General features: G+C 38.9%; 4 protein-coding genes and 1 non-coding gene across 23 annotated transcripts; 2 read left to right on the top strand and 3 right to left on the bottom strand.

Annotated features, from left to right (window-relative positions):
• Positions 1 to 9,919: 9,919 nt before the first annotated feature.
• Positions 9,920 to 10,798, top strand: LOC124228177 (putative POM121-like protein 1). Its single transcript, XM_046642505.1, has one exon. It carries the CDS (start codon positions 9,920 to 9,922, stop codon positions 10,796 to 10,798), a length of 879 nt encoding a protein of 292 aa, XP_046498461.1.
• Positions 10,799 to 17,723: 6,925 nt separating this feature from the next.
• Positions 17,724 to 121,596, bottom strand: ENPP2 (ectonucleotide pyrophosphatase/phosphodiesterase 2). 12 transcript variants are annotated; one of them, XM_046642175.1, is made up of 27 exons: positions 121,449 to 121,596; positions 91,168 to 91,270; positions 81,548 to 81,703; positions 76,883 to 77,008; positions 74,531 to 74,591; positions 72,601 to 72,698; positions 72,294 to 72,373; positions 71,399 to 71,518; positions 64,516 to 64,571; positions 59,195 to 59,260; positions 58,435 to 58,507; positions 53,793 to 53,948; positions 51,628 to 51,736; positions 48,687 to 48,812; positions 45,458 to 45,489; positions 44,650 to 44,777; positions 42,557 to 42,644; positions 42,305 to 42,392; positions 41,011 to 41,195; positions 38,420 to 38,471; positions 31,748 to 31,822; positions 30,278 to 30,414; positions 29,097 to 29,232; positions 28,094 to 28,171; positions 24,755 to 24,887; positions 23,151 to 23,307; positions 17,724 to 18,323 (listed from the first exon to the last, which is right to left on the bottom strand). In XM_046642175.1, the coding sequence occupies exons 1-27, from the start codon at positions 121,500 to 121,502 to the stop codon at positions 18,153 to 18,155; spliced, it is 2,844 nt and encodes a 947-aa protein (XP_046498131.1). In that variant the 5' UTR covers positions 121,503 to 121,596; the 3' UTR covers positions 17,724 to 18,152. The 12 variants fall into 12 exon arrangements, with proteins under 12 accessions (XP_046498131.1, XP_046498125.1, XP_046498126.1 ...); XM_046642169.1 differs by lacking the exon at positions 121,449 to 121,596 and adding an exon at positions 120,103 to 120,423; XM_046642170.1 differs by lacking the exon at positions 121,449 to 121,596 and adding an exon at positions 120,103 to 120,423 and having other exon boundaries at positions 41,023 to 41,195.
• A 23,723-nt stretch (positions 121,597 to 145,319) lies between these two features.
• Positions 145,320 to 145,392, top strand: TRNAK-UUU (transfer RNA lysine (anticodon UUU)). The gene has a single exon. It is a non-coding gene; the product is annotated as a tRNA-Lys (tRNA).
• Positions 145,393 to 164,251: 18,859 nt separating this feature from the next.
• Positions 164,252 to 245,079, bottom strand: TAF2 (TATA-box binding protein associated factor 2). Of its 8 annotated transcripts, none has more exons than XM_046641938.1 (27): positions 244,723 to 245,079; positions 244,231 to 244,285; positions 235,617 to 235,777; positions 229,286 to 229,404; positions 227,808 to 227,949; positions 226,320 to 226,551; positions 223,778 to 223,962; positions 222,090 to 222,203; positions 220,789 to 220,888; positions 218,799 to 218,884; positions 214,642 to 214,777; positions 213,480 to 213,634; positions 212,687 to 212,801; positions 212,222 to 212,331; positions 210,599 to 210,664; positions 208,826 to 209,078; positions 207,286 to 207,426; positions 203,728 to 203,838; positions 198,950 to 199,143; positions 197,437 to 197,576; positions 194,800 to 194,869; positions 188,058 to 188,167; positions 179,505 to 179,761; positions 178,100 to 178,255; positions 177,510 to 177,615; positions 174,960 to 175,082; positions 164,252 to 165,724 (listed from the first exon to the last, which is right to left on the bottom strand). In XM_046641938.1, the coding sequence occupies exons 1-27, from the start codon at positions 244,803 to 244,805 to the stop codon at positions 165,432 to 165,434; spliced, it is 3,813 nt and encodes a 1,270-aa protein (XP_046497894.1). In that variant the 5' UTR covers positions 244,806 to 245,079; the 3' UTR covers positions 164,252 to 165,431. The 8 variants fall into 8 exon arrangements, with proteins under 8 accessions (XP_046497894.1, XP_046497896.1, XP_046497895.1 ...); XM_046641940.1 differs by having other exon boundaries at positions 164,252 to 165,694; XM_046641939.1 differs by having other exon boundaries at positions 179,532 to 179,761.
• Positions 245,080 to 246,555: 1,476 nt separating this feature from the next.
• Positions 246,556 to 264,943, bottom strand: DSCC1 (DNA replication and sister chromatid cohesion 1). Its single transcript, XM_046642400.1, has 10 exons — positions 264,887 to 264,943; positions 264,626 to 264,809; positions 261,889 to 262,057; positions 259,601 to 259,735; positions 256,324 to 256,414; positions 254,185 to 254,323; positions 253,356 to 253,408; positions 252,979 to 253,133; positions 249,918 to 250,066; positions 246,556 to 246,911 (listed from the first exon to the last, which is right to left on the bottom strand). Exons 2-10 carry the CDS (start codon positions 264,805 to 264,807, stop codon positions 246,803 to 246,805), a joined length of 1,182 nt encoding a protein of 393 aa, XP_046498356.1. The 5' UTR covers positions 264,808 to 264,809; positions 264,887 to 264,943; the 3' UTR covers positions 246,556 to 246,802.
• Between the last annotated feature and the right edge of the window lie 23,415 nt (positions 264,944 to 288,358).

Raw genomic sequence — 288,358 nt, 5'->3', positions numbered from 1 at the left:
GGCCCCAAGTGTAGACAGATTTTTTGAAAAGTTTGGCTCTGAAAATTGGAAAGGATTAGAAGACTATTGGAAGAAAAATAGTTAGAAGAAACTGTAAGAGGAGACAGGTATAAAATAAAGGGATTTCTTTCACAGATTGAACAGAGTTAAACGTGTTCAACTATTTATGAAAAGATCCAGTTGAGGTGACTCAATTGTTGCAAGGTCCCTATGAAGACAGAAGAATGTAGAATCTAAGACACAAGGGGGAGGGTTTGCCTTAGGAGGAGAGACACGCCAATAATGTAACAGGAGGTAAAGATAGGTTTCATAACAGGGGCAGGTACAGACTGGCTAGTCTGAGTTTGAAGATGTTCCAATCCGATGACTTCAATTGCCTCTGAAAGTAAGAGAAGTCAAAAGCTCAGAGCAAAGAGGCATGAAAAAATGGTCAGATGTTGGGACAGAGTGATGGTGGCCATTGTGGGGGGTGGGCAAGAGAGCTGTGGGCCATATGGAGGGCCCATATCAGAGTGTGATCATGAATTCATTGTGACTTCAGTGTGTCTTATTGTGTGGCTTTCTCTAGCATTGTCACATGGCTCAGATATAAATCTAGAAAAGCATAAAATAAGATTAGAATTTTTGCCACGTCAATGTGAGAAAAAGGCAAACAAGAAAGAAGCGAGGAAAGACGAGGAGGTCTGAGGACACTAAAGCTCTCTCTTTACAAGTAGGTGTTACAGGCTATAAAGTGGTCCTTTTCCCTGGCATCCCAGATTTGCAACAAAGGCTGAAAGCTGAAGACCAAGTTGCCACGTACATGTACATGCCACATTCTAAAGGGAGCATCCAAGACTGGCTGCCAACAATTGGAGCCAAGCTCCTGCCTCCCTCCCTTTCCCCTTCATCTACCACCGTGACTTACTAAGAAGAGGAGTACCAGGCCTTATGACCACAGGATTTCATTCCAAACCATCATCACCACCACCAAACTTACACAAGCATCTACGCACACCTCCTCATCATTTTAAAAAAGAAAAGTAAAACAGACCGAACAAGAGAGGTATAGATTTTCTGGAGGATGCAGAAGTGGCCCAGAAGTTTTGGTCTTTGCTCAAGACTATCAAGGCGAGGAAAAAGGGAGAGTCATAGAATGTGTCTCAACCCCAGTGTGTTCTCTCCCCCTCAATACATCAGTTAGGTGAGCCACACGTGTGACCAGTAACAAATAGGTAACATGAGTTCACATGAAGCAAGTGTTACACGAGGAACTATGAGTTTTGGTAAATAGCCTTGTCCACTGCTATTTTTCCCTCTCTTGTGTTGTGTCCCTCTCTCATGCTTCTGAATCAATAATTATGCTTTCTCACTTCCCAAACTCAGCAAGTGAAGCAAAGATAATCGCCTAGGGTTGAAAACTCTGGCAAAGTTCTCTCTTCCATCTGCTTTTCTTCTGCAGCTCACATTTGCCCAGACTAACCAAGCAATAGATGCTCTCCCCACCTCCCCTTTGCCAGCCTTCTGAGGCTTGTCTCCTCTCTGCCCTGAGGGAGTTGATGCTTCACTTCATAGGACAGCTCCTTGGTCCTTGGAGACACAGGAAATGTTACCACTGGAAGGCTCAGGCTAAATGTTTTCTGACTGCAAATGCATCACCCTGCTCCTGGGATCTGGGGAACATGGCACCTCTCCCAGGCTTAGAAAAGAGCAAGGGATCACTGCCAACTTTTCAGTCCCACTGGTGTGATGAGATCTTACCTTAGTGCAAATCCATCACTGAGCTCCAAAGCAGTGACTTCCTCTCCCTTTTCCAAAACCAACACTCGACTATTTGATGAGTCATTGATTCCCTGACATTTGTCGACTATGCTTGAAATGCTCCCAGAGGGAGGAAAATTATACTGTAATCAAACCACATACTCTCTCTCCTTTTCCCTCCCCTTCTTTTCCAGCCTCTACAAGAAAGGAACCTATAAGCTCAACAGTGGAAACCTCTGGAACTATGTTTGTTTCTCATCTAATTCAGTTGAATGAGCTGGTTCATGGGTTTTCAAAAAAGAAATGAATTAGGTCACCCGCCTCCCCTCCACCGCCAGCCTCACACAGGCTCAGGACACTTGAGTCTATTCTCGTAACTGAGAAAGCTCAGGAGGAATAGGATAGGACATGTTGCTAGCTTAGTATTGGTTATGTATTTGTTCATTGCAGCACCTGAGTGGTGCTAGTGGCCAGGTTAGGACCAGTCAAGAATCATTAGGCATTAACAGGGGAGCCAGGCACTGGGAGGGAGCTGGTGAGGAAAGCAAAGGGACCAGGTAGGTGGGTAGGTCTATAACCAGGCAGAACGTAGAGAAGATGAATTTGTGGAGGTGGTTGTGTGGCAGAAAGTTAGAAGTTAAAGCAAGTGCTTTGAAACAAAGCAGGTGATGAGGTAGGAGTGGGAGGGGTGTGTGTGGCTAAGATTGCTTTTTGAGTCTTGCATTGGTTTATAGACCTTAATCTGCAGAAGGAAGAAGTGACCAGCTCCTATGTGAGTCAAGACTTTTTCAATTATGTGTCAAGTTCCAACCCAGACCAGTTGAAGCAAAAAAGAGATCTGTTGGCCCATCTTACTGAAAAGGTTAGTGGTGGTGCTACCTACATACTTGGCTTAGGCCAAGGGACCACGGTTCTTTCTCTTTACCTTGTTCTGTGTCCTGTAATATACCTGGAGTAGTCTTCTCTCCTGGAAGAAAGAATATCATGGTCCAGCTTTACATCCTCCTGAGTTCGAGTCTAGTGGGAAGGAACATCTTCTTTCCAAACGTTAAAGCCAAATTCCCACTGTGTCTCTTGGTCCTGATCAAGTCATGTACCATTCAGAACCACTCACTGTGCCCACGGGAAAGCAAATCTATAATTCGCCAGATCTGAGAAACATGCCCATAAAACTGGAGTGGATCCATATCAATCAAATTGTGTGAACTCAGAGAAGGGTAAATAAAGGTCATTTCTTAGAAGGAAATTGGAGTGCTGCTACGGAAAGGGAGGTGGGGCGGCTCTCAGCAGCCAAAAACCCTGCAAATGTCCTTCATAGTTTAGTGAGTCTTTGTGATAATCTCCATCTTCTGATGGTTTCAAAGGAGATAAACTAGAGTAAATTCAATAGTCTGATTTATGTGGCAGTGTGAATTTTTCTGCAATAAACATTGCTAATCTTTATGCCAGTTTTATCTGAATTATCTTACATAATTCTCCCAACGATCCTATGAGGTAGGTACTTTATTAACCTCATTTTACAGACAGGAAAGTGAGGCTCAGGGAAGTTAAGTGACTTTTCAAGGTCTTATTGCTAGTAAATGGATGAGTCAATATTCACAACCAGGCAGACAAGCCAGAGATCCTGCTTGAAAGTTTCAAAGAATCAAAATTTGGCCTAGAGTTTTCACTTAAGCGATTATTAAGAAAAAATCTCTGAAGGACAAAATGTCTTGCCCATAGTCAGACAGAGAAGATGCTTATAGGGACCTATACAATTTAAAATCACATATAGGAGCTGTGGTGCCCAGCTCATTGCTAAGAATCCCTTGAATTTATTTTCTTTCAAAGTTAAGTGAAAGCGAAGACTTGATTATCAACACAAAATGTCATTGAGTGCTAGAATTCAGCTCATCTTGATGGGTTATTCAAGTCTCTCCAAGCAGCCAACTAGGGAAAAAGAAATATAAAAGAAGGAGTAGAGAGCAAGAGAGAAGTGTGAGGAGAGAGGGGTTTTGAAACGCAATGGCCCTGGGCAACATACATCTGAAAGCAATTTATGTTATATTTGGTTAAGTAAAGTAATTTGATGTTCTTTCCCTCTCCATGAAAATCATTTAAAACTCCATGTTCTTACACATTCTCCATTCCTCAGACATTTATCAAGTTTTGGTAGATGCTAGGAATACACCAGTGTGTAACAGAGTATGAGCCAAATACTTTGTAACCCAGCCAGAGGGGAACCAGTGGAAAACAATTAACAAAAGAATGAAGAGATAAATGTTCTCTCTTACTTGGATAGATTGCAATGGGAACCTAAACATGGAAATAAATAATCTTGACTTTGGTACAAACTATCGGTGAAGGTTACATGAAGAATTCTACATTTAAATTGATTAGACAGAAAGATTCAGAGATTAGGGATGGAGTGAGAAGGAAAGTTCAGAAACTCAAAATTACAAGATTTTAATCATTGAATTAGATCAGAAAGATCATGCAACTCACTCTCATCTTGCACTTGAGAAAACCGAGGCACAAAGTGGGCAAAGTCACTCCAAAAATCAGCGGCAGCATAAGACAAGAACCCTGACTGTCAAATTGGTGATGTAACCTGGGGTTCATCTTGCTGCTTTAGTCCAATAGTATTGAGTTAGTATGTACTGAGTATCTACTGCAGGTCAAACATGGTGCTGAGACCCAGATGGAAAAGTCTTGAACAAAGCACTGTCTGTGTTCCTGAGGAGCTCTAGACAGAGAGTCTACCCAGACAAAGATCATTAAATACAGACACCAGGGGTAAAGAGAGTGTGAGAAGGGAGTGGCAGCCAGCAGATGCTTTCTAGAGGAGGTGCTCTCTTGAAAATTAGCTAAGGGAAGAAGGGGAAAAGGGATACTTCATAGAGAGATCAAAGTCGTACCCTCATTGCCAGACATTACACTATATGTCCTCTGCTTGCCCCTATATCTCCACTCTCCACTATTCTCCCTATTTTGTTCAATAGGAGGCTGTGGACTCATCAGCAGGCTCCCTTGTCCTCTGGCATCCAGTTGGGTTTGACCAATGGGAGGCACTAGCAAAAGAGATACAAGTTCACTGTATCTTGGGTCTCTCCCATCCAGGCCGCAGTTTGACATGGCTGCATCCTTCTTTTGAAGGCCACAGCCACTACTGGAGAGCCATGTCTACAGCTACAGCTCTCTCTCCAGGTTCCAATAACCTCTCCTTTCCAATGGCTCTTAAGACCAAAGGGCAGTAATTCTTCTCTGCTACTGCCAGAGAGCCTCAATACCCCTACCTGATTTGCCTTAACCCTTGCAAAGTGTGCCTTCACTTCACTCTCTTCCAATATGCCCTTCGAGTGCACCTTCTGTTTCCTACAAGTCCAGACCAATAATGGAAATGAGCGATCCCCATCTCCTTTCAGGGGAGAAATCCCAAAAGAAGACTTCAAGAAGACTAGAAGAGAAAGAAAAATGCAAACTGGAGATGACCTTTTTCTTGAATTGAACAAAATGCTGGCTATGTTTCCTATATAGAAACCTTCCCATTTGGAGGTCAACAATTACTTATTTTAACTTGTAGAATACAGTATTAGAGCAAAGGTATTATAAAATGAAAACTGTCTTGAGTCCTCCTCATACTTTCTTGACTACTAAGATCTTACGGGCCCAAATCATCAGCTTCTAGTCACCCCAAGTGGAACTCCACCTTGCCTGAGAGAGTAAGGAGTGTTATTGCCCATAATTTGTGGAAGCCAAGACCTAAACTAAACTAACCCAAGTCCAGACGCTCAGCCTGTGAAAGGCAGGGGTAGTTGGAACAGGAACAAGTATTTTCCTGTCAGCACATTCTCAAATATAGTTTATAATAATATATTAAAGGTAGCATTTGGTGTGACTGTCAATAAAGACAACAGAAGAAGCAAAGTGAAAGCAAGACTTGGAGACAAAGAAAACGTAGTGGAAGGGAGCACCTTTTTTTTTGAGGATTGGCCCTGAGCTAACATCTGCTGCCAATCCTACTCTATTTGCTGAGGAAGATTGGCCCTGAGCTAACACCCGTGCCCATCTTCCTCTACTTTATATGTGGGACACCTGCTACAGCATGGCTTGCCAAGTGGTGGGTAGGTCCGCACCCGGGATCCAAACTGGCGAACCCCGGGCTGCCAAAGTGGAGCGTGCAGACTTAAGCACTGTGCCACCGGGCCAGCCCCAGCAGCACCTTTTTTTTTTTTTTTTTTTTTTTTAATAGCCCTACGCTCCCTGGTGGTCTAGTGGTTAGGATTCGGGGCTCTCACTGCCCCGGCCGGGGTTCGATTCCCGGTCAAGGAAGCCTTTCTTCTTCCTCTCCGCCGGCCGGCCTCCCGACCTCCGCATCCCTGGCGCAGCGCAGGCGGCCAGGACAGTTCTCCCCTCCACACACTTTTAGCCCGCGCCAGAGCTCGTTCGCTTCGCCCTCGCCCTCTGGCCTCGGCGTCCTGACACGGCCACGCGTCACCCGCCACGTCCTGTCCATGCCACCTCCACCCCAGCCAACCTTTTGGCCCCCCGCTCGCTCCCTGGAGGTCTCCCCTCGCTCCCCTCCTTCCTCAAAGTCGCAAAGGAGCCTTGCCGCGTCCGATTCACTCCCGCGGTGGCCACGAGCACACAGCCTCGGCCGCCGCACGTGCTTCGACTCTCCAGCAGCCCTGATGCGGCCGGGACAAAGCTCACGGCCCACAGGAACCCCCTTCCTCGGTCCTGAAGTGGGGCTGCCGGTTGGGGATTGGGGCGGGAGGGGGCAGGGGTCTCCATGCTCAGCGAGGGCCACCTGCCCGGGCATCACCTTTTTAATGGAGAGTTCACTTGATACCAAAGTGTAAGTCACAGTTCCTCCCCTCCCCCGACCCCGGTCACACTCTCAGGCTCCAGTTCCCAGATAGCTTTGCCACAAAGATATGCCATAAAGATACCACCTGTTTCCGGCTCCTCCAGATGCTACTGGTCTTTGGAACTCTCCCTGAAGTCATTCTTGCTTGGCCTATCTCAGGTACAACACATGAATAAAAGGCACATTTTTCTTAGAGAATCTCGAGTATTACCCATCTGTCATGGGCCTATGAAAGCTACCTTTACATTATTATCATGTTAACAAATATTGCTCAGAAACAAAGTATTGTTGAATTCAGGAGAGTTCATTTTGCCTTCAAATGCTTGTACTTTTGTGATTATCAGGGTGAGTGCAATATACACGTGTTGTCAAAGACAAATTGACAATTTTATATTCAGATTCCATAAAACTGCTTACATCTCTCTAGAAAAGACTTTTGACTTTAGATGCAGAAAAAGGGATGCTTTACCCAGATTTAGAGCAACAGAACTCCTTATTATGTCAACAGATGTATATGATGTGGATTTGTACAAGCCACAGAGAGCTGTTTACTATGACCTTGACAGGACTGAGCTTATCTTGCACTTTTAATAAGAGTGTCAGAAAGGAAAGAGATCAGACTCCGCCTCCACGCTCACTCCCCACTCCCAGTTTAAAATGCTTTCCCACTAGGAGAAACAATGTTTTCATTCGGGTGTTAAATAAAGAACAGAATTTAAACCACCCTCTCTGTGCCCCACCCCACCCCCCGAAAGAACTCAGGCCACTCCGAAGCTGAGCGCTCAGCCAACTTCCCACTGACAATTGGCAGCTCAACTCTCCCACATCCTGTGTAGCGAGAGAAGGAAGAGCATCCGGTCAAGAGTGAGAACTATGGATCTGACCTTGTACATCCCAGCTATATACAGATATATGATCTTGGGCAAGTTACTTAACTTTCTAAACTTTAGCTTCCTCGTCTACAAAATGGGCCTACTAATATACTTAACTTATGGGCTTTCAGGTGACCAGTTTCTCCCAGTGTGCCTGGGATCGTCCCAGTGTTAGAACTGAAAGTCCTGTGTCCCAGGAACCCCCTTATTCCCAGGACAGTGGGTCACACCAGATTTTGTGAGTATTAAATACAGTAATCCCTGTGAAGTGCTACAGACAGTGTCCGGAACATGATAACCTTTCAAAATGTCAATGGGATTAGTATATATCCCCATCGCCAGACCCCTAGATTTTCTTGCGGATATCAAATATTCATTGAACCAGGCATAATACTAAGTGCTATACATTCACTATTTCTCATATTCACAAATATCCAAAGAGGTACATATGATCAGGCATATTTTACGAATGAGCTGACCACAACATGAGAAGCATGTCTAAGAACTAGTACATGGCAGAGCCCAGACTTGAACCCACATCGGATTGCAAAGCCCCAGCATCTTTCCTGATGTTGCAGATTCAAGCTGTTTATGTGAAAAAGGACAGCAAGGAGACTAGACTCATTTGACCAATGGGCAACTGAGTTTTAGCCAAGTGGGAGAATAGGACAAAAAAAGCTTCAGGTCTCTGGCTGGGCTGTCTTGGTCCAGGATTGATGTCATCAACACACAGAAGAAACACAGTGCTCATTTCAGGAAGAAAGAAGTCGTGAGTAAGATGTGGGCCTGTGGATTACCATTTTATCCTCATCTCAGTCTGGAGTTTTTCACCCGTAATGACATTAACTCTCTCAGAGGGTGAAGAGAGAGTAAAGTTCATCGGTCACCCATCTTTCACTTAAAGATGATCACATCTGTGCGAGGCACCTTGCAAAGTTCTCTGAATATAAAGATGAATAAGACAAGATCTCCCTCTTTTGAGGTGGAAGAGATAAATAAACACTGGTTATAAAAACATTATGGAGATTCTACAAAAAATTAAGAATAGATCTACCATATGACCCAGCTATTCTACTACTGGCTATTTATCCAAAGAACTTGAAAACACAAATACATAAAGACACATGCACCCCTATGTTCATTGCAGAATTATTCAAAATAGCCAAGGCTTGGAAACAACCCAGGTGCCCATCAAGGGACGAATAAAGAAGATGTGGTATATATACACAATGAATACTACTCAGCCGTAAGAAATGATGAAATCCAGCCATTTGTGACAACATGGATGGACCTTGAAGGTATTATGCTGAGTGAAATAAGTCAGAGGGAGGAAGTCAAATACCACATGATCTCACTCATAAGAAGAAGATAAAAACAATGACAAACAAACATATAGAAACAGAGATTGGATTGGTGGTTACCAGAGAGGAAGTGGGAGGGACGAGGGTGAAAAGGGGTGATTAGGCACATGTGTGTGGTAATGAATTGTAATTAGTCTTTCTGGTGGTGAACATGATGTAATCTACACAGAAATCGAAATATTATGATGTATACCTGAAATTTATATAATATTATAAACCAATGTTACCTCAATAAAAAAATATTAAAAAAAAAAGAAAAATTGGAAAAACCTCAATAGTCCTATATGAGGAAATTTGAATAAGCAGCACAAACATTCACCACACACAGGTTCCTGTGAGAACATACATTGTGATTTCTATTGGTTAACCACCTAGAAGTGGGTTTCTTGGGTCATATGTTAAGTACATCCCGCCCCATGTCCTCACGGATCCTCTGCACACGCTCCCTTCTCTCCAGAATCTTCTTGCACATCCATTCTTCTCTCAAACATTCCAAAGCTGCATCCTAGCAACAGGCCAAACTGTTCCCACTTTGCCTTTGGTGTAGTTGGAACCTCAAGGAGAAAACTCAGAGCTTAGCTCTTTACTGAGGGACAGACCTCACCCACGTGTGCTATGGGTGGTTCCCTGGGTAGGCTGTGCCCCTCACACTTGCCCCAGGCACCGTGGGGCCAGCACCTGCCAAGAGGGCTTCACCATCTCCACTGGGGCTCACTGCACCCACCGACTTCCCTTGGCCAGCCGGGGTCACCCAGCTGTCCAAGCCCCGCCATTCACTCGCAGGCCATCCTACAGGAATCTAGGGACTTTACACCTGCGATGTCTCACTACCAGGCGATGTGCATTGATTCGGAAGACCCTATGCTCCTTCCTGGGGGCCCTTACCTCCAACTACAGGCCTGGGCATCAGAGGAATGCTGTGCTGTCTGCTCTCACCTCAGAGAAGTCCTGCAGCTCACCATCTGCTGAGGGCAAAGTCACTCCCTGTGTGGTCCAGGGGGAGGGAGTGACGCAGATGCCACCCACAACACCCAGGTGTGTCCAAGACTACTGCCCAGAGAAGATGGTGTTGAGGACCCCAAGAGAGCAGGAAAGAGATGGTCAAGCAGGAGGAAGAGCCCGCAGTCATAAAGAGGCAGGACGATCATGGAAGGGACCCTGACAACCGTGGGGAGGCTTCATCTGTATTTAGGCTCCTGGGGGTCCAGGGAGGCCTCTGTTCCTTTGTGGCTAGGCCTGGTCCTCTGCAGAGGCACCTCCACACCATGAACACAGAAGCCAGATCGATCCAGAAATCCCAGACCTCATGTGGGAGCTCCTGCCCCAGACGAAACACCATCACGAGCTCATATAGCTCCACCGGAGGGTTCCCACCAGTGCAGAGGAGGAGGGGTCGGGCCACATCCCATGCCCAATTGCCCCAGACGTCCTCCAAGACAGTGAGTGAGGAGGGCCCTGGGTCTCCCTCTGCAGCCTCGGGGCTTTCCCAGAGGAAGACCCAGCATGGGAAGGATGCAGAGGCCATAGGGCAGACACAAACCCCGAGGAACTGCTCTCCCACGTGTGACAGTTGCAGGCCCCGAAAACACAAGATTCCTCTGCTGCCACACAGGCGAGGGTCCCCTCTAAGCCTGCTGCCACCCCCTCAGCTGGGTTTTCAAGTCACCATGGAAGACCTGGACTTGGAGAAGGAAGCAGCACTGAGGACCACTAATAGTGCCCTGTGGGGTGAGACCGAGGCCGGCAGGAACTGTGGCCCCACACAGCCTTCCTGTTCTGTCCCCGTGCTTGCTGCAGGGACTGCTCCTCTACCAGCTGTCCCTCCCATCACTGACCCCATCACCGGCCTGCCAATCACTTCTGCTGTCAGTTCCAGCCCTTCAGCCAGCACATCTGCAGGCCTGGCTCCCCAGCCAGCTTCTGAGACTGAGGTCACCCCAATGGTACCACTCCAGCTCCCCAGCCTCTCCGCTTAGGGTCTGTCCCTGGTTCCAGTGGGAACACCTTCCCATCTACCCAGGTCCTCCAGATGTTCCTCAGTGACAGTGTGGCCTCAGTCACCACCAGCCTGTCTGCACTGAGGTTCTGCAACCCCACCCCAACCCCCAAACTTCTCGGCCTGGCTCCTCAGCCAGCTTCTGACACTGTCACCCCCGTGGACACCACTCCAGCTGCCCAGCCTCTCCTTTTGGGGTCTCCCCCTGGCTCCAGTGGGAGCATCTTCCCATCTAACCAGGCCCTCAAGGTGTCCCCCAGTGACAGCATGGCCTCAGTCACAGCCAGGCTGTCTGCACTGAGGTTCTGCAGCCACATCCCAACTCCCAAACTTCCCATGAACCCTGGAGCCACAGCCCAGCCCATATCTGGGGCCCCTGATGGGCAGCAGCATGGAGCTACCACCTTACAAAGTTCACTCCAAAATGGATCTCTGGCAGCTCCAGCCCCAGCCTGGGCCCCAACCTCTGCTCTAGTCCAGCCAGCCTTGGGCAGCACCACATGGGCAACTTTTGGAGGTGCATTATCCACACCTCCCATCTTGGGCACCTATACCAGCACCTGGCCAGCCTTCGCTGCCACCCCAGCTGTATTGCCTTCTAGCACAACCCATGCCTCTGGCTTTCCAGTTCCCGGCTACATGTGGAGCACTGTGACCAATGCTGGGCCCAGCACCAGGCAGCAACAATCAACATTTGGCAGCACAAGCCCAGCGCCCTTCAGGTTGCAGTTCCCAGCAGCACCTAAGGGCTTTGGGAGCAATAAGGCTGTGGCAGACCTGATCCATCCCTTTGGAGCATTAAGCGTTATGGCACAGACGAGTGGGGCCTTGAGCACCACACACAGCTGTCGGGGCAGCTTGGGCCCAAAGACCTGGGGTCGCCCTCCCCAGAACGCCCCCATGGTGACCACAGGACCTGGCACCAGGAAGAACCCTGGGTTTGGAGGCAATACCATCCCTTCCTCAAGTCACATCCCCGGGGGGGCCACCCAGGAAGAGATGCCTTACTTCCAGCTGAGGACCCAGCACTACCACCAGCAAGGTGCCTTTAGGGGCATGTCTATCCCCACCTCTGCTCCAGGCAGCCCTGACTCTGCAGGAGGCAAAGCGAGAAGCAGCTTTGCCATTTGGGCCCCTTCACCCCTGTCCCCACGGTCAGAGTCCTCAGGACAGTAGAGAGGGGTGCTTGGCCATTTTCCCTCCAGTCCTGGAGCAGGCAGGACACCCCCTGCCACCTACAGTTGAAAATTTCCCTCTTCCCATCTTCCTCCCAGAACCCTCACTTCTTCCCCATAACTTTTAATAAAACCTCGTTCTTGTTCCTTTGGAAAACAACAACAATGACACCACTGGTTGGAGTTATTACTGAGATGGCAAACAAACCCCTAAGGGAAGAAAGAGATGAAAGATTATTAAAGATTATTAAACTGTGAATTCAAACGACAATGCTTTCTCAATGGCAAAGTACTAAGAGAAATGTAAAATAACGTAAACATGGGTAGCATGACCAGCTCTTCACGGTTTGCCTATGACTTTTCTGAATTTAGCACTGAAAGTCCTTCAGTCCAAGGCATCTGCTCAGCCTACATGGGGGTCGATATCGAATGCCTAAAGGCAGGCAAAGTAAATTAATGTCTTAGAATAAGCATGAGAAAAACAAAAGCCTGGACACAACAAAATATGGCACCTTGTACTCCACCTAGCGAGGAAAGAAGCATAGGACAGGTGGTGACCCAGAGGAGCAGTCATAAACTCCGGCCCAAGGGCCAAATCCAGCCGGCCACCCGTTTCTGGCCAATAGGTAAGAATAGGTAAATTTTGTAATGGTTAGAAAAAAAAAAATCTAAGAAAGAACAGTATTTCTTGATGCATGAAAACCATATGAAACTCAAATTTCAGTGTCCACAAATAAAGTTTATTGGGACAAAGCAAAGCCCACTTAGGTACGTAGCGTTGATGGTTGCTTTCGCACTATAGTGGCAGAACTGAGTAATTAGAGACTGTATGGCAAAACCTCTTACAGAAAACATTGGCCAACCCCCGTTCTATAGAACACTTGCCCTGTCTAAGTGCAAATAGGCTTCCGCTGATTGTTGACAGGAACAATGGCCTGCAAAAAATAACTAAGTAAAAAAACTCTTTTAATGTTTCAAGAGAGGTCAAAACTCTGGATTTTTATGTGAAACGTTGATTTTTACATTTTGGCATCTAATTCATTTTCTTAAATATCATGTGGCCACTACAAAGCAATCCGTGGTCTGTACCCAGCCTGCAGGCCACCATATTGCAAAGTGTGATGTATATCATATGTTCTATACTAACCCTTACCCCAAGAGGTCATTATACTGTTCCTTAATTGGAAGGCAAATCTATTACGGCTGAGTCTCTTTTCATGAATTGCTTTCAATTTCAGATTTATTTGTAACTGAATTGCTTTACCCATTAGTGCCTTTCTAGGATCATCAAATCTTCTCAACAGCTTATAAAAGCTTTTTCCCATCCTAAACATAATAAAATCCTCCCTCAACTCTATCCCCCTCTTGCAGATATCGTCTAGTTCTCCTTTTTCCTATTTCTTCCAAGGGCGGTCTCCACTCCCTGCCTTCAGTGTGCTCTCCCATTCTCTCCTCATCCCAGTACCATTTGGCTGTTTTTCAGACTGCTTCATTGAATGTGCTTCCAGGAAGGTTATGGATGACCACCGTATTGCAAAATTGAATGGATGCTTTCAAATTCCCCTCTAACTTAACTTCTCTCTGGCGTTTGACATCACTGCCACCACTTCCTCCATTTTGAAAGTTTCTTTATCCTTGGGTTTCATAATAACCACTCTTTCCTGGTTCTCTGCCTACCTCTCTGGCTGCTGCTTCCAATTTTTTTCTCCTGGCTCATTTTCATTTAGCTAATATTTATTGAACACATCACATGCACCAAGCACGGTGCTAAGCATTTTCCTGACGTAGCTGGTATGTATTTTACTCCACAATAAATAAAACTTTATTTCCCTAAAATAAACTTCATTTCTAGTCTAAGCTTCCAGCTTACATGGCTTACATGTTTTAATTCAGTTTTTAGTGAGGTTCTCATCTTCCCCCTCAGGGCAAACCAGAACCTCGTAAATGGAAAATGGTGGGACAAGTACAACAGGCATGCATGTCTCCAGATCCCTTCAGGTTTGCCAGTGTGTTTTCAAGCCATGGTCAAGACCCCCAGGACCTTGGGTTTCACCTGCCTAACAGGATCACACAGCACACCCTGGGGTGTAACCACCTGCTCACATCCACAGACTTCTCTCCACTTCCAAATGCCAGGAGAGGTCCCTTTCTCTCTTGGCACTCTATTTCCTTCCACCTCTTCAGTGGGTTTAGTTTGTCACAAAAGACCAGAAATCCATTAATTTTATACTGCTTCTGCTCCCCACGCCACTCTGCAAAAAGCCCCAAAGCCAAGAAAATACTTAAAAAGGGTACACCTTTCTTGGTGGAAAATGGAGATAAAAATGGAGGGAAAATTTACCAACTTATGTTTCAGCAAGATCTCCCGCCATAATTCCTATGCCAGCTTGAGAAATGGGTGTCATTAACACTATTTTACAGACGAGAAAATCTAGACTTAGACTGAAAGTTGCCCCAGGCCATGTAACTGCAAAAAAATCTCCAGCTTTTAACACCCGGCTAACGTGGCCTGTCTTCCTGCCTCTGCTCGGAAATGCTGGCGGTCTTCCTCTTGGTGCGTGCTGCAGAGGGTCTCCAGTGTTGAGTGGAACACTGATCAGCACCTGAGGCTGTGGGAGGAAACGACCTAAAGGCAAGGCAAGAACCACCTGAAGGAATTAGAGGGAACGGCGCCCAGAGCTCACAGAGACTGGAGTTTTGCCTGTTCCCAAAAGCCAGAGCACAGAACTTCACCGGGCACGGGCGTCATTTCCACTTTTACATTCCAGCCAAGACTGGACATCCCTGCCAAGAGGGGTCAAGGACATGTGCTTCCTAGAAATGCAGCCCAGACAGGAACTACTGCCCCTCTGGGTTGGGCCTCCCGCAGTGCTCTATTTACCCGAGCCTACAAACTCAAACATCTGAGTCTTGTTCCTCACTGTCCCACACAGGCCCTCTCCCCAGAGCCATGGGAGAATTCCCATTGCCTTTACCACTTCCCACCCACAAGGCAGCCCCATCCTGACTCAGCAAAGAGATAGGGAGAGACAGTTGAAGTGCGAGGAATATAAACAGGAGAGAGCATCTAGATTTCATCCACTGCCACCCTCTTCCCAGCCACCAGAAGGAATAATGGGCACTGGAATTTCGGAGCTGTGGGCAAACCCAATTGACACCAAACACTGCTTTTGTTCAGAGATTTTTTTAAAAAGTCAACTCTCCTAAAAACAATTCAGACTGTTTTTGCCCTTGGGAAACCATGTGGCTGCTTTCTTGGTTTACCCTATTTACAATGAGCTCATTTTAGAGAGGCAGTTTCTGCATCCATCCACTAGGACAGGACCACCATGCTAGCAAGCTGTTGGCAACTTGCTCAATGAAAGCATGAATGAACCAAGGTCTCAATGTGAAAAAAAAAAAACCCAATACCCCAACTTAAAATAGTCTTCCAGACCTCATTTTAACAGAGTCCCTGTCCATTCAGGGACTTTCATAAATAACTCCACAATTAATGACATGTGTTTATCGGCAAAGCCACTCACCTGAAATACACAGTGGTTGATGTTCTCTCTGGGTATGAAGTTTATTTATGAGAAAGAAAGACTTGACCTAAGGATAAAAATAGAGCAGCAGTACTCAACTAAATTTGCAACTGCTCTCCCCAAAAGCCTCAGGTATAACCTATTTCGAGAAGAGTTCAATCTGAGGTGATATAGAAACCTGGCTAAGCATGAAGATTGCAACTACTGAAAAAAAATAGAACTGGCCCTCCTCCCTTGTAATGCTACCATTGAGAGATCCAGAAATACAGCACCTAATAGGTGGACCTCTCTTATCAGATGAATTTTATGTGGAATTATATTTAGAGTATGCTATGCAGTTATTGCCTATTTATGTCAATCTTAAAACAGATCCTCTCACACCTCTGCTTGAGAATTCTCAATGATTTTCCATTGCATTTAGAATAGAATCCAAATGCCTCCATGGGGCCTATAAGTAGCCCCTGTTTTCTTTCAGACCCTCACACATCCCAAAATCTTTCCCACCCCAGTCCTTGGCCATGCTGCTCCTTCTTGTCCCTATTCTTCTTGAGGCCAGGTCTTCCCATCCCCCAAGTCTTGGCTGTAATGTTATCTACAGGGAGCTTCTCTTTCCACTCTGTACCTGTTTAATTCTTTCACAGCACATACTGCAACTAAACTTTGGGGTTCTTTAAGGGGTCTCTTTCTCCCATTAAAGTTTAAGATCTACAACATCAGAAACCATGCTTATCTTACTCAGTTTTATCCCCAAAAGCAAGTATAGGAATTGGCATGTAGTCGATGATCAATAAATCATGATCGAATATTAAATGAATAGTCATATTCCCATTCCTTTCTCCTATACTTTCACCCTACCCCAAACTACAAAGCCCAATTCAAGCATTCCTCCCCATTCCCATTCTTGTTCTTCTTCCTGCCATAAAATCTTCCCTGAGCTCCTCATTTTTCAGTGTTTACAGGCAAAGCATATGAAGTGCCAGAGAAATGCCTGGACATAGTGGATGCCTGGTAAATATGGCTGTCATTAATGTTAGCAAGTTCGCTTCTTTCAATGCATTCCTATAGCTGTGTTCCCCAAACATCAGTTTTCCTCTTACCACTTTCATGATTTTTCCCATTTCCCAGTACCATCTGTCTTACTTTTTTTGTAATATATTTTTTATTTGACACACTGTCTTCCTTCTCAAACAAATTTATTATTTTAATTTTTTTTTAGGAAGATTAGCCCTGAGCTAACATCTGCTGCCAATCCTCTTCTTTTTTGCTAAGGAAGACTGGCCCTGAGCTAATATCCATGCCCATCTTCCTCTACTTTATATGTGGGATGCCTGCCACAGCATGGCTTGACAAGTGGTGCATAGGTCCACACCCGGGATCGGAACCGGCGAACCCTGGGCTGACAAAGTGGAACGTGCAAACTTAACAGCTGCGCCACCGGGCCAGCCCCTTAAACAAATTTATTTTTAAAGAAAAATTTACAGAAATTAAAAACCCATTTCACTGACCATAAAAGGGAGCAACTATAAAAATTAACATAAAAATGAAACAATATGCTGTTCTCTTTTCTTTTTTAAAAAAGAGACATTAGTAACTGTGAGAGATTAAGCGACACTAATATGAGCCTTTCTCCATGACACCATCAGAAAGATTGAAAATCTCTGAATGACTTCCTCACTCCATGCTTTATTGTTACTTAAAGCCATAACTGTGATATTGTATTATTCTGTCATATGGTATTATTACCAACACTTTTCACTTGGCATTTATTATTCTCCATCTTGATTGGTTAATTACACTTTTATGTCTATATCTCATCCCACTGTCTTATTTCTCTTTATATCTGCCATAGTTCTTAGGTTGATAACTTATACAGAATATATGCCTAATACAATCTCAGTTGAGTCTAATTCTTACAGCTTTGATCCAATCCTTCTAAACTTCAAGATATTTTTAAAAGAGATGGGTGAGAGAGGGTATTCAGAAGTTCTGGTTTCCATTTCCCTTTGTCCTTCTGATTTCCCATAGATATGCACCTAAACCATCCAGGCCACTGTGGCTGAATATCAAGGATGCCCCTTTGACCACGTGAACTACATTCAACTAGGAAGAGGGCCTGATACAGGAAATGTACACCTTTCATGCATGACTATATCAAAAGCAAACACTCTCATTTATAAGTGAAATAAATGTCAAATAAAAGCAGAAAAAAACTGAATGTGTGATTTATTATATTTAAGATTGGTCTATAAGGGCTTAAATATGTCTGTCATAATTAACAGTAAATGAATGCAACTTTACAAAAATCAGTATTTCGGTACAGTACAGAACTACACGTGGCAACTGTGCACTGGAAAATTAATATTTCCTCAATGCAAATCTCAAATACGCAGCACCATTTAGAAGCTTCCACTAAAAATGCAAGCTGCAGTATTTATTACAAGCTCTACTCAGAACACAAGACTACCTAAATCAAGTATTAGAGAAAAACAGTGGAGTCATTCAGGCGTAATATGTCAGATCTGGCACGGGATTAAAATACTAACATTTTTTTAATGTCCTGGTTTCAAATTAATAAATACAAAAACAATATAAAAATATACACCAGTTGATAAGACCACTGCAAATGATCAGAAAGTTAAATCTCGCTCTCATATGTATGCATGTATGTCTTCAGTGTCAGAATTTCTGGATAGCTGCGGCTGGTCTTTCGGAAGAAATCCAGACTGGTGAGATGTTCAATGTCCCGCACCCGAGCTGTGTGCATCTTTATAAGTTCTTCTACCCATTTCGATTCATCCTCTGAGCTCTGCCATGGAAACAGAATACAATCAGAGTCAGAATTTTCCAGAGGAGGTTCTCCAAATGGTCAGTTTGTCCCAAGTCCACAAATGACCTCTATGATACTCCTGCACCCAGAGCCAATGCATGTTATTCCTCCCTGGCCTCCCCGCCACTCTACCAGATTCCTTTCAGTAATGCGCCACAAATACCTGCCCTGGGCTGTAAACATTTTCAACAGCAATTAGCTGTACCAAATAAACGAGAGATGTGGTGTGAAAGGGCATTTGACTCAATGGGTTCTCAGAACATAAATCAAAATCAGGAAAACCAAAGGCCCTGGAGAATTCAATCATTTGTTTCTTTTCCCTGCCGTCAAACTGCAACGTTGAGCACAGAGCAAGGGTAATTTAGAACGCTCTTCTGCTTCCCGAGGAAAACAAAGAGCTTGTGCTCAGTGCACATAATTTCTATGTGCATTCTTAGCCATTCAGAAGAACCCACTACGTCAGCTACATCATCTATTAGATTGCAATGAGTTGATATTTGAATAATAAGCTTGATTCAAAGCAGCTCAGTTGATACACCTGGCACTTTGGGACCCAAGAGGTCTGGGTTTGAATTGTGGCTCTTCCACTTCCTGGCTATGAGACCTTGGTCAAGCTACTTGGTCAAGCTCTCTAGGCCTCAGTTTCTTCATTGGTTCACAAGGATAATAATGCTTACTTCAGCAGCTCCCTGGGAGGGAGGAAGAAGGACAAGGAGGAACAAGGGGAGAGAAAGTGAAATAAGAAAACAACATCATGACAGAAATGAAGGAAATCTCTTTCCATCTTCACTACTAGCCAAGAACTCCCTTGTTGGCACAAATTCCAGATGAAAGACATTCAGACGTCCCACACCAAACAATTTATTTCACGTCTAAGTTGAAACTAAAGAGTAATTCAGACAAAGCAGTCTTTTACTTTTAAAAAAAAATCTTCTTTCACTTTTGAAGGAAGCTGAGAGAAAGAATGAGATCTGAGAGCCTTGAGAATTATGGGGAAATGCTACCCTCATTAGTAGACATGGAGCAGAAGGGTCTTTAAAAATAATTTCACTCCCAAATGCCCCCGGAAATGCAATGGCTTCCAAGAGTCTTTCTACAAGTTGAAGGGTGGCTGCATGTCTCAGGACTGAGAATGTTCAGGCATGCCCTCATCCAACTCTCTTACTGCTAGTGGTCTCAATGAACTACCCACCAAAGCCCAAGAACCAATGGGTTTTCTCGGAAAGCTCCAACCCACACAGACCTGGACAGGGAGCTACAGAAGTTTGTGCCAGTGCTAAATATGTACCATGAGGGTGTTGGTTCAGGAAACTGATGCCTGGCCATCCAAGGCAAAATGAAGAAATAGGAAGAAATTGCTTTGCAGGCTGGGGAAGTAAGGATTTTAACCCTCCATGCCCCACCCTCCTAACCCAAGCTAACCAAGATCTCTGCGAGTCACAGGAAAGGACAGACCTAAATATAACTCTACCCACAACGGTACTGACCAATCCTCAGTGCGACCATATAATTAACGAAGTAGGAGGTCTCCAAATGGGTCAGGACCCCCTCAGAGTAAGCAGAGTAAGCATGAAGCTATATTTTGGGAGAATTTTCATATTCAAGTCATTTATTTGATTTTTCAATAGTCAGTAAGTCTAATTTTTCCTTTGTAAATGCAGTCATTTGAATGTGTGGACAAGGGGTGAAAAGGTTTTTCCTATTTTAAATAATAGCCAGCTGGGATTATAAGAATTCAGGGAAAAATCTGCCTTTTGCTATATCTTTCCTTGGGAAGTGATTTACCAGTTTCATTTGAGAGGCATTCTCTTCTGGTCCTCACATGCTAATATCTAGCCTCCAGTTATTCATTAGGAAATGTCGGGCTATGCTACATGCAATGAAAATGACTTCTGCCTGATGTTAGCTGGCAATCCGCAGAAGTATTTGCTGAGAGAGACTCTATTGCAAAATGCAAAATGAATAAAATTCAAATAAAAGTTCCTATGTACCAAGGAAGTAAGGAAAGGAAAAACTTTAAAAATAAATAACCTAGAACATTAATGCAAACAAAAGCACAATCCATGAATTTGCTTATTGTCTTTCTTGCTGTGGACATTTATTCTTCATCGGCCTTTCCTCCCTGACTTTCTCCCAAGTGAGTTTGTGAATTCAAGCTCCAGCAGCTTTAAGGTGAACTTCAAAACAAGGACAGGTTTCTACATGGGCAGAGGGTTCTTCAATGAGAAGTGTGCTGGCCATGAACGCTACCAGAAATACCTCTAAGCTCTGTGCAGAGTCAGGAACCAGGATGGACAGGAAGACCTGTGAGGACATCGGTGGATCTCATTTGTTACATGTGAAATATGGGGTGACTAAAGAATGGCCTTTTAACTGAGTTTGGAACAACATTTTTCAAACTCTCCCATCATCAATTTCCCCTAATGACAGAGAAACTTGAACATACACTCCTTAAGAATCTAGGTGTACCCTAAATGGCCTACTTTAAATCTGAAATGTTCTTTGTAGTCTCTGTTTTATCTTAAAAATGCATGGCAATTTTGAATTTCACTCCATAATACATGTGTTTACTTTTTTGTAAAAGTTTTACCTCCCCACAACAAGTTTTTAGTAATACTGAAGTTCAAAGAATGTATATCATGTTATACAGAAGCATTCCATCTCCCTGGCACACCATTATCTATCTCATGGTTATGAACAGTCAAAACTGAGAAGGTCAAGCCAATAAGCTCATCTCTCGCTTGCAGTTCCCTTGCCTCTCCACCTCCCTTCCTATTATTTCTAAGATCTTATTGATCCTTCCAGTATCATATTACTGTCTTCCACCCTCCTCTTTAAATTTCTAAGACCACAACCCCAATTCAAGTTCTGCTACCTCAATCTTGCGAGACTTGTCAAAGCCCTTTGAGCAACAGCCTTGATCCCCTCCAATTCAAATTTATCTCCCTAAAGCACAGCCTAAAGTGTCGCACTTAAGCGTAAATATTTTCCGTGGCTACCTAATGCCTAAGCAACACAAAAAATTCCTAAGGTCTCAATGTACCACTATTGAAAGCTGGTAAATTTGACAGAGGATGGGTGGGGTCAGCTCCTTGGCTGAGGGGTTAAGTTCACGCACTCCACGTCAGTGGCCCGGGGTTCACTGGTTCCGATCCTCAGCCTGGATCTACATATTCCTCATGAAGCCATGCTGTGGCGGCGTCCCACAGAGAAGAACTGGATGACTTACAACTAGGATATACACCTATGCACTGGGGCTTTGGGGAGGAAAGGAAAAGAGGAAGATTGGCAACAGATGTTAACTCATGGCCAATCTTCCTCACACACGCACACAAAAAGGATACCTTTAAAAAAAAAAAAAGAAAGAGGATGGGCTTTTGGAGTCAGAGGCCTTGAATCTAACATCCTGCTCTCCTACTAACTAAGCAGGTAACCATGTAACATACCTTACCTTTATTAGCTAAAGGTTTCTCAACAGTGAGTGAAAGGGGAGGTGGGGAGATCACAGATCCCTGCCTCATAGGGTAATTGGATGACTATAAATAATATATCTAGAGAACCCACACAGCAGTTGGATGGTAATATGCACTGAGCAAAAGGTAACAAGTCCCATTGCTGCTGCCATGACCACTATTACTACTACTGGTATTTTAAATTGATTGCACACAACTTGGAAAACCTTATCTCCAACTATTATCCTCATTTCCAATATCCGGCTAAACTTTATCAGCTTTCTTGGTCATATTTCAAATCTCTTTTTTCTTGCATCCATTATCTGCTTTGGATATTCATAGCCTCAATCTTCACCTATAACTGAAGCCATAGCCCCAAATCTACCTTGTCCTTGAAGCTCACAATCTCTCTTGAAGCCATTCTTTCGCTCTTTGCTTTTTAATGTAGCCATTTCTGTTCCTGTTTTATGTGCTTTTCCCACAGAAGTCTGCCTAGAGAAGTAACTATGTTCAACTCACACTATTGTTCCTCTCAGAGCACCATGTACAATTAGGAATTTGAGTATGCTTATTCACTGGAAACCCTCTTTTGAAGATTATAGCCCTGTGCCTTCTACTCTATAAAACAAAATCCTAGAGACCATCACCTCTGAAATCAACCTCGGAGCACAGACTTTCCATCACATTAAGGAGATGGGGAGAAGCTCTGTGATTCATCCCTGAGTGTAGTTAGCACAGGGCCAGGATCACAGAGTATAGCTCCTTTCTTCCTGCCTGGGGCTTTCTCATCACGCCATCCTGGCTCCACGTAAGAACAAGTAAGTCAGGAGTCATCTGTGCTACTTGAGACTGGGGTGACGTGTTACAACTGCCCTCATAACAAGCAACTAATGAAAATCTGATTTGTGTGAGGGTGTGTGTGTGTCTTTTGAAAAATTTTTATTATAGAAACTTTTGAAGATCCACAAAAGCATAGAGAATATAATGAGCCCCCGTGAACTCTTACCTAGTTTCAATATTCATCAAAATTTTGCTATTTTCCTCTTTCTTTTTACAAAATATATATGGCTTTTGCAAAACTAAGGCCATGTGGGCACTCTTATCTTTCGTCAAAATCGAACAAATAAATAAAATTATGTTAAATGCACACCCACACTCTCACACACACATCCTTATACTGAAAAATCAAATGCCATTAGAACACAAAGTTCCCAAGTGTTAAGCAAAGTCTTGTTTGGGTCCTTTCTTCTTTCCACTTGGTTGTATAGTGCAAATGTTTTATAAGTGTGTTCTGCTTAAGAAACAAAGATGAATTATGTAAGCAAATCCAAAAGGACTCTGTCTCTGAACTCACATTGCAGCTCTCATCATTGTCCGGTCTGTGAGGCAGGATGAACGAGGAGACAGAGAGGGGGCCATCACACTTGTCAGCAGGCTGAGTGAAATCCAGGCAGCTGGTGATGATGCTGTAGTAGTGAGTTGGAACAGGAATGGAACTGCCTTCCACGTACCTGAAAGGAAGGTGAAATAAAATTCCAACTGATGTAGTCTCTTCCTTTTCTAAATGGTGATCAAGGGCTCTTGCCTAAGTCACAGAAATTAATTCCCACTCAACTGAATCATTTTCACTTCTAGGCACTAGCCCACTTCTCTATCTTTGAACATAATGTTTTTGCTGCCTTGCATCCTCATTTTTCTCTCAACCTGGCAGAGTGAAAAAGATAATCCAGGCAAAGAAAACAGCTTGAACCAAGACTTGGATGCTGGACATGATGAATATATCAGTGTAGGAGAAATGTAAGGCTGGAAGAGTCAATAAAAGCCAAATTATGGAGGCTTCTGAGGGCCAAGTTGTGGAGTTGGGCGTTATTGTTTAGGCAGTAGCGTTCCATTGAAGGGTTCTGTGCTAGGGAGTGTCACTATGAGATCCATGTTTCAGGGGGATCACTTTCACAGAGTTGTATAAAATGGACCCGAGACAGGTGACACTGGAGCTAGGGGAATAATAGCCCTTTCAAGACAAAATGAGATCCTGAGCTGGGTACAGGGAACTCACTAACTAAAGAAAATACTAAGGACTGAGTGCTAGTGATGAGCCTAGAGGTATAAAATATCTTTTCCAGTAGAGTGAAGTATAGAAATTGCAATTCCATACCTGGTCTTCTAGTATCTTAATTTTAATCATTTTCCAAATACCAAAACCATGATTGAACTGATATTGTAATTTGGGCTAAAAACTATAGCAATGATAAACAATAAAATAAATGTACAATTAAGATGAAAATTCTCTTATGAAGGACTGGAAAGGAGTAAGATAAATTCTATTTTATTAGTTACCTATATGCATTTTGTTCTCTATCTATAAATCACAACTAAACCCTCATATTTTGTGCTTCCCTAATTGTTTCATGCATGTACAAAATTAAATGATGACTTATTATGAACTTTTTGTATCTGCATGTTCTTACCTTCTCCACCAGACTGTAAGTTCCTTGTGGAACAGAGTATGTCTTATTCTTTCATATCCTCAAGCACCACAGAGAGGTAGAAACTCGATTTGACCAAAGTCTATATGCAATTTTCTATTGAGATATACTGACTCAGAAAATCTAAGGGATTGCAAAAGTTCCCCCAAATAATGCAGACAAGTGAAAATTATCATCTTCCTGCTGAAGAGTTGTTGAAGAATAATTGAGAAAAAAAAATTTTAATCTTTTGATACATTTCTTTCATGGAAGGGAAAAGTGCATTTATTTGCCACAAAACCCAATTCCATTCTAACCACCGATGCCATGTTTACTCAAAGGTCCAAAAGAACTGAAGAAACCACAAGGAGATTCAAAGAGCAAAAGATTTAAGGAGGATCAGCACTTCCCTAGTATGTGAATATTTCAAAAATAGCCTTAAGTGAGATCTTGGAATTTATAAACACACACTGAGTGGAAATGAAACGCTTACTGTTTGATTTTGTCCTGTGTGTCGTGTAAGCCATCATAGTCATAGTCAAAAATTGGTCCACTTATCACATTAACTCCATTCCTTTCTGAAGCATATTTCTTCACCAACACCCTTTGGAAATAATTCCAGACTCCTGTACAAAGATAAAAATCAGTTCTTCATGAAGAAAACTCCTTGCTTTGGCCAAATTCTCTCTCGGATGCATTCTACTAGCCAAATGTCACAAGTCAAGAGACACTAGAGCTGTCGTGATTCTTGAGAAGAACCCTCCTAAAGCACTAGCTGTGTGTGTGTCATTTATGAACCAGCAAAGAGGAAGATGTGGAGACATTGGTCGGGGAGTTTAACCTAGCCCAATAAGTCAGGGAAGGATTTGCAGATGAAGTGGTTACTGAGCTGAAATCTGAAGGATAAATGGGCATTCCCTAGGCCAAGATGTAGAGACAGAACATTCTAGGTAGGGGGAACAATACGTACAAAAGAGGAAGTATGGTGTTTGTGAGAAATTGAAAAAAGGCCTTAATCTACTTTCTCTTCCTTCATGATCTCACAGATATGCTAGTTGCCAAGTTTATGTCTCTAGCCCTGACCTCTCCACGGAGCTCCAGACATGTCATCTAACCACCCGCCTCATGGTCCACTTGAATACCTAATAATCACGTAGAGCAAAAAATTATCCAATCAGAATTCTTGATTTTCCTTCCCAATCCTGCTCCAACTCTTGGCTTCTCCATCATAGTTAATGGCACTGGCACTTGCCCAGATGTTCAAGTCAAAATCCTAGGAGTCATTCCTGACTTTTCTCCTTACTTCACACACATGTGAACAAGTCCTGTCAACACTACCTCCAAAATACATCTCAGTCATCCAAATCTGACCACTTCTCACCGTTTTCACTCTGTCCACCCTGGTCTAGATTACTATCCACTCTGCAATGAACTACTACAAAGGACTACTCTCTGGGCTCTTGGTAAGAAACTCTTACTTCCCTGTAGCCCACTCTCTAAGTAGTAGAGTACATAGATGGATCTTTCTACACCACGAATAAGATTGTATCACACTCCCCCCAACACCCATTTCTAACACCTCAGATGATTTCTCACAGTAATTAGGATAAAATCCCAACTTTCTACCATGACGCCCCTGTCCACCTCTATAACTTTACTCCCTACCTCTGTCCCCCTCAGGCACATGGCTTCCTACCTGTCCCCAACCTTGCCAAACAGTTCAGACTAAGATTTTGCATTTGCTCTTTCTTTTGCCTGGAAAATTCATTCTGTGATCTGTGCATATCTGGTTTCTCCTCCATTATTCATGTCTCATTTTCAAGGTCACCCCCTGGAGAAGGCTTCTTTGTCCACCCTAGCTCCAATTTATTTTATGGACAATCAGAGGGGCATGAGAAAAGCAGAAAGGAAAAAGGGGAAGGCAAAAGAGGGGAATGACAGAAGAGGACAGGAAAGGCACACAACGAGTTGGTTCTGAAATGTTAGATTTAACTTACCACACACTAGTCTACGTGGGGGTTGTGAGGTTCAGGCTGTTATCACTTCCTATGTCTCTTATTAAGAAGTTATTGACCACTTTTCCCATAGTGCTTCAACTGCTCTTTATCCCCTCTGATACTCTACTCTGAATAAAAAGGACAGAGCAGCCCACCAGAGCCAAAATACCGTAGATAATTGTTCGTAACAAAAAAAGGAGGACAGTGGGAGAGTTCAAATGTTAACTTAAGCATAAAAATTGGACAGGCAGAGAGAAAAAGAAACAACAATGAGAACAGTCAAAAGGCCAAACCCGCAGAAATGTGGCATGTGAAAAAACCATTCCCCTAGTAAAGAACAGCGAGCCCTCTGTGACAGGCCTTCTGCCATGCCAGCCTCAGGGTGGTACCGTGTGTTTCCTTTATTACTGCTCGGTCAAAAAGGCATCAGTAAAGAATAAAGGAATCCTGGAAACCCTGACTTGTGGAAATTAAATGAAGCTGCATTCCATGTAATATTATGACAAATGTATCTATGTGGGTTTCTGAAACATTTCTCAATTAAGCCTGAGAGCAAACCTCCTTTCAAAAGCATACTTTAATTTTCCACTCATAAGCAATGGATTCTACCTTTGAATAAACCTTCATTTACTACCTACAATATCAAATAAATAGTTTTTTTTCTTTAAACCATATTGGCCATTTCACCAATGTCAAGTTGGGCAGTTCTGTCACTGCAAATGACACTTCACAATCACTTGTTCCTATTTTGAGACTTTGTTTCAGCCCTAAGAGTCTTGTAACACAGCCCAATGCTCCTTTACCGAGTAGAATTAGGTAAAGGTGATTCCCTTTCCTACCTTTCCTATAAGCATATAGGTGTGCTCACTGTAAATGAACTAAAGGGAGGTAAAAGCTACACCAGAATGCTTTCTCGATCTTTGAATACATGGATAGATGGATGGATGAATTGATGGATGGATGGATGGATGGACAGATGGGTGGGTGGATGAATGAATGAATTCTTTGTTATCAGAAATAGAAAATGATTGTTTTGGCCATTGAACAAATTAAGTGATAAATTCATATAAGCCATAGATGTCGTGCAATCAAATCTTGTAATTTCACAAATGAGAGGTTAAATGGCATTTCTGTGATCACACAGCTAATGATCCCAACTCCAAGGACTAGAACTCTGTTTTGGGCCAAGGCTTATTGTGCCTATACCATGGATAGCATCACTATCATCCACAAATATTTATGTCATGTGCACAGAAAGTACGAGTGTTCAAAGAAGCTAAGATAATTTGCACAGCCCTAAAACTATCTGAATTTAATACTGTAATGATGCAGAAGACAATTAGGCTTTGCTGGATTTCAGGGTCAACATTCAGAAGATATCATCACCATCACGCTAAACAAGAACGGTGCTGGTAGCTTTCACTGTAACATTCAATAAATAAATATAGATGCTATAAAATGTCAAGAGGCCTCCAAAATACAGAGAAGACTCTTTTTAATCACCAATATAACGAGCACTGAAATAGAAAGAACTCCAGATTAGAAGGAAAACTTGGTTAAGTTCAGCTTCTACCATTCACGACCTGCCTCACTTTTTGTGACTTCAATTTCTTAATTATAAACAAGGGATAAACAACCTGCCAACTTCCCTCACAGATTCATATTTTGGATTAACAGTAGAGAATTTACATAAAGGTGTTCAAAAATTATAAATGTTAAACACATGAAAGGCATTTTTATTATTAAAATTAATATGGAGGCAGAAAAGGTAAGTGGTAAATTTAGAAATATTTCTTTTCACAAATAATAATTTACTAGGTAAATATTGGACTTACGTTTGAAAGCAGGATACATTGGAACCATATTGGTTACCAGGAATGTGTCATATTTAGCTTCTGGTGAAGAGCTCAGATCTAAACATTAGGAAAACAAACAGTGTCCATTACTTATCAACATCTACATCAATCAAGAAGTAATCTTCTGAAATGGTCCAAACAGCCTGAAGTGAACGGATCTACTCTTATTCCTACTCATTCTCTCCTTTATATAGCATTTCCTACCTTCTTTCCCACTCAGTCTCTTTACTTCACTCCATAGCTCCCTCTCAAAAACTTTTACAATGCTTTTCCTTCCTACCTAGTCTTGGGTCTACTAAGTATTATGTAAAAGAATTCCTTGATTTCACTAGTGTAATTTGGACTTTAAAAAAAGTGTCATCAAGGGACTGGCCCAGGGGCACAGCGGTTAAGTTCACATGTTCTGCTTTGGCGGCCCAGGGTTCACCAATTCAGATCCCAGGTGTGGACCTACACACCGCTTGTCAAGCCATGCTGTGGCAGGCATCCCACATATAAAGTAGAGGAAGGTGGGCACAGATGTTAGCTCAAGGCCAGTCTTCCAAAGCAAAAAGAGGAGGATTGGCAGGAGATGTTAGCTCAGGACTAATCTTCTTCTTCAAAAAAAAAGTGTCATCAAGGGAATGAGAGATGATTAAAGGGTTTCACATATTCTTAAGAGATCATCTCTATAGAATTATTTAAAAGGTTAGTGTCAATGATTTACTATTTCACTTTCAGATTCTCATTTAATGATGTGAAGGGGCACACAGAATATTCTGTTACACTTTAGAATTCTCCTGAAAACAGGATTTGTGAAAGCTGCTCTCTTTTCTGGATGATTTTGGAAGGAGTCCATAGATGTTCATCTCTTCGATCTGTTGAGTACCCCCCTTGAAGAAAACCTGAAAACCGCTGAAATCCTGAATACCAAGTTTCACCTCCAGACTCCACAAAATAATGCCCCTCTAGAATGGTCAGATCCTGATACTCTACGACTCACAAGGAGGGAAGAGGAATCCATAGGACATCTGTTTATCATTTCTGTAGGCCAAACAGCTCTGACTGAAACTCGGAGAAACGCGGACATCAGGCCGGACGCAATTGGTCAGGTGATCCGGGATGCCAGAGACCTCAGCCTGCACGGGGAGTCAGAGGTGTTCAGGAATGCCATCGCAAACCCACAGAGACATACTGAAGCCGGAACTGCTCAGCTATCAACAGCCAGAATCAAAACCCCTCCAGCTTTCACTATAGCTCACATTCTGATATTCTTAAATAACTGAGACCTTAAAATAAAAAGGTCTCAATTTTAAATAGAGTAAGCCAGTAATTTTCAAACTCTTATTTTGTTAGCAGCAGAACTCTCTTATCAAAGTCTTAAGTAAAATAACAATATATAAAGCAGAAATCCCCCTGTTGAAATAACAAATAGGACTCCATAGAAGACAGCTTAAAAAATAACACTCTGAAAAATAATATAGATATATCCCCTAAAGAAAGAAAGACTGTATATATATATATACATATATACACACACACACACACACACACATATATATATAGTATGTGCCTGAGCATACGTTTGTGCACACAGGACAAATTAACATGAAGCTGTGTTTGGGGCAGTGTAAGTAGTCATTTGTATTCAGAAATTAAAAACAACTGCCAGATAAATTTTTCTAATTCCTGATACAAACTTACCAATTTCATCTTCACCAAAACTGAAACCCCAACATAAAACCTTTATTAAGAAACAGGATGTTATAGTGGGGGAGGATGTGCCTGTGAGGGCCATGGGCATATGGGAACTCTCTGTCCTTTCCATTCAATTTTGCTGTGACCCTAAAACTGCTCTGAAAAATAAAGTCTATTAAAACAAACAGCCAAACGTTGTTGGCTTCTGTAACTGCCGGCAATGACAGAGTAAAAGAAACTAAAAGGATTAGTATGCTCCCTTTGATATTTAACATATTACCATGAAGTTATCAGAACACAGTGAATCATAGTGAACATGAATAAAGTCTGGTTCAAAATAGCTTGCAATAGATCCAGCATAGGATTTCTTTCATCAGGAAAAATTAAAATCTTTTCTAAGACAAAATTCTGTTAAGCAAACAATCATTATATTAAGGCAAGGAATATAATCACATGAAGAATATATAACCCAATTTTCTCAATGACCTGTTTGGAAACAGTATACGATGTCCAGAGTGGCATTAGGAATATTTCACTATAACCACTTTCAAAGTCAGTATGATATAAGATGTCATATCTAGTCCGATAAAGCACAGCAGGTCGTCCATAGAGGAGGTGTCTCTCTAGGAAAGAAAAAATTAACTGGGTTAAACACATATTAAACTTTATATCAAATGTTAAAGAAATATTGGAAGAGAGTCAAGTTGTCCACAATTTGGTTGCTTATTTATTAATAAGGTAGCTCCTTCTCCTTAATTTAATCAAGTTAGTTTTCCTAACAGTACTGTGGTTTATTTGATCACCTTAGCACGGGTCAAGGCTTACAGTTATCAAAACTATAACGCAAATGCCACACTTATTTTAATGCTTTTTTTAGTTACAAAGAATTTTAATCTGTAGAGGAAGGAAACAATATGTAGTAAATTTTGAAATGATCCGGCTGAATGAGAAGTCAATAGGATTGGATTTTTTGTAGAATGAATTCATTTGACCCCTGAAAAGGCTCATCAAATTAACCAATGATTTAATTAAGAGGAAGGCACTCTTTGATCATCATTTGCAAACTGCAACTCAGATATGCATTATTTCAGCATAAAAAGTGAGTAGTAATGAGCATTTAAAGTAAGCAGGTTTGTCACATGGAGGAAAACTCTTTAGGTAAGAACTTAAAGGAACATGTATAGATAAAATAAGTGGGCATTCAAGAGGGTCCTTTAAATACAGAAGAGGGGTGGTCGTCAGTCACCAAGGAACTCAGTTAGGACCCCAGAATGTAGATGCAGACCCTCAAGAGAAAGCTCGCCTCTTAGAAAAAAAAAAACAAAAAAAGGTCTGAAATCTTACTCTTATAGAAAGAAGACATGGGTGTTGAGTATGCAAACCTTCATTCCACACCCACAATAAATGCCTCGAGCTTGATCTGCCCGTTTTGGATAGGCTAAAGTCAGAACTTTCATAGATTCTTGGAAATTGGGGTCCTACAGACCAAAATATTTAGAGACTGAGGCTTAGGCAATCCACAACTCCCTAAGTGATAATCAAAAAAGTTTTTACTGTTATTTCTAATAGAGAAAATCAGTTCTTGAAATCACTTATTAAATTATGTATACATGTTGCTTTAATTAAAGTATTACCATTGTAGGCAAGTAACAGAGAAAACTCTTTGTAGAATACTTTGCAAGACCCTCCCAAGTAGAACTGCTGATTTGAGGCAAAGCAGCCCGCACTGTTAGAGCACAAGCCTGTTCTGGGTAATTGGGCTTTGTCAGCATTGCAGGAAATATAGAAGCCTTGGTTAAGCTGCCAAATTTGGGACCCACTCCTAAGAATTAGAACATAATATGATAATATTATATAAATGAAATATAACGAACAAATAAAAAGCCAGCAAATCATAATAGTAGTACTTGGGGGCAGTTAACCAAGTCAGACTTTCCTTCAAAACTCAAACCAAACCTTTTCTAGGTTCAAAATTTCCAATAATGTTTTCCTTGTTTTCATTTTTGCTGCCTCTGAATTTCCTGGTTTCAGCTGGAAGCAGAAGTATCAAAATTCTTTGAGAAGCTATTCTTTTTTTATCATTCAAGTTTTAATGCTTACCAAACACATTCCTCCAAACTCAAATGCAAACCTACCATCCAATCCATTAAAAGGACAACAAAACAGCAGCCATGTTTCTCTATGCAGCACCCCTCCTGAGAGCAGCCACCAAACAATAATCTGGAACAATCTATAGACTCCACCAACTCTGGTCCCCCTTCCAGTCCTCCTTAGTTCTTGGCATTCCTCAGCATACATCTCCATTCCATGAAGGCTGATTTATTTGCAGGCTCTGTGCATGATTGCTGTTGGCAGCTCTCTGCTATCTTACATGAGATTCCCTTTCTTTCTCTCTACCCAGCATATCTTCTCCACCAGTCCTGTCACCTCTCTCCCTTCAAATTTTTCGTTAATTGTACTCCCCCTCGTCAGACATTTGCTGAGTACCTTCTTTGTGCCAGGCCTTGGGCTATAGAATAGTGATACTGGACAAAGACAATTAAGATAGAACTCTTATCGTCAAAAAGCTCACAGTTCAATGAGAGAGACAAACATGGCACAAATAACTAAAATGCAACATGGTATGCACTGTATTAGAGATATTTATAGAGTGTGCTGGGAACACAGCATGAGGAATGCCACAGTTGGGGCTGAGGTGGCATCGCTACAGTCCTGACAAAGCATGTGAAGTTAAGCCAGGGAGAATCCATGTCCTGATTTATGCCTGTTCCCTGGCATAATTGTTAACAGTGCCTGTTTTCACACTCAAAAGTGGGTGACAAATAATATGGTCACATAGTTCAGCCCTCATGGAAGAGACACGAGGAGGACAGGGAGTGGGGGCACAAGACAGGAAGAGATATCTTAAGATTCACTTTTTCCTGAAAGATTTCCACACATAAGCTTCTCCTCTACCCATTCTTCTGCTCTTCGTGTAGAGGCTCAATTTTCTTCTGAAATGTGGGTTTCATAGCTTCTAAGCTATTATGCACAACTGCAATTTTGGCACATAGTTGGAGCACAAATATATCATCACTTGACTAACTTTTTCCCGATTGTTAACTGGCTATACATAACATGAAAGAAAAAAAAAAATGTAGTGGTTTTGACAGTCTTCTAAAATCTAACCAAGTTCCCCAACTGACCCAAAGAATCTACTTGGGTCTTTCCGAAGCATAGTAGTTTCGTCTAATCTTTGCAGTAAGAAACACAAACTTTAACATCCAGAATCAAAATTTAGATTTCCCTTTTTCAGAGAAGAGTATCAAAGAACCACAGGTTCTTGGTCACAGTCTGACTCTGCTACTCCTTATGACATCTTGGGCAAGCCATCTAGTGCATTTCTTTTGAGCAGAAAGTCCCTGCTCAGGCCACAAGAGTGTACTCAAATGTTAGTCTTTGGACACATAAGCTCTTCATCCAGAGACCAGCCACCCTGGAGATGACCCTGTGCTTTTGAAATATTTGAAATATGTTCCTCGTGATTTCTTCATACGGATCTAGTATATCCCATGTCTTCCCAGTAGGAACCAGGCTGAGTTCCTACTCCATGGAATTCTAGACAGAGCCTTTCTTCCACATCCCATTTCCCTGTTTACAATAGTCTCTGGCATTTTTGGTACAGGCCAAGGGTCTCCCCCAGATACCACATTTGGCAAAATACTGTGAGGCACATCTTTTCAAGTGGTGAGGACTTCCCCAGCGCTCATTCTTTTCATCTTCAAAGATCCGGTCATCCAGATTTGAGTTTGTGTTTCTTTTCCCTCCTCAGCTTCCTGATTCATATTCCCACAGATGAGCTGGCTGACTTGAGAGCCACATGAAAATCTCTCCTCTTTCTTGTTTTTTTAAAACATTCACTCCCACAATAATATGTTCTTACATTTTACCACAAAATCTCTACCCAAGGTCTCTTCTTTTCCTGTAACCTTTCTCCTCCTTTGCCTTATAAGTGCCTACTATCATTTACCACCATGTCAACCTCCTCTGGAATTAGATTCAATGCCTTGATCAGTGACCTGGCCTTTCTTACCTCAACCTTTAAAACTATGTTGTAATTCATCAACTGGCTAAATCTCACAATAAAATAAGAACTTAATGAGGACAGGGATTTTTCTGTTTTGTTCACCATTGTATCTCTACCTCCAATAATGCCAAGCACATAACATCTACTTAGTAAATACTTGTTGAATAAATAAATGCTTGTCTTATTTTTAAAAAATACTGTTCTTTATGACTCTCAAGAACAGGCTTTCCAAACCTGACCTGCCCAATATAATCCTGAGAGATAGACTGGGCAGATCAATATCATCTCCATTTTACTGAGGAAGGAACTGAAGGTTCATGATCTGTAGAAGATAATTCAGCTACACAGCAGTACCCAGAATCTAGGCCTCCATACTCCTGGTCCATTATTCTTCTCCTCAGCTTTTTGCAAAGTCTCCAGCTGGATGCTGACTGCTGGGTTATTCTAGTGGAGGGCATATTGGAATGAAAATCCAGCTACTCCCAGACATGAGTTCTTCCTGAGACATGCATGCTGAGAAGCTAATGAGGACAGCAATTTGTGTCAAAGCATCCAGTACTTCAGAAACAACTTCCAAACCCTGACATGCACTGAGATTCTCTCCTGACATATTCTCTTTGTTCCAACTCTCAGAAGAAGCACTGACAGAGGACAGCACAAGGGCTTTAGTGTCAAATAGAACCAGAGTCAAATCCCATCTCAGCTTTACAGCTCTGTGATTCCGTAGCTTGATCTCCCAAAGCTTCATATCTCACTGAGATGTTGCCCTGTTTAGAGGCAAAATATGTAAAACACCTGGATCAATCTTGACTGAAAGTAGTTGTAGTTGAAGTGATTTAGTAAAGGGCATATGCTCTACTTTAATATCCACAAGGAATATTGGTGGTTAAAGGTTATTAAAATTATGTCCACTCCATCGAATTCATCTTGAATCCTACTATAAGTCATAAACAATTATCCTATGTATTGATTTCTTCCAAGTCCTCCCCAGAAGACACACAAGGATACATGCATAGAGAAACACACATTTATCCCCTTCTTTCTATAGCACAACTAACATCTCCATAAATAACAAAATTGAGAAACACTTCAGAAAAGAGCTACAAAGGAGATTCCCTATCTAGTCATATTTAGAATTTTGCTTTAAAGTTAACAAGAATTACTAGTGTTTAAGTCATTTTTCTATCCAAACTAACTTCTCATTGTGTATGATAAAGGCACAAATATATATGGATGTTAAAATAATATTTCATTCTTTTTCTCACAAAGATTATAGTGAATGCTAACCTGACTAAGAAAATATAAAACATTTCTATAGCAATGTAAATAGAGAAAAGACTAAGGTGAGCATAAACCGTGCAATTATTCTTACAATGAAAATTATACCTGGCTAGAGTACCAGAATTGCTTGCTATGAGAGACTTAAAATTTTTCATTTTGTTCATTCATTCATCTATTGATTCAAGGCCTTACAAAAAAAGAGTTTTCACTGAACAGTAATTTTACCAAGACGTTATGTACATGTAATTCAAAACAACAACAGTCATGTAATTAGATCCAGAATTCACCACATATCTAGAACATTAGGGCTTTAGCAAGCAGTTTAGATCACTGTTTTTGAAGACGATATATTTTCTTTTCATTTTAGTAAAAGACTTCATTCTATAAGAGTTTAAGTATTTATAGTGAAATATTGCCTAAGATTAATTTACTATACCTCTCTTTTTTTTTACCTAAAACATCCCCTGGGTTGTTTCACTACCAGAATGTACAGCTTTTACACGTACGCTTTATACAGATGTATGAGTGGTTTTATGGCATATGACACTAAAACAGCCACATATGAATGTTACAAATGGAATGTGCACAGCACGTAGTCTATTCTGAAAAAACTGGCTACCTATGGGTGTGTTTAAAAAAACTAGGAATAAAAGTAACACAACTTTACATTTGTATAGAACTTTAGGTCCACAAAATTGTTTAAAAGCCTCAGTATATATTCAAAGATATCCAGAAAGAAGTAATTACTCTGAATATAACACGCACATACAGTCACACACACAGTGACTCGAATTCATGCGGTTCTTCACTAGTGAAGCAGACACTGAATATTTCAAGTGGCAGACTAGATTTATGACCCAAGAAACACCATAAAGACCTGAAAGAACTCAGACTAAGAAAATGTCGCTCTCTGGCTGAAGAAATGACTGAGATAGGACCCTGAGATAGGACCCTTAAGGAGACGAAGACCAAGAGACAGAAAGAGAGAGAGAGAGACAGGAGAAAGCATATCAAGGCTTACACACACTCTAGAATCTAAACAAGGAAATGCTTTGAACATTAGACAATGATATATAATTACTTTTATTTCATGTAATAGCTTTAAAGTTTCTCTTGTATCATTAAAGCCTGTCTCACTAGGTCATGAACAGACCAAGGAGATGCGCTAACATGATCCTCCCTTAATATTTTATGTCACCACTGTGAAGTCACATGTTGAAAACTATTGGTGACATAGCTGACAGAACCAAATGTCTCAGAGAAATCAGTTCCCAGCACAGCGTAGGCACACTCAACAACTACCCATTACAGTCCATGTCCATAAGAGTATACAAACTTTAAGCCTCAGTGAGGTAAAATCATCTTAAAATAAGACACTTAGGGTCACCTCTGAGCAGAGCAATGGAGAGGTGAGGTCACTAACTATCTCTCCTTCCAGTCTTGAAAGTCAGTGATTCACCTATAAGATGCCTCTTATTTTCAGGCTCAGAAGTTTGAGGCTACTGTTTATGCTGAGTTGTGGAAATGGTGTTGTCACACTGCCACCAACAAACTAAATGCAGAATTTTTTTCCCAGACGGAAGTATTTTAGTACCATGAATAGCCAGAGCTTGAATCAGCAAAAACATGAGAGCCCATTAAAAGTTATCATAGTTAACTATTTTGTTAGTGACTTTTCGAAGAGAAACATCTCAGTATTATTTCCCTGCCTTGGTGATTGAATATTTGAAAAACTCAAATCATGAGACTCTGTACTCTTTGACCCTGGCAATGTTTCAATTTTTCTAATTATAAGGACACTGTAGTCCGCTAGAGGTTAGAGGTCAAACATTTCAGATCAATTCTAGAGTTTGTGAAGGATTTGTGTACCTTCCACCACTAAGTTCTGTCTTCAAAGCTGTGTTCATCCAATTACATGCCAAAGAGTCTGTGTGTTCTATGATCAAAGAGAGAAGAGGAAGGGTGGTGATGCAGAAAGGGAAAAAGGAAGAAGATGAAAATCTTTATAAAGAGGGAAAATAAGTCAAGTAAATAAAAGCTTCTACTGGTTTCCTCAAGCTTCACTTAATCAGATTGGAAACAGCACATATGATAAACAGAACCATATGTAAGCTAATAACTCATATAATGCTCTCAGGAGAATTTGACTATGTGGGTCTTTACTGCATGACTTGGGGATGCTGTGTTTGATTTCTATCTGCTTTTTCATGTACTTTTAGCCATTCCCTTGCTGTTACAAGATGCTCTCCCACCTACTGTAGTAACCTGCATAGGAGTCTTTCCCTCCTCTTCTATTTTCTCCTAATTTTCTGGAATTTCAAAACCAGAAGGAAGAGCTTGTGCGGTAGAATGCATTATTGTTCCTAATTATTTACTGCACTTTTGTAAAGAATTATATACTGCCACCCATTGCCATGTGACTTGCAGGGCAGCATCCCTGTAGAAAGAATATACTTCCTTACTCCATTGGTTTCGTATGCTGGGTTTTCGCCTGTGAACTGTGAACGGTAGTGACAAATGCCTCACAAATGCAGAAGTATTGAGACCCATTGCATGGTCCGCCATTACTCTTTTCCCTCTGGCACAAGAAGGACATATCCTAGCTAGGGGCTACTCCTTTAGCGTGGATTCCAGAAAAAAGAGTACACATGGGGCAGAGCCACACTTGACCTAAAGTCACAACACTCAAGTGTAAGCAAGAAACGCTCTTGCTCACATTTGGTGCAAATCATTGAGATTCTTTTTTTAGACACAAGCTTGCAAAAGTTGGCTAATATATGTATGTTATCATTGTATGTAAAATAAGAGGAGATTGAGTTAGGTCTCGAGGTGATGCTTAAGTAGAGAGGGAATTCTGATTTGATTCCTTCTGTGTATCTCTCCCCACCACAACATGCACACTGCCTCTCCAGGTACGTGAGCTTCAGTATAGGAACCAGCTGCCATTATTTATAATTGTGACTTCCATTCCCTTCATAGAAGTCCCCATCAGCACCTTAAATTATGACATCGTATACACAATGGTATGTCTGTTTTTCAGAGGACTTAAAAATTATTGAGAAAAAAAATGGTAATGGAACTTTTCTGACTACTATACAGCTGGCATCTTGTGTGCATAGATAAACCAATATCCTTTGCCAGATGGATATTAAAATCACTTTGCAACCCAAATTTGAATTTTAAAAAATATTGTGCTTACACTATGAAGCAAATAAGAAGTCTCTTCACTTTTTGAAAACTAGAAAAAACTTATCTGATTGTTTTTTCCATCAACTCCTTACCTTCTGTAGACCCTTTTATATGAAGGCGTTTGTTGAGTTCATCCAATTTGTTCTTCATGTGAGAAAACCAGAAGAGGAAAAGAGAAAAGAAAGCAAATCAGAAACATTCTTTCTTTCCTGCACTGTTCTCTCTATTTAATACCCTGCTAAATCCAAAACAGGATCCTAATCTTCATCAATATCATAAGCTCTGCAGAGGAATTCCTATTTTATCTTAAATTGACATTTTAGACCACTTCTTAGTAACTCTATGGTTGTGAGCACCTTATTCAATCTCTCTATAACTTTGTTTCCTTTCTTTAAAACTGTGGATAGTCATGGTAGAAACCTCCCATGTTGGTAATGATGACTATTTGGGCACATATTTGTAAATTAATTAGAATATCCCCTGAATATTTCAGATTAATTCCTAGGTACACTAAGGTGATTCCCAAACTAATTTATGAAATTGTTTTTTCCAAAGCTGCAAAGTAATGACTCAGCGATTCTGACAACTTATGGCTCAGCAACGCTATCCTTCACTGTACATCCTGGAGACACTCCAGCATATGTGTACAAGAAGACATTTGCCATAATGTCTATTGCAGCATTGTTTGGAAGCGCTAACAATTGGAAATTACCAAATGTTCTCAAATAGGAAAATGAATAAAATCATTATGGCATATATATGCAATTAAATATTAACTATTAGCAGTAAAAATGAATGAGGTAAAGCTTCACATATTAATATGCATCAATGTCAAAAACATAATGATGAACAAAATAATTGCAGAATACATAGAGCATAACAGCATTTACATAAAAATACCATTTATATATGGTATATGCAAAACTATACCACAGTTTATTTTAGGGAACTATACTGACGATTACTTATTATATTATTTAAGAGATACATATGTATGCAGTAAACATATAGAGACCTGCATAGTAAAATTATACACACTATATTCAGGATACTAGTTATCTATGGGGTAGAAAGGAAGTGGGATTAGGGGAGTAGGGCACACATGGAACTTCCACTCAATCTGTAATGTTTTCTTTCTCAAAATGTGTGTGTTGAGGCATTCACTTTATTAATCTCTATACCTTTTCAATATGTCTGTATTTTTTTTTTTAAGAAAAGGAAGGTAATCTTTTGGAGAAACCCATAGACAAAACAAAGACAACCCAGAATTCCTCTAAAATGGTCTAAGATAACATATCCAAACTATTTCTTGTTCTCCAGAAGAAAGGTAATTCAGAAAACAAGATACAATTAATAGATTCCCCTAAAATTATATTTGGAATCCACTTCAAAAGCCACTTCCTGTTGACTCTGGCAACTCAACTCCTCCAGCCGAGGTCTGAGGATTACCTCCTTTATAGTCATTAGCCTCCTTGGTTCTTGCCAGGACAAAAAGTAGGAAGGAGCAAAAAAGGGAGGTAAAGAAGAAGAGGAAACTGAATTCCTCCCATACGGAGCCTCTCATATCTGGCTCCTAGGCCCCTAGGAATCCTAGAAGGTAGCAAATGGTAGGGGAAGGGGATAGGACAGTAGCTCTAATTGAAAGACACATTTACCCATAATAAAATCAGACTTGCAAAAATAACAGATTTCTTTGCCCTGTGTTGGAATCACATCAACTCAGTATGCTAACATTGGTTATTTCTTGCTGTCAGAAGCACTGACTGGCAATTATAAAGGTCTTTGATCAATATAAAATTCAATAAGCAAATTATTGCTTAACACTTGCAGTTTGTTTGGTTTTCAAACTGTCCAATCACAACGTGCTGGGTAGTCTCTATTTGCATCCATGTTGCACCCTTCCCTACCCTGCTCTGTGCCCTGGGGGACTGACCTCTAGCATCACATCAAAGAGCAAGCTTGCCCTCTTGCTTCCTGTTGGGCTCCACCAATGGGAAGCACCAGCAGCAGATTAGAGGAGAAAGACAACTGGGGGTATTTACTCCCCCAGCTTCCTCGCTACCAAGTTGCAGTGTATTTGCTGCACCCATCTGCCAAATCCTATATTCCCTTCCTATACAGCTCTCTCGCTCTCTCTCTCCATGCTCTGGTTCCTTTATTGTTCAGACCTAGGATTGGTACCCTGATAGCCCCAGGGTGATTCACCATCCCTCATTGACTTCCCTTTGCTCTGCCCAGTCTTTGTAAATAGTCCTCTCATTAAACATGATTGAAACAATCCCTTTAAACTCTCTTTAAAAACCTCTTCTGCATGGGCCATCTGTTTCCTATTGGGACCATGACTGATAGACACATGATCCAGGTTGAAAAAAGGAAAAAGCCTTTGGTTGAGAATTGTGACTCCGTACAATAGCATCGTGAATTCTACTCTTTGTCCTTCATTCTCTGTACCTGTGCTGTCCCATTTGGTAGCCAGAAGCCACATTCAGCTCTTTCAATTTAAAATAATTAAATTAAACAAAATTAAAAATTTAGTTCCAAGCTCTCAAAAGTCACATTTGGCCAGTGGCTACCATTTTGGACAGCAAATATATAGTCCATTTACATCATCACAGAAAGTTCTATTGGACAGCACTGCTCTATACCCAACAAGCTTCTCCATAATAAACATAAAGATTTCTACCTTTGGCTCTACCTTATCATCACAGGTGCAGCCCAGGTCAAAATCAGACTGAAGGTACATAATCCCTGGATAATTGGGTCTGGTAACTTCCTCTGGCATGGTTGGTCTGAAGGTGTTAGTGCGCAGGAGATGATTCAAACTTCCGTGTGTCCCGTTATTAGGAGCTGGCTTCAAGCCCAGGAGATCTGGTAAGAAGAAAGAAAAGAAGCCAGATGCTTTATAAATATTTTTTGATGAGACATGGTGAAGTCAAAACCATTCACCTTCCAAGGGTCTGAAAACTCTGAACACAAATAAGAATTGGGTAAAACCAAATTGAAACGGTAGGCAATGCCTTCTTACTTCCTAAACCATTCTAGACTGCCCATGTCTTACCACAGCTTTCTGAAATAGCCATGTTCATTACTTGACCATAGAGAGAGACACTCCCAAAAACAAAGAGTGAAGGAATAGGTCCTCACTTAGCTATTGCCTATGTCTATGATAGATACAACCCAAGGACTATCAGTGTCAGTATCACTGCCTTTCTCCATCTCTATGAGACTTTTTATCCCAAATTTTGAAATGAGACTTATAATCAATAAATAACCTCTGGTCTGCCCTCTAATGCACTCCACAGGAGTACGGGGACAAGAGGAGGCTTTGGCCTTGTGCCTTGAAGTGCCTCTGTGAAATGAACGGACTGATTTCATAGCAAGTGAATGGTTGCCAAGTGGGCACACAGTGACTTGCCTAAGCTGAGAGGCAGGGCAGGGGAAGCTAGCAGCCAAGATGGGAAAAGAACCCAGGAGACCCGACTTTCAGACTCCCCCTCTAACCACCAGACTGGCACTCCCTTACTAAATAGGAAAAGTTGTCCTCATTCAGCAAGTAGAAGCTCAAGGAAGAAAAATAATTAGGAGCACATAAATAGCTGGCCAGGATGCAAGCTGGCAAAACTTTAACTGGGCTGCAACGTGAGAGATGGAGGTGGGAGCAAGCTCTGTGCAGAACTTCTGCTTTACCAGGTCTCTGACCAGTGGTGTCAAACTGTAATGCTATGTTGGATCAGCCAGGGGCTGCCAACAGCAACACTATGAAAACTCCCCATTAGTCAACCTTTGAAGGAAGACAAAGAAGCCTTAGAAGGGGATGACATTCTGTCCTTCGAACCAATGGGCAAGTTACAACATTTTTTTGCAGGGAGATGAGGTGGTCCTGGAAAACAGACACCTCATTTCTTTCTCTCACATTGAGGAAGTTCGCCTGTTAACTCAAGATCGTCTCATTGGTTTTGATTTAAAAAGTGACTTACCACACATAACATTGTAAAGTTCAATGTTTTCAAATGCAGGCACTTTAGTCTTGTACTTAAATGTTGGGCCATAACCTACAAAAACAGTCTTCCAAAAGAAAAGAAAACAAACAAAAACAATCAGACATTGCTAATATCCCGTAGCAACGCTTCCTCTATTTATGAACACTGTGCAACTTCACTCACACCACCATTCGCCATCCCTGCTGAAAGTCGCTAAAAAACAACCAATTCACAGTTCTGGGATCGTACCTGCATGCTGTTGACCTTATTATCAAATCCATGGTCTCCCTGGAAAAAACATTTTCCCGATGGCTTCTTATAAACATCCAAAGGTTTCCTGCATCGAAACAATTGTATAATCAGTCGAGATTTCTCATGAAATCACTCTGATAAAAAGTCAATTTCAGTGCACAAAACATCTCTAAGAAGTGGATTTTACAAGCATATTTGCCTCTATTTTAATTGCATCATTCCTGTGATGATAAAAAGATGATGCTGTTCATTTCCCCCAAGGGTCTTTGCTTTGACAATCAGCCCAGGACAAATGGGGACCTCTGAACAGAAGTCATGGTACCCTCCTGGCACCTCGTGCTTGTACTGAGCAATGCACTTGACACAGGTAATATTCTGTCTGTCTATGTACTTCACTAGTTCCGACACCCCAAGATTGCCCATGTTGGGACCATGTTTGTCTGCTTCACTTCTATATACTCATCACTAGGCTCAAAGCCAAGCACATAGTAGGCACTTTTTAAATATGTGATGTCTAATCAATGAATGGAGATTTGTATTCTATAAAAATGTTTACATACAACTTTACCTATCAGTATAATGCAACTAGAGAGTATAACTGAGTGGTAAACTTAACAGATGTAATAGTGACATATCTAATAAAAGCCCAGCCTCACCTAGACAATATCTCTATTTAGAAATAGAAAATGGAAACATAACTCTCCGGACATCAAAACCATTTGACCTTCTTTGTTGTGACAGGAAGATATTTTTTGCTTAAGTGTGATGTAGCACTTTTCCAAAAAACTTTCAGGTTTATTAATACAAATATTTCCTAAGACCTATGGGGTACGTTGCACTGAAGTAAAGTGCTTGGGAGAATATAAAAAAATTAAATATTTGAGTCCCCACTCTTAAGAAAAGTACTTTCAGCTTAGGATATGTACATATAATAACTCAACAATGCAAGAGTTAAATTTAAAAGATTCTCTGCTAATTAAAAGGCCCAGCTTTGGTCTATGTTAATTTGCTCAAATGTTTTCATCTTTCACTTAACTTCTACTCAACCAGATTTTCTTCGTATAAACCTATCAACTGCACTAAATTTGCTCTTTCTTCCAAGCCGCCCCGTACACAAATGTTCCTGCAGAGGCCGTAGTCAGCCAAGCTGTTTTGGTCACATCTTTACAACTTTTTAATAAAGATTCCACATGTCTGTTCTAGGTGAATTCAATAATTTCTGGGTCTTCATGTTCCTACATATTTAACTCTACATACCCTCCTGACAACTATAGTAGGATGTATATGTATTTGTCTCCCCAGGTGTTCCATATGGATAGAAGTTCCTAGAGGACCACCATTTTCTCATCATCTTCTCTCCCTCGTAAACTCATTAAAGTACCCAGCTAGGGTACATAAAGTAGTTGTCCAATTATCACTACAGACTGATTCACAACACTTTTCTTAAGGACAAAAAAGAAGAGTGAGTGGAAAGGGCTGCTCCCAGGTCTGCGTGAAAATGGATCAACTTTTTACGGTGAATTCTTTGGAAGTGGTCAGAGCTTCCAGACACATTCTACACCCGATCCAAGAGTAAGGAATAGTCTCTTCAGTATTGGAGAGTCCTTTGTAGTTCAAAAGAAGGCAAACATCTGAAATATTTAAGGCAATATAAAACACGCCCACCATAACAGAGGTTTTAAGATTAACAACATTTTCTGATCTCCACTATCAACGTTGCAGGAGGCTAAGTTTTGTCAACTGAGACCCTATCAGTCTAGTGTGATAAGGCAATGTCCCAGTCAGACTTTTGACTTACTTAAGTAATAAGAATACAGGCTAGAATGTAAATCCAAAAAATGAAACAGAGAAAAAGGGACAGACACAGAGATGCACTCAGAGACTATAAGGAGACACTGAGATGCTGAGACCTAGAACACAGAGATGTATTGTCTCAGGGCTAATTATTTATCTAGCGTACAAAATCTTTGGAAACAATGAGATTTTCAACTGAGATTTCTTTTTATGATTGCTCAGGCACTTATAGCACTCCAGTTATCAAAGAGGTGATTATGAAGATGAGACTCAGGGACAACCAGTCCCCAGGTTACCTTGCGACATGCCATCTGCGTTCCACCAATAAATGGATGTCCTCAATTCTTCTGTTGTTGGCATAGTGCAAACGTTTGGGAAGGTACTGTTTCATGTAAGGCTTAAAGTGCTGATCTGGTTTTTTACACTGAAATATAAATGGAAATTGGAGTTTAGATGGAGCGACTTCTAGAAAAAGTCCTAGATATTCCTTCTCCAGAAAGTTGATGGAGGTTTTAAGCCAAACGAAGGTTGGTTAGAGAATAAGTGGAATTTGTTATCCCTCTATCGAATAATACAAGCTGAAAACAAATAGGTTCAAAGGAGATTAGATAACTTTGAAGATGATATGGAAGGTTATCGGAGAGGAGTTAGGACTTTTTAAGATACATTCCTGACTTGTGAGACCATCACTGAGAGCAACCAAAACTTCAAGGCCTTTCCCAACTGCTTCAAGTCAAAAGATGGGAGGTGGGGTAGGAAGGGAGGAGGGCATATGTTCAGACATGTGTGATTACACTCTCATATGCTTTTAAGATCTCTATCATGGATGGAGAACGATGGAACAGGGTGGTGGGAATATCTGGTTGAGAGAGAGTAAGGATTTGTTTAATTATGAATGAATACTTTTCAGTTCTAATGGAAAGATCAAATATTCTCAGCCTGTATTGTTGCCAAGACTATTAGGGAACCTGAAGCTGTACAGAGGCCAGAAATTTTGAAAGCTCTTAGGGAAACAAATAGACAGAAGGGCAGGGGAGGTGAACATAGGAGGTGAGCAGTGGAAGCTGCTCCAAGGGCAGAGCCCAGGGGACTTCTAATGCTTACCGTGAGATTAGCAATAATGGCTTTAGGGTCATCTGTTCAAAGAGAGAAGGAGAAAGATTTCAAAAGGGATGACAATAATCATTGAGAGAAATAATTTTTGCAGCAAGAGACTCAGTTCTTTCTTTTTTCCCCCCCTCTCAGAAGGGCTATCACTTCAGGTTTTGTTTAAAACACATGTAAAATTGTGTGTGGGTATTTAATATCTCAGTAAGTGACATGCAGCTAAATCAATGGAACAATTCCTATGGTAAATTTCCCGCTAGATCCAGGTCTTCTGTTCTGGAAGGGAATTCCAGAGCACTCAGATAATGCATGGTAAATTGTTTCTCTACGTTCCCCCATATGGTCCCTCTGGAGCCTGGACTTTGTTTATTTGCAATTGAACATCAGGAACTAAACTGGGCATTTGGGAGTTTTTAATGTAACTTCCTATTTATCTGCAGATCTTTGAAACAAGTGATCATCTGCTTTGCGAGGAATCTTCTAATCCACTGAGCTGTGTTTTTTAAAGAAAGTTTTGTTTTCTCAGTAATATCATGGGTCTAATTACATAGGTAGCTGCCCCTCTCCAGCCACACATGTACGCACCTCCTTTATTTTCACTACCAGCAAACAAAGGATATTTTAGTCAATACCCTGAACTAGCTAAAAGCAAAACTATGTAAATGATGGCTGTGTATAAACTGTGGACAAGATTATATTATCTGAAGGTCCCCCTTTCGGGTTGGGGGGAGAAAGAGGAGATTGTAGGTTGGCTGGATTTTGTTTTGTTTTCAAAAAATTTGCTTCAGTATGTCATTATAAAATCAGCAGAAAAGGAAAGCAGCGTTCAGAAGAGATACCAACTGTCATGGTACAGCCCTCCCTGGAGTATAAACGTCAGGGGAGCAGGTCGGGTCTATGTGCCTGGTACATAGTAGGCACTCAATAAGCATTTGTTAATAAATAGAAACAAATATTTGTTATACCTACGGTATAAATACACATACCTCAAACAGAGTTTTCAGAATCTTAGTTCTAAAGCTATGCAATCCAAAGCTAAAACGTGAATTCCATTTGACACTGGGGTTAAATTTTAGTTGCATCTTTTAACTAAGAGCAAATAAGTAATAATGGGAGCACGACTGGTTAACCCAAATTGTGTCCATACCACATGCAGTCTCTCCATGAGAGTCTAGCAGGCACCTTCTCTCTGGTCATTGACAACAACTCTGGGAGGTAGGTGGCATTAGAATCCTCACTAAGCCAATGGGCTTTTAGAAGGTGGGGGGCTTACACACTGGGAACCAAGCATTCTGACTGAGCAAGCCATGCTCTGAGCCTCTACCCTCTGTGGCCTCATAAACCACAGTCCTCAAAGGACCAAACAGAGCAAGTTCATGTTCTCCGATAATGAAGAAAAATTAAGAGCATGGAGCAATCTTGGGCTCAGATAAACCCCAGAGAACTGCTAGGAAACAATACATGCCTGAGTCCATGTTTTGGACACCTATCCTTCAACTCTGAAGTACTCAATCCTCTCATGCTAACAGCTCTCACCTTGTGTGAGGTGAAGAGGCTCCCAGCCCAGAGTGGGTAGTTAAGATCAGTGAATCTGGATTCAAATCCAAGCTCTGCCACTTCCTAGCTGTCATACTCTGAACCAGTTACTTCACCTCTCTCTAAGCCTGGATTTCTACTGTCTGTAAAAGGGGATAATAATACTTATTACATAGGGCTATTGGAAGGATTAAAGAAGATTGTATACATATCTGGCTGAAAGAGTGATGTGACCAAGACATCATTGTCATAGCTAAGATTTATGTAGCTTTGACTGTGTGCTAAACACTAATCTAAGTGATATGTAGGTAATCTCTCATTTAATCTTCCCACCCATCCTTATTTTATGGATGAGGAAACTGAGGCACAAAGTGTTTAAGTAGCTTACCCAAGGTCACAGAGTGAGCACCTGGCAGAGCTGGGATTTGAACCCAGACATCCTGCCACTGTTATCTGTGCTCTTAACCATCTCACTCTACAGGCTCTCACAAAATGAAATCACGTCTATGAAAATGCTTTGTAAAATACAAAACATTTACTTATTGATAGTTATTACTTCATTGGCCCCAGGAAAGCTTTTCTTTTCCCCTAAAACAACCTCCCCATTATATTTACTGGCATCTGAAGTACCTTTCAAAATAGACAAAACCTTTCTTGCATAGTCCTAAAATGCAAACATTAAATCAAGAGGTACCGTAGAGACTTGCATCCCATCTCTGGCAAGGGCCTGCCTATCTCAAGTGAGCAGAGGAGAAGGGAGGACACAGAGGACAGAAAGGACATGGAAAAGAGAAGGCAGGACACAGACATTTTGTTTATTTCACAACGTTGCCTGGAGCTGACCTTGGAATGGTTCCCATTTGTGTTGACTCAGGAACGTAGTTTGGGAAAAACTTAATTTTCCAAAGCTTTATTCTTGGTGCCAATGGTTTCTTATTCCCAAGGCTAAAAACTCTAAAGGCTTTTTTTTTTCCTTAAATGCAGCATGTCTCCAATAACACTATGGGCTTCTGAAAATCTGGGTGGGCGGCACCTAAAACATCTAGTCCCTAAATTAAAGTTCTTGTCAGTGGCATATCATAGCCCGAATGTGCAAAACACAGTGATGATCATTCCTATTTATTTTATTTCTAATCTTTCAAAACAGCTGTCCCTTCCCAACGGCTTAATAGCTTCTCTTCCTGGGTCCTGTCAATCACTTTTATAAAAGCGATGAGTCCCCTTCAACCGGGGTCCTAGGAACGTTTAGGGTCTGAGTGTGCTTCCGCCAGCCTTGTCACGGACTCCCCAGCTTCAGCTAACGAGCAAGCCTGAGCCTCCTGTTGAAAAGTTCTTCTCTTGTAAACAGAAGTTTATGGTTATACACATGCCTTAAATTAAGTGTATTTTCTGCATGATAAAAACAAGAACAAATATTTATATACTGTTACCATGCACCAGGAACCACTCTAAGTGATGTACATGGATTCATTCTCACAACAAGCCTATGTGGTAGCTACTGTTACTATCGTCCCCATTTTTCAGATAAAAAAGCTGAGGCTTAGAGTTTAAATGACTCATTTAGGGTAATTCAGCTAAGAAGTAGCAGAGCTAGGATTTTTACCCAAGTATTCCAGCTTCAGAGAACAAGCCCTTACCTCCTCCACTGTATTACTACTCTAGGAGCTTAGTATTTTAAGAATCAACTTACATTTAGCATTATTGCTAAATTTGGGTCGAATTCTTCCTAGAGTTCCAGGCACTAAAGTAATGTCATCCACATTAGTCAGGTAATTGCTCAAGAACTCTGTTCTATCACATGTAACATCTTCCATTCCTGTAGGGAGGAGAAAACAAAAGTATTTTGAGGCAATCTTAAAATTAAAATCTTGACACAGACACTAAAGATAACATCCAGGCATCTCCTTAATTTGTTTTTAACAACCCAATGTGGGGATCCACTCTCTTAAGATCTCTCAACTTGACTTTAAATTTTTTAATGCTTCTTTATATAATTTTTTCATCAGACTTTGATTTAGTCCTATTATCTTGAAGTCCTAGAAGGTTGAAAATGCATCATCTCAATTATCATTTTAAGCCATTCAGCAAGAGCAGCAAGACAAAGGAAGTAATTATGATCTTTCTTTAAAAAAAAAATCTATTTACACAGTCATTATGAAAAAGATCTATTCTTTAAAAGAAAAATCCAAGATTGCTTCAAACTCTTCCCAGCTGGGGGTGGTGTAAATAACTGGAATATATAGTTCTGTGTCTCTTTTACAAAATGTCATTTTCCAACTCTGGCTCTCTAATATATCTCCTGACTTGAGTACATAATCACCAGTCCTCACTCTGCCTCCACTGGTGGCCTTGGATGTTACTGACCAAACAATACTGGCAACAAGAGATGAGAAAGAAAAATGTCAGCCCCAATGACCACCCAAACTGAAAAACAAAATAACGCTGAAAACAAGTCATAAACAATGCAATCAGTCAAAACTGAAAGCTGGCAACTGGAACACAAAACTGGAACACTGGTCTAGGTGGGAAATTTTTTGGCCTACAAATATTCCTCCCCCACCCAAGATTTGCTTCCTGACCCCATCAAGGAAAATTTCTTGATCAATGTTAAAAATAAAAACAATAACTCAAATCTTAGAATCACAGACTATAGAGGCTGGTAGAGACCTTTATTGTGATTTCGGAATTTATGAGACGACACGGAACTACAAAGGTTTAATATATCGTTTTGCACAATTCAATATATGAATATTCTCTAAAAGGGGGGAAACAAGTGATCTTGTAAAGGATGTCCTAAGGTTTTGGAATAAAGAAATATAACCCAGAGTGGCCAGGATCCAGGAAAATTCAAATTATCACCTTCTAGGATCCCAGATCCAGACTCCTCCTTTTTTTAATACATAATTGGAATGAAGAGAGAGAAAAACAGATCCCAACATAGCACAAGGGTTATAGATCTTGCCTTATAACATTTAAACTCTCAGGAAGAAAAATAAAAGCAATAAACAGCTACTATGTTCTAGTAGAATCTTAAGTCAGGAAGGGGGAGTCTCCAAATGCTTATTAAAGGAAGACTGGAAGGACCTTCCATTTGTTACATTTCTAGGAAGTCACTTATGCTACCCCAATGGTGAAACATATCTTGCTTTCAAAGACCATATGAGAAGTGCTTCTTAAGCATCATCACCCTTGACCCTCCAGACTAACTGTGTAGGTGGTGGTAATGTTCTCATTCCACAGATGGGGAGGCTGAGACTTGGAGAGGCCATATAACATATACCATGTCCCATGGCTCTTAAGTGGCACAGTGCAATTTGAACTCCACTGAAACTCATTCTTACTCCAAAGTCCAGGCTCTGAAACACTAGACCATACTACCTTTTAAGAAAGAGATGCCATGGCTCCCCAAAACCAAAGCAATCTACTCACTTCAGATGTCTGCACAGCGGCAGACAAGGTTTTAATCAACCCAAGACCCTTCCAATGCTCCAGCACGTGACTCATTAGGACCCAACTATTTGTTAGACATCTGGCTCCAGCATGTGACCAAACGCTCTTGACATCTCTAGGCAACTTAAATTGAACCAGCTGTGTCACATGCTCCAAATTCACTTTCCTATCTGCAGCTCTCCACCAAGTCAGACTCGTGGAGCATAATTTTGCAGAGTCACATTTAGTTCCCGTAAAAGAGCAAGTTAGTCCCATAGCTTTTCTTAAATTTATTTTCTAACAGATCTTCTAGAACATTCTGGAAATAAAACTTCAGGCCCAGAGCAGAGCTTTGACTAGGAAGATTTTCCAGCCATTCTTAACAGAACTACCAAGTCAACCAATTTTCTTCTTCTAAACCCTCTCCTAGAAAGGAGTAGCCACACCTTCCAGGGTCACTACTTCAGTCTGATAGTTCTGGAATACAGGAGGCACTCTCTAGGACTCAGTCTGCACACCTGTGAAATAAGAATGATCTTTGAGGGCCCTCTCCAGCTTTATAATCATGTAAGGTTTATGATGCTCTTGATCACCTCAAAAAAGTGGTTATGAATTTTCTTACTTTATACACTGATTTAGAAAAGCTGCTTCTTCCTCTCTTTAACAGCCTTCTCTATTGAAGCAGGGTCCTCTGGTTTTGGTCTTAAATTTCCTCGGTGAATGCCGAGAAATCATTTTACTTATATGTCACTTCTTCGACAAGAATCCTATGTCTCTGCTTCCTTATCATCTTTAGATTTATTTTTTAGCCACATAAACTCTGTGGGCTCCTTTTGGGGATGTGGCTGGCAGGGATAGGGGATTATCACCTGATATGTCACATTCACAGAGGTAGCTATTAACATCATAAGAGAATAGTCTGCAATACTTTAACAAGAGACAGATTTTTGGAGAAAGGCTTTTCCTGCAAAGAATAGGAAGATAGAGAAAGTCCCTGGTTTTGATCAAAATGAACCCAGGGTCCTCTCAGGCTGGTTCATATTTGTGAATCATGGCCAGATTTCCTTCCCCATCCTGAAGAAAGAGGGAAAAAGGTGAAGAATACAACCTGGGATTCTGAGGGCAAGGGTTCCTTTCTTCAACACCATCAGAAATATTATCTATGAATCTATCCTATTAGCAAAGAAGAAATAAAGCTTTACCATGGTCTCCAACAAAGATGACATTTACACAGCGATGCAGCTTTAGTTGTTTCAGTCCGTCCATTAATTGCCCCACTGTTTTGTCAATTTCCCTCAGAGGATTTGTCATCTGGAAAAAGGAGCAAATTAGTCCCTGCAGTTTTTTTTCCTTTCAGTTTCTCATAGATCTTCTACCCCTAGAACATTCTGGAAAGAAAACTTCAGGCCCAGAGGCAGAGCTTTGTCCAGGGAGATTTGCCTCCCTTTCTTAATGGAAATCTGGTCTAAGCACTTTTATTTGTGTTATTTCAGGACCATAAAACGTCTCCTCATCCAATCTCTTTCAAGATTCTTTGATATAAAAATATCAGAAATATTAAGGGCAATTCTTTTTGTCGTTTTTGAGATAAAATGGCCTTTCTAAATGTAGCAATGTTCTTTGAATCCAAGAATTTTGAGAGTGAGCAGAAAGTCAGATGGATAGTCCAAGCCTCTTGCTCCCTAGGTGAAATCACATTAGGTTTTGAACCAAGGCAAGAAGATGGAAGCTAAGTGAATCAAAAGCAGTGGTGAGATTAATGATAACCTTCCACTGGATGCTAAATGAGAACATCATTAATACAATGAGATCCATCAAATGTTCCAAAGGACTTAACTGTCAATTTCTGAGAGCAATAGACTCTTAGCAGAAGAACTTCCTCTAAGAAACAAGCTACTGCTTCTCAGCTTAGTCCCTTTCAAGCTGATTTTGAGTAAAATTAGAATCTATAAGAGTCTTAAACAGAAGTGAACCACTGAGCTTGTTCCAGAAGATTTCTTATTTGCCTCACGAAAATGAAAGCTCAATTCTATGTAGAACGTTTCCGAAGACTAAGAAACACAATTCAGCTCTCCTTTTCTTGCTTCAAATGAAAGTTTCTAATGGCATGGATGTTCCCACATACTAGAGACTTTCCCTCTCGCTCTCATCTTTGTGCAATGGAAAGATTTTCAAGAAACACCTCATCAGACAAGCACTTGACAGTACTTTAGACGAATTTTACAACTTAGCTACAATCATACACATGCACCCAAGATGACTTGAGACAAGAACAGAAGGAATCTGCATATCATTTTCACTCAGACACATATATTATCTTCCACTGGCATCTTCTCAGATGACTCAAGACCTTTCCTCATATCATGTCATCAGTAAAATCAGGTGTAAAGTTGTTTCTCTTCCTGACAGAAGTCAGTATTTCAAACTCTGTCCCAAGGAGTAAGTCACAAGTGAAACTTTCAGAATGATTTGCGCTGTATAATCTGAAGGGATTAACAGACGTGGAACTAAGTAATACTTGCTTCTGAGAAAACCACGCTTTCCTCCAAGACCTTTGCCTATACAAGAAACACCAAACGCATAAGACATGTCAATCCTTGGCAACAACTTATTTTCCTTTACTCAACAAGGCAACTTAGATAAAATTCAGAACCTACTTCTTAATGATTAGTTCAGAGAATTATAAATAAGATAGTGCCTCAGAGGTATCTGAAGGTTTTGAGAAATGTAAGAACCTATACATTACCTATAGGCTGTTTAGAAATGTAAGAACCTATACAAGAACCAATAGGCTGTTTAGAATGTACTGAAAAGAGTAGACACTACTCATATCTCTATGAGAAGACACATACAACTCTACCTACCCATTGTTTTCTCTTTCTCTCTCAGCTATTCCCTTATTTATAACCTAAGATGTTTTCTGAACTCTGAAGGCACAGTCCACTAATCTAAGCCAATTTTCCATTGAGTTCTAATCTACATTGTCTTTGAGGATGCCCCCAGCTAACTTGTTGGGTTGTTCTCAGGAACCAAAACTACAAACCACCACAACTAATTTTGTGAATAAGTGCAAGCAAAGCCAATAGCCTTCTTAACATTCACTCAAGACTAAATGTTAATATTAGTTTTAGAGCAACCGAGTCTAAAAAGAATAGAATGCTCTCTTTTCCTGTGTTGCTAAAAGTTCAGGAGGTCTTCACGTCAGTGTTAACCTCTCAAGTACCTGATTCTTCTGGACTCAAAGCCAAGAATGACGCACCAGAGTTTTTCTGAAACTTATTCAGTTGATTTTCAAACCAAGGCACTGAAGGAAACCTTCAACTCATACCTGCCCACCACAAAGCTTTGGAACAATAGGTAAACTTACTTTGTCCTGACGAGTTTCCGCGGCATAATGATCCATCCTATGTAATTTTCTTCTTCTTTTCTTTGGAGGAGCAACTGGTCTTTCCTGTCTCCTCTTAGGGGTAACCTTCCTCTTAGGTCTCTTAGCCGGAGTAAGAGGTGAGCCATAACTACTCTCCTGTACTGGCGGATAGAGATGTCTGGACTCAGAAGTCGTCTGTCCCTCTGGGTCTGATAATAAAGCTCACACTTTGCCTCTGGGTCAGCAGAGTCTTAGAAAAACTAAGGCTCCTTAAGTGGGGAAAAAGTTGGTATAAGGGATGATTCAGGGTACTCTATACAGAGAAGCTTCCTAAATCCATCTTGATGTTGTTGTCACAGCTTCTTCACTGAGAGCAAGAATATAATTTAAGAGAATCTAGTCACATGGGTTTCTTTTGGCTGAGGGGCCTACACTTGAAGGCTGTGGATACACTTGAAGGTGACATAGAGTTCTGCATTCCATAACTCATGCGTTAGGGAGAAACTGGTCCTTGGTTATGAGAAGCTCTTCATTTATAAAGTACTAGATGAAAGTTAAACAGAACAGTAGCCACTTGGTCATTTCAAGGTGACAATGGAATTCATGTAGGTGGTTCCAATTCAGGATCTGACAGGTTTCTGTTCACACCACCAAATATATCAAAGCAACTGTCACCTTCATCGGCAAAGAACAGGATAAAATTTTAAAACCAAGGATGAAGTGAAACAAATCATAAACAATCCTCCTTGGTCATGAATACACTCCCACAAATCAGAACTTTCAGCAGGAGAGAGAACTTCTCACTGAATAATTTAGGTTTCTAGCACAGAGGAACCCTAAGCCAAGAGATCATCAAAAATAGAACAGTCTTTTAAAAAATTCTCTTGTAAAATTAGGTAAAAGATAAAAAGTCATCAAGATCTCTTCATCTTGGTATACATATCAAGAAAGACTCTACTTATACTCTTTCTATCAGAAACCCCCTTTTTGAGGGGAGTGGCAGTACTCTGCATCTTGTTTTGAAAATCTAGAAAGCAGTAAAGGCTGACCCACAAACTGAGTTAGGAAATAACCTTTTGGGGCTTCCAAATGCTAGAGAAAAATAGGCCCCTGATTTGCTGATGGTGCAAAGGTGAATTAAAGCTGCAAGCCCTGCTGTCTACCTAGCTGATTTCTCTCGGCGGGGACTATTCGAGAATCATTCAGATGCAGGAAGGGGAAGGAAGAGGAACAAGGTTAGTGTATCCAAAAAGGAGTCCATCTGCCATGCGATTTCACTGTTTCCAGAGCAAGCAACTGCAAGGGCACTTCCATCTCTGTTTCATCCTCTCTCTTAGGCAGAGCGATTGAAAGACACAGCCCCATAGACTCTGGTTTTCTTTTGTTTTTTAAAGGCTTCTAGTTTTAGGCAATTCTTATGAAAAGAGAAGCAAAAGGAAAAAAGAGGGTTTCCCATTTCAAGGTCACCGAAGACATTCAGCGAGCGCACAAGTCTGCCCATCAGACACTCGGGCATTTGCAAGAGACCTCAACATTCCGGAGACTCCAAAGGCGAGCCCTTCCGATTGCAGCGGGTTAGAGGAGCAGCGGGAGAAAGAGGATTTAGTCAAAATGAGTTGTCATCCAATGATTATATTGCATGTCTTTCCTTCTTCGAATGTTAGAGGTAGACGAAAGCTAAGTTTTCTCTGACCAGCCATACTTTAGTCTGACTTTAGAAGATTTAGCCTGAGGTTATTAAGAGGATGGGAGGTAGGGGGCAAATTTCCCTGCTTTTCAGAAGGATACTTTGCCATCTGAGGGTAGTAACTAGCCAGCCAAAGCTCTGCCTCTAGGCCTGGAAGAGCAGCCGAACGAGGAGTCATAGAGAAAGCACAGAAGGTCAAAGAGAAAAAGATTGTGCCAATAATCAAAGCAAGCATATTTCTGAACATTCACCATTACACTAAGAAACCAGAGGCAATACACCGTTCCTTGAAGCTATTGCCCCAATGTTTGGTCACCTTATTTAATAGCCTTTGAGAATCATCCTGAAAAAAGTATACTCAAATATTAAGCAAATGAGGCACAAACTTCAACTGTGTTGTAGCACACATTTTGCTAGGTTGAACCACTTCAATTAAACTTCAAATGCAATGCATTTTCTCACTAGATGTAAAAGATAACATGTTACTCATTTTAAAAATAATACTTCAGCGACTATAATCTTTACGTGCACAATAAACGTATATGATGGCTATATAAGTATACACAACTAGTCTACAATAGAAAAGAAGTTTTGCCAGCTTGCTTTGGTTCCATTTTTAGAAGTGTAAACTGTTTTGCTTTTCTTTCAGTAAAAATAAGATTCCTAGAACCAAATGAGAGAGAGTTGAAATCTGAAAATATCCCTTGCCTTATCAGAAAAATGTGACCAGGTATCAGGTTGTCATAATCGAAGGTACATTCCAAGATATCTAATCTGGAGTGTTTTACCCCGTAGATACCTGAGAACATTCCAGTACCAAGAAGTATTAATACTAAAAAGAACATAGTATGAACACTTCCAACTTTTAATTCAAAAATATTACGCACAAAGAAATCTCTGTATACTTATGAGCAACCCTGAGCACAGAATCATCATTACAGCAAATTAAAGCAAACTATATTACGCTTTTTATCCTTGCTCAGTACTTTAAAAAAACGTTTTAGTTTACTTCTTGATTAAAACACACATACACTTTCAAGTAAGTAATTATAACTGAACTACACATATTAGAAATCCATAGGTGTTCCTGGATAAAGAATATTTATTGCTTAGCCAGATAACTTTTCAGGAAATGAGGATGATAAGAGTTGTATCTCATCTATATTGTAAAAGGTCAACATTTGACATAAAGAAAATGTTCTGTGTGAAGAACATAGTTATTAACTGGGCACTTTGCTTGTCTCTTGGACCAAAGGAGGGTTGAAGGGTTTCACGGGAAGAGCCCTGGGAGTCGGATGCTCTGAGGTTCTACCTCCACTTACCTGCCAAGCGACTTGAGCAGCACCAAACCTCTTTAAGGACGAGCCTCCTGCTTTTAAAAGAACGGCTATTTCAATCTCTGGCTTGCCTAAGCTGCAGGGTCTTTAGGGGATATTATTATCCCAGCAAAGTTGAACCTTTAAATAGGGCACATGGAACTGCTTAGGGTTTTTTTTATTTTTTTTAACGTTTTAATAAAATGTGGTTCCTTCTGTTCACTTTAGATTAAACTCAAAGAAAGCCATCCAGAAGATAAAACAGCCATGCTTGCTCTGGCAAGAAGAAGATTTGTCTTTCATGTATGCAGATGTTTATCTCATTCTATTATTTGTGTTTCATAATCATGCAACACTGGTTAAACATCAAAGGGATAGGAAAAAGAGCATCAGACTTAGATGACTCCAGCGATTTAAGGCAAACTAAGAATGGTTTCACATAGCCATTAGTTTCCAGTGCATACAAAAAATCACCACTGAATTGATGTTAAAGCATTCAGAAATACTTATGGCTCGTGGTATTTACTGCCTTTCTTTAGACAAGCTGCTTTTCGCTCAAGAATCCTTAAACCAAGACACACTTTTCTGTATTTCCTACTTATATTTATGCTGAACACAAGAAACTTAATTATCACCAATGTTGTTGTCTGTTAGACAACATTGTTGGCTATTAGAGAATGGGAGGCAGTTTCCATCAACAAAAAGTTTTTGTCACAATTTCTCATCCAAAATCCAGTTCTATTATGTTGATGCAGACCTCACCACCCTTAAGAAAGACAGGTGGAAAACATTTAAAATAGTAAAAGGTTTAGATTTGTAAATCCTATCATATTTTAAAATGATCTATGCTGCCACACTGGGAAGATTTCCATCTCTAGATGAAAGAGGAACATAACAAAACATCACCATCCCTTTCCCACCTGCTGAATGTGAAGTTATACTGGATACCACCTTCCAAATAGATGATCTTCTACAAAGATTTCTGAGTGATAAAAGGGTGTCATGCTGCCATGCTAAACAGGTTCATTCAATAATGTATTTCTCTCACTTAAGAATCTGTTTCACTTTAGGGGGTGATGGATATGTTCATACTCTTGATTGTTGTGATGGTTTCACAGGTATATAACTACATCAAAATTTATCAAATTAAAAAAGCGTTCAATGCTATAACATACGTCTGGTTGATTGTACCTTCTAAAGCTATTAGAGCCACGTAGCTGACCTACCCTCTCTGAACTGTACAATCATTTGAAGCGAGCTGAATTTCGGTTGCAATGTTTTGTATTGCAAGTTTCACCTCCAGATTCCTTTCCACTCCAGTCCCAGTGATGGCAAACGCCAACCCTTCTCAATCTTTCACCTTTTGACTGATGCCTGCAGGACTGGAATATACCCCTCCCATGAACACCAAGTTTAGGATATTTTGAATATCAAATCAATCTGAAATGAAGTTCCTGCAAGAGAAACAGGTATGTTTAAGACTTTTAAGAAATGCTCTTAGTCTTGCAATTCTTTGTCTACATATAAACCTTGCAGATATGAATACCCCAAGAGACTTTGTACAAATCCTGAAATAAGGTCAGTAGATCAGATAGCCCAGGGACACAGGTTCTCCTCAGGCAGATGATAAGCTACTAACCTCAGGGCCAAAAGGGCCATATTTGTGTCCAGAGAAATCAGGTTGTTCGGAATAGAAGGCATAGACTGAAGGCCTACGGGAAAATTGGAAGGTTCAGAATTTCCCCCAAACCACACATAGCAAAGAATATCAAATATCTCTACACATTAAAAAAAAAGTCCTCTCAAATCAAGTTAATCTCTCAATCATTGTTAGTCTTACCATGGAAAATATCTCTTTCTTGTTGGTTTTTTTTTTTTTGGTTCCACATCCACCACCCCCTACAACATCCCCACTGTAGTAACTGCTTGGTACCACCTTCAGGAATCAAAGTCACAAAGGTTAATCTGAACAGATACTCAGGTCTTTGATCCTCAAGATAATAGAGCCCAGTGATAATTCACATGGGACATGCAATCTGCAGCCTGAAAGAACAACTCCATTAAAGTGAAAAGTCAGTCTTCATGTTTCCCCAATCCTTGGGATGCTGCTGGTTCACTTATCAAAGCCAGGAACTCCCAAAAGCTCTGTTGTGGTGGCCAGGACGCAGAGCTGTTAGCAGTCCATGTAATTAAATGGTCCCCAGTAAGCTACACCACTGTAACCTAAGTCCTTCTTAGAGAAGTAACATTTAAGGCTAAGATCCACAAGACTTTTAATAATACCAAACCTTGACTGTGCTTCTATTGCACAATCCATCTGGTTTTTCACCCAATTCTCACCTAAGATGGAAATGTACTGAAGAAAGAAGAGGGAAAGTCAGGGACAGGGAAACAAATACCTTTCCTCATCTGGCAGGGTGAGCCACTGCAGTATGGTTAATATTCTCCGCTCGTGAGGGATGACCCTGTAGGGAAATAACAAGCAAAGAATGATGTGGGTTGCATTTCCACAAACTCCAGACTGATGAGCGCTTGCTCTTGCACCCAGGCCAAGGGCTTTCTATTTACCACCATCTGTGTTCACTACGTTACAGTAAAAGGTCTCTTCCGAATTACATAGTCCCCCACTTATCCACAGTTTTGCTTCCATGGTTTCAGTTACTCTAAGTCAACTGCGGTCCAAAGTATTAAATGGAAAATTCCAGAAATAAACAATTCATAAGTTTAAATTGCTCACAATCTCACGCCATCCCACTCCATCCCATCCAGGACATGAGTCCTCCCTTTGTCCAGTGTATCCGGATTGTATATACCACCTGCCCGTTAGTCACTTAGTAGCCTTCTCAGTCATCAAATCAACCACCTCGGTTTCGCAGTGTTTGGGTTCAAGTCATCTTTATTTTACTTAATAACGGCCCGAAAGCACAAGTGTAATTCGGATATTCTCTTACTGTGCCTAGTTTATAAATTAAACTTTCTCATAGGTATGTATGTATAGGAAAAAACGTAGCATATATATAGGGCTCAGTACTATCTGCAATTTCAGGCAGCCACCAAGGGTCTTGGACCATATCCCAAGTGGATAAGGGGGACTACTGTAGTTTTTAAACTTCCATTTCTATTTGCAACATATTACATTGCTCAACTTCTGCCACAGAACATGAGACTGGAAACTGATTGCAGTCAAATGAGGGACCTGGCTTGCTGATCAGAGACTCTGCTACAGGCAGAAAGGACCCTGGGCTCAAAATCATTGCCATTTAATGGGTAAAGCCATTAGCTGTGGCCACAGAGGAATCAGGACTTACATCTCAAATATACCTCTTGCCAGTGGCGTGACCTCTCTTGACCTCTAGGCCTCTTTGAACTCTCTCAGCCTCAGTTTACTCCACAGCTTGGTTGGAAGGATGAAATGAGATAAGACAGACAAAGGGCGTGCACTATGCCTAGCACATAGTAAGCGCTTAAAAACCTTATTTTTATTAATGATCATAATTAGTTATCGTTCTATTTCTAAATAGCTATATGACTTTAGTATTTAATCTGAAACTTTAAGTTCCTCCTCTATAAAATAAGGGGTTAGGAAAGGTATTCTCGAAATTCTCTTCTAGCTCTATAAAAATCTATCAAGAATAGGCACATATAATTATGAGACTGACAAAAAGGGTATAATCTTCATCCACAATGACTTTTGTGTTTAAGTCTCATTCCTCTGTTGAAATATAATTACCCCAAATCTGGCACTCGCTTTAAGAGCTCTTGGCTAACATGATTAGTACTGTATCGTGGGCTGAGTAACATTAAGATGCTCTTAAGTTGAGTGATGTCTTTATTTATGGGGAAATTCACTTATTCTTTCCTAACAAGAAGCACAACAAGCTTTTCTGCTCCCCCATCCGAGAGCAGGATTAAAGCATGTATGTTTACAATGAATTCGAACTAAAGCCCAAGTTTGATTGTGCTTAGTAAAAATTATTGTGGCCAAGAGTGAACCCTAGTGTAAACTCTGGTCTCTGGGTGATAATGATGTGTCAACGTCGGTTCATTAATTGTAGCAAATGTACCGCTCTGGTGGAGGAGGTTGATAATGGCAGAGGCTACATATGTGTGCGGGCAAGGGGTATATGGGAAATCTCTGTACCTACTGCTCGATTTTGCTGTGAACCTAAAACTGCTCTAAAAAATAAACTCTATTAGAAATGTATCGTGGGATATTGGCTGAGTCATTTAAACGTTTACTCTTGGTGGATGTGAGCAAGAGAAAGCTAGGAGAAAGACATATCTTCAGAGCCATGGTAGAAGGCTAGGGTTGGCAGGAGCTCCCATACAGCAGCCTCCTCGCATCCCCAACGCCATCCTCACTCCCACCAGCTCCAGCCTTCTGTGACATATCAGGGATTTGTCTTTCCTCTGGCCCCTTCTCTGTCTAGAACTACCCTATGAGCCCAGAAAAAAAATCGTGCTTATCATAAAATGAGTCCTAATTTAAACAAATTTCAAGGCTACTGAATAAATGGGATCCTGTTTATTAGATCCTATAATTGAATTAGAAATAGGCATAGCAAAGCCAGGTTAATCGCTTAAACTATTTAATTCTTCAGACTTAGAAATCCCCTGTATCTGAACAAAATAATTACATATTTTGAATTCTTTCCTAACTTAAAAAAATAGCAAATGTCCTAGCCCTTTCATTTTACCTTACTTCACTACCTACCTGCAAGCGGTTTTATTTTATAATGGGTGTTAAGTCACAAAAATGGAGTCTGATGGACTCACTTGATGATAATGGAAAAATACAAGCTAATAGGATTTGTGCCAAGCTCAGAAGGCTCACCCTGCAACACCCTCATTGGATGGGGTGCTTGACCATAGCGGGCAGGGAATAAAAGCATCAGCCCTGAGGTCAGAAGGCCTGGGTTTGAATCCTGACTCCGGCATGTGTCAGTAATGAGACTTTGGCAAGTTACTTAACCTTTTGGTGCCTCTATCAAATGAGGATAATAATAGTACCTATGTGATAAGGCTGTCACAGAAATTAAAAGAGAGAATACATGTAAAGCACTTAGAATCGTGCCTGGCACATAGAAAAAGTTAGCTTTCATCATTATGTACTGGATTCACAGGTCCACAGACATAATACACTCATTCACGAAATATTTGTTAAAAGCACATTATGTTCAAGGCTTTGGTGTGAATATAAATAAAGATACAAGATACTCCTACCACAAACACTATTATGGAGGAGTCACCATTCTCTTCTTGGAAAGATGAGCAGGTGATTATTATTTTCTTGGCAGGGGCTGAGTGTGGTAAGAGTATAAGATGACAACTTTGGAGTTCTGAGCATCCATGCTAAGTGTCACCTTGGGAACAACATTTTATCTCTGTAAGCCTTGGTGTTCTGATCTCAAAAATGAGGAGTTGGACAAAGTGGTCTCCGTGTTTCCTAGGAGTTCTAGATTATCTTTACTAAATAACCTCAGAGACCAAAAAGACATGGCTCTTAGCCACTAGTGTTCAAAATACAACGCAGAGACAGTGCAAACAAATCTGACAAAGGAACAGTGCATGTCCAACAGAAAGGGAAATGGGGTTCATGCTCCTGTCTGTACCATTACTGATTGATAGAGAATTTGTCTTGAGAATAAGTACATTAGACATGGTCAGAGAAAGAAAAAGAAAAAAAGGAGGAATGGAAAATGGACTAGATGAGGTATTTAGCGGTAAAGGGGAACAAATTACCTTAGGATATATATAGTCATTGTCTGGTCAATGTTGAAAGAGATAATGTGAATAAGAAAACAAATACTACTTATTGATTGTTCTCTATGTACTACGTACCCTACTAAGCCCTTTAAATAAGCTAACTCATTCTGTCTTCACCACACCCTATGATGAAGGTACTATCATTCCCATTGAAAGATGAGGACATTGATTTCTTCAGAGATTAAATGACTTGTCCAAGGTCAGTAATCTAATAAGTGGTAGAGCTAGGATTAGAATCAATCTAAATACTCATACATAAAGGGAATTACTGCCTTTGACCAGGAATTGACATAAAAGAATGTAATGGAGCATCAGCTGAGGATAATTTGGAATGAAATATTATCATTACAAAAGCAAGAATAATTCTAGGTTGCAGTACATAACCATGTTACAAACGTGGCCTTCAACGTCTAAGTCTATGACTTGAATCTGGCTTTAAATTTTAAATTTTTCAGAAGGTACTATGTGTAGATTTCCTTGACATATCCATTAAATAACTGGAAGCGTGCCCAATTTTTTTTTAAGTTACAAAAAGATTTTCTTAAAAGAAGGAAAAAACCAAATCCAAGTCCCTCCCAGGATATAGAGATAAAAGAAGAATGGTCCAAAAAGCAAAGCAAAACTATGCCATCTCTGGAGCACACAAAAGCCAACTTCTCATAAGTGGTTTCAAATGGGTGGAGAAAATTGTCATTCAAAACCAGAACACTGGGCCTTTTCAATGAAGCTTCGCAGCAGTTTCTAGGGGTAAGGGTGGGGCTAAGTATTAATTATGTTGTTGGCTCCTCTCCATTCTGCCAATCAAATGCGTGGTGGAGCAGAAGAAATCATTTCTATAAGCATCTATGACAGTCAAGGGTTAAAAAAATGTAATGCATAAGTTTAAACTGGTAAATCAACATGCTGTTTATGTGTCATTTCTACCATACCCACACTTATTTCTCAACTCAGAAAACCTCTTTAAAAAGAGAAAAAAGACTTTTAAAGGGACACTCTGTCTTTGCTTCAAATCACCAAACCCAATTTCAACTCAGCCCTTCAAATCTGAAAAAGCTACTTTTATTCCTGAATTTGGAGAATATAGACAGTACCGTTCTGGATTAAGTTGAACCTGTGATTGCTCTCAGCACACTGCTATTATAGAATAGTCAGATTTTTGTTAAGGCATAAGAGGCAAATATGGAAACAGCTTTAGGTGGTTAAAAAAAAAAAGACGGAAAGAACATCTCAGTGGGAACAAAATCCCCATGAAAGTTGAAACAGATTCCTTTTCTTACTAGGGAGTCTTAAAAATAATCAACATGTTGACACTTTTATTAGGTAAGTTTCATCTTAAGACCATTTTATGAACATTAACTATGAATAGCCCATCATCTCTGCGGGGAAGAGAAGTAGTTCCACTTTTCTTATTAGGGAAATCCTGGAGTTCAGTGGGAAAATCGGCAGAAACAGCGGATTTCCTAGAAACAGAGGATTTCCCTTGTCTCCTGTTTGGAATTTCCAATCTCTAGACCACTACATCAGCTATCTGTGACCACACTAGATTTTTAAATAAATTTAACATGTCGTAATATATTTATAGAAAATGATAATGCAAACCACAGCAATAAATAGTCTAAGAGAAATATACATTCTCTAGGTGGCAAATTACCAAAAACCTTTAAACAAGAACAGAAAAATCTAAAGGATGACTAGAAGAAGAAAATCTTCCTTACATTCTATTAAGAAATGATGGGGAAAAAGAGAGATGGAAGAGGAAGAGAGAGTGGGAGGAGGGGGGGGAGGGATGGAGAGAGGACCTCTGGGGTAAAATAGTTGGAGGGTTATTTTGAATCAAAAAGTATTCAAAAGTTCGAGTACTTTTACATTTAACTGAAATTAAATTGAATTAATGTTTCATAAATTGAATCCTAATTGTAATTTTACGAATGTTGACAAAATAAAGGTAACTTACACAGACCAGAAGAATGTCCCAGCTTTCACCCCTTGCTTGGTGGCTGTAATCCACAGCTAATGAGGAAAATATAAGAGGCTTATAACATGTTCTGAGTTTTGGTCAAAGAAGAAAAAGTTTTTAAAAATACATTAGATCAGATATCTTTTACTTTACCCATACCTCACCATAAATTTCACATTATTTGCAACCATTTTTTTTCACATCTGGAAGTCAGAATCATTATTTCCATGAACGTTATTCAACATGTTCTCTGCAAAAGCTTTCAAAAGCTTTGCTATGATTCTAGTGGCATTTTTTTAAACTCTTATTTCATCTCAGAAGTCTCTTCTGTACCTGTCTTTTCTGATCATTGTTTTGAATGTTTCACTTATAAGGCAGAATTTGGCTCATCAAAGGACCTAGGAGCGGACCATATGTTTCCTTTACTATTGAAAGCCCAGAGAGGAGAACCTCAATTTGGCACACAGATGCCAGGATCTTAGAACCCAGCTTTGTCTTGTTTTATTTTCAAGTGGGTGAATGACAAGGAAAAAAGCCTATTTTTTATTCTGGATTTTCCCTGCATCCTTTCCTTAGCCTTGTAGTAAACGGAATTTTAGGAATCAGTGCCTAGGATAAGTTAGGTGAACCAAGCATTTCATTAAGGTTTTTTAAGTATTCTTCGTGGCTCACGTTGTCGGGAGGCAGAAAAGGCAGCCGTTAAGAACCTGAGCTCTGCAACCAGGTAGCTGGATTTTAAGTCTTGCCTCCGTCACTTACCAGCCATGGGGTCCTCCAGCAAGTTACTTAAGCTCTCTGTGCTTCAGTTTCCTTTAAAATGTAGATAATATTACCTACCACAGAGGATTATTCTAATCTTTAATGAGTTAATACATTTAAAGTCCTTAAAATAGTGTCAGCATTTGGTGAACAATCAATTTTAATCTTAATTATTACGCGATAATGGAAATAAATATAATCCAGTTATTCTGGGAACATTAAAAACAGCTTAGGATAGCCAGTGTCCATTGAACAGAAGTCTGTGAGAAGAAATGCTCTCGCTTTAGAAGGCAAATAGGACGAAGTGTGGCTTGTTTGTTAAAAGACCAAAGCAAAAATGGTCTAGAAATTGCAATCAGCCCCTTTTCTGGTTTCACTGTATCCAGTATCTTTGACAGTGTCTTATCCACTCCACTGAAAACCTTTGTTTTTTGAGGAAAGGGGTAATTTGGAGAAATGGGACATCCAGGAGCTTGGCCATGGTTTCACGGTCTGAGACTCCTGGCCTGGGAGAATTCAGCAAGGATTCCCAAGTCCCTCGGAGGGACTGAAAATCCCCAGCCCCCTAAATCACAGCTGCTGCAGCTGGCAAGTGAGAGACAGGATGGGAGAGTATACAGCCCCCTCTTACATCCACAGAGGTCTGAGTTGCTAGTGGATGTCATAAGCATGGGAGAGGTGGGGTTCTCGTCCCATGGCGATGGGACAGAGAGATAAGGATCTCAGATCGCTTTGAGCGCCCTTCCGGAATTTTGTCCAGTGTATCCTTCCGCTTTAAGGACAAACTCTGGCACTCCCAGGTGTCCCCAGGCCAACCAGGATTCAAAACGTGGCCTGAAGTGTTATTATTCTTTTTGTTCCAGAACCTCCACTAGGATAAAGATGTACTCAAACTACGTGCAGGACATCCTACAGGTGCCTCAAAACCACACCAGACCCCATAGAGACCAGTTTCTCGAATGTATGAAGTGATCTATTTTTATACTTAAATTGATTTCAGAGACACAAGCTTAGTGTATTCATATCCAAACAACTTCCTAGAAAATCTAACGACTGGATATTTCCAAGGAAGTTGTACTAGGCAATATTTGGCAGACATGAAATGTAAGGTCCATCTGGGGCTTTCTAATGGAATATTTTTTTAAATGCAATTTTGTCAAACGATGACCCTGCACTTTCAAAAGTTATTTTGTGGAATGCATGCTGATGTTGGCATTATCTGGGAAACAGGAAACCCTCTGAGTAACTTCTGGCTCAGTAAGACTCAAGGGAAAAGATCACCAGACGTGGTCTTTGTGGTGGCATGAGAAGGACATTGGGAGCGAAGGAAAGACATCGGGGGCAAAGACGGCCGAAGTGTGTGTGCCAAGATTATCCCGATGGCAAAATCAGTATAATCTGTTCTTTAGACTTTCTGTACTTCCCCAAATTTTTACAGTGACAATTAACATCTTTGTAATCAGAAAAAAGTGAATCAACTGTAAAAAAACAATGTGAACTACAAAGACGAATAAAAAGTAAAAAGTTTGATTTCTTCTCAAGAAAAGAAGCAAAAGATTTCTCCCTGCTTCTTGGTAAGTCACGTTGACCACATTTTCTAAAAGAAAATTGGAAGCACAGTGAGAAAAGTAAAAAAAAGAAAAAGCGAAGAAATAAGAGAGAATAATTGAAATTTTAAAACACATTTAAAAATCTCCAACAAAAGGATCCTGGCAGTAATGAAGCCAAACTGTGAAGGTTTAGCAATTGGTACGAGATTGAAGCAAAAGAAAGTTCTTAAGTTACATCAAATCATAAGCAGCTATAAAAGTTCCTTTGCAGGTCATATGTATATATTATATTTCAGAACTCAGAAGTTAAATATAGTAATTACAGAGAAAAAAAGACATTAAAACATTGGTCCAAAAGAAGAAAAGTAAAAAGGAGCCTCTGGGGCTATAAAAAAAAGAGAGAGAGAAGTTCCTAGTTCCTTGTTAATTCAGAGAAATGGGAAGTATGGTTTCTCTGAATTTGAATGTAATGTGAATTTCCTCAGAGATTGGTAAAACAGTTCGACTATAAAAAATAAAGAGAAGAAACTGAGTTTGGTCTTCCCGCCTTTAATCTCAATATTTCCTCCATTGCTCTGCTTTATCTAGAGACACAGTTTTCAACAATTATGTCCTAGCTGCTACATTTTGAAACGAGGACAAACGGGAATAATATTGTACCTTCTTGATATGTTATCAGGAATTTTTTTTAAAAAAGCTTTCCCACTGGAACCAGAAGGATTTCAATGTGAAATGCAACACTTTCTCAAATTTAGTAAAGTATGCAGCTGTGGGAGAAGGGGAGAAGTTTTGAAAAAGAAAATAAGCAAAAACATTTTTCAAAAACATAAACTAACTATTGGCATCTTTCTAGCAGTTATTTGCAGGGAAATTATTCGCTCCCATTCAAAAGCACAGAGCTGGGACAAAGAGAATTCTGGGAGACCCAAGGGATGGGTATCAGCAGGAGTAAATCAATCACTGAGAGCCAGGAGTCAGAACAAACTAAGGATAGGAGGGTTGCGGGATGCATCAGCATAGACTGTGGACCAATGTCGCTCCTTCCAGGTGGTTAGGGCCAGAAGATGGTGAGTGATGAAGTACAGGCTTACATGCCTTGGACGGGGGTGCAGAACAGGTCAGTCCAAAACACAGAAGCGGGACACCTAAATGTGTCATGCTGTGGGTTAGGTCCCAAGAATAAAGAGGTAAATAGACCAAATCCCTTCTCTCAGGCATCCCACAGTCTATAGCAGACGTGTGAATAATTTCTAAAGGATATGGCCAAATTTATGATAGAAATTATATGAAAACCCAAAGAAAGGTCCCTGAGCTTGGCCAGAAGTTGGGGGAGCTTAGTGAAGCCTACCTGGGGACAGACACTTCAACTGAAATTTGAAAGATAAGAGTCAAGAAGCAAAGGGATCAAGTGAGCAAAGTCCATCCTAAGTACATGAAGATACAACAAAAAGAGAAAAAAATTACAGGTTTATAGCAGTATATGGAAAAGGAACAACAGAATAAAGAAAAGGTAAGTTTTTCCTGAAAAGAAAGCAAAGACTCCCACTGGCAGGATAATAAAATAGATAAAAGAGAGGTAAGAAATGACCTGAGCTTTCCATCAAACTAATCCCTTTGCCTGGAAGTTCACCCCTATTCTAATGTCATTCTTCTCGCTGCTGTCTCTTTCTTGAACATGCCATCTTTCTTGCATTGTTACACTACGGTAATTCACGATGATGATCCCAGAACCAACTTCTTACATCACCAATACTGGCAGAAAACAACTGTAGGCTGAGCAACTTAAGAAAGGATAAAAATGCACCTGCCTTTCCTAGAAACTTCTTACTCCAGAAACTATGGCTTTACAAGACCTGCCTCATGGTGGGGTGTCGGACTCTTTCTCAAATCTCCACATTTAGTGGGCCCTTTGGAGTTCCATTCATTCCTCACTTCACTGAGTCCAGATCTAAAGGGAGCAGGGCATTTCCCCACTGAGCCATGTTAGTACTAGATTGCATGATTATAGCAGAAAGAATTTTCAAAGAAACAAACACGCTTAAGGAACTCCATTCAGAGTATGGAACATGCTTTTGTAATGAGAAAAAAAATAAATACAATTTTAAAACAACAACAATAACAAAAGTAACTCTATTAAAATATGTATGAGAAATGTAGGGTTGTAGAGTGAATGACAACTTGTATTAGTGCATTCTGAAGATTAGCAAATTAAAAGCAGACTTGACTTTGTTAATGCGGCTATATCACGGCAAAAATAAAAAAGATGAAATTAAATTATAGAAATTATTTCTGGAAGCCTAATGGCAAGATTCAAATTTTGAGATGGACACTGTACAAATGCTTCACCCCATCTACTAGATTTTAAACTAGAATAGGAGTGATTCTTATCCACCATTTAATCTGATCTCTATATTATTTAGCCAAATGTCTTTCATGGTTTAATCATTCAGTAAAAATAAGTTGAGTTTAATCGAATTCCCTGTCTAAGATTTTTATAAATATTTTCTCTACTCCAATTATTTTTTCACTGGTGATTTTGTGAAATGTACAAACCTCTGAGAGGATGGTATAAATGCCTGAGGAATATTTATTAAGGCCCATCTTTTTCTTAGAGTATTGATAGTTTCTTACACTCTTATACTGTAGTTTCTTATAGTTTCTGTCCATATGTTCTTCCTATATGACAAATTTCAATAAAATATGTTTTTAAATTGTAGCTACTATGCTCACCGGAATTCTTATGGTGGCCTCTTGTTCAAGAAGATAGACAGAAACACAAATCATTTTCACCGCAAATCTTGGTCAGCACTGGGAAAGTACTAAACTTTGTCAAATGTGTCAACTTTGAGAGTTAGTGAGGAAACAGGCAAACAGAGTCAAAACAGAGACTTCACTTCATTGGACCTGTTAACAGAATTCCCTCTGCTCTGTTTCTGCAGAAGTTAATGAATATGTGGACTCATCTTCTGAGTCACGCCAACCCAAAGGAAACCTAATGTCAACCCTCGGTGGAAGGTGCTCCAATTTGATAAAATTACTATTTATCTCTATATCCTTTGTGGTTCTTCAAGCAAGTTTGCTTCCACGATAAAATTACTATAAAAGACCAACTTGCAACAGCTTGACAGTGCTCTAATTTCAGTCATTTTATTTAAATCATAAAATGTTCCTCCATCATAAACTTTATTTGTGAAATCCACCCAGTAAACAAATTTCACTATGCTCACAACCTAGGTCATCATCGACTTCTGGGAGTCCAGCCTGAATAAAGACAGCAGAATCAGAAGCTTGACTATAAAGAAACACTTCTACAGACATACAAGAAGGCTTCCAATGTTTATTTTAAAAAAAAATTAAAAGCTTGTATTTAACGCTGCATCCAGATTTATTATGCAATACAAATATTTTTATCACAAATGACCTTTTCTCAAAGAGCATTACCATTTTTTTCTTGCTTCATATTCTCTATTTTCCCCATAGATTGCAGCAAATAGTTCCAGGTATGAGATCATTTAGGGGTGGTAAACACACGGATGTGTGCAGACACTGCCCACTCTTCATGCCACAGCAGATCGCACAAAGGTCTCCCAGTCCTCTTTCCTAACCAGTGTTGCAGGGATCCGTGGCCTCCAATCAGAGTTGACATGAGGTGGAACCATGTGCTATCCTTCTTCTACATGTTTCTGACTGACTGCGTGCACTGGGATGTGTTCCTGTGGGATTCTGATCCTTCTACCAAGGGTCATGTGTGCTTAGCTCAGTTCTGCAAATTCCACAACCACGGCTTTATGTTGTTGCTTTGCTCATGTCTGACCAAAGCAAGTTGCCTAACCATACACACAGTCACAGGAAAAATACTACGTAGAAAGCCACTCACATTCCTTTTTACCTTCTGCCCAGCCATTTGATCTGAAGTAAACAGGATGATTTCTTTCAAAGTATTAATTTTCTGGTCCAGCATCAAGGTAGGATTCTACTTATTATATGTAACTTCCAAGATTTTTTAAAAAGGGATTAAAAAAGAGAGAATTCATGAATTTACTGTGGGTTTCTCTGAGCTCCTTTTTTTCAGCAAGTTTCCCTCTTTCAGTTCATATGGCACCTAGGCCAAAATTTTGGGGCAGTCATTGTCATTCACTTCTCTTTTTCACTGTACCCCCCAAAATCTAGTAAATCAATAAGATCTATCTATTCCTTCTTCAAAATATTTCTGAAATTTATCTCTCACTGTTCCCACCACTATCACTGTAATCAAGACACTTATCATCCGACACTTTTGTAATCATAAACTCACATACACACATATATACACACATAGACATATACGCATATGTATATTATATATGCACATTTGTACATACATACACATATATACAGATACATATGCATGTATATATTATATACATACATATACATATATATAATGCACACATACATATATAATATCAAAACATAGAAACATTGCCAAATATGAAGAAATTATATGTATCTTTTTCACAGATAAATTCGGGGATAAACTGTTTCAATGCACACACACAGACACACACACACACACACAGTTCAGGACTTACCGGTTGACCTCCCCACCATCTGTGATTAAATTTTTCTCGCCCTCGAAGATGGAAAGTGGCATCAAACACAGGATCATACATTGAATTGCCGACAATTCCATGTGATTCTGGATATAGCCCCTTTATGTAAAAGCAAATTCCTTATTAAAATAGCAATACAATAATCCACATATATTATCTATCATATATTGTCTTATCATAGAAGGTTTTATACCAATATTTAATTTCTAAATTTATATAAGATATTTATAACCTTTATATGTGTCTGAGCAAAAATGAATATTATCTATGCACTAATTATAGGCCATCTGAGAAACTTAATATGATTACAAGAAACTAAGTATTTGGGTGTCTTAATTGTTATAATTTAATAAGATGAAATTAATTTTTGTTGCAATAAATTAACCTTTAGTTTGACATTTCCTTATGTGTCTCCAAAGGAGCTTCTATTTCTACATATGCTTTTCCTTTTTCCTAAGTTCGTTTTCTCCTCCAAACAACAAAAAAATTAATAAAATAAATAAATTATGGTTTTAAAGAAGGAAGCAAGGTAGAAATGGCAGTATCTGAAAATTAAAACATAGCAGCCCTGAAGTCAACATTTTTACTTGAAAATTCGGAAAGTAAACAATAGGCCCTGTGGCATTTGAGAGAGGTTTAATGCACGTGTTCAGACGGAACTGCACCTGAAAAATGGCTTCCGTCTTAACATTGCAATGGGGTTCGGTCACCCACCAGTTGTAAAAGGCATTTACTGTGAACAACTAATGCAGATAAGACGGAAAACAGAAAGACTTTCTTTGAACACTAAGGAACATGTTTTAAAAATCTCCCTTTAAGTTATTTCAGGATGAAATTAGCCTTTTGAATCTACACCATTTGAAGAAATACTTACAGTAGCCAAAGTGTATAAGTTCGGGAAAGTTTTTGTTGGGTACACGGGCCTCATGTAGGGAGAGTGTGTGCCACAAGACCCTGGAAATACAATTTCAGATATTAGAGCAAGAGAATCAACAGGAACCACTTCATGCACGGAAATCCATTTTATAACCTATCAAAGACATGTGTTAACCTTCACTTTTGCATTTCCAATAATAAAATATATTTAAAACCATGTGTCCATAGGTCCCAAAGCCCATAGCTGAGCATTTACCGTGCAGCTCATGGATCACAGATGAGAACGCAGTATGAAAATGACTTACGTAGTTTTTCAATGTTGGGCATGACCTTGCTGCCTTTCTTCATGTATGATGCACGGAAACCATCCACAGAGAAGATGATTAATGGAGGGCGAACAAACCTTAAACAGTAACACATCAAGCTTTAGAAAAATTATTGCCACAGAGTTTCCATTATGCCTAGTCATTCTCAATAATTGGGGCCAAGAATTTACAAGATGAAACTTCAAGTGAGGATATCTGTACAAGCCCTGGCTTCCAGCCATGTAACATTTGTGGGGACTGAAGTTCAAAGTTAAATGACTAAGGTCATAAAATGGCCAGGGAGGAGACTGGACTCCAGATTTCCCCTAATGTACTTCCTCCACTGCTGCCTCTCACATTGCAAACAAGGTTGTCCACAATGTGAAAAGCGGTTACATCTGCCTAGAATATGTATTCTCCCATTTGTTACCTGGAAAAATCCTATTCATCCTTTAAAACACAGCTCAAGATTTCCTCCTCTATAATGCTGGTTGCTCATGCTTAATTCCTTGAAGATAGGAATTAACACCTTTTTTACCATTCAATATATATCATATTACATTATATTGTAATGATCTGTTAACATGTTTCCCTTCCTCACCAGTTTTAAAGCACAGTTTGTATCTTATTCATCTTTTTATCTTGCAGAACCATAATAGGGCTTCACTAAAATGCATTAAACACATGACTGAATGAATGGATGGATGAATGAATAAATATAAATTTAATAGCAGTAGCACTCCTGTCACCAGAACGAAGCTTTTATAAAAAATTATTTTAGGTTTAATTATAAAATCATTTCAAAAATAATTAAAATTATTGAAGATCTCTAAAATGTCTATCAATAAAGGACAAGACTGTCCTTTTAACTAGGGCAGGATATGAGGCAATAGGCCCTTTATTATATTCTAGTTGTTCAATACTTGAGAACACAAAAAATGTGCAAAATTGTTTCTAAGAGTTTGAGATAATTCGGCAAGTATAGGCTTGAGTTTATTTGGAGCCACATAATAAATAAGGCATGTTTTAAATGAATCACATATAAAGCCCTTAGAACAATGCTACACAAGAGTTCATTATCATCACCACTATGATCTTATGGGGCTTCTACCACATAGACTTCTTTTTCCTCAAAAATAACTGAACACATTTTAAATAGAAACTATTGCCGTCCCATTCCAAACGTCCAACGGCATTCAAGTGGCTCATTAAAGTTAAAAAGGAAGCAAAAATTAAAACAATATCTAAATACTTGGTGGTTGTGTCCCAGGCCGTGCTGCTTAAAACGAAAAAACACTTGAACAAATACATTAATGAAAACACATTTGCTGAAAATTTATTTTCTGCCAGACATTTTAAGGGTCTGTGAATTTTCAACAGTTTCCTGGAAGGCGCAATAAGTGCCTTATGCTGGTCACATTTGAGCTGTGGGGTGTCACTCAAGTTTGGCTGTACCCCAGCAAAGAGAACTTCAGTGGTTTGTCAAGTTTCTAGCGCATCTGGTAGGAGTTACCATCTTGGACGATATTTTTCAAGAAGTTCTATAGACCGCCCCTCTTCCACCCGAAAAAAGGCAAAAGCAGCACTTTAGGAAAAACAGTTAAAAAATAAGTCACTGTCAGAAATGTTTCTTTCCTTCTTCAGTGATATTTAGATACACTTTGTAAAATCATCAGCTAAGGCGAAATATAGGGGGATACTAAGTCTCCAATATGTGCAGAGGTAATAGCAAAAAATTTAAAAAAAGAATTTTCTACTTCAAAATATATAGTCTAGTTTTTAACTTGGAAATTACTCATAAGTACTCATAAGTTTGCCTGTATACGTGGATTTCAGTTTTACATTGTTTTTATCCATGCACCCATCCATATCCTGTGATATTTTATCCACTAATATATAAAACTTCATAATATTCATAAAAAACACTTACCCTGCAGGGCATTCTGGGGCTTTTATTTCTTCACAGTCATCATCCACCCAATGTGACTCTCCTATTGGGAAAAATAGGTAAATGTATTGGTGAATCTAATTATAAATGCCATCTAGAGCCTTGAAGCCTACAATTCCAGGACCTGTGTGCTGTTTGATACTTGTTGCTAACAGGACATCATTGAAAAGGAAATTCTGAAATAAAGTCTAGTGTCTGGTTTGGCTTACTAAAGTAGGCCCATCCATGATGGGAAAGCTAAGATTTAATAACCCCAAATGGTGTTTATGCGAGCCTTCTGAGTCTAAATGTCTTGTAGATAAAAACACCAGTGGCGTCAGTGAGCAAAATTTCATGTTTGTTTCCCTCCAGAAATAAACTGTTTGGTCATTAGATGGAACATTCTTTTCTCCACCACTGAACATCTCAAAGCCATAGAAAGCATGGCACAACTTCCTTTAGTTGGGGGAAAAGGTTTAGAACACTTAGGGATGATAGATGGAAGATTCCAATAGAGAGATTATTTGCCAATAGACCCGTGTATAGCCCTTGAATTTAGGAATAAAAACTAATGCTATCTTTCACTTTTATCTTCCACCAAGATCTGAGAACATAAACCTATACCTTTCCTGAGTTACCCCTATCAAGAACAGAGAACAGAAAAGAGTTCAGATAAAAAATGAAGTTTCCTTCCAACAAACCAAAAATTATCAAAAAGCATCTGCCTTTAACTGTCCTAAAACAAACAAAAATCACGTGTCTTGAATATAAGTAAAATTGGTGACCAAGAGTTTGGAGAAATTGCTGGCATGTAAAGAGCACTGAAAATCCCCCCTGGACGCCAATAATCAATCTATTGCCAACTATGTAAGTAAGTACCGTGCTCCTCAAAATGGGGAAGCTGCACCACACACGTAATAACCCAGAGCACACACAGGGGCCTCACAAAAGTACGGCAACTAGAATCGTAAGCCAGCAACAGCCAATGTATAATGATTCAATGACCAATGATACCTAGGACTTTTTCTTTCTTTTCTCTTCTAACAGCCTTTGTGGCTTATTGGTACATTTACTACATTGGGAAATAAAAGGGAAAGGGAAATAAATTCCTAATCAATTTCAGGCTTTGTCAACAGTTACAATAATTCTTTGGGTAGGGGAAATTTTCCAAATTCAGGATTAATGTAATACCCTCTTGCCACAATTCAACACTATATACGTTTCAGAACTGATTTGCTTTTTCCCTGAAATCTTTTTTTTTTTAAAGATTGGCCCCTGAGCTAACATCTGTTGCTAATCTTCTTTTTTTGCTTCTTCTTCTTCTCCCCAAAGCCCCCCAGTACATGGTTGTATATTCTAGTTGTAGGTCCTTCGGGTTGTGCTATGTGGGACGCCTCCTCAGCATGGCCTGATGAGTGGTGTATAGGTCTGCCCCCAGGATCTGAACTGGTGAACCCCAGGGCTACTGAAGCAGAGTATGCAAACTTAACCACGTGGCCACAGGGTCAGCCTCCTGAAATCTTTTAACAGAAACTCTTCGTAAATGTTCCAGGTCACAGCTAGGAAGAAAGCCTTAATTTAGACACTAAAAAGTGACTTGCAAATTTTACATGAAGATTCTTGGGTCTTTCCACTAACTTCTGTAAGTGGGTGCATGGCAACTTAAATTCCTTAAAGGCAGAAATAGCATCTTTTATATTTTCGGTGGTCCATTGGCTAGTATTTATTATTGGAATAAAACCATCATATTCTACAATCAACCATACAAAGTCAGCACACATGTATGTGTGGCTTTGGGGTATAATAGGAGCTGTTGGCACCCTGATCCTTTTTACAAGCTTATCCTCATCCTCAGCCTGCTGCTGGTGCCTCGGCACACAGCTTACATCCAGTGGCTACAAAAGCCATGTGTCTTGTCTCAAGGCTAAGAACATCGGGATGTTCTCTCCAGAGCCCGCAGTAGGGCAGGTCGAGGTGAGACTTCACCTGAGATCACGCCATTGCTGCGCCCCTACCCTCGCTGCCCCTTCTCCTTTACATGGTTTTCCTGCAGAGCGTTCCCTCGGTGAATTCCATGGATGGAATTCCTGTCTTGGGCTCTGCTTCTAGGAAAGCTGACTTTAGAAATCTCTTCATTACTATTGGTCTATCTAATTATGGAATTTAGGGTTATTTCAGATCAGTGAAATGCAGGGAAGTAAAACTAAGAAAGAAGTCTGAGAAATTAAAAAGCATAACTCATTCTTTCCTCCCAGACCCATAGCCAAGGTGTTATAGCCACAACAGCTAAGCTCTCTTGGAGCATCCCCAGTTTTCATTCCTTTAAAGCTCGAGCCGATACGAGCAAACACATACCTTTGCAAACCACTTGGTAATTAGTACAGCAGTCTCCCTTGGCCAGGCAGTCCTCCGAGCAGTGACAAGCATTGTCTTCGTTTCTTACTTCTCCACATCTGTCCTTAGTACACTCCCAGCCACCGGCTGTAATCGGCACAATAAAACACTTTCACTGCTTCACACCAACCAAAGGAGAGAGGCCATGATTTCTTACAGGGGTTGCCAACAAAAAGAGTTAAAATCCCACGTCATTTAATCTCCTAGTGAAATTAGAGTTGGCCTGAGGCCTAGATGGTATTTGGAAGGCATACAACTAGGATAAATTCCCAATTTTTCAAACCGAGACTACAAAGCGAAACGCAATTGGGCTCCTTTGGGAAAATGGAACCCTTTTTCCACTTGCGAACTGTCCAAAAAGACCCAATAAAATGTACAGCATCCAAGGTTTGTGACAGGGGTATCTACTGTGTAGGCATAGTCCCTATGGCTGGACTCTTTTATTTTCCAAAGCAGTGTTACTCCACTTTAATCAGCTTAATTTAAATACAAATGATAGTGCAACTAAATGGCCTCTACCTGCTATAAGACAGACCTGGAGGTTAAAGGCCTAAACAGATATGAAGAGTATAAGGGATATCAAAAACACTCGCAGTTCCAAGCATTGACCGAAATGTGGCCCTACCTACAGTAAGAGGTCAGAGTCCCTACTTTCAAGGAGGCCGGTAGACAGGTTACAGATTACTGTCTGAGCATACTTTATTGAGAGCTCTGGGCTCAACCCCAACAAGAGGGTACATTCAGAAAAGTAGTATTTTCATTTTTTTTTTTTTTGAGGAAGATTAGCCCTGAGCTAACTACTGCCAGTCCTCCTCTTTTTTGCTGAAGAAGCCTGGCCCTGAGCTAACATCATGCCCATCTTTCTCTACTTTATACATGGGACGCTTACCACAGCATGGTGTGCCAAGCGGTGCCATGTCCACACCCGGGATCTGAACCAGAAAACCCTGGGCCGCTGAGAAGTGGAACGTGCGAACTTAACCGCTGTGCCACCGGGCTGGCCCTGTATTTTCATTTTAAAGAGAGTGCTGTACTTTTTTTCTTTCTTTCTTTTTTTTTTTTTTTGGTGAGGAAGACTGTCCCTGAGCTAACTTTGTGACAGTCTTTCTCTATTTTGCATGTAGGAGACAGCCACAGCATGGCTTGACAAGCCATGTGTAGGTCTACTCCCAGGATCCAAACCCACTAATCCTGGGCTACTGAAGTGGAGCATGTGAACTTAACCACTGTGTGCTTTTTGTTTGACTGTTCCTCCACTAGACTATAAGCTTCAAGGCAGGGGAAATCACATCTCTCTTTTCACCATTATATCTCCTGTGCCTGAGACTGTGCCTGTACATGCTAAGTGTTCCTTGAATATTTATTAAATCTAGCTGAAAATTGCCATGAAAATAAAATATGACTCTTTAAATTCAGGATTGCTGTGTTGAGAAACTTCATAGTCAATTCATTTATTCAATAAATATTTCTACTACATTTTCTATGTTCTAGGTGCTGGGGAGGTCGTGAAGAACAAGAAAGACAAGGTCTTGTCTTCATGGAGCTTACATTCCAATTGGGATAGACAGACCATAGGCAGGTTCAGTTTTTGCTAAGTGCTGTGAAGGAAATAACAAGATGGCATTGATAGAGTGACAGTATAGCAGGGAGGGTGCTTTTCTCTGAGCTAAAGGATTCAGGTCTTCATCTCTCAAAATATGTCATAAGTAGAAGACAATGATTTTAGAAAGCCGTGCTGCTCCTTAGTAATATTCTACCAAGAGATGCTATTGTTAAGTGAATAAATGGACAAAGGGACATTAATTGCAATGCTGGAAAACCATGCAATTATTGTTGAATTTCTATTCTTTTAGAATTACCTTTGCATCCTGATTTCATTCTCTTATTTTTTGATATCCCCTATTTCCACTGCCTTCTCTTCCCAAGCAGATTAAAGACTAGGAGTCCCTTTGTCCGGGACCTGCTATTCCCAATGGTCAGCAGTTTTCCCAAGTTACTTTGACTGACAGAGATTGTGAGTGTTTTTCCCAATTCAAAGATAACTCTACCAACCAGTATAATTTTACTCCTCCCTAGTTTCATAAGAAAATCCCTTTGCTCACAAAAGAGCATCCCTATTAACAAGCTACATTTGTTGAGGAACTGTTGACTTCATATAAGAATGGAATAAAAAAAAAATTAGGATTCAGAGTGAACTACAAAGTATGAGCCACTCAGGTGTGTATCTCTCAAAGCAAAATGGGAATAAACATTAAAAAATATTTAATCTCACTGGATAATAAGAAGTTTACCTATCAGATCAGAAAAAAAAAATGTTTAAGAATGAGAATATCCAGTGCTGAAAAAGAACTGGTGCAAGGCTCTCGTGCCCTCCGAGAGAAATAGAAGCTTTCAGCAGTATAATTTTATAATATATACTGAAATTTTAAAAATGCATATTGGGCCAGCGCAGCAAAGTGTGCACATTCCACTTTGGCGGCCCAGGGTTGGCCAGTTCAGATCCCAGGTGCAGACATGGCACCGCTTGGCAAGCCATGCTGTGGTAGGTGTCCCACATATAAAGTAGAGGAAGATGGGCGTGGATGTTAGCTCAGGGCCAGCATTCCTCAGCAAAAAGAGGAGGATTGGCAGCAGATGTTAGCTCAGGGTCAATCTTCCTCAAAAAAAAAAAAAAAAAATAAGGCATATATACTCTGACCCTGAAATCCCACACCTAGGAATTTATCGTAAGGAAAATAGACAACCGTATGACTATGTATGAACAGTATTCACTGATACATTGTTCATAAATAGCAAAAATTGGGAAAATGTAAATATCAATTACTCAATGAAGTAGGTTGCATCTGTTCTATGGAACACTACATAGCCATTCAAGAGGATGATGCATATAAAGGTATATAAATACAGATATGCCCTCACACAGGCATACATATGCAGACTTGTATAAATATACACACACACATACATACCTACTAAACACACATGCACACACACACACACAAAATAGTCAGAGTTTACACTGAAACGTTGATTGTGCCTTTCTCTAGAGAGTGTTTGTGTCAGCAGAGTAGAATCTCAGAGACTTTGTTTTCCCCTTCAACTATTTATTATTTATTATCATTTTATTATTACTTGATATTTGATTCTCCCACATTTGGCATATGTTATCTTTGTACACAGGGAAATACTACTTTAAAAATGTTATTATAGTCCATATTCATTAAACCTGGGAAGAAAAGCATGAGCTACAATCAGAGAGGGCTGAGAGTCAGGAGAGCCATTCAATTCAGCCAGGAGTGCTAAGACAAGGAATCCAGAAGGCTGGGATGACATGTCAGGGAGGAGCTGCTGAAGGTAGCGAGGAAACACAAAATGTTCGTCAGTTCCTCAGTGCCAAGCAAACACAGACTGCTGGTTTGAAACAATGATTTAGAGCCAAAGAATTCTGCTGGAACATCTGTTCCATCCATATATTCGGTTTACAAGGTTCTCAGCATTTAAGTTTGCAGACCGACAACTAAAGAACCTGGGAGAAGTTCCAAAGGAAAGTAACAACAACAAACAAAAAGGCCGAATGTTTGGAAAGTGTATTATGCAAAAAACAGCCTAGTGAAATGCTTCTTATTTTGAGGGAGAAACAAACAAATCAGAACTAGTCAGGGAGTTGAGGTCGGTTTTTATATTAATCAAGGGCTATTTCTTTAGTAAGGAAAATGATGTCAGTAGAGAGATCAGACTAATAGCAACGATAATATAGGTTAGGTTTTTAAAAGAATCATCTAACCATAACAGTTGAAAAACAAGTAATAACTTGGAGGGGGAGGTTGGAATCTCTGCATCTAGTGGTGTTAAGAACAGAGTCGATCGTGGTCTCTCTCAGAGAGTCTGAATATGATTTTGCCCACTGGCATGGTCAATAACCTACAAGGCATCTCCATAGTCCTATCTGAATATTGGGCTTTGAAAACAGCCAGTGGAGTCCCCAAAGGTGTTTCTTCACAACTCGTGTGCATTCATTCACAATCTTGTATATTCTACTGACTGTTCCAGGAGAGAAGGCATGTAAAGAAAGCTCAGGATGGCTGTAGAGAAAGGTTTTAGACCTACCCCAAGCATGCTGCCCCAAGCAGAATTCCATAACAATGTTCCACTTGCATAGAGAATGGAGAATGTCATCAGTGTGGACCAACAGTCACTATATGATAAGACGGAAAAAAAACACCCCACAAACGCTAGAAACTATGCAGGAAAGCAAAAAATAAAAACAAAAACAAAAAACTCCAACACTTCAAGAATGTGCACAGTTTCAGCCCATATGCCCTAGCAGTGAATGTGGGAACTGATAGCAAGAGATAGAAATAATGAAGATGAAAAAAAGCCTGGGCAGAGGCACTTCCGAAACCAGCAAATAATGATTGCAGCTGCAAAGAACATGCCTTGGGGGGGCCTTCTATGGAAACAACAGTCACACAGGGTGACTCATCATGCAATTGACAACCACTCAGGAAACAAAACTAGAACCCACAGTTTGGTTTGGCCAAGGCAGGGTGTCAATGCCAGGGTGTACAACAGCAGGGGACTCTAAGTCATCTAATCAAGGCTGGAGAGGACTCAAAAGTTACACACCTGTCTTCAAACAAAGCTCGTCAAAGTCATGGCAGCAACTGCTGTAGCTCTTACACAGGTTGTCACACCGACATTCAGGAGGTGCAGCCTCTTGAAGTTCAAAGCATCTGCCTTTGCAAGATCCAGAAGAGTTGGTCCAGGGAGAGTCTGATAACACTGCAAGACAAAGAGGAGAAGGCAATGGGACTGGGGAGTGGGTCATGTCACCATGTAGGGGTGGCACTGGGAAGCAGTACAGTGTGGTGATACAGTCAGACTCTAGCCAAGCAGCCTGGCTCCATCACCTGCAAGCTATGTACCCTCAGCAAGTTGCTGCAATTCCTTGTGCCACAGTTTTCTCATCTGTAGAATGGGGGGATTAGTAAAAGTAACCTGAGGTTGTAATGAGAATTAAATGAAACAACCCATGCGAAACACTTAGCAGGGTGTCAGACATACAGATAGTATGACAAATGTTGGTTACTGATTTTGTTACTGTTTACAATTAGTATTACTGCAAATCTGTGATGGTTAGTGCCTCTGGATGCTGATGTCGCCAACAGAGAATAGAACTTTGATCTATACACTTAGAAACAAGGGTTCATTTCTCTATTTAAAAATCCATGGCTTTTTGTAAGGAAAATTCAGCCCATATGTGCTGAGAATGGTCTGGAAGTATGGGATGGAATAGAAGACTTTATAGGTCTTCTCCAGCCATAAAATCTACACCTGTAACTAGAGTTACACAAACACAAACTCCACAGTCTCGGCTTGTCAAAAATAAATCCTCTTTCATTATTTTCATATGATATAATTGCACATCTTGAAATCTCAAGAATCAAAAAATTTGAAGGAAAAAAAATAATTCGGTGAGATGAAAACAACACAAATTTGTTATATATAGGCAATATAAGTTCAAAAACTAAATGGAAGTTCCATTCATCATAGTACCTAAAAGATAAAATATCTAGGTATAAATTGAATAGGACATTTGTAAAACCTACATGAAGAATACATTAGAATGCTCCAAAAAGACATTTTAAAAGATGTGGTTAAATGGAAAGACATACCATCCTGGAGGTAAAAATATTAACATTATAAAAATATCAATTTGTCCTAAACAAATCTAAAGATTCAACGCAATCACAATAAAAATATAAAGAGGATTTCTTGAAACTTGAGAGGATATTACAAGTTCATAAAAAAAATATATATATAAAAAAGAAAAAACTGAAAAGGAAGAGTAATTTGTTGAAGACTGAATAATAAAATATATTCTGAATTTAAATCATTAAAACAGCTTGATACTAGAAAATAAGTAGATCAGTGTTAGGGGTGAGGACCAGAAACAAGGTCAAATATATGAGAATTTATTTTAAAATGAAAGTAACATTTTAAATCAGAAGAAAGAAGGCTTCATCAGTAAGTGAAAGTATGATTAATTAGTAAGTAGTGCTGGAATAACTGGCTGACTAGAAAAAATTAAGCTGGATCCTCATTCTAGCTTACAAAATAATTAATTTCTGAAAAGTGGAAAATATAAGTAGTGTCATACCTGTTGTTAGGAATAAAAATTTTTCTAAGATAAAACACAATTTGAAAGTATCTATCAACATTTTTAAATGCATATGAATCTTTCACCCAGAAATTCCATTACTAGGAATTTATCTCTCACTTGTATTTGCAAAAGTTTGCCAAGATAGATATACAGAAAATGTCTTGTTCATTGCAATGTTTTGTAAGGAGAGGGAGGGACCCTCAAGTCAACCCATGTTGTTTTCCCCATCAAGAAAGAATCACTCTATCCATAAACGGAATATTACGCATCCCTTAAAAAGAATGAGTAGATCTGCGTAGGCTAATATGGAAAGATCTACAAAATATATAAACAAGTTCTTTTAAAGAGCAAGGAACAGAACAGTTCCTTGGTATTAAATAGTATATATTATATTTTGTGTTCAAAATAGAGACTAAAAGAGCAAGAAGGATAACGATAAAGATAAAAATAAAAACAGAGATGAGAGAGTGAGGGTAGGGGCGGGAAGATTGAGACACTGTACAGGTGAGCATAATTTTTTAAAGTGCAGGTGTGAATAACATTTTTTTGTCCTGTAAGAAACTCGTTACAGGAATTACCTTTGGGGAAAATGACTGAGAAAGAGAAAAGCAAAGAGACTTTTTACCTTTCTGCAGTTTGAAATTTCAAAGACATTTTACAACTGTCTTTTTGTTTGTTTCCTTTCTTACTTCTCTTTCTCTCATATATACGTACATACATGTTTATATATGGGTATCAAGTATACATTATATAACATATATTACAGATAAATATCCTAACAAATGTTATCTATGACATGCTGTTTGTACTTTTATTTCCTTATTTACATGTTTATGAACTTTTCCTTTTTTTATAAAGAGTACATATTACTTTTAAAATCAAGAAAATACAAGAAGCAAGGGGAGAACAGATGTTAAGTGACATTTCTAGGTTCACGAAAGCCATTTATCTGAACATCCTGTTCATCCCTTAATGCTTTGCTCACTTTAAAGTCAGAGTCATCCAATCCTAACCTTTATGGCATTGGATCTGTTCAACTAAAGCAAACAGATTCACTAGACCATGAGATGTGCAATGCTTTTGCCTGGTTGCTTCTGGGATGTTGAAATACATGCAAACCACACGAGTTCAGTTTAGGAAATAGGGTTTCCAATGCAGTGCCTTGCCTCCGGCTCATAAACCACATTTTTCTACTGACTTTGGCCAACCTATCAACAGTGCATGCTGGACCATGAGAAACTGTGGGCGGTGGAGGGATTAAGAAGTGAAAAAAAGAAAAATAGAGAAAGTCCTATACCAAAAATAAAGATAAGAAAAATGCTTATAATTGAATTATTCCTTTACTGCTTAGACAAAATCATCCCAATAGCCATCTAATAAATTCTGAGTAGCATTCATTCCCATGAGCTGCCCACACGAACGTGCTTTGCCATGCTTATAGCTGAGATAACGAGAAGACACCCAAAGGCACAATGTTGACAGTTGTTGGCTTGTCTGTCTCCTCTTCTTTATGGTGTACCAGCACACATTTGAAATTTTCCTCCATTCATGCCCTTTGCTTTGCCCTTATCATAATCTCTTCCCTATTTCTCTCTTTACTCTCAAAATATCTGTATGAATTTTTAGCCATTTTAAACCTCCCTTCATCCACTTTATCAACGTTATTTTTACTATTTTCTTACAACATTAATTATTAAGTTGATCCTTCACATTTTTTTTTAAATAATTGAATCTCACTCAATAGCTTGACCCTATCAATTACAATCTTCCTTGCCAATCCTTAAACTGAAGACAGCTTTGTTAAGAAAAAGTTGCACTGCCGCTCGTAATGCAAAGATATATCTCATAAAAGTATTGTGCTCAAGTCTGGGTTCTAACAGCTTTCAGCTACCAGTAAATTCCTGGGCCTGTGTGGATTAGGGACACACATGCCAAAATTCATTCTTGACTGACTTGGATTCAGCTGACAATGACAGGAAGAGAAATGGGAAGATAAATTAAGCCATATACTTCTTTGCATCCACTGATCCCAAGAATTTGAACTACTGCACCTGTTTTAATAAAATAAAGTGATAGACTAGAACAATATTCACTTTGCCTCTCCAGGGCCTATTCCACCCCTGTCACCTTCCTTCATAACAAGCTCTAGCCCCTGATTCAATGGTCATGGTCAAATATGCAAAGATGTCCTGACTTATTATAAGTCTGAATTCTAAGATCTGTAAAACCTGCCTTTACTCGACCTAAATCAAGAGAACATCAAGGTGAGCACTTCAGTTCTATAATTTTTTGAAAAGTATGATGAGAACTAAAGGATAAATGAACTTGTGGTATCCCGTAATTTTCATCTTAGATCATTACTGAGACTTCCATAAAAGCTCAGAATTAACAAAGACGACAAAAAATTTTTTTAAAAAACTCAAAAGGATCAAGTCAGAAATGGGTGATAAGTATGATGGAAGTGTGGAATTTCATATGAGCCATTTGCCAATACTTTTATGAGATCCAAATTCTATTGCTACCTTTTTAATTACATATTTAAATAACCTTATTTTACTTTAAAGATACAAGTCGGTTCCAGAATCTTAGAAAAATAAATGTTACAGGTCTATACAGACATTTTTTTTAAATAGGGACTTCAAATTTTGAAATGTATATATACGTATATATATGACAAGCACAAAAACAATGCTCTACATTCCTTATTTTCATAGAAGCATAATTTCATATTTAAAGAAATACCAATGTAAAACATGATTTATTCCATTCAAATTCATAATTCTGATAGAAACAAGTAAAATTATTTTTACCTAGTTAAGTAAAAATTTATTTCTAAAACATTCCATCTTACCACACATATACAAAGGTAGTGTTGTAGAATTCTGGTGCCATTTATATAAGGAAAAACTATTGATAATTTGATTAGACTATTGGAAAGATCCTGGACTGCCAATCATACTGCCCTCTAAATCCTTCTGCAAAAAGAAATTTTCAGAATTGGAAGATGGCCAATGAGGGAGGCAATATTTAAGTTTGAAAACATTTAGCTCAGCCTAAAGCTGGAAGATTCTTTCTTCTGTTTTCTCTGGTCAGTGTTTGAGATACAGCACCCTATCTGTTCCTCCCATTCTCTGTGGTTCTCAGCCGGAGAGCTTCCTGAAAGGGGGAGTAAAGCTTTGAAACGGGTCACAGACTGTGGTTATGCTGCCTTCCAAGAGCATTGAAACAGAACTGGTTCTCCTGTGTCTGCCTGCTCTTTCTCAAGTATAAATTGCAGGGAAAGGAGGCAGACAATGTGGATGATGCTCAAGATGCCACCCAATGCTAGAATTTACTACTGTCTTATGCCTCTTCTGGAGTATATGATCCACTCTTTCTGGTCATACTTTCTTGTATTGAAGATGCCATTTTTTTCTTGATATACAGCCTTGTCCTTTAGGAAGCAGCCCTCACATACAGGCCTGCATATCAGTATCTCTGCTTGCCAAATACATCACTTTCTATAAGTACCCATGACCGTGGCATCACTGTTCTCTCCTCTTCACAGCTGCTGGGCCAGATTTCATAGACAATTTTCTTTTTTTTTTCTTTTATTTTTTTTGAAAGATTTTATTTTTTACTTTTTCTCCCCAAATCCCCCCGGTACATAGTTGTATATTCTTCGTTGTGGGTCCTTCTAGTTGTGGCATGTGGGACGCTGCCTCAGCGTGGTTTGATGAGCAGTGTCATGTCCTCGCCCAGGATTCGAACCAACGAAACACTGGGCCTCCTGCTGCGGAGCGCGCGGACTTAACCACTCGGCCACGGGGCCAGCCCCCATAGACAATTTTCTTAATAAATAGGTCCACCTGGGAGGTTTTCAACCACCTGTACTTTCAATGCTTTATAAATACAACATATTCATGTGGAACGACATCATAAACTACAACAAAACAGATTTCTATAAACTTAAAAAAACTAAAAACTTTAATTCAACTTCTAAACCACTCAAATAGCATGCATGATGGTAGTCAGTAGCCTAAGTCTGAATGATTTGCAAATCTGCAGCCAAACAATGAAATATGTCATTTTAAACCACAGGTATTTTTGACTCAATAAGGTGAGAATTTAGACACTGGCCTTCAAACAAAATTGAAGATAAGTTAAATGTATCATCATCTATTTAACACCTTATATGGTCATTAGCCTTAATATGGCATTTTGTTTTCATAAACCTTTTCAGATAAAGAGGCAACATTATCCCCATTTTTCTGGCTGCACAATCAGAACTCTAGGCCTGATATGAGCTAGCAAAGGCCTGGCTAAAATTTTGGATCATCTGAATCTAACTTCAGTACTGTTTTCATTAACAAAGATTTTACAAATTTTGTGTATAGGCTCCAAATTTTAGATGTTCTTTTTAAGACATTATTTTGGAAGATTTGTTGATTTTTTTGTTGATTCAAGAATCTATGTTGAACTCTATTGTAGACTGAGATTTCTGGTTATGCAAACAAGATAGAGGATGCTGTATAGTTTAAAGACAGATGAAGAATCACTGAACCAAAGCTCCATTTAACAAAGAAGCGAAAAATCTCTACCCTCTTTCGATTCTAATCCAGATAATTTCATTCCATTGACTGAAACTCCCCCTGATTTCTACATTAGATCTAACATAAAGTCTGATGATATGATATGCCCTCATGAGAGAGTTGTCCTCTCAGAGTAATGACTGATATATCCATCAGCTTTGCAGTTTTCTTCATGCAACCATCCCACCATTTAAACAGCTTTTCATTGTAGAATGAGATTCCTAAGGTTATCAAATCAACACCAACCTTCCCGCTCCTATCACTATTGTCTGTTTTCTCCATGACTCACAAAGAAAAGCTTTACTCATGAAGTTGCTAGAGACACTCTTCATTTCACATTTACTCGTGAATTTCATTCACATACTTTTAAACTTTCAAGCCATTAGAAATGATGATGAATTGGATCAAGATTTCAAGCCTCTATTAGCCAGTTATTCACAAGCTCACAAATTTCCCTTTGTCTTTCAAGTATTCAGTGGCTTATGTTTCAGAGGATATCCCATTTCCACCTGGAGACTGAAAGACTATCTATCACAAACTTTAGTAAACTAGACTCCCCCATAACGCCACAAACACACACATATGCACACGTACATGAGTGCACACACACCTATATACGCACAAAATTCTCTTGCATCTTAAAGGTAAAGCAAGTTGGCTACATCAGGTGTATGGCACAAAGATGTCAAACTGAATTGCACTTATTATTTACATTTTCTTTGAAAATTTATTCCAGGCATCTCACTTACCTTACTTACATTTACCCAACAGAGTTATAGTTAGCTCTGCTCATTTCACGTCTTCTAATAAATCTGTAGATGTTATCTATGACCTGGTAGAAGAAATCTTATTCCACCATTATTTCCAATAGACGACTAGGTCCTAACAATAAATCCAGCTAACAAGTTTGCTAGTTAATTAATTATAACAGTTTGTTTGCACTGCCACAGCCTTGAAACTAACACTCCAGCCCACAGTACAGCAGAGAGGGTCTGCATCTGTGTAGAATGTTCTCAGCTATTGTTGAAGACTCCGAGGAACCACGTGTACTAAACAAGAAACTGCATGCTTTTGAATGGGAGGCCTTGCTCTGGTCAGTCTGCAGCTGGCCATGTGTTAATACCCTTTGTGTTCCTTCTATCTGGTGAAACAACCTTGAAGCACTGAGCCTCCCAGGATTTCGTTGGAACATGAAAGCGCTGTTGAGAATATGGATGGCTGCCTTTCCTCCTAGTATCCTGTTCTAATACGTATATAAAAATTCACCCAATGTCTTCTGATGCGAAGTACTTGCTGACAGAATCACCAACTACATGTGGTATCTAAGGCACATATAACATTTAAAAAGATAAAAATGCGTAAACTCCCTGCACGATGCTTTCAGCCAGTTTCCAAAGTACATCTCTAGTCTTTATTCAAGAGAAATCAAGCACAGCGTCTAAACAACCAGTAAGCTACATCAACAGAAAAATTAAAAATAACGAGTGTTCGGGCACACCAAAATCCTAAAACTCAGACTTAAATGGCATTGTAGCCCAAGACTAAGCTTCATAGAGGTAGAATTTTCACTATTAAATTATTTTAGAAGATACTATAAAGGCTAAAATAATCAATGATTTAATTAAATAATTCAACAAGCAAATATCTTGTAGTCTATTTAAGATTATGTAGATTTACAGATTATATGTTATATCATTCTTCCAGAAGTAGCATTGATTTGTTAATTCTCATAGCTGTTCCTTATAATGTATGGAAATAAATTATTATACATAAAATATATTCAAGGATTAACAAATGTGGTCTATACTTTTCAAGTTCTCCAGTAGAGAGCACACAAATTCAAGAGGCGATGAAACAGAATGGATAGAATCATGGGCTTTTTTTTAATCCAGAAGGAAAATTAGAAATCATCTAGGCCTGCTATTGTCCAGCTATGGAAACAGCCTTCACAAGTGATTTACCCAAGACCACACAGCAAGTTATATAGATCCAGGGTGCCAGTCCAGGATTTTCATGACTGTTTCCAAAAAAAGTCAACTTTGAAAATAACGAGTGACTTGATTTTGTACATTCATTAGCAAAACAACTTTTAATATCAGTTTTAGCCAAAGTGATATAAAACAGAATAAAACTCCTTCAAGGGTGCATTGGAAAGAACCAGGAGTGGGCTCTCAAGCTGCTATCTTGCCCACTGCACCACGCTAAGCATCTGATCCCCCTTCCAGTGTGAGCGGTTATAGTCATTGTTAATGAGTTATATTTGTCTGGAACAAAAAAAAAGAGGTCTTTGAAGACAGCATTTGTTACCAATAAAAACAGGATTCTCCAGCCCAGTGATCTCTCCTCTCCCTCCCCAACAGAAGACAACTCATTTTGTCTATCTGGCTCCCTGGGGGTACAATTTTTATGATCTATTTTCTCTTCACCCCAACCACACCCCACTTTGACTCACTAAACTACTTCTAATATAATTCTTTCAACCTTCTGGCATACTCAAAAGTAGCTTACTTGATGTAAGGAAAACTCAGTATTCCATCAATACATGTATCATAACGTGGTTAATAAAATCGCATGCTGGCTAACCAGAGACAGGTGATAGCGTTTTAGAGGAGCCAGGTCAGGAAACACAGGGAGATGCAAAATTCACAGGAAGGCAGACAAACATGCTGAGATGTCAGGGAAAGTCAAGAAAATATTGCCCCCTAGAGTACCCATTACTTAATATGTAATTTTTATTTATAAAACCATCAGCAGCTCCAATTTCCAGGAAATTAACCAACTCATTACTTAAGACCTGGTCAGTTAAGCCCCTCCGTTTGCACAAGGAGCTCCTTTATAAGAATTCCCACACTGCTTATGGTGCAGTGTATTGTAGAAAGAAACTCTTTCACTTCGGTTCTATTAGTTAAGTCAAGGAGCATTATTAGAACTTACCTTTCCTTATGCCAAAAGAAAAAACAATGAGTGCACGTCAATCCTGTAAGCCTCTTTAAGCCCCTCTTCTCTTTTACGTTTTTCCTATTTTAGATAAATAATCTCAAAGTCTTAAATTTCTCAAGTTTCATAAAGACAGCTCGCTGCCTTCTTTACTTCTATTCCTCTTTTTTCCTAGGTCAGAACTTTCTGGTGACAAATACTACATCCTATATCACATGACAATAAATCAAATTCATGTATCTCCAATGTTAAACCAACACCTGTTCTCACCACTTCTATTTTAGCCTCACCTGTTAACAAGGGTTTTAATTTTTATCTTAACATTTATAAACTTCAGAGTACAAAGATTTTAAAAGCCAGTTATCATGAAGTAATCATAAATGTTCACTAATTAAACCACATTCTCTCACCTGAATTATACACAGAGCCGGATTTTTTTTTCAGGGAAATCTAGGACTAAATTAGTTTTACTGTAAGATTATCTCTTAAAGGTGAGTTTCTTAATGAGTTTATATTGATTACCTAGTGTATAATATTTTAAAGGGATTGAAAATGCAAATAGCTGCCACGCTTACCTGTGGGAGGGCCTTCATCCCATCCTTCTGCCCTCTTAATTCGATTTGCTGTGAATCCTAAGCAGATATTGACTCCAACGGCAAAAGTGAACAGGGATAGTACCTAAGGGAATAAAGAGATCTCGTTGTCAAATACAGCCAGACAAGACTAAAGCAAATTATATGAAGCCAGTTCAAATGACTTCAACATCACCACCCAATCCTACAACTTCCAGAATGCACCATAAAATGCTGTCTTAATTTTAAAAAGAAAAATTCAAAATCAGCAGCTGATGCTCCAGATCAAGTCTTGCCCCTGTCATCCCATCCTTCTCCTACCTGAAACGACTGGAACGAGCTTCTCCTAGCCATGGCAGAAGTTCTTGGAAAGGCTTTTGCAGCGTGTTCTCTTTTGCCTACACTGAATGCACTGCTTTTTGGGGCTCTGAGTTCAGTCTATTAACTACAAGTAATCCCACCTGGGAGGTTGATAGGCTCCTCTGATTTGTCCAAAGCTTGATTTCATCACCGTTTGTTCACAAATCGCAGCTCTGAGCTTAAGAGACTGGAAACATCACCCTCCTTTTCCCCACCCCCTTATCGGTCCCTCCCCTTACACACAGACACTTTCATGTGGTTTCCTATGGCAACATGAGGGTTTCTTATGTTGCTGTGGCCAATAACAGTGCATGTTCATTTTCCTTCCCTCACAAAAACATGGTTTTTAAAAAAGAAACCAAATGTATTTTATCCGATAAAAATGAAACAGAGCCATAAAAGGGTTTCCACCAGCTTTAAGTTTTTAAGCTTTACAATGTAGTTATTCAATGTAGTCAACCTCACGACTTTATTTTCTTTAAGCAAGGAAAGTTTTATAATTTATAAACCTAATAACTTTCCCTGTCTTTCCCATTTATTTACTTTTCTGGCAGTTTAAACGACCCTGTCCCCATTGCCACATTCTCAGCAACTCCTGACTTCTCAAATATTTCTCACGATGAACTCTCTCAAGATTGTAACTAACACAAGAGATAGCATTATATTTCCCCATGTCGTTGTTAGTTTAGAGAAGTAAGTTTTATCAAAATACTGGAAATGCCAGCTAAGCAGCAAAAAGTCCTGCCCTCTGAGGAGGGACAAAATAACTCCCGTCTCTGCCTCTTCTTCCCGAAAAAACTGACAGCTTGGGGTTTTTTGGTGGGGGTAAGGGGTGGATGGGGAAGCTTTATTAGTGATTGAATTTAGGAAGGAAATCTCAATGGCAGCAAGAATTTAGTTTTAAGGAATTGTTTCCCTAGTTATTTCTCACTTCAACTGTCATCTAGCCACCAAACACTGCGTCCTGTGAGGCTATTGTGAGCGTTAAAATCTCTTGACCAGGTTATACGGCAACCAGGCGACTTCTCAAGGAAATCAAGTCTCTAAACCTGAAAGTTATTTAAAGGTTGTGCACTTTTAGGATTCAAATGAGGGAAGAAGGCTTGTCTTTGATTTTTCTCTCTCCAGGCCCGGGGACCATCATTCTGGCACAGAGCATATGTGTGTACGTAAACAAACACGGCACTTATCACGCAACATTACTGACGGCTCAGTGGCTCGGCTCAAATAAACCTTGAGAGCACAAAAGCAAGATCTTGTTTGTGGTGGATTGCACAGTAGGCCTGGGTTTCATTATATATTCTAGAATTTAGGAACAGCTAGTTGAGGAAAAGAAAACACACTGCCAAACTTTATGTCGCCTGTCTAAAATCCTTCTAATTTTGCACTCTTGCAGCCATAGTAGGCTTATGAATTTTTCTACAGGAGTCTCTTGCTTTAGTCTGTGTGCCATAGTGAAATGATTTGGAGTTGGGTGTTTAGCATGGCTTATGAAAGGTGTTAACTCCATGTCAGATTTTTCTACTATTTATGTTAAATTTCAAGATGTAGACTTGCTTTTAAGAGGAAAACTATAAACCAAAAAGGAAAATATCAAGGCAATCCTGTGATTGCATTGTAATGCCACACTGTTCCAAATGTTCTGGAAAACCAGCCTCCCCTTCTCGTCAACCTCCCCAGCCCTTACCGGAGTCCAACAACTTTAGATTCTGTCTGACATTTGATTGTTAGAAACCCAGCTTGAGGACAATGAAGGCTCCTCTTGAAAAAAAATTAGACTCAAGAACTGAACATCATCCATTAATTTTTTTGACATGCAGAGTAGCTGTGCAGGGGGAAAAAGCCTTAAGCGTAAAAGCCAAGTTGATCTATAATTGGCTTCTGTACAGCACTTGTTACCAATTATCTAAGAGGCTTGAGCCCAGCCACTATTTCTGTTAACCATTCTGCCAAAGAACTTTATCTTCTACCAGGTCATTGTGCATAAGGAACTCATTAACACACACATACACACAAGTGCACACATGCGTACACATACACACACAGAGACACCATCTAATCATAGCTAAAGTCAATTTTACTACAAGACATGCCTATAAATTAACTGTCAGGAGGATAACCAAAGTCTCTAACTCAGGCATCAAATAACTACAAAATACAATTACCACTCATTATCTAGAACTGAGAAAACCAAAACGTCTGATAATGCATAATGCAGGTCTAGAAACTCAACTAAAATGACTGGAATGTAGTCCAAAACCTTCTATAACAAAACCAAATTAAGAAAATTCACCTGCTATCATGTTTAAGATTTGGGTATAAGGTCACCGGTGGATGGGTCGGTAAACAAGAAAGTAAAGAGAAAGACTAAAATTAACTCCCAGCATGGTTTATTAATCCAGCCATATTTCAGAGAACACTGCCCCCTGGCAGAAGAAAACCCACAACTATAAACAAATTTTTTGACAGACGTAGGCCCTAGAAATCACTCTGTGGTTCTCAAGCTTTCTCGGGCATAAGACTCACCATGGGGACCTTTTTGAAGTGCTGATGCTTATGGCCTACTCCCCAAGATTCTGACTCATTAGGTGTAGAGGATGGGGAGAAGACAGGGGGAGTTCAGGGGCCAGAGAAGAACTGGCACAATAGGGTATTCTGATGCAAGCAATGTAAGGACCACAGTTAGAGAAACAGAGCGTTAGAATAAATTGCTCTGAGTTAATCTGTTCACGCCCTGAAAGTTGAATTGCTTGGACTAATTCATAATATAATTTTAATATATTATTAATAACATCACTATTAATTGGACATTAAAGTTTAGATGTCTTAATGACAAACCATGGCTGTTCCTCCATGGGAATCATCTCCAAATTGTAAGCAGCAGAACAGTATTTTATTTACTTTGCTGATGGCACAAAGCAGCACTGTGGGTATTGCTTAATTGCAATACAGTAGTTGCATTTATACAAATGCACAGTCTATCTTTTCATGAAATGGTTCTGTGAATCCTTGTTCCCAAGCTCTGATTAAGGTAAGAGGGCTTGAGGTTAACACTGAGATTTGAAAGATATGTAATTGAGGGTTGTCATTCTTGCCTCCTGCAGTAAGTATGAAATTTTCATGAACTGATTCAAACTACCTATATCCAGTTTGTCATTATGCAGAATTAACTGGGTAAGGCTGCCTTGACTTAACACTATTCCCAGAACACTTCTAAGACTTTAATGTTAGACAATTCCCAACCACCTGATTTTCGGTGGCATCACTTACTAGTAACTACAGCACATGCACTATGAAAGTAAGAAAAGAGCTCCCACACATATTCTTCCTATTCTATTTTCCAACTCTTTGAACTAAGTCTTATTTTTAAATTCTACTATGCTTGCAGGCTATAGGAAATTCAGAACAAATACTGGACAACATTCTTTGCAAAAGGGATTTACCAATCTAAATTGAGCAAAAATTTATGACGGCTAATAGAGGAACAAGCTGGCTCAATTGCTCCCACAATCTAGGACTGCAGATGTGTATAAAGTAGACACCACTTAAGATTCTAAACCACAGAAGCAAAGATTTATGGGTAACCTCTTGTCCCAGGGCATTCTCCAGTGGAGAAATAGCATATGCTCTTCAAATACAAACAGGACTTGTGCTATTAGTTTTACACAATGCAAAGCTAAAACCAACACTGTCACATCTTTCAATGACTTCAGTTTATATTGTAAACTTCTATGCATTATGTTTACTTCCAATGGAATCTAAGCATAAGCCCTTACACCAGAACAATCTCTGCCGTCTGAGAATATTCATTCATTAACTCCTACTGTGTACCAAGCACTGTTCTGGGCACTTGTACTATATGGGTGTCTGAACCAAACATAGTCCCCTGCCCTCCATGTTAGTCAAATAGACCTAGAAATAAACATAAAATTGCAACTGTGGTAAGTGTAGAGGTTAATGGTGCTATGAAAACATATAATTCGGGATTGATCTAGGCAGAAGGGTCATGGAAGTCTTCATAGAGTATCAGTGGAGCTGTGATGTGAAAGGTAGGTGGGAGTAGCTAGATAAGAGAGGAGGAAACGATTCTAGACAGAACAGGATGTACAAAGGTTCTGTGTGGGGTGGAGGCACAGCACATCCACGAGATGAAAAGACAGTCAGTTTGACTTGTGCAGAAAGAACAAAAGTGAGCATGGAGTGAGATGAGAGTGGAGAAGGCGGTTAGCAAAGGCCAGTTCATGTGAGGCCTCGCTGGTCATGTTAGGTGCTATTGTCTTTATCCCAAAAGCAATAGAAAGCCTTAAAAGGGGTTAAGCAGGTTGAATTCTAATCGGATTTTGAAGTATTAATTTCTGTACAGTGTGGATACGCATTGGAGGGAGTCAAGAAGGGATACTGTAAATCAGTTGGGAGACTACGGCAGTAAACCTGACGAAAAATACTGACACCTTGCACCAAAAAAGGTTATGGTAGTGGCGGAGAAGGAGAAGACTGGAGAGTTAGGAAAAAGACTTGTTCAGGAATTGGGTTTGGGGTTGAGGGCAGGAAGGTGTTAAGTGCGACTCCTGAGCTAACGAATTGCTTAACACTTATGATGGCCAAATACATATGCAGTAAAGTCAATTCTTAAGTTTTCATTGAATTATAAGAAAGACAAAGAGATACGTATTCATTTGCTAACGCTCTAGAATTAAATAGTTAAAATAAGGGATTTGGGTAATAGCTTTAAAACATTTGTCAGTGATTTTAAAAATCCTGTAAGGCAGTTGATTTGAAGTAAAGTCATAGTGGACTTTAAACACTGAAAATACACTTATTCATAATTGAAGTTTAAAAAGAATTACTCCCAGGAAATAGCTCAACTTTGTTCCTAACTCTTGTTTCTAATGAAACATTTTAAAACTCAAAACTCAATTTAAGTCTATTGCTTTTCAGCTACTCTGAAACCTTCGTGCTGAACGTTCGGTGGATGGAGAAAGGGTGTAACAGTTTGGTAAAATGGCTCACCAGCATGTGTGTGAGCCTCATCAAGGCTTTCATCACTGAGTCTGCTTTATAATGTGGACTGTGTGGTATCTGAGCACGAATGGGCGGGTATATGACTAGAGAATTGTTTTACCAAAAGTTTCATCACAGGGTTGAAGACTCGCATCCTTTACCTTCTAGTCCCACATGGCTAGGCTGAGAAGTTATTGTCAACTCCACTCATAGATGAAGAAATGTAGGTTCAAAGAGTATGTGACATCTCCAAAATGGTCAAATAAGTGATGAGCCAGGACTGGAAACCAAGCCTCCTAAGCCGGCTTAGTCTTCTTTCCACTCCAGCATGATGTCTCTCTACTATACCACATGAGGGCCTCAACTCAACACATCTAAACCGCAGCTACAGAAACAACAAGTTCACCCTCCCAACTTTATCTCTTTTTATGGAAAACTGAAAAACAGTTTTTGCTCTTCTACAATCTTTTCATCTCTTGCTTCTAATCAGACACCATGTCTATAGATTCTAGTTATTAATTACAACAAATACCATCATTTATCAGAGTTTGGTGAGTGTGGTTAGTACTTAAATTATCTTCCTATGTGATCACTTTTAGATTCATCCCTTCATCGTCATTCTCCTGGACACATTAGAAGTTTGTCTCCTAACTGCTCTTCCTGTTTGCACTCTTGGCCCCCTTCAAACACCGTATCATTGAATCTTCTCTTATTCAACCTGTAATTCATTCTCATTCATTGCCCAGAGGACCCTGCACAAAATGCAAATCTGATTCTTTTTCTCCTAAACTTAAAACCTTCTAGTGGATCCCTATCACAGCAGGTCTCACAGTGTGATCCCTGGACCAGCAAGGTTAGAATCACTGGAAGCTTGTTAGAAATGCATATCCTTGGGTCCTACCTCAGACCTACTGAATCAGAAACTTGAGGAGGTAGAGCCCAGAATCTATGTTTTAACAAGCCCACCAGATGATTCTGCTGCAAGTTTCAGAAGCACTGACCTAGAGGATACAATCCAAACAGCTTAGCAAGACACATGGGATTCTAAATTAAGCTTCTGGATTCAGATCCCAGTTCTGCCACTGTTTAACTGTGAGACCTCACACGACTCTTAGGTGAATTAATATTCCATCCTAAGACTCAGTTTTCTCATCTGTACCCAGCTCATAGGATTCTTAAGAGTATTACATGAAATAATCCATGTAATTTGCCTAGCACAATGACTGGCACGGAAGAATGCTTAACAAACAGTAAGTTTTCTTAATTAGAGAAATATCTGCTGTCCTTTTATTAATTTGTGCTCTCTCACACCTCCATTCTTTAATGTATGTTTTTGCTTTGGCCTAGAATGCCCTTCTCCACCTAATCTCCCCTTGCAAACACCAATGCATTTGTGAAGATTCAGGCGAGGGCTCACTCTTCCATGAAGCCCTCCCCCGACCCCCGACTTTGCCCTTCTCGTGCAGAGCGATGGGCAACTCTGCTCTGCTCCACATCGTCTGTAATCTCTTTTGAGGCATCTCTATCTCTTGTGATCTCTTCAAATGCAGCGCCCAGTCATCCTTGCACTCCACAGAGCTCTGCATCTTTCCTGAGATATAATAGGTAGACCACAAATGTTTGTTGAATGAAGTACTTGGCATCAAGAAACTTGAACTGGAGCTTAAATGGAACGTGAATTCTTGCTCTCTAACTAGTTGTGTCACTTCAAGCTCATGTTTCTTTCTCTGTACAGCAGGATTATTGGGCTAACTTTATGGTTTGTAACCCTTTTTAAAAAAAAAAAAAAAGCTTATCTCAAAATGAATACCAATATCTAAGTTTGGAGCTGCTCTACTTTAAGCAGGGGTGGGGAACCGGGATCCTATCTAACAAGCCACCTCCCTTCTCCTTACGGCCTCTTCTCAGAAACCTGGAAATTCAAGGAGTACAATTTGTGAAAACAAACAAACAAAAACAATCAATAAGTAAATGAATTCCATTATTTAAATTCTGTTCTAAATCCAGACCCTTCATTGTAGTATTCAGATACCTACACACACACCAAACTCTGACTCAAATGCCCCCAGGCTGGGCTGCTGATGCATGACAGAAACTCCTTCTTAAAGGAGTCCAAGCTCATCTCTATGTCCACACTTCTCCTCATGCTGTTTCTCAGCCCTGAAGTCCTCCTCTTTCCATTGCGCTCCAAATTTTAATCCATGGCCTTCCCCAAGGTCAGCATCATCATAAGAATCTCCATCACAACTACAGGCCCCACTGCACCATCCTCATTTCAAGAACCTATACGGGCTGGCCCTGTGGCTGAGTGGTTAAGTTTGCGTGCTCTGCTGCAGGCGGCCCAGTGTTTCGTCGGTTCGAATCCTGGGCGTGGACGTGGCACTACTCATCAAGCCACGCTGAGGTGGCATCTCACATGCCACAACTAGAAGGACCCACAACTAAGAATATACAACTATGTACTGGGGGGCTTTAGGGAAAAAAAGGAAAAAATAAAATCTTTAAAAAAAAAAGAACCTATAAATTCTACCCAAGACATTTATCTCTTGTCTCTCCAGTGTTCCCTGTTTTATTTGAGAATCTCTTGTCTCAGCAATAAGAGCATAAATTCCCAGAGAGCAGAAGAAATAAACGACATGATATAGAGACTAAGAGTCTGGATTCTGGAGTCCAAGCAATCTGGGTCTCCCACTTTCAAGCGTGAGACATGACTTAAATTCTCTAAAACTCAGATATCTTTTAAGAAAAATAATAACAGTTCTTATCACAGAGGGTTGATATGAAGACTAAATGATACAATGTGTTAAGCAAGTAGCTCAGTGCCTGAGACATAGAAAACAAATATTAGCCATTAGTATATACAGAAGGATAAAAACTGCATTATCTGCTATCATGTTCTCAGCATTTAGCAACGTCGTGGGCCCATCATAGATGATTAGTAGTGACATAGGTTCTAGGAAATTTCTCTTTATTTATGGAGAGATTATATGTAGATTGAAGGTAGAAATGTTATGAACCACCCTTTGCACATTCTCTCTAACCCCAAGCAAAAACGAGCAGTACTGATTTGGTGAAGGGTGGGATGACTCTGGAGACAGCTTTGAAGGCACAAGTTTCAACTACCATAATAAAGACCCTCTATTTGAATTGGAAAGCCCCAAGAATTTGAGCTTCAACTTGAGAAATTTGTTTGAACTCAAACCTAAAAGGAAGTGTATGCTTGCTACTGGAACGGCATTATCACATGCTTTGCAGCACAGTCGCACCCTCTCAGGGAGGAAGCAAAACTGCTATCCCTGTGGTTCCCCTCGCGATCAAACAACAGCTAGTGACACTCAACAAATAAGGACTAGGAGGGAACTTCCTCTTCCTGATAAAAGACTTCTACAAAAAACTAACAGCTAACATCATGTTTAATGCTGGAAGATTGAATGCTTTACTCCGAAGATCAGGAACAAGACAAAGATGTTTCTCTTACCACTTCCACTTAACATTGCACTTCTAGCCAGGGCAATTAGACAAGAAAAACAAATAAAAGGCCTTCAAATTATAAAGAAACAAATAAAACTACCTCTATTCACAGATGACATGATCTTGTATATAGAAAATCCTAACGAATCTATAAAAACTATTAGAACTAATAAATGAGTTCCAGAAGTTTGCATGATAAAAGATAAACATAAAAAATCAGTTATATTTCTATACAATAGCAAGGACAACCTAAAATGAAATTAGGAAAACAGTTGCATTTACAATAGTATCAAAAAGTCTGAAATACTTAGGAATAGATTTAACAAAAGAAGTGTGAGACTTGTACACTGAAAACTAAACAGCATCATTGAAATATATTATAGAGGACCAAAATAAGTGAGAAGACATTCACGTTCATGGATTGGAAGACATTATTGCTAAGATGGCAAGAAAGTGAAAAGATGATGCATAGAATGGGAGAAAATATTTGCAAATCATATATCTGATACGGGTCTAGTATCTAGAATATATAAAGAACTCTTACAACTCAACAACAAAAAGACATATAATCCAATTTTTTAGATGATCAAAGGATTGGAATAGACATTTCTTGAAAGAAGATATATAAATGGCAATAAGTACATGAAAAGATGCTCAACATCATTAGTCATCAGGGAAATGCAAATCAAAACTACAATGAGATACTACTTCACATCCACTAGGATGGCTAAAATTAAAAAGACAGACAATAATGCGAGTTAGAAAAGGACGTGGAAAAACTGGAACCCTCTTATATTATTGGTAGGATTGTAAAATGTTGCAACTACTTTGGAAAACAGTTTGGCAGTTCCTCAAAGTGTTAAACACAGAGTTGCTATATGACCCAGCAATTCCACTTCTAGGTATGTACCCAGGCGAACTGAAAACATGCATCCACACAAAACCCTGTACACAAATGTTCACAGCAAAATTATCAACTGATGGATGGATAAACAAAATGAAGTATATTCATACAATGAAATATTATTCAGCAATAAAAAGGAATGAAGTCCTGATAAATGCTATAACTTGAATGAACCTTGAAAACATCATGCTAAGTGAAAAAAAGCCAGGCACAAAGGCCACATATTGTGTGATTCCATTTATAGGAAACATCTGAAATAGGCAAATCCATTGAGAAAGGAAGTAGATTAGTGGTTGTCAGGTGATGGGGGAGTGACTGCTTCTGGCTATGAAGTTTGTTCTGGGGTAACGAAAATGTTCTAAAATTACATAGTGGTGATGTTTGCATGTCTCTGTGAATGTATTCAAAACCACTGAAAGGTACAGTGTACAGGGTGGATTTTACGGTTTGTGAATTATATATCAAAAAACGCTGCTGAAAAAAAGAGCTAGTGAGATTATCCCTGCTGTGGAGAAATTCCAAAGTATCTGGATCCAGAGAAAAGGAATATTAACCTTCATCTTCAACTCTCAGTTCTGGGCCCTCAGAGCTGTCTCCAGAGTCACCTCAGTTACCCTCCAAACCTGATAATTAACAGGAGGACTGAAGTGTTTGAGCGGTGGTGTGGACCTATTTTAACCAGCCCCTGTGGGTGATGAAGCCCTCCACATTCCTAAAAATAGGAGGATTTCCTGGGACTCTCTCAGAGCGTTTCAGGCCCTCTGCCATACCACTTTCATCGGGTTTCCTGTTTCATTTTACTTTCAAATCAAATAGCCTAAGAAGAGAAGCCAGTTCTCGCCTACGGATCACAAGGGGTTTGAATCTTAATGGCAACAAACTGTAGTCAGAGTTTGTGGGACAGTTGTGGGAATTTAAGAACAATACCCTGGAACAGCAAGGATGGCCCCTGAGGGCATTATGCTAAGTGAAATAAGTCAGACAGAGAAAGACAAAGACCCTATGATCTCACTTATCCATGGAATTTAAAAGAAGAAAAAATCCCTGAGCTCATAGATACAGAGAACAGATGGGTGGTTGTCAGAGGCGGGGGGGTGGGGGTGGGGGGGGTGCATGAAATAGGTGAAGGTGGTCAAAAGGTACAAACTTCCAGATATAAAATAAATAAGTCGTGGGGATGTAATGTACAGCATGGTGACTATAGTTAATAATACTGTGTTGCACATCAGAAAGTTGCTGGGAGAGTAGATCTCAAAAGTTCTCATCACAAGAAAAAAAATTCTGTAACTATGTATGGTAACAGATGTTAACGAGACTTATTGTGGTGATCATTTCGCAACATACACAAATATTGAATCACTGTTGTACACCTGAGACTAATATAATGTTATATGTCCATTATACCTCAATTTAAAAAAAGAACAATGCCTTACATTTGAAGAAAACTTCTTAAAAAAAAAAAAAAACAGCCCTATGCATTAGAAGAATCAAGTTTCGCTCACTCTTCCCATTTTGCAATCAATAACACTTAAGGGCTGCTCACAAGCAGGGTCACAGAGCTAAAGTACCTCTGACTGGGAGATCCAGACAGCTCATGTGACAGGCAGGGTGAAAGGAAAGGGAAAAGCCAGTATATGTGAGTGGTGCCATACCTGGCACGCAGCAGACATTACATAAGTGGTAGCTAATATTTAGTAAGTGCCTGCTCTTCACCAGGTAACATACTACAGACATTTACATGTATTGTCTTATTTAATCTTCATAAAACGCTTTACAGTATTATCATTGTCGATATATGAGAAAACAAGCTCAAATATGTCAGGCAACTTGCCCAAGTTCAAGTACTTGTTAAGTGGGAGTCTTCTTTTCCCCATGATTTCCCAATGAGGGTTAAAAAACTGGCAGGATTTAAAAGGAATCAGAATTTCAACTATTTGCTGGAAGAAACCTGAGTCTATTAAAAGCAGAGAATCTGATAAGTCTTGATACTTGACAATGTTTCCCAATCCAGAACATATCAGAAGCCACATATTAACTTCTATTTTAGGCTGACCTTGTTCTAACTCAAAAAAAGATGAATTGGTTGGCAATGAGGAAGTGACCAGAACCCGTGGGCGTCATTACCACGTCATTTCAAAGTTCCTAAGAGATCAAAGAGAATGCTGGTCATTGTGAGACAATTACCCTAAACTTTGGAACACCAGAGTTTTACAAATTCATATAATACTAGTTCAATGCAGATTTAGTAAGCATTAACTACAATATAAGCTAATGCTTGTTGAAAGCGTACTCTGTGCCAAGTCCTACTTAATATCAGCGATATTGAGATAACAAGCATGCTTTAATTGGGAGATGTGGAAGTCAACAGTTTATTAACACACTGTGATGAGTTAGAACAAAAATATACAATGGCTATGTGTGGAGGATACTGAGAATTGGCTCACTCAATCTCTATTCCACCCCACTTCCAGGGAGCCCTCCTGTCTTGCAGATTTTTTGTGGGATGAGTTATAGGTACAGTTTATAGACTCTGCCAATTATGCTCCTGAGATTATGTACATGAGATGTGGACAGCAAAATTGAGACAGGATTCATCTTCCTGTCCCTTTTCATTGTTTCTCTGTGCTAACAAATTTGGAAATGGGAGGTCTTCTGCACATTATTTCAGTGTCCATTCTCCAACATCTTAAGCACTAGAAGACATCTGTGGGAGTGACAGAGATGGTAGCTTCCTGATTCTTGAATCATAGATATGGGATATGTTCTTGAACCCAACATTCTAGTGACAGTCATCTGCCATGTACTATGTACCATGGCCTGAATCAAAACTCAAAAATATCTTGACAAGTTGAAATCAAGAGTTTTAAAAAAATAGAGAGAGAGCCAGATCAATCTATCTGGGATAACACTCTTTAAATAGAATACAAAATTGACTTATACAATTTCACACTAGGAGAGACCAGAATTGACAACAATTTTTTAAAAAGAAACCTGAGAGTTTTTGTTACTTGCAAATTCATAGGAGCCCATGCTAGACCACAATTCTAAATGACCTCATTTTATCTTGGGCTCCTTTAATAAATGACTACTGCCCAGGTCTGGGAGAGAAAAGTTCACCTGAGCCTGGCACTGCCTGGACTCCATCTGGACTGTGTTCACTTCTGGATGTCTCACTTTAGGAGGTCACTATAATACTAGATGCCATTGAGAGAGGCATGACCAGGATAATGAGGAGTCCATATTATCCAGTCTATTCATTAATTCACTCAGTCATTTGTTTATTTATTCAACCAGCTTCTACTGAGCATCTAATATGTAGCAAGCATTGGAGATGCAAAATGACCAGAACAAAGCCTCTGCCCCAGGGACCCTACATTCTAGTGGGAGAAGAAATATAAAGTCTGGTAGTTGAGAAATGATAAGGAAAACAAAAGGAGAGCAAGAGAACAGAGAGCAATGGGAGGAGCTATTTTCGATTGGATGACAATGAAGTTCTTGTAGGAGAGACGACATCTGAACAAAAATCTGGATGGAAAGAGGGAAGAACCAGGTGTTTCTCAGAAAGAAAAACAAGTGGGAAGGCCCTGAGGTAGGACTAGCCCGGTGTGCTCAGGAAGGCCAGTGTGGCTGGAGTGGAGCGAGAGGTGGAGGGGCACAACAGCAAATGATGTCAAAGAGGCAACTGGGCGCTGGTTCATGTAAGACCTCCAAGATCATAGTACAGCCTCTGTGTTTCATTTTGGGTGTGATGAGAAGCTACTGGAGGGATTTGAGCCAGGCAGTGGCATGATCCAATTTATGTTTCAAAAGGCTCACTCAGACTGGTGTTTAGAGAACGGATATTTAATGAGCTCCCTTATGGCCAATGGTTAAGGAAGCTGTGAGTGTGCAGCCTGGGTGCTCTGCGTGCGTGATGGGAGAAAGTGGATGTGGGTTGTCTTCCTTAAATATTCAAAGGGCAATATGAGGCATACGAGTTTTATTTTGTGTACTTCCTCCGGCCAAACTAGAAATTACAGAGAAGCATGTTGCATCTCATAAGAACTTCCAGCAATCAGTGCTGCCAGAATTCTCTCACAAAAAATGAACTCACAGTCACCATTCAAGAAAAGGCTGGGTGATGTTAGTCAGAAATTCTTATAAAGTATCTAAATTCAGAGGAAGATTGCCTATCCAACGTCTAAGGTCCTTTCTAACTCTAAGTATTTATTGTTTTTCTCTCTTCTTAAAACTCTCTTAGAGATCTGAGTTCTCTCTCTGTAATGACCAGCAAAGAGTTACTCAGATTAAATTAAATAACCAGAATTTTTTTTCCTAAATAAATCTAAAGGAATTGTAAGGAACCTTATACACACCTTCTTCTTACTATTTCATGTCCTGAAGGAAACACAGATATAGATAGGTACAGATAGAGATATAATTGGACGTGTGATTTAATTTATGCCAATGAAAGGGAATACTTGTCAGGGCTAGGCTAAGAAAAGGAGAAAGAAACACCTTCCACAAAATCATTTGATGGACTTAACCTAGAGAGGAAGCAATATACCTCTGGGCAGATCTAGAAGACAGGCATAAGACGAGCTGACCTTATATGGCCTCTCCCAGCCCTATAGGTAGAGAACGGTAATCCTTCGCAAACAGAGGGCCACTGCAAAGTGGAAAGCTAATGACTTCAGCTTGCCAGTAGAGTGTTATGCAAGAGAATGCAGAAGTTCTGGACCTTATGTTGTCCCATTAAGCTTCTGTTGCTCTTATGAGAGATGTTATACAACTTGTTAATTAGCAAAAATCCTGGGCTTTCGGGCTTGGCTTAGAGTCACAGCTCGGATGCTCACCAGCTATGTGGCCTTGACTGAGTCAGGAAACTGCTCTAAACTCCCATTTCCTCATATGTAAAATGGGAATAATCCCACTGTCTTCCTCAAAGAGTGGTGGGGATTAAGTAAAATAATTCATGCAGTGTTAATTGTTAATAACAACAGCTAACATGTATTGATCACTTCGAATATGCCAGACATTGCATAGAAACTATCTCACTGAATTCTCTCCACTATCTTGCAAAGTACATATTGTTTCCCTTTTTGACGGGGGCTTATGGAAGTTTAAGTAACTTGCTCAAGTTCACACAAATTCAAACTAGATCTGTCTAGCCAGAGTCCATCTTCTAAGTATTTCTTGCTATAGTCCACCATACTATGGTACATTTAACGTTACTATTTTTGAAAGAAATTCCTCCAATCTCACATTTCGAGGGCAGTCGAGGTTTTTTTCCTAGTGCCTTTAACAGTCCAGAAACAGAACAGATTCTGTAAAGGACAGTTTTTCACTTTGGCACCAACTGGAAATTAGAGCCATGGTACCAAGGTACTTATTTTATGTCATCTGACCAATGCAGCCAATTTGTATGCCTCTAGGTTGGGGGCTAGGTAAGTCTCAGTCACAAACTTGTAGCCTATGGCCTCGTGTGACAAAATATTTTGCAAAAGATGCTATTTTCTCCTTTTCCCAGTCGTCCCTTCCTTTCTGCAGCTGTTTCCACTTCTGCCTGAGAATTGATAAAAATTCTGAAACTCATTTTTGCAATTAATCTCATGTGACCTTACTATTAACAATGACCCAGTTGTTTCATCCAACTCTAACATAGTTGATGCGATATCAGTGCTAAGAACAAAGATCACCGCCTGATGGAGCCAGGAGCAATCTTTCTATATTGGTTCCTCTCACAGCATGCACCATATTTTCAACATAATAACAACAGTAAGCACAGTAACAGCTAGCGTGTGCTGGGAGCCTACCACTTGCTAAACATTTAACATAAGATTTAGCATTCATTCACTTGCTCATTCCTCCATTTATGTAGCAAATATTTTATTGAGAACTCATTGTGTTTCAGGCACTGTTTTAGGCACAAAAGACACCAGCAACTAACAAATGAATCCAAATGCCTGCTCGTGGAGCTTACATTTTATTGGACAGAAAAAGACATAAAATATACAAATATATCATTAGTGATAAGAACTATAAGTAAAGAATAAAACAGGGTGATGAGAGTGATAAGAGAATGCAATTAGCTCTTGAACCAAGCTCTTGAACACAAATAAGGCAGTTAGGAATAGCCTATTTTACAGATGATGAGTTTGAGTAATTTGCCCAAAGTCACCCATCAGTGTTAGAACAGGAATTTTCCATATTCTGATAATAACAATAATAAATACAGTACCAATGATCATAATAGTTAGCATCTATTAAGATAGTTATATAATTGCATGAAGCAGTTATATAATCCCATTTTATGAGTGAAGAAACCAAGACTCAGAAAGATGAAATAATTTGTTCAAGGCTACACGGCAAGCAGTGGGGAAAGGATTTAAATCCATGTGAGTGATTCAAAGTCCCTGATCTTTCCAACATACTTTGCCTCCTCTGTTGAGTTTGTTCCATTGGAGATTCTTCTTACTAGACTGAAAGTTCCTTGGGGACAGGAATTGCATGTTCACCATCTCCTGAGAGTTTTACAACATCTGGCATAGAAAGTGTTGAACTTTCTGCATCTGGACCGGCTGCATTCCCCAGACAGATAGAAATCTCAACACTCAAGAACGATGGCTACCAAACTCTAATTTTCAGACCTTCCCAACCTCCCTTGGCAGTGGGTTGCAGTGTGTAATTAGCATTGCGGCCCATATTACTCTTGAACGCCAGAGTGCCGAATGACATTCAGAGTTCGTGATGCAGTGGCAACCTGCTAGCATCCGCCTAACCTCCCCAAAAGACCCACATTCCCAAGTGGACTTGTGACCTGGACAAATTTGTTTGCCTCTTTATTAGACTTGTGTTTGTCTAGGAATGAAAGGAATAAACAAGTGAGATGCACACGCCCTGCATTTTAATGAGGGCCATAATCCTATGGAGTAAAGGGGGCATTGTGACGGACTGGAAGAGCGTGCGGACTCTTGCTTCACTGCCCCGACTCCAGTCTAACAATGCTTTTCTCAGCCTTCCTCAGCACTGGTGCTCACAGCTGCGCTTCGCACTTAGAGCACATTGCAGCTAACCCCTAGCAAATGACTCAAATGGGTGAATGAACGAATGGTTTTTTCCTCCTTATTGTTGTTCAAGTTGTTTCAGGGAGTACAACACAGCTAAATGTAAACATTCTGAGAGCAAGTATAATTCTTTTTTGCTTAAGATTTAGTGAAAAGTAGACAGTTCTTAGAGTCAGGCAAACCTAGGTTCAAATTTCAGTGCTCCCACTTACTATCTGGCTGAGTTTGGAAACGAACTCATCAGACTTCTCTGCTGGCATTGAGCCTTTGGTTCTCAGCTCAGAGAGAGGCCGTCCCTGACCACACTGCCCCCTCCAGCTCATTGTTCTCCTTCTCCCCCCACCTTTACGCCTTGCAATCTTACTCTAACTCCTGGCATGTATGTCTCTCCCACTGGACTGAAAGCTCCATGGGGTTAGAGACCAAGTCCATGGCCCTTCCCTTTGATCCCCAGAGCCCAGCACAGTGCCTGGCACACAGAGACATTCAATGTTGTTGAATAAATTAATGAAGGAAGAGGGTGGTGAAGACAGAGGAAGGAAAACGTAAGCAGAGTGTGGTGGATTGAGACAGAGGAGAAAAGGGACCAAGCAACTGTCGTGCAGCTTTACTCTGTAAAATGGCAGCAGGGTTGCTGCGACCTTCTCCCTCCATCCCTCCCCAGCCTGGCCCCCAAGGCCAGAGTTCTCAAAAATTCTCTAGATCCTAGGGGAGGGCTAAGCCTCAACCCTAGGAAAATAATGTCACTTTCTTGTTTCTGTTCCCATGCACCTGAGGCATGCTGGGAAAATTACAAAACCCTGCTGATGATGTCCACACACATTCATCCTGCTTCACTTTAGCAAAGCCAGCAGGAGTCTCAGCTGTGTCCTTGATTACTTTATGTTGACTAGCCATTGAATTGTTTGTATACAATGTCGAAAATTTTTCCAGTCTTTTCAAGCCTTCCACTCCCATCCCTCTCAGGGAACGACTTTATCTCTTGATCTCCTCAAAAGACCAAGGCTATTCTAATATGCTTAATATGCTCTCCATACAGATTTTATTCCTAGTGATTCCATACACAAAATATGCTTTGGAGGATGAAGAGGACTGGTAAAAACTGATTTTTTTTTCTCATTTTTGCCTAAAGATCAAATTATAGATTGAGGTGTTTCTGAGGAAAATTGTTTGTCTTGTGTTATTTAGGAAGGTCATTCTCTGGCAGCCTGACTACACTTTTAGTCAATTTGGAGCCACTGGGAGGGGATATTAGGACTGTACACATCAGGGGTAATAGTAATAAGGGTTTAGGGTTCAGCAAGCATTGGATGAACATCTGTAACATCTCACAACATGCCTTCCGAAGGTAAACGTGTCCAGCGAAGGACTAAAAGATGTGCTGAAGCCAGAGACATCTCTTATAAAGAAGCTGGAGAAGTGTCTCTCCTGTTCTCTGACAGGCAGGGGCCACTGTGCTCTGTGAGCTTCCCAGTTAGGTGGCCTGTCAATCAACCAGGGGAGATGCTCCCAACCTTTCCAAACTCTTTTATCTTATCTCTGCTAAGAAATAATACTTATTTGAAATAAAAATAACAAATGTCTTGTGAACCACACGTCAAGTGTTCTTCTAATGTCTTTTTAGACACCATCTCACTTAACCCCAGTAACAATCATGCATATAGGTACTGTTGTCATCTGTAATTTATGGAGGTAGAAACAGAAGTGCAGAGAAATTAAGTGGTAAAGCTTTAAGGCTTAAGGTAAAGGCTTAAACTGTGGCTCCAGAGCCTGGGCGCTTAACCCTTGTACCATCCCGTCTGCCTTGTCTTTGAGATGGATGATATTTAATAAGGACTAACAAATCACTTTCGTCATTGTTAAACCCATTTAGGACAAATGTAATTGACAGTCAGCCATCAGATCAGGTGTGATAGGAACAGAAGCTGGAATTCAACAGACCTTGGTTTGAATTCCAAGAGCTGCGAGACCTTGCCCAAATTACTTTACCTCTTCAGGCCTTCATTTTTTCATCCTAAAAATGGGAATAACAGTAACTCCTTCAAAGGGTAGCTTTGAGCAGATATAGGCAAGCTTTTTCTGTAAGGGACCAGAAAATAAATATTTTAGGTCTCACAGGCCACACAATGATCCCCATCACCACAACTACTCAACTTGCTGTTGTAGCGTAAAAGCAGCCACAGACTATATGGAAAAAAATGGGGGTAGCTGTGTTCCAATAAAATGTTATTTACAAGAACAGACGACAACCAGATTTGGCCTGGAGGCTGTAGTTTGCCAACCCCTGGTTTTGAGGATTACATGAGATAATGTATGTTCTCTGCAGGCTCCCTAGAATACAAGTCATCAAAAATGGTAGTATAATTATGGTTTCAGCATGAGATGACCAGTGCTTTCAAGTTGGGTCAAAAAAATAGCAACCACAACCAAGGAAATTTAACATTGTCAGGAATCTCTGAAGCCTTATTTGGGTAAGTGCATTATTTTCATAGACTTGAAATATTGAAAAATTATCAACACTCTACCCCCAATATTACCTGATAGGTAGGGTTACCAGAGACAATACTTTTTTAGTATTTTCAATATTTGGGACATATTTATACTAAAAAAGTAGTTATTTATTTGAAATTGAAATTTAACTGGGGCATCCTGGGTTTTTGTTGTTGCTGTTGTCATCTGTTTTGTTTTGTTTTATTTGTTTTTTCCTAAATCTGACAACCCTACCTGTAGACCCCCGATTCCACAATTTGGGAACCATTGGTTTTATCGCATAACAGGAATAACCCAACACAAGCAACATTTTGTTCTTTCAGGGAGGAACAAAATTGCATTCTTATGGAATTATCCCCAAGGTTCAAAACTAATAAGTCCCCTGGGTAGAAGCCACTGAAACGCTATGAGACAACCAGTGCTCTGCGCTCACTGGTGCCAAGAACAAGCTTAGGTCACCCAAGGAAAACGTGCAATAATCTTGCATTTGTTCCTGCTGATTTAAGTCAAGCAGCTTCCTGGAAAATGTTAGGCACCCCTCGCATCACTCTGTTGAATTAATATCTGAGTTGTATTAATGATGGAAAAACTCAATTATATCCAGCACATCCAAAGTTTTACAGTTGGATTTGTCAGGATTCAAACTGTGTACTGAGAAAGCCCATTTTGCCAGTAAACAAAGCTTCTGAGTGGAGAAGAAATATTCTGTGCACGTAAACACAGGCGCCTAAATTCTTGATAAATATTTGATAATGAAGATGTGGGTGGACTAGGTGCCTTCAGGCATCAGATATCCTCCAAGAAGTAGGATTATAAAATCATTCTCAGGGGATTTAGAGAAAAAAGAGAAGTCTGGCTCAGCACGCCACAACTCATGTCTTTTCAAACTTTAAAGAAGGAAGACGATATTTGCCATGTTCATGAAGGTGAAAGGCATCATGTTCTTATGAATTTAAGTAATACAGTATTTAGTATCAAAAGGCCCAGGCTTGAGTTTCAGCTCTACCATTTCCAAGCTGTGCAATCTTGTATAATTCACTTTGTCTCTCTAAACCTCTGTTTCCTATCCCTAAAACAGAGATATAAAAATCCCATCTCATGCTTTGGTCAGGGTCAAAGGAGACAATGCATACAAAAATGCTTTGCTGACTGTGAAACAGCAATACACTGCCATCTATCCTTCCTAGGAACAATAGCAGAATCTCTGGTGACTGGGAGCAAAATAATATTGTATTGAGTGAAACCGTGCTAAGGGAATTACATTCTCATGAAATCTGTGTTAATTTCAATCTGCATTAAGCCATGACAAAGTAGCACAGACTGGATGGCTTAAAAACAGAAATTTGTTGTCTCACAGTGCTGGAGGCTTGAAGTCCAAAATCAAGGGGTCGGCAGAGTTGGTTCCCTGAGGGCTGTGAGAGAAGGCTTTGTTCCAGGCCTCTCTTCTCGGCTTTACAGATGGCCATCTTCTCCCTGTGTCCCTTCCCATCATCTTCCCTCCGTGTGTGTGTCTCTGTGTCAAATTTCCCCTTTTCATAAGGACACAGGTCATATTGGATTAGGGCCCACCCTGATGACCTCACCTTGTTTTGAATACCTCGTAAAGACCCTGTGATGGTTAATTTTATGTGTCGATTTGATTGGGCTAAGGGATGCCCCAACGGCTGGTAAAACATTTCTGACTGTGTCTGTGAGGGTGTTTCTGGAAGAGATTAGCATTTGAATCTGTTGAGTAAAGACCACCCTCACCAATGCTAGTGAGCATCATCCAATCCACTGAGGGCCTGAACCGAACACAAAGGTGGAGGAAGGGAGAATCCGCTCTTTTTGCCTGTGCCGGGACATCCAACTTCTGCCCTCATACATCGGCGTTCCTAGTTCCCAGGCCTGTGGATTCAGACCGTGACTTACATCATCAGCGGTGAGTTGCCCCAACTCTTTGGACTTGAACTGACTTATGCCACCAGTTGTCCCGGTTCTCCAGCTTGCAGATAACAGACTATGGAACTTCTCGGCGTCCATAATCACCTGAGCCAATTCCTATAATAAATCTCTCTCTCTCTCAATTCTGTTTCTCTGGAGAACCCTGGTCAATACAGATCTTATCTCCAGATAAGGTCACATTCTGAAGTACTAGGGGTTAGAACTTCAATTGGAGGGCGGGGGGGTTGCAATTCAACCCATGACAACATCTTTTATTTATTTTGTTAAAAAATCACCAACCGATTCACAGTGTTTCTCAAAAACAACCTGCTTCTCAGATGAAAACATTTCACTCTACAATGCTTGTCGAGTGTCGCAGATGATGAATTATTTACTTTAGAATAAGGATCTAAGGCCATGGTCATGTATCTTCTCCAGACGCCAAAACATTAAGCAGTGTCCCTCTTTTCAGAGAATTATCTTTATCTTATAACATACATGACACCACTTTTCCTTATATTTAGCTTAGGAATAAACACTTGTCACACTGATACTCACAGAGACTGAAGTTTTTAGATTTCAAACTAAATTCTTTGTTCAAGAAATGTATTTATTGGTTCTCTCTCACTTCTGCATTGGGCCTACAGATTGTTAACACGTTCCCAAGTCAAATAACTTCATTAAGTTATAGGACTAATAAGAATAAACACACATGTAAATAAACAATCTTATATATAATAGACTGTCCAATGTAGAACAGGAATGAAGTTTTTAAAAGTAAAATTAGACTTTTTTTGTTACTCAGGCTTCTTAACAACTCAATATGCTTTTTTAGTCATTAACTGTCTTGCCATTTAAAAAACTATAAATGTCCCACACAGAATGGATATTTGGGTACATCGACATACGTCTCAGGGAGTCATCATAGCACGATTTGTAATATCAAAAAAGTGGAAACAGCCTGATGTCCACCAAGAGGAGTTTGATATGGGTTACTGTATTTTTCACAGATCTTAGCATTAGACTTCTAAGAGATAACAGAAGGAAATCAAATAAGTATAAAAATATTGTATACTCAACACTAAGATGTAACCTCTGATGCTATAAGAAGGCTTGATAAAGGCTTATATCAGCATTTGATTTAAGTTAGGCCTTGATGAAAAAGTATATTCTCAATGAAGTATATAGAACGTGCAGAGGAGGGTACTCCTGATATTGGACGTGACATGAGTAAACAAACACGCAGCAAAATGCTGGTCTGCTCTGAGAGCAACAAATAGTTCAGTATGAGTAGTTTGTAGGGTTTCTAACAAGATGCCAGGGGACAAGGTGGGAATATCAAGTCAGGTGGATAGATGATCATAACATTTATTGTCCCAGCTAAGGCCCTTTTGAGAGTGAAAGCGGGTGCTCTTAAGAGCTACTAGGAGGGGCCGGCCCGGTGGCACAGTGGTTAAGTGCACATGTTCTGCTTCAGTGGCCCGGGGTTCACCAGTTCAGATCCCAGGTGCAGACATGGTACCTCTTGGCCCGCCATGCTGTGGTAGGCGTCCCACATATAAAGTAGAGGAAGATGGGCATGGACGTTAGCTCAGGGCCAGTCTTCCTCAGCAAAAAGAGGAGGATTGGCAGCAGTTAGCTCAGGGTTAATCTTCCTCAAACAAAAAAAAAAAAAAAGAGCTACTAAGAGACAATAGCCATGCACTGGGACTGTACAGGGAAACTATGGCATATGGCCACCCTAGAAAGGGCCGGCTCACAGTGGGCCTTAAATGCCAGGCTGATATTTGAACTTCATACACAGAATCCTAGAATCTTGGGGTTGAAAGGAAATGTCAATGCCCTCCAGTCTGGCCACCCCTATCCCTGCCTTTTCAACTTTTCCAAGAACAGTTAACAAGCCTTTGTTTTTGTTTAAATATCTCTGTGACAAAGAACTCATTGCCTTGGAACAGCTCTGTTAGAAAATTCTTCATTGTGTTGACTTGAAATTTACCTCCCTCCATCTCCCACCCATTTGGCCCAGCTCTGCCATCTGCGGAGACAAACACATGCTAATCTCCCTTCCGCAGGAGAGGGAAAGATGTAGACAGATATCATAGCCCTTGAGATCGGCAGCCAGCCTTCCTATAGCCTTCCTGCAGTTTGTCACTATGTGCTTTATATCTCCTAATTAGCTTTTGAATTGTTCCACTCTTTCTAACTTCCTGCTACCATCTTGGTTGGGGCCACTATCCTTTCTTGCTTCTATTACCACAATGCCTTCTAAGTGGTTCTCTCTCATTGACCATCCCTCCAGTTGTCCATTCTGCAGCCAGGATGATCTTTCCAAAACACAACTGAGTGTGACAATGCCCTGCTTACAATCTCCAGTGGTTCCCTATTCTCCTAAGGATCAATTACAGCTCCACAAGACGAAGTTCCAGCCCCTGCCACCACCCTGGTCTCAACTCTCTCATCCCCTCACTTCTCTCTCTAGGTGCCTGCTTTCAGTTCCTTGAACAAGCCTCTTGCCCTCAGCCTATTGAAGGGATTGTCACCTATGACTGGAACCCTCTTCCCTCCGCCACCTGCACCTTGATAACCCCTACTCAGCCTCTGATTCTTAATTTAAACATCACTTCTCCTAGAAAGTCTACCCTAGTCCCATTAAGTATGGATTAAATACCCCTTCTTAGGTGGTTCCACAGAGACCTAAGCTTCCCCTATTAAAGCAAGTATAACATTCAATTAAAATCACCTGCTTTTTCCTCTAGCACCTTTGCTATATTGTGAACTGCATGAAAGCAGGTCTTTTTCAGCACTGTTATCATCAGCATCTAGCACAGTGATGGCACACTGCATATGCTCAAGAAATGCTAATGAGTTAATGTGTAGCACCCAGAACTGGATACAATTGTTCTAAATGTGGTTTGCACAATACAGAGTAGAATGACTATTGCCTTCCATGTTCCATACTCTATACCTCTTTTAATAAAACCTACATTATTCTAAAAGAAACATCTCATTACTGATTTTACTGTCAGTCTAAATCCCTAAACCTTAACTAGATGAGGCCACGACTTCTATCTTTAACTTTCCCTCTCTGTCTCTCCCTCTTTCTCTCTCCTCCTCCTCTCTTCCTCTTCCTCGCCCTCCCTCTACCTCTCACTCCCCCTGCCACTTTCTCTCTCTCTCTGCCTCTCACACACACATACACAATAATTTGCAATTGGCTTTTAGGACCCATGCATGATATATTTTATATCTATCTTTGTACACTCCTCCCAAAAATGAAAAGTCAAAATAGACTACAACTGATTGATAGCTTTCAGACTCCTAATTCTTATGCCTTTTCTCTAGCAAATGTGATCAGTGTGTTATGCCTTTGTGGATGTCAATGATATTGACTAAAAGAGGAATGAAGACAGAGCCCAGCGGCAGACCGCCAAAGACATCCGTCTGCTAACCCATCTGTTAATCAGCTCTCCTTTAATAAATGCATTCAACCAGACATTAATCCAGCCCACATGGACCCCTCTAATCTAGAAGAATATCACAAGTTCTGGGCCCTTCCTGAAATCAAGGTTTCAAATTGATTAATGATAATTGAGTATAACCATGTTCCAGGTGCTTTCACATACTTTATTTTAGTTAAAATTTCCAACATCTGTTACCCTTTTTAAATAGATAATAAAACTATCACTCAGAGAGAAAGTCACACAACTGGTGAGTGCCAGAGCGGGGACATGAGCCCTGGTCCCGTGACTCCAAGTTCATGGTCAATCCCACACACTACTCTGGGAGCCTCTCAAAAGAGAAAATATGCATAATTGGACTCATGCTGGCTCCTACTAATCACCACCTACTCTCCCAAATATGTATTGAATGAATTAATCCTTTGATTAGAGATTCTTAACCTGGGCTTCATGACAACTCAAGGAGGTCCAAGAGTAGACTAGAACAAACGTCCTGAAGCTTGTGAACAGCGCCATGTGTTGTGCATTTATTCTGAGAAGAGTAATGTACATCTGAATCTCAAAAGGACCATAGCTCCAAACAAGAGCGACTTGTGGTTTAAATAACTCCCTATAGAACATTCTCATTGTTCACTTCTCTGTCTAGAGTTTCAGATGCACATATTTCTCTCTTTAGAATATCAAAGCTGCATTTTCTCATTTCTAGTCTCCCAAAGACTCCGTCACTTTTAGCAGCCCTTAGAGATCTTAGCTCCTGGTCCCTTTGAGGCCCTGCATACCTTTTCTGGTATCAAAAGACACCAGCTTGTGCCTTTAATACCAGCTTATCAAAAGGCTCTCTTAGGAGTCCACCTATTGTGGCCTTCAGTACCCTTTTCTCATGCCAGGTTCTAGCCTGAAAAGGATTCCTTCACCTTCGCAAAGTTAAGGCAAATTTGCAAAAAGCTTTTCATGCAGCTTTTCCTGGCCTTGGGCAAAGTTAGGATGGATGTGGGTAGAAATAGGAGAAACCCATTAGTTGAGATGAGGATTGGAGAGGGAGCTGGTAAATCTGGAGACAGGGGGATTATCTCAAATACCCAGAAAGTCTAAACCCTCCCTTTGTTAAATAAGTGAAAGACTGTGCCTTTTCCTGATAATCATGGTTGACTTTCATTCTTCATTCTTTACCATATTGTATTATCAATTGTCTCTCTGTCATCTTATTCAATCCCTGAACATAATAGTCACTGATAAAGAACTGCACAAGGGGTCAGCCCTGTGGCTGAGTGGTTAAGTTCGCATGCTCCGCTTCAGTGGACTGGTGTTCACTGGTTCAGATCCTGGGCGTGGACCTACACACCACTCATCAAGCCATGCTGTAGCAGCATCCCACACAGAAGAACTACAATGACTTACAACTCGAATATGCAACTATGTACTGGGGCTTTAGGAAGAACAAAAGAGGAAAAAAAGAGGAAGACTGGCAACAGACATTAGCTCAGGGCCAATCTTCCTCACCAAAAAAAAAAAAAAGCATTAAAAAAAGATATCATAAAAAAAGAACATGGGGGCTGGCCCCGTGGCCAAGTCGTTAAGTTCGCGCGCTCCGCTGCAGGCAGCCCAGTGTTTCGTTGGTTCGAATCCTGGTCGCGGACATGGCACTGCTCATCAAACCACGCTGAGGCAGCATCCCACATGCCACAACTAGAAGGACCCACAACGAAGAATATACAACTATGTACCGGAGGGCTTTGGGGAGAAAAAGGAAAAAAATAAAATCTTAAAAAAAAATAAAAATAAAAAAATTAAATTAAATTAAAAAAAAAAAAAAGAACTGCACGAGAGTTCAAACAAATTCATTGAGCATCCCAATTGGGTCCAGGCTAAAGGCCCTAGGGATGCTAAGACAAAAAGAGTTGATCCCTGTCCTTGAGGAGTTTACAGACCAGTGATGGACAGACAGGTAAATAGATATTTGCAATAAAGGACAGTAAATGCTCTGATATAAGGAATAAAGGAAACTCTGGGATAATGGAAGAACCACCTAACTCATCCTGGAGGATGAGGGGCAGATAGTCTAGGTCATTTCCAACAGAAAGTGGCTCCCAGCTAGTCTTTAAGGAAAACTAGAAGTTAGACACCGAGCTAAGAGAAGGACGAGGAGGAAAGTCATGTTTAGTCAATCAATAGTTTACTGTGCCTAAATTTGCACACAATGTGCATAAAGTGTGCATTAAAATGTGCATAAAATATGGAGAGGGAGTGATAAGAGATGAGACTGAAGCCAAAGGTAAAAGGGAAGTCACAGAGAACCTGTATACATCAACATTATTCTCAAAAGGAAAAAAATAGGAGTCCATTGAAGACTTTTCAAAAAAAGATCTGCATGATCATATTTCATTTTAGAAAGAAATGGGGATGGGTAGTACTGGCCTCGAATGAGACTAACGGGAAATTGTGACCAGAATCGAATTTGGAATGGTACTGACTAAAACTAAAACAGGGTCAGGTGAGATGGAGAGACGGGTATGTGCATGAATTGTATTAAGCACGTAGAGCAGATAGGACTTGGTGACTGACTAGGTGTCATGAACGAAAGAGAGGAAGTCACCACCTAGGATGGTTCAGTTGTGTCTGGCTTGGACCACTGGGATGCGATTTGAGCAGTGGAGAATAGACGAGGAGGAGCAGGCCTGAGAGAAGACAAATTCAAATGCGTTAATTTTCAGTTGCTCCATGGGACATCAAAGTGGAGACATTCTATATAAAAGGTTAGTATTTAGGAAAAAGATCAGGAGAGGCTCCAGATTTGTATGTAATGGTTGATGCCATGGGAGTGGATGAGATTTTCTGGGGAGACGACAAGATGAAAAGGAGAGTCAAGGAATAGAGGGACACAGTGACACTGATAAAAGAGAGACCTTTAAAGGTATTAAATAGTAACTCCAAAGGTCAGAGGGAACCAGGGAAGTGTGGTGTCACAGAACCCAGGACAGAGTAAAACAAAATAGAGCAGGAATGACCAACAGTTCAAAATGAAACAGAGAAGACCGTGGGAAAGGTTGAACATGCTCTCTGGGTTAGGGACCAAGAAGTCTTTGGTGGCCGTGACCAAGGTGTGTCCTCAAAAGTGAGGGCAGATGCCAATCGACTGAGTGTGAAAGATAACTGGGTAGTGTGGACACGGAGAGAGCGAATGTCACCCACTCTTTCAAGAAGTTTGGTGGGAAAGAGGAGGAGAAAATCAAGATGGGAGCTGGAGCAGAAGAACAGAAGCTCTACAAACATCTAATGAACTGAAGCGTGGAAAACCTCCTACCCTCTGTGGAACTGGGTGTGTGATAAACACATAAACAACGCCAGAAGCCAGAACCGGCTTCCCTCTCCGTCCTGCTGAGCGCTAGCAAGGCTTTTGTTTTCATGGTCTTTATCAGTGAGAAACGGCTCTGGACTTAACCTGTTAAAATGAAACCAGAGTGTGGCAGCGCAGCAATGGGAACCCTTTGACCCACCGCTCGCACCTGAACACGGGCTGTGCCCACTGCCCCTTCTGACCCTGCCCTGGGAGCTTTCTAAATCCAGATCCAAAGCACTCCTACTCAACTGAGACTCCAGGTTCCCTCAACGCTTATCCAAAATTAGCCAGATCCATTTGAAAGGCTTGTTCAAATAGTTAAGTACAAAGGGCCGAGAGACTGGCTGCGCCGGTCTGTGCACGCCAATCAACATCTCTCCTTTGTGGAGTTGGCGAGGGGTGACCCGGCCGTGGGGAAGGGGCTCCCTCCATCTGCCTGATGATTCTATTTCCTTTGGAGACAAGTGTAGGATCCCAGAGAGCAGTACGGAAACAGACGGCTTTAAAAATCCCCATCCTTCTTGCAAAGCCCTTGTCCAACAGGTAATAAACAAAACGCCGAGCCATCTCGCGGCCCCAGGAAGACACAGCTCACAGTACCCTGCGACTACTGGCCGTGCCCAAGCGGGCTCCCACTTGGCACAGTTTCGAGCCGTGGTGGACTCGTCCACGGCCCCTCTCTGCAAGTTCTCCCGGCTCGTTTTCCAGAAACGAGATACGTATTTACAAACCAAACATTCCCTGGCAACGAAAACTCGAAATGAGTTAAGCTCTGCATCTTGCGCGCCTGGAAATTGCTCCAGCTGAGTGCACGGGAACGCAGCCCAACAAGGACCGTTTTCCGGCAAATCTGGAGGCCCTTTGCAAGGTTTCTCGGCTGACGGAACAGCCGCTTGGACCCGGGAGCCCAAGCAATGGAGGACGGGAAGAGAGAGGCGCCTACCGTACCCGATCGGCGCGGCGGGTCATGCTGCGGGCGTCTGGGTGCCTGGTCCGGGCCGGGCGCTGCAGACACGGCCTCTGCTGCGGGCCCGCGGACCTGTGAGCTCTGCCCCGGGACGGCGGCCCCGGCTGCTCTTGTTTGCTCTGGGCCGTTTGCTTTTGGGATTTCTCCAATGCAGATGTAGTCAGGGGGCCGCTGTCCCGGGGGACAATGATTCCATTGGAAGCTGGCCTTTGACAAGACTCACACATGACCTTTGACTAAAACGGCTTTGGGGAAGGAAAGTGACCGGAGGCAGAAGACGGGGCACCCGGGGCAGCCGTCCACATTCCCACCCCCAACAGTGCCAAGTTAATTTTTCATCCCGTAATCTTTCAAGGAGAGTCTCTGTGAGGTTTGATTTGCCATTTCTCCCTCATTCTGTAGGATTCTTTCCCGGTTTCCAAAAGGCATTTGGTGCCGAAGTTTCCTGCTGTGTTGTTGATGAGTTCCCTGAATTAGCATTTCCAGGTTAAACGTGGGCAGGGTACATTGTCTAAGTTCCTCTGACACTCTGGGGAATAATACCACCATTTTTTTTTTCCTACAGCATGCTGCAGTTTACAAAGGGCTTTTCACAATCATGCTGTCATTTGGCCTCCAGAACAAAGCCTGGAGGCTCTCCTGTTACTGCCATTTTACACATAAAGAAGATCCAGAAAAATAAGATATTTGCCCAATCACCCAACCAGAAAGTGAAATCTGGGTCCTTGCAATCGGCATGCAGTACGCATCCACAAACCACCCATCTCCCTGCCCGCTGACCCACCACACTAACTAAATTATAACACATAAACCCATTATAACACATAGTGATAACGAGTCATATAAAGTAACAGTAGCTATAACTGTTTTAATTTTGAATTATAAAAGTGTTAGTAATTGTTTTAATAGAATAGCTGTTTTGGTAATGATATCCACAGATAACTTGAATTTATCAACTACTTTTCTTTTCTTTTTTTTTTTTTTTGGTCTAATTTTCTCTCCCTACCAGCTGCTAAGAGGATGCTATGGGAACCAGACTGGCCACTCTGAGGTGGTGGGTACAAGCCAGGGATTCCTGAGGCTCCATCACTAGCCATGATCAGAGCCTTTTTCCCTCATTTTTCTGGGTCCTTCCAGGTGATGAAAGGGGATGGGGCCGTGGGATGGTGAAGAGAGCCCGGAACAAGGAGCCAGCGTCCCAGAATCTTAGTGCAAAGAGGCGTGCTATGATGGAGGTCTGCAGAGATGCTCCAGAGCCGCCTGGGCTGTCAGGTGGCATCCTTCTCATCTTTTCAGCTTAGAGAAGGGGAAAGCGGGTGATACTCACGCTCAGTTTGGAAGCACTGGAAGGAGTCAGCCAGGAGGAGGAGAGGGAGGACATCGCTGACCCAGACAACACCAAGTACAAAAGCTGTCCTGTTGCCTTTGGCAAACTGAAAATAGTCCCTGCAGGCAGGAGCAGAGGGTGTAGGAGGCTGTGTCTCGAGAGGAAGGTGTGAGTTTGGACTCTGACCAGCCTCCTGTGTCACTTTATATGGACTTCATCCTGCAGTCCCGAATGGGTTCATATAACTAGCCCTGGTGATCAGCTCACAAGAAAAGGATGCAGGAGTCATATGTTGTTTTATAACAAGAAAAAAATATATATCAACCTAGCTTGGTAGTAATGGGCATTAGCTTCGTCAGACAGATGCAATTTCTTCTTCTTGTTCCTAGCTACAAAAATGTGAGCAGTATATTTAACCTCATTAAGCCTCAGTTTTCTCATCAGTAAAATGGGGATCATAGTCTATGCTATGAGGATTAAATGAAATTATGTAGGTAAAACCTTTTGCTTTTCTCCTGACCTACAGTGGTACTCAATAAAAGGTAGCTATTGTTATATTTTAAAGTACTTTAATGTGTGCGGTGCCTACGGTGGAGTAACAAGGAACTCCCTTTCCTTCCAGGTCCCTCACTCCCTTCTTCCCACCATACTTCTGGCTTTTGACTCATTAGGGATTGTCCTTTATTCCTTCCGCTTGTTATCTTTCAGCTCCTTCCTTTATGTCCCAGTCTAGACTTTAATATCACTTTCCATCTTTCTCTCCTTCCACCTCAGTTTCTTCGTTTCCTTGTCCGACCACTGCCATCCCCATCTCTCCGCAAACCCCCCGCCCAAGATGGAGTTATCTGCTAGAGGTACACATCATCACACAACCGTGTCCATTGACACCACCATTTGTGTGTGGTCTGCAGCCTCAGCTGCGGACCCAGCACCACTGTCTTCCTTACAAGTGTCCCTGGTCAGCCCAGGTCTCCCATTATACAGAGTCACTATTCCCACCTCTTTAGAACCTTGAGCCCACTCCCAGCTGGCTTGCTTTCAGCAAATGACCTCCTCTCCCCTAGCAAAGAGTACAGTGGCTATCAGGAGGGGTATCTGCTTCCTACCCCTGCACCAGAAAAATTGTCTCCAGTCTCAACTCCTTCCCTCCCACTTCAGAGGTCCCCCTCCTTCTGCATGTTCTAGAATCCCTCTCTTCCCATTTCCTCTGGAATATTCTTTCATCAACCATCCCCCTTCCTTTCAGTTTTTTCTCTACTGATTTCATCAGTTCATTTATTCAGCAGATATTTATAAAACAACTATTACATGACAGTCAGCATCCTTGATTCTGGGCATATGAGGATAAACAAAACACCACAACCTATAAACACATTCAAGTCTCTCCCATAAAATGAACTCCATTTTTCCTAGTGTGTCCTGAATACATGCCTGTTCCTTGTAACAACAACAACAATAACAATAACAACACCCCCCCCACCCCCCACCCCCACTGCTACATGTGCCCACTGCCTGGAAACTGCTTCCCATGGGTCTTCCAAGGCCGGTTCCTCCCTTCAGAACCTTGCTTAAAGCCGCCTCAAAGAGACCTTCCCCAACCAGCCAATCTAGGGAGCCATTCTCTCCCTCCTTACTGGCTCTCTGTTAACCTTCTTTATTTCCTTGACATCGTTTATCCCACGTTGTAATGAGAGACCCCTCTCTTTGCTTCCTTGCGTATTTCTTCCACTAATCTGAACCTTCATGGGGTTGAGACTCTTGTCTTTTGCTCCTGCTGTACCCCAGTACCCCGGGTATACTTAGTAGGCACTCAGAAAACAGTTGTTGACTGTAAATCCCCAAGTGCCAGGACCATCTTTGCCTTCATTTTTTTTTAATCTCCATCATACAGTCTACTGTTTTTCGACATTGACTACAATCAGAATTCCCTGAGGATCTTTGAAAAATCCTGTTGCCCAGAGTACCATCAAACCAGTTATCTTTGGGATGAGACCCAAGGATCAGTTTTTGTAAGCTTTCTAGGCAATTCTAAAAGCCAGGCCTGAGACCACTGACCTAACCTCTGCTTGACACACAGGTGATGCTCAGGGAAGAAATGAATGGATGAATGAATGATTCACGGAAGGAAGTCATTTAGCTCCTGCTTATCTTTCAATCCTCTTCTCCTTGGTCGTTCCACATGTGACCTGTTATCCAGGCATACAGACCCCCAGGCAAGCCCTGTGCTCTCATTTCTCCAAGCTTCTGCATGCTGCCAGCTATGCACCCTCTTAGCTACCTAAGGAGTTTCCCGACTGCTGGACACCCTGGTAACGTCCGGGTTTGGGCTCAATACCACCTCCTCTAATAGGTCTTTCCCGATGTCCCCAAAAGGCTCTGGCCCTCCTCTCGCCTTGCACTTGTCCCTGTTAGAGCAGTCATGCTGTCACTGCTGTTGTGTCATGATTGTCCTTGATCGGGAGCTCTTTTCTCCTTGTATCCCCACATGTAGCAGACTGCCCAGTCAGAGATGGCACTCCGCAGGCATTGCGGAATGAATTCATAAATTAATGGATTAACACATTGACTGTATTTTTGAAGAGATGCTCTCTGTTTATTGTTTATTTATTTATTTATTTATTTGAGGAAGATTAGCCCTGAGCTAACATCTGCTGCTAATCCTCCTCTTTTTGCTGAGGAAGACTGGCCCTGAGCTAACATCCATGCCCGTTTTCTTCTACTTTATATGTGGGACGCCTACCACAGCATGGCATGCCAAGCGATGCCATGTCCACACCTAGGATCCGAACCAGTGAACCCCGGGCCGCCGAATCGGAAGATGCGAACTTAACCACTGCGCCACCAGGCCAGCCCAATTTTTTGTTTTTTTAACAGCTTAATTGAGCTATAAATCACATAACACACAATTCTTCAATTTAAAGTGTACAATTCAATACTTTTTAGGATATTCACAGAATTATATAACCATCACCACAATCGATTCTAGGACATTTTCATCACTCCAAAAAGAAATCCTGTATCGGTTAACAGTTACTTCCCATGTCTCCCCAGCTTTCCAACCCCTGTCTAACCACTAATCTACTTTCTGTCTCTATAGATTTGCCTATTCTGGCCATTTCATATAAATGGAATCATAGAATAACTGTTTTTTGTGATTAGCATCCACTTCCTCTTTTGCAGACCTATTTGTCCACAAGCACCCCTTTCACATTGAGTCCATGTGACAGAATACGGACTCTGGTCTTAGGGGACAAACCAAACAAGCATTTCTTAGGCCATGTCACACAGCAACTTAGTAAATTATCCAAATTCCTGAGCTAGGGGAAGGAGGATGGAGAAGCTTAGCTCCAGCTGCTAGCACAGAAGAAAGGGAAAGGGGATGGATTCCAGGACGGCTCGGCAATGCCTCACCAGCCCTGTCCGAACTGCACCACTGGACAGAACCTTCTGTACCATACGGACTCCACATTGAGGGCAGAGCGCCAGGTCAGACTCTAGCTTTGCCACGTATTAGCTGTAGCTGTTCATTCCCTGCTTCCTCATCTCAGAAAAGAGGACAAAAATAAACCCTGTCGTATGAGGACCACATCATAGAATTGTTATAAAGATGAAATGAGGAGACGCACATCAGGTGCACAGCACAGCACCTGGGACATTCTCAGAGCCTGATAAATATTCCTGCTGCTGTGGTTGTTGAAGTTTGGCCACGGCTGTTTATATGTTGTTCTCCTAAGAATAATTTAATATGGAAAGAGGGTTCTGGTGCTTTAAAAATAATACAAATACACGCAGACATCCACTGCCAGATGGTCATCTGTGTTCTGCTTGATAAGAATAGGGACAGTGGCAAGATCTAGCTGAAGCTGAAGAGTGATTGTCAAAGGAAAGTGGCGGGAGGAGGAGGGTTGGGTGCACTCCTGGCATAAAAAGCTGATGGAAAGAACCTAGTTCTTTCACCAAATGTCCATCATGGCCACTAGCAGGCGGAGGATATTGGCTCCGTGGACCTTAGGTCTTGTCTGCTCATCTGCACTCCTCTTCAGCAATTTCTTCATTTTCCTTCTATTATTCTCATGTGCCAGACTTGCCTGTGGTAGCCTCTGCTAAGCCTTCTTGGGGTGTCTCTTAAGTCCATCCGAAATCAGCACTTGTGTGGCTGACCCTTGGTAGGAATCCAGAGGTCAGACACAACCATGTGCAGCAAGTGGCCACAGGATACACTGATTTTGGTACCAACTGGTCTGACGATCATCCTGCCAGCTCCAGGGGAGCTGTCCTTTCATGTAAGCATCAAGCATCTATTTTGAGCTCCTGAGGGTAATTGGTGGACCTTCATCTGACTTCTACTGCTTTGAATGGTCTTTCCTGCACATCTGGCAAACCTCTGTGCAGATTCAGCTTGACTGTCTCTCTTTTCTTGCTTCCTCTGCTCTGTGATTCCACTGTTCCCCGTGCGTGCCTATGGGATAGCGTGTAGATAGGGTCCATTATCACCTGTATGTGTGACTGTGAACAACTAAAACACAAGGACATTTTCATTTATCTCTGTGTCTCCTGTTAACACCCCTGGGCCTAGCACTCAGAGCTCATTCCTCCAATTTTACAGATATATATTGAGAGCTTACTGTGTGCTCATACTTCAAAATGCAAACATTTCATAGAAGCATGGGATTTCAACTCTGAAAGGAATGTTGAGACAAGCAAATGAGGCCCAGAGAAGGCTGTGTCTTATCAAGTGTCCCAATGCCTGAGTAGGGAACATATTGGGCATAGAATTCGACTCTCCTGAGACCTCGTTCTTTTATGACAGGGATTTTTCTTCTGGTTAAAATAACAGATTTTCAATGTAGTGAGAAAATATGAATGATTATTTTGTTCATTAATGGGTTTTCCAGCTCAAGCAGAGGTCCTCAAAGCACCTCTGAGTTGATGACTGAGAATATTAACACAGACCAACCCAAATCTGCAGTGTGGCTAATTTCACTCTTGTCTGACTCTCTGTACTTCTCACACGCCCGCCCTAGTGGCTCACATCTCACCCACACCAGGCCAACCAAGGGCCTGTAAAAATTTAACTTGGTGCGATTGCACAACCATGAAAGCTCAAGTCACTTTTTGGGGTAATGAATGAGATTCTTTAATAGCCTCATGAAAATGTTTCCAGTGGGAGGGAAGACAGAACACAGTGTCACAACATAAATGTCCCCACAGGCTTAGGTTAGGTTATTATACAACTAAAGGAAGTAGGGTACGCTATTTGGGTCAGCTTAGGGGATAAACAGAATCTTGTTCTGTTTCTCTTCCTACTCCTTTGTTGAACTTCTATTGTAAAGAACCCATTTTCCTTTTGGAGGCAATGGATGTGTTTATTACTTTGATTGGCATGCATGTACGTCCAAACTCATCAAATTATGTACATTAAATATGTGCAGTTTTTGTATATCAATACCTCAATAAAGTTGTTTTAAAAAAAGAACTTATTTCCTCATTGAACTGAAATCATGGTCCAGCAAACCCAGTTCTGTGTCTCTCACTAAGGCAGGCTTTTGGTAAGAAAGAGCCAGACTATAATTCCTGCCCAGCTCCTTGAAGGCTGCTGCTGAGCGTCTCCTAATTACTTATAATGGTACTAATTTCAATGAATGCCACTACTTTAGGCCAGGCCACTATCATCTCTCATCTGGACCACTGAGAAAGTCTTCTGACCATTCTCATTGACTCCAATTTGAAGTCTTCTAACATTCCTTCCATGCTGCGGCAGAGAGATCTTCCTAAAATTCTAAGCTGACCACCTAATTCCTCTGCTTAATACCTGCAGGGTTTCCCATTGTCCTAAAGATAAAGGGTCAACTCCTTAACATAGTTTAGCAATAATCTGGTCAAGGTTGTTGCCTATAGACAAAGGTCTCTAGCTAAGGAGTTGAATGAGCTAAAACCCAGTCCATGTCGCATACATCAAGCCATGAGCTCTGGCACTGGCCCACTTCTGCCTAAGACCCAGGAGGGGCTAGAGGTGCCCTCTGGAGGGCCTCTTACTTCCTGCTGTAGGCTAATATCTAGTCGCCTCTACACCTGCTTCCATCCAAACTTCAGCACTATAATTCTGCCATATCAACATCTCAAAATTCCCCTCTGTCTTGCATCTGATCCTTTGCCCATGTTCTCCAATTGAACTTCTCTTCATTCTTCTCTTTCCTGGGTAAGTCACATTCTTCTTTCCATTCCCCACTTAAACATCACCTTCCCTGACCCTATTGGACTGGGTTAGGTGCTCCTAATATGTGTTCTCAAAGCGCCATGTGTTTTTCATAACAGAGTGCTCATTCTACAATTTTCTAATTGCCTGTTTATCTGTCTTTCCTGAGAGGAGAGACTGTACCATGGTACTTTGTAACCTCCTTGCCTAGGTATTCAATAGATATCTGTTGATAAAGAAAGCAATGAATAAATGGATGGATGCATAAATATGTTAAAAAACTTGAACTCATGTTTCCAATGAATATCACATTTTGACTAAAAGAGCTCCAAAAGCTTATTAACTACTGTCCTGTATTTGTCTTAAACGTATGTTTTTTCTGCCTTCACAGAATGCACTTGAAAGGGTAGAGTTCCAGGAATTGGGAACTCATCTTAGCTCATCTAAAACCATAGCTTTCCCATTTTATAGACTAAAAATATCAGACTTCTTTCTTTTTAGTCTTGTTTCCAAATGAAAAGATGCTGGTCTTTCTAAGGTGTCTTCACTCATGGATCTGTCCATGCTCCCCCAACAGGACCCCAAGGCAACAGAGTAGAAGGCCTTGAGTATCTTGCTGAGGAGTTTGGCATTCATCTTGTGGGTGACAGGGAGTTCCTGAAGGGTTTTAAGCAGGGGAATGACATATTCATATTTGTGTTTTTAGTAATTGCTCTAGCAGGGGTAAAGAAGATGAAAGCCTGGGGTAGGGAAGTGAGAGAGGAAGCCACTGGAATAGTCCAGGCAAGAGATGATGAAGGCCGAGACCAGGAAAGGTATCATGGCAGTGAAGATGAGGATGCAAAATCAAGAAAAATTAGGAGGAAAAATCTCTTGGACTTGCTTAAATATGGTTGTAAAGGGGGGAGAAGAATCAGGGAAGATTCCAGGGTTGCTAGCTTTAACAACTGGGTCACTGGTAGTGCCATCATCTGAGCTCGGGACTGTGAAGATAGTGAGTTCATTTTAAGATGTGTTCAGTTTAACATACGGACTTTTGTAAGAAATCAAAGTAGGAACCATCTCTGTGTACCCAGTTTCTGACATACTTTATACATGGTAGGTGCTCAAGATGTTTCTTGAATTAAATTGAAGGTGGAGTACATACTACTTATAGAATTTTCAATATCTAATTTCAACTGTGTCTTTTGTCAAATTCCATGCAAAGACCCATCCAACTGTATTGCTCTAATATTAATAGAATATTTATCCACATGACAAGCTAAGAAATTTCAACCCCCTGGAAAGTATGACTAAGACATTTTACAGCAATAATAATTTTCACTAAGTGGTAGAAGGAGTCAGGAAAGGGGATAGTTATTATAGCAACCACAAATTGGTCCAGGGCTACACTTGGCTTTCAATTTCACTGCAGATTTCAGAGAAGCCATAAAAGATTCTAGTGAAATCTGGTTGGCTGATTAGAAACATGCGAAGGAAACCCAAACAGGCACGTGTTTCACATTTCCTACTCCGAAGTTTGCCAAGTATTAATCATCATCCTCCTTATGATATTCCAGAAAACAGAATCACCCCAGCTGGCCTCTTGGAAGGACAGGACCTGGTCAGAAGAGCATCCACAAATCCAGGACTTCCATAGACAGAGAATTAGCAAATAAATGCCATGTAGAGGGGAGGTTGCCACACCCAACTTTCTCCATCTTCCCCAACCCCACTCCTTATGTTATCTTCCATGCCCTTGCCCTCAGCTCAGTCCATGCTCACCTCCATATTATAAGAGAAGAGGGAGTTTGGGGAGATAGTCTCTCAAGTGAGAACATTGTTGCTTCATCCTGAACCTCCCTCCCTCCCTCCCTAGAACAAAGATTCCAGAATGGAACAGGCACAGGCTTTCAAGACAGAAAGTCTCAAATTTGAAACCAAACTCCACCATTTACTCTGAGTACTTTACTTAACCTGTTTGAGCCTCAGATTTCTTTATTTACGAAACAAGGATAATAAGACCTACTTTGAAGGGTGAAGACCAAAGGAGGTTAATTTATGTAAAACACATACGTGTGTGATGTTAGCAAATATGTTGGGACCCTTCTTGCCCCCTTCCTTCTGTATGGCAACCTGCTCAAGTAAGTGTGGAGCCCAAAGTGTCACTGAGCACAGTCCCTACTCATGGAAGTCCCAAGGGAGTGAGTCCAATTTACACAGCAGCTGGAGACCTGATCAGGGTGCTCTGTAGAGCGCTCACTTCATCTGGTCCTCCTGGGATTCACAGAGCAGGTGAGATGACAACAAATCTGGGCTCCCTCAGATTAAAGTGCTACAAAAGCAAGGAGCTATGGGAAAGCTAATTTTGCATAGAATAGTCTGGTTAGACCTCATACATGAGGCATCATTCAAACTGGGCCTTAATGAATGAGTAACATTTTCTGGGAGGGAATCAGAGACATTTCATGCAAAAGGGGTAAATGAATAAGGAAACTAAGGCCATGATATGCTCAAGAAACAATAACTGGTTAGGTATGGCTAGAGGAGAAGTAAAGGAGAGAGGTGCTCGGAGACAAGGTTGGCAAAGTCACCTGGGTAATTTACCCCACTAGGGGGAGCTTCTGAGCATAATCCTATAAATAACTCAGGCTCGTTAAAGAGATTTGAAGATCTCTCTTTTGCTTTTTATTGTATTTTGTTTCTAGCGTTTTCTACTCTCGTTATGAAAACCATACACATATTTAAAAAATATTCAAACAGCACAAAAGGATGTAATAAAAAATGAATCCCTCTCTTTATCCCAGACTACTGGGTCTACTCCTCAGTATTAAATCTTCATTCTCTCTTCTTCCAGAAATTTTCCATATAAATACTCTTATAAGTCTTCCTGTGAATGAATATTTATACAGTGGACTGTGCGTGCTTCTTTCCTGCTTTACAATGTGTCATGGAGATCTTTGCATTTCAGCATGCACAATTTCACCTCATTATTTTAAGTAGCCCTGTGGTATTCCACACATGAGATTGTTGCACCACCTTTTATTTAACTAATTCTTAGTTGACAGATATTTAAGTTGTTCCCCATTGTTCATTACAAACAATGCTGCAATCCAGCCTTGTACTTAAATCTTTGCAAATATATGAGCATATTCCTGTAGAAAAAACTACTAAAAGCCGAATTGCTGGATCAAAGGGTAAATGCTTTTAAAATCTGAGAGCTATTTTCAACTTGCCCATTAAAAAAGTACCTATTTATACTCCCACCACCAGAGTATGACAGTATCCGTTTCCACACACCCTTGACATTACTTTGTTATCAAACTTTTAAATCTCAGCCAATCTGATAAGTTAACCTTTTTTAATTGGCTTGTTTGGACTTACATTTCTTTAACTGAGTGAAGATGAGCAACTGCTCATATGTTTATAAACCATTTGTACTTCTTTCTCTGGGAACAGCTTTTTTATTTTCCTTGCCAATTTTTCTATTAGTTTGTGGTTTTTCCTTGCTGATTTATAAGAGCTCTTTATATATTAAGAAAATAGGCAAATTGACCATGATGTCATTTATGGCTTCTGGGCTCTATCCAGTTCTTAGAAATCTCTCTTCCACTCCAATATTATTTTAAAATCCACCCATGTTTTCTTTCATACTTCTATTACTTCTTATTTTGTGTTTACATTTTTGATTAATCAAGAGTTTATTTTGCTATCAGGTATCAGATATGGATTTTATTTTATTACTCATTCTTTGTGTCTTTCTTTTAATAGATGATTTCCCCCCATTTAAATTTATTGACAGGATAGATGTGTTTGTTCTTAGTTCCCTTCTCTTAGTTATATTTTCTATTTTTTTTTTAAAGATTGAGCTAACATCTGTTGCCAATCTTCTTTTTTTTTTTTCCTGCTTCTTCTCCCCAAGGCCCCCTAGTATATAGTTGTATATTCTAGTTGTAGGTCCTTCTAGTTGTGGCATGTGAGATGCCACCTCAGCATGGCCTGATGAGCGGTGCCGTGTCCATGCCCAGGATCCGAACCGGCAAAACCCTGGGCCACTGAAGAGGAGTGCACAAACTTAACCACTTGGCCATGGGACCCACCCCTGTGTTTTCTATTTTTAATGCTTCTTCTGTTTTCCATTTTTTGCTACATGATCTGTTCTTATCTTCTTTGATATATATGCAGATTTTTTTTCTTTTTTTACGGAGAACTATTTGATGGAAGAACAAAGAGGTCTGCCTGGCACTCAGTGAAGCCTCATGTGTCAGAGGTGTTCTCTGTGTATGCATCTGCCTATATATATAAGTTGACTCTGATATGATCACCACCTTCCATCTCCACTGTACCCTCTCACTCCAAGACTGCTTGTGAAGTGGCACATCTGCAGGATTCTCTTTTGGCTCCATGTCCCATGACACTTCACGGTGTGGAACAGGGACTTGGACAATTTCGTAGTCTACCCACAACCCCACACACTGCCGTTTCAGGCACAACTGGCTCTTTAGCAATACGCTGCCTCTTTTTGGAGACCACTATGGAAATGTGGATTTACTCTAAGTGTCTTCCCCTAATTAGATACAGATCTTACTGTGTTCAACAATTATTCTTTAAAGTTTGGGACTGTAGTTGTTTTATAAGTTTGTGGGGGTTTTGGATTTTTTTTTTTTTTTTGATGAGGAAGATTGGCCCTGAACTAACATCTGTTGCCAATCTTCCTCTTTTTGATGAGGAAGACTGGCCCTGAGCTAACATCTGTGCCAATCTTCCTCTATTTTGTATGTGGGATGCCATCTCAGCATGGCTTGATGAGTGGTGCATAGGCCCAAACCCAGGAGCCGAACCCACAAACCCTGGGCCACCGAAGCAGAGCATGCAAACTTAACCACTACACCATCAGGCTGGCTTTTCTAAGTATTTTGAAGATCAAAATTTTCTTTTCTTTTTTTCAGTTGGATTTAAAAGAGAGAGTTGGGGTAGAAATGGCTTGATTCCCCTGTTTTAGCCAGAATTTCTCCATTGAAGATAGTTTAGCAGGAGAGAATATATTGATATAAAACTAACCATGATTTTGACAAACGGACTGGAGGGGGAAAGAGAATGGAGACAGAGAAACCAATTAGGAAGCTGGTGTGGTCATCGAATGTAGAAGAGAGGTGAAGCAAATCTGGACTAGGGTGATGGTCGCAGTAATGGAGAGGAAGGCAAGTCTGGGAGAAATTCTGCAGGCCAAACTGACAGGACTTTGTAACTGATTTAAAGGAAAGGATAGGATAAGTAGAAAAGGAAGCGGTAACTTCGTGGATGGCCATGCATTCGCTGAGAGAGGAAATATAGCAGAGGGAAAATTTCATTTTTTTAATGTGGAGAAGTTCCTGGGACGTTCGGGGGAAGATATAAAGCAGGCTGTTGGAAACACAGAACCGAGATTCAGGAAAGAGTCAGAGCAGGACGTGTAGATTTGGAAGTCTCCAGCGGATCGAAACTTGTGGTGGCTGGAGCCATGAAATAGTTTAATTTGCCAAGAAAGGCAATATAAATTAAAAGAGTGAAGACAGAGCCTGAGGAACACCAGTCTTTAAGGGGCCAGTGGGGAAAGCTGAGCCTGTGAAGGATAGAATTGTAAAGATAGAAAGGAAACAAGAGACAGTGGCATTGTGAAAAACAATAGGAGAGAGTAAAAGAAAGGATGTATAGTCAGCAGTGTTAGGTGTTGAAAGGGTTATAAAACAAGCACTGAAAATTGCTGAATTTGGCAATTGGTAAGAGCAATTTGGGAGGAAGGAAGGAGAGTGGAGGGGAAGATGATGAATATGACAAACCAAGTACCTAATACACACCAGGCAATACACTACTGTTTTGCATATATCATCCCGGTTAATCTTCTGAAAAATCCCCCAGAAGAGGAAGCAGAGGCTCACAGACGTGAAGTAACCCTTGTACCATCACACAGAAACCAAGGAGGAGCTGGATTTACATACAAGCCTGTCCTGCATTCAAAGCACCATCCCGTTTCCACCATGTTAACTTTCAAGTCAGATTATAGCAAATTAACAACGCCAGGAACCTAAAAAATGTACTACATTTCAGATCATAGTTTCCTAGCAACTCCTATTAGAAAATTGTTGCTGGATTCCTGTTACAAATTCTGGCTGTCACATAAAACATGATCATTGTACCCAGGACTGTGTTGGTACACTGTTAGCTTATCAGCCTCTCTCTTATAAATCAGCCAGACTGCATTGGTTTCATTCCTGGCAATGGTAAGTCAGAGCTAAATGGTTACTAGTGGTAAATGGGAACTGGACTAACAGAGGTCACAAAATTAGTGGCAAAAGAAAGGCGACAATGCAAATATCTTTATATTTTCCCTCGCATTCTTTAATAGAAATTTCTCCATCCCAAGTTCTGTATATTCATCTCTAAATATACTGTAGAGAGATGAATATATAAACTTTCTTGACCTGAGAGCTGACATGATAATTCTTTCTGAGAGAATCACCTCATCCTTGGATTCTGTCTCTCCCACAAGACATCAGTGCACGTCATGCTCAAAACAGTGTCTGCCACAAAGCGAGTGCTCAATGAATGCTTGTTCCATGGAGCTGTTTTTTCCAGGCCGAGGTCATTGTAGGAGGTTCTAGAACCCATTTGCTTCTCTTTAAAAGAGCCTAGAAACACCAAGGATGGGGTATATAATTGGGGCTCAACTTCATTGCTCAACTAATTCAAAACAAAGCAGCTAGAGATATTGGCTGAAGGGGGTACCAGCAACTTTACAGTATTCCTGAATATGGGGAAAAGATAAGTTTTATGGACGTACTTATAATGGGAACATATTTAAAGATTCTGGAATTCCTCTATGCCATTTCTATTCGGGGTACCTAGCCCCCCAAAACAGAGAATTCTATGAGAAATGACATTTACCATGGCGCCACAGGACAAGGATTCCATGTATACAAAACATTCATAGCAATGGTTCCCCCAACCAATTTAGTCAGAAGGAAAGAATAACTCCTTGTTTTGGCACTATGGTGATGGCAGCTTGTAAGGCATTCAACCTCCATCTGATGGATGATGTATCTTTTACTAGACGTGTTTTTGGATATGCATTTTTCTCAACAGGGAAATTAATAAGAACAAAAATGACAATAAACACCATAATTTATCGTATATATTGCACATGTGCCAGGCCTGTGGCTTCATTCTTCCAACAATCCTGTGAGTTAAGCACCTTAACCAAAGTCACACACATGCAGTAATCAGCAGAACTAGGGTACAATCAGGTCCGTTTATTATCTTAATCTACTATCTTAATCATTAGACTAGAGATCAGTGACACTCCCTTAGTTTAAAAAAAAAAAAAACTGAAATAGCACAGTGAAACATTTCTTTTAGGAGCTTGGTGTTGTATCAAATCCTGAGAGTTTTTTCCCTCTCAGTCTCTGTCATTACTTGAATCCCTGATATTTACGTGGGCCTCTGGCCCCTGGAAAAAAAGACTACATTTTCCAGCCTCCCTTGCAGCTAGCTATGGCCATGACTAAATTTTGGCTAATGTGGTATAAGCAGAAGTCGTGTATGCAGTTTCTGGGAATTGTTCTTAAAGGGAGGGGGCATATTAGTTTTCATCCATTCCTTCCTGCTGATATATGCATAATCATTATAAAATCATCAGTTGCTTAAAGATGGAGATGTGTTCTGAGAAATGCATCATTGTGCAAATATCATCGAGTGTACTTACACAAACCTGGATGATATAGCCTACTACACATCTAGGCTATATGATACAAAGTTTATGGGACCAACATTGCATATGCGGTTGGTGGTTGACCAAAATGTCATTATGCAGCACATGACAGTAGTTCTAACAGCCGTTTTGGAATGGAAGCCATGCTCAGCAATGCAATAGAAAGAAGGTGTCTAGATCACTTGCACCATGGAGCACTGGTGACCACCTACATCTTGAATGAGGGGTAGAAATACAGTTCTACTTGTTTAAGCTACTGCCTTTACTTCCTGTTTCCCACAGTCGGTTCTAATTCTAACCAATGTAAGAGACTTATCGTATCTTGTGTTTCATGACATCTTGTATTGGTGGCTTCTTTTTTTTTATTTTTGATTCTTTTTTATTGCAGTAACAGTGGTTTATAACATTATATAAATTTCAGGTGTACATTGTTATATATTTGGATTTCTGTGTAGATTACAACATATTCACCACCCAAAGACTAATTACAATCTATCACCACACTTTTTGCATTGTTGTTGAATGTCAGTTCTTTAAGTTAAACAGGTATTGGACATGCCAAGTACTATAGGTAGAAATGACTAAGATACAGTCTATCTTCAAGGAGGTTCCAATTTAAAAGAGTGGAGGAGACATGTCCATGAGACTACAATAAAGGAAATACCTGGTATGTGAGTAGAAAAGTTCTATGCACAGTGTATTTTTAGTATGTTTTGGCATCTTTATATCTGGTTTCCCTACATGGACGAGGGAGAGAGCATGGAAAGAGTATTCATTTTTCTGGGTTTTTTTAAATTCTTGCACACTAGCAGGTACACAATAGTTTGACCAATTGATAAATGTATCTCCAATTGATCCATTGTACTTAAGTAAAACTAGAACTTTGGCTAGCTTCTTGTTGGAATCTGTAAGCCCTGTCTCATCTTCCTTCTGTGCAAAAGGAAGATAAAGTTTCCAAGAAGAGGAGGGCCAAACCCCATGCTCCCTTTCTCTGTAAGATAAAGAGCCAGAACCCCTTTCACTAGCTCTGTGCACAATATAAACTCAGGATTCCCTAGGAGAAATCCTGCAGGAGGGTTCTCAGGCACTTGGAGAATACAGATGTAGGTTCCAGTTCTTGGCGCTGCCTTTAATTCCCTGTGACCTTAGCAGATTGTCTCATCTTTCTGGGCCACAAGGTCCTTATTTAATAACAATGAATTAATTAATTATAACAAAATGGTTGGACTCAATGGCCACAAAGGTCTCCTTTAGCACCAATGCTCTGGTACTCTATGGGGAAACAAGCCCTAAATAAGGAGTTGGGAAATGCTGAATTCATTTGGGTTGAATCCTGGTTCTTTCACTAATGTACAGGATGACCTTAAGAAAGACATGCAATATCTGCTAACCTCGGGCTCTTCACCTGTAAGATAAGGGAGTTGAACAAGATGCCTTATAATAGCTCATAGAGTTCAACTATTCTATGAATGCTTTATGCAAAATTATTCTTTCTTGATGGAAAAAATCAAATTAATAACATCTTAAATTTAAAATCTATCAGTTGTACTGTTTAAAATAACCCCAATCTCATGTTCTATGCACAAAATAAGGACGGTTTTTTTAAAAAGTAACAAAATTGGCTCAGAGATGGAATTTTGCATTATCTTTCATTATTCCACACAGGCTCTTATAGGTCATGACTAAGGTCAGATATGAAAATGTCCTCTATGGAAACAGAAGTGCCTTTACAAGCATAGAGGTTCCTGTTGATAAGCACAACCAACAATCTTAACGTCATGTTGTTCCCCTTGATCCTAAGTCAAAATGTTTCCTCTTATCCAAGTCCAAATAATTCATCTATGTCCACTGGAAGAAAGGCATTCAGCATCATCTATTCCCTCTTTTGACACCTTTGAAATCCTCCCTTATAGTAAATTTCAGCCTAAGGCCAGCAAAGTATCATGTTTTTTCCTCTTTTAGAGCTTGGACAATGTGTACACATTTCCAGAGCAAGACATTCTACGTCAACTGTAGGCTGTAACTAAGGACTTAGTAAACAAAACAGTCAGGGCTGATTAACATAGCTTAGTGCCAAAAAATGGAAAAATTACTATCTTTATCAAACAATGAAATCCTGAGTTCACTGAAAATTTTAATGCTTTATATTTTTCAAGTTGGTTTTCAATTTGTCAGAAGAACATATATTTATTTACCTATTAAATGTAAACTTTAATAAAATAAACACCCCCAAGCTTCTCCTCTTCCCGAAGTGAGGTTGAAAGTTTGAAGCTTCATGTTATGGGCTAGTGTGTGCCCTCAAAATTCATACATTGAAGACCTAACCCCTAGTACCTCAGAATGTGACTGTATTTGGAGATAGGGCCTTTAAAAAGGTAATTAAGGTAAAAGGAGGTCATATGGGTGGGCCCTAATCCAAGATGACTGGTGTCCATATAAGAAGAAGACATTAGGACACAGACAACACACAGAGGAAAGATCACACAAAAACAGAGGAGATGGCGGCCATTTGCAAACCAAGTACAGAGGTCTCAGAAGGAACAACCCTGCTAACTTGGACTTGATCTTGGACTTCTAGCCACTAGAACCATAAGAAAATTAATTTTTGTTATGTAAGCCATCCAGTCTGTGGTGCTTTGTTATGGCAGCCCTAACAAACTAATACACTTTGCACACACTGTCTCAGATTTACACAAATGGTGAGTCTCTGGGATCTCTCAGAGTTCAGCATATGGTCTTGAACATTATAAACAGTCCATCTGTATTTGTCAAATGAATGAATGAATGATTTTAAAAATAGAACCATCACTCACTTAGACTTCCCGTGCTTAATTCTCTGTGAAGTGAAAAATGGAAATGAAAAGACCAGCCCATTTTTCTTGTATCCTCCTCTCTCCCTTTCCCCTCAACCTCAGATCAACATTTCCATTTGAGTTCTTGTTCAGTTTGTGATGGGAACCAATATTATTACATTGCTTTTGTACGTGCCTAGATTCTTCCAGAATTAGATAGACTTCTACCCAAAAGTCAGGAATTAATTTTAGTCTCTTGTATATAGCCATAAAAGATGCTCGAATAGTGGAGGAAACTTAAGAATCAACATCCAAGGCCTAAGGAAACTGATCCACCTTGAGAGCTGAGGAACTGATAGAAAAAAAAAAAAAAATCACCTGGTTATCTGGGGCTATTTTTGCCCATTCTGTATCTTCTCTTTAGGCTTTATTGAGTTGAAAATTTACTTGCACCCCTCCTTCTGGTCCATCCAAATTCAAAGAGTCTCAATTACAGAATTCCTTTTGAGGCATTCTCTTTCTACTTTGCATTTCAGCTATTTATGAGCACGTCTCTATGGGACTATGGAGCTACATGAGGCAGGGTCAATGTCACTTTAATCTTTGCACATAGGGCCTGCTCCACAAAGTGCTTAATACAGTTGCTGTTGAAATGAATGAATAAACATCTCCAAAATATGCCAACATTCATTGAACCAATTATTTATTAAGTGCATCATCGATGTAGGTACTGCGCCAGATATGGTGCTATAGAAGTGTCATCAAGGAGCTCCAGACCAAATGAAAATGCTGTGAGTGAATGGCAACAATATGATGTGAAGTTAGCCAAAGTGTGTGTGAAGTATTCATGGGAACACAGCAAAATGAAAGATCAAACTATACTAGGGCAAGGGCTCCCATCTTTTTTCTCACCTATCCGAGCTATCCTTCAATTTCAGATACTCCTGTAATATTTGACTCATGAGAAAGAGCATGTATTCGTCTTGTAAATTTTTGTAAGTCCTGTTGTCTAAACTTTTTAAAAGCCCAGCTTGAGCTTTATCCCTTTGGGGAAATCTTTTCTGACAACACCAGGGTTATGTCATCTCTCTGCCTTTCTGACAGTCTTCACCATTCATTGAGCAATGACTCTAAGACCACCTAAAGAGATACTTCAATTATTCACTTGAACTTCTATTTGCATCATACATTGCTTGTATTTTGACACTTGCGTAGAGACTGCAAGTTTCTTGAAGGCAGGAACCATGTATACTCAGAAGAATGCTAGAAACTGAAGGAATTTAATGGTCATTTGAACCAACTCCATATTTCACAGGTGAGAAAACCCAGAGGCAAGTACATTGCCACTTGCCCATAAGAACATACAAAGTTAGTGAAAGAACAAAACTAAAATGCAAAGCCAAGATGCTTGGAAACAGGTATCAGGAGGCTGACATTCCTGACCTATTTTGCCAAGTGCCAACATCTTTTGTTTCTGTCCTCTAACATCCTCTCTCTCTAGAACTTGGTCCCTATAAAATGAAATAAAGGACTATTTTGTCCCTAAGGAATAATTATCCTTCTGTATGTGTGTGTGTGCGCGCGTGTGTGTGTGCACAAATCAAAGCACTCTAGAAAACTAGAAGCTCAGAGTTGCGTTAACTCCACAGACTTCGAAATCACATGGTCTAGCTTCAAATTAGAAGTCTTCCACTACTTCCCTTTTTTTCTTTTTAACTTTGGGCATCTCCAAGTCTCAGTTTCTTTATCTTTAAAATAAAAATTAGAGTACCTACGTCTTTTGATCTCTTACAAGATCAGACCTCTAAAGTGTTAGTATAAAGCCTGGCATAAAGTAAATGCTCAATACATTTACAACGATTATGAAATTAAATGCACAGCCTCTGATATGATCTTGATTTGCTTAACATGCAAAGTAGAGACAAAAACGCTAGTAAGAGAGCTCACGATACATAGTCATCATGTAAACTCTTCATATGCAGTCATACAATTCAAACTTCCGCATTCATATATTACTACTTTTCTTAGAAAAAAATTGTTTTAAAGATACAAAAATCCTTCCTTTTCAACCAGAAGTGAAGACCACCAGAGATGCCCCTTCACTTAGTTAAACTGGTTCTCTCATAAAATACCTCATGGCATTTCTTTCTGTTTGCAAGTTTGGAGGACAACCGTCAAGGTGAAAGTCACTGTTCATTGTGTCTAGTGCCCTTTCTACTCACATACAAAAACAGGAATCAATTAATTTCCTTCAGACACCAACTGAGTTAAGTCCGATTGGCAGCACTGAAGGTTTCTAAGGACTTTTTCTTGGTAAATGATGTCATTAAGAGCCTTGTGAGTTTCCTTCCTCCTTGGATATGTCTTTCTTAAAAGCAGAACATTAAATTTACTGCTCTTTTTCTTTCCTGGTGGGTAAATAAAAATTTATGGTAAAAGTATGGAAAATAACCCCCATTATAGTTTTCCTTCAGCTCTGCCAAAACAAAACAAAACAAAACAAAAGGTCGCCACAGGACTTACGGAATATGCAAACCGGTGCTAGAAAATAGGAAAGGGATTTAGTGAGTTTCTGAGACACAGCAGACTGTGTTAATGCATCCTCATCTTTTCACCATGTACTGATGATCTTACAGGAAGCTGTAAAATGCCTTTTCTCTCCTCCTTGAATCTCCAAACAAAGCAATTCAGATATGCTCACAGTGGAATTCTACTGAACACAATTGGGATCAAAGGACGCACGTATTTGCACGTAAGTGTAATGCCTTTGTTAGTGTAGAATAAGGAGTGGGTATAAAGGTGATAAGAAAGGGCGTCTTCCCTCTGCTCCTGCCTCTCTATCCCAGCCAGCTGGTGCAGGCACTCCTCACATGGTGGAGAAGTAGTACCAGGCTGTGCTCTAGCAAAATGGTGAGGTCTAGTAGACGGATTTTGTCTTCAGAGGCAACCATGTAAGCAAATATATCATACATTTGGCTGCTTAAAACTGCATATAGTTAACCCCCAGGGTCTCTTCGCCAGGGAGGGATTCTCAAACAAAACTGTGATCAAATAGCCCCAACTGTTTAGCAGATTCCTAGATATTGTTCCTGAGAGATTGATTTGGGAGCACAGAAATCTGAACTTTATTTTATTTTTTTGCTGAGGAAGATTAGCCCTGAGCTATCATCTGTGCCAATATTCCTCCACTTTTTTATATGTGGATTACCATCACAGCATGGATGATGAATGGTGTAGGTCGGTGCCCGGGATCTGAACCAGCAAACCCAGGCAGCCGAAGCAGAGCATGCCAAACTTAACCACTACACCATGGGGCCGGTCCCTGAATTTTTAATAAGCAATTCAGGTGGAATTATGATGTAGGTGCTCAGACCATACTTAGTGAAAGACTTCCCCGGATGGTGTGTCAGTCTTTACATCCTGCTATTTCAAAACCCATGAGCCCCATGTCCTCATCCTCCCCCTCAGCTCACTGTCTTGCTGGAAACCAGCAATCTGACACAGCAAAGGAGGTAATAACTAGAAAACTTTCCTATCCCAGAAATGTATTTTTATTTTAAAGAGGAAAAGGGAAGGAGATGGCTGGTTTAGAAAAAATACCTTCACGTCAAGGAAAGGTGGAGACCTGAGGCAATTAGGAGCATTTGGGCAGGTGAGGAAGGCCTTGGGCAGAGCTCAGCAGTGACGGAGGCACTGCTCACAGCCCCGGCAGGCGGAACAGATGAACACAGAAAGCCCAAGCCCGTGTCTCTCCGTGGAGCTGGAGCTGTGGATCCGCCAGGCAGTCTGGGTTTCAGCAACTCTGAGGGAGCCACTGTACCTGGCCCTTTGGCATCTCTACCTGTCTGTCTGAGAATCTCAAACTTCCCTTTCCCTAATTCTTAAAGTTTGTCAGGAGACTTCAGCCCACCCTGAAGTTGTCTCCCATCCGATATTCTACTTGAGGAAGCTGTGAATTGAGCCTGATTTGTTTGGCATCGCTAGTTACTGGTTTCCTTCGTAGCTGTTTTTTATTTTGCACTTTTCCAATGCAGAATATCATTGATCACTGGCAAGTGAAAAGAGTGATACCCTCAGTTCTCTGTTGGACTTGCCTCCTAGCACTTGCCATGTGTTGGGAAAACTCCTACACATTGCTCCCCCTGAACCGAAGACACCTAACAGATGCATGGTGATTCGGCCTGTACAAATGTGATTCACTATTTTTGCTCATCAAAGCCACTAAGAGAGTAGAGGATGATGATCTGGGGTTCAGAGCACCCACTAATCTCCAGACATTGGACTAAGTGATCAACACCCATCATGCAGTTTAAATCTCCTAACAGCCTCGCACTGGGTAGGAGATGTTAGGCCCATTTAACAGCTGAAGAAAGAGACCTTCAGAGAGATTTAAGTGAGTTGATGCAGTCACACACCTGGAAAGTGCAGCTGGAATTTGTCCTTCGGACTTCAATGCCTAGACTCTTACCATTACACCATGTTGTCTCCGTCCCCTAAGCACATTAAACATTATTTAATTAGAAGTGACCAATGTGCAAATATTAACATCCTGAACTGATGGAGTGGATACTGTATAAAAGCAAGTCCTTTTAGGTACGGAAAACTCACACTTATGGATACGTCAGGGACAGCATTTCCCCAGAATTGTGAATATAATTTAATCAAAACCATACTATCCCCAAACAGCCAACAGATATTCAAGAAGTGTTTAACACTCTGGAGAAGGGTATACCGCAACATAAAACCCATCCAGGGGCCAGCCCAGTGGCACAGTGGTTAAGTTCCCACGTTCTGCTTCGGCGGCCCAGGGTTCGCCGGTGCGGATCCCGGGTGCGGACATGGCAGCGCTTGGCAAGCCATGCTGTGGTAGGCGTCCCACATGTAAAGTAGAGGAAGATGGGCATGGATGTTAGCTCAGGGCCAGTCTTCCTCAGCAAAAAGAGGAGTATTGGCAGCAGATGTTAGCTCAGGGCTGATCTTACCAAAAAAAAAAAAAAAAAAAACCCGTGCAGGCAACATGCTTAAAGCTGCCTTTGCAAACTTCATTATCTGTTTACCCAGAGACAAGATGGCTTTTTAACTCCAGGGCATTAGTTCAAATCTGTTCTAGATTTGAAGGATGGAAAATTGTTCCCTCCTGACAGCCATCCAGCAGTCCACGCTCATTCTTGGTAAATTGGTGCTCCCAGGAGGCAGAGTTGCCTATGCACAGACTCTGGACGCCACTGGCCCCTGCCGAACCACAGGGCAGAGTTGGGAGAAACCTGAGGAAAAGATCAACTTCCTTTAAAAACATTCCCTAAAGGGACTCCACGCTTACGGCAAAACAGATGCTCCCAGGAAACATCAGGCTAAAGGGAAGCTTGTGTCCTGCCTCAAATCATCCCTTAATTCAAATCATCCGCTTCCCAGGTCTCCTCTTTTCCCAGTCTTCTTTTTTATGTCTTAGAAGCAGCATGCGCACACGTGCACGCACACAGAGTCACCGAAAGGCTGGTGGTAGACGTCCTCAACATGAAATCTCAGGTCACTGGGGAACCTTCCAGCTTTGCCCCAAACTAGTTGTGTGCGACCCTGTCCAACAATAATACAAACAGCCACATTTATGGAGCACTTAACGTGCCAGGCCCAGGGCCAAGTGCTTCCTGTGGATGTGTAGACAAGGAGACAGAGGCTTACAGAAGTCATTATTTCCAAGATCATGCATCAACAAACAGGAGTCCTAGGATACCAACCAAGTCAGTCTGACTCTAAAATCCACAAACTACACAAACTTCCAAGTCATGGCAGCTCTAGGAGACTCATCTGAAAACGGCGTGAGTGGGACCAATTTGAGATTCCAGAAGGTCAAAAAAGAGCCCACAGGCATTGTGGGATGTTTTTATTTGTTTGACTTATTGTCATTATTTGCTAGAATTTTCTTTAAATTTTGAACTTGAATGCCTTTTGTTGGGACATGCACACTTCCCGTCATCCGGGACCCATCTGTCTTCCCACTTCAGGCTCTGGTCTTTGCCTGCTGCCCACTTGTCTTCTGAAGGCATTTCAGTTTTCAACCCCTAAATGCTCTATAAATATTTCTTTAGCTTGACCATTCTATGATCTCTACATGGCTGACCGTTATACAGCCATGAAAGCAGGGTGGGTGTAAAGTAGAAACTAGTAAAGCCAGAGTGAGAGGCATTGAAATTGATTGATGGCTATGTGATGAGATACTAAATTTGGGCTTATGTGAGGAATGGCAAATATTATTCATCTGAAGTGCCAATTCTGATCTGTTATTAGTAGATGAGAGGAATACTGTGTTGAGAAGGACTCTGAGGCTGCCCCTTGACACAACAGAGAAGAGTGCCAAGATTGACTCGCGAATTCTTTTTAGCCACAGACCACTTTCCTTGAACCAAAGCTTTTAAAGACCCCATTAATCAAACAGAAGAAAGTGGAGTTGCTCAGGCTGAAGCAGTGATGAGGAGCCTGAAGCACTGCCCCACTGGTTTCCCTTAATTCCTGTAATTACTGAAATGTTACCTTCATAGAGATCCTATGGCTCCTTAGAGAAAAATTCAAAAATTATTGACAGAGATGTTCTCCAAGGTTCTTTTGTACTCTAACATACTTTGATTCCTTGAGACATCAAGAGCCTTTGTAGATAATCAGAAGCATCACAAAGGAAAATAGAAGCTTTTGCTTAAATTCATTTAATCCCTTAACACAGTGGCAAAATGACCTCAGGCAAAGACAGGCTTCCATTTCTATCATTTCACAGATGTTTATCTGGCAAGCCAGACCGCCTCCATCTTGTCCCCTGTGGTCCAAGCTACCATCATCTCTCACCTGGATTACTGCACCTATCTCCTAGCTGGCCTCTCTGTTCATTCGTCCCCTAGTCTATCCTCCACATACACAGAGAGTGACCTTTTAATATTAGACCAATTCATTTCTCCACTCAAACCCTACAATGACTTCACATTTTACTCAGAATAAATTTTCAAGTTCTTATCACAATTGCAAGTTCCTACATGTGCTCTCCAATGCCATCTTCACCCATTCTTTCCTCACTATGTTCTAGAGCAATGGTTCTCAAAGTGTGGCTCCTGATACCTTTTCAGGGGTCTGGAGGTCAAAATTACTTTTATTCCAAAACAAAGCTGCAAAGAGCCTGGATAGCTCAGTTGGCAGAGCATCAGATTTTTAATCTGAGGGTCCAGGGTTCAAGTCCTTGTTCAGGCGTTTGCCTTTTCTCTTCAGGGCCAGCCCCCTGGCTGAGTGGTTAAGTTCACACACTTCACTTCAGCGGCCCAGGGTTTCGCTGGTTCAGATCCTGGGCAGGGACATGGCACCACTCGTCAGGCCATGCTGAGGTGGCATCCCACATGCCACAACTAGAAGGACCCACAACTAAAAATATACAACTATGTACCAGGGGGCTTTGGGGAGAAAAAGGAAAAATAAAATCTTAAAAAAAAATATGAAGATGTTGTTTTCATGTCCACTTTCTCATGGGGGTACAGAGAACAAATACTTTATTGATATAGTTTCAGATTCCACATTGCAAGTATCCTTTAAAAGACAACCACTCGTCAAGTTTTAATGCAGTATCAAAGAATAACCACAGGGGCCGGCCTGGTGGTGCAGTGGTTAAGCACATACGTTTGCTTCGGTGGCCCCAGATTCACCGGTTCGGATCCCGGTGGACATGGCATTGCTTGGCAAGTCATGTTGTGGCAGGCATCCCACATATAAAGTAGAGGAAGATGAGCATGGATGTTAGCTAAGGGCCAGTCTTCCTCAGCAAACAGAGGAGGATTGGCGGTAGTTAGCTGAGGGCTAATCTTCCTCAAAAAAAAAAAAAAAAAAAAACAGAATAACCAGAAATATCTGAAAAGGCTATTAAAATACTCTTTTATTTTCCAAGCACATATCTGTGTGAGGCCAGATTTCCTTCATATACTAAAACCAAAACAACATACTACAACAGATTGGATGCAGAAGCAGCTATGAGAATCCAGCTGTCCTCTAGCAAGCCAGACAATGAAGAAATTTGCAAAAATGCAAAAGCAATGTTACTTGTCTCATTAAATTTTTTTGTTTGTTTTGGAAAATACAGTTACTTTTCATAAAAATATTACTTAATATTAACATGTGATATTTATTATTGTAATTTTAAGTGAATCAATAAATATTTTTAAATTTTCTCCATTTTAGCTTCTCATATGACAAATATAGATAGAATCCAAATAACCAAAGCTTTTGGGGATCCTTACTAATTTTTAGGAGTGTCAAGGAGTCCTGAAACCAAAAAGTTTGAGAACCACTGCTCTAAACTCATTGGCCTTCTCGCCGTTCCTTCCTATGCCCAAGACAGATTTAGTCTAAGGAACTGGCTCACGTGATTATGGAGCCTGAGAAGTCCAAGATACACAGTCTGCAAGCTGGAGACCCAGGAGAGCTGATGGTGTACATTCCAGTCTGAGTACAAAGGGAGCAAAAAACTGATGTCCCAGCTAGAAGACAACCAGGCAGAGAGAGAGAATTCTTTCTTACTCAGCCTTTTATTCCATTCAGGTCTTCAACAGATTGGATGAGGCCCACCCACATGAGGGAGGGCAGTCTGCTTTACTCAGTCTACCATTCAAATGTTAATCTCATCCAGAAACACTGTGACAGTTCGCAGACACACACAGACATGACGTTTAACCAAACATCTGGGCATCCTGTGGCCCAGTCACGTTGACATACAAAATTAACCATCACACCTTCCATTTATTTAGGTTACTGCTCAAATATTATTTTATCAGAGAGAGGTTCCTGTACCATGCTATATAAAATAATATTAGCGCTCCCATATCCTCTCTGTCTCCTCAAGCAGATTTCAGTTTTCTTAGCAGGTATCACCATTTATAAATTATATATCTATTCTTTTGTTTCTTCTCTCCCCCAACTAAAACATAAGCTTATTAGACTATCGAATACTTTAGTGCCCTGTGGATCCCCAGTGCCTAGAACGGCACATGGTAGGTCTCTAGAAATTTGTTGACTAAATGAGTAAATACATCACCCTAAACTCAAGACCATAATTAAGATTTGAGGAAGGAAAGTTATTAGGGAGAAAGTATTGAATTGCTGTAAAGCAGTTTGTGATATGTATGTGTCCAACATAGTGCTTTAAGCAAGGCAGACATTTATTTCTTGTTCACCTAAAAGTTTGGAACTGGGACATCCAGGGAAGGTCTGGCAGCTCTGCTTTACAAAGTCCTCAGGGATTCTACGGTTTGGTCCTTACTTCTTGGTCCAATATGGCAAATAAAGAGCCAACTATCATATCTTCATTCCAAATGAAAGGAAGGAAAAAACTAAGAAGAGAAGCAAGGCCAAGGACACACAACGCTATTTTCAAAGAAAGATTTCCAGAAGCTGTCACACAACAATCCTACACACATTCACTTGCCAGATTGAGACAGATGGCCACACCTGGTTGCAAGAGCGTCTGAGAAATGCACCTTTTCTTCTGGGTGGACACATACATAGCTAAAACATTGGGGTGGTTACTTAAAGAGAAAGGGAAGAATAGATATTGAGGGACCATTAGCAGTCTCTGCTACAGGTAGCTATTGTTTTAGTCTGCCCTGTCCTTCTGGTAAAGGAACTCCTTTTCCATCAAGAAAATCTCCCTCACCCTACACTATTTCTCAGAGTCCTGATGATGTGGTCTACATAGTACTTCCTCTGCCAGAGGTAGGAATGAGACTCAGGCTGAGGGAGTCATCATACTCTATCCTCTTGGCCCATCGATTGGCCCAGAGAGGAGCACATGACCCAAGCAAACATGGCCAGACAGAACTTCCTCTGAGATTTATATATAAATGGTGGAAAAGAAAAGTTTTTTTGCCCTGAGGTTGCTAAGCTGGGAATTAGTGAATCTGGGGCCACTGACGTCCATTTTATCTCAGCTTGTAATAAGTCCTATCTGCAATAGAAGGAAATGAAGCCAACACACAAGCAAGAAAGTCCATAGTGCAGAGAGATGGCAGCATTTGAGTTCTTTGCCCCAAGTGTGCCTGAAGCTTGATGTTTCAGCTCCCGTTTTCCCTTAAGTTGTTTTTGTTGGATATCTGTCCCTTCATTTGAAATTCCTGATAAAAATGCATATCTTTAGCATCATTTCTAAAACATGTCCTAACATGTTATTTACTATTTAATAAACAATTTCTGATGTGAAAAGGAGAGAAAGTGTATGTTTTCACCTCAAACAAATTTTTGAAGTCTGGGTTGCCTCCTTTCAAAAGCCCCCCCCCCCCCAAGCTCTTCTTTCCACTCCCCTGCCCACGATTGCCCGCTTGGTACCCTCCTTTTTGCCACAGAGCACCCATCTGGCACAATACTTACCACATTGTATTGAAATTACTTGTTTCTAGAACAACCTGTCCCTTGAGATGACAATTCCCTTGAGGACAAGGGGCTATCCTGTCTTATTCACCTTCAAATCTTCATATGCCAGGCACTTACCTCATTACTGGGTATATAGTAATGATATTAAACCTAGTGTTGCAAATATGTACCCACCACTTTTTATCACCACCTCGTGTCAGAGGGTCTAAATTACTCCTCCACTTCCTTTGGCATATATCAGTCAAATAAATCAAGTCCCCTTGGAAGTGAAAACTACAAAACTAAAGTAATAAACTACAGCACACTCACTGTTCAGCTACCTCAGAATAAAATTCTCAAAAATGGAATTGTTGAAAGATTTCTAAAGCAAAACCACCCCCTAAAAGCAAACCAATGCCTTTAATTTTAAATAAATCTCAACAAAGATCAAATCATAGGAATATACGTTGGCAGATAAAGCATGATTTGTAATTGTGAAATCCATAGTGCATCAAAGGATTTTTTAAAATTCTGGTTCATTTTTGGATAAAAATGGTTCGAGGACAATAAATTTCTCTCCTTGGTGAAAAGGAAGGTCTGGTGGAATCACAGAGTCTAAGCAACCAAGGATTCCAACTGGCTGCATTTTGGTATCAAAAAATAAGATTGCCTTCTGGTGTACAAGCAGATATTAAATCAAATAGGACTTTTTCCAGTTTGCAAAGAGAAAAACATGCAATTTAAAACATTGCAAGCGGGTGAACATTTACAAGTACTATAGGGGAATATTTTTGCATTTCCTCAACTCCTTAGTATTTATCATCCTCCCTCCCACTCCTCAACTTTCTTTGGATATTTGTGAAATTCCCTGTCCCACTGAGTCTCTAACGAAACCATTCCACTTTCTATATTACTAAACTTCTTTCTTCCCTAGTTTATGATTCCACTTCTTGACACCGCCTTCTCTATAACTGCCTCTGCCATCTGACAAGCATGTTTCTCTTAGCAGCCCCATCTCCACCACCTTTAATAATGACTTTATTGAGATATATTCACATACCATACAACTCACCCATTTAAAGTGTGAGATTCAATGGCTTTTAGTATATTCAAAGAGTTGTGCGACCATCACCACCATCAATTTTGAACATTTTCATGATTCCAAAAAAAAACCCCTGTGCCCATTAGCAGTAACTCCTCATCTCCCCAGCCCCAACAAAGCCTGGGGCAACCACTAATCAATTTTCTCTCTATATAGATTTGCCTCTTCTGGACATTTAATTTAAATGGAATCACACAATATGTGGTCTCTTATAACTGGCCTCTTTTACTTAGCATAATGTTTTCAATACTTTTTATTTCCATAATGTTGATAGTAAAACCTCCTCTTTCATTTCTGATTTTAGTAATTTGAGTCTCTTTTTTTTTCTTGGTCAATCTAGCTAAAGATTTGTCAATTTTGCTGACCTTTTCAAAAAATCAACTTTTGATTTTGTCAATTTTCTCTATTGTTTTTCTATTTTCCACTTCAATAATTTATGCTCCAATCTTTATTATTTCCTTCCTTATACTTGATTTAGGGTTAGTTCTTCTTTCTTCAGTGTCTTAAGTAAGAAGGTAAGGTTACTGATTTGAGATATTTCCTCTTTTTTATGTAGTCATTTACAGATATAACTTTTTGTCTAAGCAATGTTTAGCTGTATCCCTTAAGTTTTGGTATATGAGTCTCCATTTTCATTTATCTCACAGTATTTTCTGATTTTCCTTGTGATTTCTTCTTTGACCCATTGGTTATTTACAGTTTGTTATTTAATTTGTGAATTTTCCCAATTTCTTTCTATAATTTCTAATTTGATTCCACTACGTTCAAAGAACATACTTTGTATAATTTCCATCCTTGTAAATTTATTGAGCCTGTTTTATGGTCTAACATATGGTCTATCCTGGAGAATGTTCCATGTGTACTTGAGAAGAATGCGCATTCTGCTTTTGTCAAGTAGAGTGTTCTGTGGATGTCTGTTGGATCTAGACGATTTATAGCATTGTTCAATCCTTTTATTTATAGTCATGCACTACATAACAAGGTTTCTGCCGAGGACAGACTACATACACAACAGTGGTCCCATCAGATTAGTACCACATAGCCTGGATACGTAGTAGGCTATACCATCTAGGTTTGTGTAAGTTCACTCTATGATGTTCACAAAACGACAAAATTGCCTAACAATGCATTTCTCAGCATGTATCCTCGTTAAGTGATGCATGATTGTACTTACTGATCTTCTGCCTAGTGGTTCTATGCATTATTGAAAGTGAGGCATTTAGATCTCCAACAGCTATTGTTGAATTGTCTTTCTCCTTTCAGTTCTGTCCGTTTTTGCTTCATGTATTTTGGGGCTGTGGTTAGGTACATACATGTTTGTAATTGCTATATCTTCCAGATGGGCTGAATCTTTCATCGTTATAAACTGTCCCTCTTTATCTCTAGTAACAGAATTTTGTTTTAATGTCTCTTTGCATAATATTAGTATAGACCCTCTAGCTTTTTTATCATTGCTATTTGCATGATGGATCTTTATCCATCCTTTTATTTTCAACCTATTTCTATCTTTGAATCTAAACTGTCTCCTGAAGACAGCATATAGTCAGATCTTTTTTTTTAATCCAGTCTGACATCTCTGCCTCTTGATTGAATTGTTTAAACGATTCACAGTTAATTTATTATTGATACAGCTGGATTTACATTTGCCTTTTTACTTTGTGTTTTCAATATGTCTCATGTCTTTTTTGTTTCTTTATTCCTCCTTTATGGCTTTCTTTTGCTTTAGGTGTATATTTTCTGGTGTAACGTTTTATTTCCTTTAATAGTTTTTTCACTATATTTTTATGAGTTATTTTCTTAGTGCTTGCTCTAGGGTTTACTATATACACCTTAACATCAAAACCTAGTTAGATTTATACTAAGTTAACTTTGGTGAGATATAGAAACATTACTCCCACATATATCTATTTCTTCTTCCTTCTTTTTGTGCTATTGTTGTTATACATATTACACCTATATATATCACAAACCCAATAATACATTGTTATAAATATTACATAATATAATTTTATGTCTATTAAAGAAGCTGAGAAAAGGAGAGAAAGTACATATTTATACAGTTTGTTATATTAACATTCTTATTTACCATTTCTGGTCTTCTTCATTTGCTCCTGTGGGTTCAAATTACCATCTGGTGTCAATTCCTTACTTCATACAGCTCTGTTCCCACCCACTTACACTGTGCTATTATGTCAGATCTATTGTATTTCTATATGTTTTAGGCTCAAGAGTACAATTATATACATATTGTTTTATACAATTGCTTTTTAAATCAGTGAAGAGTTGAAACGAGGAGAAATATGCATTAATATTGTCTTTTATAATTACATAATTCCCTTTACGAGTGCTCTTTGATTTTTTGTGAGAGGTCACATTACCATTGCAGCCCCTTGCTTTCGGCCTGGAGACTCTCCTTTATTACTTCTAGTAAGGTGAGTCTGCAAGGAAAAATTCTCTCAGTTTTTATTTATCTGGAAATGTCTTTATTTTGCCTTCCTTTGTGAAAGACAGCTTAGCTGGACATAAGATTCTTGGTTGACAGGGTTTTTTTCCCTTCAACATTCCAAATATGTTATTCCACTGCCTTCTGCCTTCTTTCCTCAATTGTTTCTATGGAAAAGTTAGATATTAGTCTTAGTGGGATTCCTTTACATGTGATGAATCCTTTTTCTCCTGCTGCTTTCAAAATTTTCTCTTTGCCTTTGTATTTCAATACTTTTACTGCGATGGGTCTCCCTGTGGATCTGTTTGTGTTTATCCTGCTTACAATTCATCAAATTTCTGAGATGTGTAAATTGATTTTCATCAAATTTGGGATGTTTTCAGCCATTACTTCTTTTGGTATTATTTTCTGCTCCTTTCTCTCTCTCTCTCCTTCTGGTACTCCAACTACATGTATGTTGGTATGCATAATGGTGTTTCGCATTTCTCTGAGGCTCTTTTCATTTCCCTTCATTCGTTTTGTTTTCTGTCCTTTGGATTGCAAAGTCTCTATCAGTCTAACTTCCAATTCACTGATTCTTCCAAACTTCTTGGCCCCTCTAGTAAATTTTTCATTTCAGATATACTTTTCAACTTCAGAGTTTCCACGTGGTTATTTTTATAATTTCTCTCTCCTTATTGTAATTCTTTGTTTGATGAGATATCTTCATCATAGCTTTCTTTACTTCCTTAAGTATGGTCTCTTTAGTTCTTTGAACATATTTATAAAGGCTGCTTTAAAGTCTTCGTCTGTTAAATTTGACATCTAGCCTCCCTCACGGTTTCTAATGCCTGCTTTTCTTATGTGTGTGAGTTACACTTTCCTATTTCTCTGCATGTCTTGTCTTTTTTTTAAATAGGACATTTTAGGTAATATGTAGCAGCAACTCTGGACACTGATTTCTCTCCTCTCTTCCTGGGCCTTTGAGTATGTGCATACGTGCTTATTTACCTCTTTAGTGACTTGGCTATATGATTTTAAAGAAATCTAATTCCCCTATCCTATCCCTCATAGTATGAAGCTTTGGCATATACACAATTATTCTGAATGTTAGTGGTTTTTGTAGGACTCTCTTTGACCTCCTTCCTTGATCTCTCTGTTGCCTGTTTCTTTTGTACCACACTCAGCTGGTAGGCTCCACTAATTGTCTGTGATTGTTCTATTCTTTTTGACAATGCCATGGGACATAAATTGCTCCTCAGATTGATCTAATTAAACTCAGGCAGGGGTAGTTTTTGAGGCCAATCTCTGAGGCATTTTCCTCACAGGGCAGCTCTTAGCAGCTGTCTCTTTTCCTGATTCTCGCTAAGAAACTAGTTGGCCCAAAGTTTAGCTTGACGCTCTCAGAGCTACCAGCTTGTCTTAATTTCTTAACACCAAACCTCCACTGTTTTAGAGAGTGCCCTTAGGCTTGAACTTCCCCTTACTCTGTTTTAAATAAAGTCAGTTCCTTTGTGGGAGAGCTTCAGAGCTCTCTGTTCTTATTGGCTGCATCTCCCCCACTGGGCAAAATCTCTGAGCCACTGATCCAGGTGCTGAACAGTAACAGTGGCATGCTTCTCTTGGAGCAATACCTTGGTTTTATGAACAGAGACCTGGGGAGGGGTAGTAGCCTCTGGCCTTCTCTGGGTGCCTCTCCTGGCATGGTATCTTCACCCTATGAGTTAGCTGGGGCAAGGATGATCAGGGCCCCATTATTCTCAGACTGCCACACTTGGGGTAGAGCCTCCATCCTATGAGTGAGAGCTGGATAAAGGAGGGGAGTACCCAAACTCGTGGCTGCATTCACCAGGAACATAGCCTCTATAACTAAAAGTTGGAGGGGATCAGAAATATTGACTTGTTCCTCCTGGTGAAATACTGTATCCCTTAATTGGGAACTAAGGCGAATGGGAACTCTGCCTTTTTGGCCACACCTGCCTGGAGTGGAGCTTCCATCAAGCTCAGCTATGGGGGACAGAGAGAGTGGGAGAAGGTCATACTTCAAGTGCCACTGACTCTTACTGGTCTTATATATTTAGTAGATTTTGCTGAATAAATATTTCTTCGTTTGCTTCATGCTCTTACGATAATTTCCAGAGACTTTAAATGGTTGTGGGTTTTTTTTTTTGTTTTTATCATTTTCACCAGTTATGGTTGTTTTACTGGAGAATGGATCTGCAGATCTCTTCACACCTTTCCAGAAGTTTTAGCCCCTTTTAAAAAATAGAATCCCATAAGTTAATATTATAATTGCTAGTTTTGTTGCCATTGTTCTTGACTGTTTGTTTCATTTTTAAGTTGCAACAATAATTGCTAGTAAGAGTGATGTTATTTTTTTTTAATCAAGTTGACTCCTCTCAAATAAACAAACATATATGCAAATCCAAAAACAGAAATGGGGGAGAGGGAAACTAGTGGGAGCAACATTTTATAATTTGTCAAGAGTACACAAAACTTTTTTCTTTTTAGTTTTAAAAGGCAAACACCAAGACTTAAAGTGCATTTATATTTCACAAAAGAAGCAAGTATGGAGGTACTGATTCCCAAGCTGAGACCCAACAAGTTTTTATTCTGACCCTACTGTATTCGAATGTGGGTAAGTCACCATGAATCCACATCTAAATTTCAGCATCTACTACATGAGGATCTTGTTTCCAACATGGCTTCATTAATTGAAGCCAGTTTTGGTAGGATACATATGAATTAACAAAAGTAATTAATACCTATTGTTGTAAAAGCTAACATTTGGTGAATGCATATGCCAGGCCCTTTCAAAACTGTTTTAAATGTATTTTTTCAATTAATTTTAACATTACTGTGAGGCAATTAATACGGTCCCCATCTTATAGATGAAGCCACTTGAGCACAGAGAGGTGAAGTTACTTGCCTAATGTCACACAGCTCATCACTCAGTGGTGGAGGCTGGATTTGAACCCAGACTAGTTTCTAGAACTTTCACTGAACATTTGTACTATCTTGATACTTAAAAACATTTTGGCTTCATTACCAAAAATGCCTACAGTAACCTCCTAAGAGTGGTGCTTAGGAGATGGTCTTTAAGAGAATTATTCATTCACTCATTCAACAAACTCACTGAGCACCTCCTACAGCCATGAAGCTGGATTGCCAACACGGAAACTAAAGCCCACCTTCGAGGATAAAAGTTGACTTTTCTCAGACAGGAAAATAACTACATGAGAATCAAAACCTGAGAGTCTCGTTGCTAAGCACTAACATGAAGCTGTGATTGTGGGAAAGGGCTTAACATTTCAATGAGCATGTACTACAAGCCAGGTACCACGCTAAGCTAAAATGCTTTATAGAATCAGTTTCATTTTATTCCTCCAAAACCACAAGGTAAGTGGGGAAGAGCTAAGGCTCTAAGTCAGCCTTGCGGGGTCTGAATTCCAGTCCCACCAATGACTAGCTGTGGAAATCAGACAGATTATTTAATGTATCTGGGCCTCAGTTTCCTCATCTGGAGATCAGAGATAATAGTGGTATTTCCTGTAGCAGTTAGGAATGTGTTCAATGGCGAGTAAAGGAACATCTGACCGCATTGGCCATAGTGGCTTAAACAAATAAGGTTTCATTCTTCTCATATAATTGAAGGTCTGCAAAATGGTAACTGCAGATGCTGGGTTAGCATTTCAACAGTGTCAGGGCTGGTATCTGATTCTTTCAGCCTTTTTTTCAGGAGCACAAGATAGCTGCTGCAGTTCCAGACATCATGTCAGTGTTTAGGACAGAAAGAAAGCAGAAGAGAGTACCAGCCACAGGGGTCCTCTTTTTTTGTTCCAAAGATTTTATTTTTTTCCTTTTTCTCCCCAAAGCTCCCCCCCGCCCCCCCCCGGTACATAGTTGTATATTCTTTGTTGTGGGTCCTTCTAGCTGTGGCATGTGGGACGCTGCCTCAGCGTGGTTTGATGAGCAGTGCCATGTCCGCACCCAGGATCCGAACCAACGAAACACTGGGCCGCCTGCAGCGGAGCGCGAACTTAACCACTCGGCCACGGGGCCAGCCCCCCACAGGGGTCCTCTTTTGATCAGGAAAGGTAAGGCAGAACCTCAGCAGATTTCTGCTTATGTCTCAATGGCCAGAACTCTGCCATATATGGCCAATCGACCTGCAAGTGAGGCTTAAAAAGTAAATATGTAGTAGACACAGTTTTGCTCACACAAAATTGGAGTTCTATTAGCAAGGGAGGGGAGGGTGAATATTATTGGGTGAGCACCTAAACAGTGTCTGCCACACTGCTTCACAGGGTTGGGAGAATTGAGAGAATTCATGCATTCAGACTTAACACAGTCTGGGGCCCGCTTCCAGGATCGAGAGATGCGAGCTGTTTTATTTTGCAAAAGAAGAGGTTAAACCGCTTACCCCAAATCACACAGTTTCTATACAAGAGAAACAAGATTAAAAGGCAGCCCTGTGGACTCTCAAACCTGAGCATTAACAAGGTAGAGTCATTAGGACAGCTAGGTGGAGGTTTTCAACGGTTCCTTTGCTCCTGAAGCACTGTTTTGCAGCTATTTAAGATTCACACATTTTTTCCTTCATAGACATTCTAAGGTATGCCTCAGCTGCAGCCCCTGCAGGAATCAGTGGAAAAAGAAGTGAAGAGGGAGCCAGTTCTTGTGTTAAGTCTTCTGAATCACCAGGCAACCACCGAAGAGGAAGCAGAAGGACATCTGTATTCAACCAACAAAACTCTGTATTTAATAGAAAAATGGCCACGAAGCTCAACAGTTTGATTAAGCATGGAAACCAAACACTGACCTTTTAGGATAATGGTTGGCTCCTCTCAGAATAGAAAACAACTGCACGAGAATCAAAACCTGATGTGTAAAGTGTCCCCTCAAAGCAACATATTCAAAAGATGTTAGAAGCCTCTGCCAGGAAAACAGACATCTCTATTTTTCAGTAAAAAAACTTACCATTACTAATTAAAACCACAATATTTAAAGAATGATGCCTCCCCTACAGCATGAAAGGACTTGGTTCCATATTTGCAAGGTGTAAGGAACATATGAGGTCTGGTGACCTCATACAGAATAACTCTATGCATATAATTACTGTGTACAGAGGTGTCTGGAGAGCAGATTTTTAAGCAATGCCAGGACAAACCTGTATGACACTAATAGAAAATGTAAAACACATGGTTCCCAGTCTGTTTGCTCAAGCATAAAACAAGCAGAGTACTGACTGACTTCCTCCCATAGGGTGAAAGAGCAGAAGTTCTGTGAAGACACAAGCTATGTCTACAAAGCACAGACGGCAGTGGTAGCTAGATTTGGGGAATTCAAGGATTATCATTTTTGGCATTGCCAAGTAGGAACGGTAAAATGGCAGTCATAATAACCACCAACCAGCCAACCAACAAACCACCCGCCACTGTCATCATCATTTCACAAGAAGACCTTTGAACACCAAGCAACTAGTGTGGACATACATATTCTCAAAGTAAAAGACAGTACTTTAAATGGGATGGGTTTTATTAAAATCTCACTCCCTCATCCGAATTTTTCTCATTTGACATGCAGAGATTAACATTTAGGAGTCACAGGGTCGGTCCTGGCATTGTTCTCTCAGTCCCAGATAGGCTTTCTGACACTGGATTTCAAAGCCAAGAGGGCTCTCTGGTAAGGGATTAGAGGCAGGGCCCAAGAGCTTCAGGATGCATACAATTTAAAATCTTCACTAGAAATTTTTAGAGCACGTCTGTAATAGGGGCAGAGAATTTGGCAAGGCTTCTTCCACTCCCTTCATGGCCTTCCTGAAAGTATCTCAATAGTTTAAGTTTACACACCAGGTTCAAGTTCTTATTATTACTTGTGCATTCATTTTAACCCTACCACTAGAACCTAGACAGCTTGAAGGCAGGGGCCTTAAATTCTCTGTGGAATCTCGCACTCAGCAGGCATCCAATGATCCTACTGACTTGATGTGAGCTTGATGATTGTGGAGTCTGTAAAAGTTCTGAAAGTCAATCATAGCAGCTGATGAACAACATCGTAAGCTGGTCTTGAGGAAAAGATGGGTCTGTCCGAAGAAATAATAAAAGAGAAAATAGTGTACAGTTAATTGAAAACTTCCATGTTCACCTATCTAACTACATAATGTGTTATGCATATGCTCTGAGCATATGCAGATAGTCTGAGGCTGAAATACAAGTTCTTTTATGAAAATTCAAATAAAACCAATCAAGGCCGTCTCTACTTAAAAACTGAAATAAGGCCTATATGACCTAGATTTTCTTACACAACGTGTAACCTTCTCTACATATGTACTGTGTAGTGGTAACAAAATAATCACAAGAGTTTGGCAGTGGGCAAGAAACTTTGAGACAATCTTATCCAGTCTTATTTTTCAAGGAAACTGGCCTCAGTGAGGCTGAGTGATTTATTCGAGGTCACAAAACTAGACCCTCTCAAAGTTGGGACATAGAACCAAGGTTTCCTGTTTTCCAGAACCATGATCTCACCACAATATTATTTACTCTCTGGCTGACAAAATCACCTTCTGCTTTCATATTAAATTCAATGAAAACAGAGTCCATATTAAGTGCCAACAGTAACTTGCAGTGGCACTAGATGGTTAAGGGAGAATAAACATCATAAACAGGATAATGACATGACCTCCGCCCTTGATGACTCATAATCAAACAGGAAGGGCTTCATACACACAAATAACATGTTTTTGGGGTAAAAGGTTATCTTGAGACATAAAATTTTTCAGTCTTTTGACTCACCCAATTTGCTGTGTCCTTTCTTCTTTCTCTGCTGTATTTATAATATCTACCATGTGCACGTTACATAGAATATCTGATATAGACAACTAGACATCCTTGTTGAAAAAACAAAGCCCTTTAGAGCCTACTTCTCGATGATTGAGGGTAGGAAAATGAAATAACATACTTTAGGCAATTCTCCTTTGTACAAAAACCCTGCACATCAGCCTATACGCTGGCATGCAAACTTGTAACTTATCACACCAATCAAAATGTCACTTAAGTGAATGCATATCAGTGTTACTCTAATCGATGTTCCAAACAAATGCCATCATAGTAAAAGCACTGAAAGACATGACAGCACCTAATAAACTATGCAAGTACTATATGAGTTGCATGTACAATGAAAAAGGAGTGAATAAAAGGATTGGTTCTGAGTGGTGTGATCTTTGAGGACAGGGACTGTCTTTTTGATATTATCATAGTCCTAGAACATGGAAAAATAGTGAGCATTCAAAAATATCATATGCATGAGTGAAAGGAAGGGAGAGAGGGAGGAAGCAAGGGAGGCTGGTTGATTAGAGCCTGAAAAACCCATGTGTCAAAGGAGGTATTTTAGCAGAGTCTCAAGGCAAGGTCCAACTCCTTTAGGCAGGAAAGCATTCTCTAGGAAAGGGGAAAGGACCCCAGACAGAGACTGCACTCTTGCTCCTTTATGGCCACGTGGGCTGTGCATGGCACTACTCTAGAAAGGGCTGCTCACATGGACTCCAGCAACCCTGAAGAGGAGAAAGACTGGAAAGGTTTCGGCAGAGTGCTGGATGTCTTCTAAATATATTTACAATTCACCAATTATGACTAACTTAGCTGACTAAATTTTTCTTCAGGAAGATAATTTGGGTTGACACAGTGGTAGAAATAGGAGGCAGTTCTAGAAATAACAGATCTGGGTTAAAATCTTGATGCCTCCACTTACTTAGCTGTATAAACTAAACGTAAGCTCAGTGAGGGCAAATATCATGTCTATCTTGTTTATCAACTTATCTCAGTGCCTAGCACATAGAATGTATACTTAGTAAATATTGGATGATAAATTTTAATCACATGTTATGCACTTAATGGTTTCTTCATCTGTAAAATGAGGATACTGACATTCGTTTCACATGGTACAATGAGTAGGAAACAAGAAAATCTGCATAAAGTACGTGGCACAGTGCCAGGCTCATGGTAGACGCTTCATGAGTGGGAGCTACTATTAGAAATAATAGTCCAGTAACATATGGGGCAGTCCTACACAAAATACCTCAACTGCCCAATCGTGCTCCCATTGAGAAGCACAGCGTAGCCTAAAGAGACAATGAAGTCAACTAGTTTCCTGACATCATTCACTTTAAAACAATATATATATATAACTCTTTGGAAAATATTTGCAAATGATGTTACATTTATCCTGATTTTAACTCACGCGCATGTCAATAACAAAGAAATATCAGGCCCTATCACATTATAAAATAAATTCAATTAAAATGTCATAATATTTTATGATTGCATGGGAGGAAAAGTTCTAGTGAAATAGTAAATCAAACAGAAAATGTGGCACTAAAAGCAGAAAATGTGTCTGCAAGAAACGTTAAGAAGAAAGCATTTGTATCTTGTCAAAGAATCAACCAGGACTTTTCTTAAGAGAATCAAAGAAAGCAATTGTGAAGAACTCCTATTTTCATCCTTTCATTTATTGTCTCCTTCTGGCCCCGTATCCCACATAGTAAACATCTGTGTCCTGTTAAGACTTCAGCTCCCCCGCTGAGCAACAGTCCTGCTGGTCTTGAGCCCTGAGGTTTGCTCATTCCTTTGCTAAGAGGAAGACAGAGGAACAATGATTTAAAAAGCAAGGCATTGAAGATGAAGGATAAACAGTCAAAAGCGTAAGGACAAAGATCTAGAAGAAGAACGTTCCAAGCAGTGGGCTTCTGTACTCCAAGGAGCATGCAAGAGACAGAAGGAGACTAGATTAGAACCTCCTAACCACACATAAATTGACATCGAGATTCTCACTTGAATCCTGTGTCAGGCAATATGTGAGGTATTTCACAGTTTCAATGGGATGGAGACAGTGGTATCCTCACTCTTTCCTCTATTTTGACATATTTCAGTTTATCCACATCCAGAATGGGTTTATAGGGTATAGAATCTGGTTTTAACTAAACCAAACACCAAAGTAGACAACTATCTTTCAAAGATTACTACAATCTTTAATCACTGGATTGAAGATAATACCAATCGTGCAAGCACAAGCAAACAACTGAAAAAGAGGTAAACCAACGCTTGTTTCATAGCACGAGCTCTTCCAAAACCACATTACAAGATAAATCATGATCGAATGTCTAAGTCAGTGCTGTCCAAAAGACTGTGATGATGGAAATATTCTAGATTGGTGCTCTCCAACATGATAGCCACTAGCCACATATGGCTACTGAACACTTGAAATGCAGCTAGTGCAGCTAAGAAACTAAATTGTTATTTTTTAAATATACTTTAAATTTAAATAGCCACTGTGACTAGTGGCTACTACATTGGATAGTGCAAATCTAAGAGACAACAAACAGAGCCAAGCTCTTAGGTTTGAAGTCAAATGCTATCACTTACAAGCTGCATGACCTTTGGTTTAATTTTTCTATGCCTTTTTCTTCACCATAATCATAATGCCTACCTCATATGGTTGTTGTTAGAATTAAATTTTTGTTGTTGACTCCAATTCCTAGTGACCCTGCGTATAGCAGAGGGGAACCCTATCTGTAGGTCTTTTTACAGCATCTTTTCATCTTGTGGCGCTATATGAGACAAAGCTCTGCTGCTATTCAGAGGGTTTTCATTGTACTAATCCTACAGGACGACCGTCATATATGCGGTCTATTCTTGACCAAAAAGTCATTACGCAGCACATGACTGTATTATGGTAACATAAGATGTTAACAACAGGGAAAACTGGGTGAAGAATATATGGAAATACTTGTTAAGGAAAATTTACTAATAGAATTGTAATCCTTCTAAGCTATGAGTACATTTTGTTCATTTCTAAAACATACATTATTTCTTGTAGAGATACACTTGTAGATATATACTTCTTGGAAAGATATAAAAATTTATTTTCCTCACCTTGTGATTTTAGAAGAAAACGTATGCACTTAATGGAGGAATATTTGGAGAGAGGTCAAAGGGCGCAAGGACAAAGACCAAAGGTTGAAAATTGTAAAACTTATGAGGAGAAACAGAAAAGAATTTCTTCTAAAGAAAACACTGAGGAAGTGGCCTTAAAAAAATTTGGGGGGGTAAATCTCCAATTAGATGATATAAGAAAATGAGGATTTTATAACTGGATACAATTGAGAAACTGCATATTCCCTCTTTGAGTTTCACTGTGACCATCAGTATCACAAGTTCCTGCAGTAAAGAAACCTGTTTATAATACAATCTTTTCCCAAACTTACTTCACCATGGAAGCTTTTCCTGTTACATCTGTGAAAACCTAAGGAAGAGTTCTTGTAATTTTGGAAAATTCTATTGCATATGCATAACTTTCACTGTTATGCTGGTATTTACACTATTTTAGCAATCTTCTCCCACCCTCACAATCTTGGTCCTCGGGCCTTCAAACGCAGACCAGAATCTATGCAATTGGCACTCTTGCTCACAGGCCTTTGGACTATGCACCGGCTTTCCTGGGTCTCTGACTTGCAGACAGCAGACTGTAGAACTTCTCAGCCTCCATAATCATGTGAGTCAGTACTTTATAACAAACCTATATAGATACAAGTTCAGTTTCTCTGGAGAACCCTGATTAATGCAGTAGCTATGCACAAAATTAGCATAAAGGAATAGCAACCTTATAATGAAAAGACACTGCTTATGGAATACCAAACAATAAAATAAACTACCTTGTAATCATGTTAAAAAGAAGTACTATATTAACAGATACTAACATTGACATCTCTAATAGGAATCATCAACATCAAGATATCAATTCTAAGTTAACTCTTGATTTAACACATAACCAACAGCAAAAATAACTTCAGGAGGAGGCTAGAGAGACTGATTCTAATATTTATACTGAAAAATAAACCCACAAAAAGGCAAAATTATAGGGATGGAGAATCGATCAGTGGCAGCCAGAGGTTGGGTGGAGGGAGTCTACTACAAAGGGGTAGCCTGAGGGAATTTTGGAGTGATGGAACTGTGGTAGTTGGATACACAAGTCCAAGCATCTGTCAAAACCCATGGAAATGTACACCACAAAGAGTGAATTTTACTGTGTATAAACTAATAAGCCAACCACAAAAAGAAAATAACCCACAAGAATAGCCAAAAAATTCTGAAAAATAAAAGTAATGAGGGGAGATTGGCTCTACCATAGCGAAACACACCATAGTGCTACAATCATCTAAACAGTGTGGTGCTGGCAGATGAGTACACAGATCCACAAAACCAGCTATGAAGACCAGAAATGGATGCAAACATATAAGGGAATTTAGTATATAACACTTGTAATCTAGAAAGAAAGATGGAGTTTTAAATACATGGTGTTGGGTAGCATTGTGGAGGGGGAACAAAAAAGTTGATCCCTACCTCCTACCTTCTATCAAAGTAAGTTCGAGATGGATACTAGTTGGATAAAGGATATAAACCTGAAACATAAAACTTTAAAACCAATAGGAAAAATGGGAGCATTCTTCTATAATCACGGAATAAGGAAGACCTTTGTTGTTATGACACAAAATGTGGTAGTCATAAAAGATAAACTATACAAAAATAAAGAATAACTTCTGCAGGTATCATTTGCTAAAAAAAGTATATATTGTATTGATATATGTTTAGAGCAGCTCTGGAAAGACACATGCAATAGTGGCAACAGTGACTGTCTCTGCAGAAGGAAACTGAGGAGACTTAGGTAGCTATTATTTGTCACTGTCTCCCTACAACACTAATAGTTATTTTGAAATACATCCTTACGATTTTCAAAGTTGGGAATTCTATATATGGTATCACTGTATACTCCAATATAAAATATGCCATTTTCCAAAAATAATTTCAGTAGGCCAACACTCAATTAATTGGAATCTTTAAATAATTGCCGTTTAGGCCCTTCAACATCTAATCACAGTCCCTTTGCACTTACACTGCAGGCCAACTGCACTGCTTTGTAATTCCTGAACATGCTCTTGCTTTCCTCCATGCTTTTGAAAATACTGTTTCCTCTGCTGAGAGAACTTTACCCCACCTCTGCCTACTGAAATCATTCTTCCTAACAGGGCAGCTCAAATCCCACGAATCCACAAAGCTCTCTGCAAACTTTGTAGATAGGTATATTACATACCTACACAGAGAGAAAGGTAACGAAAGATTTAAAAAGATACAAAGGCAGAATGATCAATTTAAAAAGTTATTTATTAAACAATTTAAATGCAACTAAAAGTATATTTAAAAGTCCAACATTATTGGATCCCTTTGAAATACCTATTCTGGGAAGAAGTATTTTGTCCAACTTTCTAATGATAAGGGAAATGATAAAAATAGAACAGGGATGAAAAACATTTTTAAACAAACAATAAAGCACACAGTAAATTTAGAAATAAAAATAAAAACACACAAACATACAAACTATTGAAGTATGAAACAAAATGTTTCATATGTTTTTAAATGCTTCTGGAATACTCACATGAGGGCTGAACTGTCTATGTCCAAGTTAATAAACAGTATATAAACACCTTTTTAAGGTACCATACTTTGAGATATATAGAAATATTTTAGAATATGTGTTGGGTGTATAAACTGTCCACATTTAGCAAACATATTCTACATACGATCATATTCACTCATACTTAATGAAAAAAGAATTTATAATTTAAATATCTTGATTTGAAAATTGTGGATTGGATAACCTTATTAAATTACATTATAATTGCCAATTGTGCCATCAAAAAAGTTATTCAATTTTGTTTTTAAAGAGTTGCTTCTGAAAATGTCAGTATTTTAGGGCAAAAGAAAATATCGTGTATTCTTGTTCATTAATTCTGATGCTTAGTTTCTATGATTAACACAAAAAAACCACGCAAGAGAGAGCATTCTATGGAAAAGGCTGTCTGATTTTTCAGTAGTTCCAAATGGTGTTATACAATATTTCATTGGAAATAGTGGTTTCACCACATATTTGGCAGTAGCTTCTATTTAAAACACAACTTTGCCCCATAACATCCATCAAAGGCTTTAGAACATAATTGACTTTGGCAGAACACATGGAGACCAAGATGTGAATGGGGACTGTCAGTGGATATGAGGACATTTACGAAAAGAGGTTTGGGGGTGTGCGTGTGTGTGTGTGTGCGTGTGTGTGATGAAAGTTTATCCAGAACTATAAAACACATTTTCCTAATTAGATCTCAATTGTATAAACAATATAAACCAAATGTTTAGAACTTAAATGGATTCTCAATTTTTATGAGCGGCAACTCTTTTTTTTTTTTTCCTTTTATCATTCTTTACAGAGGACAAAGCTTTAGTCATATATATTCTTCTGGACACTGAGGGGAAGGTCTCCTTTGTCTCCTTCTCAGTCTGAAAGAGAAGGAGAACGAATAGACCTGCCACTGGCTGGGCTAGAGAAAGTGAAAGGCTCCTTGTCCTTTTCTTTACTATCATGCTTATGCTTGTGCTTATGCTTATGTTTGTGCTTCTTCTTCTTTTTCTTGTGCTCGTGGTGATGGTGGTGATGGTGGTCACTGTGTTTGGAGGACGTAGATTCCTTAGTAAACACTGAGAGTGGAGCTGTTGAAACTGGATGCATACTCATCTCCAAAGGTGATTGTTCTTTACCTTCAAGATTAAAAACACCCAAATGAATTCCTGTTGATAACAAGGAAAGTGAAATGAAAGTAAGAGAGAGCTGACGACAGTATAGGAAAGAAAGATTTCTAAGTGTTTATCTCTTCCATGGGAATAATTAGGAATGGGAGAAGTATCTAAATAAGACATCCAATTAGTTATACACAGATAAGTTTTCAACACTGTGGCCAGGAAATTGAATATTTCAATTCCTTATAGTCTATAAAATTGTGACATATACCAGTGTGTTACCAAGCCATCTTCTAAAAACCAATTATTTTAAAGTATTAGGAGAGACAGTAACAATTACATATGTGTACATAATTGGTTAAGACCCACACTGGCCAATAAAACAGCTCCTTCAACTACACCTTTGCTCTAAAGTATTAGGGGGGGAAATGGCAGTACTTTATTTGTGCCATCTGGAGAACCATTTGTACACAAACATGCTACACTAGTTACTGATAATGTATCTCAGCAAAAACCCAAACTTCTGTAATTCTTTAAGACAATTTCTGGGAACAGATAGGCAAAGGTGAACTCTTGAAATAGGTTCAGTATACAGAGCTTAAGAAATCCAGAAAAGGTGGGGAGTCTATAAAGGGAATGTCTTTACTTAAAGACAAAGTAGTATCATTAAGAAAAAAGCAGCTGAAAATTAGGAGACCTGTGCTCTAGCAGAGGTTCTGCTGTTAACCTTCAGCATTATTTTCTCTTTATCTCATCTAAAACAGGGATGAATGTCTTTGAAGGTTCTTTCCATTTCTAACATTCTATCAGTCTAGGAATTTATAAGAGTAGTTCTCAGACTCTAGTGTACAAGAATTTCTTGCTTCCTCCAGACCCTATAATCTTCGAGCCATACCCTGAGAAACAATTCTCTCAGGATTGCTGTAGGTTAACGGTACTGCTTTACATGCAGCCAACAAGAAAAAAGCGTAAGAATCATCTCAGATCCCCTCTCTTCTACATCTAGTTGGTTATCAAATCTTATTAATTCTCACTTACAAGTATCTCATAAATCCACCTCCCTATCCTGTCTGTGACTGTGTTACTTCAGACCACCTCACCTCATCTGGATTACAGTACTAGTCTCCTGTTAACGGGTTTCTTTGCCTGAAGCGTCCTATCCTCGAATCCACACTTTACATGGCTGCATAGCAGTGCTTCTCAACCAGGGATGATTTTTGCCCCCAGGGGTTATTTGCAATGTCTAGAGACATTTTTGTTGTCACAACTGGGGTGGGCTAGGGGGAAGAAGTGTGAATGGTATCCTGTGGGTAGAGGCTAGGGATGCTGTCAAACATCATATAACAAACAGGACAGCCCCCCTAACAGCAAGGAATTCTCAGGCTCAAAATCTCAATAGTGTTCAAGGTGGGAGACCCTGCTGCACAATGATCTTCCAAAAACAAAACTGATCATAATTATCTGCTTAAAAACTCAGTTAGTTCTACCAACAAAATAAAAGCCAAACTCCTTAGACTTCAGTAGTTTGTGAAAATATATGTATTTTCAATCCAAACTAGCTAAAAGATCAGGCTTTTCACTAAAATGAACTTCAATGCAGTGGTTTCTTTTCTTTTTTAAAAAGTAAATTCTCAGCACTAATTTTGATCCAAACCATGGGTTTTACCAAAACGGGGATCACCAAGGAAGTTTTCTAAAAATCACTGTTAGCACTAATTTTAATGACAGCTTACAATGTAAATTTCCTGAACTTACCTTTCCAGCGATAATCTTCCCGTATTCCTTTCTATACACTCTAGGCTAGCCATTTTGTAACTGTATTTATAAATGCTTTCCCCATGCTTGGAATGCCCTTCCCTTATTTCTTGTCTGACTCACACATTTTTTTAACAAGTAGCAGGAACTACACGGGAATTGGGAAAAACAGTGACGAACTGGACAGATCTCAGTCCTCCTGGAGCTTACAAACTAGTAAAGAATAAAGAAATTGAATAAGCACATCTGAGTAATAAAAAGACAAAACAGAGTGTGAAACCAGAGCACAACAGGAGACTTAAATTAGTTGAGGGGGGGATCAGAGGCAACCTTTTCCGAGGAAGTACTGTTTAAATTGGAAGCTAAAGGAGGGGAAAGGGAAAGAAAAAACATTTTAGGGTCTTCAATAATTTAAAACTCAGCTCGAATGTCATTTCTTTGGGAAGTTTTCCCCAAACTGCCCCAAAGAATTGTTCTTTCATGTTCCCACAACGTAATACAGATGAGGAAATTAAGGCACAGAGAAATTAAGTGTCTGGCCCAAGGTGGTACTGGAAGATCGGAGCTATAAAACTAAAAGGCCTGACTCCAAAGTCTGTGCTCTTAACCACCCTGCCCATCTGCAGGTAGCATGGTGCACACTGCAGCACTTCTCTAGATCTTTGGGTCTTTTTCATTAGACTCATAGCTTTTTAAGGACAGAGAGTTTGTCCTTTTCACCTTTGTATCCCAGTGTATCACACAGTCGTAGTATCCCCTACACTCCCACTCCCCACCCCTGCCAAAGCTTGCTAAATAAATGAATTGATTAATATAACAGAATTATATTAACTGCTGTGTTTCTTTTTAAATAGGATGTCAGGTGAACTCAGTTCAAGTAAATGCAATCTGAAGATCACCGATTTTAAAGGGAGATGGATAAAGCACAGAAATATTATAGATCATTCATTCAACTAGTATTGATTGACTACTGTACTTCCTTTCTGTCAGGCACTGTTCCAATATTTAGAACAAGTGAACAAGTCGGACAAAGTCCCTGTTCTCACAGATTATTCACATTTTACTGCTACAAAATTATACTTCTTATATTCATGATTTTTTGGTAAAGCTAACACTAATAATGCAAAAGCTAAATAGATCATACATAGAAGTTTGGGGGTCTGTATCTTTTACAACAACTGGTACACAGATATTTTTCAGAAAAAGAAAAATTTTGAGAGATAACTGATTTATAGTATCAGTCAAATATGCCACTATATGATTTTAATTTAGATTTTAAATGAATTACATGAATATGTTCTTTATTTTATAAATATGGGAAAACAGGTCCATACCTAACAGAATCCATAGCCAAGTGATGGGGAGAAGTAATAAAAGACTTTAAAGCTTCACAAACAAATTCCTTGAACTCCTATCTCATTATTTAGTCAGTCTACATCAATAGACTGCGGCTTTCCAATAGGCTGTCTGCACTACTGGGAGTCTGAGGTCCTCTTCTGCACTGACAGAAGTTTCACCATCTAATCCTGAACATCTGCCAAGCTACTTGGATTGCAGAAAAGCCAATAATTATATTGGAAACTGTACCTCCCAGCAGAGGCAACTGCCAAATGGACAACTGAGAGTACTTGGGTGTATTCTTTTCCAAAGAATACTTATAACCACTAAAAAAGTAAATTCAATCCCTTTCCTAGTGGCCTTATATTTTGCATTAAAGAATACTGATTATAAATCTTACATTTCTCTTGATTTGTATAAATTCTGTTAAGAAGACAATGGATTAGCTAGATCCAAGGATAAAGGTGTTAAGAACCAGGGTCCTAGGACAAATGGCTGATTCCAGTTCTGGGTAGAATATTTACAAGATGAGCATGAAAAATCTGGTACAATAGCAAGGAAGATAAAGTTTTCTCAACAGACTCAAGAGTCAACTTAAGAGGTTCTCACTGTCCAAAGATGGAACAATTTGAATATTGATAAAGATAACTATAATGGACTGGAACTGATCACCATTGGAGGATGCTAGTTAGCCAGCTCATTATTTTAAAAATTATTAAACATAGAGAATCAAGCCTTTATCTTTCCTTTCCTATATGATCTATACCACTGGATAACAGTAGATGAGGGGGAATTAGCTTTATAGAAATAATCCAACTTATAAATAAAAATGGAAAGACGAATTAGAATATCACCATCTTGCAACCCTTAATGAATTAATGGATCTAGGCCTTGAACATCTTAGAGGCTAACCTCATAAAAAAGAGTCAACCAGACATTGTACGCTTCCAGATGGAAGAACACATCACCATCTATAAATCTGAATCCAATTAAGCTTCTAGATACAACTACAAATTTCCAGGAAATGCAGAGGACTCTAACATGTTAATTACACCACAGGTATACAATTAGCAAAATACAGACTTGAAAACTACAGATCAAAACCCTAGTTTAACAAATACATCGTAAAAGGGAAAAAAAGAGAAAAAAAAGATGGACTGTAAATTTTAAATTTAAAAAGATGTAAAGGATATATCAGCCAACTGCAATCTGTAGACCTTATGTAGAGACTGATTCAAATAAATAAAAATAATGGCATATATGAGTCAACTGGAATTTAAACAGTGACTGGATATTTATGATACGAAAAAACTTAAATCCCTCGTATCATTTTATTCATAAATAATTTAGTATGTATCTCCAAAAGGTACAGGCTTTAAAAAGTCATAGCCACAGTAATATTCTTATATTTTAAAAAATTGTTTCAAAATAATTCAGAAGAGTTGAAATAATAATGGGTAAAGGTACAGATTAAACAAGACTGACCATAAGCTGATCATTGTTGAAGCTGAGTAGTGGATACATGGAGGTTCATTACACTAGTCTACCTGCTTCCCAGTTTTACAACAGTGTTTTTTAAAAAGGAGAAGTTAAGGCAATTTGGCACTATCCGTGAAAATGTTAAATGCCCATATTCTTTGATTTAGAAAGTTCATTTCTAGAAATTTACCCCATAAATGTGCTCATGCATATGTGCAAAGACATATGTACAAAAATATTCATTAGAATATTATTTGTAACAACAGCACATCTGATAAAACATAATTTTACTCTATCACCACCAACCTTCAGCTCTTAAGTTTTCTTACACAATATGCATTTTTTGCTTGCTTAGTCTTCTACCTTTCCTGAATAATTTTTACTAGGTCTAATGCAAGGTGATAAGAAAGCACAATTTCCTTTCCACGTGGAATAGTATTAACAGTCAGATGTGGGACACACGAGTTTACTTTCACACTGGCATAATAAAGTCATCTATAGAATCTCTAATGAGAAAAATGTACATATTACCATCGCCCTGAAACAAACATTTACACACACAATTTCACATACTATTTCAGGGGTTTACAAGATAACTGGGAACTTGAGGTTCACCCAAGTAGGCACCACTCAGTTTTTTAAGCTAAAGCCCCTTTAGTAACATAAAATATATGTCTCTATTGTAGATAGCAGATATATCAGAAAAAAAAGATACATATAATTCACAATATTATGATTTCCCTATTTCATGTTATATAGAAAGAATAAAACAAGGTTCAGTTTTGTCATTCTACCTAACATAAAATCTTTCCTAGAGACCTAGTACAACGTATCATGGTTAATGATTAGTTGCAGTCAATTTAACAAATATAACATAAACAGAAAGAGGTACTTAATATAAGCCTAATGTGGAAGCTTTTCAGCCCTCGGATAAAAGTGCTGATAACAGTGAATAACCTGCTAGTTCTACTAAATTCATTTGCATTAGGTGTATGTTTAAATTTAACACAAAATCTGGAGTTTCTATTAGGAAAAGTGTCAAGTCTGTTCTTTGGATTCTTTAGATGACTGTTAAAAATAAAATGTTGAATTATTATAATTTAAGAAAAAAAATCTAAGTCTGTTTTTCATATTAGAGTTTCAAAAGAAAGAACTCTAGGGCTCTCAAGTTTTATTTTTTAAAGGATTTCATGCACCAGAAAAGGGCTTTTCTGACTTATGCAAGGAGGCATTACATAACACAGCCCTAGTAGGCAACTGCAGGAACTTTCCTTCTTTTCTTCCCCACAGAAACCACTAGGGATTTCCCTCTGCTCCTGTTCCTGTCACTCCTCCTTTCTCTTACCACTGCAACCCCGGCAGCAACTTGGGAGACAGACCAGCTACCTTGGCCTTCAGAGTGGAGGAGAGGGAGCTGCGTGGTGGCAGAGGAGAGGACACAGTGTGCTCAATCCATCACCATGGGAACCATACTGCCCTTTCTCCCTATTCCCTTCCTTATCTCAGGAAAGGGGACAGAAACAGTAACGTAGTGAAGGAAAATACCCCTGCCACTTATTCTTTCTTACCCCAAATGGCTTAACATACCATACAAATATCATCCCCACCCTAAAACATTCTTCTATCATATGCAAGGAAAAAGAAAATTGGGGGCAAAAAAGTTAAAAAGTAAACCATGACCTGTCCTCTACTTAACAGTTTCCATTCCCTTCTTTATCTTACCTAAACCCCCATTACTTTTCCATCCCTCCCAGATGAGTCTGCAACACATTCCAGTTCTCAAGTATCATCTGGCTTGCTGGCTCTAAGGGAGACATCTCAGACTTCATCTCAGCTCATGAATAAAGGAAGTAGGAGCCCCAAACTCACAAGCCTTGGACCTAAGAAGACAGCATAAACCAGTAAGCAGACTACCAGGTGCAACACCAGAGAAACCAAAGAAATGGAAAGCACATCCCTGTCTAAGAGGGCCTCTCAGTTAACTCCATTTCAGTAGGAGTTGGAAATTCAGATTTTTATGTGTAATCTCTTCATTTTTAGTCAACTACTTCAAAAATTTTTGTAAACCTTTTAGAGACCAAATAAAAGATCCTTCAGTTGGATGAGCTGAATAAGGCCCCAAAAACCCATCTGTAAATTTTAACCTAGAATCCCTGGAGACTTAAGAGAGGTCACAGCTTCCCTTACCACTATTTACGACTTTGCTCCTGAACTGCCAACTCTGAACCCCAGGCCAAGAGAGCCACCACAGTAGAAGACCCCCAGCTTCTGCTGGGAGGCAGGAAGAGAAGAAGTTCCCGTTTTACTGCCAGCTTTACTTGAGTTAGGTTAAAGTTGTGCTTCTGACATTCCAAAAGATGGAGCTCTAAGTGCCTCTTCTCTCAGAAACGGGAAAACTGCATTTCGAATTCCAAAATAAATACATGTATAAATAAACTTTCAGAACACTACCATTTGAAAAATGAAGGTTTTCTAAATTTTAAAATCACTGTTGAATTTTAAGACTTGCTCAGTAGGCACAGGGTCCTGAATAGCATAAACACATTGAAAAGAAATTACAAGGGCACATTAAAGAATATATTCAAAATTAAGTTTTACAGATCAGTCCATATAATATGCTAGTATATTACCAGCTGATTTTACATCATGACATAAAAGGGTCCTACACTGATAACAATCAAAGCTAAAATTGTAAGGCTTTTCTATTCCCATCAGAGCCCTACATCCTCTCCCCAGTCTTCCCATACGATGCCGTGAGAACTATAAGACTGTAGAGAGATTCCAAAAAAAGTAAAAACATATTTTTTAAAGCAATATGAAACAATGATACAAAGGTATATTGTTGGGCACAAAAAGGCATTAAGATTTGCTTCTACACAGGTTACTGTGCCATATCACTAAGAAAAACCAAACAAATATATTCAGATTCTTTTCTAGAACAGGTATTTATTTGACTGTTGGAATTCAGAAAAAATGTATTGTTTTTAAAGGCATGGAAGGTGAGCAGAAGCATCACTCTCAAACTATATCAAGAGGTGTGAAACACTCTAAGCTTTGTAATGTCAAAAAATACAGAGAAGTTTTCATGTCTAGTAAAATTTTAATAAGTGTAATAATAATAAAGCAAAATTACACCAAAACCAAAACCAAGAGAACACAAAACTGGCAAGGGCCAAGAAATGTCAAAATTCACTTATCAAAGTTAAGTGCTAAACTTTCCAGCTGATTTCCCTCTGACATATGTTTTACGTGAAACTATTATAACAAATGCATACACACTACACAAAGAGATATAAGCAACCAACAGTCTGGGGTCTCAATACCAAAATACTTTGAGGTATTGCTTTTGTTTGAAGTCTCCTATTAATCACAGCTGATCTCTAAGCTCTTCAAATCAATAAACAGTTACTCTTCTGTTTATATCATAAAAACATGGTTTATATAAGCAAAATTCATCAGTTTGAATTTTAAAGCCTGACTAATGACTTTTGGAAAAACTACTCTTTAAAATGATTTTGCTCATGTACCTTGTTTTTCACTCCCTGTTCCTCCAAAACTCAAAGACTGAATCTTCATTCATCAGCATTGAATGTTTACTTTTTATTTGGATTATAATCTTCTCTTGTAAGCAACAGAACAAAGTAAGCAGAAGAAAATGCAAAATAGAAGAGGTAACAAACACATCTGAACTGAATTAACTTTCATAAACTTAAGCCCAATTAGCACAAAATAACAAAATATAGAACATGTTAGTTTTCCAGGTATAGCATCAAATCTTCATGATTGACCAGGAAGGACCAATTGTACAACTTTCAGGGAGAGGAGGAGAGGAGAAATAAATTGTTGATTTTTGCATTTTATAAAAGTATAAAGGCATAGACTTATTTATTTATTTATTTATTTTGAGGAAGATTGGCCCTGAGCTAACATCTGTGCCAATTTTCCTATACTTTGCATGTGAGTTGCCGCCATGGTGTGGCTGATGAGTGGTGTAGGTCTGCGCCAAGGATCCGAACCCATGAACTTGGGCCACCAAAGAGGAGTGCACCAAACTTAGCTACTACACCAAGGGGCGGGCCAGAGTATAAAGGCACAGATTTGATGGTTTCTACTGAAGTTGGCATTTTTCATATTATAATATTCTTAGAAAAAGCACTGCAAGGAAAGAGCAAAATATTAATATAATGGGTATCTTTAAATGGCACAATGAGAGGTGATTTTTTTGTCTTCCCTCCTTTCCATTTTCTGTTATTTCCAAGTTTTATATATTAGGATTAAATTACTTTTGAAATAGTAAAAAGTCTAGTTAAAAGGAGTCTTTATGTTAAGTTATATAAAGACAATGTGTTGCAAGAAAAGCAAGTTCTCAGAACTATTACTTCATTTTTTTTTTTTGAGGAAGATCAGCCCTCGGCTAACAGCCACTGCCAATCCTCCTTTTTGCTGAGGAAGATTGGCCCTGAGCTAACATCTGTGCCCAGCTTCCTCCATTTTTTATATGTGGGACACCAGCCACAGCATGGCTTGATAAGCAGTGCATAGGTCCACGCCTGGGATCTGAACCTGTGAACCCCAGGCTGCCAAAGCGGAGTAATGTGAACTTAACCATTACACCACCATGTGGGCCCCTAGAACTGTGTTTTTAATGTATTCTTTTTAAACTGATAAAGAACTTTATAGATTTGTTCCTGAATAAAATAATAGTAATTTTCACCTGTTCCTTTCCGTGCAAGTTCCATACTCCACTGGGGTTTTGTGGTGGGTGTGCCATCACAGCCTGATGCGTGCTGAGGTATTAAAGCAGATCGGGAGCTGGTGGGCCGATATTTAGAGAGCCCTAAAATGCCAAAGAGGAAAAAGAGGGATTTAGTTCTTTGCTCCCTTATAAAAGAAAAAAGCCTAACAGGTTTTTATAAGTCAACCTTAAAACTAGAAGCAGTTCAACAGTAAAATTGTAATAATGAAAAAAGCACTATTTTTAAAACTACTGAAGATTTCATTTGATTTAATTCTTCATCATGGTTCCTATATGCTTAAGCCTGAGAATAATACACACTCAAGTAAGATAGTAAGTGTGACTGGCTTGCTGAACATATAATTAGATTCCACATTCTGAGGCAGAAACCATTTCATGTTTTTAATTATTTATGTGGAACTTTGCATACAGTAAAGTCTACTGGCTCCCTCCAAAATTTGCTAATAAGTTCTACTATAATACTTACTAAAAAAATAGATCAAAATAATTCATATATTTAAAACAGGAAATGTTTTAATGGTATAATGCGAACAGTATTGTAGTAGGTATTAGGAGATCCAAGTTCTGATTCCAAATTATCAACAAATTAGATACATAATCTGGGCAAGACATTTATCTCTTTATGTCTCAATTCCTTCATCTGTCATATGAAAAACTCCTAAGATTTGGGTCTTGCCCTGAATTGGCTCTTACTTGGGTGTGTCATCTAGAGAAAGTCATTTAATAAAAAAAATAACTTCTGCTTAAATTCACTTATCTGCAGAATGGACAGAATAAATAATTGTTAAGATCTCCTATAATTATAAAAGCCAAAGAATTTATGACTTATCAGTCTTCAAGTATATCTTAGGTTCATACCGTACCTGAAGCTGGTTCTCAAATTCTACTAACTCAACCTAGATTATGAAACAGTGAAAAATAATTTAAGTCTCATAACCAACATAAACAAAAAGCCAAACTAACAGAAAGGAGACTGAGGTGGGGTAAGAGGGACTTGGCACAAATGTAACACGTTAAACAAAAGAAAAACCTCATTCCAATGTAAAGATCACAGACACAGACAACCAGCACGGGGTACGAAAAGAACTTTCAAATAATAAAAAAAACAGAAACAGTATCCAGAAAAAAAAAGAAAAATAGTTATATTCATAATAAAAGAAATGCATTATAAAGTAAATGTCAATTATCATTTTATAGTTAATTAATAAGTATCTTTTATGACATTGATGACCATAAAACAGTACTATGACATAGAAAAAATGATGATAAATGATAAATGAAAAGGAATGAATCACACCTTATGTACCAATATGGATGATATTTTAGAAGCAGATTGTTGAGTGAAAAGAGAAAGTCATAGTGAACATATTTTCACAAAATTCAAAAACCAAGTGCAACTAAACATATAGATCATCTATCTATGTGATACACTATAAAGAAGAGCAACAGAATGATTAAGGAAAAGAAAATTCAAGACAGTATTCACTTGTAGTGCAAAGGCAGGTGAACAGAATCAGGAGAGAAGCACAGAGGGAATGACTGTGGCCTGCAGTGTAATATACATGTTAAGGTGGGTTTCAGGTTTACATATATTTGTTTTATTATTATATTTCACAACTTAGAATGCAAGTTACATCAAAGCTTTTTTCCTGAAAATTTAAAAATGCTGAAAACATAAGCTAGGTGTAATCTCTTCAAAAAGCATTAGAGCAGAGTATGTATCAACAGCTATGAAAATCATCTGAAGATAAGTATCTCATAATATAGCTAAAATTAACTTTTTTGCCAAGAATATATTTTTGAGAATTTATCTTAAGAATATAATTTGACAAAAAAGAAACAAAAGCTTTTGTATGAACACACTCAGTGCAGAATTTCTTGTAACAAATAAAAATCAGAAACAATCTAAATGCCTATCCACAGGGAAATAGGGTAAATTATAGTGTATGAACTCAACACTGTCTCAGGTAATATTTCCAAAAGAAAAGATTATAATGTTTGAGAGATGCAAGCAAAAAACCTGTGACATAATACTACATGGAAGAGGTAGGCAAAAAGAGAAAGAAGTTGTGTTATGGGCAGCATTAACTTTATAGCCAAAAAGTTTTTAAAATAATTATGGTTATACTACTAAAAAGAAACCAGATCTAGTATTTTATTCTGAGGTTAAGCCTACTACAAATGAAAGGAAGGGAAGAAAAGAAAAGAAAGAAAAACAGTAAAGCAACTGGAAGAAATGTGACGAATGGAATTTTTAAAAAACAAATCCAGAAGTAAGCCAAATATTTTAAAAGGACCAAAATAAAATAGAAAGTTGAAAGAAACACTTTTATTTTTTTATTTATTCCTTTGTTGATGTGTGTTATAATCTGATACAATCTAATATTTTATACTGGCTACTTTTAAACTTTATAGTTGTTCACCTGAAAATAAAGCAACACACCTTAGAATACTGATATCATGTGAACTTTCTCCATCACCCCAGTGATTGCCGTACACTAATCTTACCTGGAGTTGATGGCCTTTCAAGCATGTTCAAATGATGGGAAATGAATGCCTGGCTATCATGAACAGTATCCATATCAATCTCTTCCTCATCTTGAGAATTTGAAAACTACAATACACACACACACACAAAACAAAGGAGAAAAAGAGCCATTACATTACTTTAAGTTTGGATCTTAGCTCTTAGGAAAGGTAGCAGAGAGGCCACAGGACACCCCCAAATAATCTTAAAAGGAAAAGTAGTCTCTTTTTCTCAAAAAGTATTAAGAGAAAGAAAAGATTATGCGGTCCAGCATCCAAAAGAAACTGACTGGAAATTACCGGAAATGTAATAGCAACTAAAATCTATTCCTATGTTGTGGGAAGAAGTAGTGAACTGTGGTAGATCGTGCACACATAGTTCCTCCCCCAAGCAGAGAAGAAGTATGTGATAACAGAAGTTAAACAATCAGTTGGAATGTCTTAGATGGACATTTGGGCTTGTTCATGATTCAGTCTGTCCCATCTATTCCTAAGGAAAAACCACTGCAAAAAGATCTACAAGAAGGTGAATACCCTACACTGTTAATACAGGTTTAACCTGTATTTCTTACTCTGATTTTCAGTTTGACTTTACTGCTATCCTCATTCTTCTCCAGTATTTGACCAGGTTCTAGTGGGGACCCCAGTGGTGTATCAGCCTTCCTCTTCACTCCCTGCTGATGAGCTGATATATTACATGATGCTTCCTGGGCAAGGTGATCATCTTCCTGCAGCAATATTCAAGATCAAAATTAGATTTCTGAAGACAAGTAGCTCATATTATAGCTGAAAACTACTAGCTATAGCAACCATGCAGATGAGAGCATGCCCAATGCCTAAGAGTTATCAGCAATGGGCTCAAAACAAATTTCACCTTTTCCTGTCTGCAGGTCTTTTTTTGAGAGAAGGGAGGTATTTAAGTGAACTTTTAGAGCTTTCCCAAAAGAACATATATTTTGGTGTCATTTTCTCTTCTTATCTTGAAAACTCCAAGTATGAATGTGGACAAATAAAGACACATGAGCAAGAATTATAAACATATTCATTTCCACAGGTTTATAAATATTCAAATGTGAAAGAGCTCTTTAATGGGACTCTTATTTTCTATGGAAAGATCTGTCTTCTTCATAACTGAAACTCTAGGATACATTTTAAATTTATAACAAGTAAGTACAATTTTATTTCAGAAAATCTAGGTGAATAAGTAATTTAAAATGATTATTACTAACTAACAGAGAGAGAATTTTACTTTTAAAGTGTCAAAACACAGTTAGGGAACTGTCAGGCAAGTAATCTGGTCTAAATATTGGTGAAAAATGAAGCTTGAAATATTGGGGACATTTTGCCATCAATAAGAAAACCAGTTCTGGAAAACTTTCTTTAAATTACAGTAAAATGACTGATATGTGTCCTAAAGGTCTTTCTACAAAAAGCCTAGTAATTTTATAATGCATAGCTAGAAACAGAAGCTTTTCTAAAGGCAAACACATACAAATTTATATAAATAAATGTAATATATAATCTCCTCCCAAATTAGCAGATTACTCATTTACCTAACCATTCATTGCTATTTATTTATTTCAACAAGCATTTGCCAGGCACTTATCATACATCTAGATTGTGCTAGGTATTATATAGAGTAGAAGAAAAAAGTTAGGGCTCCTGTGTTGAAACAGCTTGCCAACACCATGTATGGACAAGATAGGCAAATATGTAATTTTCTACTACTCAAAAAAGAAATTCTATGCTCAGGTACAAAAAATCATTATGTTATCACAAAAGGAGTAAATGGACTAGCAGCACATCATTTGTTATGTGCAACTATATAGTAAAGGATGTAGTACTTTACAATTTGTAAAGTGCTAATGTCAGTCAGAAGTTTTTTTAAATGGTACAAGAAACTGTTAGTGGCTTTAAAATTCATCAGTTCAAAAGAAGCAATTCTCTCCTCTAGATAGCTCTATCTAATAAAAATACCTTTTCTGTAATACATGTGATTCTTACAGGGTTCTGAAATCCAACCAGCTGAGCGTGACTACTTGGATTAATCACAGCTTCTTGGTTGCCTGCTATGGCCTCTGGAATTATGGTCGGATTCAAGACAGCTTTTTTCTCTTTTAGATTAAGAACCAGGCCAAGCTCTGGCAAAGGTAAGCAGGAAGGTCTACTGAGGCCAAAAAGTGTGAAGTACAAGTCCACAGCGCCACACCGTAACCTCCAGTCATGTGAAGTACCTAAGAAGTAAACAACAAAGAAATAAAAGGCAATACGCATATCTATCCACACACTTTTAACTGCTCCAGAACCTGTACAGAGATGGCCAAATTATGATGCCTAAAAGGAGCATCTATTGACCTAGGCCCCACTGGCAAACCTTTTACCCTAAAGAAGTATCTTATCTTAAGCAAATACTTAGAAACTGTTACACAAACAATAAATGTTAGTGAATGAAGAAATGAATCTTATAACTGGAAAAAATTTTATCAAGCTATTCTTACAAAATGAATACCAGACATCCACTAAAAATCTAACATTCTAAAAATAGTATTTTTTCTGGCTTTTAATCTTCCCTTTAATTCCTCCTTCTTGGTCACTACTCCACATTCATTAGTTCTCTATTCATCTTTCTGAGTTTCTTCTTTAATAGCCTGTTGGGAAGAAAGCACTCCATGAGCCTTTAGGAACCCTATGACTTGAAACAAATTCTCCTAACTCTCAGATTTATTTTCAGGTTTTAAATATACTAAGAAATTCTACAACTACTTAAAATAACACAATTCTAAATTCGGACTTATTCTAGAGGAGGAAAATATTTTGCCAAACACCTTTATATTTGTATTGTTCCTACTAGGTATTTGTTCAAAAAAAAAAAAAAAAGGAAACCCCAGAGATGGCAACAGGTAGTAAAATACACACTGACCAGAAGATTGCCTGTGTAGAAATTCAGTTTAAAGTAGTTGAGAGACTAGAGGCAAGTTTTTCAGTTTCCTGATGAGTCTCAGTTTTTTCATCTCCAGAATAAGGGTTTTGGTCTCAGGTTATACCTCACCCAATAGCAGTGACAGATCAGAGCACATTGATACCAGAGTTCTTTCTCATTTTCCTTCTTTTCCAGTACAGCACTTCAGGTAGACATTGCCATCAAATAGAACTGACATCTAGGGTTAGATAATTTCTATCTTTTTAGGCAGAATGTAAAATATTCTAGAGAATTAAAAATAAATGAGAAGAAGAAATACGTAAATTCTTCTGGATAAGAAAAATAAACCCTATAAATATTTAATTTTGACCAAGAACTATGGTTTCAAAAGAGTACCATGAAGTTTAAAAAAGAGAAACAGGGGCCGGTCCCATGGCCTAGTGGTTAAGTTCGGCATGATCTGCTTTGGGGGCCCAGGTTCAGTTGCCAGGCACGGACTTACACCACTCATCAGCAGACATGCTGTGGCGGCAACCCACATACAAAATAGAGGAAGACTGGCATAGGTGTTAGCTCAGAACAAATCTTCCTCAGCAAAAAAACCCACAAATAAATAAACAATAAAATAAAATAAAAAGGAGAAACAAAAAGCAAAAAAGTTGCTACAGTAAATTCTGGACAGCATAAATATTAAGTTTTGTGGTTTTCAAAAACAAATATCAGAATAAGTAAATAAACTGAAATCAAGTAGTGATTCTAATGAGACTTGCTCTAATAGATAAGCTACTATTACATAAATTCTATGCACAGGAAATCCATATGGGAGAAATTATAATTTTAGAGAATTCATACCATATACTACATTGTGCTAGGCACTTTGCATGCTACATTGCCACGAAACAGCTATCATCAATCCTATTTGAGACATCTTCCATTTTGCTTCTGTTGGATAAGGTAACAGATATGTAACACTGTTAGAAGTCAGAGAAAGAGGCAGGAGCTCCAGAGGAGAATGAGATTTTTATGTCATTAAAAACTACAGAGAAACCAGAAATGGGAAAAACTGTGCAGAGTGAAAGTAAGGATTTTATACTGGAAATCCATTTTCTTCTCTGGAATATGCATATCTGGACACTTTAATGGCCTGACATTGCTTAATTGTTTGCAGGCATTCATTATACTCCTCCTAAAAGTATTTTACACATGTAACAGTTCCATAAAGGACAGGTGTCAGATTCTTGGGCCTTTTATTACAAAGGCTGGAAGGGCTCAACCCTCTGAGGGGAGGGAAGGAATCTTGTCAGAGCAGCTAGCCCTGTATCTATCTATTCATGGGTGTAGCAAGAATAGGAGTGAATCTTAGGCATTTTATCAGTAAGGAAAACTAGAATGGTTTAGGGTACATTTACACTGGAAGAAAACTAAACCTTGAAGATCAATATTGCCGAATTACGTCTACTGCAAAGAACCATCCGGAACCTCTACATGCTGTAGATGACATGAAAACCAGTCAATCGAGTGTGAATTCCTCAAAGTTCAAAAAAAACTATCTTAATTTTAAAAAAGGAAATGAAAAACGTCTACTTTGATGAGCTAGGGGTTCTGTTCTGTGTTTTGAAAGTCAGCTAAAGGATGACTAGGCAGCACAGGGAAGGCTACTAATAAACGCACTGAACCCCCAGAATATGGTTTTTGTTACTTTTTATTTCTAGGTGGGCTTTTTGGTTTTGGTTTTTTGAAGGTTTTGGTAGGACTTAATTGGGATGGAGGAATGAACATTATTTTCCTCCTGAGGAAAGTACTTGATAGTATTTTTTTCCTCACAAAATTGACTTATAAATATTAAAATTTAGGGCTGATAAGAGAGAGCTAAATAATGAACAGCAGTGCTTCTGTTAAAATTACAACAAAGGAAAATCTGAACTCCATTGTATTTCAAAATCATGGAATAAAATTTTAAAACAGTTGTCATACATTATAGTGGAATTAAATTGAACAGTATAGTGGGAAAAAACACTTCTGCTTAATTACCAGTTAGCTCTGTGATCTTGGGCAAGTCAGCTGCCTGTGCCCTTAAAATGAGAACAATTAACTTAGAAAATCTTTAAGATGCCCTCAGGTCTAAACTTCTATGACTCCAAAACAATCATTCCATTACAGAGAGGCCCTGAACAGCTACTGATTTCTGCCCTCAAGACAGCATTTTGAAGACCTTTCTTTAATCTTCTAGCTACTCCTCCCACCCCACCACTTACAGGGCAAGGAATGCTCATATATATGAAAATACAACAATCGTTATTCTCTCCTCTCAGGTAAAAATGCTGTCCATTCTTGTCCTCATTAGCAGTTATACTTTGGGATCAACCCTGCCTACCTGAATCAGAGGAAAAACACTCAAGAAAAAGTAGGAAACCCAGTATTGATGTTCTCTATTCAAATCAGAAAGAATCTAAAGACAAACTCAAAATACAGTAAATCTGATCCTAAAAAAGATCATCTCTTTATTTTCTGAGGTAATTGCTATTAAAGCTGATCAAGCCAAAATGCTGCTAAGAAGAAAGCTCACTTTGAAAGCCACTGTTTTCAGGACATTTTTCAATAAACCCAGCACTCCTTATTGACGACAGAAGCTTGGAAATTTGCACAGAGTTGGGCTGGACAAATACAACTGCCAAAGGGTAGTTCTGTCTTGATCTTTCTGTCCATCCTACACTAAGTAAAAACAGCAAATTTCATTTATATTTATGCATATGGATACATAAATTTCCTACAAAGAATAAATTAATATGTTTTCATTTTCTTCCACCATTCATATTCCTAAGAAGGAGGCTTTGGGGGAGAGAGAAATGGAGGGACAAAACTTTGAAGTCTTCTGATATTAATATCAAAATAGTTTATTTTCTTACTTTGAAACCTGGCAAATCCTACCAAACTGAATTAGGAATTGTCTGGCATTCTACCCCTTAGAGTGTAGCTGTAAACTTTCAAACACTAAAAATTATGAAGTAAATAAACAGCCTTCAATGTCCTGAACAATTACACAAATGTTTTTATGTCATTCTTATAGTAATGTGCCAAACACTGAAGAGCAGCTTGGGAGTAATGGCTAAAATTTCCTTCATAATGATATACAATCTCTTCAGTGAAGGCCCATGTCTTAAGAAGTGAAAAAACATTGATAAGCAGGCAAGACTGGAGGAAGTACTTACATTTTAAATAAAATATAAAGCAGCAATAAAAATCTCCCATTCTTAGGTTTTTATTATTTAAATGTATTTTTTAAATTATTGTCATGTTGGTCTATAAAGCTATAAAATCTTACCTAAAGCTGTAAAAGGTAGGATCTCATATGTTCTGAATTTTGAAACATTTTTATGTGGAAAAGGAAAATCATTTCCTTTCAGTGTGGTAAAAACACATACAGCTAATAGAAGTCAGCCAGGTCCTAACTCCACCTATTCCTCATTGCCTACAGGATAACACAAACTCCTGAGGCCCTTCACTTTTGGGTCCCAATCTATCTTTCCAGATAACATCCTTTTCCAGACACCCTTTCAGAACCTGAGGCTTTTATGTATAATTCTCTTAGCTAAAATGTCTTTCTCTTATGGCAAACTCTTTTCCATTCCTCCAGAGCTAGCTCAAATGTCACCACTCCATGAACATTCAGGCATTCCAGGTGGAGCTCATGATTTTGTTCTTCAAGTTCCCAGGGTACTTTGTTCCTCTCTTTATTTGAGCAACTACCTATTTGTGTTATAATTTATCTGCTCCTATGTCTCTCTTTCCATTATACTAAGTTAATACAAAAGGCATCTTTGTACACACAAAACGTATGGCAGCAAATAGGAGGTGCTCAAGAAATTACTGGCGAGTAAATTAATGCTTGAAACCTTTACAAAGGATTGCCGCTGAACAATGTGACATTTTTAACTAAAAATAAACCGATTTATTTAAGGTTCTTAAGCAACTATGGACGAAGACCATATAATGTGAAAGATGTTTCTCTTTAAAAATGTTTATCCTTTCTGTGATGGATTATTACTTTAAAAGCTACATGGGAAGTATAAGAACATTTCTGGGGACAACTAAGGAAATCTGAAGATGGGATATATATTGGGGTGGGGTGTGATAATAGCATTGTGAATATGTAGGAGAATGTCTTTATTCTTAGGATTATATACTAATGTATTTTGGGAAGAGTATCTGGATGAAACTTATTTTCAAATGAATCAGAAAAAAAAAAGGGTATGTACATATCCACAAAGAAAGAGAGTGATAAAGAGATCACATAAATATGGTAAAATGTTAACTAGTGAACCCAGCTGAAAGTATATGGTTATTCATTGTACTATTCTTTAAATTTTTCCAAGCTCTGAAAAATTTAAAAACAAAATGTTGAGGAGAAAAAGTTATATGGGAAAATTAAACTAAAGAATGGGGTAAGATATCTGATATGTGTGTGCATGGGTAAATACAAATATAGCCCTGTCTGGGTGTGGATGTTACGTGTGTGTGTTTTCAAAGCAAAAACTGTTGGGAAGATACTACAGTAGTGCCCAGAACTTAAGGCTAAGTGGAACTACCACACACCAGGCAGAGTGCAGAGACCAGGTAGTCCTGGGATCTCAAAAGCAGAAGTCTGGGAACCTTCCTTCTGGTACATGGCCATTAAAATGACTCAGTTACCAAGAGCTCCCAGGTTCTGTACCTCTCAGCTCCAAACCCCCCTTTCTAGCTCTTTCTAAAAAAGAATATTATTAATAATCATTGAATGATAAATGAATTTTTTTTAAATGAAAAAAATTTCTTAGTTTATCTGTCTTATTCTCAAACTAATTTCAATTTTCTAAATCTTTCTATGTATCCCACCACAATTATTCTCTTAGTGGGAAGCTTCTGAAACCAGCTAAGCAAACAAACTTTGATTCTTCAAAGGCATCTGCTGACCATCTCATAAGATGATCCTTTCTTAATTGCCATGATACTGTCTCCCATATATTTTAAGTGAGTTCAAGAAATTGTATCACTATGCAAAGTCAATACATCTCAAATCTACTTTGGAATAAGACTGAAATAAATAAGTGAATATAATTAAATCCCTATTGTCTACAGTTTATTTGTTCTCCACAAGTAAATCAAGATGATGCTTATCTTAAGTGACCAGATAACCCAGGAGCCTCAATAAGGAGTGAGGGGCAGGCAGAGTTTGCCAGGATTTAGGGATTTAGATGACGTTCTAGCTCCTTTTGTTACAAGTGAATTCTCATTATCATTTCTTAAAACAATAACTATTAAGAAAATAATACAGCAATGTGAAAAATTCTCATGATAAAATGCTATTTTAAAACCTTCATTACTACTAAAACTGTGTACACATATACACGCACTCAAGCTTTTTCCCCTAAAGGCTAAATATACTCCAATCTTAAGAGTGGGAATGCAATGGAATTATGTAATATTTTCCTTTTTATTTTGTTCAGATAAATGCTGTAACATGATTATATTACTTTCATCATAAAGAATAAGAAACTGCAAAAGTTAAACAAAAAAAAGATATCTTAGATGAGATTCATTCATGTATCCCAGAGGTCCAGGCTTGCAAGGGACATGAGCGATCCTCTAATCAATCTTCCCTGTCTAACATTTAATGTTCTCCAAAAACACGAAAAAAACAAAACAAAACAATCCTTCCAATTATTCATGCCTCTCCCACTGTTCACATTGCTCCTATTTATTTATAGATCTGAAGAGCTGACCAATAAATTGTTTATGACTTGGCCCCACTGATCTATTTTGTTTAGATTATTGGCACAGAGAATTCCAACCAAAGCAGCGACTGTACTTTATACTGAACACTACCAAAGTTAAATACTAAAACATCAGTTAGAGCTTGTATTTGTGTAACTACGACCTTCCAATGGGCTTCAAATGTTTTATAGAAATTGTCCCATTAATCTTAAACACACATTTATTTTGTCCAAGAAATCTTCCCTAGAAAGTGACAGGAGAATCCCTTATTTCATTATGCTTTCCTCAAAGTTGTAATCCGTCACAGTCACGGAATCATGAATTCTTGTTAAGAGTATATTCAACACAATACATTTCGTGCCATACATTAACTGTTGAACGATCCTTTACAAGTTCCTGAACTTGTGTGCTCATTCTCTGGATCTAACTGACAGTAATCATAACATCCTTTGAGGTAACCACAAGTAGCAAAATATACAACTTTATACAAAAACAGCAGCAATCATTCTTCTAGGGATTAGGGAAAACAGAAAACTAATTTGGCAATATCGTTATAAACTGGTTTATGTGTTGTTTTCTGAGTACTTTGAGGACAAGGGTCACACTATTTTCAATTTTATTATATTTCAATGAAACACCAACCACGGTGCCTTTACTTGGGGGTACTGCACTGTGATTATGAAACAGAAGGACAGAAGTTATACAACCAGTTGACATCTCAACGTCAGTAAATTAAATAATTTTTTAAAAAGAATCAGAACTTGGTATTTAGTTGTGATTCAGTTAAATAGCCATTAATGAGATAGGTAGGACAAGGTACTTTCCAGTATTCTAAAAGAAGATAAAGTGACATACTTACTAGAAGGAAAATCCACTGCCCTCTCACCATCTATCTGTAACAATTTATCTTTAAGCAAAACACATTTCAGCCCAGCTTTCGATTGAATTTTAAACCAAAATCAGTATTACAATTTCAACATATCAGAGACATAAGGCAAATTTTCTTTAAATATGTACAACACTTACAAGTCAATAGGAAAAGACCAATAATTCAATTAAATAAAAATGGCAAAGAATAAGAATGACTTACAAAAAACGAACTACAAATAGCTCAAGTATATGAGAAGCATAATATCATTACTATGTTAGTATAACAACATTTTTGAGCACTTACAAACTAGATGCTGTGCTTCATAAATATTAACTCATTTAATCTTTAGTTTGCAGAAATAGGTATCATCACTACCTCCATTCTATAAAAGAAAAATCACAGACTTAGACAAGTTACATAGAGTAAATCATTCAGCTGAGACTTGACCATCAGCAAACTAGTTCCAGAGCTAGTGCTCAGGAGCACTAAGTTATCCTGCCTCTAGACTTCACTCAAATAATGTAAATTAAAACTGTGATGAGATACCATGATCTTTAAGGTGCAAAACAATAATGACATATACTGCTCCTGAAAGAATACACAAGAAATTGGCTACTTCTGGGAAAAGCCACTAGGTGGCTAGGGAAAAGAGGTGAGAAGACTTAGTTTTCAACCCTTTGTAATCTTCTGAAATAAAAATAACAAAAATAATATCTTGCAGGTTCATGTTCACAGCTCTTTAAACATTTGAGACACTTTCACATAAATTAACATTTCTGTTTCCTCAATCACCCTGTGGGGCAAAGTGAGTGAATATACCCTTAGCAACTGTTATCACACCTACCACTGTGAAGGTAAGTATTATACGTATCCTACTGAAAAAAAAGACAAAAGATTAACCACAGTTCTTTAAGTACTGAAAACCTTTGTAAAATGAAAATTCTCCAATAATAAAAAATTTTTTAAAAGCCAATGCCATCTGTCTCACCAGAATTCATAAGTTTCCAAAGTTGATCTACCAAGGCTTCATTGCATAAGGGAGACTCCATGTTCTTTGTAAATGGCGGGTTCTTCGTCAACATGTTTAGAATCTTATGTCTGAAAGAAAAAACAATTAAGTTTATGCTGACCACTAAATAAAACCTTTTGAAAATTATCTATAGTTCCTTCTTCCTATTTTATCATCTTTCTTCTTAGATTTCGCTTTGTGTTTTAGTTTCATTTCAAAAGACATTATGTTGCATCCTGCTACTGTTTTTTTCACTAAAAAAATTCTGGTGGGTTTGTTCTTTCTAAAATCACCTTAGTATACAATGAGGTCTTCTAAAACCTGACTCTATGTATTCCTAACCAACCTTTCCCCTCTCATTTCTAAAATAAACATTTTACTCTCCTTACAAAAGTTTATAAGAAAGACTGGTTGGTACATATAAAAATCTTAAAATAGGGCAAAAAAAAAAAATCACATATAGGCCAGGAAGAAGTTCACATTTGCAATAATAAAATGAATATAAACTTCATTTTTATAGTATCTTTGTAAAACATGGAAATGTGGAGAAGTATTTTAAATACGGAGATTGCAAAAAAGTTTCCTCAAAATAAGCTGAGGTTTAGAAGAGTCAACTAATAAAAATATCCTCATAGAGAGTAACACTTAAACTCCACTATCAAGAGTTTTTATCTCATGTGAGAGGCTACCCGAACACATTATGGAGTCTTCTGAAAAATAGGGCAATGTGATAAAAAAAAAATATGAAAAAGAAAATGTCCAGTGCTATGAGTAGGAGACATGATAAAAAGAGGACAGAGAAATAAAAGGAGAAGTGAGGAAGCTACAGCAGTAGTCTAGCATTTAGTGAAGGGATAAAAGCCAGGCCCAGGACTTGAAAGTCTGAGAAATTCAAGACCTCAGAGTAATAGAATGCTTGGATCTAACTGAGGAAGAAGGAAACTTATATTGTAATTTTTATTGAGGTTATTAGCAAAACCTTACAGAAGGTGAACCCGGGAAACTTTTACATTTAATTGGTGGTGGTGAGACATCAAATTGGATTTGTCCTTGAGAAAGAGACGGGAAGAAAGTGGGACTGCTAGGTTGTAGTTTAAGTCATTTAACCCCTTTTGGCTTCAATTTCTATGTCTGTAAAACTGAAAGATGTAGATGCTCACCATTAACATCCTTTTGGGCTTTGAAATTTTAAGATTATATGAAAGATTACTGAAAGGTTATGAGAACAAAAAGTGAAATGTGGTTGTAGATGCAATTTACAGATAGGTAAAATGAAAGAGGATACATACAGATATCTCATATCCATATTTTCCTATCTTTATGGATAAACCTAATTCCTGTCATTAAAGATCTCAAAATCTATTTGTAAGGACAGATCAGTATTACAGGTAAATAACATCTTCACCTGTTCTTTAGAGCTTGTTAATGTTGTTATACTTTTAATGCGCATGAAGAAGAAAAGTTAAGTTTCTCTTCAGCTGCTTTCCCAATTACTTCAAATACCAAAGTGGCAGGGGCAACTAATAAAACTTTATGGTATTTACTCAGATCATTACAAACACTTCACAGTCACACCAATGAATTATAAATGGTGCTTTGGAGATATCTTTGAAATTATCACTAAAAGAGCAATAATGATTAGCACATATATTACTTTTAGCAAATTAAACATTTCTTCAAATGTGGTTTAAAGATTAGATGATAGAAGAAAGCCTTTTACGAGGAAACCTTTATAAATCACTAAACACTTAAAGCAATATTCAGAGGAGATAAAGTTTAAGAGAAGACAATGAAAATCTTATGCTTAATCTTTCCGAGATTAAACATCAAAACTCACAACAAGCATACACTTCAGGCATCTGGAACAGACCTGAAGCAAATCCTGAGAAAGTCATGAGTTTACGTCACGTTCACAGCAGCAAAAATATCATATTATTTCCCTGAATAACTAAGAATTTTCTTGGTAGGCCAGTCCAATCCCATAGCCAATCACTATCTATAAGAAACGGAGTCAAATCAAAACCAAAAAGATGTTCAAAATCTGTCAGGAGAAAATGCATTGGATATGTGTGTCCCTTGAGGAACCGATACATTGTAATCATATGCATACTTGATTCTAAAATGAGAAGACAATTTCATGTCATCTTTAAAATAATCCTACCCAATCTTAAAGCAAATATAACTAGTAATTCTTCCTATCAATGTAAAAAGTATACACGTGCACAGAAATGAGTAGGAAGCAATAATCCAAATGTCAAGAATGTTGCTTCTGGTTGAAGTAATTCTACACTATTTTTAAGTTTTCTTCCTAATATGATTTTGTATTTTTCCAAATTTGTATGAATATTTTAAAAAGTCTTTCCCACTGAAAGAAAACTTTATAATTTTCAAAAATGTAAATTTCATTTTAGTTTAAAAACAATGCAGCTAGACTTAAATATTTATTTAAAATTATACACCTAGGTTATTTCTTTATCCCACCAGATGTGTAAAGTGAACAATGCTAGTAATGTGACAGGCAAACATACAGGTCAACCAAGTACATTTATTCCATTTAAATTCTCAAGATATCTTAACAAAGAACTGACTTATAATCTGAAAATCTTCTATGAAAGTAGACAATCCTATTACTACATTTAAAACGTCAAAGCAACATAAAAGACCGAGAACTTTCCCAAACATTTTAAAATAATTAAACATCTTAAAGTTTTTTCTATATACAGTTGTCAATAGAGACAAAATCACTTCTCTTTAACATATGAATTAAGCTAAACATTTATGCGATTAGAAGAAAAAGGAAAAAACTGTATGCAACGACTTAACACACATTTAACCAACTATATGCAAGGCATCATGCTATGTGCAAGACATACAGTGGCAAAAGGAGACACAGTTCCTGTCTTTTGGGAACTTATATTCCCGTGAGGGAAGCAGAGATCATCAAATAATCAAACCACAAAATTACTATTTATATATAGGAAGTATTTACGTAGTTGAATATAGGAAGAACCGTAGGATTTTACGGGTGATTATGACTTGAGGAACGTGAACCAGCTAGCACAGGGAGTCAAGGGAGCATCCTTGTAGAAGTGATGTTCAAGTGTGGCTCTTAAGTGTAACAGAATCATCACAGGTAATTCGGTTTTCTTCCTCCAGACTTTAAATTTCACCCCAAAATTCTTCAGAGCTTTATCTAACTCTAGCAAAATCAGTAATTCTGATATATATAATAATAAACACAGAAATGGAAAATCAAGTTTTTTTAATTCAATTCTTAATGAAGGCCATTTTAACATTAGGAGTTTAAAAATCAACCAGGAAGGGCTAGCCCAGTAGCTTAGTGGTTAGGTTCGCACATTCCACTTTGGCAGCCTGAGATTCACAGGTTCGGATTCTGAGTGCAGACCTACACACTGCTTGTCAAGCCACGTTGTGGTGGCATCCCACATACAAAACAGTGGAAGACTGGCACAGATGTTAGCTCAGCAAGAATCTTCCTCAAACAAAAAGAGGAGGACAGGCAACAGATGTTAGCTCAGGGCCAATCTTCCTCACTAAAAAAAAAGAAAAAAAAAAAAACACCCCACCAACCAAGGGCCATAAAAATTAAATGCTGTGTTTGGGGTGGGAGAGAATAATGACACTGATTTTAAGAGAGATATAAATATTTACCTATCTTTAAGATTAAGACTTCTATCCAATTAGAGCAGAATATAGCAGTTCTATATGATGGTTACTTAACAAGCTTAAGAAAAAGTAATAGAACAGATTGGTGGTTGCCAGAGGTGAGGGGTGGAGGATGGGTGAAATGGGTGAAGGAGGTCAAAGGGTACAAACCTCCAGTTATAAAACAAGTCATGAGGATGTAATATACAGCATGATGATTATAGTTAATAATATTGTGTTGCGTATTTGAAAGTTGCTAAGAGAGTATATCTTACAAGTTCTCATCACACACACACAAAAAATTTTAACTACGGTGTATGGTGACAGACGTTAACCAGACTTACTGCGGTGATCACTTTGCAACATATACAAATATCATGTTGTACACCTGAAACGAATAATGCTATATGTCAATTATACCTCAATTAAATAAATAGATGGATGAAAGAAAGAAGGAAAAGAAAAAAAAAGAAAAAGCAACGAGGGGGAAAAAGAGAAAAGGACAGAGCACCTATTCAAAGAATAAAAAACAGAGAAACACAAAAACAGAGACAGATGTCCAAGATAACAAAAATACACACATAACATAACTGCTGTGTGATAACACTCCTATCCTACGACCATTCATTGCCATTAACGATTTTTTAAGACATAGTGAATTTTTTTAACTATAACTATGGGCTAGATGATATTAAGTAAAGCCTAAGAGGTTCCCTATTGGTGATATAAATGAACCAGATCAGTTAAGATGAAAACACGTCAAAAAAAAAATCATGAAATATACTTTTAAATAGTGTCAGTTCAGATTGTAAATAACAGTGCTCTTGACATTTGAATATTAACAGTTCCACAACATCTCAAAAGCAATCATTTAGATGGTATAGCACGTAATTTAGAAATGTAATAATTTCAAGTATTTCCTACTATTACAATCTGCCAAAAATGGTCTTCAAAACACAATTCCAAGATCTCATAAATATGCATCTTAACGTTAGTTCTATGGTTGTGAATTGAAAATGTAAATGAATACATGGTAAGCTTTATTTATACTATATTTATACTTTCTGTTCCCACTTGCTATCAGTAGGATCTTCTTGTAAACTTTCAAATGCATGAGCTCTGTCAGATATGAGATGAGGCTGGTTTCCCACCTATCGTCTTTCATAAGAATATGTGCTTTAGAATAGGTGATTAGGGGCCAGCCCCGTGGCTGAGTGGTAAGTTAGCACGCACTCTGCTTTGGCACCACTCATCAGGCCATGTTGAGGCAACGTCCCACATGTTACAACTAGAAGGACCCACAACTAAAATGTGCAACTATGTACTGGGGGGATTTGGGGGAAAAAAGTAGGGAAAAAAAAAAGAAAAAGATTGGCAACAGTTGTTAGTTCAGGTGCGAATCTTTAAAAAAAGAATAGGTAGATAGGAGATTTTTGTCCATATCAACCTTACCCTTAGTATACATCAATCACAAGGACATAATATTTAAAATACAATTTAGATCACAAATCAAGAACTATGAAATGTTAACAGCAAAACTTTGTACAAAGAATATTTATATAATAAGCATCATTTAAAACACTGAAATACAAGGTGATTTAAGCAAGAATTCACTGCTACAACCAACCTGAAAAACTACTGTTGGCCAAAGATAATGTTCGTTAGGGCGCTGAAATCCCTCATGCAGATTTGTCAGGTCCAGGTGCATTTCAGGGAGGTTGGAAGGCAGAGTTTACTTGTATGTCTTTTTAGAAGAAATCACCTATCTGCCAACTGATGTACAAAGTTAAGCAGGACAATTAATGTCTCTAGGTCTATGTTCTTGTTTCTAGTTGGAATGGCTATAATCTAAGTTGCTTTCCAGCTTTCAAATTTTATTTTATGAAATCATAATATTAAAGCAAATGAACAAAAACTTGAGAGGCTACTGTGTGCAAAGAAAGGAAGACAGACATAGTCAAAAATTTAAACCTACTGGAATACACTGTAAACATCTAACCTTGCAAAAGAAAGCAGCAGAAATGAAGGAAATGAAGACTACAAGGGGATACAAAAATGAAAACAGTTACTATGTCAGGACTTCGATTTTCTTTTGTTTTCCCTTATTTTCTAAAATTTTAATAATGTCATATTACATTTTTTAACCCCATCTATTCAATAAAAATTGAGATTTTATATGAGAAAGAAACAAATGGGATACACCAAAACATTGTTCCTAAATACTTTTAAAATAAACTAAACCAATCAATACAGAGCTTTTATAATTGTGGGTATATAAGGGATCCTCCATGTGCACTACAAACTGTTACATAAGCTTTTCTTTAAGTTACAATAGAAATTACACATAAAATTGCAGGGAATAAACTTTGTTTTTTTGTTTTGTTTTGTTTTGTTTTTGAGGAAGATTAGCCCTGAGCTAACTACTGCCAAATCCTCCTCTTTTTGCTGAGGAAGACTGGCCCTGAGCTAACATCCATGCCCATCTTCCCCTACCTTAAAGATTTTTAAAAATTTTTTTTTCCTTTTTCTCCCCAAAGCCCCCCAGTACATAGCTGTATATTCTTCGTTGTGGGTCCTTCTAGTTGTGGCATGTGGGATGCCGCCTCAGCGTGGTTTGATGAGCAGTGCCATGTCCGCGCCCAGGATTTGAACCAACGAAACACAGGGCCACCTGCAGCGGAGCGCACGAACTTAACCACTCGGCCATGGGGCCAGCCTCCATCTTCCTCTACTTTATACGTGGGACGCCTACCACAGCATGGTGTGCCAAATGGTGCTATGTCCACACCCGGGATCTGAACCAGGCCGCTGAGAAGCAGAACATGCGCACTTAACCACTGCACCACCGGGCCAGCCCCTAAACTTTGTTTCTTAACAATAAATTTTTAAACATGTCTTTCCAAAGGGAAATCAAATAAAAAAGGGCATGAATAAACGCATAACATATTCCTATATTTTCAAAAATAATAAAGACTTGTTTCATGTATAATCTTCTGAAATTATTCAATCTACATTAGGACTTACAAAAACAAAATATTATAGCACAAAAACTAACCTTACATAGGGTACAGGATCATTCTGAATCATATTAAGCAGCCACTGCAGTTCTTCATAACTTCTGTCCACTGAAAATAAAAATAAGGAAATATACTTGTAGTTAATTGCAATGAACTAAATAACAAGTGACAAGCAGGGAGTTTACACTTAATATTTAGGACTCTGCCTTTGCTCTATTTCCAATCACAGCTGAAGACTGTAGGCAACTTCTCACTTTTTTATGCAATATGCCGTTTTGTAAATTGTATAAGTATTGTGCTATATGAAGCCAAAACACAAAACAGGACCAAGTGCGTATTTTTTACTAAATCAATAGCAAATACAACATAAAGCAAATTATAATTTAAGAACCCTAAATTAGAGATGATTAACTCTAAATGGACAAAATGTGTTTAAAATAAAATTGTGGGGGCCCGGCCCCATGGCGGAGTGGTTAAGTTCACACACTCTGCTTTGGTGGCCCAGGGTTTCACTGGTTCGGATCTTGGGCACAGACATGGCACCACTCATCAAGCCACGCTGAGGCGGCATCCCACATGCCACAACTAGAAGGACCCACAACTAAAAATATGCAACTATGTACCAGGGGGCTTTGGGGAGAAAAAGGAAAAAATAAAATCTTAAAATTGTGTTTCTAGATGCTTAAATCAAATTATAGAGGTTTGATACTCAACAGTATCTCACCTATATTACACAGAATGGTAAACACTTTTTTGCCCAAGCAATTTCTTTCATTTAAGGCTAGAGAGCAGCCTTAACTTTTCAACACAACATAAAAGGCAATTACAAAATAGTGCTATAAACATAACTGACTTCAACAAAATGACTTAACTACTCCCACCCACCTTTTCAACAAGTTTCACTTTTATGATTTGAAAAGCTTTGTTTTTAGAATTCTATTTCTAATATTTTTGATTTTTTCATTTTCTGATGATCTGGATTCATGGACCACATTTAAAAACCTTTCAATTTAATTATACTTAATAATTTAGCATTCTTTTGTAAATCATAATATTAGCATTGTATTTCATTTCAGCTAGTACCGATTCATGAAATCTTCATATTTATGTGAACATTCATGTACCTTGAGAAAGAAGGTTGGGAACACTGGCACATTTGGTGGATATCAACACTTCTAGATTTCACAAATTGGTAAAATGTCAAAACAAAACTGGAGACTGATACAGGCTTACATTTTTTTTTTCCTTGCCAAGAAATTCATTAAAAAAGAAAAATCACTATTTTTACACCACAATTTCTTAAAAGAAAAATATTTTAATCCTCAATAAAAAAGAACAAATGACAGTTCTTTCCGAACTTAGGTCAACATACTCATTATATTGTTCTTACCCTTTTATAATTTCTGACTATAAAGTATTTCTATTAAAATTTACAAAAAATTATAAAGATTTGAGTATATTTTCCTCTACTTAACATGCAAATATTAACCTATAGCTACTATAGAACTTCTCTCATCCCCTCCTTTCTTTCCAAAGCCAGATGAGAAGTTTAGCATACTTTAACTTCTTTACTCTTCCCATTGTTTAGTGCTATAATCTGGAATTTTAGATGCAGATTTACGTATTTCCTATATTTGTATATTAAAGAATTTTTGAAAGCTGCATTAAATTTTACAACCATGTTAACAAATACTTAAATACTTTAAATACTTTACAGGCATAGTTGCCCATCACTAGGTCTTTCATTTCACACCTCATCAATCTTGAGTGATTTTGATTCACTTTCAGGTCAGCTGAAAATTATCTTTGGGAAGTTTGTTTTTAAGAATGTCACACAGGAGATGTACTTCTAAGTCTTCTAGGCCACATGAGTGACAACTTGGCAGATCATAATTTTCCCCAAACATTATGTTAGCCATTTGTTCAGTCTTTTGAACTCTTCATATTCTGAAGAAGTCATAGGCCACATTATTCTTTTATACCTTGTACAATAACTGAGTTCTGATATTCCTGGGAACCTACATATTTTTCCTTAACCTTAAAATTTTAAATTTCATCAGACTCTAGCTTAGGTCAGTTTCATTTACACTCTTTCAAAGTATTCTATTATTTCTTGGATTATTGCTTTTCTTCCACTTGTTCTCTTCATGACAATTTTTTTTTTTTTACATTTGCATCTCTTTAATCTTTCTCTTCTGTATTTTTGAAAATGTTTTGGATATGTAGTATTCTCTTATTCATTTTTTGGCCTTACCTTTTTTTAAACTTCATGAAGCCTTGCCTAATCCCCCTACTGAAGCTCCTGTTTTTGTCTCTTGCTCTACTTTCACAGACACAAATTTCGGACAGATGCAAGATGTTCTGCATCCTTCTGATAGAGTTAGAAATTCCCCGAAAATCATCTTCTATTTCTTAAAGTAACATGTAATTAAAGCTATAGAATGATACACTGACTTCGTGGAAAGACCAAAGATATCTATCTATAATTTTATTCTTTTCCCTTATTTACTAATTCTTATACAAATTCTACATTTACAAAAACTTCTTTCTAAATCAGAGAGTCAAGAATTTACAACATCTGTATTGTACATAATATGAAAACCCCAATAAGAGTGGCTTTAAATAATAAACATTTCTTTCTAAAACAGTATGAGCATATATTTCTAAAGCGATACCTTTAGTATAATCAACAACTGCTTCCAAAGCTGCTATCCTAATGTCCACGAAGTGTCCATATTCTGCATAAGATTTAAAAAGAGCTGGATCACTTGGCACATGTCCATTCTTCTGAAGCACTCGTATGGCTCTCAAACAACTAGGAAAATATTGTTTACAGTTAAATGCTTTTGTTAAAGTACTGTGAATCAAACTTGTTCCTTAGGCATTAGAAATTAATCTGTAACAGTAAACTGAAAAGTTGATGTGATTTGAATCTACCTTTTAATTTTATAACATTAAATTTTCACAATGATTATTAAAAAAAATCTAAATCCTATTAAAAGAAAACAAATTCTCAAAACTTGTTTGGAAATCCAATTTCAGGTATCATTATACTTATAACAGGAACACACTTCAGAAAAAGGTAATTAGCATAAAATATATTTCTTTTTTGTTTTTGATGAAGATTAGCCCTGAGCTAACTGCTGCCACCAATCCTCCTCTTTTTGCTGAGGAAGACTGGCCCTGAGCTAACATCTGTGCCCATCTTCCTCTACTTTATATGTGGGACGCCTACCACAGCATGGCTTGCCAAGCAGTGCCATGTCCGCACCCGGGATCTGAACCTGCGAACCCCAGGCCACTGAAGCAGAATGTGGGAACTGAACTGCTGCACCACCAGGCCGGCCCCAAAATATAATTTAAATATTTTCTGCAAAGTTTTAGCAATATATATTTTAGTGAATAATATACATGGAAGATTAAAACTGTTCATAATGTTTGAATAAGTGAATCAACTACTTTTAGCAAACTCCAAAAGAAGCAGACAGGACTTTTCTTTTCTTTCCTTTTTTTTTTTTTGGTGAGGAAGATTGGCCCTGAGCTGAGCTAACATCAGTTGCCAATCTTCCTCCTGTTGCTTGAGGAACATTGTCACTGAGCTAACATCTGTGGCAATCTTCCTCTATTTTACACCACCACAGCATGGCCTGATGAGTAGTGCTAGGTCTGCGCCGGGATCCAAACCTGCAAACCCTGGGCCAGTTTTTCCATATTCAAAAACCTGGTGTGAACTTAACTACTATACCACTGGGCTGGCTCCAGACAGAACTTTTTGATAGCCATATACAAAGAAGTTGATAGGAGCAAAAAGTCACCTTAAAAAAAGCCTAACGTTAGAGGGATGTTTAAAATATATCCAATGGGATAAAACATTATGCAGACATCAAAAATAATGTTTATGAAGAATTTCAGATGACCATGAGGAAGTGTTTATGATATAAGCAGAATACAAAAACTACATATACAATATATGTCAAGGAATTAAAAATTTATATAGTCACAAGGGAAAAATTTTAAAAGGCCATTCTCCAGAATAGTAATAATTTTATCTGTGATGGTAGAATCATAGAGGATTTTAATTTTCTCCTTTTACTTTACTATATTTCCCAATTTTCTACAATGAAAATAAATTTCTCTTATAATTATAAAAACAAATAACTTTAAAGAAAATGTAAAGAATCAGCATACCTGACAGTGATAGTGTGTCTATAACTTGGAAGAAGTTTTTCCATATTCAAAAACCTGGTGATTTCTTCAAGAATGAGTCGCACATCCGGATTTAAATTATCCAAAGTTCGAACTTCATTATTCACACTGACTGCAGGTGTAACGGAGTTGGCAAGGGCATCAATCATTTCTGCACGGTAATAGTTATCTGAAAACTAAGTCAAAAAATAATTATGAGAAGATAAAAAAAAGTTCATATTTCTATTCAAAAGTCAATAAAATATTTATAACTTAAAGATATAATTTATCTGAAAATATAAGCAGGTTATCTAAGTATTCAACTCTCTCCTTTGCGTAGAGTGTGACACGTTAGAAAAAAGAGTAAAAAAGATTCACAAATTAGTAATACATTAGCTTACTCAACAAATATTTACTACCTGTAAGGCACTCTTCTGGTGACCTAGCCAGATTCCTCTAAAAGGAAGACACAGTCCACAAATCCTGCTGGTAATACAGAGCTTGCAAATTGGCTATTTAGTACTCTATTTTCAGATATAAACATACCACCAAGGGTCACCACATATTTGAGGAAAGCATCAACATAAAAAAGAGAAACCAGAACAAGCAAAGGAGAAAAAGCAACTAAGAGGATATAGAGGATGCAAGGAAAAAAATCAGCAGGGGGGAAGAAATCCAAAAACTATGATTATCTGTCTGAGAAATAACCAATGATATGCCTTCCAATAGCTTAACATATTTTACAAAAGAAATATGCAGAGACTCAAGATCAAAATTAAATTGGAATATAAAATTGAAAAATAACTCCTGAAATTTTGAGCAAAAAGAAGAGATATAAAATAGGAAGAAACGCATAAGGAAATTAGAGGGCTGGTACAAAAGACATAACATACAAATAATAAGAGTTCTAGCAAAAGAAGCAAAGAAAATGGAGGAGGAAATCACCAAAAAAAAAGAAAATTTAATTCCTAAATCCATATCCCAGTCAATTCCCAAAGAAGCAATTTACTGAAAGGCAATCTGAGTGCGGTTTACTTAAACTCAGCAAATCAGATGCTCCAGCCTGGAAACCTGAACATGGAGCAAGCAAGTGAATTCTCTCAGCAGTGCTTGGCAGATGTTGTGCCACTCAAAGTGCCACGGGACGGAGCAGGGATACCTGCTCCCTTTTGACTTCCCTTGTGGAAGCAGAACCTCACAGCGACACACAATGACAGAGTCCCTAAACATTCTGACACTGGGCAGGAAATAAAATAAGGTATAGAACAAACAAAAGAAACCAAAAACAAAAGTACTCCACAAGTGATCATTATGGACAAAGTTTTGTTTTCAGATCATTCTAATGATTGAAAAATTGATCTCTATAACTTCAGTTCCCTAGTCCTAATTCTTCCCTCTGACGCCAGAGAGAATGTTTATGGGGTTCTTCTTTTCACTATATTAATTTTATTTTAATGTTGTTGCATTTATCAATCTTTTCTTTTTTGGTTTCTAAGTTTTAGAAAGGCCATTTTCATTCAGGGATCATTCAAATTATGTTCATGGGTTTTCTTCAAGTATTTTTACAGTTTCATTGTTACCTCTGCTAACTACTTTACCAACAAAGCAAGAGCCATTTGTTTAACTGTTATTTCTGACCTAAGTATTCAGATCACAGAGTGAACTCAGAAATTAAAAATGAGTAGGAGGCATGGGTAAAGTAGGAAAACCAAAAGATTTAACATTTACCCCTCAGACCACATCCAATTCTCATAAATACTATAATCCCAATGGAACAAGCTAGATTATCTGATCACCCCAAAGTTAAAAGAGATAAAGTAAAGAAAAAATAATTTGTGGAATGCAATTGGGGGGAAGAGCAGCATTTAGTACAGCAAAAATTCTTACAAAAAACAAAAAAACTGACGGCATCACTATCAATGTATTGCAGCAAAGACTGATGTTTTTGACAACGATACCTTGGTGCCAGGAATAGTTCAACCCATGTTCTGCATACCTTATTTAAGAAGACAGAAGAATTTCATAAACCTATATATGATTTATTATAAATACGTTAATACATGAGTATGTATAAAAGATTTTCATATAAAATGGTTAATAACTAAACTTAAAAGGAATTAAATTTTAGTCTTCTTGAAAACCAAATCATCTAGAATATTGCATTTTAATGCTCCTGCCCAATTAATGAGATGTTAAAATTTTTAAAAATATTTTGCCCCAAGTCCCAAAACTTCTTTTTGGCATTTAATGTTTTACATTCCTAATTTAATTTTACTTGTAGAATATCTGTCATTTGTTCTCATGTACTTTAAAAACTCTGTATCTATGCTGTGAACCTTTTTTTAAATGTGCTTAACCAAAGCCTTCAGAGACAAATCATTCATGGTTGGAAGTGAAGTACTCTAAAAACAAAGAAACAGATAAGCCAGCAAATGAAATACTCTTAGGCATCCACCCAATCACATCTTTTCTGCAAGTTTTAATTCATTAATCTATAAATCTTTAAATGACGACAAAATCTTTTTCTCCCATCCATAATTGTTAAGAGAGTAAGGTTTGACATCAGATAGATCTGGGTTTGTCTCCTGGCCTTGCCACGTATGTGACCTTAGGTAAATCTGTTAACCTTTATTAGCTTCTGTCTCCTTACATGGAAATTGAGATAATAATAGTATCTACCTCAGAGGTCTAATGAGCATCATATTAGATTATCCATGTTTTGGTACAGGCCATCGAATATGTAAAAAATTAGCCATTATTATTACTGTTGCTATTATTATTTGCATTATTCTATCCTTAATATCTTCAGAGATTAAGATACAGTATAGCCTTAATTTACAGCAACTAACTGTAACAATTGATTAGAGTTCTCAAAATTAAAATGAGTCATATCGTTCCACAAAAACAGTGAAGTGTAAAATTTAATAATTCATCAGTGTGCACCTCACAAAATCATAAATGATGACATGTATGATAGCATGGTGTACTAAAAAGATCACCACACGGATGGGTGGCAGGAGCTCACAGCATAATTCCCAGATTACATTTCCTGTGTAATTTTAGATTCTCAACCTCTGTGTTTTGCTTTCATTTGTCAAACAAGAGGTAACAGAAACCTCCAACTATGTAATAAGTAAGGTTTAAAGGAATTACGGTAAGTGAAATCACTTTGCAAAGTAGCAAGTAGGGGCCACTATGAGTTAAATTATATAAACCCTACCCAAAACAAGAAGATGGACATAAATCATTTGTCAAACTATTTCCCTATTCCATTTGAATATAATCTGATTTCACACCATCCCACATCCTAATCTTATATCTTCAAATATAAGAAATCCATGTGTAGAGGAAGAAATACTTTAAATGAAAGTCAAACAAACCAGCAGACTAGAAAGAATTTCATAAAAAATTTGTTAATGGTATTCACAGTTGGAAAGAAAAAGTGTATCAGCAATAACGTATTCTTTTAAAGCAATAATTTATTTATTCATTTATTTTTTGGTGAGGAAGACTGGCCCTGAGCTAACATCTGTTGCCAATCCTCCTCTTTTTGCTTGAGGAAGATTGTAGCTGAGCTAACATCTGTGGTAATCTTGCACTATCTTCTAAGTGGGATGCCGCCACAGCATGGCTTGATGAGTGGTGTGCAGGTCGACACCCAGGATCCAAACCTGAGAGCCCCAGGCCACCAAAGCAGAGCAGGCAAACTTAACCACTACGCCACTGGACCAGGCCCTTAAAGCACTAATTTTTTAAGGACTCTTTTTAGCTTAAATCATTTGAATTTATTCTACTCACTTAAAGTGAGGAGGAAAAGTCTGTCTTATTGATTTTCGTTACTTTGGTAACATTTTATTAAACTTTTCATGAATTCGACTTATCCTACCAGTTACATCTGTCTTTATATGTGCTGTTCCTTCTGCCTGGAATAATCTTCCTAGATTGGCCCTATTCATAGAGTAGGAAAATCCTATTATCTTTATGACTCAGTTTGAGGGTCACCTCTTACATACAAAATTTTGCTGAGTCTTTCTCTGTACACCCTTGGAAGAAGGCACTACGTTCTCTGAACTCCCCTAGAAAACTGTGTACACTTATCTCCACCATAGTAGTTATGAATGACTGTTAACTGTTTACTCATCTGATTTCCCCATTAGGGTGAATTCTTGAGGGCCCAGAATCGGACTGTGATATATAGCAGCTGTTCAACAGATGTCTAACGAAAACATGAAAGTCTGCATGGCATCTACCACCTCTTCTTTTTATTTACCATGGTACACTGCCTAGCTTAGTGTATATTCTTAAAAACATTTGCTGTTTGGTAGGATAACAAGTAAGGTGAAATAACTTTCAAAGCATGGCATTCCATATCTATTTGCTAAATAAATGAATAAACACATATAATGGTAAAAAAGAAAAAAATCAAACTCATCAATGAACGAATTATCCCAAGAGGGAACTGTTTTCTGGGTTTCACTTGGTAAAACAAAAAAAGGAACAAAAATAAAATCGGGCTGTGAGGCTTCACCAAAACAAGTTTTAGCTGACTTCCCCAAATCTGATGCACTATTATCTCCACATTACAATGCATATGAAGAACATTTAAAAACCAACTAGTCTTCATCCATTGGTTAATATAATAAATTACGTTTACATGTTTCTATCCCTAGAAATTTCAAGTACCATGAGCTCAACAATGGTTTTACAGTCTAAATATTTCTTTAAAAACAAAATATCACTGGGTAGTTTTATAATATTCATTATTCATTAAAGTATCTTACCTTATTTTTTCTGTTGTCATTGTATTTGATTAGGTCTAAAATAAATGTTAAGACTTCTTTGGGACAAAGGTTGTGAACATCTCTCAATAAAGCCATTGCAACTGGCATAGTCTACAAAAAAAGATTTTTTTAAAGCATTTTTAAGCATTTAAGCATTTTTAAGCATACTCTTTCATTACTGCAATTCATTGAAGTATATACAGAAAAAGGGTTACTCTGGGGCTGACATAGGTATCTGGACGGAGCCTAGCCCCTCTAACTCCTACTTTCTCCCACTGGGAACATGTCTCAAACATTCTAACAAAAGAGAAGAGCTGAGTAGAAAACCAGCGGGAGAGCTGCATAACTGAGTGCATGCTGTAGCCCATGTACCTTTGCCTTCATTTGTTAGAGCAAAGTGTATGTAACAGAAATTATAAAAATTCAGTTCTGTCTTTTACAGTGGAAAAGGTATGGATTTTTTTTTTTTCTTAAAGATTTTATTTTTTCCTTTTTCTCTCCAAAGCCCCCCAGTACATAGTTGTGTATTCTTCGTTGTGGGTTCTTCTAGTTGTGGCATGTGGGACGCTGCCTCAGCGTGGTCTGATGAGCAGTGCCATGTCCGTGCCCAGGATTCGAACTAACGAAACACTGGGCCGCCTGCAGCGGAGCGCACGAACTTAACCACTCGGCCACGGGGCCAGCCCCCGAAAAGGTATGGATTTTAACATTAGATAGACTATTACTCAACTCCTACTCTACCAACTAACTAAGCTGGATTATTTTAGCTAGCTTCTTACTGAGCAGAAGCATAGTTTCCTCACAGCCATTTCTAGGATTAGATGATACAGTCATATGTCACTTAACAACAGGGATTCATTCTGAGAAACGCGTTGTTAGGGCAATTTCGTGTAACATGTTTGCACTCAATGTGCGAACACTGAGTGTCCTTCACAAACCTAGATGGTATAGCCTACTACACTCCTAGGCTATATAGTACTAATCTTACAGGACCACCGGCATACAGGCAGTCCATCAATGACCGAAAGGTCGTTATGCGGTGTATGACTATATAGTGGCTGGAGGCATGTGTCAGATAATAGAATTAAATCATCAGTCTGAGAAGACACTGATTCTCCAGTACCACCTCATCCTCAGCCTAAGGAAAAACGGTAAATTAGCTGAAATCTAGCCTTACCTTCCCCTTTCCAAACCTTCATAAGCAACTTTTCTCAAAGGGGTAGAAACCTGACTCACGCAGTGGTAACCTCTACCAGTAAAACAAAGCCATTTAAACTGGAGGCAGAACTACAAATGAATAGACGTGTTAGTCCCCAGTACATAAGGAGATTTGGACTATCCCCTCTTCTGGACTCCAAATAACCAGACCCTGTAAATTGGGGGACAAAAAAGAGGATGGCTTCTTTGCTTGCTTGAAGGACTAGAAACAAGAGGACAATCAGTGTTAATGCTGTAATACAACTAAGGGAAAGGCTCTTTTCCACAGAAATATCTGTCCTAGGCTGTTCTGTCCTTTTGGGACTCAAGTTTGATTCAGGCACTAACCTTCTCTCTCTTTCTTCTGCCACTAGAAGTATTATGTGAAAGGTGAACTGGTCTAAAAGCATTGATTTTCCAACTTTTTTGACTGCAACCCAAAGTAGGAAACATATTTACATCCTAGCCTAACACATACACACACACACAACTTAAATACAATGGGTACAAACTAAAACCAAAAACCTTACACCTATCCTCACTACACATGATGCATTCTGATACTGTCTATTGTTTTCTTTCACTTAAAAAGCAAACAAACTAAAAACTTTCAAATTGATTTCATGAGCCCCTCACTAACGGGTCACAAATCCCAACTTGAAAAACATTGACCTAAGGTATGTGGAAGCACAATGGCATAATAAAATATTGGGGGACATACTAGGTAGACACAGAAATTAACTTGCTTCCATACCATAAATTAGTGAAATGGCAAAAGCTGAGCAACACATATATGTTTAGCTCTTAAAAATGAAATAGGATGCCAACAACTTCTTCAATTACACCAATATTGCCTTTCCCCAAACCTGGATCATCCTGACTTTGTTATGCTGATGAAATTCAGTATAAATATATCATGACTTCCACTCTCAGCAGGCATCTCAATGTTGCTGGGTAATCTTTTTACTCTTCTCTTTATGATATATAAATCTCACCTTGCCTAACATCCCCCTCAACATCTACCTTTTCACTTGCTTTCAATGTGCTTTCCATTTGCCTCAGAAAAAGGAGTGTTCTTATCTTTCCTAAAATTAACTTCCCAATTGTGTTCCACTCATTACTAATACCTTCAGAATTTGCTCCATCTTCTTTTATATATATATATTTTATATATATATACTTATTTTATATATATATATATTTTAAGATTGGCACCTGCACTACCATCCGTTGCCAATCTTTTTTTTTCTTTCTTTCTCTTCTTCTCCCTAAAGCCCCCCGGTATATAGTTGTGTATTCTAGTTGTTGAGTGCCTTTGGTTGTGCTATATGGGATGCTGCCTCAACATGACCTAATGAGCGGTGCCATGTCCGCGCCCAGGATCTGAACCTGCCAAACCCTGGGCTGCCAAAGCAGAGCGCGCGAACTTAACCACTAGGCCACGGGGCCAGTCCCCTTTTCTTATATTGACTTGCTCCCAGTTGAATATTTCATCTCTTCCTCTCTACTGGTTCCTTTCTCTGTGTCAAACATGCCTCATGTTTTTTCTCCCTCGATACAAAACAAAACAAACCCAAGATGTCTTTTTCTCAAGCCTGCTTTATCCTCAACATGTCTCCTTTCTCATACTCTTTAATACCAAAATCATGATAGACTAGGCTTCACTAGTTTTCTCTTCTTCAACATCACTCCTCCTTCTAGTTCAATCTAGTTAATCTAATTCCAGCCTTCATTATTATTAAATTACTCAAAAAATTTACAAACACTTTCCGAATTGCCCAAACGCTGACCATCCTGTCATTCCCACATCCCTTCCTAAAACAATGACTCCATCATACCATCACTTTCTAAATTACTGTTTACAAAAGACTTACTATGTGATAAATATAGTGTTAAAACACTTCACATGCTTGATCTTAATTCCAAAAAAGATAAATTTTACAATTGAGTAAACTGAGGCTTAGAAGGTTAAGAAACTTGTCTTCATGAAAACTGCTAGTGAGTAGCAGAGCTGAGACTGAAACTAGAGCTGTATGTTGTCCTGTCTCTGATTCAGACATGTTGATCACATTCTAGGACTGCCATCAGAAGGACTTACCCATACCTCCATCCGCTGTGTAACCAACCCAAAAGTCAAATTATCCATTTCTATTTACTTCAGTATTAAATCGCCTTTACAAACAGGTCATAAAATTAATGAACAATCACTTAAGTTTTGAAAAAAATTTTAGAAGCAAAAAAAGAACAAAGGCAAACCTTTTTATAAAAATATAAACATACCTATTATTTGAATAGTCCCCAAGTTAAACTGAGATAAATAGATAGTGGCATAAACAGAGACATTTAGAAAGTAAACTGTACCTTCTGAAGAAAATAACTTTGAAAGCTCATAAAGTTGTTTGTTTTCACAATGTTTGGGCAAGTTTTACAACAAAACATTCTAGTAAAGAGTGACTTCATGGCTGGTGGTCCTGTCCACGTGCTCACCATTGAATTTGCAATCTGCAAACAATTAGAAAACAAAGTAATTTCCATCACCACTGCAAACATATTTTAAAATAAATAAAACAGATTTCTAAAAGTTATCAATACAACTGGATTAGTCTTCAACGATTTCAATTTTCAGAAATTTAATACATTTTGGCCTTTCATTATCATTTCCAAGGAAATATACAAACTCACACCCCCCAAAAAAATTCTTATGTGCACTTATTATTTTCTATAAGTTAATTTCTGAACGGGAATACTCTTTTATGTGTTAAGACAACATCTTTGCAAAAGGCTTCTATTCTGAACAAGCTTGTCTTTGTCAATTTAGGCAGACATAATTCTATTTAAAATTTATCAAATAGAAGCATCACCATGGATTTTAAATAAGGTTTTTCAATCTACTCCAACTGAAAAACAAGCCAAGCACAATGCTACCATTGAAGTCTGTAACAATGTTTTACAAAAAAACCTTATCTTGCTACTGATATTTTTAGTGTATACAAAAATCATGTCTCAAAAGAAGGAAATTATAATTAACTTTAAATAACATAGTCTAATTTTATGGATCTGCTAGGGATTTAGCATGCAAGAATCACAAAGATCTTTATAGAAGCAATGAAAGTATATCCTTAGCAGAGGATTATCAAACATTCATGTTTTCCCTCAAGTATCTGGAATCTAATTACTCACTAATTACCATCAAAGATAAAACAAATCTAAACCACTATAATCTGAGGAAATGTTGGACAAATGGATTTAGCAGTGAGGAACACAAGAGAGTCACTAAATGGGAATGAACCTATTATCAAGATGCTCTTTAAATACCTGGATACCATTATTTCTGGCCAAATTTTTGTCTGCGTTTTTCTGCTTTTCATTTGTTCTACCTTCAGTTTTTTTGCATCTAAAGAAAAATATTTAGTTTTCTTACTAAATTAACTTCTCTAGCATGTTAAATTATAGAACCTATCATCTTAAATTACACATCACTAATATTGATTACTCAGCCCAAACTAACATGAAATAATCACCACAGCGAGACAATTAAGACAAAATGCTTTCACGTACTATAATGTAAACATCTCTCAAACCAAGGAATTTCTTATCAAATACATTCTTTGCTTTAAAAACGTGACTGGCAATTCAATAAAATGGCGAGAAATTCTCTTTGGTTTGAAAAATTTCACTTTTCAGTTTGATAATCAGAAAAATTTAGTGCATATCTATGTTCAGACCAAAACATGTTTCTTTCCAATCAGTCTTATTAAAAGCATTTGGTAAAAGCTTTCAAAGGACCAGCTACTAAGTAAAATTAAAGATTATGGAGAATCTTAACTTATCTTCAGAGATTTTTTTTTTTAACTCATCTTCAGTAGTCATTTTGTTTTCCTTCTACCATACAAAATCTCACCTTTGCAAGGCAGAAGCAAGCTGCCATTCTTACTCGGTAGAAACACTGCTCTTGTTCTAATATGTCAGTGAGTGCAAGCCGAGATGCCGGAGTAGGGAACTTTTCCAAGGCCAAAATGGACTCCTGCTGTGCAACAACATCCCTCTCATAGCGGAGCTGATACTGCCACATAAAATCAGCTTGCTCAAATTCTACTTTCCTCAATACTGCCATATCTGGGTCTATCCTTATCCACAGCAAAGGAGAATCAGCGCTGAAAGAAAATATGATTTTCTTTGTTATTTATTTTTCCAATTTTAGAGATTTATAAAATAAAAACAAAGCATTTATTAACCAGATTCTCTTCTACATGTAGTATTCAAGACTGCATGGAGTTTTACTGCACTCATTTTTTTTTAATCACACTGGCAACTTTCTCATTATGTTTAATATACTTCAATTTTCTCACAATGTCTAATCTGTATCAATCTTGCTGGAAAGATCTCCAAGGATAAGAAGATAATTGTCACAAAGAAATTGCATCTGAAAGTATTAATTTGTGTTTCTGATTTGTGATTAGTGATGTGAAAAAGGAGAATGAGACCAAATGTCTTTATTTCACTTCCTACAGCCTAATAATTGATTGTGGCTATAAATGCCACTCTTTATTGAAAATCAATCTTTGACTAAAAAAGGAATTCATTTATTTTACTAAATCAGTTTGTTTAATTAATACTTTTTTTTAAATGCTAGACTTATGATAACCCCTACAAATGGCAAGTTCTGTAGTAGTTTGGAAGCACATCACAAATTTATCCTCACATACTTCTCAAAGCAACAAGCACAGTTTTAAAAACCTAGTCTATGTCAACACTTTCATCAAAAGACCATCACCTGAAATATTAATTCAATTCAACAAATACTACTGGGCACTTACTATAGGCAAGTTACTTGATATGGAAAAATTATATAAATGACATATAAATAGTAGTGACAATTTGGCAACCAAGTTACTAAATAATTTCAGATGTTTTCTAAAGAACATACAGACAGGATAGACAAAACACAGTTTGAACTATATTATACTTAAAAATGAAACACTGTCAATCAATAAATATTACCACATAAAACTTAGAAAGTGATATTTAAACTGTGTTTTGCAAACACAGGGAGCTCAAAGTGCCCTAGAGCCTTGTCAAAAGACAAACAGAGTCAACATCACCTTGGAGCTCATTAGAAATGCAAACTCTCAGGACCCACCAGTAAAGTGCTGGATCAAAGATTGTATTTTAAGAAGATGCCCAAGTGACTGACATGCATGTTACAGTTTGAGAAGCACTGCTCCACAGGCCACCAGGGGAGCAAGAAAGCTACTTAAGCCAAGGCTGTGCCCAGTCCAACCATCCTGTATTTCCTCCTATTTTCACCTGGGCCAGGCTAGATTTACTTTTCTCTCTTTGATTATGATTTTATGTAAGATTTGTTTTTTGGGGGGGTTTTTGGCTGAGAAGATTCACCCTGGGCTAACATCTGTGGCCAGTCTTCCTCTATTTTGTATGTGGGTTGCAGCCACAGCATGGTTGACAAGTGGTGTAGATCCATACCCGGGAATTGAACCCGGGGCCACTGAAGTGGAGCGTGCTGAACTTAACCACTATGCCACTGGGCCAGCCCCCTCAAAAGTTTTTTTAAAAGCACAAATTTCAGGACATTTACATAGTTTTAGATATGCATGACAAGACAAATGAGAAGGCAGAAAAGTATTATATCCTTAAACTTAAGTAACTAACTTACTCCATTGCAGAAAGATCCATGTCAACTTCTTCTCCATTCATCAGTGGAATTTTTTTCTTTTTATTCCTATATTTAAGGAAAAATAAGTTTCAAAACTGTGAGATTTCCAATTCTGAAAGGACATAAAGAGCAGCTAAAGTATCAAATTAAGGACTTTATGCAAGACTGAAAGATATCTTAAGGAAAAAGGGATGGTAAATATAACGGAATTTAAATACAACACAATCTGTATTTTGAAGCAGAAGGGAATGAAGTAAATGATATTAAAATGTTTTCCTGATCAAAGTTTAACAAAAAAGCAGAAATATATAATTAAATGTCAACTGAAAACAGAAACAGTCCCAACAACAGGTAGCTGCAGTTTTATATAGAAAAGATAAGAGATCTATCAATAAAGAAATCCTTTACAAAACAATGAAAAAATAGCCAGGCCTGAAATGAGACATGCATAACTCTGAACTGTGTGCTGTATGTGCAAGGTGCTATCCTACATGAAATAAAGCAAACGATTAATAAAACATCTTAACAGTATTAATACGTACAATTAATTACTATGCACAAGACTTAAGCCAAAACAAAAGCAATTGCTTCCATGCAAATTACTCTTGAATCATAAAATCTACTGGATAACACACTAAAAACCTAGGCAAGGACAAATAAAAATAAGAACAGAGAAGAGTCTACCTGTGTTCCTCATATCAAAGAATACCCAAACAATATACTGTTATTACAGAGGAAAAAAACTGAGGAAATGTTAGGAAAAGAGTAGCAATCAGATGTTCCCAATTTCAAAGATGGAGAGGATACAAAAAAAGGGGAGATTTCATTCTCAACTAAGAAAGAATTTTCTCAGAAGAATGATTCCAGGGAGAGTTCAGAATCAAGTTCTCTGAAGGCCATCAAAATCAACTGACTTTCTCATGTGTACGAGAACACCTAAACGTAGTCATGAGTATACGACTTCCGTTCCTGAAATTGTGATATTAGTCCACATTCCTCCAGCATAGCACAGAAACGTTCTAATTTTTCAATATTTAGAGTACACACTAACGGCTGAGTTAAAAAAGAGTGGTAAAGGAAAAATATATTAATAAAAGTGAATTGCTGGACGATTTTAAAGTAAACTGGCAATTTGCCTTTGAAAGACATCAATAATGTTCTGTAGGGGCACGGTGATATATAGAAAAGGGAGAAAGATACTTAGCAAAGAAGATGCAGGGCGTTTCATGACATGTGTACTCAGCTCCTTCTTTTATATTCAATGATCATTTTCTCAATATTCCTGTAGGTATTAATCCAACAAGACAGAATCTAAGCTATTTGCCTTGAACTGTTCCTGGCTCCCAAAAGTTAAAACTTCTATCCCACTGCTCCTACAAAATAAGGCTTCTCAAACCTAAATTTTAAAATTATTTGATTCTAAAGATAAAAATGTCATCAAGAACAGAAAGCAAAGAATGTTTGGTAATACTAACCAAGTAAAATAGAAAAAAAAGATACTAGATAATATATTCTCTACATAAAAAATGAGGTATACAATAGGATTTTTATCTTGGCATTTTAATCTATGAGACTTACAGTTTAACTACAAACTTCAGTTTATCGTTATAAATCAATGCCTACCTTCTGCTTTTGGAATGGCAGGGTATATCATGTTTAAGGCTGTTTTCTTCAATCTGCAATGTATGATTAAAGGATCCATCTAACTCCTGCACTGTCACTTTAAGTGGTCCCTATAAAAAGAAACAAACTATTCAAAGATAGGCTGGAAAAATACCAATATATATTATTATGTGCACAGGTATATATATCAAGATATAAAATACTACTATACAAATTGTGTATCTGGAGACACACACAGAAAGGCAGCTGGTGCCAAAGGAGAGGAGAATTGGGAGAATGTGTGTCCCCTGAAATCTCCATTTGTAACCCCTTTTCCCTTCATTGACACTTGGCGTTTTCTCAGTTTCATTCTTTGCAAACAAAATCTCATTAACAAAATTTCTAAGTAGTTCCCCAGTCTGAAGCCCTTTGTATACTGAAATTGGGGAAAAAGGAGTGCCAATGTCATTTTGGAAAAAAACTTACCACATATTTCTGAGTTCCGGGAGATGTATAATCTTGTTTTATTTCCAATTCTAAAACATTTCGTTTTCTATTAAATGCAAAACTTCCATAAAACTTCACCACTCCACTCTGATCTCTGAAGAATCATAAAGGAATTTCTGTATATGGAAATGAGTATACACTAAATGAAATAAATTATTCATTATGGTAAGTAATAATTTTTAAATGCATCCCCATCAATCAAAGGTTGAGAGCATACTTCATTGTACACCAGGTGGCAAAGCACTCAAAATTCTTGTGAAAATGTTTCTCCAGATTTAGAACAAAATTCTGAAACATTAAATTTGTGTTTTGAAAGAAGTAAAACCACTCTAGTGGGTTATTAATACAACAGTGTTCTGAAATGAAAAAAATGTAAAAGTTGAAAAGTTCCAAGATACCACTCAAGTTGTGCCAACCTCTAACCACATCTAAAAGTCACTAGACCAGTACATCCTACAAGTAATCCTACAGGCCTATCTGGTGGATTATTTACCTTCCCCACCATCAAGCCTATTGCCTTATTCACACACACAAAAGAGTACTTCAAAATATGCCAAATTTTACAAATATAGAGGTACGTGTGTGTATCTCAGTAATTAGTAGGCACCTTAGAGGAAATGATTTATAGTTCTCGGTTATTTCTCCTATTATTTAGCAATTTAAATAGTTTTTACCTCCTTTCATCCCCCAAATCCCTCTTCTTCCTCCTTCCCCTTACTCAACTACCTTACTCCCTTCCCCCTCTTTGTTGAACTGCTATTGAAAAGGATACACCCACTGCTTTATTAAAGGCTGGATGTCTTTGCCAGAGACATTTGAGATGGATTTTAAAAACCCAGATGTAGAAACCAACATCTGACTCCACATATGTGACTGGAACTTCTGAGATGAAGCAGTACTAGCCAAACTTAGCAGTTTATTGAAAACCTGTAACGATAAAAGAGTCATTCAGCAAGTTCATATAATGTATTATATATTGCCTTCAATTCTGTACTAAACCCATATTGCATTATAATTTTATTATACTCAATTATAGAGACAATTTCCTATCTTACTACACAGATTGTTCTATTTAAAGACTATGAGAAGTAGAAACATGCAAAGACTTAAACAGAACATAAAACCATTCATCCTATAAACATAATTGAACTTTAATGATGTACTAGCAAAATAATGAATACTGTATTTATTAAGAATTATAATAATAATAATATATAATACTTAAAATTTATTGTGCTATGAGCTTTACATAGAAACTAAACATGATTTATAAAATTGAGAATACTTATGAGGATTTATAGCATCCTAAAAAGTTGACTCGCTTTTTAGGAACCATCTCTCATTTAATATTTCTCTTCTTTACTCGAAAGGTAAGACGAAACACAGAAGGATTAAAGAAACTTAATTTTAGGACAAACTTAAAATGCTTTTTAAAGAAGATTATTAAAAAGCTATTTTTCACTCACCTCTAAGAATGTTGTTGATGGGGAAAAAAATAGGCGAACATTTATAATACATCTGGTTTCTACTACCTCAACTACTATGTCAACTACTTACACCAGGACTTGCTTAAAATATATGGCAGAATTTACCAACAGCAAAAATAAACATCTTTTAGATAGGTTTGCTTTTTCCTATTGAAACATTTCTAAACAGCATTTCATCCTTAATATTCTAAATAATACCAAACACAAAATCATGTGCATAAATTTTATCTTAATAATCCTGCACTAAGTACTGACATCCATTCTACATCTGAGGAAACACAAACAAAAAGTACAGGTACTCAATGGGAAAATGCTAATTAGTAACAGAACTCCAGCTATAAACCCAGATGCTCTAACTCCTATTCTACAGAACAGGATTCAGATTATACACATATAGAACAGATCATTTTTTACAGTTATTGTTAAGTTCTTAACTTTAATACTTACTTGTAGCATAAATTCCATACTGATTCTATTTTCAATCAATCTCATCACAAGGTGAGCTTTACACTGAAACATAGTGTAGTATTCCCAGGAGAGTGTATGTGGATGCTTTATTGAAAAGTGTAGATGGGATGCTGGGCTAAAAAAAATACAAATTTAATTACTATAACAAATTTAGATATTAAGCAATAAATGTCATAACCACATCAAGCTAATAAATCAAAAACTTCACAGGAATACCTCAGCAATTCTAAGCATAATAAAGACTAGAAAATATCTAAAACTACGCTTAACTGGAAGGAAATTTTGAAGTTTTAAGAAATGACAGAAAGCATAATCTGAATAAATGGAAATACATGTCAAGCTCCTAGTCAGGATGAGACAATAATGTAAACAGTTCAATTCTCTCCAAAATTCATCAATACAATCAATGCAATTCCAATCAATATCCCACAGCAAAAGCTTGCACAAAAAACATTCAAGATGGACACATATCTAAAACAAAAACAATAACAAAAAGTACTAGAAGAAAATAAAGGAAAAGATGTCTTTTCATAGTTTTGGGATGGGAAAAATCTTCCTAAAGAAAAATATAAAATCCAGAGGACATAAAGACCAGATTGGCTAGGTAAAAATTAAAAATTTCGACATGATAAAAGAGCTCAGTTCATTAAAAGAAAGGTACAGTCTAGTAGAAAATATTTACAACATATACGAACATTTAAAATGTTTACAATTTTTCACTATTTCAAATAATGCTATAATAAATATCTTTTTATACATGTGCAAGTATTTCTCTATGACAAACACCTAGAAGTAGAATTTCTATATGATAACATACCTAAATGAACAATTGTTGAATCTAAAATTTATCCATTTTAAATTTTGATTGGTACTAGCAAATTACTCTTCAAAATCACTGTACCAAATTATATTCTCACAATCAATGTATAAGAGTAATCATTACATCTCCCTAAAAACATGGCATATTGAAATTTAAAATATTTGTTAATTCAATGTTTGAAAAATTATCTTTATATTTCCCTTATTACTTCTGAGCTTTATGAACTTAAGCGCTTTAGCAATGGAGAATAATATGGAAAAGGTTAAATAAGTTTCAGGCTATAATGGAATACTGTATAGCTCTTAAATGGAACAAAGTAAATTTATGTAGCGTCACAAAGAATGCTTGCCAAAATATATAGATATGGCTAATTTTTTAAAAAAGAAAAGTATATGGTAATATGCACATTAGTGAACTACATTTTGTAAATGCCATACACACATAAATAAAGGCAAAGAAAAGACAAAAGGTCTGGATGACAATTTACCAAATTAATAATCATGGTTATCTCCAAGGAGAGGAACTGGTTGGGGTGAGGAGCTGTAAAAGAGGGCTAAAAAGGATCTTTCACTTTTTTACTCCACATGCTTCTACATTGTCTTGTTTGGAACTTCTTCAAAAAGCATGTATTCACAGGGCTGGCCTGGTGGCACAGCGGTTTAGTATGCACGTTCCGGTTCAGCAGCCCGGGGTTCACTGGTTCGGATCCTGGGTGTGGACATGGCACTGCTTGGCAAGCCATGCTGTGGTAGGCGTCCCACATATAAAGTAGAGGAAGATGGGCACGGATGTTAGCTCAGGGCCAGTCTTGCTCAGCAAAAGGAGGAGGATTGGCAGTAGTTAGCTCAGGGCTAATCTGCTAATCTTCCTCCAAAAAAAAAAAAAAAAGCATGTATCCATGTGCTGCTTTCATATATAAGTTTTAAAATTAAACATATAACAAGAACTAAGCAAATGGGCAGAACCAAGGTAAAAGCATTTAGTGCAAATAATATTTACATACAATGAGAATGCTCTAATTATATGCTGGGAAACTGCCATACAGCAGGAAGTCAGGAGAAGAAGGCAAAGGAACCAACATTTATTGTGTACTATGTATGAAGCTTTGTCTCAAGTAATCCTCACAATCAACCTGGTTAAGATGAATCATCACTGTCATTTTACACATTAAAACACACACACACACACTCAGAAAGGTTATGCAATTTTCTTAGATCACCAAAATTAATAACAATAAAAATCCAAGTTTATCTACAAAACAACACCCCACTAATTGGGAAAAAATATTCACAAGTTATTTATCCGACGAAAGGTTAATCTCCATAATATACAAAGAACTCACACAACTCAACAATAAAAAATCAAACAACCCAATTACAAAATGGGCAGGGGACACGAACAGACATTTCTCCAAAGAAGATATACGGGTGGCCAATAGACACATGAAAAGATGCTCATCATCACTAATCATCAGGGAAATGCAAATCAAAACTACACTAAGATATCACCTTACACCTGTTAGAATGGCAAAAATATCCAAAACCAAGAGTGACAAATGTTGGAGAGGCTGTGGAGAAAAGGGAACCCTCATACACTATTGGTGGGAATGCAAACTGGTGCAGCCACTATGGAAAACAGTATGGAGATTCCTCAAAAAGTTAAGAATAGAAATACCTTATGATGCAGCCACCCCACTACTGGGTATCTATCCTAAGAACCTGAAATCAGCAAGTCCAAAAGTTCCATGCACCCCTATGTTCATCGCAGCATTATTCACAATAGCCAAGTCATGGAACCAACCTAAGTGCCCAGCAACTGATGATTGGATAAAGAAGATGTGGTGTGTGTGTGTGTATATATACACATACAATGGAATACTACTCAGCCATAAAAAAGGACAAAGTCGTCTCATTCACAACAACATGGATTGACCTTGAGGGTATTATGTTGAGTGAAATAAGCCAGACAGAGAAAGACGAACTCTGTATGACTCCACTCATAGGTGGTAGTTAACATATAGACAAAGAGAACTGATAGGTGGTTGCCAGGGGAAAGGGGGGTGGGGGGAGGGCACTAGGGGTGAAGTGGTGTACCTACAACATGACTAATAATGATGTACAACTGTAATTTCACAAGGATGTTAACTTTTATAACCTAAATTAAAAAAAAAAAAGAAAAAACAAATCCATCCAAAAAAAACCCCAAGTTTATCTAACACTAAATTCCTACGATTTCCCACTGACTTAATCTTGTCTCAGGGGCCATGATACAACAAAGAAAGGCTTCAAAGTTCTAAACCTTTGTTGTGCTTTTAGACACTTGGGCAGTCTGGTTAAATGGGCTCCATCTGAGAAAGTGCTCTAAATGCACAAAATAAAATATACTGGGTTACAAAGGAAACCAATTATAATGAAATACAGTTACCAAAATACAAAAAAATAATATATGTGCTAGTTTATTAATGCATTAAACAATAAGATCTAGAACTGGTCTACTGCCGTAATTTTGAGGTAGTGATGACTGCAAAGACTATTTCAAGATATCTGCTAACAATTATAATGTGACAGGAAAATATCCATGGTTTCTACTGTTGACAAAGTCACAGCACTAACTTTTGCCTACATTCATATTTAAAGGAAATGTAAAATTTCAGTTAATGGTTAGTGAAAATACAGAAAAATTTTCCCATCCATTCAATCCCTATTCCCTTAGGGGATCTGCAGACCCCAGAACAAGTAAGAATCCCTGCTAGTACCATTGTTGTGTTATAAGTGGCTGTCTCATTTACAGCAACTTGCTAAAAACAAAAAGAGACTAAGCGAAAGAGAGAAGGGAAGGAAGGTGAGAAAGAAAGAAAAGGAAAGAAGGAAAGAGTAATTAAATAAGTATCTAGGTAGGTGACCATTCAGATAAACAGGTATAGGTAAGATGTCTTGATGCTGAAACTATCTACTGAGACTTAAAAAAATAATCAGTAGTACATAAACAAAATACTTGTTTCCACTATTTTTAAGCTTTTATGAGAATAGTACAATATAGTAGCATTAGGATATTTAACATGGAAAAGAGAAAAGCCTTATATATTTGAGTCTTTTTTTAACATTTAAATCCATTTATAGTCATCGCATTTAATAAACACAGTAAAGTAACAAAAGGAGTAATGAGAATATTACCAGGGTTTGTGGCCTCAATATTACTACATACTGTTATTACTACTTTCTTGGCCTGTGTGGGCCTCAATACACATACAAATGATCCGAAAAGAGTGATCTCACAAAACAAGGTTTACACTATCATCTCTGAACAATAAACATACTTATCCTTCTCTTTTCCTCCACCAAATATGGGATGTAGTAAAACTCCACCAGTTTTTAGTTCATACACCACTATTTTGTCCAGTTCCTAAAAAAAGGTGGAAAAATTGGAGTCAGTGAAAATATTTTTACATATCAAATTTTAGAAGTGAACTGTGATTTCTCATTTCCTAAAATCAGAATGTAAATTTCCTAAAAAATAAACGAAATGTATCAGGAGAGTAGTTTGCATTCTTATAGATGTAAAGCAGACTATACAGATGCCTGAATGACAAGAGCCAAAAAGCCTTCTCTACTTTGTGACTTCAGGGCTGGCCAGTAGCCTGGCAACTTTTCCTAATGGCTCTTCCCATCCTCTCTGACCTATGTTTCAAGTTTATTTCTTCTTTCTCTATATTTTGCTTCTGGTGGAGGATTTAGGCAAGTAAAAAGATACAGAGATAAAATTATGTCAGGAATCTACCATTTTAAAACCTCTCCAGTCTTCCCTAACATGACATAGATCAAAGTAAAAAAAAAAGTTTAAGTGAAAAAAAGACAACACAACTGTGTTGGAAACTCATGACTAGTTTAAATAACATACCAGCAGTACATAGAAGTGGTAAAAATCATAGTGAAGTGGTTAAAAGCCACGTTTGAATCCTAGCTCTACTACTTATTAACAATATAACTTTGGCCTAATAACTTAACCTCTCTGTGCCTCAATTTTCTCACCTGTAAAATGGGGATAATAACAGGGTAGTGAAGAGGATTAAGAGGGTTAATATTTATAAAATGTTTATAACACTGCCCAAAACATTATAAGTGCTATATGTTATCTTTCCCCATTAATTAATAGTTTTGGAAATGAAGAATGAACTCTTCCAGTTCTAGATGTATGAATTCTTTCACAGTTCTAGATGTTTGAAATCTTTTCCAATTACCTTTTGGCTTACTTTAGAGTTTAGGTTTGGATGATGAAGATACACAAAATGAGAAAAGGGGAAGATGGAGGGGTCTACTTAATGAGGATATTAAAGGCTGAAATTTTTCCACCTGAGAAGGAAGCAGCTAAGCATGATATGATTAAAATGTATATGTATCTGAACACAAAGGGCTAGGCAAAATACAGGTTGACTTTCTCTTTTTGGTCAAATCTTTAAAAAATAGGAAAAAGATGTGACAATGACAGAGAACATAAATACACTGAAGACTAGCCAGCACATAATAAGCACTAACTACGTACAAGGCACCATGCACATCACATGTGTGATGTCTCACAATTCCTGTCCATGGTGTAGATACTACCACTCTTACACAGATAAGGCTTGGAAAAAACAACCAAAATCACAAACCTTGTAAATGTATGAGGCAGATGGAAAAGCAATCTGACTCCAGAATCTGGGTTCTAAGTCTAAACAGATTTAGGAAGCAGAAAATTACATTAAAAATGACTACTATGGGGCCCGGTGGCATAGTGGTGAAGTTCACATACTCCGCTTTGGCAGCGTAGGTTTCTCAGGTGCAGATCCCGGGCACGGACCTAGCACCAGTCATCAAGCCACGCTGTGGTGGCAGCCCACATAAAACAGAGGAGGGTTGGCACAGATGTTAGCTCAGTGGCAATCTTCCTCAAGCAAAAAGAGGAAGACTGGCAACAGATGTTAGTTCAGGGCCAATCTTCCTCACACACATACACACACACACACACATGACTACTATGAGGAGCTGGGACATATCTAACAACTAACTTGATATTTAAGGAGCTTAAACATTCTCCTCCTCAGCAAAAAAGTCTTTGGAGGCCAACAAAGACAATGGAAACTAGATAAAACAGACTATTAGACTTTCTCTGTAAAGCGATTCTCACTTTGCTGGGAAAAATTAGAAACTTTCAAATGACAATAAGTATTTTACAATTATTAAAAATAAAGGACACGCAACTTGGAAGTCAGAAGAATACTAACATATCTTATTGACTTGTAAGTGGATAATGGATCTAGCTATTTTTACCTCTTTAATCCAATGGCGGTATTCGTTAACACCGAAAGTTTTTTTCATCCAAAGTCCATAAATATAGCCTGAAATTCCCTTCAGTACCCATTCATCAGACCTAAGGGAAAAGTCAAAACATAAACTTTGAATCATAAAAATTCCTCAGATAAGCCCAAAGAGGCTAACAGAGGAAGCATAGTATGTTCTTCTCTGCCTTCTTAAATTATTTGGTTTTCTCACTTCCTCCAACTAAGTTCTACTTGTTCTTTCATTATATCTGCTTCACATCTGGCTTCACTTTTAATTATAAGACTGCTTTACAATCTTATTTCAAGCATAATGTACCTACGTTTGTGTTCTGTTCTGGCAGTGCTGCATCCTTCCTGCCCAACTCTGTTCATTACTGTCTGCTTTTAAGGAAATACTTGCCCATAGCCAGGACTGTACTGCTCAATTTTTAAAGTCCATATTCTATTACTGCCAATTCCGTGCATAATTATCAGTGGAACTGCAAGACCTAAAGTTTAATTACTTATTTTTTGGTTTCTCAAGAAGAAAGGCAATCAACACCACTCATTCATTTATTCATTAGTATATTTATCAATTCAGTCATTCAAACATTTTGCCTAACGTTCCAGGCACTATTCTTTAAGAAAACTGCGTAATTCTAGGAAAATTACAAAGCAAGAGGCCTTACCCTCTGCCGTCTCCCCTCTAACAAGAAAGAAAAATAAACCAAGATTCATCTATCACATATAGCACAGAATGGTAACAATTATAAATTACAAATCATAATCTCAAGAAGTTTCATCTATTTCTTCAAATTCACCTCAAGTTAACCAAAGAGGAAAGAAAATAAAAAGTGTTCTCTCTCTCATCTTTGAAGAAAATTAGTACAAGGCTAAGCACTAGCAAGAAAATTCCTACATCACTATTATAGAGGACCATTATTTTGCCTTAAACATTATCTTGAACATGACCAATTACACTGAACATTGATGTTAGAATCAAACTATAATTTTCTGTATATTCAAATCCTTATACCCGTAGTATTTATTCAGTTTTTTTAAGAAATTGTTGCTATCAAAATTCTTATCTTATTCTTATTGCAAATTGTGGAACTGTGTATACTGAACTCACGGCCAAAAATCTTGGATGAAATTTATACTCATTATTTTTCTTTAAATATATATAAACTAGTGTCTTTTAAATTAACTACATGCAGTTAGGACAAAGGTCAGCTTACACTGTCGGAAAAAAAGAAAAATAACCCTTCTGTATTCTTTTTCTCAGTTGTTGTAAACCCTGAAATTACTCACCAAGACATTCTGGATATGAAACATCCAAAAAACTGCTGGGCCAAGGACTGGGCTAAACACCTTCTGGTCAAAGGTGTCTCATCTATAATCATGGCGCTGTGTAACAGATTTGTGCTGCAATTGAAAAGAAGAGCCAGCTAATTATAACTGAGAAATAAACGATTATTCAGCCAAAATAAAATAACCACACTTTTTTTTTATTGTAGTAACACTGGATTATAACATTATATAGCTTTCAGATATACATTGTAATATATTTCGAATTCTGTGTAGCTTACATCATGTTCACCACCCAAAAATTAATTATAGTCTCTCACCACACGTGAGCCTAATTTGCGCTTTTGCTCTCTCCCCTCCCCCCTTCCCCTCTGGTAACCACCAATCCAATCTCTGTTGCTATGTGTTTGTTTGTTGTTGTTTTTATCTTCTACTTATGAGTGAGATCATATGATATTTGACTTTCTCCCTCTGACTTATTTCACTTAGCATAACACCCTCAAGGTCTATCCATGTTGTCACAAATGGCTGGATGTGATCATTTCTTATGGCTGAGTAGTATTCCATTGTGTACATATACCACATCTTCTTTAACCATTCATCCCTTGATGGGCACCTAGGTTGCTTCCAAGTCTTGGCTATTGTGAATAATGCTGTGATGAACATAGAGGTGCATGTATCTTTATGCATTTGTGTTTTCAAGTTCTTTGGATAAATACCCAGCAGTGCAATAGCTGGATCATATGGTAGATCTATTCTTAATTTTCTGAGGATACTCCATAATAACCACACTTTCAAAATAATGGAATTCAAGTTAGACACAAAAGAGAAAAACCAAAATATTCTCTCAAAGAGCTTTCACAACTTTTCCAATTTTAGGTGAAATCCACAATCTTAATTGCTTAAAGCAAGCAATGCAATGTTTCCTATTGATTTCTATGGAAAATATAAATATCTCTTTTTGGGGTTAGGGGAAAACATCACTAATCAGAAACTGATATATTAATCAGAAACTGATCCTCCTATGAAGGGCTCTTGTAATTTCAAAATTCTTTTCCTAATAATAACTATTAATTTTTTGTGCTCTATTATTTCCTTTCAAATATACTGACCAACTGGATCCTGGTAACAACATTCTGGAGAATGCAGTAGCATATAATTATTGCCATCTTACAGATGAGAAAATTTAGGCCCAGAAAAGATAAATAATTGATCTCAAGACATAAAGCTTCTAAATTTGGAACTTTTCAAGGAATGAAAGAAAGAAGGGAGGGAAATAAAGAGGGCAAAAAAAGAAAGAAAATAAAGCTTTCCTTTTTTTTTTTTTTTACAAATTTCTGACAACAGCAATAAATTTTTAAATTGTGCTAGGAAAAAAACCCCACTAGATATCCACATAACTTGCATGTTTTTTTAAAAATGCATATGCAGAAAAGAGACTAAAAGAAATATGTAAAATATTAGTATCAGTTAATTTCAGATGAAAATAATGAGTCTTACGGGTTATTTTGAACTTTTCTTCATTATGTTTTCCTATATTTTTAAATTTTAAAAATACTAGGTTTTCTACAAAGCCAACCATATCTAAAGGGAAAAAGTTCAGAACATATCTTAAAATTGATCATAACATAAATAACCTGTCTTCACATCAAACCCTAATATAAGCATTTCAAATTTGAAGAGATACCGACCTAAAAATGCTCATGGAAGCATAAGCAGCCACTTCAACATAAGCCTCATCAATGAAGACAGTCTTAAAACAGGAGTATGGATATCGACACGTAAGAATTTCTTCATAAAATTCAAAAACTTCATGAAGATATGACGTGGTATGTTTAAGCAAGGGAAGAAGTTGAGGTAAACAAAAATGAGTAACCTAGAAATAAAAAGCAGGGAAGATCATTAAATGAAGGAGTTAACTTGAATATTTTGAATTTCCTAAATATCTCAATTATAAAGCTTCATATAAATCCTTTTTTTTTTCTTTTTACAAATTCATGGCACTGAAAGAAAATGCTAGCGTGGAATTAGTGACTACTTTTACTTACTACAAAAGATTCATTGTCCTTAAAAATTAAATTCTTAAGGATTGCAAGTCTGTGAAATAGTTAGATCCAATGAAAATACAACTTTGGTTCCAAAGCAAACAAAAATTTTTTCTCCATAGGTACACCAAACAAAAAAGATCTAAATTTCCAAGACTTACTGTAAATCTACCTTGGCATCATAAATATCTAACCTAGTGAACACTGCAAGTCAGAGTACTATCCTAACATCAATGTAAATCATACTGTCTTCACTACATAGAAAGAACAATTACCGCAGTCCTCCTTTAATATCTCAACGACATAGTGAAAGCTGCAGGGAAGCTTACTGGTAATGCCGGCAATAGAAATGGTCTTTCTGATTTCCTTACAACATTACATCCCACCTTGGACACACTCAAATATCACATACTGTTTCATTGTCCCATATTATGATTCTCTGTCAAATGAATGGCAGCAATAATGACAAATCACTCTTACTAGAATGACCCAGTAAGGTTTCATGCAGGAGACTGAATTTGAGCTAATCTTTGTGAATTGGACAAAAATTTGATAGGCAGGGACAGGAAAAAGATATCCCAAATAGAGTCAAAGCTAGGAAGAAATAGAGTATGCTCAGCAAAATCCAAGTAAACTATATTGAATATAACAAACATTAGTAAAGTAATGGGGAAAAAAGCTAGAAATACTAATTAATTCGGGTCAAATTCCAGAAGATCTTGAAAACCATGCTAAAGAGTTCTGATCACTACAGGATTGTGGAGGCAAGGAAAGTTATTAATGCATCATAAAAATTATTCTTCTAACAGCCTTAGGAAAGAAAAGATTAGAGACTACCATAAGTGAACAATGAACATCTATGTATTATTAATGGTCAGGGCCCAAACTGTATTACAATTAGCACTCCTCTTGGTACACAAAAAATAAATTAATATTCATCAAAGAAAAGATCTGCTTTTAGACAAATCTACATGATGGCAAATCTACTGATAATGCAGTAAAAACTACTTATTTGAGATAGAGAAAGACTAAGGCATGGGTTCTAAGTATTCAAGAAAAATGCTTCTTGACTATCATTTACCTTTCTCCCATCCAATGGCACAAAGTAGGAAAAAAAATTCTTCCAAATACAAAGTAGATACTAACCAAATGTTGAATTTAAAGTTGATCATTTACCAAAAATAATAAAATTCACAGCCAATCTTATCAGTGAATACACTTTTAAGAGTCATTGTCAAGACAGCAAAAATACCACCATTCATAAAATATCTTGAATATTTTGCATGAGTGATTTTATAAATCCTGTAAATTTCAGGAAAGAAATTAGAATAACAGACTGGAGCGCTCACTGACAGTCTAAACACAGCTGCCATCAATTTTTGCTTGTTTTTTTGAAACAAACACAAATTTTTGAAAGAAACACTGTTGAGATATACCTGGTCACAGTATAAGCTTTATATTAAAAAAAGAAAAACTAAAAACTAAACCTAGTAAAATTGAAAACATAAAGGACTAAGAGTAAATGAGAAGAGGTTCATTCAAATGTTAAAGATGTACAGGAGCCAAGAGGATCAATAACCAACGAATCCCTTTCTAACCACCAGAAGTCTCATGCCTGGGGAGGCCTAAAAGCACTATTTGGACTATGAATTGATATATGATTTGTGGCAAGATAAGGGAAGGGAGGAAACCAAAAAAAGCCTTCACGAGTGTGTTGACCAGAATTCCAACCTTGTCTCAGCCTTTTCTCTTGTCCTCTGTATATGCTGAAGTGAGAACAAATCTTGCTCTTTAATTCTGAGATTACAATATTTCAGATTCCAGAGATGGAATCTCTGAGACTATAACATTCATAAACATATGCTGAACAAAATGATGACATTAACAATGAACAGAATTAGTTACAGCAATCAACCTATACTCTAATCAAAGTATACTGGAAGATCTTTTGGACTGCTAAGCCCTTTGTTGAAAAAAATCTGAAATTTTAATAAGAAAATATTTTGAAAGGAATTCATTCAAGAATTCAGATCATTCAATATATCAGATAAGGAAATCTTTTCTCTCCAGTGATATTTTTGATAGTTGAAAGAAGAGTTAAGAAAAACTTAGTATTCCATTAATATCCTTCTTTTTATCAAAGCGTGAAAGGGTGGGAAGAGAGAAGGAGCAAGAAGCTACAATTTACCTCATGCATATATGGATCTACAAGTATTTCAAAAGGTCCAATGGCCAAGGAGATATTTGATGCAGCTGTTGGAATGGTAAGCATGTAATGGAAGGTCTTCTTCCTCATATCATGTGTATACACTGTCTCCACCAAATCTCCATTGGAAACAGCCACCATTGCAGCATCTACTGTAAATTCTAATTTCCATGTACATAATTCTGAGTATGAATCAACACATGGGAACCAAAATCTAGAAAAAAGACCAACAGTACAGAAAATACGTTGAAAGTATAACCTACACTGCTCTCCTCACAGATAAGGTATTTTAACATTTATAGAATATGTACAAAAAGAAACTTTAGTTATTTGCCTGCTGAAGCTTTTTTTACTGTGCAACTTGAAAGAATTTGAATAAAAATAGAAACCTGTCTCCAAATATTATTTGGCAATATTAAGAAAATATATCATGTGGTACCTCCAGTTCAAATCCCAAAAAGTAAGACATTCTTAGTTTCCAATATTTAAATTAAAAATAATTTTCACTTGTCTATTCACATTAGCCACTTTTTACATAGCACTCATTTCCAGAAACTAAAAAAGCTTATAATAAAGCTTTAAAAAACACAATATTCAGGACCTATTCAATAAGTCAGTAAAGTGCTTTTCTGGAATATGTGATACATTATACAAAATCAAACAGTGCTGGTAAATAAAGCCAGTCATAAAATTTCTATTCAACCCTCTATCAACTCAGCTCAGGTTTTATGATGTGCCAGGGTCTGTACTTGGTACCAAAACATAAATAAGTAGAAGACAGCATCCCTGGCTTGGAGGAGTTAATAATCTGAGTAGTATTAATAATAATTTGAAGAGAGTATGCATATTATAAAATAATATTTCAATAACATGTAGTGAACTATAGAGCTACAAGAATGAACTATAATTACAAACAACAATGAAAGTAAATCCCACTACCACAGTGTTGAATACAAAAGCCAGATATAAAAAGCATAATGCATACACTTCCATTTATAAAGTTTAAAAACAGGTGTACTTAATCCATAGTATTTTATAAATCAGGATAGTGGTTACCCTTGGGCAGGAGGATATTAGGTGGGTAAGTAGCAAATGGAAGTGGGTGGAAGAAAGAATTCTGTGATGCTGGTAATGTTTTTCTTTATGTGACTGTGAACTACATGAGTTTGTTCACTTGTGAAAATTTATTGAACTTTCTATTTACAATTTATGTAATTTCCTGATGTTGTTTTACTTCAACATAAAGTTAAAAAAATAAGAGAAAACTGAGATGATTTTAGGAGAGAACAGAGGGAAGACATAGGATTGAGGAGGAATAACTAATGCAACAAGATTCAGAAGAGGTAAAAGAAGCTTGGGGATCAAGCTCATATTTCTTATTTTATACTAAATACACGTATTGCATACATAGAGGAAAAAGTGCAATTTAAAAATGAAATTAACTGCAATATATAAGAATTAATAATCTACCTTGTGGAATTTTGATACCCACAAGAGAAAACATGAGCACCTCTCTCTGCCATACTTCCCTCTACACTGGGTACCACAAAATGAAGACCTCCTTTTGGCTGATCCAAAGAAAAATTGATGTGTATCTTTAGGACCTTTAACTCTGCAACAAATAAATATACAAATATATTGATACACAAATATATAATTAACAGTGGTCTATAACAAGGGCAAAGACAATGAACATAAAATGGGTATCAAAGGCTGAGTTTTACATGAAAAACCACACTACTTACCCTAACTTAGGCTTTCATCATCTCTCTACCTACATTAACTCAATAGTCTGCCTCCACTGGTGTCCTCACCTCCACTCAATTCTAGTCATTGCTAGCTGTGTTCTCCCAAAATATAGTTCTGGTCATGCCATATCGTCCTCTCAACAGTTCTGACAGTGCTATACACTGCCTAAAGAAAAAAGCTCAAAACTACCACATAGAACACTTAAGGACTTCCAGATCCAATTCAAAACTTACTTCCAAGTTTGTTCTCTCATTACATTCTCCCACAGATTGTTAATCTAGTTGACTTCAGGGAGTAGGAGAAGGAGTAGGGGGTGGGGTGGGTGGGAAGGACTATGCAAGAATTTACATTATGCATTACTTACTGTTACGTTTGATTTTTACATAATATGTGTTGATTTCATAATAAGATTAAAAGATGTTTAATTTCTCCCAAAATGTTACAACCACACGGACTATCTCCAGTCCCTTAACACGCAATGATGATCTTCCATGCCTGTCCCCTAAAGTGGGCAAAGCCCCTTCCTCCAAGAAATCCCCCCCTACACACAAATAACTACCAAAAAAAAAAAGGAAAAAGAAAACAAAAAGTCTTTTACTTTCTTATCTTAGTTAATTTTTATAAGGCTAAATAAAGGTAGGCAGAAGGTTACATATAACAATTATAATGGCTGCTACTTTATACAACAGAAAATGAAGATTCAGAAACAATCAGAGTATGCTCAAAAGTATGCAGAGTGGGTGTTAGGAACCTTATGTTCTAGCCTTGACTCTACTACTAATTAGTGACCTCCAGCAGGTCACTTATTCTCTTTGGACTTCAGATTATTTTTCTGTAAAAGCAAAGAACTGAACCAGATGATTTTTTAGGATGCTTCCTACAATAAAATGCTATAATTCTAAACTAATTTGATATTGTGTGCATTCTCAAATCTTGACAAATTGTTCCATCCATCTAACTTTTTTTTTCTACAACTTTCATTTTAAAAACAACAGTGAAATAAATTGCTCTTTGTCGCAGCCCTTGATTGCTATTTTCCTGTTACCCAGTGATCCGTAAGGAAAAAAAGAGGTTCTAACTCCTATATATTTCAACTGATTAATTTACAATTTCGATATCATTAATTTTCATGTAAAAGTTTCTAGTCACTAGATCTAACATGATTTTATTGTCCACTCTATATATTCTTAGTACTTTACCATCCACGTGTTTCCATAATTCTGACGGAACCTTAATGCAAAGTTCTCCATTTCCTGCATCAGGATCCACAGCACTAACTGCAGCTGCATAAGCATTGGAAAAATAATTGAGATTTCTCCTGGGGGAAAAAAGAAGCCACATATTTTACCACATATTTTCTCAAATATTTAGCACCACTTGTTTGTAGACATTACATCATCTTACATAATTCATAAGAACGCTTTTTAGCCACGTAACTGTCGCTCTACTCATCATGACAAAAACTATTAAACTGTAAGTACAATGGCATATATGGTCCACTTGCCGATACTACGTAAATATTATCACATTCTTCATTAACTTTGGAACGCCAAAGCCACTACACTTTCCTGATACAAAAATAAAGAAGACATGTAGAATTGAAGAAATAATTATTCCTTGTCAATCTGGCAAAAATCTGAATGGATTCAATAAGCTTTATAATCTGACAGAAACTAAGCTGTTTAAAACAACTCAGGATGGGACTCAATTCCTCAAAATGTAATACTGTTCTCCTTTACTCCCCAGTGCATGGCAATTTAAGCTTAATGAAGGAGGAGACCTTTCAGCTGGTTCACTGTTATATCCTCTATATGCCAGGGGGTACTTAATATTTGTTCAATAGTTACTTGGACTTATTTCCTATTGGATGAAAACAACACACACAAGTCTTATGGAAATATGAAAACATTGTTCTCATCTCATTTTGTTCTGGAAATCAACATAATGCTCTGAAAGTATTTAAACAGCCTTCTCAGTAATTTTAACAATTTCTTTCTGTAAAATAAATATGTAAAATAAAAGGTGTAAAAACTCCAGGACCATAATAAAAACAGATAACCCTGTGTTTTCACATACCATGCATTTTTTTTAAATTATCATAAGTAAAAGTAACTTTTTTTCGTTTGGTATATAATTCTATATTCTTTTAACACATATGTAACCACCACCACAATCAGGATATAGAACAGTTCCATCATCTCAAAAAGTCCTTTGCACTATGCCTTATGTCAAATAAATGCAATTATACAGAATGCAACCTTCTGAGGCTTGTCTCACTCAGCATGTCTTTGAAATTCATCTAAGGTGTCACATGTATCAATAGTTTGTTCCTTTATACACTGTATTCTATTGTAGAGACTGTACCACAGATTATTTATTGTTTATTCATTCACCCACTGAAGGACATCTAGGTTGTTTCCAGTTTTTGACTATCACAAATAAAGCTGCTACAAACAATTCTGTATTAGTTTTTATGTGAACTGAATTTTCATTTCTGTAGTACAAATACCCAAGAGTGGGTCTGCTGAGTTGCATGGAAAATATAAGTTTAGCTTTATAAGAATCTGCCAGGGGCCAGCCCTGTGGCCGAGTGGTTAAGTTTACACGCTCTGCTTCGGCAGCCCAGGGTTTCACTGGTTCAGATCCTGGGCACAGACATGGCACCGTTCATCAGGCCATGTTGAGGTGGTGTCCCACATGCCACAACTAGAAGGACCCACAACTAAAATATGCAACTATGTACTGGGGGGATTTGGGGAGAAAAAGTAGAAAAAAAGAAAAAAGAAGACTGGCAACAGTTGTTAGCTCAGGTGCCAATCTTTAAAAAAGAAGTATCTGCCAAACTGTTTTCCAGAATGGCTGTACCATTCTGCATTCCCATCAGTAATATATAAAAATGCCAGTTGCTCTGCATCCTTACCAGCAATTAGTTAACATACCACCTAATTTTAAAGACTTTGTACACCTATACATTGCAATTTCTTTTCTATAGACTCTCAAAACATAAAATCTGAAAGATAGCTGAAGAATCTGTAATTTTCTCCCAGTTATCTGTGAAATTCAAAAGTAAAAAATAATCGTTACACAAAAAAACAAATTTAAACATTACATATTAGACTGCTCAGGTTTTTTATGGGAAATTATTGTCACTTAATCTCCTCATTTCCTGAGAAAAGGTAATGTGGTCCAAATAAAATGGTGAGTCATTATAAATGGAATCTATTGGGAAGTCAGTTATGAGAAACAATCTTCTCATGGTTTGGATTTCAGTGTTTCCTTTCATAATACGAATCAAATATGTTTCCTTTCATAATAACCTCACAAAAGCCAAAAATTACAAGGCAAGATTATAATAAGTGTTTTCAGTTTTCAGAATAATAATGAAAGCAAAATATTAATGTGCTCTTGACCTATGACCACCACCATCGCCAACCCCCAGTCCTCCTCAGGAAACAAGGCTTAAAGATGAGTAATGCTGTAGGGGATATGGAAAAACTGGTAAATCAAGGCACTCAAAAGAATTTCTCCAAAAATCTATTATAAACAACAGCTTGACGTAACAAAGAACTTTCTAGCATTTAGAAATAATGAAAGAGGTGCTTTAAAATCCAGTGAGCCCTCCAGAGCTGGAAGCATTCAAGTAGAAGGTGGAAAGAATAGTACAGGAAAAATTCCTGTTGAAGATTTACTAAATGAACCCTAATTCCTCCAAGTATGACAACTTAATTCCAAGCAATACTAAAACAACTGCCAGTGAGACATTGTGGCTGAGTTAAAAGATAAAACTATACATATTACTTGACCATAATCAATAATGGAACCAACCACTTTTATTATATGTTATCAGTAAAATAACCTTTAAAATCCCTTTGTTGAAGTTCGTATTAAAATATAAGACCTAGAAAATCGTCAAAAAAAAACCTCACCAATTAAAAAAAATCAATTCTAATCACTCTAAAAAGATCACTCTAATCACTCGCTATCTATTTCATTTATATCTTAAGATATCTTTATTTCTACTGCCATTCCTTAGTAAAAATGAAGACAGTAGACAGGAATTAAACTGACTCTTAGAACTTTGGAAAGTTGAGACTTTTCAGGCAAAATAAAAAAGGTCTTCTTGAAGTGGCAAAGCCTATCTAGGAAAGGGAAAGAAACAAAGACGAAAGAAAGATGTCAGCCGCTGTAGGCTCTCCATCCACAGAAACAGTTTATCTGGCAAAGTCTACATTTATATTATTCTAAGATGAGACAAATGCAGCAAAAAAAGAAAAAAAAAAGAAACACCAAAGAGCCATAGCTCCTATGAAGGAAAACTATAATCCATCCACAGTATGTAAGATCCAAACACAAAACATATTTGGAGAAACAAGTGCTGCAATAATTCTACTGGCAGATAATAAGTCAAAGAGAGAGAGAGAAGCCTTGTTCACATAACCAATAGGATTTTTAATTGCTAGTACAGATAATTTAACAACTCAGCTAACATTTAGTTAAACAGGTAGACATGCCTTTTAGTCTCTTATCTAAATGTTTCTCTTTCTTGCACTCCCCCTACAATTCAAAAGTGCTGAATCTCAACCAAGGTAAGCACACTCTTTCCATTATAAATAGGAGAGCCTGGCATGGCACCTTAACTTTAAAAAACAAAGGAAGAAAACATGATGAAGTAGTATATTACTTCTTTGAATGTTAGGACATTCTTGTATATATTAAAGATCAAATTTTTCCGCTGAATTTTAAGTTGAACGTTCAATTTCAAAACTGCTATACTTAATTTCTGTTTCAGCTTTAGTGGAAATTTTATTGGTTCATTAAAGAAAGTAAGTTACTTGAGAAACAAGAAAGGTAACAGATGTATCTAAGGACAAGCTAAACACCTTAACAATCTGCCTTTCCCAAAGTTCCCTTCGAAAATACTGTCATCCACAGAGATATTTTTCACATCTAACCGCTAAGAAAAGCAGTATTTCTTCTGAATAATTGGTATGTTTCTGTCTTGTGTCTTATAAATCTTATAAATGATAGTTTCCCTTTTTGGTATGGCAACCAGAAATATCAAAACCAAACCTACAGTTTTCCTCTAACAATTGTGGAGTAACTTAACAGCGTGCACCCACTATTCTATACTTTTTCACCCTTTGTACCAATTTCACTACTAAATTTATTGTCTAATAAAATTCTAAAATTTTTCTCAAATTCTCTTTTGAACAAGTCAGAGAATAAACACATCAGTAAATAACTAATGTCATCCCTCTTAAAAGTAATCAAGATTCTAGAGTTAGGCAGAAAAGCAGGGGTGTCAGCAAATATTTACTAAGTGATCATGGCTAACAGAGCTCTCCTTTTAGCTGGAAAGAAAATTTAAAATATATTCTACCTTTCCCAATTTCCTAACCTAACCTTTGAAAAAACTCTCCTTTATGACTTCCTTTATTTATAACACTAAAAGTGATGAGGCATCTTCCCTATTACTAAAGAAAAATTTTAAGGGATATCATCACTCAAAATAAGCATAGCATAGAAAAGCTTGCTTCCTCCACAGATTTGGAGTCCACTGATGCTGTCACTGCATTGTCGTAGATTATCTTCTTTGAGACCTGAGCAACAAAAACTGCTAAAGCAGATGTGCCAACACTGTGTTTTGTGACTGGCAGATGGAAAGGCTTCTTACCCTGTCACCAAACGCAGAGCTCTAGGCTTGATACGGCAGCCAAATTGCCCTTCTGGCAAGGCACTGGCTCCCCAACCTGCTCTTTTACAGGTGCCTTTCCCATTTATTAGTGGTATTTACTTACTCCTCCAAAGGCAGATGATTTTTTTTTTCCTTAGGAAAAGAGGATGCAGATGGTTTTGTAATAAGTCTTTTTACTTCAGTTCTACAAGTGTGGCTGTAAAATCAATGTAACTCACCTTTATGAAATGGGAAGTCATAGGAGCAATTCAGAGATTCCCTGAATTTTTCCAACAACATTTTCTTTTTTTTTTTTTTCAAGATTTTATTTTTCCTTTGTCTCCCAAAAGCCCCCCAGTACATAGTTGTATATTTATAGTTGTGGGTCCTTCTAGTTGTGGCATGTAGGATGCTACCTCAGCATGGTTTGATGAGTGGCGCCATGTCCCCACCCAGGATCCGAACTGGTGAAACCCTGGGCTGCCGAAGCAGAGCGTGCAAACTTAACCACTCAGCCATGGGGCCAGCCCCATCAACAACATTTTCTTTTCTCTGAGTTTGAAAGATTCTAAACCAGATTATTGGGAGCATAAATATGTCTAAAGATAAGTCTCCTTTCTCCACACTTGCAATCCCTTAAGGCAGTGGTTCTCAAGCTTTAGCTTGTATCAGAATCATGTGGCAGGACAGTTAAAACACAAATTGTAGGACCCTGTGCCCAGTTTCTAAGTCACTAGGTCTGGGATAATACTTTGGAATTTGCATTTCTAACAAGTTCCCAGGTGATGTTGATGCTGCAGGTCTGGGAATCAGACTTTGAGAACTGCTGCCTTAAGGCAATATTACACATCTGGACCAGTTAAAATACCATCTTGACTAAAGAGTTTATAGTTTACAAAAAAGAAAGTTTATAGTTTGGAACATTTTAACCTCAAACACTGAGAATCACAGAAATGATACAATCAATGCTATCAAAGCTTTGAAAAAACAAATGCCTTAAAATACAATATTTAAATCAGTACAAATCTTACTGGGCACAATCAAGTAAAATGGTAAGAAGAGCCATAAGAATGATAAATAATCCTATATTCCTAAGAAACAATTCAAAGGAAAAAAAAACTTAGCTGAGCCAGAATACTCACTCAACATTACCTATGCCCACAAAGCTGGAAATTATATAAATGCCAAACTGAAAAATAATCATGCAAACTACAGTATACTGAGTAAATGGACTATTTCCTGACCACAAAATAATAAAAAATGAAGCCTCTCATAATACACGGAAAAGTGGAAAGAAAGTATTTAAATGAAAAAAATAGAACATAAAACATCACAACAATATATATTTACTGATAAAAATCAGAAGTAGCCTCAATAGACGCAATATTTATTTAAAGCGAAGGAATGAGATATTTCAGGCATAATATTTTTCTATGATATTCTAAAGTAGTCAAAATATTTTATAGAATTTTTAAAGTAGTCTCTGGTCTACAGATTATGGTGACTATCTAACTCATCGAAGATTACACTTAATATTTATAAACTAAATACTTTTAAGAAAACATTAAAAGTAGAAAAATGGCTAAGAAAATTTATTTAAAGTTCTCCGATAAGTACTGACTTAAAAGTGTAGTCTGAAGAAGGGAAACTTAATAACTAACTATGTCGGGTAGAGCTACTAAAATTCTTAAACCAAATGTGCAGAGTGGCAAAAGCAACAGAAATTATAATTAGAAAAAAAGAATTAGGAACCAGAGTCTAATAATAATCTAAAAAAAATCTGCTGGAAAATTAATCTAATCACATGAAAAAAACATAACTGTTAGAAATATTGGCTTTTAAAGTATATAACTTACTGTTTTGATTCATTGTGACAAACTTCCAAGGTTGGATCATTATAAATAAAAGCAGCTTCTAAATCATTGATCCTTACTCGGTATATTCTACACTGTTTGCTGTTCAACTTGATTCTATTCAAGTTTGCAACTGTGGGAAATATAGTCAGTTCCACAAATCCCTGTAAAGATAAATAATAATAACTTCATTACAACTAAGACTGGTATGTTTTAGAACACATTTCTTTGATTTCTACTACTTATACACATACCACTCCAGAGACAGAATCCCAAATAGCTACATACATACAAATGCTCTCCAAGTATCTTCATTTCAAACACAGTCGTCCTAATGACTGAACGGGTGTGAATTATGCAAACTTTATCATGCTGGTGGTTCACATTCACTATCAGTGAAAATTAGGCCATTTGCTAGAAAAAAAGTAAAAGGACCCACTACTCTCAAATATAAGAATTTGTAGACACAGTGGAACCAAAACAGGGATGAAGGAAAAGAAAATGACAACAGAAAGAGAATCAAAACCAGGTGAGTGAGTGAAAGGACATGCTCCCTAAACAGGGTAAAAAACTACAACACGAAAGCTAACAACTACGTGTGTCTGCTCACAGAGGTAAATCAGGACATGGGAAGAAGCCAGAGCCACAAGAGACACTCAGGCAAGTAGGGAAAATCTATTGCTGCCTTCAAGAGCACGAGATACTTCACAGTGCTAGATGATTTCCTACAAAATAGTCCCAGAGGCCATATATAGTTCTACCATGTTAGCGGTGTGGTGAGCAATGTCTACGAAGCATGAACCAAAGACATGAGAGACAGCTAAATACACTGACTGCCCACCACCCTCTTGTGTTGAATCAAATAGGAAAGATGAACCAATGAAACATGGAAGATAAGCCCAGTGAGTTTAATACCTTAGGTTGAAAACTGGGGTACTTGGACACAAAATATTGGGAGGGCATGAAATAGTAATATTTCAGGGGCTGCAAAGTGAACAGAAAAATTTCAGAGGCTCTAACAGGAATATCTAAGAAGAAACTCAGGCAATAACCTTAGAGGACTAGATGATAACAATTTATAATGGCTACTATTTAATGAGCACTACTATATGCCAGATATCACACTCAATATTTTCATAAATTCTCTCTAATCCCAGTGACAACTTTAAGAGATAAGTACTCCTTTATACTTTTTACAGATAAGTTAACACAGTTGAGAAAATTATATCATTAATAAGTGGAGATTTGAGATTCAAACTCACATCTAAATGATCCCAATTGATTCCCACTATACCATAATTTCTCTCAGTACAAGGCTTTTAAATAATAAGTATCCAAGAATCTTTTTTAGATAATATTCAGCCCAACTACTCAAAGGCCTAGAGATTCTGCAGCCTCTTTCCCCTCAATTTCCAAATAAGAGGAGAGCCATACATCCTTAAACTAGACCACTGGACAGCTCTATATGGAAGCAAAGGAGAACAAAGAGCAAAGCCAAAAAACCGTTGATGAAATCTCTGCGTTAAAAGCTACAAACTGTGAGCAACGTGTAGGGAGGAGGACCCAAATTCCCTTGATTAACCTATCAGCTATCCACTGACCAATCTACACAAATGAACTTGGATCAGCTGAAAGACAGCAAGCAGAACCAAAGAATGTCAAAAGCGAACAAAAGATTATGGAAAGTGCTGTCAAGAGTTAGCTACACAGGTTGAACACAAGAACAGGATTTGGCTTTCTAAACCAAGGTTAATAATAATACAGTGAATGGAGTGTCTTTCATGAAGATGAGAAAAGCCCAGTCTCCTTGTATCATCAGGTCTCTGACACCACCTAGAGCCCTAACCTAAATCTGCCCGCAGCATTGAGACCCAATGACTGGCCTCCAGTCTGTCATCCTTAGCCACTGGCACAACTGCAAGCCCCTCAGGTCATCTAACCTCTCACTTTCATCTTCTTGCTCTCTCCCCACCACTTCACAACTGACCATCCTCCTAGAACCCTTGTCTCATTTTAAGTAACCTCCCCTGTGCCACTTAACCTTTTCAAAAACTCCTTCTCTACCTCCTAGCCTTAGATGAAATGTCCCTTAAATCCTCCTTGACAAGAAGCTACTTATTCTTTCACTCACTAGAAATTAGACAAGAGGGAAACAGGAAACCTCCTAGTTTCCACTGCTACTTCTAGACCATTTACAGGATTTTATATAGCATACACTAAAAGAACAAGGGCAGTATAGTTATTGTTAAATGTCTTCTGGAGGTAGTCTGGTTGCATTCAAATCCCAGCCCCACCACCAAATATGATCTTGGGCTAAGTTACTCTAGCTCTCTGTACCTCAGTTTCTTCACTTGCCTCAAAACAAGAATAATGACACTACCTACCTTTTGGTGGTGTTACAACTACTGAGCAATTTAATCCTTGGAAAGCACTTAAAATCATAGCTGGCATCTAGTAAATGTTTTTATTGCTCTTTTCCTTTGTGTTCATGCCATACAGGTATACCATCCTCTATTCCTCTTCACTATTATCTCCCAAATTCCCCAATATTCAATGAAGGCTCATACTCTTCCTTTCCAACCTATCTCTGCCACCACTCTAAGTGACCTGAATGTAGATAGATCTGATCCGTGCAGTAACAATGCTTCAAAGCTCCTTGACTTCTAGTCCTATGATCTTCACTTTCACTCTGGGACAGCAATCAAGAAAGACACCTCTTTCTGAAAGACACCTCATCGCTGCTCAGAACTGCTCTGATGCTGACATTTTAAACTTGAATGCCCACAATGTTATCCCTTTGTCCCTCATTATTTCTCTCCCAGTCCTGTTTAACCACATGAAATTCTCCGGTTCCTTGACTTCCTCCAGTTTCTCACTACAATCCTTCCTGGCACTTTCAGGGCTACTTTCTTCTCCATCCACCCAAGATCCTTAACTTCAACCACTCTTCTGCCAACTATCAATTCCCTTCCCCTTCTGCTACACGTACCTACCTTTTCCTCCTGTTTAAGAATTAAGCAGACTTCCATAAGAGCTAGAAGCCAGTATCCTCAGAAATCCTGCTCTACTAATTACCCTTGCCTATAATTACAATCTTCCTCTCTATAGGATTTTTTCCTTTGCTTACAAACATGTTCAAGTCTCACATATCTTTCTTTTAAAATCTTGAGTCCTATGTCACTCTCAAATTAATTTGTGCCCTCCTCCTGGAGTTACTATATCTTGGTTCTGAACTGACATTAATCCCTGGAGTCCCAAAACATCACCATAGTCTACTAGTCAGACTGGAAGTCTTTAGAGGTCAAGTAATAGAGGGGTTCACAGTCCAAGTCTATCTCAGAGTAGGACTTGTGCTTAGTTCCCCAGCCCTAGAACATACAGTATATATTTTAGTAATTGGCAAATCCCCGTATTCATTCTCTTACCATTGGAGTGAGGACTATTATGGAAGAACAAAGTGGACACCACTGGATCACTTAGTAAATCAAGATAGTAAATCACAGCAACTAGACATCCCTTGGGGAATTACAAAGATTAGTGCCACCAGAGATTTGTAAGATGCCTACTACATCTTCATTCAGTTCAATTATTTTGGCCAATGCAAAAGTCAAGTAGGTTTCAGGGAATAATGGTCAATTATCACAAATTTGCCAATCACAACCATGTTTGCAGATGCAGTATTTTTACTGCAGCAAATCAACACAGCTCTTGGTAACGTGCATTCCACTAATTATCAAGCAAATGCTTTTCCCCCCAATCCTTATCAGGAAAATACAATCAGAAGCAGGTTACCTTCAAGACAGCAGAACCCCTTCACTATCATCTAATAACTAATAACTATATCAATTCTTCTGCTCAGTCATACTCCCAAAGTCCCTTGATTACAGGATAGCCCATAGAGAACTATACTGGAATATTACATTGACAATATTATGCTAAGTGGACCTGGTGAGAAGGGAAAAGCAAGTTTTCTAAACGCCTTAATAAACATATGGATGGCAGAAGATGGGAATTAAATCCTATGAATGTTCAGGGGTCTGTCACATCAATAAAGCTTCTCAGGTTCCAGTGGTCTGAGGAATATAAAAACAGACCTTCTAAAATGAAAGATAAGTTGCTTCATTTTGCACTACCCACCAAGGTGGGAAAAAGAGAGGGACAAAACTTGGTGGGCTTCTTTGGATTCTGGAAGCAATATATACATTCAGGCATACTGCTGAGGCAACCTCTAAGGTTATGAGTTTTGAGAGAGGTCCAGAGCAAGAAGGGTTCTGCAGCAGGTCCAAGCTGCGGTACAAGCTGCCCTGCCACTTGGGCCTTATGACTCAGCACATCCAATGGTATGGAAAACATCCACAGCAGACAGAGATGCTTTATAGATTCTGGCTTTCTCCAACAGAATGACAGTGCACATTCCAAGGGTTTGGGGGTAAGGACATGACCTCTTCTGCCAATAACTATTCTCCATTTGCAAAGCAACTACTGGTTTGCTACTAGACTCTGCAGTTCAAACTGAACACACGACCAGAGGAATTCCAAAAACTATGTTACCTGAAATGGCCATCATGAACTGAGTAGAATATGAAGCTCTGAAAAATAAAGCTGGGCATGTGCGCAGCTTTCCCCTTTTAAATGGAAACAACACATCGGGACCAAGGCCAAGCAGGTTCATATGGCACAAGAAAACAGCATGAGCAGGTGACTCAGAATCCAATGGCCTCATGGAAAGTTACCCATGCTCAGTTAACAGAATAGACAAAACACAAGCCTGAATTACGAATAAATCTGCACAGGATGCTGGCACCAGTTGGAAGTGGATGGTAGCTGCCATGAGAATCCCACTCAAGTGTGGTCCCGAAAGACAGTGGAAGAAAATCCTACAGTAGGCTGAACACTGGGAAATACATCTGGTTTTACACTCTTTGTAGAAATAGAGATCGCCTAAAGTACACATCTACACTGATCCATGGGCAGTTGCTAATGGGTTGGCCAACTGGTTAGAGGTTTGGAAAGAATGAGATTAAACAACAAAAATAAGAAGATGGTGGGAGATGTAAGTATATAAAAGGATTCCTCAGAATAGGTATAATATGAAAATATTCATGTTATTATCACATAAATGACCATCAGAGGGTATCCACTGCAGAGGGGGCCCTCAAAAGTCAACTGGCAAGATTATCCAGTAGATGTCATAGACTCTTTCCATAGCCACCCTGCTCAATATACAAAGTGATCATGGTGGCAGGAACGGAGGCTATGCATGAGCCCAAAAACATCATCTTCCTCTCACCAAGGCTGATCTGGCTGCCACTACTGCTGAGTGCCCACCTCCCAATAGCAGAGGATCACAGTAAGCTTCTAATATGGGACCTTTCCAGGAAGGATCAGTTAGGCAGTTGGTAGAGAAAGGACTACATTGGACAGTTCACATCACGGCAGGGGCAGTGATTTGTCCTTACGAGAACAGACACATGTTCTAGATTTTCCTTCCCTAACTACAATATACTTACAAAAAGCCTTACATTTCATTGCAGGAGTCCATACATGCTCCCAACCAAGTGTATGGGGAACTGTGGCAGTGGGCTCCTAAACACAAAATTTACTGGTTTTATCTTGTGCGCTATCATCCCAAAGCAGCTGGCAAAAAAATTGCTGAAGGCTGTTACAACACCAACTGAGAGACCTCTAACAGGCTATCTTAAACTAGTGGACAATATATAGGGTTACCTCTCCATTGCCAAAATAGATCTGGGAACCAAGCTGGAGTGACTATTTTCACTATGCCACCAAAAAAGCCCTCAAAGAATTCTTGCCTCCTGTCTTTGTGACCCGGGTTCAGTATATTGGGAGGTTCTAGCAGCCATGGAAGGAATGCATCCATCAGCGCACACAGTCATGCTTCCAATAAATTGGAAGACGAGACTGTCCCTGGACCACCACTTTGGGCTCCTCATCCCATTGACCCAATAGGCAGAAAAAGGGGTCACTGTAGTAGCTGAAATGACTAATCCCAATTATCAAACAGGAATTGAGGTTCTGCTATATAGTAAGGACAAAAACTACATCTGGAATCCAAGGGATTCACTGGAATGCCTCTTAGGTCTCACTAGACTAATAGTCCTAGTCAATGGAAAACTGCAACAACTCAATAAAGACAGAACAAGCAAGGATGCATATCCTACAGGAGTGAAGGTCTAGGTCAGACCAAAAGAAATGCTGGCAAAAGAAAAGGGAAAAATGGAATGTGTGGAGGAATAAGGAAGCTGTATATATCAACTAAGACCCTGACACCAGCTAAAGAAAGCAGGGGCTGTAGCAATTAAGTTTCACATTCTTTTTTACCCACTTTTCTTTCCAGTATCTTGTATGAAAGATACTAGTTGTAGCTGATATTTTAGGCAGGAACAGTGCTGAACAGCCATTTCCTCACACTAATACATCAGTTCAGGGATCAGCAAAGTTTTTCTTAAAGGGCCAGAGAGTAAATAGGCTTTATGAATACACAGTTAGGCTGTGTTACAGTTTCTGCCACAGCTACTCAACTCTGCCACTGTAGCTCAGAAGCAACCACAGACAATATATAAATAAATGGGTGTGGCTGTGTTCAAATAAAACTTAACTTACAAAAAAGTGTAGTTGGCTATTGCCAATCCCTACAACAGCTGATAGGACTTCGTTAGGTCCCTTACATTGGAAACACCAGTTTTTCATCTCAACAGAAGACAAGAGAGGAAGATTTGGGGCAAAAGGGGTAGACTCTTCTAGATATTCTCCTTTTGCCCCTCCTAATCCACTCTCAACCCTACTCTGTATCCCAGGGGTGGCATTAACTGAGCACCAGCCCTCTGGCTTTCTGGTTGGGTTGGTCAAACCGGAGACACAAAGAGGAAACTGAAGAGCAGAAGGAAATCAAGTTCATTATATTTATTCCCCCAAGTTCCTCTCCGCCAGGCTGAGGCAGGCGGTAGCTCACCTTTCTACTAAAGGCCATAGCTCCTGTAAGGTGACTCTTTCTTACAGCTACAGTAGGTTCTGGTAAACTCTCCCTTCCTTTGTTCTTTCAGTTTAGCAGTGGTAACTGTTCCTTGTTGCTAACCTAGGGGGCTCCTCCATCTCTTCATCTCTCTTAACCCTGTTTGTTCTAAGTAGTTCTTTCATTACTTCCCCTTAATTAATGTGCAGGAATGTGCCATTTGTTTCTTTCTAGGATCCTAACTCATATATCACTTAACAAACTTTTCCAGTAGGAAACCTAAAAATCATCCACGTGGATGCTCCTTTCTAGTATTCCCAGTAAGAGTCATCTGCAATTCCTTTCTATCATTCTGCCAGGAGTAGAGGAGGTGGAAAGCGGGAACAACAGACAGAAAGAAGATGCAGATGACTCTTAGGTCACCCTTGATTAAAAATGGCTCAATCACTTGCTAACTTCACGGCCTTAAGTAAGTTACTTAGCCTCCATTCTTAACCACTGAACCACTAGGCTGGCACCTCTGCCTCCATTCTTTCAGCTGCTTTATTTATAAAAACAAGGATTAAAATAATATCTACTACACGAGGTTATTGTGAAGATTAAGTTACTTAAGATCAACACAAAACCTTAGAAGATGGTCTTACATGTAGTATGTACTTAATAAATGTTCACTGTAATTCAGTCAATCATGTCAACTCTATTTCTACGTCATTTCACTAATGATATCCTCATTCAGGGTTTCATCATTTCTCCCCTATATTATTAATAGGAACCCCTTAACTAGACTCCCTAATTCTCCCATATCTTCCTTACCCAATTCATCAACACAACACCACCTAAACTATCCTTCCATGAGGTACAAAGTAAATAATCATATGTAAGGAATATTGAAACAGAAACTCCTTAAATGAAGAGAATGCACTTAATGAACCTTTAAGGAGCCTTATAAATCTAAAATTCTATGATTGTTATGAAAAGGTTACCTTTTTTACCTGCACAACTCATCTTAGGCAAACAATTTGAAAGGGAAGTTGATGACATCACTCAAAGAAAACCACCTCTCACTAAGATTTTAGTCTATTTAATACAGTTTTCGCTCAGAGAGTAAATTAAATACTTGGCTTATCAAGGACTCCCCTCGAATGGATTATACAGGAAATCCATTCATCTAAAAGGTGGGGGGCAGGGTTATGAGATTTCAAACACCGTATCTAAAACTTCTCTACAAAGAGACATCACCTAAACCAAGTCAGCCAAGATCAGAAAACAAAACTGACCTCTTAGCGGCCAAGTTCAGTCAGTGTGTGCATTAACCTTAATTAACTTTTTCATGGAAGAAATCTTCCTATGGGCTTATTCTTATTTTATGCACAATTCTAAAAAGCTTGGTAATAACAACTTTCATATTCCACAACAGAGTATAAGGAATCAGATTTTAATCCGGAAATAGAAAACAAAAAAAAAGGTAAGGGAGAATTAAGGAGGCAGCCAGTATTATAGTAACAAGGTCATGGACCTTGGAGTCATACAGATCTGAATTCAAATTCTTACCTATTCTTGAAATACAGTTATCCGGAAAGGGAAATTTCAAAGTATTGTAAAGGTGGACTCGTCACTGCTCACAACTGTTGAGAATATACTTACCACAACAGATTTTCTCTGGAAGTTTATGTTGTTGATGCAGACGACCTGATGGGTTGTATATAAAAAAATACAAAAACAAAATAAAGAAAATATTTCTATTATTAAATGAAGCATAATTCTATGCAAGTCTAAGCAAGGACTGTGCTCTAAGCAGCTCAAAATCACATTTTACCTTTCATTTTAAAATCCTACAAACTGGGGTAACTTGTTCTAAATTGAGCAAGAAGCCACGAAAATAGATTTCTTTGGACAAAAATATTAGTTTAGTATTTTAAGAAAAAAGGTTTCATACCCCGCAAGGGGCACTAAATCTGTCGACGAACACTGTCAATCAAAGCATTTTCGCCCTACAAACACCACTTCCAACACAGTGAGAAGGGTCTAGTTTCCCACAAGGTTTCCCAGGCCCACCGAGTCAGTTAGAAACAATCACAACATATAATTCAGGAAAACAAACCCTGGAAGAGGAAAAGGAGATGAAAAGATACTTATAATTTATATGGCCTGGGGCTTTCAAAGCCCTTGTCTCCTTTCTTCCTGTTCATTCTGGCGGGCTCGAGACCAGTCGGCGGCATGAAGCGACCCCGCGGCCCTCGGCTTCCCGGCGGCCCGGGGGGCGGCGGGGCATCCCCGGCGGCCGGCTCCTCACCCTGGCCGCTCCCCCAGCCTCTCAACAGTCACGCCCCGCCGCCGGGGCTCCCGCTGCTCCCACGCCCGGCCCCGCTCGATCCGCGGCCGGCGCCTCAAACTCGCGCCCTGACTCGGCTTCCCTCAGCCGCCCTCGCCGAGGTCCTGTCACGGAGATGCTCGTCTCGACAACAGTTCACGGAGCCCGTCAGCCATCTTGCCTGTCACCTCTGACCCCCGGCGTCAGCGGAAGTGGGTCGGCGAAAGGGGGCGGAGCCGGAAGGTTTGTGTCGGGGGCGGGGCTTACGCGGTAACAGTGGTGTTTTGTGCCTCTCCGTATGTGTGCAGTGGATGAGGGCTGTGCAAATTTAGAGAAGCCGACGCGAATATTTACTGGGTGAGTTGAGAAGAGCAGGAAGGAAAGGAGGAAACATTTACATTTTGGAAGAGTAAATGTCTGGCACAAGCACGTTGAGGAGTATGGGGACAAGGGTTGGGAAGTCCAGGACTGTGGAATCGTAACTGGGCAGTCTCCTGGGAGCAGGGGGAGGGGTGTGCCTCTGGTCTGCTGTGAACAGACACCGTAAACTCACTGGACCCTAGTAATTTAAGCAGTAAAATATGTGATTAGACCCCAGGTAGTCCAACTCAAACTAGGCACTGCTGCCTCAGTATTTATTTAAAAAAGTAATAATCCACATAGATGCAGAGAAATTTATTGAGAGACAGGACAAATTTTGAAGCCATGGTATGTGCATTTCATGTGCATGAGAATAAAACAATTGTAAGTAACAGTTAAATCTTGGTTAATTAATTGTGGATTATCCATCAAATCTTTTTTCTGTTTGGCAGGGGAACAGTTGCCCTAAGCTAACATCTATTGCCAATCTTCCTTTTTTCTTCCTTTTAACTCTCCTAAAGCCCCAATACTAGTTGTGTATAGTTGTAAGTTCTTTGGGTTCTTCCATGTGAGCTGCAGCCCCAGCCTAGCTACTGACAGATGAGTGGTGTGGTTCCCTGCCGGAACAAAACCTGGGCTGCCAAAGCAGAGCTGGGTGAACTTTAACCGTGAGGCCATCAAGGCTGGCTCTATTAACGTCATTTTTAACCTTGATCTGGATTTAACTTTGGCCTACCCTTTCAAACTGTCCTGGTGACAAATTCATTAGCTAAGTTAAAATTAATATTGGCCTAAACAAAAACAATTAGTAAAATAAAATTATGAAAGAACTTTATCAAGCATCCCAAAACCAACTAGAAATTACTTGTAGTTTTCTAGTGAGTATTACCTGTGTCAGTATTCTCCATTATAGGGTCATAAACTGCTCTGTTAGTATTCTTCACGTAGGCTTGAGGATCAAATCCATTTCATCCCAAAGTGCATGTCTGTACCAGCCCAGCAACAGAAGCAATTATCAAGCCAATTTCATCAATGCAAACAACTAATTTAAATAACTGATAGCATGTAGTGACTTTCTTTTTTGATGGAAGGTTGAAAGTGGAGGGAAACTCATTTAAGAAATGACGAATTAAGTGAATAAATAATTCTCTTTTTGGGAAACTATTACTATTTAGTTCTCAGAAAAAACTTTTAAATTTATTAATGATTAGAAGATCAAACCCTAAATAAAGAAATGTAATTTTAAATATAAAAAAGGCAGAACTCTTTTTCTATAAATAAAATTGTATAGACACAGAGAGATACAAAATACAGGTAAAAACATTTTCTTTTGTCCTTGTTTACACTGTATGCATAATACAAACATAACTTGAAAGATAGAGAAATATCCTATTAAAGGAAAAAAAGAGCAGTAGTTTCTAAATGCTTAGGAGGAGGAGAAAAATGCCTCAAAGCAGTAGATGTTTATAAGTCTGAAATACAAATACATAAAAGAATCTTTCTCTTATAACTAGCAACTTTAGTCCCAAGGAACAGACTGTTCTTTTAAGAAATGGGTCTTCTTGAGTTATAAACTTTAACACCGTTTTGCATCGAAGATCGAGAATATTTAGTGAGTAATGCACCTATGGTTTGCTTCTCGCCACACAAGTCTCTGTGGGAACAATACAAAATTAAATAGCATGAATATTTTAGGGCACATAACAGTCACAGTACTAATTTTTATCTCTTTCCCCTAAATCCATCCTTCCAAGCTTAAGGGTGTATGTATATGGGAGAGAGAGAAAATAGGGAGCGGTTACTAAGCCTTAATTGAAGTAGGCACATTATATGTACTAACTCATTTAACCTTCACAATAATAGTAGGAGTGATGTATTATTTAATCCTATATTAGATATGAAAAAACTGAGGCTCATGTAGTAAAGGATAGAGCCAAATTTTGCAGCCATATCTGTGTGACTTCAAATTCCATGTTTTTCCCATTATATCACACAGCCTCCCAATTAGAAATACAAGCAATGTGATACAGAGGGGTCTAGACTCCACTAGAACCTGCATACTAGACTACCTGTGTGAGCTTGTCTAGGTTACCTACCCCTGAATGTTAGCCTCCTCTTCTATAAGCCAGAAGAGAAGACTGTGACTGGAACATAATGAGAGGAGGGAAGAATAGAAGGACATAAGCTGGTGAAGAGGCAAGGGCAAGATCATGTAGGTGCTTGAAGAACATGGAAAGGAGTTGTGATTTAATTCTAAGTATAATGGGAAGCCACGAGGAGGGTTTCAATCTTGGAAAAGCATAATGTGATCTAAGTTTTAAATAATGGAGGCAATGAGTTGATGATTATGGAAGCTGGGTGGTGAGTACATGGAGGGTTCATTATATTATGTTGTCACTTTTGAATGTTTAAAATTTTCCAAAATAAAAAGTTTAAAAATGGGGGTGAGGGGAAGGGGGCAAAAATAGAAGTAGAGAGACTACTTCAGAGGCAGGTACAAGAGCATCCATCAGGATTTGCTCATAGTTTGAACCAGGGGGTAACAGAAGGAAAAGACAAGGATGATTCCTCGACTTTTTGCTTGAGTAACTGGATTAATGGTAGTGCTATTAACTGAGATGAGGAAAATGGGATTCGGACAGGAAGAATCAACAGTTCCGTTATGAGCATGTCAGTTTTGAAATTCCTATTAGATATCCAAGTGGAAATGTTAATTATGCAGCTAGATATTTAAGAATCTGAAGCTCAGGGAAAAGGTCAATATGAAGATAAAAGTAGGCAGTCACTAAATTTAAATCCAGGCCTAATGAGGGGACCAAGGAAAAAAATATAAACAGAAGAGAAGATGGTCAAGAATAGGGTCCTAGGGGCCAGCCCCATGGCCAAGTGGTTAAGTTCATGCTCTCTGCTTTGGTGGCCCAGGGTTTCGCCAGTTTGGATCCTGGGTACAGACATGGCACCACTCGTGAAGCCATGCTGAGACGCTGTCCCACATAGCACAGCCAGAAGGACCTACAACTAGAATATACAACTATGTACTGGGGTGCTTTGGGGAGAAGAAGAAAGAAAGAAAAAAAAAAGATTGGCAACAGATGTTAGCTCAGGTGCCAATCTTTAAAAACAAAGAAGAATAGAGTCTTAGAGCACTCAGACATTTAAAGACTGGGAAGAAGAAGGAGACATCAGCAAGAAAGACAGAAAAGGAGCTGCCTCAGGGAGAGGGGAGGAAACCGGTGTGTTTCAAGTAGGAAGTGGTCCACTGCGTCAAACAGTGCTAAGAGGCCAAGTAAGCAAGGACAGACTACTGACCACTGATTGTAGGAAGATGGATATCCTTAGATTAAGGAGATGTCATTGGGTTAGGAAAGAATGGGAGACAAAGAAGCAGAAAGTGAGTACATAAACTTTTAGAAGGAATTTTCTTGTGAAGGAGAGCAGAAGACATGGGGTCCAGTAAGTTGTTGTTTTTTAAGATGAGCAATACTACAGAATAGCATGTGTTCATGGGAATAATCCAGTAGACAGGTAGATGTTGATAATAGGGGGAAAGGGATAACTGGAGGAGACAATTCTTTAACAAGATTAGAGGGGATGGACGTAGCACAGAAGGAGGATTGGCCTTAGAAGCAGGGACAGTTTATGCATTATACAGGAGGGACTGCAAAGGAAGTGTGTGCAGACACAAGGAGGCTGGCAGATAGGGCACTGGGAAAGAAGTTATTCTTGTCTTTTCTTGTCTGCTTCTATTTTCTCAAAAAACAAGGTCACAAGCTGAGGGTGAAGAGGAAACAGGAGGTAATGATGGTATAAAAGGGAAAAAGAAGATGTAAAGTGAGATCCAAGGGTAGAAGAGATTGATGAGGAAACAATGCCTTGCAAGGGACCCTGCTAAGTTAAGTTCTTCAGTTCTTAAACTTAAGACGACTTACATTCTTAAGTGAGACTGGCAAGCCCCAATGTGTATTTTTCTCCAGAAAATTTCAGCTGCCCAGGTGTTGGCATAGAGTAAGCATAAAGTTGAGTTTAATCTTTGTAGATTTTTGCCAGAGGGTATGACAAGAGGGAGAGAGGGCCAAGGGAGGAAAGCACGCACAGCAGAAGTTATAAAGACTGACCAGGGAATCCAATCTGGCTAAGAGAAGAGAGGACTTGAGAGGCGAGACCCAGTGAAGAGGCGGCAGTGTCTGTGGATTTGAGGTCCTGTAAATAGTAACTTCAGAGCTAATTTGTTCTTCTGCCACTTGGCATTTACCAAAATGTTAAAATAAGGCAGCAGGAAAGACAGAAAGTGGCAATCAGAGAGGGGTGCTTGCCTTGGAGTCATAGTGGAGTATATAGTCAGACTGTCCTTCTCAGAGCTGCAGGTTGCAGGGAGGGGAGCAGAGAAGTGGTTTTAGAAGCAATAGTAAGGAAGAAAGATAATGCACACCCCACCTCCAGGATCAGTAGCCATGGAGAATGATAGAGAAGACAACCACCACTTGAAAAAGTTTCAAAGGAAGCAGTATCCTCAGGGAATACTCCAAAAAAATGGTGTTGTAAGAATTAATAAATAAAAAGTAAATAAATAAATAATATATATAATATATAACAAGTAAATTAAAAAAGACACTTCATAAAAAGAATAACCCTCAAAATCCCTTTGGAATAAATTACTCACTGAATATATGGAGCAATATCTTCTTCTGTCCACTTCTCTCTTAGAGAGAATAGACTATTAAAACGCTCCTGATTGTCCTCAGGTAAATCATCTACTTTTAGCAAAAATATGATTTCTGGTCTTGAGTGTCTGTCCACCAAGGCTAAACCCTATAAGAGATGAGAAGAGAAAGGGCAGTTAAAGTCATGGTCTAATGTTTAAATATGACTAGTTCTTTTCTTCCTCTTTTTTTTCTCTCCAAAGCCCTAGTACATAGTTGTATACCCTAGTTGCTGCCACAGCATGGCTTGATGAGCAGTATGTAGGTCCGCACCCAGGATCCAAACCAGCGAACCCTGTGCCACGGAAGCAGAGTACACGAACTTAACCATTACTCAGCCATGGAGCCGGCCCCTGACTCATTCTTTTACTTTTAGGCTTAGCTAAGCCCAAGGCATTTAAAATGTCAGCTACATGAAACTTACACAAACCACCCAGAGACTTACAAAAGCTTTTTTCATAAAAAGACCTCCTTTAAGCAGTGACTTCTTTTCCCTTCTATAATGTGGCTTTTACCACCATCAGTTTATCAAGACCGCTCTAGTTATAAAGGTCACTGATGACCTGTCATTGCCAAATCCAGTGGGCCCTTTTCTTAGATTCATCTTGCTAGCCCTATTTTCTTTGTTAATGTTGATTACGCCTTCCTCTTTGAATCTCTCTCTCTCAAATCGCTATCTCATCATTTTCCTAACTGATGTTGCAGTTCCCTGGGCCTCTAACCTAATCCTTCTACTTGTTTCACCATCACTGTCCAGATAACCCCATCTAAACTTGTGACTTCAACTACCTCTTACTTGCTGATGATTGTAATAGTTGTATCCACAACTCAAACCTGCTTCCAAGCACCAGACCTCTATGTCCAAACCTATATATGAACTCACATTGTGTTTGTCACCCAAACCTGTTCCAGTCCCACTATCCTAGGAAACCAGGAAACCTAGGCATCATTCTAGATTCCCTTACTCAAACCCCACACCTACGTGGTCACTAAATTCTATAGACTCTAAGGCCTCAAGATTTCTCTATCAGGGGCCGACCTGGTGGCATAGTGGTTAAGTTCACGTGCTCACTTCAGCAGCCCAGCGTTCACTGGTTCAGATCCTGGGCGCAGACCTACACACCACTCATTAAGTCTTGCAGTGGCCGTGTCCCACATAGAAGAACTAGAATCACCTACAACTGGGATACACAACAACGTACTGGGGCTTTTGGGAGAAAAAAAAAAGAGGAAGATTGGTAACAGATGTTAGCTCAGGGCTCATCTTCCTCACCAAAAAATAATAATAATAATAAATGAGCAATCGCTTAGGAAAAAAAAAGATTTCTCTATCAATTTCCCAATACGGATTTCTTTGGTCAGTACTCTTTTAGTTAGGCGTATTCAAGTGCTGAGAACCTGGACAGTTCTTCTTTTTCATAATCCAATCAACCTTCCATCTATCCCTCCTCATTACTGTCATAGTGTTCTTTCCAAAGGCAAAACTCATCAGGTAGCTCTTCGAACTGATGTCACTAAATGGCTCCAAAGAGCTTTCTAGAAAGAGCTGAAATTCCTTCACACAGTCCATGGCGTCCCTCACAAACTCATCATCACCTTTCACTCCAGTCATGCACCCCTACTAACAATGCCCCAACTTTTATACCTCCACAACCTGGAACATGCTTTCCTGGATTCTTGTCTCTGCCCTTCCATCTAGAGAGTAAATACTTCATCTTTTCAAACTTGGCAGCGAAAATATCCATTCCTTCAGAAAATCACCCCTGATTCACCCGTCAGATGGATAAGTCCCTTTCCTTTGTTCCCATAATATCTCTGCATGCCCTTCCCATGGCACAGATCACTCTATATTGTCAGAACAAATTTATACAGTAATGTGTAGCCCCCATTGCCAGCCCCCAGGCTGAGGACATTGATGGCACCTTGTGTGATGTTTTCTCCTCAGCATCTAGCATAGTGCCCAGACATAAAAGGAACTCTGTAAATATTCAGCAAATATTCAGCAAATCCTTTCATTTAATACTTATTTAGCATATACTACATGCCAGGCAGCATGCTATATATTGGCAAACAACAGTAAACAAAACTCTATCAAAGCAGAGAGTGGGGAACCACACAATTAAACGTTTTTCCAAAGCTAAGTGATAAGTGCCAGGAAGGAAAAATACAGGGTGCTATGGAAGAGAAAAACAGGAGGGCTTTTTTTAGAGTGAAGGCCTCCTTGATGAAGTGACTCAAAGATGAGGAGGTATCCAGGTGAAATTAAAGATCATTCTAGAACAAAAAGGCTTTTGTGAAGGTTCTAAGGTAGGAGAGCACTTGATGATCTTGAAAATCTGAAAGAAGGCTGGTATGCAGTGAGCAGAAGAGGAAACAGCAAGAAATGAAGCCACAGGGAAGATCATGAAGATCTTTGGAGGCCAAGATACGAATTCTGGATTTTATATCTTAAATGCAATGGGCAACCATTAAAGTGATTTAAGCGAGACATTCTTCTAATCTGACTGGCATTTTTAAAAGATCCTTCCAGGAACACCACAGAGAATGGATTGGAGGCAGGCAAAATTAAAAGTTCAGAAGGTCTGCTTAGAGATGCCATTGCCGTTCAGAGCCAGGAAATCACGACAGTTCAGACGAGGGTGGTGGTGGTGGAAATGGACAGAAATGGAATGAAATGAGATATCCTGAGTAGGAACCAGGATTAACTGTCAATGAGCCTGAGGGCTCTTACTGAGGTGATGGAAATGTTCTAAAACTGGATTGTGGTGATGGCTGCATGATTCAGTAAATTTAGTAAAGCTTCTTTTTAAAAGGGTAAATTTTATGATATGTAAATTATACTTCAATAAAGTGTTGGGGTCTTTTTAAAAAGACATTGTGATGGAGTGAATGTATAGTGCACTCCTAATGGGTGTCTAGGAAAATAAATTGATTCCAAATTCAAGTCTAATACAAATTTCACTTCACCTAGTAATTAACGATAACCTGTTGAGTTATGGTAGTAGTCACTACTGCTGTTACCTTAAGCTGATCAAGACTGGTTATCATTCCCTCAGGAACACTCTGTTGCCACACTTCTTGAAACTCAGCGAGATTGAATTTCACTGCATTCTGAAGCAGCATTTGCGCTGTTGCTCTGCATATTTTATCAGCACTCAATTCAAAATAAACTTCACCTACGGAAAAGGTATCATCAGATAGTTTCATATTGTCTTCTTACAATTAAATACAATGCTAATGTTTCCTTTTCCTCAATGCAATTTCTCAGAAGGAATTATATACAACTTACCTCCGACAACCCATGGAGTTATTTTTAACATGAACATACTTCTGAAAGGCATACCAATTTTTAACATACAAGAGTTAAAATACCCATTAGAATACTTTCGAAACCTTACCTTCCTCTATATATTTCTTTCCATAACATTCAAGACAGTGTTCAATCATTTCCCTGAAAAATATAAAACCCTCATTTGAAAAGTTACCATTTTTATACATATTTTAAACATCTTTTCTAACTAAAAACTAAGATATAAATTTGAAATTTGAGATACTAAGTGGGGCGGGCCTGGTGGCGCAGCGGTTAAGTTTGCACATTCCACTTCAGTGGCCTGGGGTTCACCAGTTCAGATCCTGGGTGTGGACATGGCACCACTTGGCAAGCCATGCTGTGGTAGGCATCCCACATAGAAAGTAGAGGAAGATGGGCACAGATGTTAGCTCAGGGCCAGTCTTCCTCAGCAAAAAGAGGAGGATTGGCAGCAGTTAGCTCAGGGCTAACCTTCCTCAAAAAAATAAATAAATAAAAGTAAATTAAATAAATAAATAAATAAATATTAGCTATTTAAAAAAAAAAGAAATACTACGTGATTTTGGTTGCCAAGTAAAACTTTACATTAGGAACCAACTAAAATATACTGGGAAGCTAATCTGAGCCAGGCCCCATGCTAAACATTTTTACATGAATTATGTAAGCATGCATTTATTATTATAAAATAGCTTAAACATAATTATTTCTTTATATTTTTTTATAGCGGAAAAAAAAAGATGATGCTCATTTATTCACCCCAGTGACTAAAACTCCCAAGTCCTGATCAGATGTGTATTTTCTCAATTTCTATAGGATATCAAAATATAAATAGTCTATGCCCTGGGTTTAGTTCCACCCTGGAAAATAATATTCTTCCCCTTCAGGAAATCTGGAGGGACAGTGATTAAGATACTTACTCTGGTTCCAATGGTCCAAGTTCCTGAAGGCACGTATTCAAAGGAACTCTACTAAAAGACCAAGATTCAGAATCCACAAGCTGAGTTATATGATTCAGAAGTTTCATCTCATAATCAAATTCAAGAATCCTCCAATAACCTACAAATTCCAAAAGTTATATTTACCAAAGAAGATTTTAAGCAAACTAATTGGCTAACACTGATAAAGCAGCAGCATACTCTTGCCCACTGCAAAAAAGAGACACTAAAAGTCTTTGTTTTCTTTATAAACAATGCTGCTTTTTCTGCTTTTCTCCCAATCATTACAAATTGCGTCTTGTGGGAGATCAAGTGGGTTTTAGACAGGACTTTACATATGACTAACACTCTGACTGTTTTCAAGTGTTTGAATATTCAATTATTTCAGAATAATCTTATCAGTCTAAGTGGAAACATGGAAATCTGTAGCTGGTAGTCTCCACTGTGAGGAACTGCCATGATTATAACTCTCATCTCAAGCTATCTTGCAAAGGTGTTCTCATGCTCATAAACAAGTCTAGATCATTCAAGAGACAGTAGACTCAGAAGTACTATGTGGACCAGTGGCAAAATATAGGCCGGGCATCAAAATACCTTTCCCTATTCCCATGAAAGATTCTGAAATGCCATCTTATAATGGAAGGCACTACCACCACCCCTGGAGAAACAAATCAAGTACACATCCACCATTTCCAAGGCAGAATGTTGCTATCCTTATTCTGAAATAATAAAGGCAACATTAAATAATGGAACATGTGATTTAAAGCTAAGAAAGAAAGCTAGGAATAATCTATGCACCACCCGCCTACACATCAAAATTTTATCCATCCCCACACAATAAGTGAATAATGTAGAATAAATGAATAAAATCCATTGGTTTCTTTTTTAACCTTAACATTCATAGTACCCATATACCATACTTATTAGCAATAGGCATCCATAATTAAAAACTTTATTTCCAAGCCGGCCCCATGGCCAAGTGGTTAAGTTCACGCTCTCCCCTTTGGCAGCCCAGGGTTTCGCTGTTTCGGATCCTGGGCGTGGACATGGCACCACTCATCAAGCCATGCTGAGGCGGCATCCCACATGCTACAACTACAAGGACCCACAACTAAAAATATACAACTGTGTACCAGGGGGCTTTGGAGAGAAATAGGAAAAATAAAATCTTTAAAAAAAAATTTTATTTCCTATGCTTAGGACCAAATGTCTCAAGGAACAAGAAAGAACTAAGTGCTTCTAGTTAGTTCTAAAGTCATGTACAGTTGCTTTACTCTGCAGAATTTGCCACATTTGAGAGTTAAGGTCTCACAAAAGCTAATCTTGCTTGGAAGATTGTGAGCAGTTGAACAGTACATCTACCAACCCATGCCAATTTCCTTCTTCCTATCACACAGTTGAAGAATTAAGCTGCTTCTCTGGGCAAGCTTAAGAGGGCTGGAAAATGCACGAAAACATCTACTCAAGTAGTACTGCAGGCCTAGATGCTGAAAAAAAAGCTCCAGTTCCAGAAGTTAGTCAAAACGCTGAAGAAGATACTACTGGGCTTCTCCGTCAACCCCTGAGACCAACACACACTACTATATCTTTTACACAGATTTATTATATAAACTACTTAACACATATTCAAGAATATGTTGAGTTATCACAAGAAGAAACACAGTCCCATCTTCCAAGCAATTTGCAAATACAATGAGGTTATTAAATTAATTCTGAATCAGGAGTTCAAGTACCTGGGTTCTATGCCTTAGCCTACCACTAACTCAACACATAGCCCTGGACAAGTCAGTTTCCCTTCCTCATCTATTAAAAACAACATTGAGATTAGGCTACTTGATATCTAAGACCTTTCTAGATCTAACATGGTTCTTCTATTACCACTTAATCCAAAGAAAAAGAACTGTAAGGAGTGGTTAAAGTCACTGGGTGCAGACTGACCTCCTCAGCAAAGATGATCACATGTAATCTCTATCCCACACCCCAAAGTACAAACATTATCATCTTTGAGCCCAAAAGAAGATTAAATATACAATATGCAAAGGGTGAAGATGTCCAAAAACTTCCCTCTCTCATATTACACCCATTTCCATCATTATTAATAATAATAGTAAATAATGCTACCTCCAATCTCACAGGCATTTAGAACTTGTAATCGGGCCATTATTTCTTCCTCACTTGCCTGAATTTGATTAAGCAAATCTTCAGTTGTATACTGAAACAAGAAAAAGAAAACATTTTAAGGGCTTTGAAGAATATTTTTTAGACTTATTGAATTTTTTTGGGTGTCTGTGAGGAAGATTCACCCTGAACTAACATCCGTTGCCAATCCTCCTCTTTTTTTTTTGCTTCAGAAAGATTAGCCCTGAGCTAACATCTGTGCCAATCTCCCGTTACTTTGTATATGGGATGCCTCCACAGCATGGCTGATGAGTGGAGTAGGTCCACACCTGGGATCCGAACCTGTGAACCCAGGCCTTGGAAGCAGAGCGTGCAGAACTTTAACCACTTGGCCATGGGGCTGGCCTCTGGACTTATTGAATTTTGGGGAATAAATACATAGAACAGATTAAGGCAATATTTATATACTAGCTCAGTTTCTTTTGTTAATGTGTAATGATTACTACACAAAATCAGTGAATATCTTAGAAGAAAATAAAACATATGGGTATATCTTTGTGATGTCAGATTTGGCAATGGTTTCTTAGAAATGGTACCAAAAACACAGAAGAAAAAATGATAAATTGGACTTTTTCAAAATGAAAAACTTTTGTGCTTCAAAACACCATCAACAAAAAGGACAAATATTGTATGATTCCTCTTACATGGGATATTTAAAGTAGTCAAATTCACAGAGACAGAAAGTAGAATAGTGGTTGCCAGAGGCTGAAAGGCAAAGGAGATTGAAGAATTAGTATCTAATGGGTACAGAGTTTCAGCTTGGAAAGATGATAAACTTCTGTAGATGGATGGTGGTGATGGTTGCAGAACAATGTGAATGTACTTAATGCCATAGAACTATACACATAAAAATGGTTAAAATGGTAAACTTTATGCTATGTACATTTACACAATTAAAAAGAAATCAAGGGGGCCAGCCCCGTGGCCAAGTAGTTAAGTTCATGTGCTCTGCTTTGGCAGCCCAGGGTTTCGCTGGTTGGGATCCTGGGCACAGACATGGCACCGCTCATCAAGCCATGCTGAGGCGGCATCCCACATGCCACAACTAGAAGGACCCACAACTAAAAATATACAACTACTACTGGGGGGCTTTGGGGAGAAGAAGGAAAAATAACAATTTTAAAAAAATTTTTAAAAATCAAGAAAGTGATGGGCCAGCCTGGTGGCACAGCAGTTAAGTTCACACACTGCACTTCGGCGGCCTGGAGTTCACTGGTTTGGATCCCAGGTGCAGACCTACACATGGCTTATCAAGCCACATGGTGGCAGTCGTCCCACATATAAAGTAGAGGAAGATGGGCACAGATGTTAGCTCAGGGCCAGTCTTCCTCAAAAAAAAAAAAAGGAGGATTGGAGGTGGATATTAGCTCAGGGTTAATCTTCCTCAAAAAAAAAAAATCAAGCAAGTGAAAAGACAATCCATAGAATGGGAGAAAAGTTTTTGCATATTATATATCTGAGAAGGGACTTGTATTTAGACTGTATAATGAACTCCCTTACAACTCAGTAATAAAAAGACAAATAACCCAATTAAAAATTGGGCAAAGTTCTTGAATACACATTCTCCAAAGATAGATAAATAGTCAACAAGCACAAGAAAAGATGCTCAACATCATTAGTCATTAGGGAAATGCACATCAAAACCACAGTGCGACCACTTCAAACCAACTAGGATGGATATAAAAAAGATAATAAACAAGTGTTGTAAAGGATGTATAGAAATTAGAACCCTTATGCAATGGGAATGTAAAACGGCGTCATCACCTTGGAAAACAGTCTGGCAGTCCCTCAGAAGGTTATGTAGAGTCACCCCAGACCCATCAATTCCATACACAAGAGAAATGAAAACATTGGTGTACTAGAAACTTGTACATGAATGTTCACAGCACTGTTAGTCATAATAAGCAAAAAGCAGAAATTACCCACACGTCCATCAACTGATGAATGGATGAATAAAATGTGATACGTCCATAAAATGGGGTATTATTCAGCAATAAAAAGGAATAAACTGATATATGCTACCACATGCATGAACCTTGAAAACATCATGCTAAGCGAAAGAAGCCAGTCAGAAAAGGTCAGATATTATATGATTCTATTCACATGAAATGTCCAGAAGAGACAAATCAATAGACACAGAAAGTGGATTACTGGTTGCCTAGGGGTGAGGTGGGAAAGGGAAGAGGGAAAGGTAACAGTTGAAGGGTACAGGGTTTCTTTTGGGGGTGATGAAAATGTTCTAAACTTCATCATGGTAATGATTACACAACTCTGTGAATGTACTAAAAAGCGTTGGATTATACATTTTAAAATGAGTGAATTGTTTGGTATGTGAATTATATCAAAAAGCTGTTACAAAAAAAAACAAGGAAATCAGTCAGTCAATGGAGAAAAAGAGAACCTCTAATACAAGTATGGTCTTCAGAATACCAGTTGAGTGCTATCATTTTGAGCTACATTAAAAACTTCAAAAAGTTTTTTACTTCGTTTATAAATATTTTTCCATACTTCAGGAATTAGTCAATTCTGATATTAGAGTAAGAATACTTTCCATTTCCATAACACCTTTTCTCAAGAGCCCTTAATTATAATTTTTAACTAAATAAAAAGCAATTCAACGGGCCGGCCCCGTGGCCAAGTGGTTAAGTTCATGTACTCCACTTAAGTGGCCCAGGGTTTCGTTGGTTTCGATCCTGGCACGGACATGGCACCGCTCATCAGGCCATGCTGAGGTGGTGTCCCACATAGCACAACCAGAGGCATTCACAACTAGAATATACAACTATGTCCTGGGGGGTTTTGGGGAGAAGAAGGAAAAGAAAAAAGAAGAAGAAGATTGGTAACAGATGTTAGCTCAGGTGCCAATCATTAAAAAAAAAACAGTAATTTAACCTCTAAAAAACTATTATTTCATAGTCAGGAACATGAGAAGCTTTCAGCTGTACAATCATCACCAGGATAGCTAGGATTTGCTTTAAAATACTCCAGAAAAAGAAAAAAAAAAGGTAGGAGGAAGCAAGGGGATAGAGAAAAATGAGAATAACAGAATATTAATAAATGTTCAACTGAGTGATGAATATATAGGGATCTTTCTGTTTGGGTATATGTTTGAAATTTTCACAATATAAAGTTTTAAAAGGAAAAATGTCACCATTAAGTGCCTCTAATTATAGTTCTATTCTTAAAATTCCAAATAAAACAATGAAAATAACAGTCTTACTTTTGAGTGAGTTGAGTCCTTTTCTTTTTGAGTGTCAGGTCCTTCATAGGTATTTTCCATCAAAAGTTTCTTTAGCTTCTTTAATTTGGGTCTACATCTTCTTAATTCCCAATAATTATTAGAAAAACCAAAGATCTAGAAATTACAAATATATCATAACCTCTTAGGGGCCATTCTCAAAGAAAATTTCATACAAAATTTCAACCAACCCATCTGCCATCAACAAGAAGCAAGAAAAGGGAGCCAAGGTCTTCTGCTTTCTGTTGAGAAGGCACCCATCCAGCCATGTCAAGCAGATGGATGAGCATCTTCAGGAAACATCTTTTGAAACCCCGAGAAGACACTGTCAACATAGTGAGAACTGATAACTAAGCTCCATATCTCAAGTACATTCTGGAAACTAGAGTATTCCCAAAAAAGAATGACCAGGATAGTGACACTTCTGCAAGTCAGGTGGAAACAAGAGAAAATGAGTATTTTTAGGCCAAAATAACAGAAAATAAAGAAGAGACATTATCACAGTCTTCAAATAATGAAGGGATATTAAAGAGGGGGCAGCCTTGTGCTGTGTTACTCATGATGTCAAAACTAAGCAGAAGTTAAGGAAGAAAGACTTATATTCAGTGCAAGAACTTTCAACTATTTAGAACTGCAGCTAATTCCTTATTGGACATGTGAAACAGGGAGAGGCCTACCCCTCAAAGACATCCGGTTGATAGTGGCTAAATGATGGCTAAATATCTGTTATCCCTCTCTGTATCTTCAGGACTTGTCCAGTGTCTAGCTCTTAGAGCTGTCCAATAAGTGTTTCACATGAAAGAAGGAAAAAAACGCTGAACTGGATTATCCCTGAGGTGCCTTCCAACTCTAAAATGGAAGGGCAGGGGATGCTTCTAAACTCAAACTAGCATAAGTCCTGATTGACAAGACAAGGCCCAGAGCCTGATGGAGATGCTTCTGAATCTAAGATCTTCAAATGAGGAGCTTAAGGACCAAACCAGAAAGAGTGACTTCCATAATTCACAAATTGGCAGCCTGCTGGCTGTATCCAACACACAGATGTTGGGGTAAGCTTTTGTGTTGGAAGAAAGTGGGGTTTAGTACAGAGTTTAAACTATGTGCCAACATTGAAAAATTAGGAGATTGTGCCACCAAAATCTAAATTTCAGGCTTTACTTGGAAAAAAGAAATCAGAAGATCTAGCAATGCGAGGCCTGCTCTCCCACAAGGCCAAGTAGTGGCCACCCACCTACTTGTAGCCTGTGCTCTCCAATTTGCCATAGACCCCACCATTCCCTATTACTCCTGAGACTGGGCATCCACCACCATTTTTCAATGCCAGCCTGCTTTGCTCATGTGCATTCCTTACCTAGCCCTTTTAGGCATGTGACATGCAATCACAGATTAAAACTTTGTTTAGTAGATCTTTATTAAGTTTTATTCAGTCTCAGTACACAGAATTCCCATCACGAGAGCTCACAGGTACTCACAGATGTTGCTTTACTCTCACAAAAACAGCTAGGTGACGAAAAAATAATATCTTTTACTAAAAGATCAACTGCCAATATTTCTAATTAATTACAATGAAAGACATAACCCTACAAAAGCCAAAATACAATATCTACTGGAAGTTCTGTTCTAGCAACATCATATGAATCACTGAAATTTCCCAGTATTTTCCCTTATTTCTATTTAAGTTCTATCATTAAGGAAGTAGTTGGCCTAAAGTCATTCTACAGAATTAATGGCTGTGCTTTGATTGTTGTACATGTAACAATCTGGCCAGGATGGAGAGTTTTGTTTGGTATTTGTCATCAGTAGTCTCCAAAATAATTAAGAGTTTGTTATACATAGCTATAGATAGTAATGAACGAAACCAACTGAAAGCTGAGAAATATATTTCCCTCAAAAACTCAAATTTCCTCATTTCTCTGCCTCAATAAACATCACATAATGCACTAGCCACGGTTTGAGGGAGTCTCCTTGCAAAACATATCCACAGCAAAACTTACTAAAAATAAACAAAATTTTTAGAACGAATCACCTAATCACAAATTTCTATGTTGCAGAAAATGATCAAGTTGTCTGGGACTTAAAATAGGGGAAATAAAGACAACTTCACAAGACTCCAAACCAAAAAAAATAAATAATGCTGAGAAATTTCAAATTTCATTTGAGAACTTCTCAGATTCCCTGTGATAACACATTTCATACCTAAAGTTTTTAATTAAAAGCAAGATTAGCACATGTTGTCATTCTCATATAAATCAGGAGACAGAAAACAGTACCTCAGTGTGAATAATGTCACAGTGTGTTTCTTCCATCTTCAGCTGGTCTGGAGTTTTACAACCAGGGATAAAAAGCAACATATTGGAAGTGTCTGCTATTTTCAGGTCATATGTTTTGTCTTGACTGCACAGCACAGCCTGCTCATCTTTATCACCACGAATCACAAGACTGCAGGAAAATGAGGAAAGAAAATACATGGTTTACTGAGACACCAACGATATATATCTTCATTATAAACCGTTCCAAAATCCTCTAGGCTTGCACAGTTTAAAATTAAGTCCTGAGGCTGTGTCTGGCCCCTGCTGTCACAGCCCTGGCACAATGATGGGCTCCACAGAGCAAGGACTGGACCAGTTGAGAGTCAGAGGGGCACCAGGTGGCCTCACTAAGGAAAAATAACTCAACATGAGCAAGAAAGATCCAAAGAGGCCAACAGGCCAAATGTCACCACATGGCATCTTCATGCAAACCGCCGGGAACAGCACAAGACAAAGCAGCCAGAAGCTTCTGTCAAGATGTCACAATTTTCTAAACCATGCTAAAGTAGTACTTATCAAATTTAGGCATAGCACCTTAAGGAATCTTGTTAAAAAGCAGAACAAGGGGCCAGCCCCGAGGCCAAGTGGTTAAGTTCACAAGCTCCGCTTCAGTGGCCCAGGGTTTCGCTGGTTTGGATCCTGGGCACAGATCGATCATAGCATGGATGGGATCATAGTGCCACTCATCAGGACATGCTGAGGCGGTGTCCCACATAGCACAACCAGAAGGACCTGCAACTAGAATATACAACTATGTACTGGGGAGCTTTGGGGAGAAGAAGGAAAAGAAAAAGCAGATCAAGATTCAGCAGGTCTGGGATGGGACCTAGAATTCTGCATTTCTAACAAGCTCCCAGAAGATGACCAAGCTACTGACCCTGGTACCCACCCAAGAGTGGTTCTTCTTGGTTCATTCTGAGTACCCCCAAATATCAAAAGAGCACATCCTGGCCTAACCATCAGCTATGTTGCAAAGAAAGTGGGACCTTGTAGAAAGTCTGCAATGCTGAATGAAAAAAGATATGTTTACAACCTAGACTAAGCGAAGACTCTGACAAAGGGAGTTTATCACAGGTGAAAAAAATCAAGAAGGATGAAAGTGAGGAGGATGAGGAGGAAGAAGACAAAAGACAAAGATGATGGAGATGACAACAAAGGAGTTGGTCCTAGTGGTTTTCCTGGCCTATAAAGCCTTTAACTCTCCTGTACACAATTCACTTCTTTTAAATAAATAATAAAAAACCTGAAATAGAAGGCTGTGCAAACATTTTTTTAAAACTAAGACTTCGTTTAACTGAAAAGAATAAAAGAGGTTTTTTACTTTCCTGGTGCTAACAACAATTAATAGTCCAAAGTACCTACTTTTTAACAATTATTTCTAAATTGCACTATCCCTGCTTTGAAATACTTGGTTTAGAACAACTACCCCTCCCCCTGCAAAAAAATCTTAAAACACACTTTTCCACAGTTTAAAACACACGGCCGCCCCGTGGCCGAGTGGTTAAGTTCGTGCGCTCTGCTTCGGAGGCCTGGGGTTTCGCCAATTCAAATCCTGGGCGAGGACATGGGACCACTCATCAGGCCATGCTGAGGTGGCACCCCACATGCCACAACTAGAAGGACCCACAACTAAAAAAAAAAAAAAAAAAAAACACAACTATGTACCTGGGGGCTTTGGGAGAAAAAGGAAAAAAATAAAATCTTAAAAAAAAAACAAAACACACGTTTCCAGGTCCTTCTGGTTTTTGCCGGCTAAATTAACTATAGCTGGACAAAAAGAAGGTCTCCACACCTGAAGTCCTTTCTCAAATCCCTGCCTGCTCAGCTGGGATGAAAACCGCTGTGTGTCAGCTCCCATAAAGATACTCTGTGGCGAGCATCTGAAAACTGGCCAGTTAACTGTAATACTGTTGATGAGTAAAATATGAGAACTGAAAGACAGCCTAAAGGGTTCAATTAAAGGAAGCTACAAGAGAACAAACTACCTAATAAAACACAGATGTTGGAGGAACAACAGGACAGAAGACAATCAAACCAAAGCGCCTAACTCCTAATCGCCAGGCGTTGGGACTGCACGAGGTTCAGAGAGAGAATGATTCTCTAGACTTCTCCTTTGACTATGTTTTCTAACTCGTGGTCTTGCAGCAAATGTGAGGCTGACCTAGAGTTAGAAACAGCTTCAGATCCCCACTGAGAGACCCCAAGCAAGTCTGATTTTTGAGGGTCTCCCACAATGACCATGTCTGTAAAACGGCTTTAAACTTATTCCCTTACAGTACTACCTATTTTCTGAGTAAAATAAATAGATGTAGAAGGCAAGAAGAACTCTGTAAACATTAGATATTACCATTGGATTGTAAGGTAGAATGGCAAAGTGACCTGTGCAGTCCCTGGCATCTTCAAAACTTCACTGAGGTTATATATCTTAACTTGTTTCCGCTAACACAGGCCTCCAAGATCAGCTGGACCAGTGCTATTTATCACCTCAGTCCAGCTAACCGGAAGGCCTAGCAGTGATGTGGAATTCTCAGGAAAAGGCAGCGTGCTGGGATCAGGCCACCAGCCAGCTGTGACCCCCTCCCCGTCAAATCACTGCACCTCTCTGGCCCAGTTTCCTGATCCTGCGTTTCTCCGCGGAGCAAATCAGAAGATAGCTGGCACCAGGCTGGAGGCGCAGCCGACCTGGGCCCCGGCGCACCTGTGTCCTGCCTCCAGCTGCTGGCACAGCGCGGGTTCCAGCTCCAGCAGGCAGAAGTCACCGCCGCCGGCGCCGCTGGCCCGGGGGCCGAAGCCCAGGCAGTGCACCGCAGGCAGCAGCTCGGCCGCGTTCAGCTTGGCGATCTGCAGCGTCGCGTCCACCTCCTCTCGGGTCCTCTTCATCGCTGCAAGGGGTTGAAGACCGTAGGTTTAGTGCGCGCGAACCAAGCTCCCGGAGCGGCCGGGACCCTGTGAAACGTACACGAAATAGAATAGAGGCTGTTTCAAAAGCGCGCCAAGCTGGCAGGAGGCGGGTTTCCGGGGCGGAGCGCGCCGCGGGCGCGTCCGGGGGAAGGTTCAAAAGGTTCGCGGGGTTCGAGCCCCGCAGCGGTCTGGTCACCCTAGGCTGAGCTGCGGCTCCTGGAAAGAAATCTGGCTTCCCCGGGGCCGTCTCTTCCCCGGAGCAGAGCTGCGGCCTAGTGGGGCGCCACTCGGAACCCTCACCCACCCCTTCCGCTGATCGCTCCGCCTACCTACCCCCTCCACGTTTCCAGACAATGCCCCCATTTCCTCGCAATCAAGAGTCTCGTCTTCTGCCAGTGGTGGGCTCAGTGATAAGCACTTTGCATACGTGAACCCTTCACTACAGCACTGTAAGGTGGGCCCCTGTTCATCTCCTTTTGCAAATGAGGACTCAAGCTCCATCCCATGGTCGCACAGCCAAGAGGTGGCAAAAGTCTGATTCCAGCCTGGCCTACAGCTCTAAAATCATCCTGCCGGGTTTTCACGCTGTGTCGGTCCTGCTTTATCAGACTCCACACTCCCAAGTGTTCTTCACACACACTACAGTCGAACCTACGGGTGCCCCTGTACTTCTCATGTTTGTGTGGATCTATTTCTTTTTTCAATTTCATCCATCGTTTAAAAATTAGGAGAGTTTCCACTAACCTTTTGATTTATCTTCGTTTTAAAGAAATCAGGATATCTAGCAACATGAAAGTCATATTTCTACATAGCAACGGTGAGCTGGAGCAATGGCTTCACGGTTCTCTCCAGACCTGTGCCAGGCTCTCTCAATCTGGAAACTCATATCCTTCATTTCTGAGAAATTTTCTTACATGATTTCCTTGATATCCCCTCCTCATACCCCCAGGTTTTCTGTTCTGTATTTCTGAAACTTATTAGTTGGGCTTTGTTATATAAACATGAACGTTTCAATGTCAAATATTCGGTTTTAGAAAGATCTTTCAGGTTGCAGTTCGAAGTATAGTTCAGAAAAAAAATGAGGCTTAAACCAGTCGGAGCAGATAGAACGATATTTAAATAGACAAGGCCAGAACTAATTGGCAAGGCCTTGAACTGATTCTAGGGCACCAGGACAAGGAGGAGCAGCGAGAAATAAGAAATATTCAGAAAGTAGAACAGATGGACCTTGTTGACAACGTGGAGAGTGAGAAAGAAGAGTTGAGAAAGAATACGAGAATTATGACCTAGGCAACTGAGAGGGTCTTAGTTCCCTAAAAGTTGTGAAAGTACACTAGGAAATCATTGGATTATTTGAAGCAGGGGAGTGATACAATCAGATTTAGATTTTTAAAAGATTATTTGCTAAGACTAATGGGTGACACTTTGATGAGGAATGGGATATTTACATAGAGTCAAAGTATCTACCTAAAAATTACTTATTAATTACAAAGGGAAAAAATAGTAACTTCACAATGATAAACTTGCAGCATGTTGGAGAAGGTCATCGAGAGGACATGACCACAGGTTGACCCTCTAGCTGGACCCAGGCAATCAGAGGCCCCTCACCCCCTCCCATGTCCTTGGAATGTACATTCTGCCCACCGTTCCCACAGTGGGAGCTGTTCCAAGGATGTAGCCTTGAGACAGTAAAGTGTTATTGAGACCATCTGGACTGAATACATGACTGAACCCAGTTAAGGCCTCTATATTAACTTTCAAGATTCTGGCAGACAAGTATGAAAGTCTACTTGTCTTGCAGCCACCTAAAGCAAGCCTTGTATGTAAGTTCCCTTTCCTATTAAACCTGCCACCTACCAATCTAGAGTGGTATGCCCCTTTCTTCTGTCTCTCCTTGCCCTCGGTGTATGGGGACCAATTTGCAAACCAACAGACCATATCACATCAAGTGATCAAGAGTAACATCACCTATATTGGGACAAGTATCATGTGCCTCCTGATGTTACGTACTGAATCAATGCTGTCAAAAGTGTATAACATGAATCTGAATGTAAGGAAAATATCAGGGAGCCCAAATTGAAAGACATTTCATAAAATAACTGGTATAAACTCTTAAAAAATAACAAGACCATGAAGGACAAGAAAATTAAGGAATGGGGCCAGCCTGGTGGTACTGTGGTTAAGCACATTTTCTGCTTTGGCGGCCCGGGGTTTGCTGGTTCGGATCCCGGATGCAGACATGGCACCACTTGGCAAGCCATGCTGTGATTAGGCATCCCACATATAAAGTAGAGGAAGATGGGCACAGATGTTAGCTCAGGGCCAGTATTCCTCAGCAAAAAAGAGGAGGATTGGCAGCAGATGTTAGCTCAGGGCTAACCTGCCCCCCCCAAAAAAAAGAAAACTAAGGAACTCCTTCTGATCAAAGGAAAGTAAAGAGACATGATCATTAAATGCAGTGTATGATCCTAAATTAGATCCTGGACTAGGAATAATTACTGCTATAAAATATATTATTAAGACAATTAATGAAATTTGAATATGGACTATGGATTGGATGAGTATTTTTTATCAGTGTTAAATTTCCTGATTCCGATAATTGTACTGTGTTATTTACATAAGAGAATGTCCTTATTCTTAGGAAATACACTTGGAAATATTTAGGGCATAATTTCCACATCTTTTCTCAAAAGGTTCAAAGAAAGAAGACATATTAGATAAATATGAAATAGAAAATAGAATAAATAGATTAATAGAAAAAGGGGGCAAAATGTTCACAATTGATGAATCTGGGTAAACTATAAAGCTTTGGGAGAGCACCAAGCCTAGATACAAGAAGTGGGAAGTGGCTCTGTCGTGTTTATCCGGGTGATCAATTAGCGAAGTTGGTATTTCCCTGGTGTCCACCCATAATAAGCTAGCACTAGCTTTGTCGATGGGCTAAAGCAATGTGAGAAATGGTCATGGAAAGGCAGAGAAATGCCCCAGTGGCTAACAAATTTGAGGAGCAGTGGGGAGCAACAAATCCCAGAAGACAAGCTACCAGCTGAACTCTCTACTCAAGTATGGTCTTACTCCTTCACCACAATCTCTGTGGGTAGATCACGGAAAACAGAACATCTGGTGAACAGGGATTCTCAAATACAAAGCTGAAGAAAGACCACCAAGAATCATTATTTGTGCATAACCAATGACATAAAAGAAAGATATCAAAAATCGTCAAGTAGAGGGGCCAGCCCCATGGCCTAGTGGTTAAGTTTGGCATGCTCCACTTCAGCAGCCTGGGTTCAGTCATATACCACTCATCAGGGGCCATGCTGTGGTGGTGACCCACATACAAAACAGAGGAAGATTGGCACAGATGTTAGCTCAGAGTGAATCTTCCTCAGCAAATAAATCAACTAATAAATAAAAATCATCAAGTAGAAAAGTTAACATGAAAGGAAAAGTGATAGAGCAAAAATCCCAAGACTATGATAAATATAATTAATACCTTCAGAGAGAGGAGAGAGAATCCATAGATAACAGTCAACCAGAGGTCAAAGATTATTTTCCTGGTTCTTAAATGTCATTCTCACTTGGAATGATATATTTAGAAGCTGGCAACTCCTCACATTAGTTCCTTCACTCATAAGTGCCGGGAGCCGTCAGACTACAAGTTAAGCCTCTGCCTTGTGACACGGTCGGGGAGAGAGATGAGGGGACGCACAGCGACCCTCAAGGGAATCTACAAGGCTGCCCCTGCAACAAATCTCCCTGGTACTTCTGACTTTCCTGCTTCTGCTTACTCTGTTCTGCACCTGGGGTTATTTCAGGAGAAGTCAGCCTGGCCCTGGGAATGAGAATGAAACAATGCAATATTCTAGGGAAAGTTCTGGGGAAAAACATCTTCTAGGGAAAGAACATTCTGACCCGTCCTTTGGTCGGGTAAAGCGATGGGAGTGGAGAGGGAACAAAGAAATCTGTAGCCCCCACAGATCTCTGTGGGAGGACGGTGGTTACCACAGCCCACTGAGTCAGGAGGCCGCAGGGGGTGGCCTCCTTGAAGTAAAGAATTACAGAAACTTGGCTCCCCTCAGGCCTGCACACAATCAATTACTCTTAGGCAGAAGCTTGACTTCCCCCAGGTCTACACACCATCAATTTGCTCTTAGGACTATTGTCTACCTTACAATCAATTGCTCTTAGGACTATTGTTTACCTTACAAAAACCCGCTTACGCGAGCCAAAAATATGTACTGGGACTGTTTCATGAAATCATCCTTACATACCCTGAGCCCTATATAAATCTTACATACACAAAATAAAGTGAGACTTGGACACCAAACTCCTTGTCTCACTGCCTCCTCCTTCGCAGAAGCCGTCCATCCCTCAGGAGACCCTGTTCGGCTAGGGCTGGACCCCGGCACATAAGTAAGAATTATTGTGGTAGAAAAGGCAAAGTAGAAGCCCTAAAACTGTCTCCACATGGAAATTAAAATCAGTATCACACACCTGGGGTAAGGGCAGAAACTAATGCCACCCTCAGAGACTTCAGGGTAGTGGTTCCTCTCAGAAACCCATTTAATTCACCTCTCTGGCCCCTGCAGCTGCTGTGCTGAATGTAGCATCTTTCCTCCAGCAGATTGACACAGCCTCCTGTACACAGTGTGCAAATTTAGATCTGATATAGTTGATCTCATCTCTGCCATCTCTTTTTGCCCTCTATTTACTCAGCACTTTTGTTGTTTTCATTGCTTCTTATTTTATTACACTTTCATTGAATTGATTTTTTTTTTTAAGATTTTATTTTTTTCCTTTTTCTCCCCAAAGCCCCCAGGTACATAGTTGTATATTCTTCGTTGTGGGTCCTTCTAGTTGTGGCATGTGGGACGCCACCTCAGCGTGGCTTGACGAGTGGTGCCATGTCCGCGCCCAGGATTCAAACCAACGAAACACTGGGCCACCTGCAGCGGAGCGCGTGAACTTAACCACTCAGCCACGGGGCCAGCCCCATGAATTGATTTCTTTTGTTTGATTTTTTTCCTCTAGCAATTTGGAAGACATATATCCTCTCCTGCTTCATCTTCTACTGCTTTCTCCGGTTCTCTTCGATGCACCTTGTAACACAGGGCACGCTGGCCCTCTGTGAGGTCTTTACTCTCACCGTGATGCCTCCTGCCATTCGGGGCTCTTTTTGCTGCCTTGTTCTTCCCTTCCTTCTCTGCCTGGTGAACACATATTCATTCTCTCACTGAGCAATGTCTGATAGAACTTCCTGACATGTTGAAATGTTCTCTATTTACACAGTCCAATTTGGGAGCTGCCAGCCACGTGTGGCTTTTGTGTGCTTGAAACATGGATAGTGAGAATGAGGAAATGAATTGTAAATTTTACTTAATTTTAGTTAATTTAGATTTAAATAGCCACATGTGGCTCATGGTGATTGTATGGACCATTTGACTCTAGGTCCATAGTCACTTCTCAGAAATCTTTCTCTGACCTCCCTGATCAGGGATAATGTATGCTCTTATGGCAACAGGTACCTCTCATTCCTAGATTTTATTTTATTTATTTATTTTTTTTAAAGATTTTGTTTTTCCTTTTTCTCCCAAAGCCCCCCAGTACATAGTTGCATACTTTTAGTTGTGGGTACTTCTAACTGTGGCATGTGGGACGCCACGTCAGCGTGGCCTGATGAGCAGTGCCATGTCTGCACCCAGGATTTGAACCGGCGAAACCCTGAGCCTCCCAAGCAGAGTGCATGAACTTAATCACTCAGCCACGGGGCCAGCCCCTCATTCCTAGATTTTAGGTAAGTTGCAGTTGTACATTTATTTGTGTGATTACTTAATGTCTTTTTTTTTTCTCTCTGAGTGTAAAAGTATAAACTTCACTAAGTTTTTATTTGGGTCATTATTAAGCAGAGTGCCCAACACATAATGGATCTTCTTATATATTTCTGAACAGTTGAATGAATGAATAAATGAATGACTTGTAATGTTTACCTCTAAGGAGGGGAGTGGAAGGGGACATCAAAGGGGATTTCTGATTTATCTTTACTGTATGAATTTTTTTTTTTTGAGGATGATTAGCCCTGAGCTGATATCTGCCACTAATCCTCTTCTTTTTGCTGAGGAAGTCTCACCCTGAGCTAACATCCGTGCCTATCTTCCTCTACTTTATATGTGGGATGCCTGCCACAGCATGGCTTGACAAGTGGTGCATAGGTCTGCACCCAGGATCCAAACCAGTGAACCCCAGGCCACCAAAGGGGAATATGTGAACTTAACCACTCTGACACCAGGCTGGCCACTACTGTATCAATTTTAACACTGTGAGCATATTCATGCATTAAATATATGTAAGTAAATACATTAAAAATATTTTTCCTCAGGGGCTGGCCTGGTAGGTAGCCAAGTGGTTAAGTTCGCGCGCTCCGCTGCAGGCGGCCCAGTGTTTCATTGGTTCGAATCCTGGGCGTGGACATGGCACTGCTCATCAAACCACGCTGAGGCGGCATCCCACATGCCACAACTAGAAGGACCCACAACGAAGAATATACAACTATGTACTGAGGGGCTTTGGGGAGTAAAAAGGAAAAAACAAAATCTTAAAAAAAAATTTTTTTTTAAATATTTTTCCTCAGTATTACAAAACCCAATGTACAGACAAATAACTTGAAGTGCACAGGTGATAATTATGAGGGTGTGTATGAATGGACGTCGCCCAGGGAGAGTGTGACTTACAACTAAAAACTGGCCTAAAAAAGAAGCCTCATCCACGTGTGAGATGAAAGCCTTGAAAGAAATACCTCTTCAGGGAAAGAACTGTACGCTGCAGTAGGAGAAATGGAACAAAGTAGTGTCTTGGAAACTGTATTACCTTGTCTTTGCTTTAAATTCCTTCGCATAAGAAAGTTCTGGGGCTGGCCCCATGGCCGAGTGGTTAAGTTCGCGCGCTCCACTGCAGGCAGCCCAGTGTTTCGTTGGTTCGAATCCTGGGCGCTGACATGGCACTGCTCATCAAACCATGCTGAGGCAGCGTCCCACATGCCACAATTAGAAGGACCCACAACGAAGACTATTCAACTATGTACCGGGGGGCTCTGGGGAGAAAAAGGAAAGAAATAAAATCTTTAAAAAAAAAATAGATAAATAAATAAATTCTTTTAAAAAAAGGAACGTTCTGATTTACAGCAAGATTTATTTCATTCTATGGGAAATACAGTAGTTTAAATTTTAACTTCAAGTCCTTTGTTAAATAAACTTTTAAGGCTTTGCTTATAAAACAATCAGGATTTTCCCCACTAGATGGTGGTATTGTTTCATGATTCACAGGGTGGCCTGCACTGTCCTGTTGTTCTCCACTGCCTTAGAAAAGAAAACAGAAGGAATACCTATTAAATATTTACTGAGTCAAGCACTGGACTGAGTACCCTATATACACGATCTCATGCAATTCTTGCAGTAATGTAAGTCACTTCATGGCGTTCAAAGTCCGCCGAGGGATTCTGATTGCTTTCAGAATAAAAACCAAAGTCTTTATTGTCGAAGCAAAATGACCAATAATCGTTTAATAGATGAGAGAAATAACGTGAGCTTTACTTGAGCCAGAGTGAGGATTATAACCCTGGAAGGCCATGGAAAGCGTTCCAGAGAAGCATGGTTTTTCAGTAGAGACTTCTATCTTTTTAGAACAAAGAACATACGTTAGACACACCCAGGATACATTTTCAAAGTTTCAAAGAGGTATTTAGCTGCAAACCAGCAGGTCAACATGACTCTAATCTCAGGAAAGGGACTCATACAGGCTTTACCAACAGGCTGTAGGAGGGGAAGTATGCATTCTTTATTGTAATGGTTAAAGCAGATGTCCAATGCATGTTAGATAGGCCATAAGTCAGGCTTCTTTAGTTCAAGCTGAATCAGTTTTGAACCCAAATTTACCCCATACACCTCAGTACGTGAAAATCTTTTGGGGCTGTCCCAGTGGCACAGTGGTTAGGATCACACGTTCCGCTTCAGCAGCCCGGGGTTAGCCAGTTTGGATCCTGGTTGCGGACCTATACACGGCTTATCAAGCCATGCTGTGGCAGGCATCCCACATATAAAGTAGAGGAAGATGGCACAGATGTTAGTTCAGGGCCAGTCTTTCTCAGCAAAAAGAGGAGGATGGGCAGCAGATATTAGCTCAGGGCTAATCTTCCTTAAAATAAAATAAAAAAAGACATGGGGCCAGCCTCCTGACTGAGTGGTTAAGTTCTTGCATGCCACTTCAGCAGCCCAGAGTTTCCCTGGTTTGGATCCTGAGCGTGGACCTGGCACCACTCATCAGGCCATGTTGAGGCGGGATCCCACATGCCACAACTAGAAAGACCCACAACTAAAATATATAACTATGTATTGCGGGGTTTTGGGGGGGGGAAAGCAGGAAAAAGAAAATCTTGTCATTATTAAGGCCCCTAAGACCTCATACAATCTCCATTACCACCCACCAGCTCCAGCCCCCCTTCTCTGTGCTTCTCTACTCCCTCCATTCTCAGGACCTGCTTCTGCCTCAGGGCTCCTTTGTTTTTGAACCAACCGCCCTGAAATATAGATTAAGTAAACTAAACTATGCCATTTGCAACAACGGTTAGATGGGCCTTGATGGTATGATGCTAAGTGAAATGTCAGACAGGAAAGGAGAAAGCCAAACACCATATGACCTCACTCATAAGTGGAAGATGAAAACAACAACAACAAACAAACACTTAGAAACAGAGATTGGAGTGGCGGTTACCAGAGCGGGAGGGGGGAAGAGGGAGGGCAAAAGGGGTGAAAGGGCACATGTGACAGATGCTAATTAGTCTTTGGGTGGTGAACACGATCTAGTCTTCACAGAATCGAACTATAATGGTGTACACCTGAAATTTATATACTGTGATATACCAATGTTACGTCAATTAAAAAAAAACTTTAAAATGAAAAAAATAAATAAACTGCATCCATTTAAAGCATACAATTTAATGATTTGACAAATGTACACACTAGTGAATCCACCACAATCAAATGCAGAAAGTTCTCATCATCCTCAAGAGTTTTCCCATGTGCCTTGGGAAAAAAAAAGAGAAGGAATATTTTTTAAATATGAACTTCTACTTACTTTGGGTTTGCTCTTCTTTTTGCAGCTTCTTATCATTGATTTAGGCCTATTCTTCTTTTCTTTTCTTCTTTTTTTTTGGTCAGGAAGATCGGCCCTGAGCTAACATCTGTGGCAATCTTGCTCTATTTTGTATGTGGGATGCCGCCACAGCATGGCTTGATGAGCAGTGTGTAGATCCACATCCAGGATCTGAACCAGCGAACCCCAGGCTCCTGAAGCAGAGCATGCGAACTTCACCACTACACCACCAGGCCGGCCCCTGTTCTTCTTTTCTAATACAAACACTTCAAAGTATAAATTTTCCTCTAAGCTCTACTTTAGCTGGTAAGTTTCGAAAAGTTATCTTTCATTATCATAGAGTTTGAAATATTTTCTAATTCTCTTTGTGATTACTTCTTTGACCCATGAATTGTTTAGGAGATGATTGTATTTCCAGATATTTGTGATTTGCTAGATATTTATTGATTTTTAATTTAATGTCATTATGGTGTGGCTTATACATGGAGAATGTACCCTATGATTTCAATGATTGTAAACTTTTTGTGTGTGTGAGGAAGACTAGCCCTGAGCTAACATCTGCTAATTCTCCTTTTTTTGCTGAGGAAGACTGGCCCTGAGCTAACATCCGTCCCCATCTTCCTCCACTTTATATGTGGGACACCTACCACAGCATGGCTTGCCAAGCAGTGCCATGTCCGCACCCAGGATCCAAACCAGTGAACCCCGGCCCACCGAAGCAGAATGTGCACACTTAACTGCTGCGCCACCGGGCGAGCCCTGCATTGTAAACTTTCTGAGACAAGTTTTGTGGTCCAGCATGTGGTCTTTCCTGGGGGTGGTGCCCTTTTTTATTTGGGTTTTTCCCCCTCCCTTTTTTGCTCTTCTTGCCCTCCTTTTCTGCCCTCCTGAGGATTATTTGAATTTTTAAAAAGAATTTTATTATAATTTATCTATTGATCTTTTAGCTTGTAGGGGAAGAAGACGTTTCCTCTACCCACTCGAAGTCCTTCTGATCAGACTACAAATAAAATTCACAGGAGACAGGAGAAAATTAAACAAAGTTTTATAACATGTATACATGGGAGAGACTCAGGAAGTCTGAGCAACTTGCCAAAATGGCGGAGGCTCTCATCTTAAATACCATCTTCAGTTACAAAGGAGGATGTTAGGGGTGGGGGCAGTCAGTTATGGGAGACTACCAGAAAAGTACAGTAAACAAGAGTAAGGTTATTGTGCAGATTTAAGTCCTTGCCTTCCGTATTGATAAGAGTTTCTAGAGATAAGGTCATCCCTCTCTTCCTGGTATAGAGAGGGAGACATCTTTACAGATGGAGATTTCCATTACAAATGTAAATGTCTCTTACAAAGGGTAACTTCTACTTTTCAGAGTTTCTCTCATGTCTGCAGTTTTTAAAAGTAACCAGCCCTTGGGGCCAGCCCAGTGACACAGTGGTTAAGTTCACACGTTCCACTTTGGCAGCCTGGGGTTCACCAGTTCGGGTCCCGGGTGCAGAATGGCACTTCTTGGCAAGCCATGGTATGGTAGGCGTCCCGCATATAAAGCAGAGGAAGATGGGCACGGACGTTAGCTCAGGGCCAGTCTTCCTCAGCAAAAAGAGTATTGGCAGCAGATGTTAGTTCAGGGCTAATCTTCCTCAAAAAAAAAAATTGGGGGCCAGCCCAGTGGCACAGTGGTAAAGTGCGCACATTCCACTTTGGCAGCCTCGGGTTTGCCGTTTCGGATCCCAGGTCCGGACATGGCATTGCTTGTCAAGCCATGCTGTGGCAGGCATCCCACGTAAAAAGTGGAGAAAGATGGGCATGGATGTTAGCTTGGGGCCAGCCTTCCTCAGCAAAAAGAGGAGTATTGGCAGCAGATATTAGCTCTGGGCTGATCTTCTGGAAAAAAAGGAAAAAAAAAGTAACCAGTCCAAAATAATCCTCATGCCAAAGAGACATCTTTGGGGTGGCCAATTCCAATCCCCGACAAGCTCTTTCTCTTTGCATTATGTTTTTAGAAGTTATTGCAGGGGTTAAAATATACATCCTTAACTTTTTTATTGTATACTTAGAGTTAACACTATATCAGTTCATGAATAACATAGAGACCTTGCGATCATATAGATTCATTAAGACCATATTTCCATGTTTTATGTTACAGTTGTCAAATGTATTATATCTACACAAATTATAAACAATGGTATGCTCGTTAATGTTTGATAACTGGCTCTAAAAGAAATAATAATAAAGCCCCGTTTACAGTGTTTTACGTTTTGTAAATTTATGTTGTGTAAATATTCCTACTATGGCCAATTTCTGGCTACCAACATGTCTTCAACTAGTTCACAAATTTCTTGAAAATGTAACAGTTAATTTTCATGAGCCAGTACATGCTAGCTTTAGCAGATTGGTGATTATGAACTCAAAAGATGATGTACTTATAAAAAGCAAAATGTTAGAATTTTGCTTTAAACAATCATATGTATTTTTTAAAAACTAAGAGAAAAAATCATCTTCCATATTTTCCCAGATACGTGCCATTGATTATACTCTCATCATTGCTCTTGAGCATTAAAGTATTTCCTTTTGCATTTCTTGTAATGCAGATTTCCTAGCAACAAATTCTACTGATGTTATTTTATTTTAAAATATTTCCATTTCACTTATACTCTTGAAGGTCACTTTCATGGAATATAGAATTCTGTTTTTCGGCTTTTTCTTTCAGCACCGTAACAACTTATTCCTCTGTCTCTGGCCTCCGTAATTTCTGGTAAGTCCACTTTATTTTTAATAGCTGTTCCTCTAAATGTGATATGTCATTTTTCTCTCTCTAATTTGAAGATTTTCTCTCTATCCCACATAAACAAAAGCATTTTGTTGTCCTCAATAATGTTTTAGAGTGTAAATGTATCCTAAGACCACAAAGTTTGAGAACTGTTAATTTATATAGCATCTCCTGGGGGTGGAGTGGAGATTATTTCTAACACTCGGCAATAGTGATGGCCATGGACTTTGCTGCCTCTTTTTAATTTATTTAATTTAACTTATTTTTAAATGTTTATTGAAGTATAATTGACACACAATAACTTATTATGTTCAAGTGTATATCATAGTGATTCAATATCTATATATGTTACAAAATGATCACCATTATAAATCTAGTTATCATCTGCCACCGTACAAAGTTATTAAAATATTGACTATATTCCCTATGCTGTACATTACATCCCCATACGTGATCCACTTTATAACTGGAAGTTTTTACCTGTTAATTCCCTTTATCTATTTTTGGTCTTTATTTCACTTATTTCCACTCTGATCTTTATTATTTCCTTCCTTCTACTAACTATGGACTTTGTTTGTTCTTCTTTTTCTAGTTCCTTTAGTTGTAACATTAGATTTTCTTTGCTTGTTTGTTTGTTTGTTTTTAAAGATTGGCACCTGAGCTAACATCTGTTACCAATCTTTTTCTTCTTCTTCTTCTTCTTCTTCTCCCCAAAGCACCCCAGTACATAGTTGTATATTCTAGTTGTAGGGCATTTTGGTTGTGCTATGTGGGATGCCACCTCAACATGGCTTGATGAGCAGTGCCATGTCTGTGCCCAAGATCTGAACCAGCAAAACCCTGGGCTGCCAAGTGGAGCACATGAACTTAATCACTTGGCCACTGGGTCAGCCCCAGTTAGATTGTTTATTCGAAATTTTTCTTGTTTCCTGAGAGAGGCCTATATCACTATGAACTTCCCTCTTAGAACTGCTTTTGCTGTGTCCCATAGATTTGGGAAAGTTGTGTTTACATTTTCATTAAGGATTGGCACCTGAGCTAACATTTGTTGCCAATCTTTTTTTTTCTTCTTTTTCTCCTCAAAGCCCCCTAGTACATAGTTGTATATTCTAGTTGTAGGTCCTTCTGGTTGTGCTGTGTGGGATGCTGCCTCAGCATGGCCTGATGAGTAGTGCTAGGTCTGTGCCCAGGATCCAAACCAGTGAAACCCTGGGCTGCCAAAGCAGAGTGTGCAAACTTAACCACTTGGCCATGGGGCCAGCCCCTCAAAGTATTTTTTGATTTCCTCTTTGATTTCTTCATTGACCCATTAGTTGTTTAGTAGAATGTTGTTTAGTCTACACGTGTTTGTGTTTTTTCCAGTATTCATCTTGTAATTGAGTTCTAGTTTCATATTTTTATAGTCAGAAAAGATGCTTGACATGATTTCAATCTTCTTAAATTTATTGAGACTTGTTTTCTGGCCTAATATGTGATCAAACGTGGAAAATGTTCCATGTACACTTGGAAAGAATGTGTATTCTGCAGTTTGGGGATAGAATGTTCTGTATATATCTACTAAGTCCATCTGATCTAATATGTCACTTAAGGCCAATGTTTCCTTATTGATTTTCTGTCTGGATGATCTATCCATTGACATAAGTGGAGCATTAAAGTTCCCTACTATTATTGTATTACTGTCAATTTGACTCTATATCTATTAATATTTGCTTTATATATTTAGGTGCTCTTATGTTGAGTGCATAAATATTTATGAGTGTTACATCCTCTTCTTGGATTGACCCCTTTATCATTATGTAATGTCCTTCTTTATCCTTTGTTTTAAAGATTTTATTTTTCCTTTTTCTCCCAAAGCCCCCCCGTTTGAAGTTGTATATTTTTAGTTGTGGGTCTTTCTAGTTGTGGCATGTGGGATGCCACCTCAGCATGGCTTGATGAGCAGTGCCATGTCCACACCCTGGATTTGAACTGGCGAAAACCTGGTCCACTGAAACAGAGTGCACAAACTTAACCACTCGGCCATGGGGCCAGCCCCAACAGTCTTTGTTTTAAAGTCTATTTTGTCTGATGTGAGTATTGCTACTCCAGTTCTCTTTTCATTTCCATTTTCATGGAATATCTTTTTCCATCCCTTCACTTTCAGTCTGTATGCGTCTTTAGATCTGAAGTGAGTCTCTTGTAGGCAACATATAGATGAGTCTTATTTTTTGTCCATTCAGCCACCCTATGAATTTTGATTGGAGCATTTAGTCTATTTACATTTAAAGTAATTATTGATTGATATGTACTTATTGCCATTTGTCAGTTGTTTTCTGGTAGTATTTGTAGTTCTTCTCTGTTTCTTTCTTCTCCTCTTGGTCTCTTCCTTTGTGGTTTGATGGTTTTCTTTAGTGCTATGTTTGGTTTCCTTTCTCTTTACTTTTTGTGTATCTGTTATAGGATTTTGGTTTGTGGTTACCATGAGGTTCATATATATTGACGTATGCATATAGCAGTCTATTTTAAGGTGATAGTCGCTTAAGTTCAAACACACTCTAAAAGCGTTACATTTTTACTCCCTCTTCCCACATTTCATGTTTTTGACATCACATTAAACATATTTTGTGTATCCCTTTACTATTGACTGTAGTTATAATTGATTTTACTACTTTTGTCTTTTAAGCTTCATATTAGCTTTTTAAGTGGCTGATCCATTGCCTCTACTAAATATTTGCCTCTACCAGTGAGATTTTTTTTCTTTTGTATATTTTCTTATTTCTAGTCATGGCCTTTTCTTTTCCACTTAAAGAAGACCCTTTAACATTTCTTGTAAGGCCAGTTTAGTGGTGATGAACTCATTTAATTTTTACTTGTCTAGAAAACTCTTTCTCTCTCTTTCAATTCTGAACAATAACCTTGATGAATAGAGTATTCTTGGTTGTAAGTTTTTTCCTTTCAGCACTTTAAATTTATCAAGCCACTCCACTCTGCCTTGCAAAATATATGCTGAAAAAAATCAGCTGATAGTCTTATGAGGGTTTCCCTTGTAGGTGACTTGTTTTTCTCTTGCTGCCTTTAACATTGTCTCTTTATCTTTAACTTTTGCCATTTTAACTATAATATGTCTTGGTGTGAATCTCTTTGGGTTCATCTTGTTTGGGACTCTGTGCTTCCTGGGCCTGGATATCTGTTTCTTTCCCCAGGTTAGGAAAATTTTCAGCCATTATTTCTTCCAATAAGTTTTCTGCCTCTTTCTATCGCTACTTTCTCCTTCAGTGACACCTATAATGTGAATGTTATATACTTGATGCGGTCCCAGAGGTCCCTTAAACCATCTTCATTCTTTTTTTTTTTTTTAAGGAAGATTAGCCCTGAGCTAACTACTGCCAATCCTCCTCTTTTTGCTGAGGAAGACTGGCCCTGAGCTAACATCCATGCCCATCTTCCTATACTTTATATGTGGGAAGCCTACCACAGCATGGCTTTTGCCAAGCGGTGCCATGTCCGCACCTGGGATCCGAACTGGGAAACCCAGGGACGCTGAGAAGCGGAAGGTGCGAACTTAAGTGCTCCACCACCAGGCCAGCCCCTGTATTTTAATAATTAAATGATTATAATAGAAGGCCTAGTGAGGTAGCCAGATGTTTCCAATTAATTGTAATGAGTAATTTTAGATGAGCAAAATTAAGACAATATTTAACTAAATATTACCATCACTTCTTTTTTATACCTGGCATTTTAAAATTTGGCTAAATAATATATTCCTGTACAAACACACACAAAGAATCACCATGCACGTGATAGCTAACGAATGCAGACTGAACAAGGTGTGCTGGACTCATGGTTCATACACCACCCACATGGCAAGTGAAGCAGTTTTATGCAATAATGAACCATTCTTGGTGAAGTTCTGAACAGAACAAAGTACAATTTTTTCTCGTACACAATGATTGCAATCCTGGTCAATTCAGGATTATACTAAATTGTACAGAAAATATCTTGTGTTTCTATATAAAGCCAAATTAGTTTCTAAGCTTAGATAACAGCAAACAGGTTTTGCATCCCCATGAATATCCCACAGGAAGTAAGAAAAACATTAGGGATTTAGGATAAGTCAATTCTTCTTTGTGAGGTGCTGTCCCAAGCAAATGAGAATATCTATCATTCCTAGTCCCTGCTCACCAAAAGCTAGTATCCCCAATAACGTGACATACCACAGCCACCACTCAAATTTCTTGAAAAGGACTCTTGGAGTTGGCCCTTTTTCTATAGAAGACCTACTTTCATTTAGTGTCATTGCAAAGGAAATCACTAGGTGGCAGCATACACCAAAGTATTAAGCATTTTGACCTGCCCTTTTAGCATCAAGAACTGCAGGGAACGAAGGTTAAGACAACTTCTTGGGAGGTGAGCAGAGCTGGAACTGGAAGACAAGACGGAGGATCTCAAATTTATTTGTTTTTTGTGTTTTTTTTTTGAGGGAGATTAGCCCTGAGCTAACATCTGCTGCCAATCCTCCTCTTTTTGCTGAGGAAGCCTGACTCTGAGCTAACATCTGTGCCCATCTTCCTCCACTTTATATGTGGGATGCCTACCACAGCATGGCTTGCCAACTGGTGCCATGTCTGCACCCAGGATCGGAACCGGCGAACCCTGGGAAGCCGAAGTGGAACGTGTGCACTTAACCACTGCCCCACCAGGCTGGCCCCTCAAATTTATTTGTAATGTTTTCTCTCTATCACTACAAAAGATGAATCAAACATATTAAAAAATATTAAAAATGGGTGTGAATGATGAACACATGGAAATTCTTTTTTGTTCTTCTTCTTTTTCTCCCCAAAGTCCCCCAGTACATAGTCGTATATTCTAGTTGTAGGTCCTGCTGGTTGTGCTGTGTGGGACGCCGTCTCAGCAGGGCCTGATGAGCATGCTAGGTCCAGGCCCAGGATCTGAACTGGTGAAACCCTGGGCCACCGCAGCAGAGCATGAGAACTTAGCCACTCGGCCACGGGGCTGGCCCCTGGAAATTTTATTTTTATCTTTATATTTAGTTTTTAAAGACAAGTTCCCTTCTTAAAGGATGGATCAACAGAAATATCTAGATAGGATACTGCTGAACTATCAGCCTTCTTCCATTCACAGTGAGAGAATAGAAATTGTGGCAGCTGGAGAATTAAGACATCCATGAATAGTTAAGAATGATGTAGGGGCCGGGCCCACGGCCGAGTGGTTAAGTTCGCGTGCTCTGATTCTGCGGTCCAGGGTTTCACCGGTTCGGATTCTGGGCACAGACATGGCACAACTCATGAAGCCATGCTGAGGCGGCATCCCACAGGCCACAGCTGGAAGAACCCACAACAAAAATATGCAACTATGCACTGGGGGGATTTGGGAAGAAAAAGCAGAAAAAAAAAAAGATTGGCAAGAGTTGTTAGCTCAGGTAGCAATCTTAAAAGAAAGAAACAAAAACAAGACAATAAAAGAATGATGTAAATCTTCTGATACCATGAGAATTTGTTGGAAAGAGCAATGAACTGCTTGGAGTGCAAGAAGATATCACAGAAAAGACGCGATTTGAATTAGTCTTTAAGATTAGGCATGGGGCCAGCCTGGTGGCGCAGTGGTTAAGTGTGCACGTTCTGCTTCAGTGGCCCGGGGTTTGCCGTTTTGGATTCCGGGTGCAGACGTGGCACTGCTTGGCATGCCATGCTGTGGTAGGCGTCCCACATATAAAGTAGAGGAAGATGGGCACAGATGTTAGCTCAGGGCCAGTCTTCCTCAGCAAAAAGAGGAGGATTGGTGACAGATGTTAGTTCAGGGCTAATCTTCCTCAAAAAAAATTAATTAATTAAAAATTAAAAAAAAAAAGATTAGGCATGACTGGGGCCTGCCCCTTGGCCGAGTGGTTAAGTTCAAGTGCTGCGCTTGGGCAGCCCACCGTTTCACTGGTTTGGTTCCTGGGTGTGGACATGGCACCACTGTCAGGCCATGCTGAGGCAGCGTCCCATATGCCACAACTAGAAGGACCTGCAACTAAAATATACAACTACGTACTGGGGGGATTTGGGGAGGAAAAACAAAACAAAAAAAAAGATTGGCAACAGTTGCTAGCTCAGGTGACAATCTTTAAAAAAAAAGATTAGGCAGGACTAATACAAGTGTATATTAAGAGGCAACAGTAATAATGACAGCAACACATTATTAAGCTTCCTCGTTGAAAAAATTCTCTCACACTTTTTATTCAAGTTCATCTTGTCACATTGCTGCTCACTCTTAACCAGTACTACTCAAAATGTGCTCTGCCAACTGGAGACCAATACCTGTAATGAGAGACATTGAGACTTACAGACATTGAGGGGCCGGTCCCATGGCCGAGTGGTTAAGTTCCCACACTCTGCTTCGGCGACCCAGGGTTCAGATCCTGGGTGAGGACATGGTACTGCTAGTTAGGCCATGTCGAGGCGGCGTCCCACATGCCACAACTAGAAGGACCCACAACTAAAATACACAACTATGTACTGGGGAGATTTGGGGAGAAGAAAAAAAAGACTGGCAACAGTTGTTAGCTAAGGTACCAATCTTTAAAAAAAAAGAGAGAGAGACTTACAGACATGGAGAGAAAGCATTTAGAAATGATCACAGCAATTTGACAATTTTATGTCCGTTGACCACAACAATAAAGAATTTGGGCTTGTGCTTTGTATGTTTTTTAAAATTTAATTTTTATTATATTTAACCAAAGTATCAAAGGACTGACAACACACACACACACACACACACACACACACACACACACACACACACACACACACACCCCTGGTCCTTCCCCATCAAAAATTTGAGAAGCCCTGGTCCAGAGCACCAAAACAGCCAGAAGGCATGAAGCAGGTGAGAGGGGCGAGCTGGAGGAGAAAGCTCACACTTGATAGTTTCCATCTGTAGCAAGTGCATTCACTAAATTTTATTTAATCCTCCCAAGAACCCAATAGGATTGGTGGTATGATCCTGACTTTACAAATGAGGACAAAATTCAGAGAAGATAATGAACTTGCCCCAGTGGAGGCGGGAATCAAAATGAAATCTGCTGGACTTTTCAGCCCTTCTAAGCTCTTCACGCTGGTTGGATTGCCTTGTTAGTACCCTTCTCTCTGCTATCAATAGCTATAGATCACAGTTGATTTGGGACCAGTCACTCCAGAGCTCACAGTCCCACATGGGGCCTCACACATCCTCAGGAGTCAGTTTACTAATCTTTCCTTAAGTTAGGAAACAGAGTCTTGTCTTCCAACCCATCGGAGCATGGTGTGTCTCATATGTCAAAAGAAAGCTTAAAACAATAACAGTAAACAAGTTCCCCATTTCCTGTTCACATCTACACACATGCACGCACACAAAACCTTCTCATGAAGCATGAAAAACAAGTTCTGCTCCTCCCTCTCACCAGAGTAGTGGTATCAGGTATGTTCCTGATTTGAATTTTTTTCCCCTTGTGTTAAGGTGCTTTTTTTATTATGAACTTTTAAAGATTTTATTTTTCCTTTTTCTCCCCAAAGCCCCCTGGTACGTAGTTGTATATTTTTAGTTGTGGGTCCTTCTAGTTGTGGCATGTGGGATGCCGCCTCAGCGTGGCTTGTTGAGCAGTGCCATGTCCGCACCCAGGATTCGAACCGGCGAAACCCTGGGCTGCCGAAGCGGAGCTCATGAACTTAACCACTCAGCCACAGGGCCGGGCCCTATTATAAATTTTTATGGTAAAAGTTTTTTATCATAAACTATTCAATGAGAAAGTACTTTACAAGAAAACATTTTTTAATATTGAGTTCATAATAGTTTACATCAACATGAAATTTCAGTTGTACACTATTTCTTGACTGTCACCACATAAGTGCTCCCCTTCAGCCCCTGGGCCCAACCCCCACCCCCTTCCCCTGGTAATCACTGAACTGTTTTCTACAATAAAACATTTTTTATTTTTATTTTTCAGATAAAGAAAGCTGCCCAAATTCAAATGAAAACATGACTGGATTTAAAAGGGATAAAAACAAAAGACATTCACAATAGTGACACGATTTATTATAAGTAGGTAGAGCTTTTGGATAAAACAAAGCATTGCTTGAGGAATAGAAAATTATAAATGTGTAACAATTTAAGGTTTTTTTTATTCTGCACTTTCAAAAAGCTTAAAATCATTAAATCAAAGAGACATTTAGGGGCCGGGCCTGTGGCCAAGTCGTCAAGTTCAGGTGCTCCACTTTGGTGGCCCAGGGTTTCACTGATTTGGATCCTGGGCACTGACATGGCACCGATCATCAAGCCATGCTGAGGCAGCATCCCACATAGCACAACCAGAAGGACCTACAACTAGAATATACAACTATGTACTGGGGGGCTTTGGGGAAGAAGAACAACAACAAAAAATATTTGGCAACAGATGTTCAGATGTCAGCTCAAGGCCAATTTTTTTTTTTTTTTTTTTTTTGCTGAGGAAGGCTGGCCCTGAGCTAACATCCATGCCCATCTTCCACTACTTTATATGTGAGACTCCTGCCACAGCATGGCTTAACAAGTGGTGCACAGGTCTGTACCCGGGATCTAAGCTGGTGAATCCCAGACCACTGAAGTGGAACACGTGAACTTAACCACTGCGCCACCAGGCCAGCCCCCATCAGAGCCAACCTTAAAAAAAAAAGAGACATTTAGTGGGACCAGGTCTGCACTTCTTTTTTCTTCCTTTTGAAGGCCTACTAATAATTAAAAAATTAATTAGAGATAACTTGAGAAAAAGTCTTTTGTCTAGCATCAAAAACTGGTAATGGAAAGTATCTGGCAAGAATTTCTCTCCTTCTCTTCCCTCCTTCTACTCGTTCTTCTTCTTCTTCTCCTTAAAAGCAATGATGATATTGAGAAGAGCTATTGAACGCATAACATGTAAGAGGAAACTTTACATAATGTTATTTCATTGAAGCCATACAACATCCCTATAAGGTGGGAATTATTAATCCTGTTTTATCAATAGGCAATTGAGGTCCAGAGAAGTTAAGTAACTAGCATAAGGTTGCATTAGATTGTTAGTAAATGATAGAATTAGGATAGAAACTGCATGTTAGGGCTGGCCCCGTGGCTAAGTGGTGAGTTCACTTGCTCTGCTTTGGCGGCCCAGGGTTGCACCAGTTCGGATCCTGGGTGCAGACCCACCACCGCTCATGGAGCCATGTTGAGGCAGTGTCCCACAGAGCACAACTGGAAGGACCTACAACCGGAATATACAGCTACGTACTGGGGGCTTTTGGGAGAAGGAAAAAAAAAAAAGAAACTGCATGTTTGAGTGTGAAGCCCCTGCAAACTCTTGATGGTCTATGTAGTAATTATAGGATTAAACAGGAACAACAGCCAGCTGTTAATCCCATTAACTCTGGGACCTCTACTTCTCTTAAATGATTTTTATACTTTATGCTGAATGAGGGTCTTAGAATACACCCTCCTGGAAATATGTCTCCCTTGTTCTACCTTTTTACCATAGTCTATTTAAAAAGTTAAGAAATTTAGATCATTGTTTTGGTGAAAGAGTTGCCTAATATCTGTTGTGGGATTCACAAGCAAGCTGGACAATTGTTCTCAAGGGCTGCCTAACCGACTTTCTAGATGTAAAATTTAGGCAAATTACTTCATGTTCCAATGCTTAAGCTTTCTCATTCAAAAACTGAAAATAATACCTAACTCTCAGAGTTTTTGTGAGGATATATTAAGTAATATAAACAAAGTGCTTAGCTCTATATAAAGCACAGAATAAATGTTCAAAGAAGGGTTGCAAATTTTTGTTTTTTTGAGGAAGATTAGCCCTGAGCTAACTACTGCCAATCCTCCTCTTTTTGCTGAGGAAGCCTGGCCCTGAGCAAACATCCGTGCCCATCTTCCTCTACTTTATACGTGGGACGCCTATCACAGCATGGCTTTTGCCAAGTGGTGCCATGTCCACATCCGGGATCTGAACCAGTGAACACCAGGCAGCCAAGAAGTGGAATGTGCAAATTTAACCGCTGTGCCACGAGGCCAGCCCTGCAAATTTTAAGTTATTTTAAGGAGTGATCTTGCAGAATGTTGGAAAAGGTCACTGTGATCTTCTTTAAAAACAAAACAATACCCTCAAAATAGAACAATAAAATATAATAACCTACAGGATAATGGGCATAAATACTCTTGGATAGAGGAATTGATAAAAAATATACAAAGAAGATAAATTGGTTTTTAACGGCCCTCTCATTTTCATATTTATTTTGTAGACATCTACTGATACCAAATCTCTTAATCTCAAATTTGCGTGCCTGACGGCAGTAAGCTAAACACTGAGACATAGGTGGGCACTTGTAGGTGGAGAAAGGTTTATTCGAATTGGCTTAGACAGAAGGTGGGAGCAAGTCTTCTCTTAAATCTGACTTAACAAGAGAAGAAAGTAGGGAGTTTTATAGAGCTAAGGGGTGTGGCAGGGGGAGTTTCAGAGAAACAAAGAGGTAATCTGTGTTTCTTTCACTCCTGATATGCCCCTGGGCATTCTGACCTCTGGGCATCAATGGCATCTGGGGACTGGTTATCTGGTGATCCTCTAAGGCATTCTCTTTCTTCTGTAAAACAAGCTCATAAATCCTTGTGACCCTTGAGTTGTCCCTCAGGTTAAATGAGAAAACAGCAAATTGACAAGATTAACTTCTTTTCATCACAAAGGTAATTTTACTGAATATTTACAGTAATCCTCAGATACCTGGCTTCACTACTACATATCTGCAATTGAGAGATTATGTCTTTCAAGGTAGTAGTAATTAAAAAGCTTCACATTTACCCCATGTAAGGGTGCAGAGACTTGTATATATGCAAAAATTGTAACAAGCTACATAAAATGTCAATACACACATATCTTTTTACTACAACCATGACCACCGCCATTAGCATTACTTAGTGTTCCTGCAGACCAGGCTCTGTCTCTGCATGAGACAGAAAAACAGAACATTTATTTGGCATTATTCAAAGTTCCTTCCATATTCTCTGCATGATAGACAATACTATTATACCCCCACTTTTTTTTTTTTTTGAGGAAGATTAGCCCTGACCTAACATCTGCTGCCAATCCTCCTTTTTTTTGCTGAGGAAGACTGGCCCTGAGCTAACATCCGTACCCATTTTCCTCTACTTTATATGTGGGACGCCTACCACAGCATGGCTTGACAGGCAGTGCCATGTCCATATCCAGGATCTGAACCAGCGACCCAGGGTCGCTGAAGTAGAACGTGCACACTTAACTGCTGTGCCACCAGAGCCAGCCCCTATATCCCCACTTTAACAAGCAGTTTTTTAAGAAGTCAACTCTGAAGCCAGAATGTCCTGCGTTTGAATCTTACTTCTTGCAGTTATTACCTGCTTGCCATGGACAAGTCACCTCATCTTTCTGAGCCTGCTTCCTGATGTAAAATGAGGACAGTACCCATTTTATGATTTATTGTAATATTTAAACGAAGTAAGAACGTACCGGAAGCATCTTTAATGCAGCAGATGTCAACAGGTGGTAGCCACAATTATTTTTATTTTGTAAAGGAAGAAATGAGGATTAAGCACATTTAGGTAAGAAATTACAGGAGTGGAGCTGATCCC

Source organism: Equus quagga, chromosome 16 (assembly GCF_021613505.1).
Source record: "Equus quagga isolate Etosha38 chromosome 16, UCLA_HA_Equagga_1.0, whole genome shotgun sequence".
In the NCBI taxonomy this organism is placed as follows: Eukaryota; Metazoa; Chordata; class Mammalia; order Perissodactyla; family Equidae; genus Equus; species Equus quagga.
Note: the sequence above shows the minus strand (reverse complement) of the source record. Positions and strands in the feature narration are given on the sequence as shown.

Bases quoted from the DNA above. Each gene is read 5' to 3' on its own strand.
- TAF2 (XM_046641938.1), bottom strand. From the start codon at position 244,805: ATGCCGCCGACTGGTCTCGAGCCCGCCAGAATGAACAGGAAGAAAGGA. The intron at 212,802-213,479 runs GTATCCTTTTCA...ATGATTCTTCAG, and splicing joins CCTTTAATAAAGCAGTGGGT to AGATCAGAGTGGAGTGGTGA. The intron at 199,144-203,727 runs GTAAGATACTTT...TTTTTGACTTAG, and splicing joins ATGACAACAGAAAAAATAAG to TTTTCAGATAACTATTACCG.
- DSCC1 (XM_046642400.1), bottom strand. From the start codon at position 264,807: ATGAAGAGGACCCGAGAGGAGGTGGACGCGACGCTGCAGATCGCCAAG. The intron at 256,415-259,600 runs GTAAGACTGTTA...TTCTTGTTTCAG, and splicing joins AGGACTCAACTCACTCAAAA to TATACAACTGAAGATTTGCT. The intron at 253,134-253,355 runs GTAAGGTTTCGA...CCTTTTCCGTAG, and splicing joins AAAGAAATATATAGAGGAAG to GTGAAGTTTATTTTGAATTG.
- ENPP2 (XM_046642169.1), bottom strand. From the start codon at position 120,348: ATGTGTGAGTCTTGTCAAAGGCCAGCTTCCAATGGAATCATTGTCCCC. The intron at 81,704-91,167 runs GTAAGCGTGGCA...TTTGTCTTGCAG, and splicing joins GGATGAAGGCCCTCCCACAG to TGTTATCAGACTCTCCCTGG. The intron at 59,261-64,515 runs GTAAGTTACCTT...ATTTCCCTACAG, and splicing joins GGGACATTCTTCTGGTCTGT to GGTCATCCCTCACGAGCGGA.
- LOC124228177 (XM_046642505.1), top strand. From the start codon at position 9,920: ATGGTCAAGCAGGAGGAAGAGCCCGCAGTCATAAAGAGGCAGGACGAT.